At 39.4% G+C, this 288358-nt stretch overlaps 1 protein-coding gene across 8 annotated transcripts; it reads left to right on the forward strand.

Moving 5' to 3' along the window:
* The first annotated feature begins 216 nt into the window (after positions 1–216).
* On the forward strand, positions 217–149604 carry QKI (QKI, KH domain containing RNA binding). Of its 8 annotated transcripts, none has more exons than XR_009274521.1 (8): positions 217–562; positions 36433–36575; positions 61079–61195; positions 100158–100301; positions 132243–132330; positions 134646–134942; positions 136858–137702; positions 142422–149604. XR_009274521.1 is itself a non-coding variant. In XM_058801059.1 (8 exons), the coding sequence occupies exons 1-8, from the start codon at positions 421–423 to the stop codon at positions 142436–142438; spliced, it is 1023 nt and encodes a 340-aa protein (XP_058657042.1). In that variant the 5' UTR covers positions 217–420; the 3' UTR covers positions 142439–149603. The 8 variants fall into 8 exon arrangements, 6 of the variants coding, with proteins under 6 accessions (XP_058657042.1, XP_058657043.1, XP_058657044.1 ...); XR_009274520.1 differs by having other exon boundaries at positions 137628–138276; XM_058801059.1 differs by having other exon boundaries at positions 137628–137702; positions 142422–149603.
* Positions 149605–288358: the final 138754 nt, after the last annotated feature.

Here is a 288358-nt window from a genome sequence, read left to right on the forward strand (position 1 = left end):
TGTGTGCGCGGGAGGAGGAGGACGAGAAGGAGGGGGGGACACACCGAGGACTGCGCCGGCCGAGGGCGCACGGAGCAGGGAAGCGGCGGCGGCGGCGGCACCGAGAGGCGGCGGCGGGTCCTTGTGCCCGGAGAGGAGGGCGCAGCCCGCACGGGGGTTTCTACCGAGTTTCCTCTTTTTTTTTTTTCTTTTTTTTTTTTTTTTCCCCTCGGTCCCTGGGACTCAGCGGCGGGTCTGCGTTTGTCTCCGGATTTGAATCCTCCTCCTTCTCCTCCTTCCTCGGGGAAGCTCCCCTCCCCGCCCCCTCCCCTCCCCCACCGCCTCCCTGCCCGCCCGGATCCAGCCGGGCGCCCCGTGCCGCGGTCGCGTTGCTCGGCAGAGCTGCTGCGGGCGCTCGCCGTCTCTGCGCGGGCTTGGAATATGGTTGGGGAAATGGAAACCAAGGAGAAGCCGAAGCCGAGCCCCGATTACCTGATGCAGCTGATGAACGACAAGAAGCTGATGAGCAGCCTCCCCAACTTCTGCGGGATCTTCAACCACCTCGAGAGGCTGCTGGACGAAGGTAAAAGCGCTCGCCCGGCCGCCCCCTCCCCCGCCCCGCCGCCCTGCCCTGCCTCCCCCGGCCCGGGGATCCCGCTCGGTCCCCCGCCCCGGCCCGGCCGGGCGGCGGGGGCGGCCCGGGGCCTGTTCCGCTCTCCCCGCTGCTCCCCGCACGCTCCCGGCCCCGGCTGGGGAGCCGAAAACAAAGGGGAAGTGCGGGCTCTCCCCGCCCTGGCCGCCGCCGCCGCGCGGTGCCGGGGGACTCGGGGAGCGAGTGGGAGGGGAGAGGCAGCCCCGGCCGCGCGGGTCCCCGATGCCCCCGGAGGGTTTTCCCCTTTATTTTTCCTTCTTTTTCTTTTTACCCTTTTCCGCACTATCTCCTTAAACCGGGGGAAGGGTGACTACGGCACGGAGGGGAGGGAGCGAGGAGAGGAGCTCAGGAATGCGCTCTGGGGGAAGGCAGGGAGGAGGGGAAAGGCTGGCTGGCGGCTGGCGCTCCCCTCCCTCCATCGCTCCCTCCCGCGGCGGCGGGGGACACTGGGGTCCTGCCGGCGCCCTCGGAGCGCTCCGCCGCCCGGCCCCAGGGCCCCCGCCGGGGGGGCGGCGGGTGTTTGGTTTCGAGATTTGGCTCTTCTGGAAGCTGCTTGGACTTGAATGACTAAGGCGGAGGGGGGCTGAGCTCTTTCTTCTGCTCCAGATCTACCCCACCCCGAACTGGCCGCAAACTAATTATGATTTTTCTGTATCGCAAGGGAAGGGAGCGAATTCTTGTCTCAGCTATCCTTACCTTTTAAAGAAACTGAACTCGAAAGGCTCCTACGTGTGACTTTAGTGAAGGGGGAGAAACAAAAAGGGTTACGAAATTGCCTGGTCTGCTCCTGCCAAACGTCTGCCCCAGCCTCGCACCCTCTCCTGGCACGGGGCGAGGCCCCCCCTATGCCCCCAATTTTTTCCCTAGTGACTTTGTTTAGGGTTAAGATTTCACAAATAAACAATCACGGTTTAGAAATTAACAAGAAAAGTACGAGCTGGGAACTTCCTGTGTCCCATACTTTTTCCCACTACAGTAACAGACCCACTGTGTATCAAAAATTAGGTGAAACACTTGTTCTTGGTATGTTAAATTCGCCTTGTATTCGGGTTCACAGGTTTGTTTTTCTTGTCGAAGGCATTTCTTTTTTTATGTCTTTAAACCTAGGCTTTCTGGAGACTTAGACCTGTTTGTTTAATCGTATTTGATAGCTTTGTAGAATATGATATGACCATAAATAATTTATACAGTTTCAACTCGTTGGGTTTCTTAGTACGAAGTACTGATTTTCGAGATTTTGAGTTAGGGTTCTTGTTTGCGGATGTATTCCTCTTCGCTAAAAGAAGTTTGGGAAGTTGTTGACCTCGGAAGATGAAAGAACTGGTTATATTTGGTAGAACAGCTCCCCGCCCTCTGCCAAGACTGTAAAAATGAGATAGCAACTGTAGTACGACACAAAAATAGCATGTCGAGAAAATGCTACCTTCTGAAATAAGTGATAGAGGAATTTAAAGAAACCCAAACAAACGGTGAAGAACACGGATTGTGGGAAGCATTATAATGGGAGAGTCTATTTTTATTTGCAAGATACTTGGAGGAGTTTGAATATATGTTGGAGCAACTGTGGATGTGAAGAGCAAAACTATTTTAGAACTTACGTTCTTGGTCACCACAGTGAGCAGACTCTTTGGAATAGTTAGATTTACAATAAACATCAAGAAGAAATTTGACCGAGAAGACTCCTTTATAGGACAAATGAGCCTTCCACAGGTTTGATAACGGAGTTTTAAATTCTTGAATCTCTTCAACTTTATGTATTTGGCCAGAGGAGGCCTGAAGCTGTTTTTTTATTTTCAGAGAACAAAAGGAAGAAAAACATTTTCCGACGCAAAAAGGACAGTGAAAAAGGAATTGCCAAAATACTTATGTCTTGTCATATATTTTGAAATACTGAAAACACTGGAAGTCTGTTTGCAAAGTATTGGAGTTCCAAAACGAGGGCTCTCGTGACTCTTGCTGACAAAAGTTTAAGGACTGTGTTGGAACTATTCTTCACTCTCTTCTTCAAAAGAAAAGCAAATAAAATATAATCTGTGTTCCTAAATGGTCTCTGGAAGAAGCCTGCTATCCCTTTAAACTTTTCTGCTTTTCCTGTTTACGTTGGCAAATGGGTGGAAGTATTGTGGAGGCAGAAAACTTTTTGGAATGTTGAAAAAAAAGTTTCATGCAAATCTAGTAAATTGCTTCAAGACTTCAGAATTTGAACACTAAGGGGCGCCAGTTATTTTTTTTTCTGAGGCGTGAATCCGCGAGCACCGCTTTTGACTTGGGCACTAAAATGATCAAGTCTGGTAGAAGACGCCAAAGAATGACAAAATAATGGTGGATTTGTGCAGGTATCTGTGTTTGCATGGACCTCCACGTATTGTGTGCTTACAGGCGGTATTACGTCGGTGGAATAGGCAGAGCAGTGAACAGTTGAGGAGTTGGAACAACTGTTTCCCTGTAAAACACCTATCCTGGTTTCCAGTGGGGGCTGTGTTAAATATCCTGAACTGTGTGCTCCGCTGACATCCTCCAGCAGAAGGGTTCAGGAGTAGCAAACTACAGGTTTGCTGGGCAAGTCTGCAGGATTCAGTGTGCTTACTGAAAAGTGTATTATTTCAAGGTTTCATCACTTGTTTCCTGGCACCCTTGAGAATACCAAGTATTTGGGGCAAGTGCGTGTATATATAGGTATATAGAATCTAAAAATAAAGCTACAGGGTTCACATTCCCTCTTTGCCCCCTCCACCCTGTCATTTGATTTGCTTCCTCTAGTTTGTTGTTGTGTGCTTTAGGTAGGTTTCTGTTTTCTTTTTTTTTTTTTTTTTTTTTTTTTTTTGTTATAATACAACCATTTTCCTGAAGGTTTTGTTTATTCTTGAGAAGAATAATATTATGATCAGCCATTGTCTTTTATTTTGTGTGCTGATCAAAATGAAGAAATAAAGTCACAACCCTAAGAATTCAAACAAATAAAAGGTGGGATTGCCTTCCCTACTGGAATGCTAGGTTCGTTTTTTTTTTTTTATTATTACTTATTTATTGTTACATGCCAGTATTTAAAAACAGAACTCAAATTACTCAAATGGGCTTCTGCAGTGGTTACTTCTTGTAGTTGTAGGCAGCAATAGATAGAAAGATGCCTGTGGGTTTAGGTGAGGAGTACATCTAATCTGGTTCAGTTACAGAATGTACATCTGCTTTTTTGGGGTCCATGTCTATGCTGTGTGTATTATCCAAAGCATGTTTTCCTTTCTGAACTCTATCCTACTTTTTGATCTCAGAAAATCTTAGTGCTTAATTTGATAGATGATCTCTGTCTTGCAGCATTTTGTTTTTGAGGATTAGCTTAAATGTAAGAAGTGTATTGAGGAAACCTTTTTTTAAGAACTGCTTTCATAAAATGTGAAAGTTACAGTTCTGTTTAGGTTACAGTTATTTTTCCATATGTGTGCTTTTAACTTGTTATGTGTAAATAAGTCTTCTGTGGATTAACAAGGATGTTTAAAGAGCACATCATAATAACTAGGAAGCTGAATTGTTTTTATCAGACTGGTGCAAACCTGTGGGAAGAGAGGGCTTTTCCTGAATGTGGAATAGGCTGTATTTCCTGTAATTGTTTGCACCATCAAATGTGACCTGATTTTTTTTGATTTTTTTTTTTTTTTTTTGCTTAAGCTTTTGAGATACTAACTTTTATGATGTTAACCTGGATTTTTTTTCTGACAACTTATATATTTTAATGCTCCCCTTTGTGGACAGTGGACAGAGCTGTAGCTGTTTTCTTGCACTGTTTTTAAAAACTGAATTGGACATTTCAAACTGCTCAGTAGCATGCTGACAGATTGAAATTAATGAGATACTTCAGTTGTATTCTTTCATCAGACTATGAATAAATGTGCCTGAACTATTAACTGGAATCTGAGGAGTCTGATTTGTAAATTTACATTTTGTTTTCTTGAACCTGTAAGTGCACAGACTCTTGCACCTGATTGGAATGTACACAGATGAGACCTGTGGTCTGAACTGTTGTCAAAAAGAGATTGAAGAGCACCTTATCAAGAATTCATTTTTCCTCAGTAACCTATCCCTGAAAAACTTACGTCTTTCCTTCAAAACTGTGTTGAAGGTGACTTAAAAGCATGTCTACCTTTAAATGTAAATTTGGCCATGCATCTGGCTATTGGAGATAAATCTAATTTTGTATCAAATAGGCTGCCTCTTTCTGTCTGCCAAGTTTAGCAAAGCTAGTGTAAAACATCCAAGTAGGCAATATGAGTATAAATTTTCAGTGAATGTTGCTCTCTCTGTTTAGTTTTCTCACTGAGAAAAGTGCCTGTGAACTCGGGGAGCTTAGTGCCCAAAGTGCAGTTTTTGTGTCGGTCTGGTTGTGTTAAGCACAACGTCTGTGTGAAGCAGAGCTGAAGAACTGTGTTCTGGTGTTGTAAATGAGTTCTCCCTGGAAAGTTATCTAGTTACTTTTGTACATGACCTTACTGTTTGTGATTATATAAATGTAGCCTGTGCTTAGCTAGGGTTTTGCTGACATGTCAGATTTGATGGAGGGCCACTGGCCACATTAGCACGTTGGTTTTTTCAGTTGTATCAGATCTTGCAATGGACCCCCCTTAATTTATTAAAAATGTGCTTCTTAGTGCAATATTCAGGGATAAATATTCTTTGGGATAAAGGCCTTACAAAAGATGTTTGCCCAGATAGTCTCAGACTGGTTTTTAAACTTGTTGTATTAATGTTAAAATTGGCAAAGCAGCGTGCCACAAGAGCATGGAGTATCGTTTGTGTGCTGTTTATTGTTAGTACTCTTTTGAGTTTGGTTCTTTAAGTATCTCTTAAAACTTAATGGTCTGAGGTGTTTTTCTGATTTATGAATGTTGTAATGCTTCTAGAACTTGTATTCAGAAACCTTGTAAGAGCTATTTTGAGGTGTGGGTGTTTGGTTATTTTTTGGCGGGAGGGAGGGAGTGGCTTTAATACCTTGGCACAGCCTCTTGCAATGCCAAACCAAAAGCTCCATTGCACTTAAGAAACAGTGTGGCAGTTTTTTTGGCTTGTGAAAAAATATTTAAAATGGTGACAGTTCAATTCTTTTTAAATTATGTTATTTTTGGAGCTGTATCTGCAACATTTATAGGATTGCAGTCACCTGGCAAGTAACTAAATAAAAGGGTATTTTTTAACTGATACAAGTTTTAAGTTAGGAAAACAGTTATTTTAAGCTCGTACTTTGAAAGTGGTCTGTTCCCTGTTGCTTACCAATAATTAATTAATAGTTAAAATATCTGTCTTCAGATTTTTTATTTTTTTTTTACATAAGAGTCATCGCATTAGACTTAGTTCTGTACAGGAGTGGCTGACTTGTTGAACTGGGAGAGGCCTGTTTGAATTTAATGTTTTTGTTTAGTGAAACTTGTTCATTAAGATTGCAATTGAGTTGCATTTTCCTCGTCTGAAACTGAATGCAGTCATTTCTAAAATAAGTGGTGTCATATAAAAATCCCTTGCTATGGTTAGAAACAACTGACCCAGTGCGGATTAGATTAGGGAGCGGCATGCCGTGCTTTTGTGGTGCACAAGGGGAAGAACTGGAGATGTGTTGGTTAATATTATAGTAAAATTGGGATAAAACTCTAAAACAACCAACACCAACTGAGAAAAATGCTATGGATTTTAAGAGAGCACTTAGAATGTCCTGATTATGAAAATGAAGTTTACATGCATCAACAGATACAAAGAAGTTGCTGATGTTCAGTGAGTGCTGTGGTTGTGAAGAGAAGGCTAGACATGAAATGGGTGGTCACTTTTGTGGGTTAGTGATGGTTTTGACCAGGTTGTCTGTTTCAATCATTCTCAGATTAAAACTTTTTTCCTCTGAGTACACTGTACAATGCCAGGTCAGGAATGGGGTGCTTACAATGATTTGAATTGTGTAGACTTCGTTAGAAGAGCAAGTACATTTGAATTGTCTTCAATTGCTGTCTGTAACTATAAAGTGTTCTCACTTTTTGAGAATGCACCCTGATGCAGGTATCCTATTAGTTAGATGTATTATTAGATGCTGGTGTATTTCTGTGGCTGACAGGATAGACCTGTGTTAATGTTAATTACCAGACCATCCTGACAGCTCAGGCTGATTGAAGTATAGCAGGAGTCTGCCATGGAAACTGATGGTTAGTATTTGACTGCTTATATGGAATGTTGGGAGGGGGGAGATGGGGGAAATGCCTTGCCAGGAAAGCTGTTAACTAATGAAATGCCCTCATTCACTGACCCTTGTCTTTATTGAAACATAACTCACAACTTCTCATTCCGGCCGTGTGAATTTTCCTGTATTGATTTTAGTCAGAATGCAGACTCCGAAAATCTTCTGTTGATTTTAACATTTCATTGAAATTTAATAACCCAGTGCTAAGAAAACTACTAGGAACAGTAAAACTGCTGCTGTTTTTAATCGCACTATGCAGTTGGTTAGGTCAATAGAAGTACCACACAAGCTACATGTGTGTCTTGCTTGCAGGAGGATCTGTGTCTGTGAGGGACATTGAAATTACTGTTTGAATCCTGAAATAGGTAAAAGGTGTAATGTATATAATACCTTTGCTTTGCTAAAAAAAAAGAGTGGGGTTGCTGAAAGGTAGGCAACATTACATTTTTACTTTTGACTTTAGAAAATATCCTGTATAACCCTGTACAATGCAATTCAAGTAACGTCCAGGTTTTTGTTTCTTTTGGTTGTTTTTCTTGGAAAGGTTTAGTAGAAGGGGAGTTAGCTTTTTAATAGCAAAGCTTAAATTTTTGAGACGATTTATGCATGAATGAACAAAACAGCTGTGACAACACCAAAGAGAAATAATATCTGGCTTCGTTAGCAGAACTGCCCTTCCACTTTGTTGCTTCCATTAGAAAGTGTCTTTTGCAGACTAGCTGCATGTCTGAGAACAGCAAGACAACAATGCAAGTTAGAGTGGAGTTGTGTTACTTTTAAACCTCTGTTGTCCAAGTTCGGCACTAGAAGTTGCAGCTTTTTTGATCTTTGCAGTTATTTTAGCAGTGTTAGTGGTTGGAATGAGTGTGGTAATGCTAAAAGGGTTTTTTATTTATTTTATTCTCGTGGTTTGAAATAGTGAGTAGAAATTGAAAATACATTTTCAGTTACTTTTCATTTGAGAATTGATTTATTTTTTTTATACTTGGTGTCAAATAGTAAATTTTGCTTTTCAGTTCAGTGCAAAAAATCGTTCTCTTGAAGGGAAATGGATGGCAGTAGGTAGCTATTGATGTTTTAATGTTTTTGGTGGTGCATAGTTGAGTAGCACCCTGGAAGTAAATTTTTTAAATTGCTTTTAAAAATATTTTAACTGTTTTGCTGCTGCAGTTGAATAGTTGTACTTTACTCCTTTCTGTAGTTGGAGGGATTTTCTGTGTTTCCAGCACAGGGCCATATTACAGCCAGGTTTTGATACTGTGTACTATAATTGCAGCGCTCTAGGAAGTGCCCATGTGGGAAAGTCCTCAGGATACCCTTTTTTAGAAGGGACAAACCATGAAACAATTTGTGTGATAACTCACTGAAATCTGAGGGTGTTCGCAGTTGGAACAGTGAGCACTTCAGTGATGTATAACCTTACAAATGTTGCTGTTTCTTTAAGACTTGATTTCAAAAGTAAAAGCATCCCGGCATGACAAACAATTAAAATCTTGTTACTTTGCTGGGAAGTTACTTCTGGGTAATCGACGGAGCAATGCACCAGAGTGGCTGCTGATGTCAGAGCAGAGGCAGGGGAGATAATGCAGTACTTTATACTCTTATCTGGTGGATCACTTTCTGACTTAAAAGGTCAGCTGATATTCTGTACCGGTCAGGGTTTTTTTGAGTTTGTTTTTGTGTGGTGCTGGCTCGCTTTTCAGATGGATCAGAGCTGTGATCTCGCTCCCTGTGTGATCTCAGAGCAGCTGTGCTGGCGCTGTGGCTGAGGTGGCTCGATGCTGAAGATGTAGAGCAGCGCCTTGGGGAGAGAAATGCATTTGCTTAAACATTTACTTTAAAGTCTGAAGCTCCTAATTGATGTCAACTGATTGTGCATCTAGTCCATTCAGAATTTTAAGGATGTGCTTATTTGCAGACTAGCTGACACTAGATGGAAGTCAGACTTTACTGAATTCTTTAAGCCCTTTAGCTGTTGAAATAATGAACCTTTGTGGGTTTTTTCCTAATTCCGATTAAAGAACTGATTTAGAAATCTCTGTAGCCTTTAGTTGATCAAAATGTCCTTTCCTAGGTACAGTATATTTTTTTCATTAATATGTAGGAGATTGCAGGTGCCTGAAATTTAAAAAAATAAGCGACAGATCTGCTAGCACAAGTATTAATACAACCCTAATGTTCTGGTTCATAAGCTTAAATGGCAGCTAAAGTAAAACATTCAGCTCATGTTGCATAATGCTTCCATTTATCAGACTTTGAAGCAGTAGCAAATCAGTTAATATTCTTCTCAATGCAGCTTGATCTAATAACCTGCAAATAATTATATTAAAAGTTGGTGCACAATTTTCAATTTTTAGATGCAGAGCAGGCCAAATCCCCTTCTCTTTGCTATGAATATCTTTGGTTTCTCTGCAGGAACAGGGAGGAGAACACAAGACAAAAATTCTCTGACCTGCTGCTGTTTGCTTTTGAGCAGTGTTGCTGATCATACTGCTTTTAGTTAGTTTCAGTTTGTCTAATTTTGAAGGAGCACCCCTCCAGCATAAAGCAACATGGACAATTTCTCAGAAAGTTGTTGCAGTCGTCAGCCCCCGCCCAAACTTACAAAATAACTTTGCCTAAATACTACACGTACAATCTGTTGTCAGGCGTGTTCCCGTAACAGTTGGTTTGTGTGTTAAAGTTGAAGGTTAAAATGCTGTAATAGGCCCAGCTGTCTTGTTTAAAGTGTGATGTTTTTGCTGTGAAGATTGGCTGTGCAGTGAGAACGTGGTGTGTGTTAGACATTGCTAGAGACAAGTTGTTGATAGTTCTTTAATTGCTTAAGTATCTTATCATCTATAAAGATAAGTGTAGTCAGAGAGGCTCATATGCAGTCAGTTTACGAGGGAATTACTACTGCTTTAAATCACTTGGGGCTTTTATAGAAATCTGATACTGCCTCTGAATCAACCTGAAGCAAAACTTGTTATGCACGTTCTTTTGTTCCCACTTTTCATGTAGTTGTGTTAACTTTGTGCTCAAATAGACTTGAGCAAAATCTGAACACAGATGATGTGGTAGGGGATCAGAAATGAATTCTAATGAAGATTCTGTCAGGAAGATTGATTATCTGTGTATTAAAACACTTTCAGAGAAAGAATGATACTTTAGTATCTCAGGTATAAAATCAGTGACTGTAATTGTGTTTAGAAGGGAATTGTGTTTGGCTGTTCTCATAACGTGTTTACAGAGATTAGAGTTATATTTTGAAATTTCTTGCAGTGATTTTGTGTTCATTCTGTGGATAAGTTTTATTTTTCTGACAAGCATAATCCTTTATGAAAAAACTCCAAACTACCAGAAAAAACCTAACCTAAAGATCAGATTCCTCTTAGAAGGGAGAAAAAGTACAAAACTTGCTTTCTTGAGTAAAGCTTATTCAAGTTACAAACGTCAAAAATTTTTTTGAGACCTGTGGCATTTAAGATGTGTACTGACATTTTGAGGGGGAGGAGGGGGAAAACTTCTCTGTATCATCTTAATTATAGGGTTAATTGAGGTTAAATTCTGTATGGATCAAAGTGTTCCTGACTTCCAATAATTGAGGTGTAGCTTTCAGGGAAGAAAAGGACTGTGTGGAAGCTTTGTCTCTGGGTGATGGGGTACATAAACTTAGTGCCTGTTGATTTAGTAACTGTATGTTATTAATAACTATTCATGAGGAATCATGTTGGTTCCAAATGGGAGGTTTAATGCACACTGGGGGCACTTGGTAGTGCTGAGCTTTAATACTGTTAAGTGTCTTCAGCAAGGTATTCTTGCGTCAGCCTGGGATTAACATAGGATGAATAACAGAGCCATTCATCAGCCAGGCAGCCCTGAGGGGTGTCAGCAAGAAAGCTGACGGTGATGAATTGGAGAGAGATGCATGCTGCAGTAGATGGCTGCCCCAGCCAGCGCTGGGGTGGGGAGGGATGGCAGGTGGTATTTAGGTGTACGCTCAGTAATTGAGTGAGGAGGGACCGCACGCCTGTGCTCGGCTGAACAGACGAGGAACACGTCCCTTCTCCAGTCCTAAGGGGTTACTGAATTCGATAGCTTAAAATGACACGTGGACAACTGGTTATTCATTCATTGAAAAAGATTTGCATCAGTCTTTAGTATTGATAAACGTGAGTTATATTTTGAAGACCGACTTGTGGATTTCTCTTGATCTTTGCAGTCTCAGCAACCTTCTTTGGCCTCAAATATTTGGATGAATTAACTTTGAGGCAGGATTTAGTTTATTCTGAACTTAATTTTCCTTTAAGTTCTGTGTTAACCTTTCTTAGATCTCCCAGCTTTCAGTTGCTTTGTTGCTTCAATTACTGATTACTTTCACTTTTAATTTTTAATTTTTTCCCCCTAAAGGATAAAGAAAATAGTTGGCAATTTGAGGGGGGATTTTCTTCTATCAGCCTAATAGCATAACTAAGTGGTTTTTGTCACATGCACAGGTCTTTCTAATCCCATTTAGTATGGTTTGTACTGGAATTGTTCTTGGCTGCTTTTTGTTATATCAAACTGTTGAACACTTGATACATGGAGAGCAGTTCAAAGTAATAATCACGTCTTTTACTTTGTTGAGGCTCTTCACATGGATTTTTTCCTGCCTGCTGACTGACTTTAGGTTACTAAACCTGTATGTACCAGCTTTCTGAGCCCTGAGCACAATTCAGTACTGAAATCTGTATCAAACATTTCAGTATGTTGTATAGCAGTCATAACTAGTGTAGTGAAGAGGTATATTTAGCATAAATTGCTGCACAGATTAAACTACATTTCTGGTACATTTTTCTGGATTGAGCATCTGGGCTGCTGAAAGTTTTCAGCAGCTGTTAATAACTAAAATATATTCATAAATAACCTGAAGTATATTGCAATGTCTTCTTCCAACTTTCATTGTATGCTCTTAGTCTTAAATTTCTGATAAAATACAGGATACTAATAAAGCACTAACATGTAAGGAGCTTTTTTCTTAGTCTAGTCATGGGTGAGTAGTTTCTCATAGGATGTAATATAGTTGAAATACAGCTTAAGCTGCTGTAAACTTTTATCGTTTCCCACACCCTCTCCTGCCATGAAAAGTTGGGGCTTTTTATTCCTTCCATGGAAAGTGAAGGAATAAATATTGCTAGGAATGAAATCTGGATAATTTACGGGCTGTTGAGCTAATTAATGAAACTTAATGCCACAAAAATGGTATAATGAAGAAGTTAATAGAAGGGACAGAGTATGTTTTAAAAACACATTACTGTATAAGTAACTGCAAAAATTTTACAATATGCTGATTTTGAAACTGCTAAGTTAAACAGATCATTATGTGAAAGGATCAGAAAAATCATAATATATTTCCTTGAGCTCTGAGGTGCCTTTTTGCTCAGAAAATGTTAATAATTAAAAAAAAATAACACTACGATTTACTGAGTCTTCAAATGTTATGAGATTATACACTACACCTAAGAGAGATGGAGATATTTATATTGAAGTTAATCTTTGTACAATCTAATCAAGATTTCCTTTGCACATACTCTTTTTCCAACGCAATATATGCTATTTTTTCTCATGCTTGTCACACTGAGCCATTCTAGCCATTCCTTGCCCATACCTTTTCTGACATAGCAAAGAATTACAAAGCAATCATATTTTGTTTTGCAGCACCATCAGCAAAACTGTGCAGTCACTGGCACAAAAAGTAACATCAAAGAGATTTTTTTCCTAAACTAAAGGGGTTGTTTTTGTAAAATGCATGAAAACAAAATAGTCTTTGACATGAGACCTTTGAGAGCACTCTCTCTCTGAAGTAGACAGCATCTTTTTTGTTAGCAAAGTTAGTGGAGCTAAGTGAAAAGCAATATGAGTTACCAGAATCGTGTTTTTCAATCTACTGTTTCCAGACTTGCTGCATGTGAAGAGTTGCTGCAGATAACAAAGAAAAAAGAAATCTGTTATTGGGAGATTTTAAATAGGCCACACTGAGCCTTCACTTTTTTGGGAAACTTTTGTTTTAATGTGAGTGAAAAAAGTTGAAGACGACTGATTTAAGGGCATTTGTGTTGTAGTAATTGTCCTTGGCCATGGGCTGAAGTAAAAATTTGAAACATGAAACTTTGAGATCACAAAATAAAAATGTGTTCACCATTATGGGAATTTAAGCTTCTTTCACCTGTCTGCTTTTATTAATTTTTTAGGACTTCCTGATGTTATATATTTACTGAGCTAGTCAGTATGATGATGTTTTCCCCAGCTGAGATGTAGGGAATCTAATTATATTAATCTGTAGAGTCCAGTTTGGAGCTCCAAAATGTTAAGATGTTAATTACCGAAAGTACACGTAAGAGATGTAACCTACTAAATTCAAATTGATATGCTGTTATTATAGAATCATTTCTGCAGCAAACTGTCTTTAGGGCATCTGAACCTTTCAATTTAAATTCCATTAAAATAGCCACACTGTTGTTGTTCATGAACAAGGATATTAAAGCCAGTTCCAGATGCTCAAGTACCTTTAGCTTTAGGTAAATATTTCATGAAATGTTTCAGGTTGTTATCCCCACCCCCCTCAAATTTTTTCCCCACAGTGGACAGCTTTATGAAGTGATAGAACTTGATGTTCAGTCTTAATGATAAATTGGCTTGGGAAAAAAAGAACTTATAACATGTTTAATACATAGTAGTCAAGGTACAGATCCTGCAGATGTCATAAGTCTGTTCTTAAATCAATCCTGAAGAATATAAACTCTTAATTTGTGAGATCTTTTCTGGTAGATTTAAAAGATAGATGGAAATAGTGTAAATGAAATCTATGCTGTGCTAGAAACCTGTAAAATTCTGCTAAAAAATAATGTGAATTAAACTTAGTGTTCGTTTTAAATATTGGATATTTAGTTTCTATGGTGGGTTGCACTTTTTTCTACTTGTTTTTTGACTTTTTTCGACTTTGTTCCTAGAAGTGCTGTTCTTCAGTGAGTTTGTTTGTCAGCTGAAGAGAAAATTGATGATTCTGTAGCTACTCCATAAAAAACTTACATTATCTTCAACACTGTAATTATGCAAGTAGCAGATATCTTGGCTACCAGACTGTTAAAATAAATATTAGTTTTGTTTTAATATTCTCTGTCTATTTCTGCCATGTGTGTATACAGACATGAGTACACTCTATCTCCTGTGCCCTCTCCTTCCCCCCTCCCTTTTGTGGCAGTGGCATTTGTTAATACCTCTCCTGTATAGTAGAAGGAAGTGCTTAGCAAGTTATAAATGCTGTCTCTATGGGCAAGATTTAATATTATTAGAATTACTTATTTTTTCTAATGGAATTAAAAGTTGTACACCAGGTTGCTGAAGTGTAAAGCCAGAGGGGGTGGAGGGGAGAATCTGCTGTACTTCAAAGAACTAAACTGTTCTCTTTGTGAAGGAAGAACATGTACATTAGAAACTCCAGCTTTATGAGTCTTCACTTTTAAGTGCTTTTTTTTTTTTTTTTTAATAAAACTATCTGGTTTTAATACGTAATGTAAATAGATTTTTATTTTCAACAGGAAGCAAAATTCATATTTGCATTTCTCAAAATGCAACATTGAAATTTACTTATAGAACATGGTGAATGTTGCATGTAGATTTTTTTGTGCTGGTTGTTGCCTATTGTCTGATATCTATTGGTGTCTTACAGAGGCGCCTTCCTTTATAATAAAACATGTTTTAGTTAATTCTACAGATTATGACAAAACAGTTATCCTCCTTTCATAGTAGTTTCAGTTAGAAAAGCTCCAGTTTCAATTTTTGCTGTAGTGGCAAGAGGTAAACACTGATGCTGCATTATCTTATCTAGTTGATAATTTCATTTAACAGTCCCGGAACTTGTTGTGCCAACTGTTGAACGCACTGGGCTGTGAAATAATCGGAACTTCAGCTTGCAAATACCAAGCTATTGTTTTCAGAAAAGTTGAGTTGAAATCTGCTTTCTATGCTGCATTGCAGTGGAAACCAATTAGTTACAGTGTGACAAGATACCGGTTTTTTATTGCCAGAAGAGAGTTTCTGGTATTATTCTGAAATGTGAACAAATGTTTGCCAGTTTTTGTTGCAATTTAAGCTAATTTTGTAGACAAATAGGACTAAAGAGTCTTTGATTGTTTAATTTTGAATTTTAGAGTTCATATTCACCAAATGGCTTCTCAGGTGATTTGTCTAATTTACAGTGATGCTAATGCCATGCAATATCTAATTTTTATTAGTCCCTGAAGTCTAGATGGCACTTTCATTTCATATCATTTCATGGGACCCATCTGGTACAGTGCAAAACATCTTAGTTGTGCCAGGTTTAGTAATTTTTTTGTATGTGCCCATAATTTACTTGAATTTTAAACTTCAGACAGCTAGGTATCAGAGATTTATGGTTTAACATATTTTTCTTGCATTTTCCAAAGGCATGTAAGAGTTGACCGGAAGAATGTTCTTTTGGATGTTATCTTCACTTAACATGGCCACATAAAATGAAATGACTTAAGACAGATTGACTCTTGAGATCCTTCAGCTTTGTATGAGATACTGTTTGCTTACCTGATTACAAAATATTTTTGAAAACTGGTACACATGATGAAAAATGCACCTTTTCAAGTATACCATTAGTTAAGATAAAGAGTAAAACTTAAATAAGCTAACGTGTGAAATTGTCATGCTGTGCATATAGATTGGATACGTCCAATACAATTTGATTATCTTTCAGTATGACCAATACAGCTGTTTCACATGCTGAAATGACATTTTTGTGCTTCTTTTTTTGTTGAATACAAAAGGGTAATATTTTTAATTGCTTATTGCACATTCTTTCATTGTTTTACTGCAATTTAAAGTCTTTTATTCAATGAAGCCCAAACCAGTATGGATTTAACTCCCATGCTTCATAAAGATTTGGCATGTGGCTTTTACTTAGTTCTTACTCCTATTGGTAGCTACCACTTTGCTGCTCTGTTCTTCTAAGTAGTACATATATTTTCTTTTTTAAGTTACAAATTTTGTATTGCATCCTGCTTAGCTCAGGAAGCATTTGTAAAACGGAAGCAAAGTGAAGATTGTGCCTTTCCTTTTAGTTATCAGAGGACGACCTTAAAACATGTAGCATAGCAGGCATTAATTATTTTTTATTCTGAGTATTCTTCAGGCTTGTCCAAAAACTTTTAAGAAAAAATATATCATATGGATGTGGGAAAAAAGCAGTGGAAAATTCTGAAAAAAAGTTCGTGGGAAAGAAAGGGACATTTACAAAATAAAAAGAAAATGTATGTACACAAAAATTCATATAGAGTGCTTGCTCAAAAGTGTATTTTAGTAAGGAGTGGAAGGGGTGTATGTGAAGGCGTAGTCAGTATGAGGACAGATTTTATTCTTGGAAATGTTTTGATTAATCCAGGTAGGCAAGTTTAATGTCAACACTTGTTTTTAAACTGCTCACTTTTAGAAGCACTTAACAAGGGAGGTGTAATGTTGGCTTTTACTGCAGAAGTTGCACTGAAGGTACCACGTGTGAAGAAGTTCCTCTGAGGTATACCTGCTGTTAGGCTTTTCCAGGTGAGCGATAGGTCCTTGCATTACATTGGAGGCGCTAATGTCTGAATGGATGTGATGGCTGCCTTGGAATGATGCTGCTGTTAGCTGTGAAAAATGTCTTCCTTACCATTCTTGTGCAGCAGGCCGTGGAGTGCAGCACATTTTTATAATAAAGGTGATGAATTTAATCGCAAACTGGCAGCCAAATGGAAATTGCAGACCTTGATACTGGGAGAAAATTGCCTATAAAGCAACTCCTGAGAGAGCAGGCTTTAAATTTATCCACCCATTTCGACATTGAGGAGAACACAGGAATTGCAGGGTATTTTGCTTGGGCTGTTTAGTTCAGATGGATGATGCTTTAGTCTTCCTTTATTTAAGAACTAGTTACAGTGTTGCATTTTTTTTTAAACAAAAAGAAAATTTGACCTTTCTTCTTAAACTTTACACAGCAAGTATTTTGGAAAAATCTGTTCCTTTTTTTGTTTGATGCTTGCTTCTGTTAGAAAGTAGGACCTAATATGTGTAATTAATTGAAACTTAGCAACTGCCTCACAGATTTCCCCTTATGCTAGATTTAACCCTAATGTGATAGGAGATTTAAAAGCTACATAGCCTTGTATTTGAAGATTATTTGCATTGAAGCAGTTCCATAAATAATTGAACTGGTCTTGAAGTCCCACTGGAAGCCTATAGCAGTATGTTAACATAATTTCTGATAGCAGCACAGGATTTTTCAAACCTGTTGGTACTGATACATTTCAGCAAATCTTAACCCATTATATTTAGTAGTGCCAAATGCTGATGCTCTTCCTATAGGATAACTAGGAGCTGAATGTACAAATATGATCCCCATGTATGGTGAGCACTATATTAAAAAGAGAAGACAAAATGTTAAGTAGCTTAGTAAAAGATGGCATGGTTATCATCTGCTCATAGAAAGAATTGCAGATAATTAATTCAGAAATAGGTACTTGAATTGGACACTGAACTGAATGTCCTCACCACAACACTTTGGGACTGTCCTTTTGAGTGCTTTGAGAGGTGATCCTTCTGGTGGGAGTAAGAATGAGTAGCATTGGATTTTGACACAGACTTCAAGATGAAGAGAAGAGGAACGCTTTAGACATCACGTGTGGCATCTCTTAAGGTTATTCCTTAAAATGTTTAATTGATCCAGTTTCTCGTCTTAAGTAACATAAGAAGTAAGGTCTGTGTTGGAATGTTTCTCTTGGTTATATGATCCCTAACATAAAATAAGGCCTAATTTCTTGGCCAACAGGAATAGTTTTTATAGCAAATGTATGAAATAGGAGCTGCTCATTTCTTATTCGTGATTTAATTTTGTTATGCCCTTTAGAAAACCAAACCTGCTACCAGTTTCTGATAGATTTTATTGTTTCTTTATTTTTTAAAGTATTACTTTTTTTTTTTTTTTTTTTTTTTTTGGTAAAGCTTCCTGAGAGGTAATTCTGTTATTAACAAAGACATAAGGGTTATTAAGTCACTGTGTGATGAAAACAGTTGAGCCTGATTTTGGCAGTTGTTGGAAGTCTGTTCCACATGGTATCTGTATTTTATGAGTATCTCATCCATATTCTTTTGCTGAAAGTGTAGATTTGTAGCAAAATAAAATAAATGGTTGGCACATTCTTGACTGTTACCAGATTGGATTACTTTTGTTTTTCTATAGAAAAAACAGAATAAAGTTCGTATAGAATATATTTTCAATATAAATTTCTGTGTTTTCCGATCATGGAAAGCTGTGGCCTAATTTGCTTGAGAAATGTGCGGTAGCATTTATAATCTTGTAATGTTCTAAGAGTGTAGTAGATTCAAATGAACACATTAATGAGTTCAGATGCAGGCATCCAGAGTTAGCTGGTATAACTTTTACCCCTATGCCTTTGCTTTTTATTGCCTTCTGTCTGGAAGCAATCAGAGGCACTTCTTGAACTGGGAAAGACTAAGTACAGGTGTAGAATAGAGATTAAACTGGAATGTGTTTACTTAATATAGAAAAAGATAATGTCCTAGTTGTTTACTGCAAAATAGCTTTAGGACCTGTTTTTGCGTTAATTACTGAAATCACCTTGGAGAAAAGTTATGGAGGGTGGTTTTGAAGTAATTCAGCAGCTTGATGATGCAAAAAGTAGATTCTTGTTGGAGAAGGTGTCCCTGTTTCTTTTTGCTAATTCTGGTATTCAGTGAATTCTTCAGTGATCTGTTTCAGCTCAGTAACCTGGAAGAAGGCTAATCAAGCAAACCAGAAAATGGCTAAGAATAGTCTTTTGCTTGATTAGTGAGTTGAATTGGCCTCGTAAGACAGAGCTGGTGTGAGAGGTGTTAAGAAGCTTCATTTTTCAGCAACAGCATGTTGTTATGATTAATAACTCTTCTTACCCTCCAAAGGAAGGAGAATTGATATAGCAAACCTGACTTTTGGGTTAATAGTCCAAATATCCAATTTCTTCTAGACTTCTGTGCATAGTTTGGGAAACGTAGTCTCCTTCTTCCAGAGTAGTGAACTTTCTTGTATTGTCATTTTTTAATCTATTTTTTACAACTTTCTCAAGATATGCAGTTCTTTTCTGAGATGAGTGATATGTTGCCTTCTTAACTATGCATTTTGTCTCTTCTATAAAAGGAACAGGAATAATTTCATACAGCTCGTTGTTACTGTTCTTTGCATCTTCCATTTGGTTATCATTAACCTTTCTTTTCCACTGTTCTTTCTTCCTGTTGGTTAAATGTCTGTGCAGACTTATGCTTCTGTATTGCCATTCACCTTTGCTCAGTTTCAGATTTAAAATCAAACCAACATAAAACCTGAAAACCAAAATAATTCAATATCCTCCTAAAAATGAGTTGTAACATGTGTTACAACTAATGGTAAGGTGTAACAACACTACCAGTAGTAGCTTTTTACTTTCGGTGCAGTGTATGGTTAATACTCAGTTATCTTCAAACTGGTGTAGATTGATTTTCAAGTTAATTTTTTCCTACCCTTTTATTTTGTTTTATTCATGTATCAGCACAGAGAAAACACCCATTCTAACTTTTTTCACTATTTCTGTGTGTGTGGTGCACTTATGCACCTATTGGCCTATTTCCAGAAACTGATTACACTGGTGTTTGCCCTCTGTAGCTGTGTTTGCAGTTTGCCAGTATTGTCTGTAGTATATCAAAATGGGTTTCCTTTTGCAGCCTTCGTTTGATCCACTGTGGTTTTCACCTTGAGTTTTAACAAGGGAAATTGGCTTCAGTGGCTTTCTTTATGCCATTCATCTGCTCTTGTCTTCTTTATCTTTTCACTAAACTGGTTTTCTTAGGTCTGTGCTTGTAACCAGATATATTATGCTGTCTACTTCCACCTCATTTTTCTACTTCCCCTTACTGATACCTACATTTTAAGCTTTCAGAGAGCTTTTTCTTGAGGTGAAGCAAGATATTCTCTACAGTGAACAGTACAAAAAGTCTTGATATTATCATAAACTGCAATGAAGACAGTATGTCTTTTGGCCTTCTTATTTATTGAAACTTGTGTGTTCTGTAGTGCTCACTTAGTAGTGATAACCATTGTTTTAAGTGTACTGTGTTTCTTGTTTTCAGTTCTGTTTCTGTAGGGGTCCTAATACTAATTGTTTTTTAAATGTCTTTATTATCCCTCTCAGAATGACATGCGCTTTATTTTGAGTTGTTAGTGTTGAACCTTAGCTCTCTTTACGCCATTAGGTGTAAGAGAGGACATTTTTTTCCGCACTCAGTTTGCTTTTATGTAGCATGGGATTTAATCTGCTGCATTTTTTATTCCAGTCATCCTGTAGAGTCTCAATCTCTACTAACATTTCATAGTTTTCATACGTTTTGCTTACTGCAGCATTACTCTTCACAGTTTAGTTTCTGTTCTGCTTTGTTGACTGAATTTGTAAAGCTGTTTTCAGTTTCTCTCTAGTAAATAACATACCTTAACATTTGTCAATCACAAAGAATTTTAGGTGGGGCATCTAATCATTCCCAAGTTAAGGAATTGATCTGTGCATTTGATTGTGCTGAAATCAGTTCAACTGATTGGTCATGTCTTTTGAGAAAACTTCATTAACACCTTGAAGTCCAGTTTTGTTCTTGTTGTTCTTGGTATTTCATTGCAATGTTTTTAAAAACAAAACAAAAAAACATTTTCTCCCATGCAACTTTTTATCTTTCATGTTCTTAACCAGACAGAATAGTGTTAGAAACAGATTATTTACTAAAGAAAAGATTGTTTGCTTAGAGCTGTTTGTTTGTTAAGGTCAGGGTGTGATTCTGTAAAATGAGAATTCTGTAAAATTGTTGTCTTTTGATTACTTTTTTTTCAAGAATGAAAAAGGAATAGAAGGAGGTAGGAAACTGAATTTACTTCCTGGTTTTACTAACTACTGGTACTTCTCTGAGAGATCAAAAGTCAATTCTCTGACTTTTGGCAGAAACAACGTAAATTTTAGTAGGTTTCTCCAGTGCAAACTGCCTGGTTCACAATTTTGAAATAATTTGGTGAGGTTGTGGTAAATAAGAGAAATGGGTTCCTGAAATACACTGGTGTCTTAATTTCATTGCAGAATGTTCTTCTATATTAATATCAGCTAAAAACCTGCATTTAGGATCTCCTCCCAGTATAAGAAGTTGTGAGGATGTGATGAGGTGCTTCATCATGCAGTTAGCAATATCTTCATGTTTCACTTTAATTTCAGTACTGACCTACAGGAGAGGTGTTGCAGGTGACAGATTATTCCCAAAAACATTGTGGTTGTTTGTTTATTTTTTTTTTAATTTGCTCCTTGAAGCGGAGTTGGGGGATCATGGGAGACACCTAAAGTGCAAAGCTCCCAGTGTTCAGTCTCCTTTTGAAGTGTACAGCTGCAATTTGCAGTTCAGTGTTAAAGTATTTTGTCAAAGTTTTTAGAGGAATTATGAGAGTTGATTCCAAGGCTTCTGCTCCTTCTTAAAGCTAAGAAAATATACCTGCTAAGATGTTTTAATTTTATATTGGCCACAGTAATGAGGGAAACTAATAGAATATTACTCATGTAAACTTTCCCTGTCAAGCTGAAATGTATCCACCATGCATCCAGGCTGTTTTGAATAGTAATTACAACTAGAGTTACTGGTCGTATTTCTAGTTCTTCACTACATTGTGTGGAGCTTTATAGACTTTACCCAGAGTGCTTTTTTGATACTTCCAGGAACACTTTATGGTGTGATAGTGTGGTTCCATGCTCTGTAGGAAAATCACATTGAAATGAATTCTGAAAGTGTCAGAGGACCCCCAAAACCTCTGTTTTTCTGTGGGATTTTTTTATGTGTCTGTGTGTTTGAGTTTCACTTTGTTTTGTTTTTGGTGTTTTGGGGTTTTTTTTGTTGTTTTTCCACTGTGCAATGTAATTGAAAGCAGTCAAGCCTCCTTACCAGATGTTCTGCAGGTCTAGTGGCAGGAGGGGATTGTCTATTTACTGTTTGCTTTTTTTGTTATCCTTCAAAGATGATTAAAAAAAAAAGAAGCTTCTCTTGCAGCCAGTATGTAAGAACAGGTGAAAAAGAAGAGTTAAAGAGACAAAAAGTAAAAGAAAATGGAAGCCTTAAAGGCTGTTTCAGATTTTAGCTGCTTTTTTACTCAAAGCTTATAAAAACAAGTCTGGAATGTTAATTGGGGGAAAAAACTGAAACTTTTCTACTCCTGCTCAATACAGTATGTGTTAAAATTTTATTTCCCTTCTGGTAATGTAGCCTCAGCTATATACCATTACTAGTCGTGCATGGCTGGGATTTAATGAGTGATGGCTCATCTGCTTGGGTGGAATATAGTTCTGGCAATTAATGCTGGAAGCAGTAGTGTAAGTGTAAGCTCAGTTCCATTTTGATGCCCTGTATTTAAAGCTGAAATACATGTTAGCATAGTGAGGGCATGGGGGCAGGTAGCAGGGGTGGAGGAGAGGGGGAAGGGTAGGGAGGGATGTTTCTGTGGGATGCTTGGTGGTTTTTGAGTTTTACTGGGAGGTGGTTCTTAAGATGCGTAAGATAAACCATGAAACAAAATTAAAATAGTGACTTTTATCTTTTCACTGTAGTATCTGGTACCAAACACTATGACACTAAAAAGAAATACACTATTAACATGGTACCAGTAATCCTTGTGTTTCTAGTGAATAAATTGAAATCCTTTTTCAGTCATTCAGAGTATGGGTATGTTTCTGAAGAAATGGATGAATCATCTAATGTAAAGCTGCAGATATGATCTCTGGAATGTGCTGTACTATCATTTATATTTTAAATAGCTCTGATACAACTTTTGATTAAGTTTGCACTATACATTCCATTAAATGGCCTCTTCTGCTGTTTTAACTTTGCAGAAGTACCTGAAGTTTTTCATGCCAAGCGTGTGGTTTAAGATTCAGTTAAAGCAGTGAAAAACTTCTCAAGAATGAACATGGCAAAAAAGTCCTAGTATTTTAAAACAAAATGCACTTAAATATTTTTCTGTGAGAGATTGCTAAAGTGAGTACTTTTCTCGTTTTGTCTGGAACTCTGCTTAGATTTAAATGAGATTGATCATATTTAGATTTGAGCACTTAGGCTTGAGCACAAAAAGGTTATCCTGCTGTACCTCCATGCAATCTCCCTTACTGAGGTATCTTATAGGACAGGGATGCTTTACTCCAACCTGAGAAAGCCATGTAATTGCAGTTGTGAGTTTCTGTGATTTGGGGAATGGACTTGGGAGAACAGGCTGAGTTTCCTGTGTTGTAAGCAAAAACATGGCTTTCTTCTGCAATCTCAACTTTTATGAAGCTGTTGTTTCTTAGATAGGAAGATGCTGTGTTGGAGCACAATAGTCTGGAGGTGTAGCCGTCCTTTGTGGTTTGTGGACTCTTTGGAAGAATGCAGTGAGAGTGAGGTTGGGTGAAAACTAGAACTAAGTGAAGAAATGAAGAGTTGTATCTTCCATAGGTGGAAGATGGGACTTGAGTGTGGACATAAGACAGTTGGGGAGTAGGAGAAGGTTTGAGATGAGGAAAACAGAATCTATGTGTCTGCTAGAGGAAACTGTTTTCCAGAGCCTGGAGTAAACCCAAAGTTTTGGAGTCTTGCCATGTCTTTGCTGTCAGGAAATATCTGTGAAACCCAGAGGCAAATGGTCTCATTCCTGCTATGCTGCAGGACAGTATATTCTGCTGCTGTCAGTTAATACCTTATTTCATGTGGCAGAGGTCTTTGGATGGAAAAATGCCAGCCTAGCTGACTGGTTGAATTTAGCAAGCTACCAGATAGGAGTACAGTTGTTTTGTGGCAGTAAAAGTGATCCATAAGATGCACACAGATGAGAACTTTCAGGCATGCTTGTTTTGGAAGAATGATGTTTCTGATACATGGGGAGTCTCAGGCAGCAGTTCTCTGAAGCATTACTAGGTTTTTTTTGTTTGGTCAGATCTTGAATATCATAGGGGAAAGATCACATCTTTCATTATTTTATAGTGTTTCACAAGATTGTTCATAAAGGTCTGCTTCCCAGCAGAGTGCAATTCAGACATTTTAGAAAATGCCTCTTGGCGTTGAGCAAGCAAATGTTAACTTAGGCAGTAAGTTACAGACCAAGACAGTGCATATTTATTTACATGGAAAGAAGCATGTGGCTTATTGTTGAGGGTGATATTTTATTGATGTGGTGTCACAAGGCAGGGCCTGAATATGCAGTAATAACAATAATTGTTACTGATTAGTAATAGTGATTGAGGATTAGAAATCTGAAAAATTATTTCAGGTAATAATGGCATTTTTGCTGTTTTGAAACCAAGAGTATATGGTAATATTGTCGTAGTTCCCAGGATAGTTACATTGTGCAACTCTAAAAATATTAGTAGTAGTTTATCAAGGAATAGTCGCCTCTTCACATTCTTGAAGTTGTTGTTTTTTGAGGAAAGGCTGTGGTTTTGTTTTAATATGTTTGAGTGGATTGCTGTTGTGAGAGTGCACATAACCATGCCACTTGGACTCTCCTGTCAAAGGGCCTGAGTTACCCATGTACCTTTACAAGGACATCTCCAGGGTAGCTCAGACTTGTACTGACCCAAATACTCTGAGGGCCATTTTGACTCTGGCTCCCTCACCTGTCAAGGTAAATCTGCCTAATGGAGAACTGATGTTACATGCAAATTAAATACTGTGTGTAAAATGAAAAAGGAGGATGATTAGAAGGCTCAACCTAGTCTATTTCATTCTTATTACTTCTAGAGTAGTACTACTAACCAAATACTAACTTCTGTTTACATAGTGGGCAGGCCAACTATATTCTCATTATTGTGAGTGAAAGCTCTGTTATGATGGAAGGGAGTGAACTAGTTGTGTGTTGGTTGGAATGAGAATCCACCTAATAGAGCAGGTAGCACTGTAGTTTTTGAAAAGCAGGTACCTGTCATGTAAAGGAGCAAAGAGTGTGACTCTGCTTAGACCTCTGACAGTCAATGGGATTTTGTTGTAGTATAAAAATACTCTTAATGGAGGCTTTTTTCTTGACAGAAATGAAACTTTAAGACGATCTAAGTAGGTTTTTACATATTCAGTTGCAATTAAGTTGAACATTCAATTCACTATGTGGAATAAAAAATAAAATAAATAAAAAATAGAACAGAACAAATAAGAGTTAATACCTTTCACTGCAGTAAAAGAAATGTAAGTAGCAGTGTTCTTATTTCTGACTTTGTCAGAGGGTGATGATGGTAGCTGTAGTCAGTTCTCTAAGGTTTTGCTGGCTCTGCATGTTTAGAAAGAGTTAGTTGCCTTGCTGATTTCCTGCTGGGTGGTAATGTGTTGAGTCAGATGGCTGAACTAATGTGTGGTACAAAAGGATGGATAACAATAGTATACTAATATGTCACTTCATTTTGACTTATGTTCAAGTCTGACAAAAGTACTCAGCTTTAGGAAGAATTACAATTGCCAGCAGCCTACTTTTTTAACCTTGAATTTGGGTCTCAGTCATGTGAGATTTAGTTTGATTGGTGCCAGTTTTCACTTCCCTGGAGAACCATGTTTACATAGGTATATTTATCTTTTAGAGGATTATTGAGGTGTATGTATTTGCAGTGAACTCAAGCACAGTTTTTTTTCTCCCTCAACATTGATGCAAAATGATCAGCTTTTCAAAGCTGACTGGTTATCTTAATCACTCCAATGTGATATTGAAGTTGTTTAACAGTTGTAACAGAGGAACTCAGTGACAATATTTAAGTAGTGTTTTCTTTATGTATTACCTAGCATAAATACAAGCATTTTTAAATTCCTTTCAACACCTTGGTTAAAGTAATTTATGACATTACTAAATTTTTTCACTGGTTACATTTCTCATGTATACGTTTTTGTCACTGATTGTGTTTATGTAATAAATTACAATTTGCAGTAAGGTAAAACCTTGTAAAACCTGTTCTTCTTAGCATATGTATTATTCTTAGTAGATTTTTTAAATCATGTTTTGACAACCTTCTTTTAATCAGTTCTACTTTTGGCACAGCTGTTGTCACTTAGTTTTAGCTTATACCTTGAAGAGCTTTTCTGAGTACCTATTTCATAGTTATAGAATGGTTTTGGTTGGAGAGACCTTAAAGATCATCTAGTTCCAACTTCCCTGCCATGTTTTAACCAAATTTATTTAGTTAAATTTTATGCAGAGTAGTCCATGGGAAACCCAACTTAGCATTGCTCTGTTTCTTGAGCACTCATAATTACAGTATTAGTCTAGTGCTGTCTGTCTGTGATAAACTTGTCATATGTATTAAAGACTTTCATTTTTTAAAAAGTTTTTTTTTAAAAAAGTTCTTCAATGTGTTTGAAACATAGCATAAGTAATAAAAATTGGACTAATGTATCTGGATGGAATATTTACTGCAGATGTAAATGCTGGAGTGTTTTCCTGCATGAATACATGATTGGTTATTCTATATCCAGCTCAAGAGTTTTCAGGTGTGTTGGATATACATAGACTCTTTTAACACAGGTGGGTAATGCTTAATTTAGGGTTGTAGTTTGGTCAGCTGTGTTGTCAAATTTCTGAAGCTATGGTGTTGGTTATGTATTTTGTTAAGTAGAGATTAGGATTAAGTAGAGATCTTGTTTAGGTACCGACTAACTCTGAGAGTTCTTCCAATATTTAGAAGTTAATTTGGAGTTGCACAATGTGTCTTTGCAATGTAATTTATATAAGAGCAGTGCAATAATTAATGTATTTAATGTTGTGGATGACTGACTTGTCAGTGCTGGTACTTGACAACTAAAAATGGTTACTTTTCTGAGTCTTGTGAATAAAATGCTGGCAGAGATAGGTAGAGCAGCATTTACAGCAATGCTGTGTGATGGGGAGCAGTGTGTATAAAAGTGGGATTGTGTTACTGTTGTACGTGATCAGCTAAGAAAAAGTAAATTGGGAATGAGAGGCACTAGTCAGTCCTATTCAGATGGATTAGGTTCCAGCTGAAGTGATGAAAGCTGTCAGGTCAGCCTCTTATGAAGTTCTCTTCAGAAATACATAATGACATTTCTTACAGGCACTGGAATAGCTTTGTTTTGACATGCTAGCAGGTTAGAATTGGAAAAGTTCACTTATTAACTAAGCCAATTATCTCTAGGTATGCTTGCTTTCTCACATTTTGGTGTTTGTTACGGAATAGGTAAATTCTTTAGTTGATAACCAGCAATCAGTTTGTTTAGTTGTCACAGATACAAAACCTGTAATGCCTAAATATAAGATTTTATGATTATAAAGCGCTTTCATCAGCATCTCAGTACCAATATAGTTTTTATATATTCTTTTGCTGAAAAATGCTTTATGTCAGTACTTCACAACTAATCAGCTAATAATGACTAATTTTTTTCTTCCCTTTATCCCATGAAGCATATGGGGCATCTGGTGTATCCAGTGATCACTGTGTGCATAAACTGTAGAAGATTCAGTTTTGTGAGGCAGAAATACATACAAAGTTGGGAAAAATGGATAGAACGCAGGAGGATGTGCATCTTCACTTCCCAGCATTTCCTGAAATACTTTACATAAGCAGCCAAGTTTTGTGTTTCTTCAGATTGCCTTTGTATGTTAAAATGTATGAAATTTACTTTGGCCTTAAAACAATTAGTGAAAGAGAGAGAGAAGGCTCACATAACATCACTGTGTTAGTGAATAGATAATTATTTTTGGGTGGTCATGGAAGTTAAAAAATCCCTCTCTCCTTTCATACAAAAGACAAAGAGTACATAAACCAATGGAATGTTTTCTTGTAATTGCTGACTGTGGAGGATCATTGTGGATGGTTCCCAAAGGCTGAGAAAATAACTCTGCATGTACTCTAGGGTGCTCTTTGAAATTGGTGAATCTTAAGGTACACCCTGGAATACAGGAAAGAAAATGGTGCTGCTGTTTAGTTTTCAAGTGGAGTTCTATTAGTTGTTTTTACTTCTGAGTTCCAAGAATAAGCAATTCTAAAGTTTGGGTAACTCAGTTGTAGTTTTAATTTTACAGTAAACTTCAAAACTCATTATTTAGAAGGGTCTATACCACAAATTTGTTTTAAAAGTTGTAAAATAGTGTCTTGCCCTTTACTTTTATGCACTTCTTGCACTTACTGGCAGAATAGCATAGAGTGGGATTTTGGTGCTGGTATCTTTGCTGGATTCTGGTATTAATTAGGCTGTTCTGTTCTGAAGTGCTCAGCATACGTTTTGAGAGAATGATCTGGCTTTAGTGGAGAGCTTCCTGTTGCACAACTTCATAGTTGTTGAATGTAAATCCACTATTTCAAATCAGAAGATACATGTGAAAAGTGGACAGCAGTGATTCTGGTGTGAAGGGAGCGTGGGATTGTGTGCGGGTAGAGAAGGTCCATTGCAGACCAGTCAATCTACATTGCTCACAAAGATCAATTTCAAAAAGAAGACAGTAAGCTGAGGTAACATGTTTTTTGTAGAAAATACTCACCTGAGGAACTAAAACCATGGAAGTTCTGTCCGAGCTGATACCGTCAAGCTGATGTTTTTAAAGTGCTCCAAGTTAAGACTGTTGTTTTAATCTCATCAATGGCTCCTTTCTTTAATCTTTCTGGTGATTAGTGGTTCACACAGAGTAGTATTACTGCAGATTCTCCCACATCTAAGATATTCAAGTTGTTTATAATTACGGTTACCTGACAAACATTTGGTTGATGCTGCGGGGTATGGAAAGAAAAACAAACAGACAAGAACTTAGAATAGCTCCAGAAGCTTCGTGTACCTTTAGCTGTGCTGCCTGTAACTAAGGAAGAACGGGAGGAGCTGGAGTGAGTCCAGAGGGCAGCAGGGCTGGTGAAGGGTCTGGAGCAGAAGTCCTCCAGAGGAGGATCAGCTGAGGGATCTGGGGGTGTTTAGCGTGGAGAAAAGGAGGCTCAGGGAGACCTTATCACTGACCTTATCACTTATCCTGAAAGGAGGATGTGGTCAGGTGGGCTTGGCCTCTTCTCCCAGGCAGCCAGAGGCAGGACAAGAGGACATAGTTTAAGGAAAGACTGGACATGGCATTTAATGCTGTGATCTAGTCTATATGTTGGTGTGTTTGGTCACAGATTAGACTGGATCTCAGAGAGCTTTTCCAACCTAATTGATTCTGTTATTCTGTAAGTATTTAGGAGTAACTTGCTGCTAAAGGGAGGTAGATTTTTGAGAGGGTTATATTTAAACCTGATGCAAATATAAGCCTCCAAATCTGCTTCAGCAGTCATGCTCTGCTGAGGGACTTTGGCTTTACTGTTTTCTCTCCATCAGCTAATTACTCACCTCAAAGAACTTTCCATTTTCCAGTGCTGCTCATTTGGGTGTGGATGGATAGTGTATGACAGTTGCTGTATTGTGTTAGTTGAATATGCCAAGTAGACTGCTGAAAAGTTCTTTAAAGTATCCTCTTGGGAACTTACAAACTGATTTTTATGTTAAAGATATTTAGCTTTTTGGAGCATTGTGCTGGAGTATGATGAGACAAATTCAAGAACTTCATCTCAAATGTACAGCTTTTGGAGCTTACCAAGAAAATGAGGAGGGTATATTTAATCTTCTTTATATTATTCTTTTAAGCAAATGCAGATTGCCACTGGCAACTGTAATGCTGGATTGATGGACTTTTTCAGACCTGCTCTGGCCGTTCTGACATAGCATATTAAATAACTTAAATGCAAGTTTTAATGAGTGGAAACAAATGCATGACTGTTTTAAAAATACCAGTTTATTATGTTCAGTGTCATACTTTAGACCAAAATTGAAAATTTGTCAGTGGACTGTTTTATCAGCTTTGCTTGATCCTAAGATTTTTTATTTTTTTTTTGAACTCTGTGTTGGCCTCAGAGGGACGGCTGCTATGAATCTTGTTTGCCTGATGCTCTGGCATTTCACTGCTTTAATATCAGGGGTGGGGAGTGTAAATGCTTGCCAGCATTTTAGATCATGTACTGATGATGCATGCGCGGTACAAGTCCATGTGGCACAATATTAAAGATTACTTGTTTTTTTCCTAGCATTGCTATTTCTGCTGCATCAGCAGTAGTAGCAAACAGCACTGTTGTTAACAGTGAAGACTGTTAAAATTGCAGTGAATAAAACCAGCTATTTCTTTGCCAAGTAAGCATACTAAAGCTGCTAGATTAGAAAACATGTGAGTTGCAATGTTCCACCAATAATAAAGCACGTTAAAGCTTTCTGTTGACATTTACACAAAGAGAACAGATGAGTATGCTCTATTTGGTTTTGAAGTCACTTTGATAGAAACCTTACAACTGCCCACAAAAGGAGTTTTGCAGGCTCTTCTTGCAAAAAGAAATGATTGAATTTTGACACCAAGACTGCTGACAAATTGCTGGAAGTGCTGCCCACTTATCATTGGACTGACAGTTTAATCATCGCAAGTGTACTGCTAGACTGAGGAGCAAAAGAGAAGTACCTGTAGTTTTTCCAAAGCATTAAAAGATTTAAATTTCATTGAAATTTGAAATGCAAACACTTCTTTTTTCTTTTTTTTTACTATAGTCTTGAATGACTTGTATGCCATAATCTCAGTGGTGGTGTCGAGTACTTCAACATACTTTTGCATTTCTTCTGAGAGACTTGGGTGTCTGTTGGTGTAGTGGATTATTAATGTGATGTCACTTTGGTTTTTATTTTAATTTTTTTACAATAAAAGTTGTATTTACATTTGGTACATGGTGTGTCAGCAAGATTCTTTTTGTGCAGGGGATGAACTCAGCATGCTACTTGTTGTAGTTTGATTACATGCACTGTGTTAGTCTTTAGAACACTTTCAAGAGAGATGATTCACTGTTCTTCAGAGATTTTAAGTAAGAGCAGAATATAACAGTTTCCTACTTTCTCTGCTTTTTCCTCTCCATTATTAGTTATATTTCCCGTATTTTTTGCAATATTATTGGATGCTGATTGACACACTGTGTATTAGATAAAACTAACTGGTATCTAGTTGCAGTTGTCTGATTAATGGATAATGCTTTAATGGCACATGGAATTGGTTGCCTGCATGTATAAGTTGTGGATCTGCATTCAGTGCATTTGGATCCTATGAAGTGGTAAATTTATGTCTGTTATTTTAGTGTCTGTAATCTTTTTTTTCTAGTTTAGGGACTTACCTGATTGCAAAGAAAATGGAAAAAATATTTTGTTCCTTAGAAGTTACTCTAAAATGCCTTAAGTGATGACCTAGCAGCAGTTGTGTGCAATAAAAACACTTTGAAAAAACATTCACTTATGGCACGCATTTTGTTGCATTAAAAAAAACTACACTGCATATTAGTAAAGAATGAGAAGGTGCTTGACTCAGTTCCTCACTTTCCCCCTCAGTGCAATGCCTGCTAATCACGTGCATTTGAGTGGACTCACTGAAAGTGGTCTCTGATAGATAGTTATTAGAATTTTTCACTTTTTGCAAAAAGCTATTTTGGAAATATGAAGGCATTATTTGTGCTTCAGTTTAGTGTCATATTCTGTAATAAAAAAAATATAAGAATTATTTTTGCCTGTCAAAATACATAAAATTAGGCTGCATGTAGAAATTTTGATGTCGTTGATATTTTGGGCATAACTTGATTTCTCTGAGAAAGTAGAAAACTGAAACTGATGTTTTATGCATCAGTGAGATCCAAGTACCATGTAGATTTTTAGCTATATGAACATAGCTGTTATTCTTACCATAACTCTAAAACTTTTGACTTTAAACATTTGCTCCTAACTTTACTATTTTTTCATATGGAGACTAGCTTGTGCCTGAGAATCTTTGAAAGCCTCGTGCTTCACTTGGTTAAGGAAGCATGCCTGCTGGTGTTAGAAGATGATTAGTGTTTTGATTAATTCTGCATCTCTTGCTGACTTTGGCTATTGGATTGTTCCAGCCCCACTTGGTGTGTATTGTAAAAACAATGAATGATAGTTAAGGTGCTCTTCTGTTAGTTTCAAAAATAAAATTCTGTGTGTGTTGATGACTTAACATGGTCTTAGTCTTATTTTAGTTCTTCACATTCTTAGTTCTAGCTTAAACTGCAGTGAGGAATGCATCAATTTAAAAACAGTAAGTCTGCTGCTCTTCCAAAAGATAAAACTTTTTAATGTTGAAGAAGCTTTCACGGTGAGAAATAGTGAAGCTGTGGCCACTGGTGATGAAAGGGGTTTGCAAAGTGGTGGGACAGGAAGGATTTGAATCTTTTCAGTGATTTCTTGCTTTGAATATTCTTGCAGAATGGTTTATGTAAACCCATTTTATGTTGCAACCCCATCAGTCTTAAACACATGTGCAGAGTCTCACTTCCTTTGAAGGAATAATTGACAGCTGAAAATGAGTAACTTCTTAATGGTGTCTAATGTGATGGCAAACACTCACATGAACACTGTTCTTTGTGCATTCCAGGGGAACAATACTCTAAGTTTAATGAAGAAATCAAAACAGTACATACCTGTAGACAGTATAAACAGTACGCAGTATAAACAGTATATCCTGCTTCAAAACATATCTTAGAAAGGTATTAGAGAGATTGAAAAATGTGCTCTGTAGATAAAGGAAACAAAAGATTATGTTACTTGTATAGTTTCAGGGACAGAGAAATAAAAATGTCCTCTGGACCAGAATGCATATCATTGCTACCATGGCTAACTAGGTCATGCTGAATTAAGGTGGAACAAGATAAAGATATTGAAACCAGTTTGTCTCTTCTTTTAAATTTATTTCTCCACCACCCTGCTGTGAGCAAGACAAATTTGTCATTTACTGCTGAACTTATTACTTTGAATGTATAGATCAGGGTATTGTTACAGGTGAATATTGTGGATTTTGAAGTTCTTTGAGTTTCTGCTTTTGCCTACAGTAGGGATGGGAACGTATATCCTTTAAATCTATTAATGCATTGGCAGAACTCACAGGTTTTGGAGATTTGGGGAAGCTGCTGTATGCCTTTGGGTTTTTTTTTCAGTCATATCTACTGTTATAAGTATCTCTCCTTACTAACACTCTGTTAAATCTTTAGAGTGTTATACAATGCAATTACCACTGCAGCATTAAGACAGAGGTAAAGTACCTAGAATTGTACTTAGATCTTCGCTTGGAAAGTAAAGCTTTCCTTATTTTTTAATCAGTTGGCTTTCTGTGAGAGGGAAGAATCTAAAGAATTGTAAATGTGAAGGAGCTAAAACTTTATAAATGAACTTGAAAAGTGTGATATCATGAGAGACATACCAAAGAAGCTTTTGGGCAAGAGAAGACCTACTTGGTAATGTGTCAGAAATGTGAAATAAGTCTAAATAAAAGACTGTTTCCTTGGCTTTTTTTTTTTTTAATATGTGAATTCAATGCTAAAAATAAACAGGTATGCTTGGAGGATTTGACCTTCCTACTTTAGCACTGCTCCTCAGATTTTTAGGTATTTTAATGTATTTCAGAACAGAATAAAATGGTACTTGCTGCAGCTTGAGAAAGCAGAGCTTTTATCTCCTCTAATGTGCTGCTGGTGATGCTTTCTGAAACCTTACTAATTCCTGGTAAACTTGAGGGAAGTGCTGAAAGTACAGTACCAGATAATTCTGTCAATACACATAACTGCCTAAAGTGAGTGGCAAAGATACTCAAAGAGACTGGAATCTTGAATTGGGTGTGATGGAGACGGTAAAAGGAGAGGTTATGTCATCAAAATTCAATACTTTGTGTGGAGTCTTGTTGAGGCACCAGAGGTGTGATTAAACAAGAGGCAGGTATGAGAAAACTGTTAGTCATGAAAAAAAAAACCCCAGGAGGCATATCAAACAGATAACTTAATGAATTGTGAATTGGAGAGAATGCTTGTGGTCAGCTGCACTAGTACCTTAGGAAAGAAAACAGGTTGTACTCCATCTATAGTTAGGATTAAGAGATAGTGGTTGACCTAGAGATTTGATCTAACTATTTTATCATATAAGCAGTAGTCCTTCAGTTCAGTAAAACTGAAGAGAAGTGGAGAGTTTCATAGATAATGTGTTGTGCAGAAGTGGAGTTTGGAGACTGGATCAGCAGTTAAAGAAAACTGGGAATATGTGCCTGTTATTTCATCTGTTGCTGTTGAATATTTCTTCTGAGGTCTTGGAGGAAGTATCTAAGACAAGAGAGAAGGTAAAATTCCAAGAAGCAGAAGAAATGGTAGCACTTGAGGAGCAGATGATGTTGCTGACTGCTGTAGGTGACTGTCCCTGTCCTGATGTTTGTTATTGTTACTGCTGGCTTGGATGTAGATAGAGAAAATACCAACTTACACATGCCAGGATAACTAAAGTTTAGGTGTCTGGTCCTGTAGTGGAGTTTTCTACACCCCAGAGTTGCTGAATGTCTTCAATCTCTATAAAGCTGGAGGCATGATAGATGGTTTAGGTTTCACACAAGCTGAAATTGAGGGGTAGTCCTCAAGCCAGCTCTCATACTACCCGTGTGTGTTCTGAATGTACACAAAGGAAAGGTTAAAATAAAAGTTTTTCTCCTGTGAAGACTGTGATACCCAATGTTAATGATTATATTCTGCATGAAAGATAGATTTTAAAAGGAAAATTTTGGTGCAGCTACTCAGTAGCTGCCAAATATAAATAGAAATGACCATGTTGCTACTTAGGCTTCAGTGCTTCTACAGAGTGCCTAGCTTGTTTCAGTGTAGTGTAAATTAATGGGAAATCAGAAGAGAATGAAAAGGGAACAAAGTATGCCAAAAGATAGTAGAATTTGTTCAAAGAGCTCTGCTAAAGAATTTCTTTATATACTGAAGCCGGTATAAATACTGCTTGTAGTTCTGAGGAATTTGTGCTCATTGCCAAGATTGTCTGTGTAGAAGGAGATGAGGATTTTTTTCCCTTCCATTATGATTATATGGTGACAAAATTTCTGTTCCCCGTGGTAAACAGGTGTTAACTACCCCATCATGATACAGTACACATGACTGTGTCAGTTTCCAGCAGAGAAACAACTTGTTCTTGAATATGCATTTCAGAGATGTCTCCTTTCGCATGCTCTCCCCCACCCCACAGCTTTTCAGGTGGTGAAATCTCAGCTATTAATCATTTGCCAGAGAAGAAACTGATTATGAAACAGAGGTTATATTAATCTCTTGTCTGCTGCTAGAGTTTCAAGTGACTTCTTTCTGTGGCTTCCTATGTTTAGATGAAAACATAAGATTTCTGTTTTCAGTGTCATGTTTTATTCTGGATGTTTTGAAAGCAGTTGTTGCAATTCTAAGTAAAGGACTGGATTTACTGATTGCTTTGTTTACAGCCCATGCTATTGTCAGTCTTATGCTTTGGGAACAAACCTGTTGAAATGTTAGTTTTTGGTTTGAAACTTGATCAATACATTGATTTTAAGTAGTTATTCAGTGATACTGAAATAAACTCATTGAGAAGATTTTTACCCTATTTGGGACTCCATAAGTTATGAAATGTGAAACTTCTGATTCTTATAGCAGCAATTTAAATACCATGTTCAACAGATAGAGAAGTAAAATGTAACTTCTTTGAAATGTCTTTTTTGGTTAAACAAAAGGAAGTTTTGTGCTCATTTTCAGACTGTTATAGCTTAGTGACACTAATGTAGATTTTAATTAAATTACTCATTTTTAATACCTTGTTTGTAACTACTAAACTGCTTCTTCCTAATAAATACTTCAAGGTGTGAGTAACACAGGTGCAAATGGTAGAAACAGTACCTAAAAATTCACTCTCAGCATTCCCTGGTGCTCTTGAGGGGTTTTTCATTACTTTGAAATGAAGTAGTAGGGCTTCTGGGTGCACAGAGAGCTTGCCCAGGTTTCTGATAACACACTTGACTTTGTTATTTTTATTGTCTCTTTGGGGGTAGTCAGTCAAACAATATCTACCAGTTTGTTGTAACACCATGTGTACATGAGCTGCACCATTAAGTTGTCCTATTTCCCATAGATAAAAGATGCTCCATTTAATTTCCAAGCTATAGTTAATCCCATAACTAGCAAAAATACTACATAGATGCATTTTTCTTTTTTTTTTGATGTTTGGCACAGATTTTTATGGTTTTTTTTTTTTTTTGGCTTTCTAGTTGCTTTATTATAAAAAAAAAACCATAAAAGAACTGTTTTTATGCACCTTATAAATGATGTGAGCAATCTTGTAAGTGTTCTGAGGAGGTGCATGTAATTTTTACCTCAGTAGCTGAATTCCATAAACAGGATGAGTAGGCAGCAAATTTACAGACATGAAAGACATATAAAGATGGGTGCTGCAATTTAAAAAAAAAAAAAAAAACAAAAAAAAAACCCAGCTGAAAACCCCCTAACAAAGCAGAAGAAAATAGACAAAACCAGAGCAGATTTTTCAGCTACTGTGATGTTCATGAGAAGAGGAAGAAAATGGCACTGAGATTCGGGAAATAGTAAAAAGAGAAGGTTGTTATGTTAGATTATAATCTGTTGCTGTATTTAATGGCTAATATACGTTTTTCCCCCCACAGAAATTAGCAGAGTACGGAAAGACATGTATAACGACACATTAAATGGTAGTACGGAGAAGAGAAGTGCAGAATTACCAGATGCTGTGGGACCTATTGTACAGTTACAAGAGAAACTATATGTGCCTGTAAAAGAATATCCAGATGTAAGTATATCTTTTTAGTCCCTAAATAATTTTTTGATCCTTGTGGTCGTCTTTAAATGTAAATTTTGTGTGATGCTACCCTTGGATCACGCTGAGTTGCTTTGGATACTAGGGAATCAGTGTGTGTTCCACTTTGCTTGATTTGCAGTGAGTGTGAGTGGAAGAAGGTTGTGTTAAATACCAAACTAGTATGGATTGTTAAACCTTAGATGTAAGATCCTAATTATCTTGTTCAAAGTGTTTGTCATCCTGAGACACTTGTGAAGTGAATTTTAGGAGGAAAGTAGTTCTTGGGATGGTGCTTTTTTCTTCTTGGTGTGTCTCTACGTCAGCTGCAGAATGCTTTGGAGCCCTTTAAAGACCTTTTGGAGACTGTACTTAGTCTCAATTACTATTTGTCCCACACCTGTGTAACCAGTTCTGTTGCTTATAGAAGTGTCTTTATCTCAGGGTTGGTTGTCCTGTCCTCTCCTCTTTCCCCACCCTGCTTAAGCAAAACTCTTTGCTTGCCTGTCAATATTGTGCACTCTGTGGGGTGTTCTGTTCTATTGTGCACTCACCTTCTGAAGGAGAATGGTTTCATTTAACTAGAACTGTTTTGAATTCATCTGATCTGAAGTGTTTCTAAAAACTACTTGGGAAGAACAGTGCTTTTAAAATCTACCAGTCTACCCCAACTACCTCCAACTGTTTTCATTGATCAGTGACAAAATAAGAAACCATGTTCTTCTTTCCAGACAGAATTTACAGGTTCTGTTGCAGTAGAGGAGTGCAGGGTCCAAATAAGGGATTTACACATTAAAGTGATATAAAGTGGAAGAAAGTACAGAACAGCAAAAATGGAGGTAACACTTGTGTATTTCTGTGGCTTTTCTTTGTATGCTTAATTAGATTAAGCTCTCCAAATGGAGTTTTATTATTTCTGTGCTGCTTAAACCATACAGGCCTCTACATAAACCTCGCTGTGCCATGCTCCATTAAGAAAATTAGGTGCAAGTCCTTATTCAGAACTGAATACTTAGACAAATGTCTTTTCTCAGTTTTCAAGTTTTCATGTACTTCTTTTGCTTTGGGTTTAAAACACCTGTACTGGGAAAAGTCTTAAAGCAATTTGACTGGCACTAAGGACATCTCTCTCCCCTTGTATTGCATTTTTCTTCCAAATTAAACATATGTGTGTCTATATACATCTGTGTATGTACGTGTCCCTACACCAAAACCAGTTACAGATTTTTTGAGAGCCATTGTCCTATGCAGTTGTTCCACAGAGCCATGTAAGTAGCTCTGGATTTAATACCTCCAGATATCTTAGAATTATATTGCTTAGTGGCTTTTTAAAACATTTCCTAGTTATTGAAACCTTGGTTTCATAGTTGCCAAAGTTATTTGTTGTAGTTTTTACAGAGCTTGATACCTGCTGTAGGAGGATTGAGAGTAAGAAAAAAGGTGTTGGATTTCCCTTAACTATTAAGCTGCTGTTCTAGAAATCAGGGTTTAGCAGCTTAGCTCTTCACTGCCAGTTAATTATCAAATATAGTGTAAATGAGCAGGAAAGAGTTTGTCTCTAGTTTCTGACAAAGAAATGATTTCACTAGCTACTGCTAGCTCCTTGTTTGCTTTTAGGAGAACGGCCTTGAAGTGGTCACTAATTTATTTTAATAAACCCTTAGGCATTCGGAAGTTGGAGCAGCTTGTGATTTGTGTGCATGTGACCTGGAATAAAAAGGCTGTTGGCTCTTGTGAGAGGATGTGAAGTGTGTGCTAGAAAATGGGAAGTTTCTGCTGCTGTGGTGGGACCTGGCAGTTCAGGCTTCACTGGGGAGCCAAGGCTGGTGTTCCCTGTGTGCTCCTGGATTTGTTCATTGCTACTTGGAATGGGATCTGCCCAGCCTTAATAATTGGTTAATAACTAGAATATACCACTGCATACAAATAAAAAGCTGTGATTAGGTATGTAGGCCATTTCCAGAATCTTTCTGCAAGTTAGGTATTAAGTAACCTGTTTTGAATTTAGGCCAGCACAGCATTTAGAAGGTCTGGAGTACAGTGATTCCAACTTACTTAAAAAAAAAAAAAAAAGTAAAATTCATGGATAAGTATTAATTTCACCAGTGAAGATAAATTTGTGTGTAAAAAGAGAAATTGTTACCTGTGAGAATTTTTACAGCAGTATATGAAACTTCTTACTCATATTCAGCAGTTAATTTAGTTGTTACCAGATGTAGGAAAGACATGCTGTATAGACTATGAGAGTGAGTTTCTCAGATAAATCTAGTTGATTCTTTCTATTGCCATAATTTTCTTCCAACTGACTGTCTTGTATGCATTACAAAGATATAAAGTGGTATAAAGTTGGATAAACCTAAAGTTGCTCAGAGAAAAGTGATCAGAAACTGGTTTTCTGATGTATATTTACTATTTTTACCAAGAGAAATTAAAAAAAAACCGGCAAAATGTTAGGACATTCTAATAAGCTTTTGTTATGGTAAATATTTTTGACTTAGAATTTTGAGGATATTGGTTAGTTGACTGTAGTGAATGCTGCATAGTACTATAGTGCCATTTTGTGCACAAAATCCTAAGTTTCTTGTGATGCATCAAAGTAGTGGTGTAGTTAAACCATAAGTTTTAACAAACATGCTTTATATATGTGTATATATAGACATACACAAAAGATGAAACAGTAAATTTTCTTAGCCTGCATCACTTTGATATTACTGTTTTACTCTGCTTTGGTTATCCACACAAAATAAAGAATCTATAAACTTTAAAGCTAAAATAAATCTATAAAATCCCCTGAAGGCTCCTAATTTTTTTTTGTGCTAGTGCATATTGAGTATTTTTAATCTAATATTTATTTGAAGGCCACAGTTAGTGCAAGATTCAACTTGCCAAAAAATTAATTGACTGAAACAGCTTGTAGTTTTTAAATGCTGACTGTGCAGTCTGAATTTCTGCTTCTGTACTAGTAAGTGGAAGATACACAAAAATCTTGCTAAGCAAGAATTAATTTTCTTTGGTGTGTTGTATTAATAAGGAGATTTTTTCCATTATGTAGTCACAGTCTGATAAATTGTGTAACTGCTGGGATGATACCCTTTGTGGCACATTTTTTTTCATAGAAAGCTACTGTTATGCAATTGGGTCTATTTGTATTGTTTTCTTCTAGTACCCTTGAAAGGTGTTTAAATTTCATAGAAATTTTAGTATTAAAACTGAGATTCTTAGCTTTTCTGAACCATGTATTTATGCTCCTGTAACTTGAGAGAGTACTTTTGCAGAAGGCACCCAAGAAGTGAAATTCCATTAATTGTCCATATTTTGCCCTTAAGTTAAAAGTGAGTTCCCTAAAGAGTAATAGTTGTACTCTTGTGTAAGTCTTTGGTGTTACTGTTTGAAGACATTTCCAATTCATGGAAGAATAACTTCCATCAGAATTTAAAAAAGTAAGAAGAAAAGATGTCAGAGAAATTGTTGAGTTCTTAACAAGCAGAAGAATGGAGGATAAGCTATTGTTTGTGGGTGAATAGTTAAAAGTATTTAGCATTTCTTATGCTTCAGATAAATGATTAATTTTCTCAAATTTCCCTAGAGAGATGAGACTAAACTTTCTGCCTGATATCAATTTAAACAGTTCTTGGAATTAGTACCTACAAATGTTGAACTGAATAAATGTTTTTTTTTCCTATTATAATCATGGCTTTATTATTAATAAGTACCCTGTTCTTTCTGATTAATGTGAAATTCTCTGTTGGAACTCTTCTGTGCCTCTTCAGTAAAAATGTAAGAAGTCAGTAATTATCGCATCTAAAGTAGCGTGTCCTTAGAGGATAGTGCAGCTCAAAGGGCAGCAGTGATAAACAGCTTGTGCGTACTTCTGACCATTTTAGTTAAAGCTGTTTAATTAGTACAACACAACCATCAACACTGGGACTCATTTTACTATGGGGAACTTACTGACAAAGTGTTTAAATCCTTTTTCAATTTGTAATATCAGAGTTTAATAGCATGCCTAATATGGATTAGGAAAATGATAACATCTTATTTATTTATTGTTCTGATTATTTCACTTAAGCTTTTCACTCCCTAGTGGTAAACAGGGAAGGAAGCTAAAAGACTAGGCCTTGTTTACCCTTGCAATTTGAAGGAAAGAGAGAATATAACTGGTCTCTGTACATAAACTTGGAATACAGAATAATGGCAGGGCTGCAGGAAGATTTGGAAAATGGTCAGCTACTGCTGAAAGTACAAATGTATATGAAATAACTAAAGTAGTTTGATTACTAATTTTCAGTCTTAGTAGGGTCATTGGAAAAACATTTTAATGGAAGTAATGGGAACAAAGAATTTAATTTTGATTTTGAACTTTATGTATTAATGAGAGGCTTTATGTGCTCTGGTTGCACATGGTAAGGATATGGATTGAGAAAGGGCCCCTTTGTTTAGATGCTATTAAAATGGTGTTTTGCCTTAATATCTGAAGATTTTTTTTTTTACCCCTTTTATCTAATGTTTTATTAGATATCTTTCCATTATTCACTGTCTGAATCACCTTTTGACAGTTTTTTTTAAATTTTTTTGAACCATGCTAAACATTCAATGGCTGGTTTGGGGGATTTGGGGTTTGTTGTTTTTCGGGTGGGTGTTTTAGTTTTGGGGTTTTTTGGTGCAGGATGACAGATGTTGTCATAATTCTATTCACAGATTAGCTGGTCAAATCTCCAGAGCATATTTGTACATGGAGGCAAAAGGATGGAAGACAATCTAAAATACATTGGAATTAAAAATTCTGTCCTTTAGTCCCTTACACTAATCTTGCAGGCTGAGCAGCAGCTCACCAGTACCAATTAACTTGGTCCATATCTCCATTATTTTTTCCCTCTTAAACTCTTGAAGAATTTAGTGGAATTAAGTCAGGTGATTGCCTTGTCATTTATCTGTTAATGTTCTTCATCCCATTTTATTCTCGCTGTTTTTGCTGTTTGCAGATCCTGTGGTCTTTCTGTGTGTGTAAATAAAAAGAAATGGAAGGTAGGGTGGAAGTAAGACAGGTAAAGTAAGAGCTTAGTAAGTAGTATTTGCTTTGGTGATGTTCCCCTTAATATATTTCAAAGTAAATTTAGAAATCTGGGAGAAGAAATGAGTTGTACTTGGTAGTGCTAGGAAAGCTGAACATATTTGTTAGGACACCATGTTTTCATGTTGATGCTTGTATTAGTAATGTTTTCAAATTAGTGTCATAACATTAAACTCCTAGTTTTATGTGCAGCATGTGTATGACACTGCCTGCAGCAAGCAGTGGAAGTTTTTTCATTTTTAATCAGTATACAGGTCCTTGTAAGGACATTAACAGCCACTGCTAGACATTTGGGTGCCTCTCTTCTTCACCATGGATTAAGAGGACTGTGTGTATATGGGGAAGCTAAGTACTAAAGGACAATGGTAGTCTAGAAAATCAGTCTAAATAGTTTGAAGATACCTGTTCCTTTTCTGTGGATGAAATTACTAAAACGATTCTAATTAATTTTATTGAAAATGTTTACCTGTGGGAATTACAAAATTTGAGGTTGCAAAGGAAGTGTCCAGTGGAACTTCCTGACATAGGTCTAGCAGTCAACATCCATCATGATTGGTTTTGCTCTGTAGTGCCTTTCATTATAGCTCATCTCGTTTTCTCTGTGGTCAGGCTTTCAGTGGGCAATCTCTGCTCTTGCAAGACTTCAGTCTAGGAGAGCTGGGTTCAAATATAAGTAATAAGAGGTCAGCTGTGAGGCAGGTATTTGTGACATACTGATTTTGTTTTGTTTTACATTGTTTTTGTTTTTCATTATGTTCTTTGAAATGTTTATTTTAGGAAAGAAGGGTGTTATACAGAGATGATGATGTGCTTCAGCATGATATTTTTGCTTGCTGTTGCAAGGTGAGGTACTCTTGGGTACACCTGCTGAACTTGTTGGTAGTTTTTTGTGAATTAATGTCCTGTGTACTTCAACTAGGATTGGAGACTGCAGTAAACATGGAAATACGAGTAAGTGCTGAAACAATACTTAACAGAGCAAGGTAGTGCTTGTGTTTAAAACACACAGGTGAATTTACAAATTACTGTTTAGACATCGGAATCCTTAATCGTTGTACTTTGTTACTCAAAGTCAGGAGCTTCTTTCTGCTTTAGAGAGTGGAAACAGACTCCTGAAAGATAGGGGATTTGAGAGGCACAGTGTTTTAAGGAAGGAGGAAATACAGGGAGAAAAACCCTTTATTGAGGATTATGTTTTTTCCCCTTCTGATTAGCTGACAAAAGGATAACTATAGCACTAAGCTGTAATACTTCCCCCAGAAACTTAACCTGGCAATTATAATAGCATGCTGTCTTTACCCCCTCCCCCTGCAGTGGTCAGTCAGCTTTTGACACATATGTTAAATATTTCTTCCCTTTTAGCAGCTCTGTAGTTCAGGTATTACTGTTTGTATAGTCAGAATTTTATGGAGTTGCCCTTGCAAAAGTAATTTGATGCTTTCCAGGCAGAGGACAGCAGGAGTTTGGTAACTTCATCTGGATAGGTCAGTGAAATGCAAGTCTCAGCTACTTGTATTTGCTCTGTGTTTTGCTGGGATAAGATGGCACCTATCTAGAATGGCTATTTAAAATAGTTTTGAGTTCCAGTCAGAATGCTAGCTTTTCTTTATATTTCTCATAAATAATTTGGTTAGGTAAAAATCAATTTACATGCCCTCAGTGGGAAAAGGTCTCTTGTTTGTTACTAGATTAAGTCTGCCCACAAACCTTGGAGGTGCCTGTTAATTTGAAAGAAAAATGAATAAGTTGCCTTTTGAGCAACATGGTTGAGTTTTTTTTAAACAGATGTGCTGTTTTGGTATTATGCTATTTCTGAAGTTACTAATGTTTTTAAAAGCATACATCACTTGTCAAGGAAAAGTTTTCAGTGTAAAGCTGCATCTATAGCATTCATTTCTGATCTGAATTTGTTCCATATTTCAAAAGAACAGAGTTGTTTTGTTCCTCATACATGAGGAACATTAGTGTTGGTCTCATTAATGTTGGTCACTTGGTTGTCTTCTATATAAGTTTTCTTGAGGAGAAGATAGTACACAAATCCAGCTTGGGGAATAAACTTTCATTTACTTTCTTTTTCCATTTCTGTTTTGTTTCATTGCTTGAGAATGCCTTGGTTTGGAATGTTTGATTTAAAATAAAACACAAATGCTATGTTGTAAACAATGGCCTTTGAGTCTTTGTGAAGGACTACTACTTCTTTCTGGGAGTCAGCTGAAGGACAAGCTAAAAGCAAGAGAGATGTGAAACTCTGGCTTTGTAATATAGATGGGGCTGGAACATATAAATCTGTAAATCCTAAGTCACTACTGACAGATAGGCTGACATGTAAACCTGAAGTACATCTCAGAGCCTTATGATATAACTCTTTCTTCTGCTGTTTCTCCTGTGATAAATACGAGGTAGCTCCCCTTCTGTTGCAGTGTCTGCAGTGATGTTGGCCATCACAAAACTGTAAGAAGTGGTAGTACCATCTCCTTACTTAAAAATCACAGAGGAAAAGGCAGAAGTTAGTTAGGAATAAAGCCTGAATGTAGCAATTGTTGATAAGCTGCTCTTTTAGTAGTGTTGTAATGTAAATATTTAGGATAATAGATTCGATATGACTTGATATCCAAAGGTGCTGCTATCACTGTATTACTGGGCTGTGATACTGCTGCTCTTAGTGCTGGATGCTGGCTGAATCACAGAACTCCACAGTGCTTATGTTGTGGGGCTTGTGCCCTTAAATGCTCCCAACAAGGTTGGGAGCTTTTTAAAATATTTCAGGTGCTTTTCAGTTTCCACTCATTTGTCTTTTTATGTATTGTCTTCTTACAGCTGGAACACAGACTTAAGGTTTGCTAAGAGCTTTTAGCACCAGTCATTTAGAGCAAACAGGGCAGATTAGACCTTAAAACACTAAAGGAAATATTGAGCTGCCTTCTGTGTTTCTGACCTGTTCTGCAGATTTAGGTGTTAAATTTGCAAGTTTACTGATTATGGCAGCTGTAAATATATGGAGAAGACTTTTTGTAACATTTCCAGAAGGTGAATGGAATTACTAGTTTAATTTTTCACTTCAAATATGTTTAACACTGAGAAATCGATCTTTTTTTTTTTTTTTTTTTTAAGAATAAATACTTGTGCAACAGCAAATAGCCATTGACAGTTTCTAATCTTACTGTTTTTTACACTTAATTGAAGTATATCATGTAAGGTCTGTAGTAGAATGAGAAATGCTACCAGTTAGATAATTGTATTGGGTTTTGTTCTAAATTTTGGAAAGGGGATTGCTTTTGTTTTGGATGGCGCAATTTAAAATTACTTTCTCTGATGTGTTTCAGTATTTTCATGGAATGAAATTCTAGACCTAGTTTGGTAAATAATCCCCTAATGAATGTGAAGTAGTATAAACTGTGTATAAAGCTATGACTAAGCATGATGTTTACTTAGAAAGTGAGGTTTTATAGTTCTGCTTGTGAAATGCTGGAAGTATTTTCAATATATTTAACGATAGAAATAGGTGTTTCAGAATTTGATTTGTCCTAAATGAGGTAAGAATTCTGATTCACTTTTCCCCTATGAAGGGTAAAATTCAGCTTGTTTCACTATAGAGCTCCTAGTCTATGAATGAGACTGCAGTTGTTACCATTTCTCAAATGTGTGTAAAAGTTAAAGGAGCAAAGCAAAAATTATCTAATATTGGCTCTGATTATAAATTACAATTTAGTCAGCTAAATTAAGCAATTAAAATCAGTCGGATGAATGAAAAGCTTGTTTATGTTTAGGAATGTTAAACACCTTACTTTCTCACTCACTCCAGAAGCTTGATAAAATGCATTTTTTCCCGAAGTACATTGCTTGAATATGGAAACTTTCATCACAGCTCTAATTGGTAAGGCCTATCTTTAACCACAAAACAATACTATGCATCTTTATCATGGGATTTAGTTGCTTGGTGAGATGCTTTACTGCTTTATTTTTAACTTTGCTTATGAAAGAGTGCTATTATGGAGAAAAAAATAGTAATTGCTATTTATATAGTACTGCATTGAGGTCTTCTGATTTGGAAATGTACAGTTTCTTTTTCCTCTCTTCCCATCTTCCAAGGTGGCAAATAAATATACATTTTTGTAACATAGAGTTATAAAAGACTGAATAATTCAGCGTAAAATCTATTGCCTTAAAGGGATGAAGAACTTTGTCTAAAGCTCCAGTAACTAATAAAATTAAATGGTTACTGAGCACCTCTTCTTTGCATAAACCTGAGTATGTATAACCTCAAAGCCAGTTTCTGCAAAGTCAGTTTTTCGTTTTGAGAGGAGAAAAAGCAGCTGCATTTATCTGGTAAATTGAAAAAGAGAATAATGTCCCGTATGTACAAGAATTCCATTTCTTCTTAGAAAGAAGAGTTCAATTTCTTCTTAGCATTTTTAACTATAGTATCACTATCTGCAATGGTGCTCCAACTTAAATGTGTCTTTCTCACTTCTAATTACTGAGAAATGGAAGTAGTCTACAGCTAAATTGCCAGCTTTAAGTGCCTTGGGTAAAGTAATATGTAGTCACATCTAATTAAAAGGTATTATTATGGAAATTAGTTGTTGGACTGTATATCCTGAGGATCCTTTGTTACTGGAATATGAGTTTAATGATGTAAACTGAGGCTTAGAGGGCACTGCTGGATCCTTGGTTAGGCTCGGAGACCGATTTACACACAGCACAACTTGTTAATTCTCTAGATAAATGTGTCACGATTCCCAAGTAGAGCATGGAATTGAACAATTTTTACTCATCTCCTGGTGTTATTGAAACTGATGTCTTGTCACTGTTCTGAAAACCTCATCTTAGTGAATAGGATGAAACAGATTATTCACTATCTCGCTTAAGCATGCCCACTGTTAGATTGTTCACAGGATCTGATTTCCTGAGAGAGTTTCTGTTAACAATCTTTCAATTACTGTTTAAAGGGTTTTATGACCACTTAAAGGAGGGAACTACCAAACTGTTCTGTGGGCCTTTAAATAATTGCAAATGGGAATCTAATGATAACGGAGATTCCCATTTTAAAACCATGAAATTGTTAATTTGTCTATCTTTACAGCTTTCTCACTTATGTTGATAATTCTAAGCAATTTAAAATCCAATTATTTCCAAAATACGACAGTAATTAGATTAGTGTTTTTACATGAACAGAACATGTAGCATAAAAAAATCATTTTGAGGGATATTATTTTAGTTATTTGAAGTGGAATTGAAACTACCCAATTAAAATTCTCTTTTAACTTGTGGCATGAGGAGAAGGTTTAATGTTAACACCAGTATTAAATGGAAAGGAAATGTTACTTTAATTTATATTATAATGTACAGAAAGTATTGACAAAGCAGAGACAAAGCAAAAGCGTACTAAAAGAACAAATTGCTATTTCACTAACGATCTAAAGGTAATATTTATGCAAACAACTACACAATTTATAAACACTAAAAATTAGTCCAGAAGTGGTGGGAGGGAAGCAAAACCCCTTTTGCTTGAGTGTGTTTGACGAGGCATGGCTTCTGTCTCTGGTAACTGATAAGGTCTGTGCTGTGTTGTTGTGTGTTCTTGTATCTTGTGTCTGCTGATGCAGCCCGCAGTGTTGTCAGCTCAGTGAGGAATGTCAGGAGGCTGGAGCAAAAGGGACATTAAATGGTTGACACTGAGGGATGGCAGTAAATGAGATGGGAGCTAAATATATAGGTTTGTGACATTCTAGCAGCTGGCTAAAGTCGTGCTGTTTGTTGCTTGGGTATGCTAGCCTTAAAAAGGAAGAGAATGCATTGTAGCACCGAGAAGAAAAAAAACAGCTGGTGGCTTATCAGTCAGCCCTAATGACAGAGAAGGTTAAAGAGTTTGGAAGGACAAATCTTGGAAGAGTGCTTTTATTAGTAACATTAAGTTTTTCATTTGGTATGAGTAGTTTTATAAAACTACTCTAAAACTTGGCTTGTTCAGTGTAAAAAAGGCAGGAATGCTTCATTTGTTGTCCAAATAAAATTGCTTAAAAATTTACTTATTTACTTTTGGTCCAAGCAGCTTGTTAGGTGATTTTTACAGTGACTTACTTTTGATGTTTTCTTGCTCCATAATGGAACTCTTGGAAACAGTTTGATACTCGATTAAGTATCTCGGAATTTAATGCTTAATTTAGAAGAAAAAAGGCATGTTTTTCTAATAGATGAAAGTATGAATGTCCTCAAATGGTATAAACTGCATATATCCTAATTCCCATCTTTGCTAGAGAGATAGAAAAGTGCCATGTGATTTAAATATGCTTTTATGTTAGAAACAATTTCAAAATAAAAGTTAATTTTTGGAAAAATCTGTGTCTTAATTGCTTAAAAGCTTAATATTTGACTTGTAGCTTACTACTCCATCTAGTTCTTTGAGTGAAGGCTGTTTGAATGTAAGCTTGAAATAGGTACAGCACCTCAATGGAATGCTTAGTCCTGCTTGATACTCTCTGCTGCTTCTTCATGTCTGAGGCTTTTACACTTTCTTCTCAAGAACCTGTTTAGTTGTTGAACCCAGACTTGATTGTTACCACTGTCTTGCAGCTGACTCAGACAGAAGTGAAGAGCAAAACCTCATCTGTGGGTGCTCAGCAAGTGAAGTGTCAGTGAGGAAGCCTTTCTGTCCTTCTGTGTGCTCACGGGGCCTGTCTGTGGGTGCACTGACGCTGGCCTCAGCAGGGCCCTGAGAGAGGCTGCGGGCTCAAGATGTGAAGCTGTAACACAGCTGAAAGCCTTCTCTTTTTGCTTTCTGTGTTCCTTGTGCTGTGGCACACTCTGACAGGATGGGAAGAGATGCGAAAATTCCAGATCCCCTGCTCTTAGCAGGAATTGGTCTGTCCCCTTCCATAAAGTTTGTTGCAGTGTTTGTAGAAGCGAGGTGTGAGCGAGCAGCTTAGGGTCAGCGTTTAAAAGACTGCAGCAGTGATCCTTCGGCCTCGTTTCTCTTAAGAGCTGGTGTTCTTCCTATTACAGGAGCAGCTTCTGCTTGTTACAGTAGTACCAGCAGTGTGATTTTCTACCATTTTGAGATAGTCTTGCATTAATTTATGTGTTCGTGTAGGTTTTTCTTCTCTTCAGTTCAGGTGGATTGTACGTAGCAGGATGATGCACCAGATAAGGTTTTCAGGCCTTGAATTAAAGAGATTAGAGAGATTTGAGCTCCTTTGCTCAGGGAGTTTGATGTATTGTGGTTAGGCAGATTGACTTTTTTATGGACCTCTGTATAGAGAGATTTATGGCTGTGAAGCTGTATAGTAGTTTAAAAATCTTAGTATATTATGCCATTTCTGAAGTCCTGATTCCCTTTTGTAATTAGCACAGCAGCTCTTTGTGGATCTTCATTTTAAATTCTGTAACTTGTTTAGGCCAATGCCAGTATTACCTATGTGTTACATTATACAAGAAATATCAGAATAAATATCAGTAGAATTTAGCTAATCTAATAAACTTGCCTTTATTTCTTCTGTATGCAGTTTATTGATAGTATTAGCTTTTCTCCAAGTGATTATTTCATTCTGCACAGTAAAGAACAGAAGCAAACAGCTTTTAGAACTTTATGTTAGAGGTCAGTAATTTAGGAGTTATCTTAAATTGTCTCTGCCTTTCTAGCCTGTTATCTGACTTCCACTGCTTCTTTTGAGAAGAACTTATGGAGTGCAACATCTTCAGTGGTTTGAAATTTCTTGATTCTTTGATGATGTAATGGAAGGTCTTGATCATTTTCACAAAAAAACATAGCTCTCCCTTTAGATTTGGATTGCTTTCTACCTTCCTTCTGAAGATTCCATTATCTTAATGCCAAAACTGTACGGTGAAGGTGTCATTTTTCTGCAGGAAATGAAAGTAGATTTGTTACTCAATCCTTGGACAGTAAAGCTTCTTAGTATTCACTTAATTTTGAACTAAATGGTGAATTTCTTGGCACAAATGTTTACATCTTCGGTTAGTTTTTAGAAAATGAAATTCAAAAAAAGATTGATTAGATGTGGTAATTTGCCAAGTATAGAAGATTAGGATAGCTTTTTTTTTGTTATGCTGTTAGATAAGTCAAAGAATTGCTGAAGAAATTGTTAGCTCTTTAGCAGCTAATCTTGGAAAACAGTGCCTTTGAGATTAGAGGTACTATGATTGTGCCAACACGGAAATTATTTTTTTCTTTTTGCACCTGTGATAACACATGTATACATTGTGTTTAAAATTGAAGTGGAATCTTCTGCCCAGAGGAGCTGAAAATACATTTTCCAGGAAGACTGTGTTAGTGGTTCAGTGTTGTTTCAATGGATGAAAATTAAGTTGGAATCCTAGATAACATTTTGGAGATACTGAGTATATACAGGAATTTGCTACGTCCTCAATTCTTCTGACTGTATTTTGATGATGAGTTCTGACAGATACCTATTTCAAACAGTTGACAAAAGAAAACTATATCTTGGCTTCTCTGATTAGTTGTAATGCATTCAGCTAACTAGGTGTAGCTACTCAGATGGTTCTGTCACGTTAATGAGAATTTCAGTGGTAAAAATGAAGTTTACTTACATAAATATCTAGCTATCATTATATTTCATTAAAAGTTTTCAATGCCTAACAGAAACAACACCAAGTATTTAATTTTAATTTACTCAGGCCTCCTTTAAACTGCAAATTTAGGATTTGGAGAAAAATTTTATCCTTCAGTGTATTACTTTTGGTTTGTGTTTGTCTTTTAATCTGTGCTTTGATATTTCTTTTTTCTTTAATCAAGAAAGCTGTATTACCATTATTAAAATGACCTGGAAAGCTGGCCTGATTTTTATTTTATTTATTTCATTTTTTTATAGATCTGGTCTAATGTATTTACATGAGGTTTGTAAAGCTGTTTTTCAGTTAAACATGCTCTCAAAGCCTTCAGCAGAGGTTATTAGAGGTGAATGATGTGGATTTAAGGGATTTAGTAATTCATTCTAAATCCCAGCTATATTTTTAATGCTTTTTTTTTGGTGGTTTTTTTTTTTTTTTTTTTTTGGTTTTTTTTTTTTTTTTTTGAAGGAGCATTTAAGCATTAGGGTGTGGTCTGCCGGGTAAAAAATGATATTTTATTGACATCACATGGATAATCTGGTTTGTGTAGGTTACAGCTGCAGTGATCAGAAAGATTCTGAGCTTTTGAATGATCGCTGTATCAGTGGCTGATATTCTGCTCAGTCAAGAGCAAATGCAAATAATCTGTAATCATCTGTAATGGGCAGCTCTACCAGCTCTACCAACAAAGCTAACATTGCAGAATTACAGTATGTAAATTGTGGCACCCTTACAGGACCTGAAGGAACCCTACAAAGAGAGCTGTAAGAGGGTGTAAGAGGGTCTTTTAGGATGAGTCAAGGGGGAATAGATTTAAACTGAAAGAGGCTAGAATTAAATTAGATGTTGGGAAGAAATTCCCCACCCTTAGGGTGGTGAGGCAGTGGAACAGGTTGCCCAGGGAAGCTGTGGGTGCTCCATCCTTGGGAGTGTTCAAGGCCATGTTGGATGGAGCTCGGAACAATCTGGTCTGGGGGAAGGTGTTCCTGCCCTTGGCAGGGGTTTGGAATTATAGGATCTTCAAGTTCCCTTCAAACCCTAACTGTTTTATGATTTTATAAAATGCACTAAGTTGATATTTTTACTTTAAGATGGTTATATTGCTGTGGTGCTGGGGCTTTAATGGTATGGTGGTGCTTCTTAAAAACAATTTAGCTTTTATTGCAGCAAGCAATATTTCTGTTCAAATTAATCACTCATTTAATATAACTTCAGTTTTTTGTCTGAAATTATATGGTGTGCTGTTTATTTTTGGCACATTCCAGAACACAACTGGTAGTAGTATTTCATTTATTAAATAACATTACAGTGCCGGAATAAATGTACTAACAAAGAGAACTTTATAGTTGAATAGGGCCCAGGGTCACCCTTTGAAAATTTCATGAAAATTGTGATTTTAATAAATAAAATAACTACTTGAAATGTCAAAATCTTAAATGGAAACAAATCCTGATCTGTCATGTTTTAAATCCTAAAAGTTCTAATTTTCTAATTTTTGTACCATTTGTTTTTAATGTTACAGAGAGAATATCACCAGTAAGAAATAACAGAGGAGGAATTTTTAAGTAGACCAAAATTTTTATGATAATCTATTCTTTAAACCATTAAACCTGCATTGCTGATGTCAAAGAAGAGAAGGCAGCAATTCTTAATCCTGTAGAGAGCACAAGGTGCCACTGTTTATCACTAGTTGTTTACTGTCTTCTTCATAAAGTTTTCCTGGAAAACATAGATAAATTTCTATCAGCATTTCTTACTAAAGATCATGTGTGGGCAAGATCTGTGTGGGCAAGGTCTGTTTATGACTGCCCAACAAATGCTAAACACCGAGCTCAGTTTTGTGAGCGGGCTTGCAGCATGTGTGTGTTCATTCAAGAGATTTTATTCAGTTCTGAACACAATGTGAACAATTCAGTGGTTGAATTGTGCTGATGGCACAGCTTTCTAGATGAGGTGAGTTAGAGGTTAAACAGCATTGAGGCAGACTGAGTCATGCATGCCATGAAACAGAAATACCCCAGTACTTACAAGAGAGATTGAAGTTGTTCTCTCCTGCTCCATATAGTGCCTACTAAGTTTGATAAAGTTTCTGGAGATCTTTCTCCTTTCTGGACATCTCATAGAATCTGTACTGTTCTAATTGTTTTAAGAAGCTCTGCTTAAAAACCCAGTTAAACATAATGTAATTTAAAGGAATTTAACATGTTACCAAAATAACTCCTACACTAACTGTGTTATGTAATACTTAAATGTAGTTCTGGGAAAGAGTAATAGATACAGGTATTTGTATGTAGAGAACTCATTTCCTCTGTTACTAGCTGGATTTTTCATTGGAACCTCTGCAATGAGTAATAGGCAACACCTTTGCACTAATGTGTTGTTTTCATTTTCCTCCAGATGCTGATACTTTTTGTATAGTATATCAGACTTCAAAACACTGAATGTTAACTTTGTTCTCCTGCTGCACAAATACTATGTTTTAGTGATGTATTACAATTATGTTCATATCCTTTGTTTTTGCATTAATACATTTTACAGATGTTTTTGAACTAGACCAGGCTGTTCTCACTCCCACAATAATTATCAGTTCTTTCCCATAACAAGACAAGTTACTATCTGGCTTTGATGTTGAACAGTGATTATGGTAACTGAATTAGAACAAAAAAAAAAAACAAAAAAAAAAAAGCCCAAAATGCCCCCAACCCTATAATCTTTGTTAAAAAATGTATGCAGTGTACTAAATAAATATGGAACCAGTCTGAGTGCATTAAATATGTACTGAAAATTATTCTTAGCCATTTAAATACAATAAGGAAAAGAGAAAAATATTTTCACTATCTCCTTTCTAAGATGTTGTTCTCCTCTTTGTGACCACTCAAATTTTAGGGAATTAGAACTGCATTAAATATTTTAGCTGTAGTGATCCTTTTATTTAATGTTGGGGATTAAATTGCTCACACTTGAAGTCAAGTCAGAGGTAGTTCAGCAGATGTGCTGGAAGTTTTGATTTTATCTAGCACAAAAGTACCTTATTGAAAATGTCACAGATCTAGTTTTCTGTCAGTTGATACTCTGTATTTTGTTTTCCAGTATCTTAATGGTTTTATTTTTGTGTTTAAGTGATGAAGAGATTATTTAATGGTAATTTGTATGTATAGTTATACAGCATTTCTAATTTACTACTTAGCTTCATCACTTAAATGCTTCAATAGTTCTCATTTAGCTTTGATTATAGTATTAGAATGGTATGTATCAGATACGCACAGCAAATGTAAGTGGATATATTTGACATAAGCAGATTATATGTGTCATATTCACTACATGTGTACTTTGACCTTTACTTGGTTATTTTGCTTAGAAAACATGCCATATTTAGGAGAGAATGTATCTCTTGCTTTGTTTTCTGCAGCAACTCTTTTATTACCAGTAGTAGGTGGGTTTGGTAGAGACTTGAGGAAACAATTTCACATGTTGTCACTAGCAGTCTTAACAGCTACCTAAAGTTAGTCTGTATGTAAAAATTTACTTCTAAATGTGGTTACTATTGTCTGTGTTCACTGTGTTGACAATGATAATACCATCTGCAATGTCAGCCTCTTATTCCTTTAAAATCTCATCAGATAATTTGTTTTTCTTAACTATGTTACAAACTTGCCGAATTCGGCTGGAGGACATTAAATCCTCAAACTACATGTTAATGCAGTTAATGAAAGATTTCACAGTTTCAGCATTATTCTTGAAACATTATAATTTTCCCTCTTGATTTCTGAAATGTATACAAGTGGCTGTTTATGTGACCTTAGCCTTTTTGGTTTTGGTTAATGTATAATGTGGTCACTGAGTATGGGATGCACTTGTTTTTATTTGATAGTAGTTCTTACTGCTGCAACAAAAACTGTGTAGCTGTTTTCTGTTGAGATAAGTGTGATGTTGAATCACTGAAAATACTTAACCTCAGATATATTTCATGCCTTTTTTTGTCATCATGGAAAAGGAAACTTTCTGTTCTGTTAATCCCAACCTACCAAAAAAATGTAGTGGTATCATCATCTTTTGAATGAGGGGAGATAGTGGCAACAGTTTCAAATATTTAAAGAATTTTGACTGAAAGTAGGAGGTGGGAGCTATAAATGTTACCTGAAAGGTTACGTATTTAGTCCATAACTGCTCTTTTACTGGCAGATTGCATGTGTGCAGGTGTAAATGCTAGTTCTCTAAACAGTATGTATGTTTGTACCTGTACAGAAATACACATCACTAAAACTGTGCTTGTAAAAATAGCCTAACGAACCAATCCCCCCTTCTTTACCCCCCCAAAAAATACCCCGAAACAACAAAAAACCAAAAGCGCAACAACCAAAAGCCAATTTTTTGACAAAGTTGTCATTGTGGAAATGGTTATATGGTCACAATGTACTAATGGAATAAACACTGGAAAATGTTATTGCTAGAAAGCCTATGCTATGTAAGATAGGGTAAATTATCCATTTGTCATTTCTTTTTTTCCTATAAAATGTTTCAGATTACTTTCTCAGAAAATAATTCTCAAAGATACCTATTTATAATTTTATTCTACAAGCTTTGTTTTCTTTATTAAACACTAAACTGCCTAACTGAAAGTATACAATCTTACAGTTTAATGCTGTATTTTGTTTTCTAAAATCTCAAGTGGTTTTATAGTTGTTTCAAGTTAGAGGCTTATAAAAAATCAAATCAGCCATATGTATCTGATTTATATTTTTATGATTATCTAAGACTAGGCTGAGAACAATGCCAGATTTTCTAAGAAATGCAGAAAAATAACTGTATTGCCAGTTTCATGAAACAATAGTTCTTTAAAAAGACATCAATGAAAAAAAAGAAACCTAAATTTGCTAATTTTAGTGGTCAGTAAAAGCTTTATTGGATTCAGTGTCCATTCTTGTATTTGTTTTGTCAGCATAATGATGGTTTTTATCTTCTGCTGTAGTGTTTCCAGTTTGTTTGCATATAAATGTTACAATTAAATGCATTAGCTGATTTTCTTCGTAAAGAACACACATGAAAATGCATACTTGAATTTAATTGTATTGTTAAGAAATTTATTAATCCTTGGAGTAATGTTAATCTTGCTCACAAAGAGTACTCACATTAAATAAACACCATTGTGAGTGCCATACGCATTCATCATGCTTTGTTTTGAATGCCTTCATTGTCTTGCAGTTCCTTTGTGTCTCTTCATTACTCCATTTCCATGGTTGGCATTGTAGCCTGTGACTCTGTCAGATTAAGTTATCTCCTAAATGGTCTTGGAGTATGACTACTGCAATCTGAAGACATAGAGAGTTTCTTCTGAAGTGGCTAAACTGACTGCCAGCATTGCTGCTTAAGATAAAATTACCAGATGTTCCCCATTATAACATCCCGTTTTCGGTTGCTTCTCAACCATGACATATTCTAACCACTGAACCACACAGAGTCCTGGTCTTCAGATGCTTTTTATTTGGTGTGGAAAATCATATGACAGTGAAATGAGCAGGAAATGCTGCTCTCCATGTCTCCAAAAAGCAAACTAACCACCAGGACACTTTAAACCAAATTTTTGGGATTCTTTAGTTTGCTTAATGTACCAGTATATGCAATCTGAAAACTGATTTGACCATGGAGAAGCCTGAATATAAGGTGTAGTTTTCTCTCTCGATGAAAATCCACTTTCAGCTGGCAGTTATGTCTAACATTTAACTGGAATATAAAATAAAACTAGGAAAAATATGGGTAAGGGTAGGCAAGGCTGCTCGTGAACGGATTGAGAAGCCTGAAGTTTTGTCCTGTTAGGATTTAAAAAAAAAGGAAATTATATGTAAAGGTAGTCTCAAAATGGAGACCTTGTTTCCGTATATGACGTGACTGTGCTGAAGCTCCTTTCTGCAGGAAGTTAAGAATTAAATTATATTGTCAAGAGTGGACAGCTATGGTTACCATTACTCAGCTGTAGTAATTACAGTGGGTTTTTTTAAGGGAAATAATAGAATGTATGTGTTTTTTCTAAGCTGGAAATCAGAAAGTGAAACCAAATGCTGGATTACCAGAAACATAGATACATTGCTCAGCTTTTGTCATGGATCACTAGTAACGAAAGGGCTCCTTTTTGGTGTGTTTATAATATTTCTCTGAATTTAGCAGTTTATTTTATCTTAAAGTATGCTTAAAGTCAGCATGAAGGGGAGAGCATCTTTTGGTTTTGTTGTAAAGATGAACTACTGAGCTTTTCTTGAGACTTTGCTTAAAATAATGTTTAGTCCGGGTACGAAAAGTACTCAAATACACAAATTGTACCTAAGAACATAAAAGCTTTTGAAAACTTTTCTCAATTTCCTTAAGTTAAAATAGACTTGAAGAATAGCTTGTTTTTGGCTTTTTTCCAGTGATAAGTAACTGACTCTGCAAAATCAATGTTTAGTAAGTCACTGGAACATTTGCTAATAAGATTGTAGAATAAATGAGTTTTTAATTGAGTTAAATAATTGTTTGATCAAATGCATATGTTTATGTTCTTTCTTGCTGGATTTGGATATTTCAATCAAATTGGATTTTTCAAATTAATTTCCCTTAATGAAGTAAAGAATTTTTTTGTAAGTTAAATTAGTTCTTGCCACATCTTATATTCATATTTCAAAGGAAAACACAAAATACAAAAGGCATAATAGTAGTATGAAATTTAGTACTTGTCTGCCTCAAGTTCCACAGATTTTAACATGCATGGAAAGATCCTTAAACACTGCATTTCCTATACTGTAAAAACCAGACACACTTCTTTGTAGTCTCTTATTAAGCAGCTCTGAGTCTTTGGCATGGTTCATTCTTACTTTTCTTTACTACTTTTGTTCTGGGCATGGGGACTGGTGAGGACTATAAAAGTACCTGGTCTGCTTAGGAAATAGCTGTTCTGTGTGTAGGCAATAGAAGATGTTTTTATCAGGGGGTTTCTTATACAGTGGACTTGTTAGGTAGGTCACCACATGGAAATTTTGTTGACTCTTGGGAGCAGTGGTTGCTGCAGAATGATCATTAATATTCCAGAGTAAGTAGAAACATTAGGATTTGGAGCATCTTTTTTTCCCCAGTACATTTGTATCTGCTTAAACACTTGGAGTACCAAAGATCCTCATGTGCAGTTTCCCAAGATATGCTGTCTCTTTTCTTTAAGCATGTGTGTTTGGGACATCATCTCAAACAAAGACAACATCCAGTAGTGTTTTGTACATGCTGAAAACTTCAAATGTGAAAAGTTAGCAAAGTAAGGGAGTGTGAGGGTGATGATGCAGAGAAACAGGCAGAGGGAGAGCAACAAGGGTGTAACTGGTTGGAACTTCAGCACCTGAGCTCCACTGAACACTTGTAATTCTTGGCTTTTAGGATGTTCTTGTGTTTGTGTGTCACCATCTTCTGGAGGTTGTTTATTTAGTTCTTATTTTGAGTTGAGGAAGATTTGAGCACATGAAAATAAAACTCAGGAAAACGATTGTAAAAAAACCACTAGTGAAAAACTTCATAGAAAAATATTTTGAGTGTAGACAGATTTTAATTATTGTGGAAGGAGAGACTGACTCCATTTGATTGCTTTTTCTGTGTTGTTGATGTGGAAGCAGTTAATCTTAGCTTAAGCCACTTCTGCTTAATTTTTAACATAATCTCACTTTTCAACATGTGTGAAGTTAGATGCATTCCAAGTAGTGCAGCCTTAAATTGGTCAAATTGATTTCTGAATTCTCTGGGGGTGAGGTGAATCCTATAGTGCTCAAATGAAAAGTGAGAAACACTCGAGGAAATCAAGGGGAAATATTCTTAGCTTTGTCTCTGTACAAATGTTAGAACAAACAGTATTCCTGAGCACAGGTGTGTTATTTATAGAGAAACACAATGCAGTGATGAGTGTGTGTGGGTGACAATATGAGATGAAGAGCACAAGAAATAGAGTTAGATGTTTAGAATGGTCTTCCGAATTTGTCAGATGTCTTGTTCTGGTAATTCTGTTTGATAGTCTAGCTGGCCCAACAGGTAAGAGAAGCAGTAGCTGCAGATACAACTGGACTCTGACAAAACTGTCTGACTTGAGGGCTCACTCTCTGTTCCGGAGTTGTGATCTTGCTGGTCACAGCTTCCAACAAAAGGGTCTGAATTATGTTTTTCTATGAGTTCTGAACTTGGACTTTTAATATGGTTGTCTGAGAAACTGAATACTGACAGTGATACATTAGTACAAAAGGTAGGGGATCATTTGTTAAAGCAATACTTGGCTTAATCTATGATAATTGATTACTGATGACTGATTAAGACTGCACCTCAGGTGGGGTCCTGCAGCATGCTCCTTCATCTGTATCTCTAACATACTGAAGAAAATTTGGTTGGTAGGATAGAAAGTATGCTTAGAAAGAAATTAGGTCATTAACCAAATGCTTTTAAAGTCAGTTTTGAATTTTAATTCTGTTTTGAAATTACTGTGCCTGAAGTCAACAACATGAAATTCATTACACAAATGTAGAGCAGTTGTGGAGGGGAATAGAAGTTTCATATGAATATAAAACTAGGGGACAAAATCAAGGTTGAGATAATGGAGAAGAGTATTTGGGGACAGTGAATTTTAAAACAAACATAGGAACTGAATTTTTGAGGGAGGGAAAGAAACAACCTGGGATATTTTAATAAGGATGCAGGTAATAAGATCTAATTGTTCTGAGTAACTTAACATTGTTGAGATTTCAGTAGAAGTACTACCTTGTCTAGGCATCCTGCTTTTAGATATGATCAAATTCTAGGGCCCAGGAGAGGCAGTGGGAACAGGCAGCTGTTTGGAAGGAGCAGCCATACAAAAAGACTCCCAAGTGTTAATATGTTGTCATGGTTTGGGCCATCCGAGCACCCATTGGTTTGACCACAGCATCCCAGAATTCCCACTTCTTCCTGGTCAAACCACCACATTTGTACAGTTTGGAAGGAAAAGGTTGCATACTTCAATAAACGTGCAAACTTCAGGGTACTACAGATTCCTCCTTTTTTTTTTTCTTTGTATCCTGTATAGTTGAATTTAATCTTTTTTATCCAAAGTATGTTATTATTTGATTTTTCTTTTACTCATAATCCAAATTAATGAAACATTAAAGATTACTGTTTTTCTTGGGAGATGGAGAATATAGCAATAGTCAGCTTTTGTGGTTGCTAAAGTATTGATTTCAAATCAGCTTTGCAATATTATTTTAGCATTATGAGTGGAATGGCACAGATATCTAAAGTTTTAGTGTGCAGAAGTGTGGATGCAGAGAAAAGCAAGATACTGTTCATGTAAAACAATGGTACAATTTTCATATTAAAAACAAAATGTGTAACATATAAGATTTTAATAATATTTCACAGCTGAACTTTATTATAGCTAGTTCATTGCTTTATCAAAGCTTAGTGAATGTTTCTTTAATTTCTTATGATTCACAGTTTCTGTGTGTGTTCACAAGTTCCTTTCGTCTTCACTACACACCCCCTCACCTCCCTGTGGTTGATTCAGACTTCATAATATGTCTTTGTTTTCTGAGCTTGCAATACTAAATAACTTTGGGAGTATATATTCCCAGAATAGTTTAGCTGCTGTGAAACACTGTTAATTTTCTTAAAGAACTTTTATTTCCTTGCATTCATAATTTCTGCTTACTCTTAAATCATTTCTGGTCTTTGCAGTTTCATAAGGATTTCAAATACATTGAGTTTTAGTACTCAAGCCCAGTTTTAATTAGCTGAGGAAATGAAAGCCAACAACTTCTTCACAATTCCATTGAATAACTTTGTTTACCAGGATCTAAAATATCCAGAGCAGAACGTTACATCAGAGTTTCTGTTCTTTTAATTTCTTCTTTGAATTTAATGTTCAGTCTGAAACTTCTTAGTTTATTTGTCATTTGAGCTGGTGCTTCATCTTGGCACTGCAGTTGTCACAGAATGCTGCTCTGTGTTCTCAATGCTACCATCACTTAGTCATAAATAAATTATTTCAGAATGTGTGGTTGAAAATAATGAAAAGGGAAAAGCTCTTGAAAATAACTAGGAATAATGTTATGTATGGCTAAATGGTGGTATTACTGTGTTGAGTGTAGGCAGGGGGCTGTCTGCTGAAGTCAGCCAATTAAACATGAAATGCTTGCTTTATTTGTATGTACAACTATATAAATGAAACAGTTTACAAAAAGTGATGTGCTTTTGTTTTGTCTGTATAGACACCTAAGTTTTTATATATACAAATATTTTATATATATGTGTGTGTGTGTATGTATGACAACACCATATTTTTAAGAAATGTTTCCCATGAAGCCTAAAATAAAAACAAAAGAGGCCTCACTTGTTTTTTCTGAAGGAAATGCCAAGGCATGGGTAGATAAAGGAGGGTTATTTTTGATGTCCTTCCCAGACTGAGTGCCCAGCCCTCCCTGTGTGTTTCCTTGCCATGGTGCACCTTGTTGGCCTATGGATGAGCCTGGCTGGGCATGTTAGTGGTGAGGGACCAGCTCGCACTTTCTTTAAGAGCTTGTACAAGGTAATGAGGAGGAAATTAGGAGCTGCTGCTGCTGTAGACTACCTGATGTTACATCTAAAAGACCTAGTTCCACCTGAGACTTGTATCCCCAAAACTGGAGTCACGTGGGTACTTCATGTATGAAAACGAAACAGTACCTAACTCATTTTTCAGCCTCAGGCATTTAGTGTGCTGTCCTAAGCCATTAAACACTTGATATTTTTAGACACATAAATACATCTTGTTAAATTTCAAACTAATTTTATTTACTTGATTTTTTAGAAATTAATTATTTTTTTCTTTCAGTTTAACTTTGTTGGAAGAATCCTTGGGCCCAGAGGACTAACAGCTAAACAGCTTGAGGCAGAAACAGGATGCAAGATAATGGTCCGAGGGAAGGGCTCAATGAGGGACAAAAAGAAGGTAAGTTCTTGAAGGGCAGTGTAGTTTCAGATGCATAATTTTTTTTTCTAGTAGAGGATAAGCTCATGTCTCTCATTCTTGTTGTGTTCTTACTATTATGCTTTTTTGTTATCTAATGTCTTACACAGGCTTAGTAAATTACATGGCTGTCCTGAAGAAGTAAAATGTGCACACTCCATAATTCTGTAATTGGGAGTCTTAACTAGCAATTACAAAGTATTCTAAAGCAATAATTAACTTTGAATTGTGTCACATTTCATAAGGTAAAGGTAAAAATTGAAATTAAATGTGTTTTTCTAGGAAAGAGCTGTTCACCTCAAAGGTCTTATTAATAACTTTATTGTATTGAATTATCAAAGCATTGATTTGTGCATGGAGTGTGGATTGGGAAAAGAAAGTTAAGTGTATTTCTGGCTGTCACTTCTGTCTGAGTGAAGCAAAAAGCACTGTGTTGGTTTTGTTTTGTGTTCAGGTGGAGTTGCAAAGTAATTAGGCTATTCTTGCCTTGTCCTGGAATATGCATGCTCTGCCCATATGAATGGGCAAACTGCATGATAGAGCCTTCCTGAATGTCAAACTGTTCTCGTGGTAACTCTGTTTTTCTAGGTTTATTTTCTAGCTATTTCCCTCTACCTCTGGCTACTGCTGCTGAAGTTACACCACCATCTCCACTGTAGTTTTGAATGTTTCCTCTTTGTTCCCAAAAATACAGTTTCTTTTTATTATTTTTTAGGAGAACCCCCCTCCTTTTCCTTACATGATCAGCCACATAAAGCATTCTATTGATACGTATATAGTACGTAACAATTACAATAGAAAGTTAGTATCTACCCAGTGAAACATATTTTCTTCCCAGAGCTTATAAATGTGTTCCCTTCAAATTTCATTTAATGTCTCTTGTTTTCATAATCTGGTGGAATATTGTCGCCGTCCTTTGTCTTACTCTCCCATTGTTGTGGTTTTTGGAGTGTGTGAACTGCCAGTTAGGGAATCACAGTGGTGGAGGTTCACTCCTCAGGCAGAGGCACCGTGTCCAGGTTTCCTAGCACCATGCCCAGGTGGCTGCTTGGTGTAGGGTCCTCCTACCACTGTGCTTCAAATCCTGTCCTGTCCTGTGGGTAGTCGTCTCTCTAGACAGCTTGGGCAGGTTTAATTTCTGGGGAAGTATTTTTTGGCTGATTTCCCCTATTCTTCATGCTGGTTTTTTTTTTTTTTTTTAGTTGTACTTTTTGACAATTCACAGAAGATTAGGCCGTGGGAGTTACTGGAGTCTTTTATTTAAGAAAAAGACTAGAAGAACTGATACCACCTGAGTCGCCTGTTTAAGTTTAGTAAGAAAAGAAAACTACCTTCAATAGGGACAAGTATGGCAGATCAGATAAAACCTCATACAAATTAAAAACTAGAAATTGATCCAGTCAGCACTTGAATGCCCATTACAGCTGGGTTCTCTCATAATTTTCAAACATAGAGTACTTGAGCGTTGATAATTTAATGAGATAATACTGCAGTTAGTGTGAAATATATTTGAATGACATCAAATTATAATATAATTTGGTATTTGTATACAAAACAGTATGATATAAGTTGTAAACCAGTGTTGAGTGCCAAATAATTTTCTTCAGAAAACTGATTTTCAGGCCCTCCATTCTTAGTATTTTCAGCTCATTTCCTTTCCTGAGGTGATTTTTGTATTGGTTGTTAGTTTACATTTTTCAGATCAGTCTTCCTGGTGCTATACCAAGTAGAAGTAGGAAGAATTTCATAATCCCTGATTATGATGCACACCAATAAGATGTTTGTTGTAAAAATAATGATTTGGAAGCTGATTTAAGACATGGCAATCGCAGACAAAAGAAAGAATGGGTGACATCTGTCAGTCTGAAGCATGAGTATACTTCTTGCTGTTGACTGTTGCCTCTTTTCCTGATGAATTATACTTACAGATGAACTCCCTAGTGTTGCAGTGCATTTAATGATAACCACCTTTTTTTATTTTCTCAAATGGTTTCTCCCTTTGCAGGTTGTACTGCAAAATGCTAATGAACATCAAAGGATAAATACAGAATTAATACTATTTTTTTCATGGCAGGTTAGGGTACACTAAGGCTTTTTTTAAACCTGTTTTTTAGAGTCACTGTTGTTTGGAAAAGTCAGTATTTCAGATTTTTTTTTCACTGAATAGTTTTGAAATTTGGAAGAGATAAGAGATGCAGGTTAATATTTTAGGTGTATTTTGTGAGTATAATTTATATCTGCAAACCTGATTTCACAGGGCTAATTATAAAAGAAAGTTTATTAGTTGTAGGAAGGAGTAATTACTAAAGCAGTGTCAATCTTAGTGACAGCTACATGGTACTAAATACTTGAATAAACTGTCCACGTCCTTTTGCTGCCTTGCTAGTGGTTGCAGAATCCAAGAGAAAATGCTAAGACTGACATTCTGGAAAACAAACCATCCAAATATGCTCTGCAGAGAATTTTGCTTTGCTCTGTGATCCTATGAAAGAAGTAATGAATTAGGAATCCTTGTCATGTGGCCAAAATACTTGAACTGGCATCTTTAAACTCGCTGACAGATTCCCCCCAGAAAGCAGGGGAAAGCCTCAAATTGTTTGTAGTTGAGGCTCAGCTGGTAATCAGAATATCTCTCTAGGCAACTTTCAACAAATTTAAAATCAAAACCTTAATTACTGAGAATACTGTGATTAGAGCCTAGGGGTACTTGAACGAGATTATTGGGAAGGGGAAAGGGGTTGCAGGCATTTATCAAAAGCCAATGAATATGTAACTTTATTAAGAGCAAGGCATTTTTTGCTCAGTATGAATGTATCTTTTATTAGGTGAACAAGAAAACTAGTAAGTTGCACACCAGTTAAAGGATGTGTGTAGTGACGACTGTCCAATGATGAATAAGCAAAACATTTTTTTTGCATCTCCTTTGTCTTAAACAAATTCTGTAAAATAGGTATTGATGTGCCCACAGGGGGTCAGCCCTGTGCTCTTTAACACACTGCCAGTATCTCATTTTAGAGAGGGGTATGAAGCCCAACAGCATCAGCATGCTGGCTTGTGGCAGCCTTGGTCAACTCTGTTGGGTTTTTTCCATTTCTTTCTACTTTTAGACAGGAATCTCCCCTAGAAAGTGTGTGATGAGAGAGCACAATTCACTTTTACTTTACAAGGAAGCCATCTCATTATGATACACAGAATATTTTTCTTACAATTGCTACTTTCAGATAGAACGACCAGCAGCTATGCAGTTCTAAATTTGAAGAACTCTGTGCCTTCATCTTCTGCAGCAGCTTTGTCTGTTGCACTTCAGTCTGTATTATATGATTGGATCTGATTTATGGTTTCTGACCTACTTGTTCCAGCTTACTTGTTCCTACAATCCTGCTTACCTTGCAAGCAGAAACATAAGGTTTCATGAAAGACATGCTCTCACTTAGTACCAGTCTTGACCTTTGACTTGTGCAGAGTTCTTACAGTAAATAGATAATGCCATTTCTTTAAATTCTCAATTTTGCTGTTTTTATAGTATAGGCTAAAAAGGAATTAGAAAAACTCTGTCCTTGGTACCTGCATGAAGTTTGAGGAAAATATCAGAGGGGAAAAATTTATCTGTCTTGTGATCAGGATATTTTATTAAATTTACATGCTGCATAGTATTACATATTTGTAATATTTTTGCCTTTTAGGCTTTGAAATATCATCTAATAAACTTTGTTTTCAATGGAAAGGCTTAAACATTCTGTTTAGCTAATAAATTGATGTTAGTGACATCTGATAATACATTGTTTTGTCTTGTTGAGCAAGCTCTATTATTGCCACATTAATTAAAAGATGCTTAACTTTTATATTCTGTGTAAAGTACTATGTGTGAACAAATATAAAGTTCTGGTGCTGGCACACATGTTGAAATGAAGATATTGAGCATGTGCAAGGAAATGAAGTTGTTCTGTGTTTCAAAATGGAAGGCTGACCAGCCATCATTGTTCTTGAATTCCAGGAGTCAATTCCTTGGCTGAGGCCTGCTGCCTCTAACACATGGCTCTACATAAAAGTGTGCCAGTGCTGTTTGATGATCACACGTGTCTGTGTTGGTAGATGGTGCTTTGGAATGTCAGTTTGAAAAAATCTTGTACCTAGTTGCAAAGGTGGGGTTTTTGACTCTGTCAGTACCTTTAGGAATATTAGGGGAAAAAGTACTTTAAATGACTGGGGAAAGAGACATGTGAAAATGAGAGCAATTTCGTATTCATAATACATGACTAGAGTGACTGTCCTTTTATTTTAAAAATATCCCTTTTTGACAATACTGGTGAAGTTTCTGGAGGTAGGTCAGATGGTTATTTTTACATTTATAACTATTAGAATCCCTTGTCAGTGTCCATCCTTAAGGATGCTGTTTATTAAACTGACCTCTAGTTACTGGAAACTGACTGAGACAGTGTGGAGCAGCAGCTGAGCATGTTTGAGATGCTGGGCTCTGCTTGGTTAATTTCTGTGGCAAATCAAAGCTGCAAGTGTTTGACTGTTACATTCATTTGAATGGCCATCAACTTCCATGACTATCCATTAAAAGCCATTGTACGAGCAGGCTCCAGAGCTGAGACTGAGACATGGCTTGTACAGCATGCGTGCTGAATCTACGGCATTCAGGTTATGAATTTGGAATAGAAAATTACTGAAGGCATTCAGAATGAAGTGTTTAAGATACTACCCTGAGAACTTCACGACTTCACAAACTTCAAGGTCTTCTACAGTGACATTTCCTCTGAACACATTTTTTCATAGGCATGTATGTCTTGATTAAGTTTGATTTCTCAAACTGATCAGGCTTGGGAGGCTTTTTTCATGCTTAATTTTTGGCTACTACAATAACTGGCCTTTTATATTTAAACCAACTCTAAACAAACAAGTGTTAATGTAAACTTACATATTTGTTGTGTCACAACTGCTGTTTTAGCACTGATGTTTAAGAATATACTTAGTGGTTGATACTGCTTTGCCTTCCTTAAGGTTTAAAGGTTCATTGTAAAACATAAGATGTGCTGAAAATATTTTTTTTATAAGCTAATTTATTTTTTTTAAGTAGTGGGTATCTGAGGAAATGGGCTTTTCTGTTCCAGTTTCAAAACCTTCATTTCATTTGTAGCTAGCTATTTTGAATACATGGGGAATTGTAAAGCTGGATTTTAATATTATTATTTTTATTAAAGAATGGTTGAAGCATGGTCTTTTTCCCCAGACAAAACAGAGGCCTCTCGAGTTATATCCCTGGTAATATTTGAGCCAGTGACCCTTTCAAGAGTTTACACTATTAGCTAATAGCATAGACCAAAAAAAATCACCAAAAAAAAAAGTCCTTTTACCAGATTACTGATTTAATTATATTATTAAATGCTAAAGATTAGTGAATTTATAATTCTTTTAAATAGAGTTTCTGCTAGACAGTAGTGAAGGCAATAGATGTTATTTCTCACTGACAGCACACTCCTTTTAAGCCTGTTCTTGGGGGTTTTGTACTTCATAGTTTCTAGAGTATTATCTTTGGAATCTTACCCTCATACATCTTTTCTTTAAGTAAAAAATGTTCAGTTCACAATGACAGTAGTGACGAATGCAGGCACAACTAGCATAGTTATGTATGGGAATGCAAATTTTACAAGAGAACATTTTCCTGAAGTTTTATATAAGATTTGACAAACGCTTCTTATTTGAAGTAATTTATTTTGAGAGTATTTTCATAGCAGCCAGGGGAATGCTCTTACTTTCAAGAGCAGAATGGTTTTATTATGAAGGGGAAAAGAATTAGGTGCCTGAGGACCTTAAAAATTATTACAAGGCAATATTAGTCTTTCAGAAAAAATTACTGATACATATCTGATGCAATGCATCTTTTAAATGGTTTATTTCATACATACTTCTACCCTTTATTGGCTACATACTGACTATACCCAATGTATATTGGATATATTTCTACATGGGCTCAATACAAAGTTGAGGTTTGAGCAGATTTTAACTCTGCTAAGACATGAGTTTTCCTGTGTAATGTGAAAAGTAGCTGAAGCCTTTGGCTATGATTAACTTTGCTATCAAAAATTCATTATATGTCATTTTGTTCTGAAAGCAGTTAAATTGGTTATTGAGCTAATTAAATATGGAAATAACTGACTTTAACAAAATGCTTCTTTTTAATGCCATTAAGTACAGTGGAAACTGTGAACTGGAGAAGTGTAATCAAAGTCCTGCTAGTTGAAGTCGGCTTGTATTATGCTTTCATTACATTTGTTTTTCTGTCTGTTCCCTGTGAGAAAAAATTCTTATGAGCAAGGAGTGAGAGAATCTATATATATTTTGAAATTAGAGAAAAGTAGCACGAAGTGTAGTGGAAAAAAGTATATCAAGGGAATCCTGAATCACTGCCTGAACATCTGTGTATAAACAAGTCTGGTTTATAAATTAAAATGCTGTGTCTGTTGAACAGGAATTGACTCATCCTGTAGCATGGCAGAAGTCCTCTTTCTGCAGAATTACTCCCAAGCTTTTGTGAGGTGGGAAGCACAGTGAGTGTTAATTGTGTTCTGAAAGGTTGAGCAGGTTTCAACTCACAGCGGTTTGTATCTGGCATTTGAACAGAAGTTTTGAAAGGCTTGAGAGAGAGTGCACACAGAATTGTTTTGAGATGCTGACCAAATTGTCTGCAAACATCTATCTGCATTTTACTTTGTCTAGCAAAGCAGTGAAGCAAGGTTTAAATAATGAAAATCTACTGTTACCTGATTTTTTTTTCATGGTAGCATTTCTAACTTTTTAAAGAATTAATGCTGTGATAATCTTGCTTACCAGAAATAATTTGTTTTCAGGATTGCATTTCAGTGTGTTTGTTCAGTATTATGCAACTGTGCCTGCAATTCTCTGTGGGAAAGGCCATACTTAGTTTGAGGCTTGTGGGAATTTTCTTGTGCCTGCATGAAGATTGAGTCTCCTTCAGTGTGGGAATGGAGTTGGAGCTTGTTGTTTCAGGGGGAAAGCAGCCTGCCTGTGTGATTCCTGAGTAGCTGTCACTTCCTGGCACTTATTGGTTCTCCTCATATTTTAGGTGGTTTCTGGCAGGCAGAATACAGGCAGGTGGTTGTTTACCATAGTGGATATGGCTCCTCAGGGTCTTATTTAGCAATTTGATTGAGACTGATAGGAAGGCTCTTTAGCTTGGAGTAAAAGAGAAAGCACAAAATAAGAACCACTGCTGTTGAAACCAAATACTTAAATTACTAATTGAATATTTAGAAGATAGAGGTATTTGACTTCATGCTATTTTATTGTTTTCCAAATAGAGATAAGTAATCAAGGTACTGGATTCCTTGCCAACTGTTTGGGAGCAATCACCAAATGTAATTCGTAAAATGAGTGATCAGTTTGCCATTTAAATTTCTTTATAGATGGTGACTTTCCTTAGGTTTTCTGGCTTAGTATTAGCCTTTGTCATGCCTAGACTTGGACTGAAATGGATATTGTTAACCACAGGCTACACCTCTGCTCTGTATGGCCTACAGTACCACACATTAGGCATATGAATGAAATTCAGGTAGCTGTGTAGCTCTTAATAAGGATGTGGCAGTACCCTCACTTATCCAGCTATAGTAAACATTATTTTATTGTTCGACTTTACACTTTTAAGGTAGGGGAAGGCATTTATTGATAGATGATTGGACATTTTTTGTTAACCTTTCATAAGAGAGATTAGCAGCTTCTGTCTTATAATTTCTACGTTTTCTCACATCTTTTTAGGCAGTAAATGGGGAATGTTTTGATAAATACAGGACTCACTGAAGTGCATGCACACTGAATATATCTTTAAAAATTTGCTTACAACTCAAGCCAGTTCTGTTTAAAGTGTGTGTTAAGCATATTCATGAAAGAATGAAAGCTTATTTAAATGTTTGGTAAGGCCAAGTACACAAATCTGGTTTTCTGTTGTAGAGAACTTGTTACTCTTATAGTAGTAGAGCTCTCCAGGCAATGCTTGGAGACTGTTTAACTTAGTAGAATCTGATATTCTATGTAAATTTTCTGATTTAAGTGCCACAGTCTTGGCATGAAACAAACACAACACACAGTATTTATGCCTTCTTGGTGCATTTGTTCATGTTAGTGATTCTTGAATATAATTTGATTCATAAGTCAGTTCAGCATTACATTCCTACATGACAGACAAAATCTTGTCCTAACCTTAATAGCTTGAAATGAAGAAAACATTAGGCTGGTTTTGGGTGTTGAAAGATCTGCAAAACACTGACTGAATTCAGGCAGTAGCTTTCATGGGCCTGATAGAATGGTTTAAATGGCAGCTGAAGTAACAGGAAAACTGGCCTTAGGAAAAAAAAATGGGAATATCAAATTATTAGTTGGCTTCCTAAGAAGGTGTTACAGAATTATGTACAAAATTTGATAAGAATGGATGGAATCAGTACAGGGAGGAGATGTCTAGTCAGTATAAAAATGTCAAGAATTTGACACAGTTGCTGGGAAACACCAGGATGTTTTGATGTGTGAAGAACTAAAGTTTGTGGGAAGTGAACATATGTATAGTACTGTGGAAAGTAACCCAAAATAATTTACAGAGGAGCAGTTACATTTTCACAGCCAAAATGTGAAATGTGTGTTTTGTTTTCTTATTGAGTCTTTCATAGAATATTCTGAGTTGGAAGGGACATTTCAAGATCATTGAGTCCAACTCCTGGCCCTGCACAGGACCCTCCAAGAATCACACCATGTGCCCAGGAATATTGTCCCAAACTCTTGTTGAATTCTCTCAGGTTTGATGCTTCCCTGGGGAGCCTGAGTCTCTCTCCTTTTCCTCCCTTCTTCTCTTCCTTCCTCTTCATAATGTTCCTGCTACTTTGAACCTAGGTCAACTTTTCTAGGTTTTTTCCCATCCCTCTTTTATTAATTTCTCCCTTGTTTCATAAATTATATTAATTTTCCTTGATTTGACATAAGTTTCCTCTTCGTTCTCTCTAGAAATCTTCTCTGGATATTTTTTTCCATCTTGATCCTTGAGTAATTCCTCCTCACTGGTCATGTGCTTTATAAATTATTGTAATAGCAAGAAGGTTAATTTCTGTGGTGCTTCATTTATTCTCTGAAAATACAATTAGGTGACATGATAGTGCACTGGAATGAGTTTTGATTTCTAGCAACTCTTTATATACTTGCATTATGGTGGCAAACGATGTAAACACTGGTGTTTAGAAACAGAGTTGTAACTGGGGAGATCTGAGTAATGCAGGCAAGGAAGACTACACAAGGCAAAAGGAAATAATGACACACTTCTCATGCTAGTAACTAACAGTTAAAATTATTTAGCATGCATAAGACTGAATGGGAAGAAAAAAATCCAACAGCAAAAATATACAAAGAAAATTATTTCCTGAGAGTCAGGGTGATAATGGAAATTCACCAGTGTGCTTGCCTTGAAGTTACTGGAACATGAACTCTGAATGCAATAGCTTTTGAAGAGGTGTGGAGAGCAGACAGCCAAGTTGCTCTCACACTTGGCTAGAAGTATCTGTAGGTAAGTTGTAGGCATGACATGAGGATTGAGTAAAAATAAAAGGTTAAAGTTAATTAGTATCTCAGAATTCCTGAAACCTTTTTGATTGCCTAAAAATAGGCAATGTAATTATGAGCCAAACTGCCCTTTCTTTTAGATATAATTTTAGAAGTGTGCTAGTGGTATTTTTAAATGCACAAATGGAAGGGATTTTACTTCACGAGCAAAGAACAGCCTGTTAGAGTGCCTTTATCTGGCATGTGGGCAGTGAGTGCATATAACTTGAATGTTTGGATGTAAATTCTGATGTAAATTATTATACTATTTTTTTCTGTCTAGTAAATCTGATGTAGGTGTGACTTTGTTCCTAATCTTCCTGTAGTGTTCTGTGATCAGGTGCTGTGGCACAGGGTTGATACCATTGTTTCCAGTGAGGGCAGCTTTTCATGGAGTTGGATGTTCTGGTATGGGGTTATTTAACTCTCTGGATGGTTTTTTTGAAATTATTTTCTTCTATATTGATTGGTTGGTATTGTAGTGATTTCTTTGTTGGATTATTTTTACACTGTGATAGTGAAGCAGTGACAGCGCTGGGTTCATTCTATGGTAAAGTTGCTGTGAACTTCAGCAATTGCACGTTTCTCTTGAATAAGAAAGAAATAGTTTTCTGAAAGGTGGGACTCATAATTAATAACATCTCTGCCACTGCTTGTGGGCTCTGGAGGATTTTTATAAATGTATGTCTGGACTGTTCAGTCCTGAGCCACACAGAAACAATTAATACTTGTGTGGCAGTCAGAGTGATAAAGAATTGAAAACCACATTTAGCTGACTGAATGCACCTGAAATACCTGACTGTTTTAATTGATCCACGTGAAGGAATTATTTCAGAGCTGCTGTAGATTCTGAGCTACTGATTTCAAATGTTGCCATATTTGTAACCATATGTATTGAAGGGAAATTAATTTTTAGGCTTTTGGGGGTCTTGGCAGATATTTTTATTGGCTTGCTGAACTTGTGAAATATACTATTGCTGATACATAGTTTCAGGAACTAAAAGCTAGCAGTTGACCAATTTTATATTTAATATTAAATTTTATAGAGAGAAATAGAGAATTTTCTGTGGTGATAAAGTATGTTGTAGTCATTTTCCATCTAGTAAGTGATCCATAAATGACCCAGCAGTCTTTGAGGTGGCTGTGAGATACTCCTGTGTTTCAAATTGACAGTGCTGGAATCGAATGTTCACTTAAATTTTTGACTGACAAAAAGACCTAGAACTTAAATCTGTTAGCTCACATTGACTCACAACAGCATGAATCAGAAAAGGTCTTAAGATAAGCTGTATTACAAACCAAAATAAGTGATAAATTTTGAAGTTACATGGTTTGAAATACTGAAGCTACTCTGGAAATTAGTATGCAGTGAGGACACAAGGCCACTGCAAATACTAAAATTGGTTTTTGCAGCCTGACTAGTGGAATTTTTCAGTATCCAGCCTTTTAAATGATAAGTTCAATTTAGCTTGAAATGTATCTTTTTGGAATAGTTCATTTGGTAGTAAAATTAACCCTCCTTAAAAAAAACACCCCACAGTTCTCCATTTCTAAGAAAAATCAGATATACTCCTGCAGAAACATTTTGAAGAGGAAAACACATTTACTATTGATTTCTGTTTCTGCTCTTTTAAGGAAGTCTGATTTGGTTATTGCAGGCTTCAGACCTTTTACTTGCAGTCAAATATATGGTTCATGACTTACAGTAAAAGAATCTACCAGGTAGAATAAGGTGTAATGATTTTAATTGTCATACTTGGCATATTACTTGTGTTCCTGTTAAACTCACTTGCAGCTGGCTGATTCTGCAAGTTGGAGTATTAAGCATCATAAATTTCATTGGCCAATGCTGTATCACCAATCTTGCCAGAAGCAGAAATTGGCAGGAATGTGGCATTTTGAGCATGCTCTTTGGATCCTGATATTTCACAGCAGGAGATACAGCATTTTCCCAGTGTCTTCTTGGAGGACCATGGGAGAGATGAGGGAGTGTTTGCAGGAAACTGGGAGGGAATTATTCGTGCTCCCCTGTCAGCTGTATCATTTTTTAGTCAGGCTTTAATGGGTAGGAGTTCAAATACACAGGTTATGTTTGCTGCTCAGACAGTTGTTTATAGTGACCTGTAGGGAAGAAGCAACAGAAGGAATATAAACGTTGCATGGGCAACAACAGCAAGCTGAGTTTTACCTTACTGAAGGCAATGAGTTTTACCTTACTGGCTGGCCAAATAAGGCCCCTGTATTGCAAGGGAAGGGAAAGAGAAAATCACATTGAGCATTTAAGGGGAGGAAAAAAAAAAAAGGAAATGTGAAGACCCTCAAAATGTCTAATAATTTGTCACATACATATTTAGCTGTTAGCTCATAAATGTCAGTTCTTGTAAAAAGCCTTTCCAGCTTTTTCTTGGAAATTACTTTTGCAGAATGTTTTGGGGCCTACAGCTGGGCTGCAGAGCTAAACTGAATTTTTGCAGGTTTTTGAACACACCTCTGAATCAGGCATCTCTTGTAATTTTTGCTGCTTTCCTGGCCTTGAAAAAGGATCTGTGCTCCTGTGAGAGACATCTTGAAGGGTGGTTGGTGATCATGGAATCAGCTAGGGAAGCATTTATTTACTTCAGTTACCTGGCTTGAAAGCTCACCCTGAGGAAAGAACTGCTTCAGCTTCCCCTGTTGGTGTACATTTCTGCACAGCTCAGTCACTTGAACACAGGGGCTTGCTTTTAGGGATCTTTTTTTCCCCCTCCTGTTAGCTTGGAGGTGATTGGTGATCTTTTAGAGAAACAATCTACCAACCCCTGCCCCCATCTCATTTTATTCTTCTGTTTTAGAGTTTTGCAAGAACAAGTTTTCATGCTGTCAGTGGTTGTCCATAGCTGTGGGTAAGACTGTTTTGTAGACCAATCCATATGGTTTTGCAGTAGTTGCTTTTTCCTGGTCTCTTCAGAGCTGTTGCCAAACATGCTTTCCCACCATTTTAACCAGTGATCAGTGGATCTCAAGCTGTGGACTTCATCCAAGTGAAATATGTCACAAAGAACCAAGGACCTATATGTGGTTTAGATGCATGGGAAATTCTAAGTCTGTAATAGAAAGTATCTGTGGGCCTTCAGGGGAGAAAAAGATAAAGGACTGGTGTCAAAATGGCTGTTCCTGCCAAAACTGTACTAAAACTATACCAAAACTATACACATCATTTCAAATAGTGACTTCCTTTCTGCGAGCATATTTGTAAGATACAGTGAAAAACTTGGTAGTAATTCAGAATCGATTTTCTATATGGGATGAAAAAATACTGGTATTTACAATTCAGTGATTTTAGCTGTGACATTTACTACTAACATGTTTGTCATTAAATATATAAACAAATGAGTTTTGGTTAGTTTGATGATGCAGTAAGTTTCGATATTGATGACAGCAGTGGTGGGGAAAATGCCCAAAGAAGATGATACGTAGTGTCAACTTCGTTATCCACTATCATGAATATATTCAAGTAATTGTAAGATCGATTTCGCTCCCTGATGAGCGGTGTTCTGAGTAATGTGCACTCCTATTGCTTCTAAAACACTGATAAATGCAATCTGTTGGAATGTTTTTAAGACAATAGCTATTTAATGAATAGCTTGTGTGTACAGGAGAAAAGAATAAGCTTGATTGCTTACAATCTGACATTTGAAAAAGCATTTTTTTGGATCTCTTGTATTTGCATATCTAATTGCTATGTAATCAAAACTAAGTGAACTGTAGCTGCTTGAAACTAAAAAATGAAAGGCAATCATCTTTAAAGGGGAAGATATCCCACTCATACGCAAGCCTGTCTGAATATTAGAATTATATTCTTCTTGTGTTTAATTATAGGTGTCTGACTGAGCAGTAAATTTATGCCTGTGTATTAAAGGAGTGAATGTGACCCTGAAACATCAGCTTTCCTTTGTTGAAGCAAAGCATTCGCATTGAGAGAACTTAACAGTGTTGTGTATTTTGGTGATAAGGGATTGTGCCAGAGTGGCTGTTAATTACCTGCTTTGTTTGATATGGAAAGTAGTGGTTCCACACTTTTCTTCCCACCACTGACAGTGCTCAATTAAAACTTGTATTAAACAGTGATAATGCCCTCGTTTATCTGGTGGAGAAGACGTGAGGTGAAAAAAATTAACAGGATATTTTCATCTGTTTGGAGACGGCTTTGGTTTTCCATGAACCTAGTGACAGGAAAGAAAAATTAGTTTTGCCCTTTTTTGTATGGTGAGGTTTGGTTATTTTATTTGTTATTTAAATCTTTGTGGCTCTTGCATCCTGCTGTTTAATAACAATGGCTGTAGTAGAAGTGGAAAAAAAAAGAAACATCACCTGCAGTATTAGGGTTGCAAATTTGAAAGATGCTTGCTCTGTGTTGTTCCTTCTCATTCCTCTGTGTGAAGCATCGGTTCCCATTGGTCATTATTTCAGTGGTTTTGAAAATCTATTGTATCATGACATGGCACCTTACATATCTTACACAGCAGATTTTATTTTTTTTTTAATTCAAGTTTTTGACTCAGTTTTTCTATTCCAAGTATATGAAGCATGTTTCCTAATGCAGTCTGAGATGGACTTCTCTAAGCAGCAGCTATTTTTTGCATATCTGAACAGAAATAACAAGGAGGAGTAAAGCAAAGAAGCTGGCATAGAAGATTTGGTAGTCTTAGTTTATTTCAGATACCAATGCTGAAGAATAATCTAACAGTGAAAATATACAAATTATATCAGTAGGCAGTAAGAAAGGGTATAAAATTGTTATAGTAACTTAAATGTTTTTTATTTCATTTATCCAAAGAAATTAAGGAATGGGTTGGTTGCTTTCCTTCTGAAATTTGGAAGGTCTGTGTTCAGCAAGCTTGAACAGCTTTATTGTGGAGTGAAAGCTGAATGTTTGATGCTAGATTAATTTGGCCAAAAATGTGAAACAGTAAGTGAAAAGGAGTAATTACTGTAGCAGCTTTAAAGCGTGTACACGGAATTCTTTTGAGGAGCTCAGTGGATATGGCAGTGCCTGGTAATTCAAGTAGAACTTCAGAGCTTCAGCTATTAGGTGAATAGAGGTCACATGCAGAGTAAGAGTGGTTGCCTGCAGTAATTAGGCACAATTAATAAAGTTTGCCCAGAAGGCATATTGCGCACACTGAATGGTTTGCAGTAATGACTGGTCTTAGAGATAACCATACACAAACAAACAAAAAATCATTACAGATAAAACAGTTTCTTAAAAGAATTTATAAGGTGTGGACTTGAAAGATTTTCTTGTTTCCTGAAAACCTAAACAGAATGTCATTGTTAAAGAGCAGAAAGCTACATTTTATTTTGCAGTGGAACATTGTAATGCCACAGGATGCAGGCAAAGTGTTGTGAAAAATCAGGCCTAGAAAAAAATTGTTGTAATTATGTGAATTGAACATGGTTTACAGAAAGAGCACTAGAAAACCTACTTAGATCATAACTGGCATGCTTTTAAAATAGTCTGCTTTTCTTTTAAAGTAAATTAAAAGAATTTTAATTCTGGGCATACTAACTGATAAATTTCATTAAATTATTGTGTTTAATAATAACTTTGCTACATGATTATTGGTTACATTTTCTGTAGGTAATTCATAAAGTCAATAAATGTAGATTAGTTCCTACTTACAATTGCCCTTTCATGCCAAGTAAACAGTGATAAGCATTAAATAAGAACTTGATAAGGTGTTTTATGATCTGTCATTTTGAAGTGCAGTTATCTCTGTCTGATTCTGTAACAGTTTTTTCCGGTTTTCTGTTTTCTGCACTGTAAGAAAACCCTGTGGAATGTGAGTTTGACCTGCATTTGGATTAGCAGACGTCCTTCATGGCACAGCAGTTCTGCAGCAGTGTTGGTGTAACTGTGTTAGCTCATCCATTTAGGATTAGGTTCTGCAGTGGTTAGAGGGGTTCCTCTGCTCAGACATTGAATGGTCATTTCACTTTTCAGGTGAGCACTGCAGCCCACACTGTCTAGCCACAGACAGTTTTTGTAATTCCAAAGCCACTCCATTAAGGTTTGCTCAGACTGTCATGCATTCAGTATAAATTCCCAGCCTCAAATAAAGTCAAAGACTCTTGTTCTTCCAGAATGAATAGTCTTGAATGGACATACTGTACTTTTTGTTCCCTACAAAGAAAATGCAACAAGGCTGTCACATTTTCTGCTTAAATTGTTTTGATTACATTTCATTGACTTTGCTCACTGGAAAAAAAATTCATTAGCATTTTTTGAGTATTTTCTTCGTTATGTAGTTCATTACAATTTTGAGGAATTCTTTCTTGTATTTGCTTTTAGAGAAATTCATTTCCATGTACAGTATTTTTAAATAATGTTGTAATATCCAATTTTGAATAGATATTATTTTGCTATATTTTCATATAATCTCTTCATGCAGATCTTCTTGAAGAGAGGAAAATTTCTGTGTTGAAATTATATGCTGTGTTAAGATGTGGAAAAGAATGGAACTTTACAATTGCCTTTCTTGGACCATTTTTGACTAGCATGCTTTCCCTTTATGTTCTTTACTATTCTCGTAGGACTGGCAGTTCTTTTTGGCAGGAATTGCTGTGTCTGATTGTGCTCCAGAATGAAGTTACTAAGTCTAAGACTGAATAGGAATTCCCTTTTCCAGTCTTGAGATTTTTGGGGTTTTTTTCCCATTTGAGAAATGCCAGCTGCAGTGTACAAATACGGTAATTTTCTGTACTCACCCCATGGACAGTTTTTCCCAAATTTCATTAAAATTTTGGACAAAAATAATTGTGTTAAGTTATACACTTGGTCAAATTGGAAAAGTTCACTTTCTTGGGAACTCTGAAAAAAAAGTTTAACTTTTCTACCACTAAGCTTTGGGACATGAAAAATCTAGAAGCTGAGAGCTTTCAGCTCTCCAAATAATCATCCAGAAGAACACTGTTAAGCATTCTGTTGACAGGGTTTATGTACCACAGAGGAAAATTCAGACCCTCTATCTCCCCCTATAATATGAGTTGATGGTACTTGTCATTTGAAATATATATACACCTGCTAAACATGCTTTTTTCTTTCTGATGAAAACAGTCCTGCTGAAAGCATGTCGTAAAACTTGGGTTTTATTGCAGAGGTACACAATGAATCATAATTTCCTGCAGGCTCAGATCCTGCCTATGTAGGATCAACAACAAAAAACTGAAAATGTGAACGATATTTTATTTATGGTTGGGACCTATAGAGTATGTCTCACATTTGTACTTGCAGGTTTTGGCTGCATATCAATGTACTTGGTGCATCTGGTATTTGAAGTATTCTCTCTAGTGAGGTCACTCTGAGCACAGCTATCTAAGATTTTTTAAAGTACTCAGCAATGATATTGATGTTCTTTATCCCTTCTGTCCATTTTTTTAGCCATTTGGGCAGTTGAGAATGAGGTTAAGGTGTAAAATTTTAAAATTTACGTGAGAGAAAGTAAGGAGAATTTACCAGTTAGCCCCTGGTGTATCTGTGCCTCAAAGCTAAGAATTTTCTTTGAATCAGATTTTGAGTAATAGAGATTTCTCTTAGAGAAAATGTGAAGAATCCATCTAGAAAGAAACTTTAATTCCGTATATGAGCGGAGTCAAGTTATGATGACCTTGGATACGCTCTAAACCAATTTTTAATGATTACTGTCAGAGTAGTGCTTTTTCTATTGAAAAGTAATGGCCAATGATATATTGAAGGCCAGATTAAATCATCCTGACTATTCCTTCTGGTCAAAGTCTCTAAAACTCGGAAAAAATTACTAGGAGATAAGCTTAAGTATAAAAAGAGGCATAATGGGTAAGATGTATAGAATAAAATTTCGGTATAGTATAATGTACTGTCTAATTTATCAAAATCTTACAGAGATCACAAAATCTTTTGTTATACCAATACATATGTATATACACTGTGTTTGTGTGTGTGTCTATGCTGCTGAAGTAGATAACAATTCTGTGATCAAGTTGCATTTTACGTGTTTGGGGTTCCCCCCCCACATCTGGTTTTGTGCATCATAGACTTCGTACTTTCCTATATGCTAAAATGAAAATAGCTTGTTGGTAAAGATCAAGCTAAAATTTTGGTACTCCAGTATGATTTGTTTACATCTAATCTTGGAGAACTAAAATGTTAATCACGTAGAATTTTTTTTTCTTGGTACATTAAATGCTGTTACTTTGGTCATAGTGTGTGACATGTCTGTAATATCCAGTCGTCATTAATCCTGAGCAGTATTCAGCAACAAGTTTTAGTGATTAGAGTAGCAGTCTTTTGTTGTGTGTCTTGTTATTTGCTTTAAATTAGAAAAACTAAAAAACTAAACTTCCTGTAAACAGGCAGGGATTTGGGGGATTTTTTTGCTTGTTTCAAAAAAAGAAGTAAAGTATGCTCACCTGTGCAACCAATTTGAGACTCTGCAAAGCAGTTATTAAAAAGGAAGTGAGGCAACACAGACAACAGGAAATGCAGCGAGTATAAGATGAACAAAATTAGGCCTGAGGGATCAGGAGGAAACTGAGAACACGGTGTTAAGTCTCCACAAAATTGTGACAATAGTTGCAAAAGGTTTTTTTTTTTTTTTCTAATGTTTATTTATCTGTGATTTTTCCAAGTACATTTTCTAAGATGATAAATTTTCTTGCTTTCTGTAACTAAGTTTTTTTGTATTAATATGGATGTTTGAATTCTAGTCTGTTCACTCTGTTCTGCATGCTAGCATTTACAGTGTTTAATAGTGTTAAGAGCCATTTTATTAGGATGGGGTTGAACATTAGGACATACAGAACTTGCAGACTGCATGGAATTATGTCCTGGAACTGTGTGTGGTTGGTGACATACCACCACAAAAACCCCAAGCTTAGTCCCGTGTGTAAAGGCAACATTCAAAATATACAAAGTGAAAAGCTCAGTGTGGAGCTTTATACTATGATTTCTGTACCTGGAGTTTCAGGTGTTATGTGCTTATTCAGAGGTAATTTAGCTGCTCTTTGGACTCTTGGTGAACATAAGCAGTGCAAACTTTCTCCTTTGGTGCGATTCTTTATTATCTTAGTGCCTTTTCTTATATAGGTATTTTAGAAAAACTGTTGCATGCCTGTGTTTTTGAATATTTGTGGCATTTTTGTGAACTGTTGCATCGTCAGATTTAAGGGGTTACTTATTGGTATCTTCAGAGTAATGAACTAGCATCTCCTGCCTAAAATGGGACGTTTTAAAACTCCATTAGGTATGTTATCCTGCATGTTGTATCATGTTAGAACAAGCTATTAAAAGAGATTAAATGTATTTACGTGCCCAAATGAAAAGATCCCGTCTTGCTTTGAGATACCTCATCTTTTTCTGATGTTCTTTCTTCATCCATTGATTTGTCTGTGTATTTCATGCTGTTGGTCTCCTTTAAGTTTTTTATAGATAATGAGCTTATGTCTACTTTTTATTTTGCATACTCTGCAATTGCAATACACACCTTCCTTGCCTCGTGAAGCTTGACTGTTGGTGTGCTAAATAGTTGTATGTTATGTACTAAGTCAATAAAGTTTTAGTGCAGATGGTTTCCACCTTTTTGTCCCCATCACAAGGATGTGACATCCTACAAAAGTGGAATAAATCATATTAGCTCTGCCTGCAGGGTAAGGCTTGGGGGCAGAGCAGGGAGGAGGATATGGAGGTTATACTGTGTATGCTTAGCTGAGCATTGGAAACTTGAGTTTTACTTTTGTTGAGTATTAGAGTAGCTTGTTGAATAATTAAAATGTTCTTCACTAGCAGGGGGAAAAAATCCTATCAACAGCTTTCACTGATGATTTTTCTGACTTAGGCAAGCACTTTTTTGTGAAGGTGTCTTTTCCTGTGAGACCATATTGTTTTGCAGCAAGAAGTTTGAGTATACAGTTTAAGCATTGTTTTTAAATTACAGCAGAAGATTAATTTATTTCAAATTCCTGTGGAGAATAGCATTGAAACTGATAGTTGAGGTACTTTGATTTTTACTTGATTACTTAGATTTATTTTTTTCCCCAAAGTCAGTCAGACACTTCTGCCCTGTAACATTTAAATAGGGTTTAATACTTTGTATGAGGTAATTGCACAGGCAGAAGAGGTATCAAGATAAATAGTTGTATATGTACTATATGTTGCATAGTAAAAAGAGTACTAAAACCATAATTTAAACAAAAAAGTAATATGTTTGTATCATTCATATGTTTGGTAATCTTAAAGTGATTCTACACTATATAAATAGACTTTTCCTTAAGAAGGCGATAGAGTGGATATTGAAGTAACCAAAGGTATCCTTAAATTAGAATTTAATTCAAAGTGTCTTTGCTTAAATTTGCATCAAATTATGCAGGATTGAAGAGGCTCACACACTCTTAAGCAGAGTAATGCCTGAGCTCTAATCATATTAGTAGTCCTCAGAGGACAAAATATTCTCTCTCTTGCAAATTCTTGAAGGTTTTCTGTGAGTGGTGTGGCACTATGTTTGGATTGATGTGATGGTCAGTTCCCATTAAAGGCCTTAGGACATCTGTTCCCACTGCTCCATGAGCATCCTCAGGAGTCAATTGAGTTTGTGAGTTCCCTAAATTGGCCCCTGCACAATTGTCTGAGCAGCAGGGGCAGCTCAGTGGAAGCAGCAGAGTCAGGGCTGCTATTTTCAGTGACAGCTGGTTGTTAAATAGACTCAACCTGCAAAGTTAAACTTCACCTTCACATTCCATGATATGAGACACATGAGTGTCTGTATTAAAATATTGTCACTTTAACTTCTAGCTTGCTATGTCACCATTTATTTCACCCAGAGGAGTAAGCACTTTTTGATGAAAATAATTCTTGTTCAACAGAGAAGAGAAAAAAAATCAGTCATTTTGTGATTTTTTTTTCTTCATAGCTTCGAAACAGATTTTTGTGTGATCTTGAAATCTGATTCTTTTTAGAACTCTGTAAGTAATTTCTAAATGAAACATCATTTTCTTAATGGTAGTTCATTTTTAAATCAAGACTTTCCCCCAATATTTTAAAGAAACATGAACTTTATTGCTTTTTTCATTATTTTATTTAGTTCCATTCTCTGTCTATAATTTGTATATGGGGAAACAAGAAACCCCTACCAAACATGCCCCTTCCACCAACCAAAAAATCACAAAAGCAAAATATACCAAAAAAAAACCCCAAACACAAACCAACTGTCCCAAAACCCACAAACCAAAATAACCCCTTTTCAATTATGCTGCTGGACTATTTAGTTAAGTGCCAGTATTGTTTGAATTGGTGCCTTTTGTTTGTTGCAGCTGGAGAAGTAACATTATAATAGTTGATAATGGAGAGCTGAGTTGAGTAACAGACCTGTGGTAAAGATTCTCAGGTCTTTGGCCTGTCTAATGTTGGTTTAGGATTTCAGAAAGATCACATTCCATGTGTGTAATAATGAGGACCTTCAGCCAGTTCACTGATTTGACTTAAAAGATTGACTACAACCTGTACTGGTTGAGTGTAGTTTTTCATTGATATATCATCTATGAGAATTTGTTGTCTTAAATAGATTCTAAGGATGTACTTTGGCTATATTGTCCTTATTTTTAGGAATTGTGCTTTTATTTTTTGATGACTACATGTTTTTCATAAACAGCATTTTAAATTTCCCTTTTTACAAAAAAAAAATTAGACTTTCCTTTTTCATATATGGTAATTACCTAGTTGAAGTGGGTGGAATGAATAGGAAAGGGCTTTGAACAATTTTTTTGAATGGAAATACATGGTGCCATCCCATCTCACTTAATACTAATGAGCTATTCTATTTGCCCTAGCAGTAATGGGCATTAGTTAAAACAAACCATACTCTTTGCTCCTTTGCATCTAGCATAAATTTTAATTTTATTTTTACTAGTGCTATGAGGTGAAATATGCTAATTTTTAGGAAATACATTGCAGCAGCTTTTCTGTTCTGATAAGTGCATCACTACAGCATATACAGGAAATGTCTTACAGGCTGTATTAGTAGAGGAAAAGAAAGGCATGTTTGTCTCCCTTTTATAGCTAGCCAGTTCATGGATTTTTCAGTTTTCCATTTGCAGAGAACTTGTACCATTTTTTTTTTTTTTTACTTACTTTCTTATTTTGAACCATAAAGAGTCCCTGAAAAGGACTTGAGTTTTCCCCAATTGTCTTTCATCTTAAAATTTTTAAAATACACCTCAGTCAAAGTTCTGGGGTTTTTTCAGTTTTTTTTTTTTTTTTTTTTTTTTTTCCTTTAGCATGCATAGTGTTAAAACATTCATTTGTGTGCAAATCACAAATAGTGGTAGTGCAAGAATGTTTAACTCTGGAAAAGGATTTTGTGTTATTCATCAGCCAAATGGAGGAGAACTTGAAGAAGTAGGTGTGAGGAGAAAAAAAAAGTTTGTTCTTTCTTCTGTGACTTAGGTTCTGTTGATTCTTGCACTGTTTTTCCTTTACTTGGTTGTCTTATATTATCGCTTCTTGAAATTTTAGTCTCAAGTGTAAACAAGCAGGAATAATTAATGTCCATCACAGGGTAAAACAAAGCCCTAATTCCAACTCTTCATGCCTCTCAAACATCTTAAAGAAGCAAAATAGGGCACAAGCCCAATGTTTTTTTGCTTTTCAGGTCTCCTTTAAGAGCAGAGACAGCCATGATGCAGCAATTTTGGAGGTAGAGGCAAGTAAATGTTTTACTTCTTGTAAACATTCCAGTGAGTTTTTGCAAATCACCTGTATATTTGAGGAGATTCTGGTTGAAAAAGAACTCAGCCTCTCCCCCTTTCCTAAATTTGCTTTGTATGGTTCTGTGTGAGGAAGAATACATTTAAGCTTGTATTGATTATAGACAGGTTTCACATCAGTTGCACACTGCTGCAGAACCCAACTGGTGTAAAACTATGTAGATCTAATATTAGAAAGGTTCTAATATTAAGGTCTAATATTAGAAAGGTGATAAAAATTGTTAAAGTTTTTTCTTTTGAACTGACCTACTTAATGGAAATTTGTTGGGTAGGTCGTAAGTGATTTTCTTCTTAGAGAAATAAAAATAATGTAGATTGTTTCTTGCCTCCAGCTGCTGGTGTTCAGCTCTTTGGCGTTCTCACTTTGGATATTTGAGCAGCCTCTTATGCTCTGTAGAAAACCTGTGACTATTTCTGTGCTAGGGATGTTTCTGAAAGCTCATGTTGAGTTTCTCCTGATGGCATCACATCATCTTGAAGCCTTTATTAGAGGTACAGGAAAGAGCTATCCATCTGTTTCACTAATTTTTTTTTTTTTTTTTTTTTGGACCTTCCTATTCCTTATTGTGACTAAAAGGCAGAGAGTTTGCATCGTTGCATAAAAATACAGGACTAAACATTTGGGAAAGCTTTGCTAAATTTCTGTTTTGGGAGGCAGGAAGGAATGTTCTAGTTCATATTAGAAGGTTACAGTTGGAACAGCAGAGAAGCTAGATTTTGGTCAGACAATGTGACAGAATAGTTCAGTGGGCATAAAAAAAATAAATTGCTAGTTAATAAGCTGTATTGATCTAAATTAGTACCTGTGCCAGTTTGAGAAGGGAGAGGATGGGAAAAAGGAGGTGGGAGGTCAGGACCCGTCAGTTGGCAGTAAATCCTTGTCGTCTCTTGGAAATGCATTTTGAGAAAAGCTGTAATGCTTGTGCTTTTCTGAAGAAGAGGAAACATCTATAGTGAAGAAATTGACCTTTCTTCTACCTGTCTCTCAAGGATGTGAGCAAAGTGTGTAATTATTTTTGTCTTCAATTCATGTACAAAGCTGTCTTATTTTCTAAGGTGGATGAAACCATTGTAAAATGTAAGAAAAGCTTCCACATAATGACCTTTTCTACCCAGTCTTATCTCCTTCAACTTTTATAATTCAGAAGTATATTAGGTTAAACTTTAAAACTTTCATTTGATTTTTGTGGGGGCAGATGAGCGTGCAATCTGAAAACGTATATAATGGATATTTTAATGAAAGAATCTTGTAACTTGTCTTTTGGAGAGCAGAAGCAGTTTGGTTTTTTAATAATTTTTTGCATGTTTCTGATAGTGTACTGGAATTTGATTAAAAGTTGCTCTTTTTAGAAAAGTGACTTGGGTAGCACATCAAGGATTTACTTTGTTTCTGTAGTTTCATACAGTAATGACATTCTGTTTGCCTCTTTTAATCTGTCCTGTATTAATGATATTTATCTCTGAATTATTATCTTTGGTAGCTCAGGGAAACAGCTAGTTGAGGGAATGTGTTGAAAAAAACAGAAGTTAAAATTTTTCTTAAACAGCCTTAATTTTGCATATTTTGGCGACTTGCAGTGGAGCTGTGATAATTTGGTTAGTTACAGATCTTAGTAGGCACACTCAGTTTTACTCAAAATGAGTGAGGATGTCAGCAAATTCATTATGTAATGAGTTTTTTTAGAAAATTACATTCATTTGGTGAATGTTTCTGTACATTCTACCAGAATTTGTGGGATTCAAAATGTTCTTGTGAAACCAGTTATCTTTTTGGAAGGATGATGTTTTCTACACAGCAGTTGTAGGACTGCTACTTGAATGGGATCTTGAAGGATGCACATCTAGACGTTCTCTCCTGAAGGCAGCATACATATAACTATTGTGGTATTTGACTTTGAATCAGAATTATGACTAGCTTTCACTTTCTTTTGTGCTCATGTTATGAGCAGGAGGTTTCTTAAATATTGTTTTCTAATTTAAAAAGTGGACATAATTGTCATAATTACTCCTTCACAGAAGTTATTTATTTCATTAATTTCACAAGTTTTGGGGTTTTTTTTTAAATGTGTTGGACAGATGCTATTTCTAGAGCTGATGCTAGTGTACAGTATTGTAAATGAACTAAAAATTTGTGGTTTTCAGCTCATTAAGTGTAGACATTGAATGAAAACTTCCAAACCCAGACCTTAAGGACAGATTGATTGAAGGACCAGGGAACTCTGTGAAAACCATCAGAGAGTGTATGAAGAGCTGAAATGTTACAGTTGTAATGCTATGCACTGGCCTTTTTTTTGGCTTTTTTTTTCCTTCTTTTTGGTAGTGTTTGTTTGTTGGAAGGGTTCACTTAATTTTTGTTTACTTTGGATTGGGGTGTTTTGTTTTTTTTTTAGTGGTTGTGTTGGGCTTTTTTGTTTGGTTGTTTTTTTATCACCACTGGATTGATGCTATCTGAGCAGTGAAGGGGGATCCTGAACATCCATCATTCCTGTGCTGTAGGAAAGGTTCCCCTAATATACTACCAGCAGTATTCTCAAAAGTCATTTAATGTCAGTGCCAAGATGGCACTCAGCTATAGAGTGTTTGCCCTGACTATTACTATGTTTTAATCCAGCCTGGGGAACATGTGGCATGTGCTGGAATACTCCTCCTTCTGTAGTCATCCTAATCAGTAGAGTAGTTGCATTAAATTGCTTGTAAAGAAGGTTGGAACAGTGGTCACACTTCTGAGTTATCTAGGTGGTAGCTTGGTTGTGTCAATTCTCATGTAATTGTAGCAAGGATTTGAGGCAACTGCTGCAATAGATGTATAATTACAGACTGTGTGCAAGGTTTCAGTCTTAAATACAAGGAGAACTTGTGTGCTGAGATTATTTGAGTCAGGAGTTCTGAATTCTTTCAAGGACTCAGCTTTAGTTTGTTAGCCAGTGTTTATTGTTAGTTCTGTACTCAGTGGAAAATTTGATTTTTCTGTATTCTTCATAAGAGAATTTCTTTTTTTTTAGTATGTTAGTTTACTTAATTTGCATTAATATCCCCTGTGAAACGACACATTTTTAAGAAGATTCTAAACCTCTCTGTCTAGGTGAACTTTATTTTAGAGTTAATCACTGTGCTGTGAATGACGGGGCTTTTTTCTTTGACACACCCTTGCTTAAATGCATGGGACATAGTGTGCTAGTTTCTCAGGTAAGCAACTGAGATAGCATTTGTAGTGGAAGGAAGCTGATTGCTCTGCAGGCCTAACTCGGAGTGGAAACTGAGTTTTCAGAATATTTACCTTCTGCTAGGAGTGTAGGTATTGCGGTAAGATTACCTGTGGTGTTTGTGGCGCTTGCAAATGCCCGCGTGTCCCCTGGGCAGTGAGAGCGAGGGGCTCAGCGCCCTTTGGGAGTGCCTGGGCTGCTGTGTGTCCTGCCAGAGGTGTGACTGACAGCTGGCAGCTCCCTGCAGAGGGAGATCTGCCTGTGCCCTGCGGTGTGCTCAGCCTGCTGCTGCTGCTTGTGGAGTGTGTCACCGAGCCAGTCCGGCCTGCTGAACAGGCAGAACCTCCTCTGACAGCAGTGCCTGGTGCTCTGTGAACTGCAGAGCTGCTGTGCTGGTACAAAGAGGGAAGGAGAAAGGAATGGAGCCACTTCTCTTGTGGGCGTGAGCAGGTACCCCTGCAGCTGTGTTAAACTGAAGTCTGTGGAGGAAACCCTGCTATACAACAAAACTCAGAATAGTTCTGTCTTGGGATTCGGGACAGTTTCTTTCTCTGAAGTGACAGTGCAGTGTTCTAATTATATGCATGGACATTGTGACCAAAGTTGTCAATATTTATTGAAGCGACCACTTATGGAAGAGGTTTGGTTTATGTTTAGGATTCTACTTTCTTGTTGGCATAAGAGGCACATTTATGTAATTTTAATCCAAATGTACAGGGTAGCATTTAGCTGCCTAGGCACTTGAGTGTTCTTGCTATCTTGGCACACCTGGAGGAAGCAGGAGTACATCTTTGAGGAAATCTCCAATGAAGATTCATCCAAAGAATTGAAACAAGAAAGGGGAAATAAGAAAAATACTAGGCATTATCATATAAGTACTTGATACACTATTTTTTTGCTAAGGTGAGGATTGCACAAAGCACTTCAGTTTATGTATGAGGGCTGTTGTAACATTGATTACATCCCTCCCTCTCACCCTGTTTTTTCCAGTTTGACTCTGCCTGCTCTTGTCAAAACTTGGTTGTTATTATTTAGTTACACATCCAAATCACAAAGAACCATTCTCAAGAATTGCAAAATATAGACTTTGAGTTAAAACTCTGGCATTGAACCATGTCAGCTTGGTCCTAGCAATAAAAACAGCTTTGCTTTCTTGCACAAGGCCTCTTTCCTGCATTTGGCTGCTTGTAGCCCACAGGTGAAGTTCTGTTGGCAGAGTGTCACAGGTTTAAGTTATATACTCTACCCTTCCCTTCCCCAGCCTATCCCTGAACCATTCTGAAAAAATCAGTGATGTTGAGTGTTTGTTTTCAGCTCTTTTAATTTTTTCCTTTTTTCCCCCCTCATTTCTCTGAGCAGTTAAACAGTTCCTTTATGGCTGTTTAAAGGAACTTTACTTGAAGTTACTAAACTACTACCTAGGTATGTTTGGTTTGAGTCATGACTCTCTTTTTTAATTGCTTTGACAAACAGCAAAAACCTAAAGATCACAATGTCCTAAAATAAAGCTAACAACGTATCATTATAACAGTAATTCTGTTTTACACTGCAAGTCTCATTTGACTTTATAGAAACAGTAGTTACTTCATGTTCTTAAACTGAGGTCACATTTTTGTACATACAAGAAGTTAAAAATATAAACTTGTTACTTTTTTACTTCATTTTTGGGGGGAGGGGAGGAAATAGGGAAGAATTTTTGTTTTATTTTCTTAAATTTGGCTTCTGTGCATAGTTGTATGCTGCATCTGAAACTTGTCCATTATATTGTGGGCTAAGAGGTGGTGCTTCTTAATTTTCTTGGCACACTGAGGTTATCTTAATGTGTTCAGTGTAAGTTTACGTTAAAACTGTTCTGTAGTAACATCTTTGTACATTTCGTGCAAAGCTTTGGAGTTAGTGAAATTTCACTTCCTTTACTAAGTGCTGAGAAGTCTCAGAAAAGATGTTAATGTTAGTAATGGTGTATTATTGTAAATGTTTGCAGCATGGGAAAATGGGGAAGAAAAATTCTCTCTTTAAAAAGTTTGCAGTTATTTTGTAACAAAAAAAGCAAAGAGTTGTCAGGAATATATTGCAATTTTACAAAGTTTTCTTCAGTGTACTCCCTTAAGACCTTCACTAAGATTTACGCAGAGGAACCCCTATTGATATATGTTGTATTTTTTATCTTCATGAGAGACGTGTGCAACCTCTCCCTCTCTTGGGGAAATGCTGACAGCAGAATGGTCGGATTTGCAGGCAAGGGCTGAGCCATGGGACTCGGGAAGCAATAGGCAAATGGAGAGGAAGGAAGTGAGGTGTGGATGTGTTGGCATTAAAATGCAAGGTAGCAGCAGCTGCTTATTCTGGTACTTCCAAAAGGTCACTTAGCTGTTATATTTTTTCTCCTCTTGATATTTCTTTCCCCTTCTTTTCCTTAAGAGGTCTGTAAATTCAGTTTGGAAAGAAAATCCCATCCCTTATTCCTGATTATAAAAAAAAATTTGAAACTTCACAAATTTATGTATGAGTTATTGTAGTTCTGTCCACTTCATAGGTTTTAAACGTAAATGAGTGAAAGTTTCTGGAATTCATGTTTAGATTGAGCAGGAATAGCACCTGAAGAGAAATGTGGGTATATTTTGATGCATCTTGGCCCTTTTAGTTTGTTTAGCATCACGTATCTGTGAAGCTGTCATAAAAGAGCAGGAGCCCAGGGGGTTGAGGATGAGTTTAGCTGCAAAATAGATCAATTTAACACTGAATTCACATTATTGGTGAGGGGAATGCTAATGCATTGGCCAGGTTTGCTGTGTGAAGCAGCAATCAAGTCAAAACAAGATAGAGGAAATAAAACATGCAATGGAGAAATAAAAATGGCTGAGATGCCACAGTTATGTGCAGCAGTTACTGTTGTTGAAAGTTACATGATAGTGCTTCAGAAGAGGAAAGAAAAATGTTCCAAAACACGTACAATTACGCTACTAGCCTAGGAGCTGATCATGCATTCCATTGAACACAAAAGTATAATTTGTTTAATTTTTTTTTTACTTGGCCAAGTTCTAGCGTCTAATACAACACAGAGTGCAGTTTTCCAAAACAGCATGCTGTAAATGGCATTCCAGATTGGAGTCAAGAACAGTGGTTTGGGGTTGGGGTTTTTGTTTGTTTGCTTGGTTTTCTCTTAACCATTAAAAAAAAGATTCTCAGAGAAATACTTGGGAGTGGTTTACTATGTACACTAAAAGACTGAGAAACCAATGAGCAAGCAGGTTTTTTTCCCCTGTAAATATAGTTGAGGAATAGTGATAGCACTTCAGTGTAAAAAATACAATAAATATTCCAAAATGTGAAATCACTGCTCAGATGTTTCCCTAAGCTCCCAAATAATTAAATCAGAGGTGCCTGTGATCCTGTCTACAATTTGTGTTTGCTGCACAGATGAAAATAAAAGTTTCATATTAATAGAAAAATGAAAAACTAGGATGATCATGCTGAAGCTATAAATAAGGGTAAAATAAGGGTACACCTCACTATGCTATTTATGTTTTACTTAATCATTCTCAACTGTAAACACACAGGAACCTAGCTCCTAATGAAGTCCTTTTTGGCTGGGCTAGGGTTGCCTCCCTTTTTTTTTTTTTTTTTTTTTTCCCCTCACTGTCCTGGCAGTGGTTTGCAGGAGGGCAAAGTGGGAAGTGTCTCCTTCTGTGTTTCCGTGGCCCAGTACCAGGGCACTCCTGGAACACCACTGGGTGATGTTGGTGACCTTTTACCTTAGGCAGTACTAGGATCTTGATGCTCAGTTCCTGGATGTGTACAAACCACTGGATAGTTAGATTGCATTTTATTAGAGTTGCAGCTTCTCTCTTCAAGCAAATTTCTTAAAGTTGCCATTTGCCATGCCTTGAGTTAGTTTTGGAGCATGTATTAGATTAGTCCTTTTGCATGTCAGCACTTCCAGATCTCCTAGTATGAGAAACCCAGATGGAATATGGTCATCAGATTTCAGTTTAATTAAGACTATTTTGCCTGTCAGCCTGAACTTCAGCAGAGTTTTAGTTACCTTGATAAATTTTTGGGTGCAATAGAGATGTGTTAGCAAGGCTAGTACCTTAGTGTCCTAGTCTTCTTCCTGGGTAGAAGGAAGTAAAATGGTAAATTAAAACATAATACTGGAATACTACTGAAATAAAAACTCAGATATAGAAAAGAATCTTAATGTACTTAAAAGAGTAAATTCCATAGTTTTATATAGTCACTATGATATTAGTGACATGTTGGTTCTCTTTTAAGAGATACCTTTTCATGTTCATAAAAACTGATCCATTGTAGACTTTTCTATTACATATATATTTATATATAATTCTAATGTCCCATTAATTATTTTAAAAATAAAAATTGTAAAGTGTTTGAAGTAAATTGAGTAATTTACTATGTATGTGTGGTATATAGCTGCTGCTTGATAATAAGGCATATAAAAGAACACTTTTGTTGTCTTTTCTCCATCTAAAGGTGAATAGTGGAATCAGCTTTATACTTATTAATAATGCTCATAAACTCTGAGGGAAATATGCAGAAGTGATTTTAGAACAGTTGCAGGTTATTTTGAAGTTAATTTCATTAGTGACTGATGATAAATGGACTTGAGTCATGAGTTAAAACACACTGCCTATAGAGAATGCTCTGAGCAATGTGTCCACTTTCACAGGTTACGTTTTATTGATTGAAGCCTGCACTGAAAAATGTCTTTTGTACCTTGCAATTCAGAATACAGAGGTACTTCCCTTCACAAAGCCAGCTAAAGCTAACTCTGAAGAGTTGCATTCAGGATTTATGGGTATTTAATTTTCTTTCAAGGGAATTTGATGTTTGTTTAGTGAGTGGACAGTGTGTAAAAAGAAACACAATATTGTGAAATTTTTCATCGTGCTTATTCCCTTTTCTGTAGAGGAATAAACCGTACTTAGATATCAGTGTAACTGTATCCATATAAAGTTTACTGTGCCAGGAATACTGATAAAGTGTTAAAACTCTTACCTGTAGTCCAAAGTCAGAGAAATGAACACTCTCACTCCTCTGCCTGGGTGAAGTTTCTTCATAGTAATTTTAAGTATCAATAGTAAAAGTTGCATTCATTTCTAATGAATACGTCCAGATATTGAGTTTACGCTGTGCATTTCATGTACTAAATTCTCATTTATTTCCCTGTGGATACTGATGCGTGCAAAACTTTTTTACTTTTATCCCACAGCCGTGAAATACTCAGTAGTCTTAACAGGCTCTGGGCTTTGATAGCACTCGAAAATACAGCTTGTTCCACAGACCTTATTTTTCACCAGGGCACAACTCGAGAGAAGCCCGCAAGCAGAGGTTGCTGGGGACATGCAGGGCTGGAAGCGATTTGGCACAAAGTTCCCGGCTTTGCCCGAGTTCCTGCGGGCCGGTCCGTGCAGGGGAGCGCTCCCCGTGCGGCGCGGCCCTGCGGGGCGGGCCGTGACACCCATGGTGACAGCGATGGTGACAATGATGGTGACAGGGCTTCCTATTCTGTCTGCAGCCCCCGGGGCTGTGGCGGCCCCGGTTACTCGTGCTGGGAAGCTGAAGCGTCCAGGGCGCTGTTGGGAGCATTTAGGAACCATTTTGAGTGCAGGGCAGATCTGAACTTGGGGCGGTGCCTGAAGCGTCCTGAGCGCAGTGTCTGTGGTGAGGCTTTGGGACAGAGAGCAGAATCCTCTTGAGTCATTTAAACATTAGGTTGCTTCATGCCGCCAATTTTTTTTTTTTTTTTATTTTTAGAACAATTCTTAAAAGATGCTTTAGATAATGTCCTTCGACAATGTTTGACAGCTACTGGCTAGTTTAATGCACGCTGGAAGACACCTACTTTTTCAATCCAAAATTGCCTTGCTGTACAATAATACAATAATCTTGCTGTACAATAATAATTTATAATTAAAGACTCGATAAATAGCACTAACTTGTTTGACAACCAAAACAACAAGTGTGTGACTGTTAATTTAAGCCATTGATCCTCTGTTTCTATAGGTGGAAACTTTGGTCAGGAATTCTAAATGTGGAGTAAGCTGCTGTTCTCCCTGACCAGGTGCTGTTCCCTCAGCATTCCTTTGTAGCCGTACTTTTTTTACCAGCTTTCTGCTTGTGAACTGCTGCCATTAGAAACTCAGTAGGAGCAAAAGTCTGTGTTAATTTGCCTGACTGTAACTGCACAATTAAAGCAGTTTATCAGCAGGGGTTAGGACAATCAGTGTGTTCTGATGCTTCATGTTATAAAATTACTTCTGTTGTTCAAACAGATACTGTAATTGGTGCATCATTTTAAACTGGTTTTCTTCGAGGCTGGCTTGGAGTTCCATCTGATAAAAACCTCCATTTTTGGTACTTACCTTAGCCCTTATTTTGTTTGCAGGCCTCATCTAAATTAAGAACTTCTGTTAAAATGTTAATATCAGGACTGTATCACTCAAATACAGTTTTGGAGATGGAGGGGTTGTTTTTTAGGATTTTTTCTTTGTTTTGTAGCAGCCAATCCTGTCGAGACCTAAGATTCAGTCACAAAAATGGAAGGAGGAAGCCCCATTTAGAGTTATTACTGTAATGCTATCATTTAATGCACAGATGAGCAGGTTGCTTCACACCAGATAACAAAGATGCCTGTGTTCTGTCCCTGGCACATGCATAATTGGGTTTCGCTTATGATAGTTTCATGAGACGTGGTGAGACAGCCTTTTAAGGGGATTGTTAAAATATGGTGCTTCACCTTCTTCTCCTTTTCCCAGCACTGACCTTGGTTGACTGTAGCCCTTCATGGTTGCAAACTCCCTTGCCCAGCAGAAGATGAGGGGGAAGTGGGGAGGCATCTGCTGCATCAGCATGTGGTGTGAAAGGCTGCTGTGCTGCTGGGCCAGTCCCAGAGGGAGCAGTGAGGCAGTGAACCTTAGGAAGTTGTTGCACTGCCCAGGAAAGGATGCAGTAACACAGCAGTAAGAGATTATTCAGGGGATTTTTGCTTCATTACGTCTGGATTTCCCATGAATATGGATCAGCTGATGTGGAATTATTTGTAGACTGAGTGGTTTATTCCTTGCACAATGTTACAGAAATCTTCTGTCTTCTGGATGTTTGTCTTGAACTATCTCTGCAGCAGAGAAGCCAAAAACTTAAAAATAAAATTCTGTAGCTCAGGTTGGCAGAGCAGTTGCAAGAACAGAAGTTTCATTAAACGACACAAGACAGACAACTCTTCAGAGGTTGGGAGTATATGACTTTAGGGCAAAGTGCATTCCTCTAAGATTCCTCTGACTTGCTTTTACCTGCTCATCTGTGTCAACAAAAGGTTGTAAAGTAAGATGTAGACTCTATTGCCTGGTTGATTAATGTTTCTTTTCGACTTATTAATTCAAATATTGTTGCATGGCTGCAATACATATCATGTCTTACGTAAAAATACTAAAATTAGATCAGGATTTTATTTATGACCTTATTTGTGACTTTTTTGCTAAATTTAACTTCTGTTTCAGAATTCTTTAAAATCAACATGTTAGTTCTATTTTTTTAAATCCACACAGTTTCTTTTAAACTGTTCTTTGAATTATTTTTGAAGTTTTGATATATATGTGTGAATGTTTTCATTGTGGAAAAGAAATATTCACCTAGAGCTACTGTCAATTAATGTACCTACAGCACAATTTATTAGACAAAATATATTGTGAGATTTTTACTAAATAGCTGAATTTCTTCTCTCCACATCTTACCTCCTCCATTTGACTCTGAAAAGTAGCTGTGAGTGATTATATTGGTTTTTTTTATCTTAAGATATTTTTAATTAAAGTTCTTAGTGTACTTGAATTAAACCTTTGTATCATTTGAAGGACTAAAGCTATTCTGATGCCTTTTAATTCTAGTGTTCAATTTGACATTATATGAAAACATTCTTCCCTTTTACTCTATCTTTTCTGTGGTTTTTGTCATTCAGTAGGGAGACCAGCTTGCTTAATAGTTTGATGAAAACAGAATTTAATAGCCTATCACTTCAAGATGAGTGAGAATACTAAGGGTAATTTTCAACACTTGCTTGAACTGGTGGCTTGACTTCTTTAAAAGTTCCCCGCTGCTGGTACTGAGCTGGTTTTGTATCTTTTCAGTGGCTTACATTACAGGAAATTGTATGAGATGGAGTGGAAAAAAGTGCACAGAATGGAAGCTGCACCTTTTTAATTACTATAGAATAGCCCATAGCTTTCTGAAAAAGGTGCCGTGTGGGAAAGTTGCTTCCACTCTTCCCACACTGTATGCATTCTTTCATTCTTTCTTTATTGTCTAACGGATGTTTCTCTGGCTGCATATAAACAGATACTAGCATAGTATTTTTTCATTACTTTTAATTTAATTTTTCTTTAATGGTATTCTGACAGTTGGAAGTGACTGGATCCTACTTGACCAGTTCTTAATTTTTCAATTTATTTTTTTGTCAGTTTGCCATACTGTGAAAGTCTTTGGGGTGAGAAATCAGATCTGAGGAGTTGTTTTAAGTTGATGATGAAATATTTTTGGTGACTTTCTTTGTGTTGATATTTTCCTTCTCCAACATTTGAATAATTTTTACAATTTCAGTCTACCTTGACACTTCTTTCATTTGGATTTGAAGCTGTTTGAAACGTACTGGCTAAACAGAGACCTGACTTTGAGGAGTCTAGAGGAGGTTTCAGTCATCTACTTTGCAGAGCTTACAGAAAGCTAGGAAGCTTCTGTCTCAGTCTTGTTCAGTCAGAAGCTGAGGAATTAGAAGAAAGCATTGGGATGGGATATGGAGCTGTAAATAGGAATAGCCATTTAGGCCCAAGATGCACAGATGCAAGACCACAACTTGAAGTTACTGTGGTATGGTGAGGTGTGTGGAAAATATGGGATACAATTTTACAGTGAGCTGGACTGCAGTAGTTCCCTAGAAGCAACAATCTTTCTAATATTTAAGTTTGATTTCATAGATTCAAGTCAGTTGCATCCTTTACCTGCTTTTCTGCATCTCCCTAAATCCCTCTCCTAGAAAATTCCTGTAGCTATGCTACTTTTTTTTTCTGCAGCTAAATTTTAGGACTTGTAGCAATATTTTTTTTAACTACCTAATACATTGGCCCTAATAGCGAGATAAATATTGAGCAGTCCATTATTGTGCATAGGTACTCTTAGGATTAATGAGTGTATATGCGCAGGCAAGAGAATGAAAGCAAATCTGTCTGCAGAATTAGGCTATATTTAAGGATACTGAGATTTCTGCCAAACAAGGAACACAGTGAAATTTCATCTGCCATTTATGTTGTCCCTAATGTTCTTTAATTCAGCAGACAAGATAGTTTGGTTATAATTAAGCTTTCCTAATATTGTTGTTCCCCAAGGTTGTGGTGTAAATCACTTTACTTTGTAGTTCATCTGTAGTACATCTTCAGTCTCCATTTTTCCTGTATAATTCTTCCATAGACAATCTCTGGGATGCAGGCAGACTTCACACTGCCAGTTGCTTCTCGTGCATGCAATATAATTTTGAATATATGCTGTTGAAATTTGTTTTTCCCCAAGTCTTAGGTTTTCTGATTTTCCTAATGCTGTTTCTTCCTTCAGTGTGCATGCCCTTCCTGCTGTGGTAGCAAATGTTTCTTTCCCAAAATAATTCTCATGACCATTTCTATTACTCCTGACTGCTTTTTCAATAGGTAGACCTGGCAACTTGGCTGAATGGATGAACAGTTGCTACTGAAGGACAAGGGGCAATGTGCACACTGAAAGAAAAGAAATTATGTTTAAACCTAAGAAAAAGGGTTTTTTATGTTGTTGTGACTGAGCACTGGTTGAACACTGAACATATCTCCCAGGGAGGGGATGGAGTGTCTGTCCTTGGAGATATTTAGAACCTGACCCATAGCAACATGCTTGAGCTGACCCTGCCCTGAGCAGGGGGCTTGGACTGGATGATATTCAGGGTTCCTTTCCACCCCAGAGATTTTCTGAATCTCTGAAGTGAACTGGTTTGTCTTATCTGCAATTCACTTCAAGACTGCCACATCTTGTAGTTTCTTTGTACCAAGTTATGCAATGAGGCAAGTCCTAGTAATTCTTTCATCCCCATCTTTTCACCATTTTCTCCCCCAAAAATTCAGAAGAAACCCTAATCAGCCTTTAAAATCTTGGACCATATTTCATGAGTCTTCAGAAGGATACCTTTCTACTTGTGTTCCAGATATATTCAACTTTGCTGTTCAGGCTTTACTATAACAAAGCATGGTTGAGAAAAGATGTGTTCAAGACTTGTTGCACAGAGGATTAGTTAAATAAAGATTTTACTTGGGAGAAAATATGTTTTTCCAAACCATCCTGTTAAAAAATATTTAAAAGGACAATGAGGTAGCATAAGAAATGGTAGCTCTTAAGTGCAAGAGGTTTGCAGGTTGCCTCTCCCATGATTGTAACTCTTTGTTTTGCACCTGACTTTCTGTTGGAATTAATAAGCTAGTAAAGACCTAAATTTCCCAAATTGGATAAAACCAAACCCATAAATAATGAAATATACATACTGGTATAACATTCAATTAGAATTCCCAATCAAACAAAAGATATATCTTAGGAAACCTTTAACCCACTAAGAAAACCATCTCATGAGACAGATTGGGAGCACTGGGTGAAATCATAACCCCAGTGTATTGAGGTTCATAAACATAAATTGGAAGCCCATTCCAAACTCTGTTTTTTCTTTTATTTTTTAAACAGTGTGCAAAATTTTACTCTTAGCCTTTTTTTCAGGCCTACTATGTGGTGTAATGAATAGCACCCTCAACAACAGCACTTTTATTACTGTACTTTATGGCCATAGAAGAGCTTATCATAGTCATACACTAATCAGTTATCTTACTGATAAGTAGTTTATATGTTTACTTCTGGTGTGAGGTCTCACCTTAATAATAGCTATGATTATAAACCTTACACAACATGTTCCACCAAAAAGTTAATTAGGGGGATAAAAAATCTTCAGTTTGTCCTATATGCAGCTTGTTTGTCTTATATGCTGCTTTTTGTTCTCTTTTTAAATAGAGGAAAAAATTCTCATGCTGCAACAGACTCATTTGGAGTACAGTGCCAGTGCTTGATGTAACATTAATCTGACACAAGTTTTGGAGACTTTGCACCATATTATTTTCATTATGAGAGAAAAGGATACACCACCCTGAAGCCCCTTTATGTTTGCTAACACTATTTACAAACATGGTGCATGGTGTTTAATGGCGTGGTAGCTAAAACTGCATTGAGGCATTCCTTGTCTTTCAGGAACAGAACTTGCTGCTTTACCTGGGGACACCTTTCCTTAACATTTGTTCCTCTTGGCCTTTTAAACCTTGTTTTATTTGTTTTGCCTCCCGTGTTACTGGGCCTGTGCAGGTTTCTTGCATCTGGTGTTAGTAACCAGGACCTTTCCCATTCCAGCACTGGCTCAGTGCCAGAATAGGTAGTTGCACATTTCTTCCTCTGCCCTCTGCTGGTTTAGGAACCTTCTCTCATTCTTCATACCTGTTACATATTATTTTATATACTACCTCATTTTGGTGTTGCTTGTCACCATCTTAAAAGAAAACAGCTCATTCCTGCTTTGGATTTAAAAAAAAAGGAATTGTTTAATAAGTAACAGTGGAGTTTTGATCACAACTGAATAAATAAGTTGCAAATGCCTTGTCATGGACAGTTCTTTCAAAGATTGTATTTCAACAAAGACGATGTTTTAACTCAGCTGCACTTTGCATCACTTTCTGTATTATATCATAAGTGAGACTTATTTTTCTCTTTGTTCCCAGCTTCTGAAATGGGCAGACCTAATTTCACAGCCACCTTTGTTAAAAAAATTGGCAAAAATAACATTAAAAACAACAGAACACACCACTGTATCTGATAGTGTGGAGTAATGGACATGTGCACGTTACATACATAGTGAAAAGTAGTTTCAAAGTACTGATTCCTTTACATCCACTTTTCATACATCTCTCATGGTTCAGTTCTCCCCCACCCCTTGTTTTTATCCTTGCATATTCCACAAAACATTTCAGACTTGGCTGAATTAAAAATGAAACACTCTGAGGAGCAGTGCTCCCTCAGGTATATATGAATACGAGGCACTGCAAATATTTGTTGGTATTAAATCTTGGAACATTTCCTCAATGTATTTGATTTCCTGGAGGAATTTTTCATGAAATTTGGGGAAAAAGACACATTTTCAATTAAAAAAATAAAAAAAGGATGAAGTTTAAGTATGAATTGTGGTTAAACCACAAGGGTTTATCTTACAAATAGGAGACGCTTCTATTATACTGAGCTTTTTAAATTTTAAATAAGTAGTGTTTGTTTATGTAGGCCTTTTTATAGATTCAAAGTTGTAATAAGCTTTTTATTGAGGCCTCATTTTTTAAAAATTGTTGTATTATATTTTAAATATTGTCAAAATTCAATGAAGTTTCATGAAAATTTAGCTAGCTTTATTAACTGTTTAAAAAAGGAGTTGGAAAATTTCTTGTGTGTTGTGTTTCATTATCCTGTATTTTGGAAGACTGGATACTTGAATGTGTTAGTTAAATTTATTGGTTTCTGTTGTTTAAAATTGAAATGCTTCTTTAGCATGCTATATCTTTCTGAAAACATTTCTTATATTTATCTTTGGGATTACTAATGCTATGGATGTGATGAGTACCTGTGTAATGGTGACCATCTTGTCACTTGCCCTTACAGAACTTCAGTATTAAAGCCTTGTCATCTCCTCCTGTCTTTCCCTCATCCAGTGCATGGAACTCTCCTTTGAAAATGGCAACTTCTGTTCCTTTTGGAGTGTTTGATTCTTTAAATCTTATCTTCATGAGTATTTGAAAGTGATTCTTAACACTGGAGAATTGCTTTCCTGTTCTTTGTAGTGATTCAGATGGAGTTTCTATGTCTGGTGTCTGTTTCACTTTTCTTCAAAAGATAGGTTGCTTAGCCACTAGTATGTCTTACCTGTTTTACTCTTGAAAGGCTCTAAATAATATTGAAAGTAATACTATGTTTGTATTCCTATTCTTGTTCCTTTATTCAGCTGGAGGAGGTACTCTTAAGAAATAGCATATGTTATTGCAGTCTTTTAAAAGTATAATATAGAGTAGGAGGTTCCAAAACCCCAAAAATGATATTTTGAAAGTTAAGTTCATATGATACGGAAGTCTCCAAAGTATGAAGAAACATTGCTGAGAATAAAGTTCATACTATTTACAGAATTTATAAATTTGAATTTGTCTACTTTTTGTGATTGTTTTATACAGAATGTAAGTGCTTCATAGCTTCCATGTTTTAATTTTTTTTAGGAAGAACAGAATCGAGGCAAGCCCAACTGGGAACACCTGAATGAAGATTTACATGTACTTATCACTGTGGAGGATGCTCAAAACAGAGCAGAAATAAAGCTGAAGAGGGCTGTTGAAGAAGTAAAAAAGTTACTGATACCTGCAGTAAGTATTTGTATGCAAGCCTTTGATTTCCATTTTCAGAAGGTACTTTAGAAATACAACTAATTTGCTACAGGAGTAAGAGTAAGCTTGCAGAGTAGCATCCTAAAAGGAAGTTGAGATATGATTTTGTAATACTCTAGTGGTCTTTAAACTGCCTCATTCCAGATTGAATTATTCCTTAGAAGAGAATAGAGAGAGATTTTTTTTAAAGAGACTTTTTTTTTTGTCTGAGATAGAGATACAGGAAATAGTTATCACCTTTAAAAGGCAATGCTGAACTGTTACAAACACTACTTTTCTCTACTTTTCTCTTTCCTTCAGTATTAGTATTCTTCACTTCAAGGCTGGGGAAGTAAGACATGCTTTTATGTTTCACTTCTAGATGATTCTGATCCTTTAAGAAACAAAGACATGTTTTTTTTAGATCATCACATTAAACATTTTGCAAAGAGAACAAATCCCTTTAGTATCAAAAAACTTTGCTGTCAGTATACTGAGGGAAAAATGAAAGTAGTGAAACTGAAAAATGGTTGTCTTTCTCATTTCCTGATAGTACAAACTGGGTTCTCCTCATCTCGATGACTTGAATACTTTTTCAGAGACCAGAATTACCCTGTGAGAGCCCTTCTCTTAGATCATCTCTGCATTCTCACTCAAAGCAAGGTGACTCAAGTGTGGCTGTATAGTGCATCCCACGCCATTAACTTGTATCTTTACCACCACTTCTGTGCCCCTGTAAAATGATAAGAATAAATCAGATCCTTTTCTGTGGTGGAAAAATTTTCCATATTACAAGGAAAACTGAGACTATCTTGCAAAAGAAAGTGGTAGGTGGTATTAAAGTGGCCTACTGATTTTGGGTACTTAGTGAATGCTAATAGATGCTGGCTGTGAGGAAACTTGTGGTGACACATGCTGTCTCTATAAGCAGATTTATTCAGAAGACATTTTTAGAAATTACTAAAGATAGGGAGAGAGACTTAATTTCTGAATTACCAAAAAATGGTAGAATATTAAGCAGGAGGTACAAAAATAGTGATTTAAATCTCTTGACATTGCAGTTTTCAGTTTCTGAAAGCAACAGACAACTAGAGAAAGTAGATCTTCAGAATTTACTCACATACTAAAGAGGCCTTGAGTTTAAGATTGAGTTTATAGCCAGGATTTTTATGTGGGCAAAACTTTGAAACCCTTATGTTCGTTCTTTAGCTACTACAGAGCAAACAGTTTAGAAACCAAACTTCTGTGTGAATTAAGTTTGTCAGGTTCATTCTTCTACCTCCCCCTTCCTGTTGACTAATATGACTGGAGGGTCAGCTTCAGGACGATAGGTTACTAACCCCCAGTATGTCTGAAGTACTGGTGTGTATACTCTGTGTATGTTTGTGTTACACTTGTTTTGTGCAACTGTGGGATGAGTGTGTTCTGAGCCTCAAAAAAATGTAATGCATTAGTAGTTCTTTCATTGTGAAAGTGACAGCCAGCTCTTTGTCATGAAAGCGCTCTGCCTCAGCAGTAGCCTAATTGGGGAAGCACTGTAATCCAGATTACAGAAATAATTGTTTTTCCCCTTTAATGAAAAATAACAACACAGGGCTAACTACTGTCCAAATAGAACATCGCTTGAAATACTCTTTGTCAGTTCACTTCATTACCATCTTTATATATTATGCATATGCATAGAGATTTGGGTGGTACATATTACTTGCACAAGAGTTAAATGTCTGTTGGCTCTAATTTCTAAAAATTATGCCTTGCTGGAACAGGTGTGTGTAGTACATACTAATGAATTAGTGTATAGGTGAACTTGGGTTTGTACTACCTATTGCATCTGTTCAATTAGCATGAAAAGTGGAACTGTGGCTTCAGGCAGTTTGAGAGCTGAAAAATTCAGTTTAGTGTTAAAGAATAGGAATTGAAAACTTCTGTGAGGGTAGTCAGAAACCTTCAAATAATCAGGGTAAGCATAAGTCAAAAAGGGAAATCCTAGTGAATTACAACAATAGAAGGGAAACTGTGGATATTGGAAGATTCTAAAGACAGAAGATTCCAAAGATACTCTAAAATGTAAGAATGGAAAAAGTAAGATTCCCTTTCATGTGATAGAATACCTGAAACTATTAGTGTTTTTCAGATAAAGGATTAAATTGGAAAAAAAAAAAGTTATGTATTTCTATTCTGTCCAGCTTGATTAAAATTTGGGACTATGTAGGAGAGAAGACTCATTTTCATCTTGCCATACAATGTGACAATGCATTGGGTTTGAGATCAATTTCAGAAAAATGCTCATGTTCTGAGTGTTCAGAGATGGAAATTAGTTGCTAATTTTTTTGAATGATCATTTATTTTTTGTACTCAAGATGTTAAAAAGCCTAATTACATTTTCTAAAACAGTGCAGAAATAGGCACATTTCTTAAAGTGGATTTCTCTTTGAATGTACTTGGGTGAACAGATACTATTTCAGTACTAAAGTGTATTTTCTTACATTTATGAATCTGGATCATTAGTGATTTTTTTTCCTTGTGGATGTGAATTAATATTTTCCCTTTTCACTTTCTCCTACATTTTACCAAGATAGTGATATAGTCAAGTAGTTTATCTTTAGAAATGAAAAGCACAACTTGAGGAAGATTGGCTGAGCAAGCCATTTTTTCTCCTCCTTGAGGAAAGGCCAACTTTTTTTTTTTTCGTTATTACTCATTTGTATTTAATTTACATTTCTTTAGTATGAAGCAATTTTTAAAAAATTTTTGGCTGTACTTCAAGTTCCCTCAGATTAATTCTCTTCCTCTTCCCATAGCTCAGTAAGATACTGGTCTTTGTCTACACCTGCAAGATCATACAGTATTACTTCTTTCATGTTTTTCTTGAAAAAAAGCAGAATTAATAAAGCAGTCTGCAGATTCTTGGGATCACATCAAGTTGTACTGTCCTTATGCCTCCTTCTGAAGTGAATCCTCCAGATCACTGATCTCTCTTTATTGTGGGAGCTTTGAGAGTTGTTTGTTATTTGCGTGAGTTAAGTGCAGATGGGTGGTTCTCTTGCAGAGGAAAGGCAAAAGATGCTCTGGATTGATTGTTCACTGCAGAACAGAAGAAAAAACTCAGAACCTGGATAAGGGAGCATACATAATAAAGGAGTATAATATACCAAACCAGAGCATCATTAAGGGTTTGAAGTTGTTCTTGGAGCTCCTGGGCTGTAGGGCCGAACTCCTCTGCCAGAAATGTTAGGCCTTCTGCATTTTGTAAGAAGTGATGAATAAATGTTTCTAGCTGAATGAGTTTATTTAGATATTCCTTGCATTTTACAGATGACAGGTCTAGTGTAATTGCTAATTCACCTTTATACTAGCTGCTTTTGTAAGGGATGAGGCACATATGACAGAATTCAAATTACAGACAGATCCTTTATACCCCATTTTCTTTTGATTCCACATGTTTCCTTTCTGAGGAAAAGATTGTATTTCTGGTTTCTACTTAGCTATTCTAAGTTGGTCTGGAATCTGTGTTGTTCATATTTTTCTATTGCTTTTCTTATGTTGGGGCAGCTGTAGTTTTACTTCTATCTTCTTGGAAGACAACTACAACACAGAATTATTCAGTGATGCTCCCTGTCAAATTCTGTATATCATTTGTGACTACAATGTAGAATTTTACAGTTGTGATGGGTAGGAGATAATGTTTCAGTAGAAGCTTGTTTCATTTTGCTCCTATATTTGGATCTTGCCTGTAATAGTGATTTTAGACTTTTCAGTCTTGAATATCTTTAGATTTAGTTGTATGGGAAAGTAAATGTGCTGTATATGGCATGATTTTTACAAATTGGAACGTTTTTTCTAGTGGTGCTTGGTATGTACTCATTCACTAACTGTCCTTGTGTTTAGTCCCTGTTACCAGAGATGTTATCTTGATAGTATTTCTGGTTTTAGTCACACCTGTATACAACACATTTTCTTTATATAACAGGAGAGAATATTGTGAAGGCGCAACAGCATTGGTAGAGTGGTTTGTTTTTCAGTTAAATAAGCTAAAAGCATTTCCTTCTGAAAGACTGCTTTCAGCAAGTGTGATGAAGTGGAACTTGTTTATTAATTAAGTGAATTTCTAGTATTTTCCTTATAGGTGTGGTTGTAAATTTTCCTTGTGGTTTATTTTCAGCTGCTTAGGGTAAACTGAAGGTTGTCTTAAGTTTTACCCTGGGAACTTCTTGTGCTGTGAATTCCATTGTGAAATATAGAGAAAAAAAATAATTTAAGAATGTTTAACCATGCTTTAGACTTAGTTAAAAAAAAGAACATAGTTAATAATAATGTAATGCTGAACATAATTTGTTGCTCTGTAATTAGGACTAGGAAAAGTTTGAGATTGGAAAGATATTAGGAGAAGATTTCATTTTTTTTATTAGCCATCTAATAAACCACAATAAATTCTGCATGCAAGTTTGACTGTCTTGAATAGCTCTTTCTAATTCATTCCTGCATGGCGTGTTGGTTTTACATTTTTGCTTTTACAAATGAGAATATCATGCTGCCTTGCATGGTTTCCCTGTTGAAACGTTGGTCATGCTGTGCAATCCATTGTTTGCTCCTTATTCAGTTCAAGTAACGAAATTAATAAGTGATACAGTAGCAGAAAAAGGATGCTGCTGTCCTTAGGAGCGTTTTAGGAAATTCCTACGTGATGCCTGTTTTGTCAGTTCCCATACAAGTCTCTCAGGGTGAATGATCAGACAGGAAGCTGTGCACGAAGGGCAGCGCAGCAGCCAAATGTCTTGGCAGTGATTACTGGATAACATGGTAAACTTTTTGATGTGGGGGAGAGGTGATAGCGCCTTATTTTTAGTAGCATGAAGCAGGCTTAATGTTTCCATGGCTCTATGAGCTGAGGGCTGCTGCAGTCCTGCCATTCCTGCATGATTTGCTGTTCCTGCTCCCTGTTTTGCATCAGAAAGCCCTGGCCTTCCTCTGAGGGTGTGGGGAGTCCATTTGGTGGAGAGCTGAACCTCCCTGAAGGACTTGCTACAGAGTCAGGCCTGGTTTAGCACTGACAGAATTGATGGCATGAGAACAGGCAGATAGGGACAAATGGTAGTGCAGCAGACCACCCTTAAATAAATTTCTGTAGAACTGCAAGTGAATGTGTTCACCAGCAAATAGTGTGAGAGTAAAATATCTTGCTACAGTGAATTTCTGATTATGGCAGTGAAAAACAATAGAGGACTATTAAGGTTCCTTTTTGTGTCTTCCACTGTCCAGTATGTCTAGTCTGTCATGCAAGTCTGAGTTTTAAAAATGAGAACAAGAACTTCTTACACCAATTCACATGGGAAATGTTCACATATTGTAATTGATATGTCATTGCAGTGTTCAACTTCAGTGTTTGCATTGATATTAACAAAATTATTTTGGGCCAGCTGCAAGTGAAAAGTAGCTCTGTCCATCATTGTCTACTGTGATGTAAACTCTGTACACCAGTGGTTCGTTACCACCAAAATAATATCTGTTGAATGGAAATGGTTTTTTTGAGACCATATTTACTACAACATGTCTTGATGATTTTTAACTGAATTGAGGTAAATCTAGTTTAAATTTTGTTACATTTGTCCTCTCTTCTGAAATTATTATCTTAGTGCAAAGGAGAAAATTAGAATTGTTAATCAGAATATTGTTCAGGGTGACAGAGCACTGGAACAGGCTGCCCAGAGAGGTTGTGTGGTCTCCTTCTCAGGAGGTATTCAAAACCCACCTGGAACCTACTCTGGGATGAGGATTGGGTTGTCCCATGAGGTTGCTTCCAAGGTCAATCATTCTGTTATTCCATGATGAGAATAATTTTGAAAAAACATATAAAATATGCTGTTTAAGTAATGATTATAAATTTGTTTTCAGCTTTCCATTTTCAGAAAGTTGACAAATAATTGAATGGTAACTACAAAGTTATGATGATCTGTGCCCTCACATGTTTCAGTTGATTGTTTTACAAATTTGGACACAAAGTCATGATCAAATATAACTATGTAAATATGTCTAGTTTTATAGCTTATAACTTAGGTCGCAGTTCATAGGGATTGTTTTCCATCTAGCTTTTCTTATACTAATGGCAGAAAGAAGCTACTCCAGCAGTTACTTCTAAACATCTTAATCCAGGTGTTTGCTCTGAATCTTCTTCTGGACATCTTTGATGGCTTCTAGAACCCAAGGAAATTAATTAGCTGTGCCTACGTACAGTTGCTGTTGAATGCCATCTCTTTTTCCTTTTTCTTCTTCTCCACCAGTCTGCCTTTGTTTATTTAAGGTGTTACAAATGTCTAACTTGAGAAATGGTAGATCAAGTTTTTGGAAAAGACCTTGGGAAACGTAGAAAGTAGTCTCTTCTCAAATAGTAACAAAGACACTCTGTTGCCTGAAACTCAGTAGGGACATTCTCTTCCAAAGTGGGATTATGCATGGATTGATTAGGAGCTCTGATTGGGTTCTGCATGGGTTTTGTGTGTCTTTCAGAAATGTGCCTAATCTATTAGGTTTTTTGGTAGACATAGTTGTAGAAGAAAAACTGGTATTGATCTATTCTGGTAATTTTTGTGGTACCTGTAATTTTTTAAATTTTTCATCCCATTTTTATAATTTGCCCCTTTAGTCTTGGCTATTTTCCCAGTGCTTCCTCTAGTCGTTTTTTCTTTTTGTATCTTCTTCCATATTTTTTGTTCTTTTTCTGTGTATGGTCCTGGAACAGAACATATAAGTTGAGATATTTATATAAGATCTTGTTAAAGCATTTCTCCACTTACTCAAAAAGCAGGTGATCAAGCTACGATTCTCCTTGTCTGGCCATGTTAATGAAGATGATGACAAATCCTTCATTTCTAGTTACAATTGGGTTTTGGTTGATTGATTTTCTTTTTGAAGTCTCAACTTTTTACCTAAGTGAAAGAAATGGTAATTGCAGAATTGTGATTCCTGAGGAGATGTAGCATAAAGAGTTGGAATTTGTTACCCCACACTTTTAACCCATTTTAACGCTTATCACTGACCAAACCATATTAAGGCGATCAGATCACGTCATGTATGAGTCACCTTGGAGTGGTTTCTGGAACGACTTAGCAATTGCAAAGATTTCTGTGTGTGAAACAATAGTAGAGTACCAGTAAACATTTCCCTTTTCCAGCCATTTAAAGCATTCTTTGTTGCTAGTGTTAGTTCTGAAATCTAGACCTCTAATTATGCAAAAGTTAAGTCTGTCATATGGACATCTGTGGTTTAATGCTGACTGCTGATTTACAGTCATACAGTTGCTCTACATTGTTCTATTTTGACATCAGACAGAAAATTCTAACCTGTGGAAGAGTGCCAAGAGTTTTTCGCCTACTATTCAGTAGAAAACTTAAGTGTTTCTATTTTTAAACAGTACAGAAATACCTGAGCTTTCAGTGGGAGGAGTAATATGGTTTCTTTTTTCTTTCATAAATTGTTTATAGGCGAAGACTTTAATACAGGGATGTTATAGATACTGTTAGCAGGATAAACGTAGGTGGGCATGATATAAGAGATTGAAGCTGATTATGTTAAATAGCTTATATGATTTTGGCCAGTTGTAACACACTTTATATTAAATTGGAGAGGGGTAAACCATCCTGGAAAGTGATTAGATGAGATCTTACTGGAAAGTTGAATTGCTTGGAAAATAGTTAATAAGGAAAAGCATTTAAGATTCCATCAAGTGGTATATTATATTTCTTGTGTGTTGTTGGAAATGCTATAGGGTTTATAATTTTTTTATCTTATATCTTCTATATTTAAATAAGTATTTTAAAAGCCCTACCTTTTTTTCAAGCTTACTTTTTAATAGAGATAGCTTAATGAAAACAGCACTGCCTTCTATATTTTCAGCATTACTATTATTAGCTAATTTTTAATGTTTTTACAACATCTGTTTACATAGTAAATTATGTTCATCAATTTGAACTTCTATTGTAAAGTGAAATGTGTTTTATATTCCAAGTCATCTGGAAGTACTGGATAGAAGGAAATTTCAACACCAGCAAAGTCAGAGGTCTCTAGTACTATATCCAGTCCTTTGATATTGCAGCTTTGTATAAATGGATTGGAAGGTGTGAGGTTTTCTATGTGACCAAACACAGTTGTAGATACTAAGAATTTCAGCTGCTTTATGTATAAATAAATAATTCTAGCCTTTGATAGGTACTTTGCTACAGCCTCCAAAATGGTACATTACATTACAAGTCCTTTTTCATGAGACTGAAAAAATCAAAGCCCCAAAACCACTATTTGGAGCCGGCTGTCTTATGATCATTTGAAGCAGTTTTCATGAAGAGTAATTTTCAGTCATGTAATTGCATGCATTGTTGTGCCCTCATCTTAGAATCTTTATGATTCCTTCATTCTCTGGCTTGTGTCCTAGTTTGAAAACGGAGTTTTAACTTAGACTACCCTGACTGTCTTGGCAGCTCTAGTAACTATACTGATACAGTTGTAGTAAAGCAAGCAAATGACACATCAGGTGAAATGGAACTAGAAAGTGGAGTGGGGATTTGTCAAATATTCACATGGGTACTTGAGTGCTGTGATGATGGAAGTGGGCAATTCCAGTTCCTTGTTCAGCCTTTTGGCTATGTTAGGTAGCAGGTGGCCTTATTTTTTTGTCTGCTATGCTGAGGTTTCCGTTTTTAATAAGCAGATCTGTAGCTTCTAGGGTCTTAAAAGGGAAGTTTTAAAATAAGGCTTGCTTATTTAGTTTGTTAGAATTAACAGTCAAAATCATTACTGCCAACAGACATCAGATGTTTTGAATAATAAAATCTTCATATATTGTGCAGAAAAGTTGTTTGCAGGAGTAGAATAACTTGTTTTACCTTGGAAGATAAGTTCTGAAAGACCATGGGGGCTAAGAGGTGAGTCTGGATTTCTCCTGGTTTAAACCCACTGTAGTATATATGGTGATCCTGTGCTAATCTGATTTGTCAGTTAATGGTATCCTGGCATTGGGAGCAGATGGACTATTGATACAGTGTTGAGAAGAACATTGGTTTTTTCTCAATGCCTGCAAGAGCAAAGCTTATAGTTGCCTTTCAGTAGTAATTTCTGAAGTTACTGGTTAATTTCCAAAGAAGGTGGTTGGGCTGTGGATGGGGGCTCCCTGAGTCATACTTGATATTTCACCTTCTCTCCTAGTGGATGGTGGAGAACTCTTCAAAGAGATACTTTATTACTCAGCAGCAAGGACAGCTTTAGGGAAATCTCTTACTTTTAATGATCCAAAGGTCAATCAGATTCAAGAAAGGTAAAAATAAAAAAAAATCAGGCTTTTAAAATACATCAGGTCATAGAAACACTTGTTTTCTCCTATGATAGCAAGGGTGCTTTAAATAAACTTTTTCATCTGTAAAATGTGGTGAGAGCACCCTACTGGTTTTTTTAAATACTCTGAGAGGTAAATGTTTGCTTAACAGTCAATATGTGAGAGGTCATTGCTGGAATGCACTTTCTTTTGTAGCTATCTCTAGTTTTAGAGGTGGTTCTTGGAGACAGAAAAATGAGCAAAGTGTTTATTTTCCTGTAGGATTGGAGATTGCAGGGGAGACTCTGAAGGTTCTTGGTGTTCATTAAAAAATTGTGCTAATAAGTGGCTTCATTGATTTCAATTTAGAATCAGTTCAAAATAATTTTCTTGTGTGTGTTGCATAAACCTAAATTCTGTGTATTGCCAAAATATTTTTTGTGAAGGAACTTTTTAACATTATATAGGTATCTTCAGCTATGTTGCCTTTGTGCTGCAGGTAAACTAGACATTAAATTATATGTCTTGCCTTCCTTATAAATTAAATGGGAAGATTAGCAGTTGTGCAAAATGAAATAGAAGTTCTGCTCAACTGGACAGCCTTAAAGGAACTCTGCCAGTGTCATATGAGAAAATGTCGTCCCTTGTTTCCATGTAAATCATTCTGCAGTGCTTGGAAAATAAAGTGAAGCATGTAAGACACTAAAGCTGACAAATAGCACAATTTATTCTTATTATGTCATGCTTTATATTCTATATATTTTACAGTGTTAAAAAGTAATCTATTTGTAGCATTTCAACATACAGATGTTAGTAATTTTTAAATAATACTTTTTTTCACTACTATCTGTAGGATTTTTTTAAAAAATCCTATGTGGCTTCAGTAACAAGATCCCATTAAGATTAGTAGTGCTTTGTACATTTGAAGTGCACAGACTCTTCTAAAAATCTTACTCCAGGTTACCTCTAAGAACTTGAAAGATGCAGAATTGTTTGCATCTGTGGTTTATGTTTGAAATCTGGGAATTAAGTCTCAAATTGGCTTGGAAACTTCAGAAATCTTTGCTAAGGCAACATCTGTGATGATGTAGTTGAGACATAATCCCCAACATACTTCAGTGCTGGTTTTATTTATTTCCATTTAGTCCATTTTCTTCAAATGTGAATCACACATAGGCTTTCAGTTGAATGTTAAGGTTCAGGGGAGCTTAGGAGACTATATATGATTCCATGTCACTTAATGTAAAGCACCTGAAATTTAAGGCATGGCTTCTCTTACTGGATTCAGCAGACTCTTTCTGATGGAAGTGTGTGCAGTAGAATCATGAAGGGAAGAAGAGAATTACTTCTTTTAGTGTTTTCGTATCGATCACTTCAGGTTTGGTGTTTTTTTTTAACAAGCTTTGCTTTTTACTTTAATTTTTTCCACAGTAATGTCCAAGTAGAATCCTTTTTAATTAAAACAATTTATTAGCAGGGAACCTTAACTGGCATAAGAACAGTAAACTTGTGACGTTTTGGCTTCTCCAAACAGCTTATATTTCTAGGCAAGCTTATGTAAAGAGTAGAAAAAATAAGTTTTTTCTTCATAATGTCATCCTGTTACTTATGATTTAAAAAAAAAAGTAAAAAGAAAAAGAATTAGTTTGAGAGTTGTATTTATAGAAATTAAACATGTCCATATTGCTCTAAAAGATTAGTATTAATAGCATATGTTACATATCCAGACAAGTAAATATTACAGTTACTCATCCAAACAAGTAAATATTACAGTTAAAAGCATAGAAATAAGGGTTTAGTGTGGATTCTGGGGGATTTTTTTTTTCCAAGTTATCTTGTAAGTGATTTTCTGTACAGTTACCTTCTCACTTTACTGTTGTGGCATCCTTTAGATGTCTGACTAATTAGACCAATTCTTTTTCTTCCTTTGACCCTAGGCTTATATCTATACTCCCTTAACTTTATCAAGAGTCTTTTTGTGTTTCTGGTGCTTAAAGTTTCTTTTTCTCAAAAGCATGTGGATGTGTTACATTTATGTCAGAGAACAGTGTCTGTCCTGACTGCTGAATAACCCAGATTTAAGAGAGACCAAAAAAGGCACCATCTAGAAAGCCTGCAGGGTTTGAGAGTTTCTCCACATAGTTTCTTGGAAAAGGGAGGTTGGTACCTGTGTCAGTGCCTTCACTTGTGTCAGTGTTCGTTGATTCAGAAGTATAAATAGATCTGATGATGATTTAAGTCTCAGTTCTGCTTCCTATGTGAAGTACTAAGTGCAGTGCAGAGCTCTTCTTTTCTCTTGATACCTGAAGTTCAGCATCTTAGGAGTGCTAGTCAGAGCATGGTTCTCCTGTCTTTTTTTTTTTTTTTTTTGTAGATGCAAGTTCTGCAAAAGGGAGAAAAATGTATTAAACCCAGAGTATCATTCTGCTTTGAGAGACTCTTGAAGTCCTGAAGGATCTGATGCAAATGAAATTGCGTCTCATCTCAGTAGTGATCACCTTACTCCAGAACAGTTGTTTCATTAATCTATCCACACTTGCTTTTTGGAAGTATAGGAAGCTACTTCCAAAACTGCTTCTGTAAACTCCCCACCACCTTTCCACAATATTTGTTCTGTTTTGCCTTGTTTAAAATACACTGCTTGCAGCAAAGCATAGCAGCTGGTATTTCTGAATCCTTGCTGAGTCCTGCAGCCTTTTCTGGAAGATGTTTTGGGAAAAGAATTCATAAAATCCTGTATGAACTAGTCTGTCACTCTGTAGTTAACATCCAGACCTCACACTCAACAGTTTTATGTATTGACTTGCACAAAACCTTCTGCTGTGTTAGTTGCTGGTTATCTTCAGATAAACCAGTTGGGTTTTCTTATTCTTGAGACACCCCTTCCTCTCCCCAGTAAGACTGACAGTATGTTGTGTCTTAGACAGTTGAAATAGGAGCTTCCAGAAGGCTTAAAAGTGGGGGTACAGTTGATAATGAGGGGGCCTTGAACCTTTTTACTGAATAATTTCATAATCAAAACCAAAGCAAAAGCAAATTTTTTTGTTATTTTCTGGTGGCTCGTGGGGTAGCCAAAAAAGCAAAGGAACAAACTTATTAAATCCAAACTATGAAGCCATATAGAGATTTCAGATGCTGTCCAGATGGGCTGATGAAATGTTTTCAAATGGCAAAGCAAGATAAAGCAGCCTGAGTGGTAGTCTGTGTTTTTACTATCACAGTAAGACAAAGGAGCTTCTTTCTATTTGTAAACTGCCAAATACAAGTGGATGGTACAGGCTTAAACCTGAAAAAAATTACCAGAAACCCCAAAATGAAAATTATTATTTTATCCTTATTAAAGTATTAGTAATAACACCAGCCAATAACTCTTATTTAAGTGGAGATGAGCGATATTTCTGTAGTTGAAATTCGATGTTGAACTGTTCTTGGGGTAGGATAGGAGTAGCACTCATTTCTCTGTAGAATTTATATGGAGCATTGGGGACTGTACTGCATTTAATAGGCATAGGTGGTGTCTCACATGTAATATACAAATACATTCACACTGTATGTGCAGTATAAGATGCATTGAATGTTCAACAGGCATATGAAAACCTTACCTAGAACACCAATAGGCACTTAATGAAAAAATTAATAGACCTGGCAAGTATAGTATATGGGCAGACATAATTAATGCATCAGTATGTTTTTATCTCAAATGCTCCTTACATCTCAGATGAAAGTACATTGTTAGATTGTTTGTACCTGTTGTTTGGTGCAAACCAGCATCCTTATAAACCACTGAATGAATTGCATGTAGAGGTCAGATGAAGCAATATATGAGGGAGTTTTTTGGATTGTTTTATTTGGCCTTTTTTTGTTGTGTTTTGGTTTGAGGTTTGTTTTTTTTTTTTTTGTGATGGTGTTGGTGGTTGTTGTTGTTCTGTTGTGGGTTTTTTTTGTTTCGGTTTTTTAGGTTTGGTTTTTGGCTTGGGTTGTTTTTTGTGTTGGTAGAAGTTGTAGTCTGCTTCACTAATTGGGCCAGATGGATCTAACTGCTTTGTTAGATGAGTCAGCCTATTTTTTAATGATGTTTTTAACAGTACGGCTGCATTTCATTAGAAATGTTTTGTGATGAAATTGTCTTTGGGCTTCTAGTTTGCCATTGCATATAGGATTTTAGAACTAAATCTGTTCTTAAAACAAATATGCAGTTGGTTTAGAATATCTCAGTAATTTTTTAAGTGAAAGCTTAACTTCTCAAATGTTAATGAATCAAGCTACTGCACAATTTAAAGTCATTCTTTGAAAAAACAAGTATGAGATGTTAGCTGTTTGCTTCAGATTGAAAGAGAAATCAGGTGATACATGTTGAAATTAAGTGCATTGTTTGATCTCTGACATTTTAAAAGTTGACTTCCTTCCCTTTTGAGTGACTTTCTAAGAATGTGTCTTACTTTTGCACATTCAGTTTTTTACTAGTTTTGTTAAGTTTTCATTTGGAAAAAGGAAGAAAAGTTGTTGTAATGTTTTCTATGAGTGTTCTTGCTCCAAAAGAAATGTTGGTATGACCAAAACAGGCTAAAATTAATTTTTTGGAGGACACACCACCATCTTCATTTGCTGTAGAATGAGTTAAGCCAGTGTTTAGGCTTTTCCAATACACTGTTAGTCCAGAGACAGCAAATGTTTATTCTCTTCAGCACTGAGCTGCTGTTTTCATTTCAGTGAAAGAGGGAGCAGCTAGGGCAAAAGAGCAAGGGTGCAGTCATAAGTTTCCTTCACTTTTCTCGATTAAAAATGACGGGGGGGGGGGGGGGGGAAGCTTTGCTACAAAATCGGCACGTCCCCTTCTCAAAGTAAATAACGCTGTAAAAGGGCCTGGGAAGCTTTTTAAAAACTGGGACATTGTCATAGCACGCAGGCATTGCAGTCTTGCACATGGAATATAATGACACAATACTCAGTAGCATTTTATATAGGTCCTTGAGCTGTAGTTTAGGCTACTACATGCGGTACATAATAGCAATAACAAGATTAATTAATTTCATGTGAGAGGTGACTAAGTATCTTCAGTAGTCAACACGCTGAAGTTCGTGGTTCGGTTGTCTCCTTCGCTGTCATTCCGCTGGCTTTCTGCCTTCCTGGGTGTTTGCTCTGCATGACTTAGTGGATAGGAGATGCTTTGTCTTCGCAGTCTTGGAGCCTCTCTGGTACCGAGCCGTAATGTGAGAGCACATCCCCTCCTGTGCTCAAAGGTGTTGCTGCCGCTCTCTGCCGCGCTCACCATTTTAATCTGAATGGCGAATCTGTCTGGGGACCCAGGGCAGTAATTAGCAGTCTCTTCAGAGTGTCAGAGCAGAATTACCATTGTAATGGTTTAGCAGGAGGATAAAAGGATTGAATTTGGGTCTGCCTTCCTGCCAAACTAAATGAGTTGCCATGGGAATTTTCAAATATAAGAGGCGTTTACTTAAAGCAATTTGGCGAGTTTGAAAAAACTCATAAATTACGGGGTTTAGAGGAGAGATCCCTGCTTTCTCTGGCTTGGGCTGAACAGCAAAGAAGGCTGTTAGAAAGCTGCTTACGTTCTTAATGAGAATAAGTTGATCCATGCTCCCTTGCAGACTATCAGCTTATTAAGGCTAAACTGTTTCTGCTAAATACAATACAGTAAGCACATTTTGAGAGACATAGTTTGCAACAAATCCCCGAAGTAAAAAGCAACATCTGATTGCTCTAAACATAAATTGAATTTCCTTTGCTAGATTAGATCTATTTTCAAGTAATGCTATTAAAAATGGTTCTCTGTATTGTTTCAATAAACATTAACCTGCTATTGATTTCAACTTTCCTCTGTGCATGTAATATTTATTACAACACTTGTCAGATCTGCTTCTGAAAGGGGAGGGAGGGCATTGAGGTTTCTTCGGAAAACAAATAAGGTCCTGTGGCCCTTCAAACTGTTTTTTTTTCTCGGGTCACATGTAAATGTTTTCCCAGCTCAGGCCTGCCTGCCTTGTCTCTAAAGGGAGCTGGGCTTTGACCCGCTGACTCCTTTGTCAGCACCGATGCTATTGAAATGTGAGAAGATGGACTTGGTGCTTTCACAAGTGCCTCAAGTGATGAACATCACTTATGCTTGTTTAACCTTCAGCTGTGCTCCAGAAGTCAGCTGTAGTAGGCTGGGAAGAACTGATGGCCGGTGTTTGGGAAGCATGTGTTCGTGTTCTCCCAGCCGCCTAGATCGGGTAACTTAAAGAAACAGGGAAGATGAGACGTGCCTGAATACTTTGATGCTAGCTTTAAAAGTGTATGTTCAAGGACATGTCACACTTGAAACAGTATGCAGTATTTATCCCCAAAATAATTGATATTGGTTATATAGCTTAAGGCTTAAGTGTCGCCTTGTGATCCTTTCTAGTACATATCTCAAATTTTTACCCATCATAAGTATTAGGATGTGGAGGTGGAACTAATTAAAAAGAGAGCAGTACTGCCGTAATGGCAGTAATTTTAACTTTCGTTTAAAGCCATAAAAATACGGTTAGAGCTCCTTGATATAATCTTACATCACTAGCAGGAATCCTGTAAATTAGCAAAGGAAAGTAGTAAATTCGTGCTGGTGATTCAGTGGTTGAACAGCTGCTAAGTTCTAACAAATTTCTGAACTGTTACTAATGATCCAGCTGAAGCTGTTTGGTAGCCTCGGGGTACTGTTTCTGTGAAACTTAAGAAATATCTCCCAAGAAATTAGAAGAGAACAAGAGCAGCATTTACTCTTACTAATACTCAAAATTTTAACTGTTCATTTAAAGTTACTCTGAGAAATACTGTCAGGGAATTGATTCCATCAGACTTGATCCCCACCCCCATATGTTCTTACTTCTTAGATGAGTTACTGGAAGGTAAAATTTTATAATATAATATTTATAAATATTTACAATAAAAATATTATCTCAGTGTTTGTGAAGTGGCTTGAGAAACTAAAACTACGAAAACTTCTGCACTCTGAGGGTACATAAGAGGGGTGCTAAATGAATAAAGGACATTATCAGCATTAAAAAATGTGTAGAAAGGCAATGTTACAGAGGACCCTCTGGAATACTGGGTTGAACTGAGTGCATCACTTAGGTCCTTAGTTCCAGTACCTTACAGCACCTCTGCAAATTTGTACTATTTACAGAAATCAGGTAGTAAAAAAATCTGAAAAATTAAAAAGGTATATATTGGTATTACAGTTTTCAGATTTTACACTCTGGGATTTTTTCTGGATTTTAGAATTTTAGTTCCATAGATTATGGTGCTTGATTGGAACCTATATTTTATCACATTTTGTGTGTTCTTTCTCTTCTCTCTGTTTGACTTGCAAAACTGAGGTGAAAATAAGTGGCAGTGGGAGTGCAGGAAAAGCTTAAACTGGTGGGATTTTTTGGCTAGGTCAGATGTTGAGATAGGGATATTTAAAGATTACTGATAATTGAATCTGGGCTACACAGTATGAATTTAGTTTTGCAGTACCTGTGAAAGAGGAAGGTGGAAATGGCTGCCTAGTATTTCACTCTTTTTTTTTTTTAATGAAGGATTTTCACAACCTAAAACTTATTGATTTGTCACACGAGAAACATCTCTCTCCAGAGTTCATGAAAATATACATCAGGCAAGTTACCTGATAATAGATGGATATTTCATTTGAAAGATACTCTGTCCTTTACCTTGTGAGCAGTGTAGGAGAAACCTTATCATTTTATCATCTAAAAGTATAGCATACAGAAAAAAAGTCTGGTAAAACTAAGATGGGCCTGCTTAGATCTGAATCTAATTTCAATTTTAAAGTATGTTCTCATGACTTGTGATGAGCCTGTTGTTTCATAATGAAATCAGAAGTCCCCTTCTGCTTCAATCCCGAATGATGAAGCTGCAGGCTAATTAATTTGTGGATGGATATCATAAAAAAGCACTTACCAGACTATTCTGTGCGATGACTTTATTTTCTAAGCGCTAGAAAAGGAACTCACAAATTTTCTGGGGCTTTTGGAGAGGTATATCACCTTGTTGAATGTCTCACCCAGCACCAGAGAACACAGAGGAAGTGTCAGGGATATGCACACAGGAAAGGTGGGAATACCGTAATGGGGAAGAAGTGGGAAGCTATGCAAAGTACTTGTTCTCTGTGTTTAATTTGTTATATTTTGAGGGTTCTTGGCTCCTGCTGGTCCAGGAATCCAGAGAATCAAAGAAATGTGAATGCTGCTAGACCAGTAGGGATAGCAGCTGTTTCTTCTCTGGGCACTCCCTCTTTTCTAATAACCTCTCTTGCAAGTATTTTTATCCAGTCTCCATTTAATTCTGCTTCTGCTGGGGCATTGTTACTTTTGCCTTTGATCTTCAGATTCCAGCAGTTTGTTTCCTTCTGCAATTTTTGCACTTACTAGGTTGTAAACTTCTGACAGCAGGTTCTTTGCCATGTGTATTGTAGGTATCTGAACTCCAGGTCAGAAGTGTTTATATACTGTTATGCTAAAATTAACATTGCATGCAGAGACATGAAAACAAAATGCATAATCTGAGTCATACAATTCTTGGCTAAAGAAAATCAGCAACTCTCACTTGGGGTAGTTCTACAGAAGGTTGTAATACACAAAAATGAAAAAATATCAATGAGGAAATTGATTTTTGTGGAGTCCTCACACTAGCAAACCAAGCATTATTTTCAGTTTCTTAGCATGGAGCTTTGTAAGTACGGGATGCACTATTTAACTGCTACAGATTTAAAGATGCTGGTGTAAGGTGTTAGAATTGCCCATTTAGGATGATGACATTTTTAGAGGTTTGAAATGAGCTTTTTCAGTGCTTTTAGAAGATGGATTGCAAATACCAAGGTTCAAAGATCTCTGCAAAATAGAAATGTGTGTACTTAGAGTAGTAGGTAGATGGTTGAGATTGTAGCCATTTCTCTGAGTTAACAAATCTACAAATGGAGGAACATACTTCTCATAGTTTCAAGGTAACCTAGAGGAGACTGATCAGCACAGTTGGCCAAGAGAAGCTGTAATAGTATTTCTCACTGAAGGTTGGCATCAAGAGAGAAGAAAGAAAGGAGAATGATTATACGTGAAAAAATGGGCAAAAACTATAAAAAATGTGTAGGAGAATGAGGAATAAGAAAAATATTCATGGAATATTTTAATATGAAAAAAATATCTTTTAGTTGTCAGGTGGGGGTTTCCAGTTAGAAAAGAAGATTAAACGGCTGGGCTTCAGAACTAGCAAGACTGAGACTCCCCATTCCATATGGAATTGAGTCAGTTGGCACACTGAGGTGTCAGCTCCCATCAGTCTCTCCTCCCTTACTGGTGAGTCTGCAGTGAGCTCTTTCAGTTTTGTAACCTGGCAGAAAAATATATGGGTTGAGAAAAAACGAAGTGTTACCAGATGAGCAGGTTGGCATGGTTGAGTCCTGGATCCAGTGATGGGTACAGGAGAGCCAGCAGTAAGGACAGAGTAGGACTGTGACCACCACTATCTAAATTGACTTAAAGTACCACAGGAATGCCAGTTGAGAGGCTTTTTGAATCTTGAAAAATAATTTTTGACTCCTTTGACAGCAATGTAAAACCTCAGCCTAATCATCCTGAACTAATTTGTAGCCTGGGAAAAAGTCTTAAGGATGGCATTTTAATTTTTTACGTTCTGGAATCGACTGTTTTATTTGCTAGGTAAACTTGTCTGAACTTGTTTCCTCTGAAATTATTTTCCCTAAGTTTTCTGTCTGATTGATTCCCATTCCGTCCTCTGTTTTTCAAAGTCTTAGCTTTCTGAACTCAGTCATGCATGGATGCAGAGCAACTTACTTTTGCACATTCTGGAAACAAAATTCCATTAATTTGTCCATTCATTTGAATTGCTTCAGAATTATATGCCTTGCTTTTCACACCTTTTGTACCTTTCTTCTCCTTATTTCCCTTGGCTTAAGGAAAAGAACTTCATTTGTCTCTTCCCGTTAATGCTGAGTGAATGAATATTCTTCAGTTACTATGAGTGTTGAAAAATTTTCATAATTTTTAGGTTTGCTTCTTAATTTTTCAGCCACATCATGTAACTTTTTCTGGTTTTAGATGTTTTTTTCCCCATGTATAAGCTTTTACACACATTAAGGACGGTTTTTACTGCAAAGCACTATGTATAAGAATATAGTCCATAAAATTAGAGACTGTGTGAATTTAGGTATTATTTTGAAATATTCATGAGATTCTGAGGCTCAGGAGATTAAGAGGCACTAAGGTGATTTGTCTTGCAGTAAAAAATGTATTTTAAGCTGCTTTTGCTTGTGGTTGTGCACCTTGTCTACTACAATACAAAAGTATAATTCTGCAGTCTCTGAAAGACAACTTAATTCTACATATTTCTAGCATCTAAGTCTAAATTTGTTTCTCCTAAAAATTGGATTAGAATAATAAATGTTCAGAGGACCAGAGTGTCTGAACAATATTCAAACAGAATGATGTGCAGAACTGAGTCAGAAATCTAAAAATGGGACAGTGTTACATGTTTAATGGGACTCAAGGATCATTCAGAAAGCAGGTGGGAATCTTGTATCAATGCAATGGAGTGAGAGTGAAGGGCAAGGAACTGGTGGGGAATGGCTAGGATGAAGTGAAGTTACCCCAGGAACAGTTTAGTGTTTTTAGGGTGGATTAATACTTTTAATGCCAACATTACTTGTTCTCTGCAAAGGTCCTACAATATGCATCTGGCATTTAAGGTTAGTTAGAAGCTACAGGGGAGATGCTGCATAGAAATATTGCAGGAGTATCCTGTCAAGAATGGTTTTCTGAGCATGACGTGACAGCATTGATCTAGGATGGCTCAGTGGCTGCAGTTTGTTTCAGCACAGTTCAGGTACCCAGCTGCTTAAAAATGAAAACCATTTAATGAAGTTTTGGTCTAATATCCGGAGTGTGTAGCAAGCTGTTCAGGGGCAATACTATAAAACATGCAATGATCAGCAACAAAGAGTAGCACAGAGGTCTTGAATATTTCTGTCCCAGTATAGGCTTTAACTTGCAGTGAAATTTATACTGTGAGTCCTACTAAATAGTTACTTTAGTTCCTGTGTCTGCTGAGGAGGCGGATTTTTAAATTAGTGTGTAGAACAGCTGGGAAGAATGGTCAAATTAATTATTTAAGATAGGCCTGATACATACTTCTCTCATTCTAGGACAGAAGATTACATTTAAAGAACTTAATTGTCCTTTCATAGAGGCTCAATTATTATATAGAAAAAAATTTAATTGTTTATTCTAGTAATGTAGGATTTTAGGAAAAAAAAAAATGAAAAAATTCTGGTCAGTAATTTATTTGGGGATTTTCCAGATAGGTTAACCAGTCCTTTATTTTGGCAAGTCTCTAGTCAGGTTCCTCATGATCCCAGTACCTTCTGAACAGAGGATGATGTTTGCTGTACCACGGTCTCATTTCTATATGTGAGCTGTCATAACCTGTACTTGCTTGTGAGAGAGTTCTGAAACATGGCCCACATACACAATTGGTAGAGTTTGTTATGTGTGCATGGCATCTGAATAGTCTTCAGCGTGGGGGGAAATGTGTCGGTTTTACTGCACATTCCAGAAAACACTTTTTATAAAAACCGTGGTTTTATTAAAGCGGGAGGCAAAACAATCAGTTTGGCGTGATTTTTTAGTTGTTCTTTGGGGTTTTTTGTTTGGTTGGGTTTTTTTAATTTAACAAGTTTTAGGAAAGTTCTCTATGTTATAAACATAATTTGCAAATTGGTGGGTAACAGGATGGCATTTTTATTTCAATTTGGCATCTTTTATCAAAATGTAAGGGATATTTTTTTTTCAAGCACTAGGAATACTTTCAAAAATAAATTTTCTTTTTGCTAATTTTTTTTTTACTACTGATGTACTCTATTTTCAATAATAAGTATTTGTAATCTGGTCTTAAAACCTAGCAGAGTAAAATCTCATATACAGTAGAATATCATAAGAAACAGACTTCATATTAATATGTTACAAAAAATAGGTGATTCTTATTTGTCAAAATCTGGATGAGAAATACTGATCTTAACGTAGGTATGTGATTAATTCCCAAAGCCCAAAAGGTGAATATCTTCAAAAATGAAGTTGGTTTAATTTTCTTTGACACTTCAGCTTCAGGTTCCATTTTTTTTTTCCCCCAACTATGATGAATAATTAAAACAAGACTTGTGTATGTTTGAATTGTTCTGGGTGATTGCACTGGAAAATTATGTGACTACATTTAAAAAAAAAGTCAAATTATCATCACTTTTGTTATTCTAGAGTAGGTAAAAGAAACTGCAGTATGTTGTATGATTTTCATAATTTACTAAGAATCGACTAATCTTTTGTAACTGAAGTTACTATGGCTAAAGGAATTGATTAAAAAATTAAAATCTGTTGGATGTATATTTTTACACAATATTTGCAGATGTCAGAATATTTTTGCAAATTGAGACTGTCTTAAAAGGCTTTTAAAAATGTTTTTAATGCTAAATTTGTTACGTAGAAACAAAATGATGCAAACCGATAGGCGGAACTTCCGTGCTCAGCTCCTAAGTGACAGCACGAATAAATTTTCAGGTCTGTCAGGAGTCAAAAAGCTGCCTTTTGTCAGTTTGGGATCAAACCTGTGCCTTGCTGCCTGATGCTCTGACGTGGTGGGCGCCTCACAGCACACACACACACACACACACACACCTGTGGCTGCTGTGTGCGGCTCAGGCTCTCCAGCAGCCAGAATGGCTCTGCCTTTGCTCCTTAGGCAGGGAAGGTGGCTGCCCATCCCTGCCCCGCGGTAGGCACAGGCTAGGGCAGTGTCTGCAGGAGGAGGAGAGCGGTGCTGGGGAACAGGAGCTCCTCAAAGGCCCTTTGTGCCGGTCCCTGCCGGTTCTCGCTGCTGTCTGTGGAAAACAAGGGTTGGCCGGGCTCTGGGAGCTGAAAAGGAGCTCAGTAAATAGCAGGGAAAGCCTTTCCCTAGCAACACACGGCCTCGAGCAGCCCGAGCCTTCGGTCCTGTGATTGACATATTTGTCCCCTAAAGAGAACGCACACAATTAGTTTTTTCTCTTCTCTGTATTTTTAAGCTGTGTGAAAGTGGGTTTTAGCAGCCATACAAGAGGAGGCTGGCCACTTGGAATACCATCACTCCCTTCTTCTGGACTTCATGAGCTCTCAGAGCTCAAGAACTGGAGAGGCATCTGTGGTGCGGTGTTGATGGGGAGCTAACTTCGATTTTTAAACAGTATTTAATCATTGGTATTGGAGTACCAGTAAAGTGCACGTGAGACACATGTGGTGTTAGATTCAGCACAGCTATGGGCTGCTTGTAGGCATGTAAGCAGTTGGAAATAATTGTGACCTTTTAGTACTCATTCACTTTTTAGCAGCTGTTGAAAATTACTGCAAGTAAATGCTCGGAGCGTATCTCCCTTTAAACTTCCAATATTCTGTTTCGTTTGTTAGATTAAACTTAAATTGTTTAGATTTTGGGGCATCTTAGGTTTAAAACAATACTTTTTCTCTAGATAGTAGCTTTATGTAAATTTCTGAATGAGACAGTCATTACATGCCTCAACCTGAGAGGTTGGGCATGTGCAGAAAACAGTCATTTTGAAAATATAACCATTAATGCAAGTATTTTACAAAAGGGGAGTGCAGGTGAAATGCAGAAACAATTTTTTATATCACATTTAGCTGGCATGATTTCTGTTGAAAATAAGAGCAGTTGAAGAAGCTCTTGGAAGGCCACTGCTCCCTGAATACTAAGATTTCACAACTGGAAAAGCCTAAACATTCATCGGTTTAGTCCATATTGTAATAAAATAGTTTATTTTAATTAGTCAGTATTACATTTTCAGGACATCTCCTGCTGAAGATAAAAATGTCTTAGGAGTTACTACTGCAGCTTGAATTCCCATGTGGTAGTGTGCAGCCCTGAATCCTGTGTGTTTAATGAAACACATGAGAGAAGATACCCTTGAAATTTCGACATGTGCTAATTTGCAGCAACAGTCTTTGTGCTCCCTGTCACCAGCAGTTAGTTTTCTTCTATTGCTCTAAAGAGAGAGACTCCTCACATTCTTTCTTGGTTACTAAATTGATGTGAAATGTCATTTTTGTTTCTTTTTTTTTATTATTATTTCTGGGTGGGAACAGATTTGAAACATACTGGACATGTTTTCTATATGAATACATGCCGTCATATCTCAGTGCCATTTTGAAAATGAGAGGCTTTGTTTGTGTAGTAAACCATTAGCATAGCTGAAAAGAAAACTATGTAGCATTGGGATCTCTGGAGTTTGCAACAAAAAAATAGTTTTGAAACCCTTAAATGGGGGTCGCCAGTCCCATCTTGCCCCCTATGTACCCACCCACGTCAATATTTGAGTTAGGTGTCTTTGCAGTTCAGGGGAATTCACAGCTATTTTGAGTGTATAAACTCAAAGTTTGAATAGAGACCTCCTAGGATGATAGAGGGAAAATAAATGTTACAGGTTAGGCCACACTTAACTGTAAATATTTTTTAATTAATCATTCCATTTATAGATTTCTAACAACTGCCTCTAATTTGTACCTGTTAGAACAACCACCTTGATCATAGGTCTTTTTGTAGCATATATTAGTTAAATTGTTTTTACAATTTACTGAAAACTCAATATGGGTTAATGAATTTGTCCTGATAAAAGTGGAATGTGTCAACACTGTCTGAGTGTTCTGGCACTATTCAGTCTGTTCCAAAGGCTACAGCTGGAATAAAGACCTGCATAACATAGGTCGTGTTTGCATTCTGCTCTCTTCAGATTCCTAGGATGCTGATGGAGCTCAGGATGTTGCTGGTAGAGCCATATGTGGGAAATTTGTGTGAGAGGCTTGCCTGCTACTATCTCATTCGCTGTGCTTATAGTTAACTGCTGTTTTCAGAACTGAACTAACCAGTGAGGAGGAATTTTGAATGTCTAGCATTCCAGAACTAGATATACCAACAGTGAAGTGTTCAGCTCTGAACATTTTTAAGCTGGGCTTGCACATTGCTAAAAATAGGTCTAATACTTTAGATTGCATAGATGCCTTTAGATTGATAGGTATTTCATTTGAACCTTAATACAAATATCAGCAGATGTCTGTGCTAGCAAATAAATCTGAAGACATCTCAGTATTATTCTACCCTTTAAAAACATTTTAGAATGTACTGTAAAATTTTTTTTTCATTTCGAATTTTTTGGGGTTTAGCGTGTATATGTGTGTCATGAAAGATGCATTCCTGTAATGGAGCTTTATGAATTGCTGAAGCTCTCCAGTGTGCTGTATAGAGATTCTTATCAAGATTTTATTAAAAACAGTAAAACAGATGTGCAAGGAAAATAGGAATGAAAATATAAAAAAAAAAGGAAAAATGCAAAGCAAAAAGCAAGTTCTGAAATTAAGTATTGTTGAGGGTTTGATTTAACCTATCCAGGTGACCTGTTTGTTTTTTTTTTCCTTCAAAGCTCAAAACCCTGTGATTTAAACATGAGCCCATCACATCTGTCCTAAAGAAATGTTGATCTGTTAAGGTCAAGCAAAACTCCCCCCACCCCATTATGCTACCAGCCAGTATGTAGGGGAATATATGGTGAAGCAAACTTGTAAGTTCCACTGATGCTGTATTTCAGTCTGGCTTGTAAAACACACTATCTGCCAATTTTCTGTACCTTATCTGTATTTTCTTTGTGCAGAAATGGAAAGTGGGGGAGGGAGGGCATAGGACTCTGAAAAGTATTACTGGTAAGCCAAGTATCATGATTAAACAGGGATATGTCAGATAAGGTGATGGGGAGTGTAAAAAGATAGGCTGTCTCTTTCCCCTGGTGTATCTTTAACATTATGACCAATGAATTTGTCAAGTGAAACAGCACAAGTCTTCTTTGCATATCATTTGAACTGAGAGCTTGCTTTGAAGAAGATAAGCAGACTGTGTTGCCCAGAAGAAATAATGATGCTAATTTATCTTTGCCTGTCCTCGTAGCCACAGCAGTGTGTGTCAATGTTGAAAAGGAAATAGAGAAATAACTGAGCTATAGTTTCACCACCTGTTCAGTGCCATAGGACTGTTGATGTACAGGACTCTGAGAAATATGGCTGGTCTGGAAGTCTTTGTCATTAAAGCATTTGGGAAAGCTTCCTCCAATAAAAGAATGGGTGCCAAACTGTGACAGAACAGAACTCTTTGACCAATTCCCCTCAAAACAAACAAAGCTGTGGTTTAGGGTTTCTGCTCCGTCACCCTCAGAAGTGTATAATGAAGGATGAGAAAGTCTGTTGCATATGTTTACTAGCAACTTCTAACTATCAATATTTACATTCTGGGCATGGGAAACTTGAAGGTCTCTGCCAGATTTTTTTGAGGGAAAGGGAGGATGAGATGTTTTCGTTAATACTGAGTAATAGAGTAATTTACCAGAACCAAAAGCCTTTACAAAAGTAAAATCTAATCTCTTCCTCTAGGTAATTGATTAATAGTTGAGGTACTCCCATTCAGAGTCTTAGAAAAAAGCTCTTTTCTTTGTCTTTTACATCTAGTTACCAGTAATCTTGTCTAGGATATTGTTGCTATAGATACATCACTTTCAACAACTTAGATACAAAATAAAAAGATCTTCCAAACATGGATTTTAAGCATATACAAAAATTCCAATGTGTTTTAGCCTTTGTAGTATATTTTACAATATATTCTGATGTCTGAGATCTGTTTTTTTTTATTTAACACATGTATGTCTAGGAATTTTTAGTATAATGTTTGCAAGGTTTTTTGTTTATAAATTATGAATGGAAGGTTTTTGTCCCTGAATGGAGACATTCATGTGTGAAGACTGACTGGAGCAGGGTATGTTAGGAATACTTACTGATCTACAAGTGAATTGCAGTGGAAGATTTTTCTTTGTCAGGGAGATAAAAGCATTCTAGAGCCTGAGAATCCAGCCTGTGTCACAGTGCAAGCCTCCAAGCTGCAGCTGTTGGGCTGTGGAGCAGCTGGAGCCTGTGGGAAGGCAGGGTGACAGGCCCCTGAGGAGCAGCACTGCCTCCTGGATAAGTAGGATAAGATCAATGGTACTAAAATATTTCCATGGTGCATTTTACCAAAATTCCTATATAATTAGTAAATAGTAGGTGGCTTATACTATGCAGATACACTATGCAGTCTAAAGAATAATTAAAGTCTTCATATTTAATGTGTGTATTTCCAGGTGGTACAGAAGTTATGTTTATTTTATGTGGCAATTTTAAATTACTTTTCTATTTGAGGAAGAGTTTTAAGTATTTATTCTTGTTCATTAGTGTAGTGTTCTTCGATAACTTGCTAAGTCCTCTGCCCTTCTGCTTGAAGTGCATGAAAAATTATTTATTGCCTTTACCTGCATTCTGAAAAATCCACTGTGTTCTTAGAAGCTTGAAGCAAATGTGTGAACAGTGCAGGGATTTGGATAAAATGTTTGGTAGCTGGAAGGGTTCTCTCCAAGGGTATCAGGAAAGCTGCCGGTGGTAGCTGCTGTGTAACCAGCAGCGGTGTGGAGCAGGCAGGGAGGCTGCTCTGCAGGAGGGGTTGCTGAGGTGCTTGTAGGCAGGCAGGTACTCTTTGGTGCTGTCATGCTGCTCAGGCCCCCCGGTCCTTCTTTCCATGAGCCTGGTGGGACAGGCCTGCTGCATTGGTAGGGGAACATGGACACTGGTTTTTGGCCCTTGTGTTCCTGGCTGATCTGACCGTCGTTTTGCTTCGCCACCGTTTTCTCTTCCCACTTGCTGCTCCTGCTCTGAGCCTGAAAGGACAGCTCTGGAAAAGCGTATAAAGAACTGGTCCCCAAAGCCAGACTTTGCTGCATTTTATCCAAATAATAAAACTGTCTGCTGCCTTTCCTAGGGCTGGATTCACTTCAGTTCATGAGAATTCAGCTGAAGTACCAGGATGTGACAGGATTGCAAAAGTGTGATCCAAAATGTGTGACATCTGGAAGCTAGACTGTCAGTGAAAGTCACTGACATCACTTAAATATGAAGATCTCTTTGTTGTGAATGTAGGGAGAAAGAAGTGTATCCGTTACATTTTCCAAAGCAGTTACTTTAAAAGAAAATGGAGCATTATAAGGGGAAAGCACCTATGTTTGTAGAGATGGGTTGAAAGCCTTTCCTTCCACCCCTGGTAATAATGAAAATCAGAGAGCATTTTGAGAATTGTGGGTGAGACTGTGAGGCTCGAGAAGCTCTGTCAGAATGAGGTATCCCAGCCATGACACAAGTGAGTGGATTGTTCGGTTTCTGAATTACCTGAGCTGCAGTGGTGCTCCTTTTGGGCCTGGCAGCAGTGTGGCCACTGGCTGTCTCTATAGGTCTAATTTATGGATCTCTGCTCTTTCCTAAAGTCTGCTACTTGATCCTTCTTTTAAATACTATCTTTGTTTCCTTCTCTGCTATAATTTGTTACAGGCTTCTCAGAGTTGACAGAATCTAACAGTCCACCTTTCACCTCTGAAAACTGTTGTCATCTGCTGAAGTCCTTCATTGACATTGCACAATGAAGGCATTTACCTTTGGAGTCTGCATGCCTGTCTGTCTTCCACCTGGATAACAAATGTATCTAGCGTGTATGTATGTTTTGTGTATAAATAAGAGGATGAAGTGTATGATACTCCTCAGGGTGCTGCATGCACATGAGAATCAGAGACATTTCAGTTCCTAAAAATAAAGGATTTTCTGGAGGTCTTGGGATACCTGAGGTTGAAGTATAGCTTGGAAATAGATAATGAAAAGAATTCATTGGAGTGTTTTATCTAAGCTCCCCATTTCATGACATGAAACAAGCTCTTACTAATAGCAGTTGTATAATAAACTGCATTCTTTTTTTGTGAAACTGTCAGTATTGCCCAAAATAGGGAAGACAATTGCAGTTTTAACTGGGCGTTTGTATGGTCAGCACTGTCTTTAGTTTGAAATGGTGTTTTTATGAAGTGTTTCCCAGAGACTTCCTAGGTGGCACTTGTTGTGTTTTGAGCTTTGCAACTCTAATCCTACACTGAGAAAGATTAGAAAGCAAGTTACTTAAAATGATAGTCCTCACTGGCACTTGGTTTCCTTTAGGTCTGTTTATTGCTAGCCCAGGTGGAGTTGAGCTACTGTGGGGAGTTAGAGGCTTTGTGTTCACAGAACAGCACCCAGTGGTGTCTGTGCACAGTTGGCTTTGTTAGGATTTACTGCTCCCATCTCTTCCGTATTTGTATTCAGTGAGCATTTGCAAGTAGTTGCTTACATTTAAAGAATTATGTTTCAAGATACCATTTAAGGCTTTTTTTTTTTTTAATCTGCATGTTATATTGTAGATGATAAATACAAGGAAAGCACTGGAGATTTAAGAGGATGAGAGGTTTGAGTCAATCACTTGAGCTTCAACTTAGTAATGCAAATCTGGTTTTAAGTGACCTTATTGATGTTTGCTCAAAGTAACTTCCTTTTGGTACAAATGACTGAGCTTTGTTGCAGCTATTGTACAGGTAATGTAGTGTCCCTTTAGAGATTGCCTTTGTATCCCTGATGCAACCTCTCTTTGCTTTAACAGAGAGTGCCTGCAGGAATGCCTGGAGCTAAGATAGATCTCGTGTGCCTCATTTGATCATCTGTCAGCAAAGAAGCGAGAGGATAGGGCAGGGAAAAACATGTGCCCCTTGCTCTGACGCAGCTCTTGGAAGTTTGAGGGGCTGGCTATTGGTGAAGGATGTGCAAGTGGAGGGCTTGGTACCAGAGAGTGAGGGACACACAAGTGTGTCCCGAAGGGTCCTGGGCGCTTCTGTGGCTTCGCTATGAGGAGAGGTGGCAGGTGACTGTTCCAAGGGCAGGGTGCGAGGGGCTGGCAGGATTTTGGGCAGCACGGGTAGGGTAGGGTAGGGTAGGGTAGGGTAGGGTAGGGTAGGGTGGGTGGTGCCAGCAGTGCTGCACACCCGTGTCCTGCAGAGGTGGCATTGTGCAACAAACAGTGCCATCTTCTGGGAGGAGCCGGAACCGTGACCTTGTGGTCAGCGTTACACGTGTTTTTCAAAGTGGTGGAATGGTTTTTTTTGTCGGAGTTGGGGGTTTTTTGTATCTAATAAATGCTTCAAAAATTAAAGCACCGGAAGTCAGTGTTAGTGTCTAGTAATGCAAGTCCACTTCTTCCATCTCTGATTTTTTTTACCAATACAGTTGTTAAAGGGACATTTTAAGCTGTATTTTGGGTTTTGTTTAAAAGAAGAAAAGTTTATCAACTGCTGAGCATAGTCTAGAAAAGTAAATCTCAAGAATAAAATTAAGGACTTGATCTGCTTTGTTTAAGTCCACTGTAACTTCCATAAACAAACTTCTTAAAGCCTAGTTATTGCAACATCTCTTCTCATAGAGAGCAGTAGTGACCTATAGGAAAATGTTAAAGTCAGAATGATTACTTGGACTTATATCTCCTTCTTCTGACCATATCAAAAGGATAAAAATATTTTCTGTATTAAAATTATTTTCCTATAAATAGTTATATTGGGAAATATTCTCTGTGGTGCAAAATCTGGGATTAGGGTTACTAAAATTATCCTAGCAAGTGGAGTGTAATATTCAGCATTTACTGAAAGTCATTAATGGCATAGATCAATCTCCTGAAGGTCTTATTCGGAGGAAGTGTGCAATTTTAGTAACAGTAATGGAACTATATGAGAGATGCAGCTAACATTGTGAGGAGGTTTTCTTGTTACACACTTTCAAATAAATAAATACATGAATGTAACAAAAAGCAAGTAAGAAAGTACAGCTTACGGGGGAAGGGAAAAGATTAATCAATGTGTTAAAAAAATCTTTATTGCTAGAAGAACCTTGATAAGGTATATCCAGAATGATGAGAATTTGCGAGCTCTGGATAGGGAAATGGATTTGGAATTGGTTTTATTGTGTCATGATTGCAGCAAAGATGCAGTGGAAAAATAGTTTATTTTAAAAAGAAGATAATATTATTTTGCATGTAAATTATAAATCTGTTCTGTGTGATATTAAGATTGCTAGAATCGGCACATTTTGTATTCCAAAGAGGTTATGGGACTATGGGTTCTGACAGTTCTTCATGGTATGGTACTTAAATGTACAATTAATTTCTAGTTAAGATGGTAACTGAATGTGTATTTCCTTTTTTAGTATTAGTGTCAGCTTGCCCTGTCATACAATGTTTAACATACAAAGAAAATGTCTAATTTCCAGTATATTCTGAATGTTTACTGTGTGATAATCTTGGTGTTTATGCAAGTCCCCAGTATTACAGTTGGGACTTTCAATTTCTGACATTTGAAAGGAATTCAGTGTTGACTCATCTTACCATGTTGATTTTGAGTTGTTGATAAAAATCAGCTGCTAAAAGTCCCCTTCGCAAGGGGTCATGACCCTTGAGTGTACCTCACAATAAGTACTAGATTTGCTTAGATAAAATTTGAAAACTGTTTTTGTCTTGGACTTTAGTAAATTACTAATCCACAGTTTGGGAGTAAAGTATGTATAACAAGCTCATTAACTTGGAAAATACTGTTCCAAATACCTGGAAAATATTGTGTGATTCGAGAAGTAGAGATGTAAGAAATCCATTTTAGCAAAGGAAGAATGCATTGCAGTTCACAGGAAAGCTGCCCTTCTATGCATCTGACTTAAGAATTTCAGCAGTGGCATTCCATACAGGAGGCAAGGTGGTAACCTGACATTAAAGTAGACGTTGACCATCCCTCATGGGTTTTCTCTATCATAATCACATTTTCTGCTCAATAGAGTGTAGACTAAACAAATAGTAGTGTTTTTGGAAAGACAGATCAGAAAATCTCTGGTCTTAAAAATGAAATTATACTATTATGCATTGTAATATATGTTAGAAGTGTTTTTATTACCAACTGAAAAAGTGAGCATTGTTCTACTGAACGCTACTTAATATTTATGCAACCTGCACGATATCAATGGAGTAGGTAACTTCAGGGAAGTAGTTTTAATTGAAGCAAAACCAAGAGTAATGTGTGCTGTGTAAATAGTAGTAATATTCTCATCAGAATACATCTACGTGTGCCAGAATTAGGAATTCAGCCTCAGAGCAGTTGTCAATGTCCTGTCTGGAAAGCTACTGAAAGATTGTTGTTTATTTTTTTGTTTGCCCCTCATCCTCCAGTAGTCAGTATTGACTGTAGTGGAGCAAATTACAATAAACTGCAGTGCTTAAAATTTGTGATGGCTATTCATCTATGGCCCAATAGTACAATTTTTTTAAAGATACCTTTAGGAGTACGTGAAAATGTATTTGAGAAAAATATTCCTTAAATTATTTCTACCAAATGCAATTTACCTTTAATCCTTAATTTTTAGAATTTATGTTATGAACCTTTTCCAAAACTCTTTGAAGATATTTGTTAACAAGTCTTAAAGATAGTCAACTGGCAACTTCCACTTAATTACATGGAAAAGTTGACAAAGCTTGCTGCTTTTGTGACTAATGGTAAACAGGTATTTTGCTTGGTTAGAACTTGAACAATTTTATTCTAGGTCGCTTAGATCTTGTGCACTAGTGAGTTCATAATCCTGACTTCCTTCCCATTTTTTCATACGCAGGCAGAAGGAGAAGACAGCCTTAAAAAGATGCAGCTGATGGAGCTTGCAATTCTGAATGGCACCTACAGAGATGCCAACATCAAATCACGTAAGCATGTCACGAGCTCGAGGGTCAATGCCATAGAACTGTTTGCAGGCTTTGAATGTTAAAGCTACCTTTGGAAAATGTACGGTGGCAACTCAGGTTGGAGAATGGAAGGCAGTAAAAACCCAACAAAGCTGTCGGTAGCTGTTGCAGAAGATTTTTGGGGGATAAGTTATGTCTGTTCACGGGGTTTTTTATCTTGTTTCTTGTCCCCATTATTTTTTTAACAGTATGTATGGGTTGAAATATTTACTAATATATATAGTGTAAAACACCTCAACCCTTAAGCTGGATTTTTCTGTTTTACAGTCATTTTTCCTTAAAGCATATAAAGGACAGTAGACTCCATTGCATTTTTATATTTAGGGATTTAATTTTAAAATGTTACAGATGTTCAGGATGCTCTGAGTACATTTTTCTGTATTATATTCCTTCCTTTCATCTTGTTTGCATGTGTACCCCCAATGTTATGTTTTACCAACAATTCATCAACTGATTTCACAGCTGAGTTCACACGGATCAGTGATGTAATGAGCCGTTTTTATGATTACTTCCATTACATTTGTGTGAAAATGCTTTTGCCAACGCATGTGTGCACAGGTTTACACTTGAAAATTAATTACACGCACCTACTAATGAAAGCATACACCTATTATGTGTGATACAAATTATTTTCTTCAGTTGAAAATCTAATTTCTCCTTCTGAAAATATAGTTGCTGACTCTGTTCAAAAGTACATTTTTGCTGCAGTTGTGATACAGATGTCAAATGTAAGCACAGTTAAATCAGTCTTTTCATGAAGGACCTACTGATATTTGCAAATTTGTTTCTCCACACAGTCCCCATTTCAGTGTTATTATGTTTAAAGGTTGGAATGCAGTTAGGTCAATTTGAGAGTGCTTACACCAGTGTAATTATTCTGATTTGAAAAGGGACATAAGCAAGGGCTTTTACAACTACAATGGTAATGGTAAGTCTTTCAGCCCTAATGAACACTATGATATTTAAAGTTAGATCAGTTTTAAATATATGGTAGTCTCTAAATTATTGCTACTTCATCATTAAAGTAGCTTTCAGAGTAGCTTAAATTTATGCAAACTTTTGCACAGAAATGTTTTTAATAATTTGAGCAATTTCTTTTTCTCGTCTGTTCCCATTGGTCTATTGTATCAGTGTAAGTGGGAAGATGGAATTTTTTATTTATTTTTTGACTGGAGATTGCCACACTAATATTCATTATTTGATAAGACAGTTTCAGTCTTTGTGTTTGCATTTTACTGAAAAGTTGAAGATGTAGAAGCTGTACTGGTTTATTTCTGTTTAAGAAAGGAAGTATAAATATTTGAGTACTAGTTTTATATTATCTGAGCATTTTTGTTTAAAAAATAAAAATAATTTTAGATATTCACCAGTGTCAAATCTGAAAAACTTTGCCACATTTCTCTTTTCAGGCCACCTCTAAGTTATTTAAATTATGTAGATTGACAGTAGTGCATAGAAATGCATAAATTCTAACCCTTTAAGACTGACTTTTACCAGCAGATATGTAGTGCTTAAGTTCTTCATCTAGTGTGCCTACAGGCTTCAAATAACACTTAATTGAACGTGCTACCACCACTTCAGAAAACAAACAAGACCACCACAAACAAACAAAAAACCAAACCAATACATAAAACCCACCTATTTTCTTTAACTTAAGCAAGGCGATGGTGAACTTCTAATACAAAGGAAGTATGTTACTTGATGAAATTTTATATGGAAATAAAATTTGAGCCTATTTTATTCATGTTATGGTAGGATAGGACCAATTCATGTTTCTAGGTCACCTTCATCTTCATTGATCCTGGAAATGGGAATTGTGTATATGTTTAAATACAATTTTAAGACACGTAAAAACTCTGGACTGATACAGCAGCTCTGCATAACTGAGTGTCTGTGCACTAAATTTTGTACTCTGTATTTGATTGTGATAGTATTTTCCTTGTATTTCCTGCATGCATCTCAGTCTCATGCAGTCTTGATAGCATAAATGAAGAAATGTGGTCTAAATGGAGCTTTCGTGCTGTGTAACCTGTTTGAGAAATCTACCTCACTGTTTTACAATGGCTTTTTTATTTTGCATGTTCATACTTAATCACACTGGAAAATGGAAAGCTGTTTGCATTTGAATGGTGTGCTTTGGCACTGTGTGATCAGCGCATGTACTAATGATTTCCTTTTATTTTTCTTCTTTCCTACTTTTTCCCTTTTTTCCCATTCTTTCCACGTTTTGTACTGCTATCTCCATACTTTCCTCTGAATTTCTTTGCTTACTGTAGCAGCCCTTGCCTTTTCTCTTGCAGCAACAGCCCAGGCTCCAAGGATTATTACTGGGCCTGCGCCTGTTCTCCCACCAGCTGCCCTGCGTACTCCTACGCCAGCTGGCCCTACCATAATGCCTTTGATCAGACAAATACAAACCGCTGTCATGCCAAACGGAACTCCTCATCCCACCGCTGCAATAGTTCCTCCCGGACCCGAGGCCGGTTTAATTTACACACCATACGAGTACCCCTACACGCTGGCACCAGCTACATCAATCCTTGAGTACCCTATTGAACCTAGTGGTGTATTAGGTAAGACCTTTGTGCGTGGATGGCTGCAGAATGTGTTGCTTGTGCTTCTGTTGTGTTTGCAAGGTTGAGGTTCATGGAGGTCAAAGAAAAAAATCTGAAGCGACAAACTTATTTCAGGTATATCAAAGCCGCCCAGCTGAGCTGCTCAAATGGTGCAGCTCTTAAACATTTTAAATGTGTTTGGCATTCCTGAATGTGTGTGCTTAGTTTATATTCATAAATTTACCAAAAGTAAATGTCTTCATGTTTGTATGATATTAGATGGCAAGGGGGACAAAACCTAAATACAAGTTGCCCTTACATAGGCAAGGGGGAAAGAAGCTAAATACAAGCTGAGGTCTATTATATGTCATCTAGGCTCCCGTGAAAAACAAATCAGTTTATATTCTCTTTAACATAAATTAACATCCAGCAGTTTTTGGAAGAGAGGGCTTCTCATTTTGCTATATCATATGAGTTAGCAAAACTGGAGGGAGTGGAGAAGTCTTTGTTCAGTTGGAGTTTTTGTTTATTTAGTACGCAGCTGATAAATCTCTCCTCGGTGTCAGAAAGCGCTAAATTATATTCTGAGCAGAAAATTATTTCAGTGAATGAATATAAAGCAAACCAAGTTCTCACCAAAATAAAATAAAATTAGCAGCTTTACTGATGGCTTCTTTTATATACGTTGCTTTGAAATGTCCATCATTCCTAATATTTCAGACCGCTGACTTGGTGTGTGAAGGCAAGAATGATAAAGCAGCTGTGACAATTCAGTTAACTGGCCAATATGGAACAAGCAGTTCCAATAGTTTCTTCCTTCCCTACCCTCTCCAGAATCTAAATAATCTTTCTCTTCAGTTTGTTCTGAATTGCATATGACCTTGGTCCTGTATAATGTTGATTTTATAGGACTTTGATCTTAGTTTGTTCAGTGGCAGTTATTGATTTACACGAATTCTAAACATCTCTAATGAACACTGGACAATAAGGTTCAAAGTCAATATTTTGTTGAAAGTATTGCAAAAAATCAGTGTTTCATGTGACAAATACTTGGTGAGTTATCTGTATGTGTGCATGTTTCCACATTATCTACAGTAAAAAAGAAAATGTTTCTCAGGCTTCTGTCTTGCAGGATTAGTGAATCAATAACAAAAATTCTAGTAGGACAAAAGTATGCAGTATGTCTGTCAGCTTATGGTTGTTGTCAGTTAACCCATTGCCAAGATTCTGCAAGCATATGATAGCACTATTGTTTATTAATTTCCCACAAACATGTAAATATTTTTCTTAGCTCCTCTACCCTCAGTAGAGTCCAGTTGTGGTACATGTGGGGTAAAGTCACAAAGAGTTCATCAAAGTAGCTGTTAGTGGTTAGTGCAAGCCCCTCTCCTGAATTCAGTTAATAGCGAGTAAAGAAATACAGCATTCCAGAGTAAAGTTTATTACAATGCAGACAACTTGGATTCTCGCAGGATTTTCTATAAAGAGATATGAGAGAAAAATTAAAATTATTTCTATAATGGCGTCTGAAGCTACTGTATACTCTCAGGCCCAACTGCATGAGGTGTATTGCCCAAAACAGACCTCATCAGAAAATGTTATTTAAAGAAGGAAAAGGGAGCAGGGGAAAAAAACCCACACTCCCCTTTAGCTGCCTAGAATCTGTAACTCTTAATACATCTGCTCTATTATCTGAGCAATTGTATGGAGTTAATTGCAATAAATCTGGATTTCGTTGAGTTTTATTTTGTTATATGCTCGTTCTATTTAATAGTATTTTGTCCATTTGTGTGGTGGACCTTTAAGATGTTTTAAAATAATTCTGTTAAAAATGGCGGAGAAGTGCATCCCTGTCAGTATTTTTGGGGATGTTGGTGTTGAGATCAAATTTTAGTTGGTGACTAACTTTCAATTCCCTTCCTTTTATCTTCAGGTATGGCTTTCCCAACGAAAGGCTAAGAATTCAAGAACGGTCTTAACTGATCCTTCATCAGATCTGAATTTTAACAAATGCTTAGTTTTCAGCAGCCTTGAAAAAAGCTTGGCCTAGCAGTCAGTGACTTACTTGCACTTTTTTGCACATAGATTTAAAATAAAATAGTGCTATTAATTTGGATTAGGTCCTATTATTACAGAGTAGCTGTAATTTTTGAGTGTATAGTAGTATACTGACTGCTAAGTGTTCTATATAGTGTTTGCTTTACTAATCACCTAATTCATTGCAGTTCATACTTATTGACTTAAAGTTTAAAATCACAATCTGTAGGCTTGAAGAATTGCTTTAAAACTTTTTTTTGTGGTAGAACTGGAAGTGATCTTAAGGTTAGCAAATAATTGTCAGTATTAAAGATGGCATTATTTAAAATAGTCCTGCTGCAAGAAAGGCACTTCAGTGAATATGTGACTAGTAAAGCTTAAATGTGCTTGGGTCTAATAGATTTCATGAAATACTGTAATTTTGGAATTGTAAATGAATGGATTAAACAGGTTAAGGCCAGGATGTTTAAAATAAATGCAATATTAATCTGCACAGATAAACTTCTTTTTAAGATTAAGATTTGAAACTACTGTGCCTTAACTTGTTGCTTTTCTTAAAATGAACTTTTGTAGTTAATGATCATTTAAATCCATTTTGATAAACCTGCTGTTAATGTTTTCTGTGAATGTTTTCTAACTTTGTCTTGGTAATTGCAATTTAACTAGGTGCGGTGGCTACTAAAGTTCGAAGGCACGATATGCGTGTCCATCCTTACCAAAGGATTGTGACCGCAGACCGAGGTTAGTTTAGTTCTGCAGTTCTTGTTTGTAAGAAGTGCTTTGAGTGTACATGAGATTTGCAACACCACAGCTGGTTAACCAAATACCCAGTCTTGACCCACTCATGATTTTTGTCAAAAACCTGGACAGTTAATATTTTAAAGCTTCGAGAATGCTTGCGGTTTTTAAAAAAATTTCTAAACTTGGCCTTCCCAGCTCAATTAAATATATATAATTTGATATATTTAACAGAAATTCTATAACTGATTGAGTTTTAAAAATGAAACATCCATCTGCATCAGGAAACGCTATGAAATCAGTGCTGCAATAATTAATTTGGTTGTGTTCCCCTCTTCCCCCCTTGTCCCCGGTTCATTCTTTTAATTGGCGTGGAAATATCAGATTGGTGTTGCAAAACAAAATGAATGGATGGTTGCTTAATGAGAAAGAAGTAAAGGAATAAATGCCTCCTGTCTGTGTTTGGAGAAATCTGAAGATTTAGATTCCTTTTATTTTTCCAATAAACTTTTGAGCCACTGTACTGTATATTATGAGGAGGATGCATGTTCTCAGATACCTAACTGAATTCAGAAAGGTAAGGGCTGTGAAGATAACTTCAAAAGTTGTTTGAGTTTGAATTAGTATGGATAGGGGAAGGGAGGGTGCTTTGGTTGTTCTGTTTTTTGTTTGGTTTTGGGTTTTTTTCCAAAATCTATTTCTTGGTATTTGCCTTTTGCTGCTAAAATGTGTAACCTGAAGGAGAAACAACTTTTGAAGACCTGTTGATGAGATGACATCCAATATTTGGGCATCTCTCTTTAACCCTTGAATGGAAAGTAAATCTTCATTTTTCTCCTGTTACTCAAGTGTCATGCCTTTGGACCCCTGAATGAAGTGTTTAAGCTAAGTGAGAAAACTGATATTTTCGGTTTATTGACATTGACTAGGAAGCAGTGTGGGGGATGAATTCTTATCCCATCCCATCCCTGCTGATTCACTGTGGTTTTCAGCAAGTCATTTAATCTCTCTGTGTATGGTTTCCCATTGGTCAAATAAGGATAATAATACTTCCCTACCTCACAGGGGTGTTGTGGGGGTTCTTGTTTTGTACAGGGCTTTGAGGATGCAAAGCATTTTGTGCCAAGTATTATTATTCTGCTCTCATCCAAATCAGTCTTATGCAGATTTCCATTATATTGTAATATTCAAAAGCCAAATTCTAGTGACAGATCTGACATCTCCTAACATTGACCACACTTCTCACAACCTTCCATAAATTAACTACAAGAGGGAATACAGATTCTGGTCAATGCAGTAAATGGGGCCCTTCTGGATATTTGGTATATTTATGCAACATTTTTACCTTTGATATAATCTTAGGCTTTACAGAAAGCATAAAGTGATACAGGACACTATTTTAGTTTTCTGTAAGATTGTTTTCTATCACTGCCCACTACTTGCAGCCCATTGGCTTGTTCTCATTTCTTGAGAACTCTTCAATGGGGCAACAGAATATATTCAGTTAAATGTCACAGCCTATGTTTCAAAAAATAAAAAAGAGTAAAAAAGAAAATAGGTTTTAATATTTCCTTTTTTTAATTTTTCTATCTCATTCAGGAAAAATTGGTGATAAGGATTTGGTTGTCTTTGAAAATTTGACCTGATGTTGCAAAAACCAGTTTTTTGCTAATGATGCTTCATGATCTGCAATGATAGTTTCAGATGACAGATATGGCTACCTTTTTAGCAATTAGATATTTACCTGAGACAACTAGTAAATACACTGATAAAGTGGGGATAGGGGTGTTTTCATGGAGAAAATGCCATTTTGTAGTTTATCATTGTAATATTTGCTCAACATGGTTGTTAAATATTTTTGGAAGGGCCTAGATGTTTCATCTGGGTCACTTTAAAGTTATTTAAATTAGTTATTGGCATAAATTCACCCTCTTTTAAAATGCAGCCATTTTGTGATAAACCAGCATTCATTTCTAACAATTTTGGAAACCCACTGTCTTAAGTAGATAAACAAATACTTGTCTTTTTCCTGTGGAATAAATCATGCATACCTCTCTCTTAGGAGAACCATGCTGATATTTCAGGAAAACATTATCTTAAAGTCTTATCTAAATAATCCCAATTAATTTTACAACTGACCTCCATTGTATTTTGAATTTTAAATCCTAGATTATCCCTGCATGTATCTAAAAGTCTCACACAAAAGGTTTTGGTGACAACTTTGTTCAGCATTAAATTTTTTTTAATGTACTAAATTTATATTGTAGAATTAAAATACTGTCAGTATTTGCAATATTCACCTATTTGGCTGTTCTGTCACCAGGATATTTCTGTAGCCATGGCCACAAAAAGCAATGTCAGCAAACCGAAATACTTTTTTTTTCAATGTGGAATTTTTTTCTTACGTAGTTAAGTGTCACTAAATCTATCTTTGCATTCATTGGGTCTAAAGTTGGTGTTTTTTGTTTTGTTTTTTTTTAATTCTAAATTGACTCTCAGATGATTTTGTAGTACTACTGCATTCACTTTTTAAGTAGTTTTTATTCTTTGCATAATTTTGATTTTTTTGTTGGGTTTGGGTTGTTTTTCCAGAGATAAGCACTGCATTTAAAGCAAGAATCCCCAAATGTGTAAATGTTTTACAACTAAGCATGTAGAATTGGTGAAGGGTTGGAAAATATAGCTCATTTTAACTCAGAATAAACCCCCAGTTTATAAGTAATACAAAATTGAATTTGATTCATATAACAGAGAGACTGACTGATTTAATTGTAATAAACTGTAAATGGTGTTGCACAGTTGACAAACCTGTGTGTACTGTAGAAGGCCAGAGACTTGGCAGAGGATGTATCACAGGTGTCCTGGTATTTTTTTAAAGGTAGCTTGCTTTGATTTTAAACTCCACAAGAAATATTAATGCTGAGAATTTTCTCAAATGTTTTATCCAAACCAATTTTCACATAATTTATATATAAATTTTAATACCTTTTAATCAAATTTGTAATGAGTATCAAAATGCTTTAAGAGTCTGTTTCTAGTATACCTGTAAAGTGGTAAGATTGTGCCACATAAAATATTTATTTTTATTTTTTCTTCTTTTTGAAACAGCTGTTATAATTTAAACAAATCCCACTTAGCATGATTCTGAAAAAAATTCAGGGAGCGTTTGGTCTCATTTATGTTACAGTAGTAATTTTTTTGTAGTGTTATGAACTGTATCCTAAATGATAGGCCACTTCTATTATGTGAAAGTAAATGAACCCACAAGAAAGATTGTTTAATCGATGGTATCTGTGAATATTACACCTACTGGACTTCATTTATGTAATGGCACAAATCTGACTTTGCACTGAATACCTTTCTCACTTTCATCTCCTCTGCCTTAGTCAAAATGGCAACAGTACAGAAACTTTTATCAACCTCAGAATTTATTAGCTCTAATTAAGCTGTTGAATGAGTCTTAAAAAAAAATAAAAAAAATTATACTACTGTTAAGTGGACCAAGTTTGGTGAAGGAGAATGCGAGAGAATGATTAAAGAAGGAATAGCTCAAGAACATTGGGAATGATAACTTTCCACTTGAGAACTTTTTTATGTTTTACTGTAATTTGTTTGTGGTTTTGGGTTTTATTTTTTTGTTCGTTTTGTTGTTTTTTTCTTTTTTCCTTTTTTTTGCAAAAGAAAATAGTATTTACAGGTGGCTTCTTTTAAAATATAAAAATATAAAGCAGGAATGTATATGAAATGTCAGATTTTATTGTATTTGCAGAGTATTAGCTTTGAAAATGAATAAAGAGAGCTGTTTGTAGTTTTAAAATGCCTTATTAGTATCAATTAGATATTTTCTCTATTTTTTCATGTACTTAGAGCTTTTTAAGTATAGACTTTAAAATGGCAGGACTTCTACAGTGTTTACATGCAAGTGCATTTTATAAGTGTCCTATATGTGTAAAATAGTATTTCGAACAGGAAAATGCTAGCTATAGTAGCAGGCTGAGCGTTTTCCTGGTTTCCACGATGATGCCTACGTTGCTAGACTACAGTTTATAGTACTGCTTTGTATCATGAGGCCAAGAAATTCCATGTTGTTTGTAAATAGAATAAATGAAAGGCAATAAAAAATTTATTGAACAAAAACCCTTTGTTTGGCCCATAGTTTGTTGAACCAAATTGTTTCTCTAAGTCCAGAATTCCTTAGATGACTCCATTCTTTTAACAACCAGTTATTAATAATCACATCCATCATTAATAGTTGCTTTAATGCTTGCACCTGGGGAGGTACTAATGCTTAATAGCAGTCAGATACTGATGCTGTGCACTGACTGTTGTTCCAGAAATCTTCTACCAATTCAGAAACTGTTCATCGTTTTTTGTTTTCCAATTTTCCTTCATCGACTGCTACTAACCATTAGTCGTTAGTCATATTTTATCTCTATTTCTCCTGTTAACCGGTTTTGTGGGAGTGGGCTTCTCCTTCACGTGTCCAAATCATGATGGAGGGCTGTCATGATTTTATTGCATTCTGTAGATGGTGTCGATCAGTATGTCAGAATTAAACATGCTTGTTTTTTTTATTAGTTGTGATTAGTTTTCATGTTGTCATTAAGCCGTCACTAGCTGGAACTAATCTCTTCTCTATCTTTTCTTTCTTTTTTTTTGTTTTTGTTTTTTTTTATTTTTATTTTTTTATTTTTTTTATTATTTTTGTTTCTAACCACCCAGCCGCCACCGGCAACTAACCTATGACCTTCTGACCTCTGAACTCTTCACCCAATGATGACCTGACCATGCCTGCCTGCTGATCAGTTAACTGGTAAACGCCTTTGCTTGCCTGTCTTCAGTGCAGCGAGCTGGGGCACTTGTCCGTTCGTCTTACCATCTAACAAAACAGACAAAGAAATTGTTGTCCTCCAACTCCGCTTTTTGTTGTTCTCCTGTTTGGGTGAAAGTGGTTCTAGAACCTGCACTGAATAGTAGTAAAGCAATAAGGTCCAACTCATCCCTCCGCACTGATCATCCTCTAGTGTCCCGCCCCAAGCGAACGGTAAGGAGGCCTCGCACGAGATGGAGACAGATGTCCCTTAACTACCCGATGACAGAGGCAGTTACTGTGAGAGACTTCTAGGAATATTTTTTTCTTCTCAGAAAAAAAAAAAAGAAAAAAAAAAAGAAAAAAAAAAAGTCAAAGCTCTCTCTGAATGTACTGTGTGATGATGCATCATGCATGAACCTTTGGTCAGGGATGTCATTGGGGAAGGGATTCCAAAAAGTATTCAAAATTTGATATGCTGTTTAGTCACTACCAGTGCCCTCAAAGGGCAGATGTTGCAGCCTTTTTTCTATTGCCTGCCAAATTGGACATTTTAAAGGAAAGTGTGCCATGAAATGCAGATTACGATGACTTTTCAGAACTACATTAATGCAGAGAACAAAACAGCAACACTATTAAAGCGAAATACAAGTTTAAATTGTTTTAACCATATTTTAATCTCCTTGGAAGATTACATGAGAACAAGGTACATGCATTATGTGTCACATTACTGGGCAAACTGTTCAAATATTTTTTTTAAACCTCCCTGTATAGAAAAAATTTCATTAAGGATGTAAAAGCCATGCTTGCCTATTTGCTGTATACATGTAATGAAATGTAGATAAAGTGTAGTGCATTGAAACAAAATGAACAAAAAAGTAGATACTTTTACTATACAAGGGTGCTGGTGCAGAAAAAAAATATATTTTTGGAAATGTAGCATTTTATACTTTCAAGTGTTATAAAAAAAGAAAAAAAGAACAAAGAAACCCTTTATTTCATTAAATGATTTTTTCTGGTGGTTGTCAAGAAACAAAAGACCAAAAGAGCCTTTTAGTCTTTCTTTTTTATTTTTTAAGTATTGGAATAAGTCTAAAGAAAAGGAAGTGCCTTATTTTCTTCATGGTCATTTAGTCAAATGTCTTGTATAATCAGCTTCTCCCTCAGACAAGTTACTGCATGCCACTCAGTCGCCCAGTATGTGAAAGAAGCTGTGAGGGAAGACAAATGATGAGTTGACCATATTAATTACCTGATTTTTGCCATACTAGTGTGATGTGACTTTGCCAAAATCTCATTAAGTCAAGTATTTGCTAAGTTTTCATCAAACCAGCCCATTATTATTTCAGCCACTCTGCTTTTTAAATCATAGCAAATGCCGTACTTGTGCAACGTAAACCAAAGGGTTCTGTGATACAGACTGTCTCATGCTAAAGGAGATTATTAGCTGACAAATGTTTGTAGAGCTGGAAGTTATGTCATTTTTGTTCAGGGATAGAGAGGAATTTTCTTGATTCTGGTTGAAATAAATATTACATCAACTGTAGTAGGCTTCGGCATCACCCAGAAAATGGATGTTCTGCAGATAATGAAACTGAAAGTGCTTAGTGAGTTTTCAGTCAGTGACTGAGCGCATCCCCAGTTTCCAGGAACAGCTCCTGCAGTGGCAAACAGCATGGAAGTTGCTTTACTTTTCAGCTCGTCTTTGACTATTGTTAGATCTGGCCCATTGGCTTTTCTCGAACAGATAAGCAGGAGAGGGACTTCAGCCATTTGATGTCCAGCTATACCTTATTTTTAACCCTTGTTTCCACATGAGGTTCAAATAGCTGGGCAATTGCAAGAGCTGAAGCTGTTGAACGCACAGTATTTAATTCTGAGAACATTAAGTGTTACATTGTGGGGCTCAGTACTAAACTTGGCAAATATCAGGTGATAATTTTACTCCCCTCTTGTCAACTTATTCTCCTCCTGCAAATCTTCACAGCTTCCAAATGAAAGGTCAATAGTAAGCTAAGAGGGCTTACATTTTTAAGCACCTGCATGGTGACCTCATCTAACATCTTGTCTCACCTGGAAATAATTATCAGTTTATTTACTATGCAATAGACATTCATCCTTTCGTATTCAGCTAGATTTTTGTTTATTGTGCCACCAGCTTTGTCTTCCTGTTACACATACAGTTGTGTTGATTTTATTTACAGTATATGCTGTGCCATTTTGATTTTATTTTGGTTGGTTGAATAAACTTGCGACACTCGAACATTTGAAGAGAGATTTGCTAAAACAATACCAGTATTTGATCCAGTTTCATCTCAACTATGATAAAACCTGGACATTTTAGACATTTATCAAAGGTCTTTTTTTGGGGGGGGAGGGGAAGTGTATGGAATAGATGTGTGACATGTGAAAGTAATGTTTGCTCTGAACAAACTTCTGAAAACTTAGTTGACAAAATTTTGGATCAGCTTAAAAAAAAGCATGACTTTTGAAATCTCTGAATGCCTTGGTTCTCAGTATTATCATTCTTTAATGACTTTTTCTTTATTAAAATAAGTAGTTTTAAGACTTCTTTCTGACAGTATTATGTAATTTTTTTAGAGTGGGTAGATGGGAGTGTCGCTTGTATGTAACCGTACAGATGACATGTATTTGTCTATTCTTTATTATCTTAGTAGTTTCATGCTATGTATGTACCATAACCAACCTATTGCCTATGAGAAACATGTAAGATAATGTATTTACAGCCATTGTTACAAGTTTATAATGTATTTTTCTATCTTGTTTTATATGTATGTTATATAACATTCAAAAGAATTTTTTTCCTGATTGAGAAAAAAGGATACAAAATGCAAAACCCACAATTTTGATAACTGAAAAATTGCCAATTGTTTTGCAGTACTTTATTATATTGGGAGTGTTGTCTTTCTTGGGCTTTTAGTTAGCTACTGGATGAATACATTAGACATATTTGGGTTTTAGTTGGGTTTTTACATAGCTTGCATTTTAATTCTTTGGTTCTTTGCTGTTTCTATTAACCCATAGCATTATTTTAATAAATGTTATAATACCAACCTACTAACTCTGGATTATGTCTGTTTATTAACCATTATATGTTTAATTAAAATAAACAAATAAAGACGGAAGAATGTAAAGTCGAGTTACTGGACTAACCCTGAAGAACGTGACCACAGATAACACAACGTGACTTGTTTTTATGTTGTTTGTCAGCTGACATTCTGCACACTACTATTAAGTTGGCTTTGGTCATTCTGGCCTTTTACCTTGGGGAATAGGTGCCAGTAGAAATGGGAACAAAGTAGCATTTTTGAGGCATTCTTCTTGTAGAGTCTTGCCACTTGCCTTTCAGCATCTGCATTACTAATTCCACACTTTCTTTTTCTTTCTCTAAAATAATTATTGCTGGCTCACAGCAAAAGAGCAAAAGATGCCAGTGTATTGGTAAATTGTGATGGTGTACAGAAACCAGTTTGATTCTTTGTTGAACCATTCAGAGGTTGCAGTTAATCGCACAGTAATTTGTGATATGTTGGTTTTGGCACCTGATTCACTGTTGCATCACGTGATGTTTCTAAGCACAAAATATTTCTGGAGAGAATTGCTGTACATTGAAACACAAAACCTGGGGGTTTCCTTTGGCAAAAGTGCCTTATTTATACCATGCTGTTTTAAGTAACTTTATTTTTGGTACTTCTGCTGAAGTCTGTCAGTATTGCCTAGCTCAGGGGAGTACAACTTCTGTAAGCCAAAGGTCAGACTGGATCTTTTCCTAGTGACTGCAGAAGGAACAAAAATACACCTTTCACTAAATTACCAAGCAACATCCATTTCAAATTCCAGAGCTGCCTTTATGTGATCTTTATCCCTGTGGATGACTAGAGCAACATGAATGCAGGGAATTGAAATGGTGAAAATGCTGTTTTGAATGTTCATCTATGCAAATATTTTTACAGATATGCTTCCCCTTTCTTAGAACTACACTGTCTGAGGCTCCTTTACATCTCCCAGGTAGTTCTAGATTTGTAACCTTGAGTGGGCAGTAATTATCACTAATGTTGAGGGAAATCCTCAATGCAGATAACTTCAGATGTCAGCAGTTTTCTTCCTGAAAGTTCATTTTTTTCCTGTAGATAGTAAAATTTCAGATGAGGAATCTGAATCTGTTCAAATTCCTCCTTTAATTTATGACTTTTCAAACTATTTATCTTGAAATACATGCAATATAAAACTATAGAGTTCTCACAGTATTCCTAGTAATTAAAATTTTATGCATCTTTATGGAGAAAAATAGTTAGCTTTGATGACATTTGTTAGTTTTCTAATGGCATGTAGTTCTTTGTTTTACAAAAGTTTTAGGTAGAGATGAAATACTAATTCATTTTGAATAGTTTCACTTGTGCAGAATTTTCTTTTTTAATTTAACAGATCATGTTACTATCCTAAAACTCAGCCACAGGCAGATAATAGGAATATTAGATATTTATAACAGATAATATCTGGACCTTTTGACTGGATAATAGAACAAGTGTCATTACAGAGCAAATAATTTATATTCTTAAAGAATTTTATCAGAGGCACACATGTAGTTTGGTGAAGTACTCTGTCCAGTATAGGTGAAACTATTCAGATGGAACAAAATTTTAATATTTTATATTGAAGAATACTTCTATTTCCAGAACTACTGCTTTTCTGTAATATTTTTATTATTTTGTGTTTTTATCAATAGATGTTAACTACTGTTATACTTTGTCCACAGTGCATTTCATCTCATTCTTCAGTATATACAGTAGTCAAAGTTGCTGTAAATTTTGTAGTACTTTAAAGCTGAAGGAAAACAAAAATAGGAAAACGCTAAAATCAAAATAATATATTCATTATTGTTGCCTGCCAAAGGTATTTCTCAATTTACCTGAGTGTCTATCTGAAAATTTAACTATTTTATACTTTGCCTGCTTATAGGAGAGGTACGAACTGTTTTCATTACCAGATTTGAGGATGACTTCAATATTGCTAAATCACTGAAGTTAGCTTCTTTTTCTTTCTTAACATTCAGAGATTAAATTGTCTTAATCTTTGAAAGATCATACATTCAATTAGATCACTGGTCTTTGATCCAATAAAGTGGGATTTATCTTAGAGGAAATTTTTTTTTTGTAGGTGAGAATATAAACAAAAATATAATCTAGACTTTCAAAGTAAAATCTGAGCAATGCTGTTCATATCTTAAGAGTTGTACCAAAGTACAACAAATTTAGTTTCTTTAAGGGTATTTTTGTGAATATTATAAAGTGCCTTCAAGAACATCTTTTAAGATATTTTTAATGAGCATATGTTCAGTATACTGACGATACTGATCTTTTATTTGAATATATCTTTTAAAAGTGTTTCCAAAATCTACATGTAGCAAAAGGTTTATTGCCAGATTGTACTCCATGAGGGGGACCACTAAAAGTTTTTCTGCCCTGAAAATGCAGGGAAACATTGAAGTGTGTTACCATCCATTAAGAAATTAACTTGGGGGAAACATACTTATGAGTATGAAACTGAGTTCTTTGTGTCTGGATAAAAATATACCAGTTATCAGAAATGGCACATTGTACAGAATGGAATCTGAGTAACACATTCCTAGGGGTGGAAGTACATAACCGTTCCCGGAGTTTCTGTTTTGTTTTAATACGTTTGATACATTTTTTTTCTAAAATACTGTTAATGGAGTACTGTCCAAGTAACACATGACCCATAGCATGAACACATGGTAATCAATGTTGAATCAAACTGGTTAACGCAAGTACAGCGCTCTTCCTTCTCTGTGCCTGCGCACTAATGGCAGGTGCTGCGTAGGGGCTGGGGCTTAGGCACAGCAGGCTGCAGTCCTGATTTCTTGGCGCCTGCACTTGAGGTGTCCGGCTTTGGCAGCAGACTAACTGGGAGGAGTCTGCCTCCCAAGGCAAAGATTAACCGAGATCTGAAACTCGTAGTAGAATTAATTGAAAATACAGCAACAATAAAGCGACATATATACATATATGCTTTGACTTGTATTATGGCAGTTTGTGTGAAACATTTAAGGTTTTGTTTGTGCAAAATAATGTATTCTGAGGGGAAAAGCAAACATGGACGTTGCCAAAACACATGTAAATAACCACCATTTATGACTGTACATTATGTGCAATAAAGTAACTGGAAAAAGTGCATGTACTTTATCCTCAAAAGAAAACTGACAGCTCTCAAAGCTGTAGCTATAGTTTTATTTTCTGAAAAGTTAAATTTTATTCTGTATCTAAACCGCAGAATAAAGAATGTACATTTTTCACACTTAAATTTTCATCAATGCTTCTAGCAGTGTTATAAAAGATGTTAATTGTTGAAGAGGCTTAAACTTTCATGGTCATCTGATTTCAGGGTATATTTTGGTTAACAGTTTCTTGTTGCATATGCTGTTGTTTATAAATGTAAATGAAGGAAGTATGCATTATATATCATAAACATGCAATACACTTTTTGCATATGGGTTTGTGGATGCATCAGTTCTATAAATTCCGCAAAGATAACCACATGATTTTGGGGATATTGTACTTTTGTAGCATAGCTGTTACAATTGTTATGTTCAGAGCAAATAAGAAAGAGAAGTACTACTTTACCGTAACTTTAACACACTTCTTTGGGGCATAGTTTCTGATTACTGTAGAAAATGAAGATGACTGCCACCCCACCCAGTGTGAACCTAGCAAGAAACACACTTTGTAGATTATGGTGTTCTATATTTTCCTTAATATTTATGGGATGATGCTTAGTTTTAGTTAAGGACAATTTCTTTACCAAGGTATTCTTTGCTAAAAATTCCTTCTATTTTACACTGCTTAAAAAAATGTTTGCTTCAGAAGTAAGTGAAGTAGATGAGGTTAAGCATGGCATCTTTAGAAGTCTGGCAGAGTAGGGGAGAGGAGGCTAAATGCCAGTGTTCAGGTGCACTTCTGCACTTATCAAGGATGAAAAATTTGGCATAATTTGTCTTTGAAGGCCCCTTCTATGATGAGTTTCACCAAAGTAGTGGCGTATAGTTGTATCGGAGCTAGTAGTCGTAGAAGTTCACAGAATGAAGGGATGCTGTTTGGCACGTGCTGCTCGAGCAGGTGAAGCAGCCTTTGTCATTGCTGTTGCTCTGAGTGCTGGCTGCCTGTGCCCTGAGCTCCTGGCCCGGAGTGGGGGCACAGCCTCACCTTCTGTGCTGTCTGGCTGTGCTGTGCCAACCTCCTCCTTCATTGCACCAAGTCAGTAATAATTGTTTATGGTCACGCTCATGTTAGGAATTGCATTTATATGTCTGCAAGTTAAAGCTACACGTGGAGTTTAGATTTTTTTTTTTTTCAACAGACTTTATCACCATTCTGCCAGCACTGTCTGTGTGTTTTGGTATGTTTATCGGGGATGGCCTGACACTACTAGATGGCTCCTTGTTGTAGTTGCCTTGAGGCAGTACAAACTTAACCATTATCAGTGTCAAAATAATGAGAGACATTGACTGAAAAGTGTCAGAAATTGCTCTTTCATGTTGGCATTCAGGTCTACCAGCAAAAGTAAAAAGAGACTTACTCCACTGTTTTCTTGGTGACCCTGTGAAGATGACAGGGTCAGACAAGAAAATTCTCAGACAAAAGTAGACAACTGACAGCCAGTTCCTGTTAAGTTGAACTCTAAAAATTAACAATCACAAATAATTAGTAACTCCCAAGGAAGGTGGGTTTGTGTTTTTTTTTTTTTCACTCAGTAGCATAGCATATATTTGTCCTTAATTTCTGTCACAGTATTTTCAGTGTTTTCATCTTCAGCAATAAATAAGGTTACTACTTTGAAGAGTAAACTGCATAAACTCAGAGCTGAGGTTCAAGGAAAAAAAAATCAAATAATGTCACACCTCAAGACTGCATCATTTCAGTAACTTACCAGTAAATGAACGTGTTTTCTCTAAAGTTCATGTATTTTTAAGCACCTTATACAGACAAGAGGCTAAACAGAAAAATTATTTTTGTTTGTGGGACCTTTTCAGAATGAATTCTGCAGATTTTCAGTTCACTGAGGGTGGCCTTTATTTAGCAGATGGTTTATCAACTTCCAGAAGGTAGGAAGTGCCCAGGTCCTCCTTCCATAGGTCAGTCATTGAGCAAACAAGTGTTCAGCGTTGATTCTGGTTTGCTTTCATACTCATGTGAAAATGAAACCCTATCTTTTGTATCTTAATATCATGACAGATATATCAGTCTGTACCTCCTAGAATAGTGGTTTAAAGGGATTTGTTTTTAATTGAAGTTACTTCAGTAGAAAGGCAGGTTAAGTGAGCAGGAGTACTATGGGAAATGTGTTAATATATGATAAAGATACTGGGATCACTGTTTTATTAGAGTCTCACTGTGTTATATGTATTAGAAACCTACAATAAAATGTAAGTGTAATATTTATCTTGTTAGTTGTCTACACCTTTCCAATTAAGATTTCCTGACAAGATTTTCATGAGACTGAGACTACTTTGTGCAGTTCAGAGGTAGTGAAATGATAACTGAAGATCGCTCCTATGTATGTGCCTTTTCATAGACCACAGCCTTTTTAGGATCTTGACCGCAGATACTGGATAAAACATTGTAAATTTGTGAAGCAGGGAGCACAGTTTGTTAGTCTATCTGCCAACCATTGAAAGTTCAAACGTTGCTACCGATTCAGAAATGTTACTGCATGTCAATTGCTGTGGCAAATTCCATGTCCTGTTTTAACATGGGTGCAGTCTGGAGGCCTTCCCATGCATACTACTCTAGTTAATCTCTGGATCATTTTCATGATCTTTCGTGAAGAGTGGGTCCAGCACTGCTAACTAAGGGGGCCACAAGGCCAATATTTGCATGCCCTTGTGTGACTTTTTCCATATAACCTTAGTGATGAAACAATTTTGATTCTTTCTCTGAAAGGCAACGAATGAAGCAGATCTTCAGCTTTGTTTCTGAGAGAAAATAGGAAATGTATAGCAATGTGGATGGAAAGAAGATAAAGAATAACAATAGAGTTTTGAACCCTGTACTGAAATGCAAATTACTCTGGATTTAAATGAGCCAAGAAGAGGAGACAACCCTAAACAAGAGCAGCACTGTCAAGCCCATACTGTGTTGACAAGAAGTTCATCAAAAACTGTAGGCTGGAATTTTAAGTGAAGAAAATTGTAATTATCTCAGTCCTTGAAGAACTGGTTTACCATATCTCCCTGTTATCTTAAGCAAGCTTGTTAATTTCTCTGTTGGAAATTTTTCCCTTCTTCAGCCTAATTTGAATTTCTTGTTCTTCTGTTCTAAGGTTCTGCCCTGCCCCGTTCTCTGCTGTCTTTCATTTAACAGACAAATGCTCCCTTCATTAGGATGGTGAGGTTGCTCAGGTCATTCTTGGTATAGAAAGGCAAGAAGCAAGACTTAAGGTCTAGATCAAGATGATCAAATGTGACATTATTTAGAAAGTCTTTTTCACCTACACATGAGTCCAAGTAGATGAAAGAGAACTATTTTGATACTGAGGGCACAAATGTAATGTTTGGAACTCCTGGGTTTCAGATGCTTCCTTCATTTCTGATGATTTGTGCAGTTTTGGGCAAGACCCGTGCAGCCAAATCCAAAATACCACCATCACCTTAAGTGATGTTCATGATAAGGAGAGTGGTCACCGAGGCTTTCCTCAAAAGAATCTTTTTCATGGTCTCCCAGAAAAGAACACACCACTGCCTTATCTTCATTTTTTTTTTCCCCATTTCAAGCAACAACATCATCCAGAAAGAAAACTCCTGGTACCCAGAGACAATATAGCTACCTGAGTGCAGAGGGGAGAGCACTGGTCAGTAAATCCCCATCCTTCCACCACAGCCACAGGAACCAGCTGGGCAGCTTGGGTCCCTCTCTCTCAGGTAGCTATATAGCCACCCATGACGGAAGCTACTCTTACTCAAGTACCTTTGGTGCTCTTGTTCTGAATCTCTGTCCCTCAGTTTCCTGTCAGAGAAATGAGGTTAACAGGAGAGCCCCAGTAGAGTGCAGGCTGTGGATGGCCAGATATGAGTTTGTAGAGTGCTCGAGCAGTACAATGCTGAGTGCACTCCAGTATCATCACAATGTCCAAGTGTCTCACCATCTTGAGTGTACTTGAGAATAAAGCATGAGAGCAAAACAAAATACCTTTGATTTCTTACTTAGTCAAACCCATGATGTAGTTTCCAGAATCTCGTAGGCCAGCTGAGCCTGGTCTCAGACCAGATCACCCCAGAGGCTATCTACCAGTAGTGCTGTCTCAAGGGATGGTCATGTCAAGAAACAATGGACACAAGTTACTCCTGGGAAGATTCTGGTTGGGCACAAGAGCACATTTTTTACAAGGAGGACAGCAGCCATTGGAATAACCTCCCAGAGAAATGGTGGATTCTCCAGTTTTGGACACTAAGGTCCAGCTGGATAGCATACTAGCCCATGGCTAGACCTTGTTTTTCCCAAGAAAGGTTGGACTAGATGGTCTCTGCAACCCCTTTCAACCTGGTATTCTATGATCATGTTCATAACAATCTGAGTCCCACAGGCTCACTGGGGATGGACGGAGCTGCATTCCCGTTTTTCTCAGTTGGCAAGTCCAAGGAGAGACAAAGGGAGGGAGATGCAGTTGCAGGAAACAGCGCTGCCTTGTCTCATCACCAGTGAAATGTGGAATTGGGCAGCACTGACAGCGCTTGAGACCTGGGAGGACTGAGAAGAAAAATGGGATTGTATTGAAAACCTGCTTGGCAGGAGTGAGAGCTGCTCTGCAATCATGTGAGGTTCACATTGTTCAACCCCCAGCATAACATACAACTTTTGAAAGTGAAATGCCTTAAAATAATTAACTTTGAAGCAAGAACAACAGTTTTTGCAGCTTCAGGCCTGTAGTTGTGAATGGTTACATTCAGGATGGAAATTTTTCAGTGAGCTTTCAATTTGCTTTGGAAGGAGAGAGACAAATACCATTTGTGAGTGACAATTTTGGGTTTCTCAAGAAAGAACCAGGGTTAGCAGGTAGATATAAAATAAAATCACCCATCAGCCACATCACTAACCTCAGCAAAATCCAACATTTACCAGTTTATCCCTGGTCACACTCAACCACAAGACAGCTAGCAACCAAACACTCTGGGCCAAAAGCAGTGCAGTGGAAGGTGGAGAATTTACCTCAGGTGGAGAATTTGCCTCCTCAGTCAAGACTCTTCCAAAATTTTACCTTGGTGAAGTAAACAACTGCATTTTACTATTTGCCGTGTGCCTCACAATGATAATAATAAATAATATTTATGAAGTAGGACTTTCACCTGCTGTGTATTTGTCCTCAGACTTCCCTGTGTGAAGGAACCTTGAAATAATTTCCATCTGGCAAGCACCTGGTTTCAAACAAAGGTGAAGCCAATGAATGAAATAGTCAAAACACCTGACTCCTTTTAGGTAGGTGGGAGGGAAGCAGTAAATAATGTTGCCTTAGAGCAATTTCTCTCTTGTCACGCCTTTCCCCTTGCAGTTTGCTGCCACTAATCACTGTGAGCCAGACTGTGCACGTGGAAGAATCCTTCAGACGGAGTCAGTGGGGCTGCTCATGTGAGTAATTTGCAAAACACTCAATCAGGGCAGTCAAGCCCTGTGGTATTAGACTCATGTTGGCTATAAATTCCCTAAGCAAGGACTTTTATTCTTGTCTGTAAAACAGTGGATGCAATTCTGGAGCAGTGTTTTTTTTTAATTTTTTTTTTTCCTCTCCACAACTTCTCATTTCTTCTCACCTTTTCCTTCACACACACAGAGAGCACTAAGAGACTCAGAGAAGCAGCAGCTTTGACAAGCAATGCTAACATGCCTCCCTGCTCTGAGCAATTCCTTTGGGCGATTTAGCAATGTCACTCTGGCTCTCAGCATTTCTTTCAAGTCAGGAGCCCCACTGCTTGGAGCAGCTTGGGAAAGGGAGAGCCCAGGTGCAAAGGCAGGAAAATAGTTGTGTCCGTGGCTGGCAGCAACAGGAGAGTCTGGTTGTGCCGGTGAGTCAGCCCAGCAGCTCGCTCCACTTGCTCATTCCAGCCACACACAGGCAAGTGCGGGCAGGGAAAATTCCTAGCTTTGATTGTGAGGAAAGGGCCTGCTTATGCCACCACAATAAACTCTGTTTTCCCAGAATGAAATCTTGCCAGGCGTAATTGCCAAAATCCTGGGACGAAATACTTCTGCTTAACCCCTGAAACGTCTTGTTCTTTTCACTGGGAGAAAAGTACTCGCTCATGGTTTGGTGTTTTGTTTTGTTGGCATTTTTTTTAAATTCAATTACCAGCTTTGATGTGTCTAAAATGGGAATAATGGCAGAGAATACAATATCTCCTGTCTGCACTGCTACCTATACACTTGCATATAAATAGCACTTTTGTTTCATGGCTTGGAGTAGAGGCTGCAGAGACATACTGACAGTGCAGCAGCTCTTTTCCTTTGTAGTGGATCTAATAGGCCTGCAGTATGAAACATGCTGCCTATGCTTTGCTTTTAGGCTGAAACTCACTCTGTGCAGAGGTCTAGCAGAGGGCAGAGGCCCCACTTAAATCCTGCTGAGCCTTCAGAAAGGCTTTCCATGTTCCCCTATGGTAGGTGTAAGGATTCAGACAGTTTTGCATTCTTTTTGTGGGTAAAGGCATGTAAATAATACCTTTATGACTCAGGTATGTCTTGAAATATGCAACCTGATGGCAGAGAGTTCTGCTTTATTGTGCAGATATTTGTTCTGAACCACATGGCTTGTAAGTCATGAAATATTAATGGCCATGCAAATCTTCTCTTCTGTATCACAGGCTTTTCTGTGTTCCTGACCCCTGGCTTCCTTTAATCATCTCCTGGGTGTGTGGTCTGTTACTATTCTGAGATATCTTGTGAACAGGGGCAAAGTAATTACTTGATCCTTGCCTGCTGCAAGAATCTTTTTGAAAAGAAAATTGATAACTTCAGAGGCACTTCCTCCTTGCATTAAAATCAGCCCCACCTGCTTGCTTCACAAGATTTCTCTTTTGGTGGCCTGAATGCAGACCTGCAGTGTTCAGAGCTATTTTCATTACTATAAAAGCAGCATTCTTGGATCTCCTAAGTTGTCACCTGCTCCTCTACAGATTAATTACAATTTTTGGTCAGATGTCTTCTCCCCTACTGATTTTTTCTGAAAGCATCCTTATATATATGCTGTTTTATTGTGGCTTGTTACAGGAATGATCTTTCAATGAGCAGCTGTAGTGCCTGTTAGTTATCTTCACCATCTCCCTAATAATTGGAGGCTGGATTAATGCCTGAAACATGATTTTTTGGGGGTTTTTTTTTGTTTTTTTGTTTTTTGGTTTTTTTTTTTTTTTGTTGTTTTTTTGTTTTTTAAGAACAAGGTCTTGTTTTTTGGCAGAAATCTCCTTTTCTTTCTCTACCTGTTTTCTAACATCCCAAATACTAAGAATAAGGACATTACCAATGTGGGGAGATATGGAAATGGTCCTTAGCTTCCTGCCAAACATAGGAGAGGTTGGTGGTTTGGTGCCTGCAGGTCTGACAGCCAAAGGAGAAGGAGATGCACAAGCAATATGGCTGGGGAAAGAGAAAACTAACCATGAAAATGCATTTCCCATATGGGAGCTATTTTAGTGAACCAGTGTGATGAAAGCACAGACATGAGTGGGTGTTTGTACAAATGAGCTCACAGTGGCTGCCAGGTGCATGCTGTAACACAGGGGCAATAATGACCACACAGTTTAATACAAGGGTAGTAAATGTTGACCGACAAGTTTCTGGTTTCTGGATCAATTGTGCCCAAGTTGCAGGAGTCAGCAATGCAGCACCAAAAACACCGCTTCTGAAATGAAGGGTTTGTACAGATAAGGAGGTGGAGAAGACTAGCTAAGGTCAAAACATTCATTACCAGAGCAGAGATAAAGGAGCTGGGATACCTCAGGTGTTTGTAATGGGCCACTTTGCAAAACCTGGGATGACAACCTTTCTGGGGCTCTGCTGTTCAGTCCTCAGTGTGTGCTGTTTCTGAGGATCGGGTGCCAGCCTGGGAGCAATCCACACCCTGGCTTTTAAAAGGTGCAAATAAAACCCACTTCACCCTTGATTTCATGCAGCAGCAGGTGCCTATGAGTCTTTGAGGACGTGGATGTCTTTCTGTCACACTTTCCTTGGAGCTTTCTTTCCCTGAAATGACCTCAGTGACTTCTGGGCCCTGTGAGAAGGGCAGACCCACAGCTTGGCTCCCACAAGTGGCTGCTGTGCAGCAAAGTTATTTGGTGGCTTTAAGCCTGGCAGTCTGGGAGCCACGCACACAGGGACTGTTCCCTGTGCAGGGAGCAGCAGTTCCTGCACAGGATGGTGGAAAGCTGATGTGCCAGCAGCTGGTGGGTGCTGTGGCAGTCACAGAGAAGCAGAGCACCCCTCCTGGCCCATCTGCAGCACGGTGGTGTCCCACCACAGGGTGACTTACATGAGCCTAAATGTTGGTAATGAGCCCTGCTGCAAGTCTGGCTAGCCTGTAGTCTGCAAAGGTGACAATTGCTAACTCAGGTTTTGGAAGGAGGTGAGCTCTGATCAGCTGAAAGGAGCAGTGAGTAATCCTCATCTACCTGGCTCTGTACCCAAGCTATGAGTCATTCTAATGAGCAACACCAAAAGTGCTGACCTGCCCATCTCATGCTCCTCACTTGAGACTCCAAGCTCAGCTGCAGCCTTGGTGTGCCTCGGGGCTGCCTTTTGGGCAGAGGCGAACCTGGGACACTGGTTTTACTGAAACTTTACCAGTAGAATAAATGCTGTTGTAGGATGTATGTGTGCCAAAAGAGTCAGTGTAAGTAACTAGGAAGCCTTCAGTGGGATTTCTGTGTGTGGCATCCCTGCTAAAACTGCAGAATTGGTTTTGATTTAAAGAACATTTTCTTACCTGTTGCCATGAAGGTTTCAGCTGCCCCTCACTCTCTGCTGTGCACACCAATGTGGCCAGCTGTAGCTGGCTGGACCAGTGTGCAGTGACTGGGCAGAGGAGCTCGTGGCATTATTGCTGGCTTAATCCTTGCCTCTGTGTTCCTGGGACAGCATGAACAGCCTCTCCTGTCCTCCCTGCTCTGCACTGTGCCCACATTGCAGGGTGGGATGGTGCCCATTGTTCCTCTTCAAAAGGCTGCTCCTTTGAGAGCAAAGTCCTTGATGTCCTTGCTTGGCTTTAAGCTCCACATGTGGTACTGGCATGTTGGGATGATGAAAGCTGTTTGCCTCTGGTCTGAATGCAAGTCATGGGCTGGCTTGGCTGCATGCAAAAACTGCACTACTGGGTGTTTTCAGCAGCTTCCCCTGGGTGCGTGGCACTATTTAAATTGAAAGTACTTTGATTTGGAAGAGGCAAGGATGAAGGTGAAGGCTAATAATGGAAGTTTATAAATGCAGCTGCCACCTTAGCAGCCTGTGCCTTTCATGCTGTCCTTCATTTACTCTCCTGGTGCTCTCTCCCCTTTCAATGCTCTGTTGTGAGCAAAGTGCTGCTGAGAGTAACTGGGGTAGCTCAGTTTGATCCATTTATGTGCCTATGGATATAGAGGGGGCTGTTATTTAACACTGAAATGTGTGAAATGATCCATGAAACCTCCAGGGTAAACTATGCTAAGGGGCAGACTTTTATAATCCATGGATTATACTCTACAATTCATATATATATTATAGAGTATGTATTTATAGGTCATGACTAATATGGAAACCCCTCTTGTAATAGCTTCTAGTAGAGACCCATCCACATAACATTCCTATGTGGGTGGTGGCTGTTGGCACCAGAGTGGGATGACTGACTTCAGTTCTGATCTGGGCTTCTCAGCTAGGCTCCTGCTCCTTGTCAGCTGCAGGACGTGGGCAGCAGTAAGGGCAGTCAGCCTACATCATAAGAGAAGTCTAATACAAACAAGAACTTTTCTCCTTCTCTGTTATCTGCCTGGGCTCTCCATGTAGGTGGCTTGGTTGGATGTGAGCCCTTCAGAGAGCAAAACCTGTGTGAGGTGAATGTGACTCACACTGAACACCTCTTGAAGCCCATGGCAGGTGAGGAGATGGTGAGATCCCGAGTCCTTTTCCATAGCCTTGAAATGGGACCATCCCTCCTCCTCTGCCTCTGAAGCTTCTCTGTCCCTCCTGCCTCTGCTTTGCCAAGTGCAAGTCCATCTGGAAGTGTCCAGCAATGCACACACACAGCGGGTTTGCACTGAAACCTCGTGTATTTCACAGATGGGCTGAGCTTCCCCATTGTAGCTCACTCATTGCCCCTCAGATCCCTGGGGCCTTCCTCTCTCACAAGAACAGGGGCAGCTACTCTGCCCCAAAATCTTCATCAAAAACCACTTGCTCAGAGGTAGGGAAAGGAAAAACAGAGTGAGTTCCACAGCTGAGCTCATATTCACAGAAATATTTCAAGCAGTCTGTACATTCCTTCTACTTATAATTTATTATGAACAGTCTGAGAGGAAGAAAAATAATTCATTAAACAATCAGTAAGGCATTCATAAGACATTATTGAGATCAGGTCTCAGGGAAACACATGAGCCTTAACAAATATTGAGTTTTATCTACTCTGTTAAGTCATTTTACATAGGAAAGTGAAACTTAATCCAGCTGCTCTGTCTCTGTAGCTACTGCTCAAGGGGAAACAAATTCAGATCCACCATAATCTGACTAATAGGTTCAATATCAGCTCCCTCTTATCAGAGGGAAAGGAGCAGTTTCATCTCAGTTTCTGCAGTCTGCCCCATGCTTATCTATTCCCTGGTGGCCAGATATCAGAGAGGACCAGTGAGAGGAGTCCCCTTCTGGGGGCTGGAAATTAAAAAGCCTTGCTGTGAGACCTTCTCCCTTGCTGCAGGCAGTTGGCAGGTGCTTTCTTTTCCAGATGGGAGTAGCTTGTACTTGAGAGAAAAAGTTTGGGAAAGTGCAATTTCTCCCATGGCTCAAATCTGTATTCCTGGTTTGGGCAGCATGGAAGCAGCAAGGAACTGCTGGGTCAAACAGGCACTCAGGAAGCCCCTGCTCTCCCTCCACTAAGGGACATCTGGTTCTGGAACAAACATTGCCTCCAACCAATGATGGATGATTTGGTTTTGTTGAGAAGCTGAAGCTCACCCACCTCCTCAGTTCTCACCCCCGTACGTTGCTTTCTGAGCCTCTGTCATTTGCTTGTGCTGTGCAGTGATGATCCTGTATGGGAAATGACTTTAAAAACATCATAAAGACATTTCTGGGAGCAGTGGAGTCTTCAAAGGAAAATTCTTGGGAAGCTGGAAATATGGTAGGAGGGAAAATAGAATCTTTCACTCATTTCAGATGAACTTCTGCCTTCCTTGAAATTCCTGTGAATTTCAAAGCCTTTGATAGTCATGGAACATCAGAGGAGCCTTTATGCTTAGCAAAACGTGTGTGAAAGCAGTGCTGCTTCTGATCCCGCCAGGAGCTGCTGCACACCCCGTTCCTCTTCCTCGTGTTTGTCTTCCCCCAGCTGATGCAGTCAATTTGCATTTGTCTGGGTGGCCGTGGCTGTGCCCTTACTCTGCCCTGCTGGATGACACCAGAGCAAAACCCATTTCAGGACTTTTCTGGCCAGTGGGCACCCCATCTGCTCCCCGTGGGCCAGCCTGGATGGTGCACAGGGATGGCTGCCCTCTGAGCCCTGGGATGCCCTGCCTGCAGCACAGTGCACACTCGCTTTGGTTTTGTCCCAGCCTCCCTTTACAGGATCAGGCAGCGAGGCCACGGCACAGGGATTTCCTGGAAGAGCTCTGATGGCACCAGGCACAGGTGGCAGATTTATAGGCAGGCACAAATCACAGGTCACTGAAAAGGACAGCACAACCACCCGAGCTGGGGCAGCCTATCCTTGGAACAGGCACAGCCAGTGGGCTGGGTGGGGAATTTCTTTCATGTAGCACATCCAGCCACAGAGGGCTATGCAGGGAATGCCATGGAAATGACAAGAGCTGCAGAGCTGGAATATGATCCCCACAAGCTGCTCCTGAAGAGGAGCACAGATCTCTGTGAGTAGGTACAGGCCTCCCACTTCCCACACCTCACTTCCCAGCTGCTTCCAGCAGCACTCATGGTGCTCTATCATGCACTCCTTCCTGAAATGGGGCTGCCAGAGAACAGCATCTGGGCAAGCAAAGAGGGAGAGGGAAGACCACTGAGCAGAATTCCCAAGGTTAAAGTGACTTACCTGTTTTTCCACCTGGGTAATGGTTATTCTGTGAAGACTGATGCATTCTTGTCCTCACTCAGTGGGAGGGAAGGGGCTGCTGGGCAGTGGCAGGTCCAGGCTGGTCCCCTGGGGCTGCCCCTGCTCCAGCTGGCTGTGATGTGTCCCTGCCTCATGCTTCCCTTCCCGAGGTGCCAGCCAAGTGGAGAAGCTGCAGCCTAAAGGGGCAGGACATGGCATGGGCACCCCCAGGGAAAAAGTCCAGGGAAGCTGAGTTGGGAGAAGGCAGTGAGAGCACTGAGGAGCCTTCCTGCCACCACAGGCAGGCTGCAGGTGAGCTGCTGTGCAGCAGTCATTGCTTACTCACTGTGGAGCCATTGCCAGGTGAGATTTGCCTCACCTCTCACAATTGAGGGCTTATTTGTGACCTGCCCGGGTCAAATTCACATCCAGGTGTATCTGGTCCATGTGGATTTGAGGGCCCTCACAAAAGGGCTGTCCATGCTTCTCTCTCATCTGTTTCCTGGCATTCCTGAGACTTCCCATCCCAGTTTACTTCCCCTGCCCTCTTTTGCTGCTGCTTTGCACCATGTTGCTTTTCAGGATCCCATTTGTCCTCTGCCTTGCTCCAGCATGCTCCCTGCCTGTAGCTGTGGGTTTTGTCTCCAACAGGTAACTTCATTACTCTTAAGCTGAAGAAGTAGTGGACTATTTTTGGAGTAATGTCATGTGTTCCACAACAAGTGAAGCTTATGCTTTTTGCTGGAGCAGTGTTGAGAAGAAAATTCCTCTTGATGTGAACCAAATGTGGTTTTTGAACGTGGGATTGGCACAAAGTACACAGGCAGTTACTTCCTACAAAGATTAACTGAACTAAGGAGTAGAAAAAGTTGGATTTTTTTTTTTCTGAAGCTACCTTGGCTGAGTTTCTGCCTTTGAACAAGGGTGGTTAGGTGCTGGGTAGGTGTGAGACACAGGTATGTAGGCAGAGCTGTCATGAAGAGTCAAAGGCCTTGATGAATTTTGGTTAAGATATGCCACAGAAAGAGAGTGTTATGACTGGAGTTACATGGACCTCAGCATAAAACTGAGGCAGAAGGCTGCAAATAAAGCAACAGCGTTGTTCTGTTCTTCACATGACTAATGAAGCATCACTTCATAATGCTGATTGTCACTGCCAAACACAAATTTAAGCACAGCTCCTGTTCCCACCCTGCCGTGTTTATCATGCCGGTCCCCTTCAAAATACACTCTGCACTTTTGCAGAGCCTGCAGACATGATTTAATGATTAGCCAAGGGCTATGCTGAGGACAAAAGAAACTATCACCTCAAATTACTCCCCACCCCTTCTGTGGACAACACGCAATGATTTTTGACTGAACTCTGTTTGAAACCCAGTGTACTGATTTCAACCCAGAGAAGAGAAAGAGTGCAGCTACGGCAGTAGAGCTGCCTTGACACCATGCTGCTTGTTACTGAAAGTTCTACTAAATATGACTTTTTAGTCTATGATGGAAGTGTCCAGTATCTGAGGCAAAAGGAAGGAAAATTACGCGGAAACCTGGCAGCACAGCAGGGTGGTTTGGGAGACAAATCCTCTAAAGGATGAACAATTCAGGAAAGTGTTACCGTAAACGAAAAAATGAAAAACTGTGGGCTAGCCAGAAAGTGCCCAAGACAAATTAGAGGGCTGGGTTATCACCTGTATGAAGTTTAAAGATAAGTGATGGATTCTGCATCTGGGATGGGGCAAACTTGAATGATGTATGCACGGAATGGGAAATGAGAGTCTGGAGAGCAGTGCTGTGAAAGAGACCCGGAATTCCTGGTCACTGGCAAGCTGAACCTGAGCCAGCAGTGCCCTGGCAGCCAGGGGGGCCAGCCCTGTCCTGGGGGCATCAGGCACAGCATCACCAGCCAGGCAAGGGAGGGGATTGTCCTGCTCTGCTCTGAGCTGGGGCAGCCTCACCTCCAGTGCTGGGGGCAGTTTTGGTTAATACTTATAAAGCTCTTATAGAGTGTCCAAACAAGGGCCAGGAAGATGGTGAAGGGCTTGACAGGCAGCTGAGGGAACAGTCTCCAGGCTTGAACAGTCTCCTCCAGTCTGTTCAGCATGGGGGAGACTGAGGGCAGAGCTCACTGCAGTTACAGCTTCCTCATGAGGGGAACAGGAGGGGCAGGCACTGATCTCTGCTCTGTGGTGACAGTGACAGGACACAAGGGAATGGCCTGAAGTTGTGTTAGGGAGGTTTAGGTTGGATATTGACAAAGGTTCTTCACCCAGAAGGGTGATTTGGCATTGCAACAGGTTCCACATGGAAGTGGTCACAGCACCAGCTTGGCAGAGTTCAAGAAGTACTTGGACAACACTTAGATATGTTGTGCAATTCTTGGAGTTGTCTAGTGCAGGGCCATCAAATTTATTTGATGATCCTTGTGAGAAACTTCCAACTCGGGATATTCTGTGACTCAAGGAAAAATCTTCTAAAGAACCTGAATTATTTTGGGACATTGGTCTAACAGCAGGCTAACACACAGGTAGAGCTGCAGCCCCCAGCGATGATTCTTAAGCAGTAAAAATCAAGGAACTATTGGCCTTGCAATACCCAGACAACCACCCACCACCTAACTGCTGTCAGCTTCCCTCCCTGCAAGATCAATGCCTTTTCACAAAATTCTCCTCCGGGGCTTCTCATTTTTTCCTGACTCTCAAGTGGAGCTTGGTTGTCTGTGTGGTGGCTTTCAGCTGTTCTGGAACAGAGGTGTAAGTAAAATGCCAAGTGTTTAGCAGATCTCTCTATGGAGATAGCTGGACTTGACACCTCTTGCAGAGCTCTGGGAAAGGGAAGGAGCAGCCCCAGTACAGAGGGGGAGGCAGCCCCTCCAGGACTGGAAATAGGGAAAATCACAGAAAGACATTTCAGTTGCAAGTAAAAATTAAGTCCTTGTTTTTAAATCTAATGTGGTTAGTTTCCTTCTTCTGCCACACAAGAATAAGATTTCAAAAGCACATGGCACTAACATGTCTGGGCACCCATTAAACTGGTATAAATAATTTCTTTACTTTTGTAGGGCAAAGTAAAGCACAACTGTTGCTTGAAAGAAGAGCTGGTTGAAGATTGCACTCATCCTGCAGTAAGTTTTAGCTGGATTTTTTTCCTTTGTAGCCCAAACACAGGTTTTCAAGTCTTTTTACAGGAGAGATATGAGCAATATCAGTCAAGTTTATTTTGATTTGCACTTTTTCTCTACAGATGCAACAGAGGAAACATCAGACAATCATGAGGCCCCATGGATATCTCTCATCTCTGACAAAGGAGTGGATGCAGGTGATCTTCTCCCTTCCCCCTGCAAGCAAAATTTAATCAGAAATTATCTGTCTGATTTCTAGTGTAGCCAGAAAAGATCAGATGAGCTTTCCCTTCACTGAAAACTTCAGCCAGTAAAAAAAGAGTGATTCCAGCTCTAGATTTTCAGGAAATGACCAAATCTGGTAAGTGGTATTTGGAGGAAATGTTGGGGTTTGCCTGTTTTTAAAATCCCTGTATAATATTTATTATGTACATGCTTCATAATCCCATAGTAAATAACCATAAATTCCCCATTTCACAAAGTTAACAGCCCATGTGCTTTCTTGCACACAGAGAAATTGATCAAGGTGCAGCCTGAGGAGTTTGGAAAGGTCATTTTCAAGACTAGAGAGAGATTGAAAATGTTGCTGCTAATCAAAGAAGGGATATTTAATATCTTTTTGACAAGAAATGCAAATAACATTAGTTCCACTATCGTCCTTCTGGCCTAGAAGTGCTGTTAAGACAGTTTTTCTACTTTAATATAAATTTTATCCACTGCAGTGTCCTCTGTTGTCCTGGCTGGACTGTGCAGTGTTTAGTGGTGCAAAATTCATTCCCACTAGTGCTAGGGATCACATCTCCATTGCAAGGGTTGCCTTTGCACTTGTGCTTCTTTCCTGGGGAGCCAGCTGGAGTGACTGCAGGCACTGGCTCCACTTCCTCCTCCCTGTGTTTTTGAGCAAGCTGCCTTACCTGCAGTCCCTGGATACATCTCCCTCCCTGCTGTCCTGTAATATCGCCAGACATCCCCACCTTCCCCCTCCCAGCTCCCTTCCTCTGAATGCTTAACAACCAGCACTGCTGGTGGGATTTCAAAACCCAGCCCAGGCTCAAGAGCCAGATTTGGGCTAAACAGCTGCTATGTACTGTCAGGTCTGCACATGACAATGATTTGTGCAGCCCATTGCTGAGCCAGATAGAGCCATTTGTTTAAAAAATAAAGAGACAGATAAATTCAACTCTTCCCCTTCTCCTAGCAAGCTGATATCATGTGCCTGTCTTAAAAGTGGCTTGCTCCAGAATGCATTAGAGCTAAATTATCATTTATGTTTGTCACAGGGATTGCTAATGTGTAATGAGATTTTAGAGTTAATGTTTTGTACAAAGCACTTAGCAGAGCTGGGATGAAATTGGTTCAGGATTCTGATGTGGTGTTTTAATTAAAGATATTTTCCAATCAGGGCCAAGCAAACGACTTGTCAGAAGGTTTTGTACCCATCAGCCAATATAGCAGTGCAATGTTGGTCTCGCTTTCTGCTTTCTGACTTTCTTCAGGGAATTAGAGGAGAGAGCCTCTCCAAAACTAATGCAGAAGAATCTTTCTTAGCTGCAGCCCTTAGAGGAGAAGAAATACGTATTTGATTCTCTGAAATCTTTCACCTGGGTGTCGGTGTTCTGGTTCATTGCAGCGTGACACCAGCCTCAGGCTGCCCTGATTTTGTTGAGCTTGCAGCTGATGCAATGCACTGACACAGACTGAAAGCAGTGGGAAGCCCAGGGCTGTGGGGTGAATCCTGAGGTTTTGTCTGCTGTAGCAGCATCTTGAGCTCCGACTGCAGCTCCTCGTCTCCTCTGCTGTTGGGCATGATTGCCAGGGAGGAAGCAGGAACATGGGTGATGTGGATCCAAAAAAAGAAAAGAAAGGATTTCAAAAAATTGTACTTGGTAAAACCAGCATAATAATGACTGAGGTGTCTCTGGCTGAAACAGGCTTCGGAAGTATGATTCATGTAAACATCAAATACATGTTAATAGGCACAACTTTTATTGATTTCTGGATAATAAGGGTCATAATTACCAAATTAGCACTTTTTTTCTCTTAGCTACCTCTGGTCCTTGCAGGGAACTTCAATTGCTGGGATATCTGCTTGAAACAAAATCACCAAACTCCAATCAGACACAAAGTGCAGCTCTCAGGGCTGATGACAGACACAGGCAATGCAAATCTCTGGCAGAAAACCAGCTGCCACAGTCAGCGTTTGCTTTGCCCATCCTCCAGCCATGAGAAACTCATCTGTGTAGAGCTGTGGAGGGAGGCTGAGGGGATGCAGGGAAGGGGCAAGAGGCAGGAGTTTCCCTACTCAGTGCTCCTCACACTTAAACCTTCCTTTCTGTTCCATCTCGACAGCTGTGACTGAGAGTCCCCTTTTCCCTGAACTCCCTGGTTTTTGCCCCACTCCCCCCTTCCCAGGCACGGAAGGACAGTGGTCCCACAGCCAGGAGCAGCTCCTCTGGAGGCTGATCAGCTCCATGGATACAGGACAGCACTGCTGGAAACCCACCCTGCGGGGGTGTGCAGCTGTGACACCGCAGCATCATTAACTTGGATAATAGGACTGAGCCACAGCAAACCACCCTGGATTTGTATAGCTCCATGCCGTGTTTGTTTTTGCAGTGTTTCTGACAGAAACCCCTTTAGAGCTGCTTAGCTGAGAACCTTTTGGTAGCATGCATTGCATCCTGCTTGCTATGATAATAGGAAAAAAAATCCTTCTTTTACGCTCATGATTTCAAGTGCATTTGGTTGGTTGGTTGGTTTGCTTGTTTTTCTAAGAAGAGCAAGGAGAAAGCTTTCATTTTATAGACAGTTCTGATGTTTTAACATATAAATGAATGAGGGTTTTTGTATTTTTCTTTTTCAGGTTTGCCCATTTACAGGTTCCATGACTGTCTGGAAACAGACGAGCAGTGAGTAGGGATTTTAATCTCGAAAGCAAATTGTAATCTGTTCATTATGTGAATTCTTTAGCTTAGCATGGCAATTCGCCTGAGTGGTGTAAAAGGGAGCTATTGACTAGAATAGAGAGATAAAGGTGAATTTTGCAGAAAAAAATCCATATTCTTACCTCTGCTGTACAGAGAATACATGAATATGCTGCATATTTATTGTTACGTTTTTATTATAACATTTTCTTTGTGTAAGCCTTGCATCACAAGATTCCAGAAAATAACAAAGACAGAAGGAGACCAAGGTACATATTCAGGCCCGCCCCTCCTCATTGATAAAATAGCATCCCACTACTCCATAAGACATAACACACACTGCAGCTTCACTGTGCCCCTCAGGGCCAGCTGTGTGGGTGCTTTATCCCTGAGAGCACTGACACCCACCTAATGAGTGGCATTGACCTCTTCAGAGACAGCAAGGTACGAACACGTATGGGGCATCTTTTCCTGCCAACCCCAAACGTTCCAAAGGCATGAGTCAGACCTCCCCGTCTCGTAAATTATAGGACTAGATGAAACGAATGTTAATGAAAGCACCAAATAAATGTGTTGATGTCCTTCTCTGCCATGAATTTTATGGAGTCTATGGATTTGAGCCCTCAGAGGTCACTCAGGTTAAATTTTAAGTCTTTTGTTCTCTATAAGTGATAGAAAATTCTGCTGATTCATTCAATTACAGCACTAAGTTACAGACACTGTGGAATTATGGTGAACTCTCTAAGAGAGGCACCTTTGTGGTGAACTGTCTGTTGCAAATTTCTGCCAACATGTGCTGAACTGTATGAATTAAATTCTGCAAAATGTGTTAGGAGATACAGAGAGCTGGACTCACATCCACAGGGATAGTGCTATAGCTTTTGATTTTCCTGCTCACTGCTATCAGGATGCTGAACCACTTCTTAGGTGTAAGTCCCTGTTGTCAGAGATCCCATACCCAGAACTGTGGGGTAGAGAGGAAGAGGAGGTCTGGGTTGGTGAAGAGACAAGATAATGAGCCATGAGGGGACTCCCCATTCTTTTTAGCATCTAGGAAGAAAAAGTATACTCTGTAGGAACAGACCACTCCAGTGGAAAGGCTGAGGTAGTATTTACAGGATTGTTTTGGTAATGCCTGAGAAAGACCCACACCTCTTTCATCTGGAAAAAGAGTGAGTGAGTGAGTGAGTGAGTGAGTGAGTGAGTGAGTGAGTGAGTGAGTGAGTTTTTCTGGTGAAAAGGCCAGATTTTAGCACAGGGCAATGGCACCATCAGGTACACTGTGGTGTTGAGCAATGGAGCAGGGGCTTAGGCACATCTCAGTGTTGCAAGCACTGCCTGCACAATGGCTTTAGGCACCAGCACTAACCTTTACAGATTAAAGTTTTCTGCAGCAGTCCCAGCACTCAGGTGATCAGGCTTGGTGTTTTTGAGAGGAATGATTGCACAGCAACGTGCGGGGGTTGTGTGTCTGATTTTACAGTCATGCTCTCAGCCAGCCTCTGGTAGCCCTGGTGTGAGTGAGGCACCAGCAGCAGAGGGAGTTGAGTTAAACCAGCAGGTCTAGCGGTGCTCAGGAGCCATTCTCTGAGCATGGCCTCCCACTATCTGCAGTGGTGTCCCTGTGCTTCCTGTGGTGTTGAAGCAGGAGGGGTTGAGAGTGATGTAGCAGGGACAGCTGAGTGCAGGGATCTTCCTTCCCTAGCACAAGGAGAGGCTGAACATGAGGATGTGCTCAGGTACATGTGTGCACATGAACCTTGGGGAGGACTCCTGAGGAAGTGATTTCAGAGAGCAGCCCAAGGTGAGGATATTAGGCACTTACTAGGTCTGAAATATGGATTAAATTTTCAGCAAGAACCTGCTGCATACTCAGGACTACTTGAAATCAGGCCATTTTTTAAGCTGTGGGGCAGCCAATAGCCACATTGCTGAGTTTTGGTTCTGCTGGACCCATTCAGGCAAGGAAGTCAAATTGTCTGCCCTCTTTTGAGCTCCCATACCTCATGATGCCTCTGTTCCCAAGGGCTCATGTCTATTTTGACTTTATGTTCAGAGTCTTCATTTGTTGCTCATTCCTATAAGGTGATGCTTTTCCTTCTTCTGCACTGGCTTTTTTGTTCCAAAGGGCTTTGGTAGCCTCAATTTGAGATGTCTCTTTTTCATCTGCAGAGACAGGGCTTTCAGGCCCTCCAGGTGTCTGGCCTTGAATCCTGTCACATGTTGGGGGTGCCAGTGCTGCTCTGGAGGCAGCTGCCATCCATGCCCCAGTATCTCACTGCTTCAGCACTTTTGGCTGTGCCCTCTGGCAGCCTTCACTTGGTGCCTTGACACCACAGTTTTGATACTGAAAGTGGTATTTCCTGAAAGCACCACTTTGGTTCTTCTCACAGTAGTACAAAATTTCTTATTCTATAAAGTGGTGCATTTTCGAAGCCTCTGTAGCAGGACTCATCTTGCTCCAGCCATGGATTTGTGGGAAGATGATGCCAGTGGGATGCCCTGGTTCAGCAGCTGCTTGTGCCAGTGTTCCTGTTTAGCAAGTACAGATGGAAAATGCTCTTGTTTTCCTCTCATTGATCACTGTCCAAAGCATCTGAAACTCCAACAGAAGAGCTAGAAGAGAGAAAAGTTTCAGTTGCCACAGCTTTGCTAGCTTCTACCACATCTCAATGTCTTTAAAATTCACCACACTGTACTTAGGCTTGGCATAGTAGCTGCGTTGGCCCCTCAGGACAGGTCTGTTTTGGCACAGGGAGGGCTGTAGGGACCTGCAGCAAGCAGTTGAGCTCAGGTGTGGAGAGACATGGATTCCTCCAAGCCAAGAGGTTTGTTCAACCTTTAATTATGCCTTTTTTTTTTTCCTTTTCTTTCTTTCCTTGTTGCTGGTGCAGGTGGCTGGAGCACGCTGTGCAGTTCTGTTTCAAGCAGATAAAGACATCTGTAACTGTCAATATCTAGCAGCCCTGTCCCTCTGCCATTTTTCTTTTGTTGTTTTAACACTTTTACAAGTGGTTCCCTCTTAAATTTCCAGTGAAATGAGTAACATCAACTGAGCTTGTAAATCTTTCCCTCTGAAGAGGAAGGAAGATACAGTAGGCACAGGAATGCTGCAGGAGGGGCTGAGGAAGACAGAGTTGCAATGAGGCTGAACAAGCAGAGCAACTTCCATCTATTTCCTTTTCCTCCCTCAGCAAGGTGCTGCTCTGCTGCCCGCATAGGATTTCTGCTCCTATGAAAATGAGAAATGTGGTTTTCTTCCACACTCTGCTCTTTCCAAAAGCAGTTGAGCCCATAATGGGGTGCGACCCACACCTTGAGAGTCCCCATCAGTCCCCTGGCACCTCATCAGTCCAGGGTCTCATTGCTGCATTGCTTTATTTCATTGTCTACCCAGGTAAGGTTCCTTGTCCACCTTTGCCAGTTTTGCTGTACTAAAGCCTCCCTGGCAGGAGTGATGCCATGGTGTCACTTGCTCCACCATCAGCTTCAGCTGTGATGGTTGAAGGGGACATTGCTGCCACATCTCTCAGCCAGAGCCCTGCATGCTGGAGACAGGTGGTGCTCCCTCTGGAGACTGTCTGGACCCAGCCCTTTGCTGGGAGCCCCACCACATCTGCAAGGTGCCAGGGCAGTGGGGCAGCAGGGTCGGCTCTCCTGCTGCTGCTGGCTTCTGTGCAGGAGCACATCACCTCCTTTAGGACACCTGCCTGTGGAAGCTGCCTCTGAAACTGGCTGCTGCTCTGACAGGCCACTGAGGTGGGAACATCACAGCTCTGTGTGGGAAGGCACCAGACCATAGCAGACAAGCTCCTGCCCTCCAACCACCCTGCTTGCCCCTGCACCTCATGAGGGATGAGATGCCTGCCCCTGCACTGAACGGAGGGATGTGCTGGTACAGCTAGAGCATGCTCTGAGGAGGCTCCTTAAATTGCTGTTTTGGTCAGAATCTTTCCCCAGAAACCTTCTCTTTGTTTAAAGGCCATTAAGTAATTGCAGCAGGTGCCTTGCCCTTCCTTGCTGCCCATCAGCAAGTGGCTTTCCTTCTCTCTGCTCACAACGGGCTCGCTGCTGAACACTCACTGTGCAGGACCTCATGGAGGGCTGTACCACACCCCCTGTTCCTGCTGTCCTCCTCTTCCAGCCCTCTGTGCTTGCCCTGGCATGGGCTCTTCTTGCAGGAGACGTAGGGATTTTTTCTGGAGTGCAAAGCTTCTTTAGGAAACCCACAAATTGCCGACTGCTCACGTGGCGGGGCCCAGGCTGGCTGTGCAGCCAGGAGTGGTTTATTATGAGAAATGGTCTGTCGGCTCTGCAGGCTCACAGCACCATAAATGTGCTGTCTGCAGAAACACAGAGGAGTGGGGAGAGACAGAGAGAGATTAGCTGTGAGTGGGAGGGTGAAGATATGGGGAGTGGAGGTCACAGGAAGTGTGGGTTTCGAAACAAGACCAGAATGTAATGCCAATTGCCTTGTGATTTTTATTTTTTTTTTAAGTAAAAGGCAGATATCACTGGCAGGTGTCCAGAAACTCCTTCCAACACTATTAACTTATCTGTATCAGTTCTGCAGCCCACCTCCTGTCAGCGCTGCTCATAGGGCCATCAGGAGAGTACTGTGGTGGTGTTGGGTCACTTGCTTCTCAGCCATCAGATCACAAAAAGAGGTTGCTATTTTTTGAGAGTGAGAGTAAATTGGAGAAAAATCAGTGGGTCCATGTCTGACCGCTGACCAAATCAAAGCCTCACTTCAGAGTGGGAAGCATCAAAGAGGGTTTTAAGTACTGAATATTTGTCACTGACTTTGCAGGCTCCATTGCTTTTACCCCTAATCTTCCTCACTTGCTCATGCTGTGCATGCAGAGGCAGGGAGGGATGATAATGGACTTGCAGTTGTACTTGCTGTTCCCATAACAAATGGCAGGATCTTCACATAAATTGTTTGAACATGTAACACTGCTCTTATTTCTTAACGATAAGGGCTTAGGAGCTGCCCTTTTCCAAAATGAAAGAAATGAACCAAACGTTATCTCTTTGTTTTAAAAAATGATCCCTGCAACTACAACAACAAAAAGCCATTATGATGATCTGTAAAGGTCTTGCAAGCTTTTACAGGAGAGATTTTCCGCTCACCCAGTCTGGCTTCACTCCCGTTCCCTCTCCCTATTCCCAACCCACGTGGTTCAAGCTTTCTAGGGCAGTTTAAGCTCCTAGATACAGCTGAGCTGAATGAACCTGGCCTGGAGGACATGTCAGAGGTCAGACCAGGGGGGAGAGGTATGCCCTCTGGATACTGTGCCTAAAACTAAGTTCTTTAGATCTTGCTCTGGTCCTAAGTGCATCCATCATCAATTATATATCTATACTCACTGTTTACACAGGTTTCTTGTTTACCAGGAAATATTTGCTTCAAGGCTCTGCATCCGTTGTAGCAGTGTCTATTGCTTATGCCAAGGGAAAAAATGTGACCATAACTTTTCAGTGCTATGGCCTAGATCTATCTGTGGTGGCTGGTGTTGGACCTCTGGTTTCATGGTGAGCTGCTTGCTGACTGTCCTGGACCAGTGGACAGATTAAGGGTGAGTTTGAACTTGAAAATTTCTGAGTTTAAAGAAATAACCCTCTCCTTTATTGTGCATGTAATAGATCTGTATTTCTGGGGTTAGTGGGGAGAAATTTAAAAAATGTGTTTGAGCAGCATATACAGAGACACCCACACGTATGCACATACACATTAGAGCTTGCACTGATGAGTGAGGTAAAAAAAATGCGATGATGTGAAGTCCCTTTGTGGCCACCCCAAGAGCTTGAGCCACAATCTCCACAATCTCTGGAACAGGAGGCTTGGAAACTTAACCTCTTTGATTTCTGCAGAGCCCTCCTAGCTTAAACATGCTTATGTAGGCTAATGCACACACCCATTAGCTTTCCCACTGTCAGCTGCTGTTAGTGTAGCTGCTTAGCGCCCTGCTGGCAGGGAGATGGATGGGCTCCTCCAGATGCTGTCCTGCTGCTGCTTCTTTTAGATCAGTCCCAGGGGATGCAGACCTGCTATGGCTCTCCTTGAGCTGTGAGTGGCCAAGTGAAGCAGTCCATATACATGTTCTCTCACATTAACTTTCCTATTCAACAACACCCCATGCTATTCTTCGGTGTATTAGGTGGAAATAACATTTTTTCCAAAGTGGATAAGCACAACTGCTTCCCAGGTGGAGAAAAAAGAGCCACAGAGGGCTTCAGAGATATGGGCTGGGCCAGCTGCAGAAATGCGAATTAGCTCCCCAGCTGTAAGAGCTGCCAGTCAGCCTTGTACCTAATCCACTGTATCATGGCTGAAACCCGGAGTCGGCATGAGGAGGTGCTGGGAGTGGAGGGGGAGACAAAGGAAAAAGAGAGAGGATGATACATGAATGAGAAAAATGAGACATATAAAGGCAAAATCCTCATCTGTCTGAAGAGGCCTTATGGACTGAATAGCTGGTGATAAGAGCAACTTCCTTCCATGCATTCTGTATCAGGTATTTAGCATGGCTGTGTCTCAGCAGTGTGTTCCCTCGCACAAGACTGTGAGGAGATGGTCAGCATCAGTATGCTGCATGTAGCAGAAAGCAGGTGGATTTGCTTGGCTCTATGGGTGGCAAAGAACTGGGAGCATTTTTCATTGTCCAGGCAGGAGTTAATATTAATGTATTTTTCACTGTCTTCCCTTGGATGCATCACAAAATCAGTCTATGCAGGGAGCAGCCAGGGAGGAGAGGGGAGGGAGAGACATCCAGAGCCAGTGCAGATGGGAGGCAGGGCTGAGTGATGAAGAGTGAAAGATGCTAACCAGGCTCAGGCCACACACGAAGGGCTGGCTGCCCTTCCTGACCCTCCCTAACCGTGGAGAAAGGCAGGCCTTGCAGGGCTGTGGCTGGAAGGGAGCTCTTGTCCCTCACATCCGCATGCGAGCACCGGGAAACTGTGGGGTCAGTGTCATCTTCCAGAAGGAATCCCCTGTTGGCAAGGAAGAGAAATGGGTTTTGCTTTGCCCCATACAGAGTTGATGGGAGTGTTGTTCTCACAACTGAGCTAGGCAGTTGGGTGGAAAGTCTTCCAGCTGCTGGACACCTGCTGCTGGAGTAGCTCCACCTCCACTGCCTGAGAAACCAGCCTGCCTTGGAGGTACAACCCGTGGGTGGAGACAGGAGAAAGTATATCCAAATCCTAAGTGACTTCTGCTTTCCTGGGGTGTTGCTGCATTGTGCAATTAATTTCTGATCTCTTGTTGACAATTACCCTAAATCAAAATGAATAGTCAGCTGGCTGCAGTGCAGGGGTGTGAGGTGCAGCCAAGGGTGTTTTGGCAGTGGATGGAGGGGAGGAAGGGAGAGAGCTGCTGCATTCTGATCCAGACCTCACTGCTGCTGCTTAACCTGGGTCTGTAGCAGGGACAGAGGAGAACAGCAATGCCCATCAGGTCCAGGTTCCAGGGTCTCAGTGCAGTCCTTCCCTCTACCCAGCTCCTACACAGCCCTGGAGAGGACTGCCATGGTGTGGGACATCCACCCATGCTGGCCAGAGCAGGCAAGGTGGCTTCTCAAGGTGCTCAGAGTAGATCTAAACTCCTCCAAGGAGCTGCATCGGGGTGGAGGGTTTGGCTGTACTGGTCTGGCCCTGGGGTGGTGCTGGGTGCTGGGTTGCCTGATTTTCACACAGCCTTGGCTGGCTCTGGTAGGTGGGTACCACAGGGATGAGAGAAGACCAGGGTGTCTGCCCCTGGGTCTCTCTCAGCTGTGCTGGCTCACAGGGCTCTGTGCTGATGTCTGTCAGAAGCTTGCTATGTTTAGGAGAGAAGTTGTCATACTCACACACCCACAACTCCTCCATATTTGCCAAACCATCTCTTCCCCAGGCCGGGGAAGAGCAAAGGCTGGACAGATGTGCCTGGACTGACCGGTGGCATCCGAAATTGAGGGCTGTGCTCCCTGGGGAGAAGCTCCATGCTGTCCTATTTAGGCACTTTATATTGCTTAATTGGAGTTGCTAGGGACTGCATACATCGATCTGTGGAGCACAAAGTGACATGACAACGCTGTCATCTGTCTCTGATTTTTCCTCTCCTCCCTGAAAGAAGCCTGGACAGAAGACTACATGTGTTTGTTTGTTGGCCCACAGAAAAGCACACATAGCTGTGTGTTTGTGTGCCCTTGATGGCACCTCCATAGAGGAAACAGTCTGTGCCCTCTGTGGGCAGCAGGAAAAGGGGCAAACCTGCAGCAGCCTGTCTCTGCAGGCTGAGCTCCAGCTCTGAGGCAGCTCTGACCCCATCCTGTTCCCCTGTGCTCTGAAGCCAGTGAGCACAAACATGGGGGTGGGAGGACAGTCCAGCTTTTATTTGTTTTGCACGGTGGATTTTGGTGTTTTCTGAGCTCAGGAATGCCGCCTGCTCCTCCGCCCCCTCTAGTGCAGCTGCACCTCTGGGTCCCAGCCCCAGCTGCCACAGCTTAGCTCTGCCTCCAAACACATTCTTTTGCTGGGTGCAGTGCCTCTGTGCTCTCAAATGGAGATTGGCTTGTAGCTGTCTCTGCCTGCATGGCATCTGCTTCCCTCTGCCTTTCTAATCCTCTGCATTTTCCATAACCTAACAAAAACGAGTAACAAATCTGGGATGCACTTCTCCAGCCAAGGGGACAGATCTGGGGCTGTGGCATTTTACACCTACTGTGATTTCTGCAGCAGTCTCTCTTTCTCTTTCTTTTCTCTTTTTTTTCAATACACATCAGACTTGTGAGAAATGTATTCTTATGTCAGTAATGTTCAAAGGCGAAAAGAAAAGCTGCCAGAAGAGAGCTTTAAAAGTCTGACATATTATCATTCAGAGAAGAATTTTCAGTACAATTATTCTGGATTTTTTCCAATAAATAAATTGTACTGACTTTTAAGGGAGAGCTTTTAGGTTAATGGAAATATTACTTAAATTAAAATACATCCCATTCAGCCATCAATTCCACTGTCATTGCAGTCTGTGTTTAATGTTAATGACATGCCCAAATAAAAAGGAAGAAACTGATTTGTTTTATTGTGTCCAAAGATGAGTATGATCTGTTGTGGAAAGTTAAATACAAGCCAAAGGGGGCACAGGGCAGCATCAACAGAAGCATGGTTAAAATGTACTTGCAGAAGGTATATTGCACAGCACTGTGCATGAGAATGGTAAGAAACATATTTTGTCTTGTATTTCAATGAACTGATTTTTACTTTTTTTCTTCTCTTGGTGACTTTATGAGGAGGCCTTCTACAGCTTACAGGCTCTGTCCCTTTTTTTTTTGGAACCTCACACAGGAGAGAGTGGATCTCAGATTCCATCTGGGGCTTGTTCCAAGTTCTCTCCCACTCCAAGGAAATGGTGGGCAGCTTGGAGAGGAGCTGCCAAATTCAAATGATGTCTCGAACTCTGCAGTTCCCAGATGAGCTCTCACCAGACTAGGTTTCACACCACCTGCATGAGGCCCTTCTGCTGCCAGCTGAGCTGGACCACACGAGAGACAACTCCCTGGGCCTTTGGAACCTGTGCTTTCCTTTCTGGCAAGGGAACAAGGTCAGCAGACAGGTGAGTGAGCAAAGAGGAAAAGCTCACTGGCTTCCACCTCTTCTGCCTTTTGATTTATTATTTATGCTGGATTGGGAGGGGGAAAGGCAGCAGAGAAGGTTTCTGCATATTCTAGTGTGTCACTTGTCAGCAGGTGACAGGACTCTTGCTTGGGATGGATACGAGCTTGGCTGCTTACCCACTGTAGGGGTTTTTGTCCTGACCTGACCACCCACTGTGGTGCAGGTGTGTGTCCTTGGGTGGGTCACCCAGGTGTTGGGTCAGCTGCCTGGGGCACAGCAGATGCAGAAGAAGCCTGGGAAGGAGATCCAGCAGTCAGCATCCCTTTTGGAAAGGGTGGCTCTTAGTTGCAGGGCCACAGGGAGCAAGGATGGATTAGCTGGCCCGGGCGAGAGCTCTTACATCACAGCCACTGGTGCATCCCCACCCTGAGAGCCCTCTGGAGCCCATCTGCCCCTCTGGAATCCAGGTGCAGATATACCAGGGATTTTCCCTGAATCCTTGCTGGAAAGCAGGTGGGCTGCCCCCCCAGGGCGCAGAGTACAGCACTTAAAACACCGATTATAACGTAGTGCCCACAAAGTTCAGGCCTGAGGTCTTTAAATGGGCTTAAGAAGGGTTTCAAGGCAGCATCTACATGGACCCAACTGTAGTGAAGATACTTACTGACACAGCTCAGGCTTGAGTCCATAGAGTGAAGCATTTTATTCAACAGAATAAGCCACCACAGGGATTGAAAGGTGAGAGGGATCATTGCTCATTGGTATCTTTCATACTTATGGCAACATCCGATGTCTGTGTCAGGATAACTGCAGTAACAGCAGTCTAGGTGATGGCTGCTTCCCATCCTTCAGATGACAAACTGGCCACTGTTTTTGGGGACACAGGATTGCATCAGAAACACTTCATCCTGTGGAGAGAAGTGAACAGGTTTTGCTGGCTGCAAGGGCAAGTTCTCCTTGCTGTATTTGTCCTTCACTGTAAGTCTCAGGGCAGGAGAGCCACTTCCAATTTGAAGGCATGACAAGACCAGGCCTTGAATCTGTGAAGATTTTAAGAGGAGCTTGTTCTCCAAACTTTCCTGACTTCTCAGTCCATTCAGGAACTTGTTGGGAAAAGTACTGGATCCAATTTCATGCCCCTGTGGGTCTTGGAGAATGTTTGTAACAAAGGGAGAAATTACTGAATTTGAATCTTGATGTGGCTTTAAGAGAACAGAACTCCCAAGCAAGTCACCAGCATATCCCTGTGTTTCTGGTGCTCACTTCTCAGGCTTTGCTATGCAAAATGAACTGTGCTTTTCTTGGAGACTAAGAATAACTTCCAGGCCAAGTTCCAAGGTCAATCCATCCATCTGAGTTTTTCCATCTATATGAATTAACTGTCTTCAGCACAAATTTAACAGTGCAAATGTATCACTGCTAGAGCATATTTAGAGGACAGCTTCAGGATCACTGAACACATTGTTACTTGCACAGAGGCAGGATTCCCAGACATTACAATGCAATTGCTATTTGGGCTCTCTTTTTTCTTTTGAGGTTACTCCTTTGCAACAGAAAAAATATTTGTTTTTCACCAGTAGCACAAGGAGTATTTTCCTGGGATTCCCTTTAACGTTCCTTGCTTATGACCAATTGAAGAGACATTCATGAATCTGATTGTTGTGTGTTGTCATAGGTACTTTTCTATCCTCCTGGGGTAAGGGTAGGCTTTCACTTAGGGTCACTGCAGTTCATGTCAAGTGGGTTTTGTTCATTTTTTTTTGTCCTTCTCCACATTCACATGAAAGTGTTCTTGCTTTCATCTTTGTAGCCTGCTCCTTCCTCTCAGATCCTCTGTCTTGGTTCAAAGGGTCCTTGTGCCAGCAGGCTAATGCACACCTGGTGCAACCTAGGGACAATTCACTCCCAGGAAAACAATGGGCAGTTTGTGCATTCTCATCATCACCAGGGGCTTCCTGCAATGGAAAATAGCTCAAGGTTTCTAAGGCTCTCTTATCCCACAACAAAATAAGCCTGTGGGCAGATGTAAAATCAACACATCTGTTTTGGCCTTGAGCCCAACACTGCCAATATTGTCTCCTTTGGGAAGTGAATTCCTTTGTATTACCCTCTGCTTCCTTCTGCTTGAACTGTCTTCTTTGCAGGACCCTGTCTGCTTAGTGCAGTCCCAGGGTGAAATTAGTGCTTTCCCTTTTAGCAAAGTGTTTTCTTCATATGACACTGCTTCTTTGGCTGTGGTTGCCATTCATCACACTTACAGTAAAAGAACTCCTTGGTATTGGTACATTCTGACTGCTTCCCATTTGGGAAATGGGCATGGCAATTCTTCTGTCTCTCCTAGGGACATTCTGAAGAAGCTGTGTTGAATTATCCTAGCCTCTGGTTGGTAAGATTAGTATATGTGATTATTCCCTGTCGTCCAGGTAGCCATGTAGACAGGCAATGTAGGATATAAGATGGACCATCTAAAAATGGGACAACTCGTTGTTAACAAGTGCTTGGTGGTCACTTTGACCTGAGAGCTGGGACAAACCTTGTACTTCCCTGGTTTACCAGGAACACCCGTACTGCCTGCAAGCAGGAAAATATCTCTTGGGGGGGTTCTGCAATGGTGGAAGGCATATATGCCATGGGGGAAGAATTTGGAATCCATCCAGTCTGTCTATAGAGCAGTCACTTGTAATCATTGCTAATCCAATGAGAGTAGTAAATAGTTATGGATGCCTGCATAGATTTATTGGTCTGAGGTGATGCCAAGTGGCAGAAATAAAGCAAGGGACAATATTTACCAGAAGTAAATGTTGATGTTTACGGAAAAACTAGAGTGTATGTTCACATCTACTTTGAATGTTTTTGTGAGGGATACTGGAGAAGTCTCCATTATGGGTATATCTTCATAGGGGTAATAAGTTTTTCTCTTAAGCTAATATTCTAAAGGGATAGATTAAATTAAAGGTTAATTTAAAAATTATTTATTTTCCCTTGGAAGGTGAATAATATTTTTCCCTTACATTGCTGCAGTCCATCATAATGTTTATATTTGCGTGTGTAATTTGGTTATCTAGTGCTACTTCAAGCTTAGTATTACTCATTTCAGATGAGTAAAGAACAGTTTGAGGTCTGGCTCTTTACACTAAATTATAAATTAAACCCATCAAATAAAATCTTTTCCCCAGTTATTTTGACATTACAAATGCTATGGATATCCCTGGGGACAGGGTTCTACCCAATACTCTTAAACACCCACCTGTTTGCAGTGTGGAGGGATAGAATGTAAGAAAATATAGTGCAGAAGGTAGTCTCACCCCTGAGGAGTTGCAGCTGTACTAATCACCAAAGATTAGGAAGAGGCCTGCCCTTAACAGGATACAGCTGTCCAATAAGGAGATGAGTGCTACAAAAGAGTGGGTTAGCTGGGTAAGGGGAGATGGAGTTTGTTGGTTGTGCTGTGAAGATGGTGAAGTCAGTGCTGTAAGGAGCTGCACATGAAAAATCACAGAGAAGGTATGGAACTTTTGAAATAAGTTGACAACATTGCAGAGTCCTCATTTTACTGCCCGTCCATATGCCAGAGGCTCTTGTTGTGTTTAACAAGTGACTCCGGTGTAGACCTTAGTCTTGAGAGTGTTTTTGTAAAAATGCTGACCTGCTTCTCATATTCTAAGAGCAAAACTGGTTAAAGGAGAGAAATCTGGGCTGTCCACGCTGTTTGTGTGTGGCTGTTACTCAGGGTCAGTGTTCCCCTGCGCAGTCAGGTAGGGATAGATTTTCATTTGCCCAGGTCTATCTCACAGCAGCAGAGAGAGATCTTATAAACATGGGAAAATCTGACAAAATAAAGCTAGCAAGGGAAACTGTCCAGTCTTTTAGAACTAACTATATATGTATGCATTTAAGGAATGGCATATTATGTAGCAGAGACAAAAATCTATTGAAAAATATCAGAATTGTGAAGTGAAACATTAGGTTATGGATGGATGCTGTTTCCTGACTACATAAACATCCTTTGTGGTTGGCTTTGGCTTATTTTATCTCTTTATTTTTCACTCTCACTATTCAGTAGGGGGTTTTGGGTTCCTTGGACTCTGCAGAGGATAAGTCATTTTCTCCCTGTGGCATTCTCAGCGGCGCATCTTCATCCTTTGTCTATTCACAGCTGACTGGGTGCTCTGAAGTGTTCTTATTCTTTTTGTTTCCTAAAATCTCAGTTGTAGAGAGAAAAATCAAAAAAGAGGGCAACTAACTGGGCAGGTCCCTGTAGGGAGCTCAAGGACCTTGCTTTTGTTGAAATTGTTTGGCGCTCCATGATGTTAATATTTCCACCTGGTAAGTTAGCCAGACACAAGAGGTCATGGTTAGCATCTACCAAAATGATAGAAGAGTTTTCTTGGGGCTTGTTTTGTGTTTTGTTTGTTTTTTCACAAATCCTGACCAAAGCCAGAACCAAATGACAGTGTCTGCACCCAGCTTTCTGCCAGCACTAATACAAAATGATAGAAGGGCTGGTTTGTTTGTTGGTTTGCGTTTTGGTGCCTTTTTTTTTTTTTATTTTTCCCTTTTTCTCCTGTCCTGGGCATAAATTCCCAGTTCTTGTTTCCTTTTTTTTGCATTCTCTGCTTCCCTGGAGTATTGCCCTTCTGCTGCAGACACAAGGCCATAACCAGATAAGCTCTCCCCTTTGCGCCTGCATTTACTTGCCTGCATTTAGGATGGAAGCAGTGAAGAGCCCTTCACAAGGGCTGTGAGGGTAGGACAGCAACTGCATCTGAACAGCAAGAGTCTGTACATGGAACAGAGATAATCTTCCCTGTTCCTAATAGCACCTGTCTACCCTGCAAATTAATCTCTGGGAGCCTGAAGATGGGCACCCAGAAAATGAGGTACAGGCAGTGGCAGTGTATGACAAATTTAGATTAGGAGTGATGTTTCACAGCCCGAGCTGGGTACTCATTTCTGATCTCATGGGCAGCAAATACTCATTGACATCAGTGGGAGCACAATGGGGGCTTGCTTGCCCACGGTTACTGTATTAAATGACTTGTAACTCAAAAGGTCTTGGATGAAATTTATTATTCTACACCGAACACATCAGTTTACAGTGATGTTTTGCTCAAGACAAAGCCTGAAGAAGTGATAAGATAATGGAAATCAGAAGAGGGAGAAAAAAGAAATTAAATTTAGGTTATTTTATTATTGATTTTTTAAATCTAAATACCTGCAGATAATTTTGTTCCAATTCCACAGAAAAAAATCCCTCTTTGCAAAAGAAATTTCAGATCCCATGGTTTCCAGAAGAAACCATGCACTTGGAAGGTTTTATCACAGAAACTATGCTCACTGTTGAGTAAAGAGAAATTCCCTCATTTCTTATCAATTATACGGGTCCCTAGCTGACCTGCTGGCTTTCCTAGTAGTCTGTTGATGGTGCTAGTCAAGAATATTCTGCTGTCTCCAGGTACGTGCCTGAACTGACATGTTTCTGAAATGGCTTCTTCAAACACTGTTCCATTGCTTTTTTCAGTTTGGGAATTAAAATGGAAAGTGCATTAACTCCTTAATATAGAAAGGAAAATGGAGATTATATATTAAAATATTTAAAGTGGTTAAATTAGCAATCAGCACAAAGTGAGTTTGGTCCGTTTTTTAAAAGCAGCCCCCCAATAACAGGCAAATTACAGGTCATCAGACTCAGATCCACTCTCTCTTCTCATTTTCATGAGATTTTGTGGCTCTTCCATTCATTTATGGTAATGCGTCAAATTATGCTTTAAGAAAGTTAGAAATGAAGACAAGAGATGCTGCTTGTTTGAAAGTATTTTGCATAATGCAATGACTTTTAAGTTTGGGTAATGCCAAAGATTGATAATGCAGTCTAGAAGCAAATAAATTGCTGACATCCTCTGCAAGCTTTTCATCTGTAGATAAATATCTTTGCTGCCACTGGTATATGCATCTTTGTCCAGCTGTGTGCTGTAGTACAGAGCCATCATTTCATTCTTTAGACAGCCAAAATTCTGAACTGTATAGGCAAGCAATTTGTAATACTTAGTGGCCTGAAAGAGATTTCCTAATGTTATGTGGACATACCAGAGCAAAGAGATAATGTGATGATCAAAATCAACATGTATAGGAGTACTTACCATGCAGTGTTTTCCTTTTTTTTTCCCTAGCCTGAAACTAGCTAATCCTTCATACATGTATATTGGTAATAACAGAGATATGCTTACATAACTGCAAATGGAAACCCTGCAAGGACTGTACTGCACCTTGGCAAATGATGTTTTCTCCAAAACCAGTTGTTTAGAAAAATCATTAATTAATAACTTGTGCTTCCATGAACAAAGGGCACTTCAATTATTATTTTCCCTTGTCTTTTTTGATGTTTTGTTTACAGGCCTGCTTGTTGTGACATTCATTCTTCTAACTCTATTTGGTAAGTATATTACCATATCCTCTACCTGAGAAGTCATCTGTAATATACCATTCAGAGAAATGGTGGCTAAAGGAGTCTGGGAAAGAGTGTGTTTCTCTTATTTGCTGGGCCTGCTAGTCATGAGGTGCCAGGACAAAAAGAGAGATTTCACTGTTTCACTTCCCTGGTTCCTGTCTGCTTATGGTTATTCTGAAAGCACAGGCAGAAGTGTCACTGAGCCAGTGCAAAATCCTGTGGGGCACTAGGACTGGACCCATCCATCCCATGTAAAACATGGCCCCAAATGCCTTGGGTCAGCTTTTCAGGGGAGCAGGGAGCTAACAGCTCAGCAGGAGCAATGGTCCACAGCCGTCTCCCACTGTCCAGGTGTGGTCTGTGAGGCACAAATTCTGTCACTCCCCGCCCTGACCCCCCAAAACAAGAGACACAGCTAGGTGGGTTGGGAGGCTGGTGATCGGCATCCATGGATTTTGGGTGACCAACATGCAAGCACTGCTGGTGAAAAAATGCTGCAGTATCCTGAGGTCAAGCACTGACCTAGAATGAAGCTGGAATAAGCTAGAGGTTGGGATGTGCCATGGTAGGAGGCCAAAGCACGTGTCAGTGTTTAAAAGCAAGCATTGCTTGTGGTAGCTCATAAATATTATACTTGTCATCTTTCCCCCTCCTGGTAGACCTAGATACTAGGCAGGTTTAACTCCATTTTAAATCTGCTATGTCTATGACTGAAATCATAATATTTATGCAGGGTAGTTTTTCAAGAACCTTAGTGAATGTGAAAACAAGTTCCTTTCATGGAAGCAAGCTGAAGGTCAGATTTACAACATCTCAAGCTACGTTCTGTGCTCGTTTACACAGCTGTAATCTTGAGTTATGCCACTGAGGACAAGCAATTGCTCCAGACTTACAGGATATAACTGACAACAGAGTTTAACTTGGGGTTGCCAAACTTGACAGAAAAGGAGATGCAAGGGTGGAATTTGGTGCTCGTGAAGTAGCTTGTATATATTCAAGGAATGTATGAGCCTAAAGATTTATTAGTAGTGTTTCAGAGCATTATTGAAATTAGACCTAATTATCTGTGTAATTTGCTGGAACCAGCATTTTAGCATTTTTGATCAAGTATATGCTATTAATTTAAAAAAGAGATGTACCAGGCTGCTCTCAAAAAGCAGAATTAAAAAATATAAAATTAAAAAGAAAGCCCATAATTTCTAAATAGCGTGTTTAGAAAATTTCAAAGGTTGTTGTTGGTTGAGTCCTTCTCCCCCCTTTGCATAACAGTCCATTTGCAGTCTAATTGTATGGAAAAAAGTTCACGTCATCCCTGAAGGTTATTTCAGCAAGCAGAGAAAAGAATTCTCTCCTTGTTCCCAGACTAGCTCTGCCATCCCTCTCCCTCTTGTCCTTGCTCCAGCCCCGTTATGCCACTTGGAAGTGGTGCTGGATGTCTCTGGATGAAGGAGCAGAAGGCAGAGCTGTGAGCAGCAACCAACCTGCTCTGTTGCAATGAGGAACGTGCAAGGCTCCTGTTCAGACCTGTACCCCGTTCTCTCTGTCCAGGCATGATCCACAGCTACTGCTTGGTTTGAAAGTATCATTTCCATGCCTCAGCCTCTGTTTCTGCCGTGGCTTCTTGCCAGCCTTCTGGTGCTCATGGTCACCTGAGATCCTGGCAAAGAGGAGTGTTCTTGTGATGAAAACGACAGCCATGCAAAGGTGCAGTGCACCTTGCTTTTCTGCTGGTTTCTTTTTTGGAGAAGATCCTTTGCTAGTCTCTTTGTCATGCATTTAATAGCAACAATCGTGCTTACCTCTTTCTGAAAGTGTGCTTGGAGGATACAACCAGTGTTGTGTACAAATAGCTTGAAGCTTACATGAACGCTAAAGTTGAAAGCAAGAAGAAAGAAAACACAGCCAGGTTATTAGCCATCATGTTTTGCCAAACCTCTGCTCAAAGAAGCCTTTGGTTTGGGACAGATGCTGTGTGGTGCCTTTTTTGTGGTCGGCACTTCTCTAGTTCAGATTTTCACTTCCTTTTCCCTGCCTCCACGTAGGTCTCCAGCAGCATAAAAGTGGTCAGCACATCATTTTGGGAGGCAAGCAGTAAATGTGAAGGGGGGGATGCTCTTGTTGAAATGTTCTACGCACTGGCTCAAATGGTGGAGAAGCATCAGCTCAGACTTTCCCAGTAAATGATTAACTTTTGTTTGCACAGAGCAGAGAGCCACAGTAAGAATGCAATTAATTACCCTGGCAGCCCAGCCAGGCCAGCAGTCAGCAGTGCTCTCGCTTGCAGCTCCTGGCTCTGCAGGTCTGATTTGAGAGTAACTAATTAAACACAGGTGCAGGCTAGCAGACTTGTTGAATTAATGCAGTGTCTTCTTTTTGGTGTTCCCAGGCATTTGTAGTTCACAAAAATAGAGTAGGCACTTGGTGCTACAAATAATAATAGAGTGCTGATGATGGAGGTAATTAATCCTTTATTACTGTGGTGTGATAGGCTGCTGCTAGGGCTGTCATTCAAGTGCTTCTTATGCAAAAACATGTCTCAGAGGTGAAAGAACATGGAGTAGGAGAAAGAGGAGTGTTCTAATGGAATTGATTGTGTTATGGGCACAGATAGATCTTCAGGGTTTTGGCAAGATTGTCAAAACTCAAGACCAAAATTCACTGCACTACATTCTGGGTTCTACCTTTGACTCACCAGGGCACTTTTAGCAGGCAGCAGCTTAAAATAAAAATTCAGTCTCATTCAAATGATGCACAACCATGAAAGAGAAATGCAAGGCAAATAACTGTAGCTCACTGTGCCCTTTCTTTTCTCTTTTATTGCTTCCTGAAGATCCTCAGTTGGCCATTGTCATTAACAGGCTACTGACTCCAGTGGGCCCTAGGTTTAATCCCAGTATTGCTCTTTGTGATGGTGCAGGGGGTGATTGTCTTGCTTTAAGGGAGACTGGCTTTGAGTGGAGGTAATGCAGATGTCCAAGGAGCTGCAAAAAGAGCAAATACTGTTTAGAGTTATTTATTTCCAATAACAAATGTTGTTCCCCTTACTAGTTCAAAACAAGCTGCAGGACTCAAGTATCTATTTTGGCTAAAATTAAGGGTAAACTGTGAAAATGTTATCAGACTTCTCTCTCTCTGTTGTCTTTTACTTGTTTGTAATACCCCTTCTTCCCAGACACAGGAATTTTGGGATTTTATGAGATGTCAAGAAGGAAACAACCTTCTGTGTTAGTTGCCCCAAGGAGTGCCAAACACTAAGATGCTTCAGTCTCAAGAAGGGAAACCCCCAAAATACAATGTATGCGTTTACTTTAAAAACAAGGAGTGATTTCATGTTCTGGTTCTTCGTGATGAAAATGGTCCGACGCTATTAGAAATGTTTATAGTGGGAAAATAATGCCCAAGTCTAATAAATTATCAGATAGGACAGACCATGTTTTATTCAGTGTGGGAACCAAACACTGCCATATTGTACAGATTTGCTGATCTGGAAGAATTGTTCTTGCCTTACAGAATGCAGCTCAAAAGCCGAGCGCATGAATATGACAGTTTTCTCTTTTTTAAGGCAGAGAATTTTAAGAAACATTGCCTGGACAGTTTTCTAAGGGACTCTGATCAATTTACGTAAGTTCAGGAAATCAGCAACAATTTGTTGTCCTTCGATATTTTCCAGTGGCTTTTGTTTTTCTTGCATCACAATTCTTATCCCATTAGAGATAAATAGTGTTCAAGTATTTGGATGAGAACTAGTATTCTGCCACAAATTTTAATGCTAACTCCATGGCAGGTAAATAGCTGAGAGCAGTTCTTGGAGCAAGGATAGTTTCTGATTCTTTTCCTCCTCTTTGCTAGTTACTTGTGGCCCTGTGGGAAATTTACATGGTGGAGTGTTTGCCCTCACAGGGGACATAAAAGGTTTGTAAAAACACTTTTCTATAACCATGTGTATTTTTCAACAGCACAAAACATTGCTGACTTTCTCCTGGCTGTGGGTCCTGATGGGAGAGAGCTGGGGAGGGTGAGGCCCTAAGTTACTGCTCAGCTCACAGAAAACTGGAGTGTGTGTGTGTGCATAACCAGCCATGGGTTGGGCCTTCAACAAGCATGTTTTTTTGTTTTCTGACCTCCATGCTCTGAAATTTCCAGGAGCTGCTCTTTGCTGCTGACAGTTGCTATAGGGCTGATGGCAGCAGTGAGGTGGTTTTTGTTCATGTCTTCTTGTTTTTGTCTTTATTAATTTCCAGTGTGTCATTTCAGCTGAAAATATGCAGTTGCTCTTAATGTTCAACAAAAAAGCATGATGTTGGCTAGGTGGTTATTGATGTCACAGTAAATATTTGATGAGGAGGTGTGTTATTTTTAGCCACAATCACAACATATTATTGAAATTCATAGGCCTGAAATGGGCATCTAACACGTGATCGTTTGTTACCTTTACAGTTTCCTGAGGGTTTTTTCCATTTTCCTTCACAATTTGAACTGAAAAGGGAGTGATTCACAGTGTTGGTACAGATTGTTGCACACAAGCTGCAGAGTGGGGGCAAACACCAAGCCCCAAATGGCAGGAGCCATGCTGATGGGGGATGCTGCAGCCACTGGAGCAATAAACCCACGACGGCTGTGCAAATACGTGAATGTACAAATGGATCTCAAAGCTGTGATTTTCATATTCCAGCAATCGCTGCCGTAGGAGTGCATGACTGACAGCACAAAGGACTTAGATTTACTGCAGAGAGATGTAAATTGATAAGCCAGTAGACAGCCATCATTCTTCCTTTATTCTCTCTCTGTATCCCATGTCTTTCTCTGCTGGCGTAATCAAAGCTGACACAGTGCATTCTATACCAAGTTATATTTTTCATAATTATAAGACAGTACATGAGATCTGAAGTTGTTATTCAGGAAATGGCACAAAGCTCACTGAAATACAGGTTTTCAGATTGATCCTCTGATAATATTGTTTTTCACATAGATTCTGGATACTCAGACTCTACATCTATGTCTTTAAGCTGTCTGGGTGCTTTAAGAAGGGATAAGTACAGGAGAAAAAAAAATACAGGGAGCTTTTCCTTTTGTTCAGAGGGAAAAATATACGAAGCGTAAGATACTGGCTTTCTTTCTCCTCATCAGCAGCTGAATCTGAAGCACTTTGCCACACTGTTTCTAAAAAGGTTTGTAGGGAGATGAATTGGGGGAAGAGTTAGAGGAATTCGAGAAACAAATATAGAAAGATCACCCATACAGACCTAGATGAGCAGTCAGCCTTCCCCTCAGCTGACTGACTGGAGTGTCACCCCTCTCATGTCTTGAGGCCAAAGGGTCTTTTTCCACTGATTCATCTCATTAGGCTCAGCTGCCTCTGACTTGAATTGCAATGTTTTTAGATCTAAAAAGAACAGACTATGAGATATAGTGGAGTTGTTATAATACAGATGCATTTGGAAATCTCATTTTTCCTCAGGTCTGAAGAAGTGTAGTAAAATCTGAACACTAATATTGCAGCCCTTTGACCTCAAATGTGTACGGCTGAAAATTCAGATCCCATCTGGACCCAGGGAATGTGTGACTTGAAAAAAGGCAAATGAATGAAGCCTTCCATGCTCTGGAGCTCCAGCAGAGAGGTTCTGCAGATCACCTGGGAAAATCCCAGTACTGTGAGTAATCTTCCATATAGTTTCATTTTTAAGTTCTCAGGTATTTTAATTGATTTAATGAAAATAGCAAGGATAAAGGAAAAAATGATATTTGGATTTTTACTTAAAACAGATTGAAACTAGTAGAAAAAATGGGATTATCTCACTTGGTAGAGATTATTACTTTTCATTGAAAAACTGTTGTCTCTTTCAATGTCAGACTTTTTTGCACTTTCAGAAATAAACTGAGAAGGCTATAGCTATACTTCATGGATGTTTAGGTGCAGGCCTTGTCTGCTCACTGGGCTTCAGACTCATGATATCCCAAGTTTTGTTTTGCCTCACTGACCTACATGCACAATGACTATAAGGTAGAAAGCAAGGTCTTTCTCTCCTTTTCATCTTTAATGCAGGAAACTTCTCAGTCCCAGTTGCTCCTCTGCTTAAATATAGTTAACAGGTAGTTTTAAACAGGCAGATTTTTTTTTTCTTGGAGCAACTAACTCAGCTGCCAGAACTGGGAGCTGCTTCTGTAGTTGATGTAAAAAGATGCTTCTGATGGGAGGTTCAGATCTTAATTGTCCTTTGGAAGCACCTGGTCCTTGATGCAGATGGTATGTGATTTCAGCATCTCAATTTTAAGTGCTTCCAATTAAGCAGGATGGATCTAGAGCTCTTCATGCTGCTGGAAACTTACTGGGGACATGTGAGGAAAAGCATTGCTGGTCATGCACTCCTGTCAAAAGGCAGTTCCTTGTCTTAGGGCAACTCAGGGAATTACAAAAGAGGAAAGAGTCCAAATATTTTTTGCTTTAGCTAGTGAATAAGACAGCTTATTCTAACTAGTAACTTAAGTGAGAGTGGTTGTCTGAAGTCTCCTAAAGATGAACCCCGGGATACTCCCATCAGTCTGACTACTGTTTAAACCTTTCACTTGCATGTATCGATTGATGCATTATTGCTCATGGCAGTGAAGGACTTTTCACCAGAAGCCATCTTCTGGGGGGGTTATAAGGAGTATATTGGAAAGGAATTGAAATTTCTCTGTAATTTGTGCAGTGGACACACAGCTCTGTAAGAGCTGCCCAATTGGACACTGCCAAATGATTTTACATAGGTCACTGAAAAAAATCTTTGGAGTAGCTATGCCAAATTTCTACAAGCACAGATTAGTTTCAAACATAGAAAGAAAAATGCAAAATCTTATTACTAATTTCCTAGGCCATCCAATTCACAGGCATCTATACCAAAAATGTTTTAACTGGAGTATTTTCTTAACAGGGTCATTATGTCTCCTTCAAGGTAATTCTTAAAGAAAGAGTTTACTTCTCCTCACTTTTTCATGTCTGTGTCTCTGGCAGGAGTAGGCCTTTGGGAGCATCTTAGGAGTGCAAGTGTAGGAAACCAGAATGCCTGCTGCATGTTTGTTGCTGCATATTCCTTCAGAACTTGCTTTTGAAATGCATATTGGTTACAAAATAAACCCGAATGAGCCATTATACTCTGGTGTGTAATTATGTATTTAGGACACATACTACACACAGCTTTAAAAGAAATCTGTATGGAAACAAATTGCATTACATTTGCAAATAGCTGAAGGTAGTTGAGCAGCAACACCTCAAGCCTTTCAAAATACTGAAGTAATTTACACCATTTTCTAAAGTAATTATCTCCCTAGCATCAGATTCCAGTTGCTTCAATGCCTTTGCTGCAGAGGTCTCAGTATAGCATAAAAGACCTGGTCTTGGCTGTCTAACAGCCAAGTTAGTCTAACACTAAATCTTGATATAGATTTAGTGCTTCTGCTGATGTAGCATGGCAGAGCAGGATGGCTGGCCCTCGGGAGGGAACGCTACTTGGGCTTTACACTGCATGCTGAGAGTGGAGACATGTGCCAAGCAGAGAGGCATCCCTGGGGCAAGAGTGAACCCCAGTTTCCTGTCTCCCCAAAGTTTAGTGAGGAGCAGAGATTTAAGTCTTGGTTGAACAGTTCTGTGATTTAGTGGAGTGATGAATTTACTTTTGTGGCCAGCCTCGAGGATGGGGAACCCTCTGGCTTATTTCAGGGTTTTGAACAGCCACTGGAGCAAGACAGTGCATCTCCCCAGCTTTGACAGTGTTGTACCACTTATTTTTCCTCTTTAACTGGTGCTTGGCAAAGTACCTGCCTCTCAGGGGGCCAATCCTTGGAAATAGCTGTGTGGAACAGGAATGGCAGCAGGCACCCGTAAGGAAGATGTGTGCCTTGCTGGGCCGATGATACGGAACAGCATCAAGTGTGCTTCCCTGCCTTGAGACAGCAGCTCCAGCACTAAATCTACAGAATTCCTTTCTGTGCACCGTGCAGCTGGAAATGTTAAGAGTCACGCTTATTAGCACTGGCACATATAAGGCAGAGCTGCAGTAAATGAGTTAAGCGTCCTGAGGATTTGAGGACTGGGGTGTTGCTATTCCTTTTCTGGAGCTGAGCACTCGAGAGACTTTCATTAAACCTGGGACTTGGCAGATCCTCATGCTGATTCTGCCACTTATTTGTTGTTCAGCCTCGGGCTAGTCACTTAACCTCTTGCCGCCCTAATTTCCCCATCTGGAAAATTATATTTACTTACCTCTCCTGGGGATTGCACGGGGCTTAATGAATGCCCGTAAGGGATTCGAAGATCCTCAGATCTGAGATGATACAGGACTGCAACAGATTCACTGCATGTGCAAGGAGGAGGGGATGTGTGCCCAGGCGGGAGAGCCTGCTTGCGCTCCTGGCCCGGAACCAAGCCTGAAAATCTAATCAGCAGGGGAGGATCTACTCTCTGTTTTAGATTAAACCCCCTTCCTTGTGGCCTTTTCAGATTTGCTGGTTGAAGGAGGAGGCAAGTGAGTGAATGGGGAGGAGGGCAGCTGAGGTTAACTGCTTTCCCCTGTTGGTCCCCTGGATCTTTTTGTCAGTGCAATAACAGCTGGATCTCCCAGGAAGGTAATGATCTTCCTGGGTACTCCATCTTGCTGCAGGCTATTAAAGAAGCCAGGCAGCCCTGTTGCTGCCCATTTCTTTAGCAGGAAAAAATGAACCTCTGACCAAAAAAAAAAAAGTTCCTCCATATAATTAAGCAGCATTAGAATGAGGCCTGTGCCTTTGCTGATGAACTTCAGTGAAAGCAGATGGTCACAATGGTATTAAAAACTAAAGACTTCAGTCAAGCTTTTAATTGAAAACAATTGGACCCTGCTGGATGGTAATTACCTTGGCTGCTTGCAAATAATATCACAGCCCTGCTACCTATGAAGGAAGAATGAAGACTGAGTTAATAAGAACTGCTTAATCTGCATACAATAAACAAGGAGCATCCAAAACTATTTTCTGTGGTAGCTTCTTCCCTGCAAGAGGCTTTTAAGTGCTTAGCAGTGTGAAAAGGAACACAGAGTGGTAGAAATTGAAACGTGTGAAATGTTTGCTGGGTTTATAAAATAACTTGAAGACCTCATCTTCCCTCATCTCCCTCCTTTTTTTAACAGCTGAAATTCCAGACTCATCTGAGAAAAAGAGCAAAATATAACAAAGTGGAAAAGCCCTAGATTATCCAGCATTCCTCCTCTTCTGAATGGCAACAGTAATGAGAGGCTGTGTTTATCTTGTTTTATCCACTTCTTCCCTTGCCTGATCAACTGGAAGGCTGGGGCCTTCTAAACACCCAGAGTGTTTTTCACCGTGCTCTTAATTGGATTTTAACGATGATTAACTTAGTATGCCTCTAACAAAGTGTCTAACAAAGCCAACGGAGTATGTGGCGTATTTTGCCTGACCATTTTCTCATCTCTCTGCCTAGTGCTGGGATCAGATGAGGGTTAGAGGGCTAGACCACCTAAAAGGGTCCTGAGTCCTGATGTGCTACACATTTGTTGACACAACGTGACATTAATACAGCTTTACAGTGTCTTCCTTGCTGTGGAAAGGGACCTGTGTGGTTGTGGGTGTGCAGGTGGAAAACACAGTCCCAGTGTTGTCTCTTTTAAACACAGGTCCTAGATGTGTTGAATCAACACATGTGTGAATGAATCAAATCTTGTCACCTTCCATGTAAACACTATTTTTCATGTGGCTGTTCTCTTGGGTGTCGCTTTTTGTTCCCCTGTGAGCAGGCAAGATGCCTTGCTGCCCCAGCAGACCCAGAAAGCAGCAGCTACTGCAATTTTGCAAAATTAATGAGTAGCTGTGAACTGCTAGTAAAAGTGATGCAATGATTTTCCATAACATATCATTTTAGAAGCAGTGACTTGAACTGCTTTTTCTTTTCCTATCCAAATATTTGTCTTTTCAAGGCACCAGCCAAGAGTTTGTCTTGTCTTGTCTGGCAGTATGATGAAATGAACTTTTCCAGTGTGTTTTGTCTGGATTTGATGATTTTATGCCTGGAGTTGAACTTTCATTCACTTAATGTGCCAGGATTAAACAGAGAGTGAGGTCCTGAACCCGTGGAAGTCAGAAGAAGTTTTCACAGTGTCTTTGGTATGATTTTGCTAATTTCTATGTAACCAAAATATGCTTAAAGCTTTATTGCTGTAATGCCTTGGAAATTGCTTGCTGACCCAGTCACAAGACACAGGTGTGTTCCACAGAATCATTAAAACTGATGGTTTTAGCTCCTGTACTGCCATCTAAGTTGAGGTATTCCCATTTGTGCTTAGGGCTTACCCTTGGTCTTTCCTCTGCTGCTGGACAGCTGGAGAACAGATCTGCAGCTGATGGGATGTCCTGCTCTGTCTCTTGGCTCTTCTGTTCAAGCTGGTGGCAGGGTCTGAGCAGAATTTTGCTCACAACCTATATCAAAGAACTTGGGGCAAATTTGAAAGACCTTTCAAAAGTGTCTTATGCTAGTGGCTGTGGTGATTTTATCAATTTTACCTACTTTTAACTCTACAGAGTTTTACTTTCAACTCTACAGAGTACAATCTCTTTGTAATTACTGCTTGCAGCTTTAAGGGAGCTGGTGTGGACAATACTATTTTAAAGGCATAAGCTCTATTGATCTAAAGTATTCTGAGCGATAAACAGCTGCTCAGGTTGATTAAAGCTGAAGGGAAGCTGAAGCATTTAATCAATCTCCAAAGCTGCTCCAAGTACATTACAAAGCAATTGTGATTATTGCTATTATATGACAAGCTATATCATAATAAAGAAAGAGGGATCATTTTTCTTGGAAGCATTTAGAGGTGTTGTGGTGCCTCTTCTCAGCCTGCCTCATGCTGTCACCTCTGAAGCTTGGCTAAGTGACAGAGCATGCCACTCAAGCAGACTAATCTTGAAGGGAAAATACAAGAGCGGGGCCTTTCAGCTCCCCAGAGCCTTCTCTTCCCTGTGTCTATCTGTGGCCGACAGCAAGTGCTTGGGGAAGAAAAACAAGAAAGAAGGCAAGTGTACAGTACTGCTGGCCACATTGTAACTGCCTCTGATCCTGCGTGGCTTGGGATCTTCTGGGCTGTGGGATATGTTTGTGCCTGTCTAAAAGTCCTGAAGGATCTTTCTTTTATTGCTTTTTTTAATCACTTCTTCAGCCTTTCTTTGGACAGCCTTGGGCTTCACACCATCCCACGGTGGTGCATCACACAGTGCTCTGACATGGTTTTGTAAAATGGTACTTTTTTCTCTTTTTCAACTTTCAGCCTGATGTTTTCTGTTAGTGCCTTCTTACTCTTGTGTTAAGAAAAGCAATGGATAGTAGTTATCTGCTAACCTTTTCTATTTCATAGACACAGAGCTCTGTCTTATCCTGTTCTGTTGTCTCCCTCTTTTCCAAGGCTTATATAGTCTCCCTTTATTGGAAGGTGATTTATTCCTCTCACATCTGTATCTGCTGCCCTTCTCATTTTGCTGCATGCTCTTCAAAAGGGTGTAACCAGGATTTCATACGTTACTTTAAGATGTGGGTTTTTCTAAGTTTATTACTTCTTTCTTTTTCAGGTGCTCAGTGATCTGTACTTATTACAAAAAACATACATATGTCATGCAATATTGAGGACATGGATATAAGATTTCTGAAAACTAAGGTGCAATGTGAAATAATCTTGGGTTTAAGATCCATCTTATGTTGCCTTTAAAATGTAAAAATGGATAGTATATGAACAGAATAAGACTCTTCCCAATAGAAAATATAGTATGAAAACAAATTAATAGATAAGTTTATTAAACAAAGATTAATAAATAAATAGACAAATTAATAGGTAAGTTTATTAAACTTTGTCCTTGCTGTAATTGCAACAAAGAAATCATAGTACTTTAGCCTGGAAAGGATAGCATTTACAAAGGCTGACTTTTCCAGAGGGTGTCTTGTGTCAGTTCTCTCACTGCTTTCTTTAGTCTTTCTCCACCAAAACCAGTCAAATTGTCTCAAAACCAGGAAGGCCATGCTGTCTGAAGGGACCTGTGAAGGTTTGTTGTTGGGAGCCTTTGCTTTTGCTGAATGCACCCCATACAGACCCCCTTGGCTTAGCAGGCAGACACAAGATGTCCCTTCTTCTGTTTCTCTATTATGATATCTCTTTTGAAACTTTGAAATTATTTGAAGCCTCTCATGACCTTCATGTGAAACCTTATGCATGGTCCTGGCATGCTGGAGGCTGAGCCTGGTGCAGTTATCTTTGTTGCATAAGATTTTTATTGCAACAACTGTTAAACCTTCTTTATGGTGGTTTCACATGAGAGTCACAAGTCTTCTGGGAAACTTCTCCTGAGTTTCACTTTATAGTGGTATGAGAGTCTTGTGAGTCTTGTGAATGTAGGTTTTTAGGTGAGAGTTTAGACCAGTAAATAAAATTTTAATTGGGAGATGTTGAGGCCCTCCGTGGATGGATTATTTGCCCTGTGAGAGGAGGTGTTGGGTCCTGGGCCTGTTCAGCTGGGGGAAGAGAGAGCTGCAGGTAGGCCTAAGAGCAGCTCAGGTCCTTGGCTTAGCTTGGCTAGGACCAGTTCCAGTGTGATGAATGGGTTGGACAGCTGAAACTACAGACCTTTCAGCTGAGAGCTGTCAGAGGTATCCCACTGGAAAGTGGGCCATAGCAATCTACTGGCAGTAGCCCTCCTTTCCTCAGGATTAAATTTGAGGAGCATTTCCTTTGCTCTCCTGTGTTAATTTAGTGGTGCCAGTGTGCTACAGCCACACGGCAAATCAACAGGGAACCAGTTCAAGTTAAAGGTAATCCTTCTTTTTTGTTCAGTTGTTTTAACCAGTTTTAAAATTGATTCCTCCCACAGCTCCATGAAAATTCATCTTTGTGCCACTGAGGCACAGGGCAACAGTAGGAACAGCCTTCAGGGAGTGCTTCACCTGGTACTGGGTTCCAAAGAGGCATTTTTCAGACTGTGGCTTTACAGTCAGTTTTTAAGGGCCTCCTGGAAATATCTCCCAATCCCATGGCTCCACACATTGCCAGCTGAAGATGACCATTTGTGAAACTGGACTTCAAGCCAAGTCTGTGGCAAAAATAGACTGCAAAAACAATGAATCACAGCTCAGCACTGCTGCACAATACTACACTAATGCTGTTCTGCCATTTTTTGGGCTGCAATCTAACCATCTGTTAATTGGCCCCATGGCACATTGCTGCGGGGTGCTGAGATTCATTGCAGGCCTACAGGATGATTGGTGTCTCCTGAGCTGCTCAGGATGGGGCCTCTCTGCTTTTCAGGTCCTGCTGCTGTTTACATGCAGTGCCCTGAGACTGGCTATCCCAGGTGCCATCCTCCACCTGACTGCCTCAGCCTCATTGCTGTTTTATGACCAGAGATTGTGTCTGAGCAGGAGGATGTGAGCGCATCGCTTGCCTTCGAGAAAATCAGTTTGTGCCAAGGAGGACAGGATTTTTAGACCCTGCAGCTGTCAGTTAACAGCACCTGGAAACCAAGTGTGGTGCTTTGAGTGGGGTGGGACTGATCCTGCACCCCAGCACTCAGCCTTGGCATTGCTTCCACAGGGATCAGAATAATTCCTGGCCAAGCTAAGACCCGTTTCTGTTTATGTTCCTTTCTAAAACTTTCTAAAACTAATCTCTTTTTTCTCCACTGCACATATTTTCACATTTGTGCTAATGAAAGTGCTGGATTGTTCTAGGGGATCACATGGAAAATATCTGTGAGCTTTGGCCATCTCTCTGAAACACTACAGTCAATTTGGTGTTTGCTTTGGCATGTTGCTGTGAAAGATTGTAGAGTGCTTGTGTTTATAGGCATACAGGGAAAGCGGGCTCCTGCTCATTGTGCCTTTGTGAGGCTGCCAGACTGTCTGGCCCCATCTATTCTACTGTAAGTGAAAAGAGCCTCGCGAGCGCTCGCTGCGTGCTTGGACCAGGCTCTGCTAGGTACTATGCTTGCTTGGAGGCCGTTCTGTCAGCTTGAAAAATATCTTTCTGCCTGAATAGTGTTTACTCCCTGTTGTTACAAGTAACGTGTAAGATTGCTTGTCAGTGAAGAAAGTTTTCCTTCTTCCCTTTGTTTCTTTTGTGTACTGGGCAGCTTTGCATGTAGTGCCTTTTGGTGGCCCTCCTGTAGCAGGCAGCCAGCTGCCCTTTGAGAGCAAGAGAGGATTTTCCATACAGAAGAATGAGAAGTAATGTGTGAAAATTGGTGGTATGATGCAGCCCTGGTTGAAAGATTTGGACAGTGCCCTTGAGGAAGGACTTTCCTCGTGTAGCCCGCTGCCTTCTGAAGGAAGATAAGACACAGATTTTCAGGTGGAAGGCTTTTCTGTCCAAGTGAAATTTCTCTGCTTAGTGTAGAGAGATACTGCCCAGCTGAAAGCTCCTACAGCACCCTTTGAGAAGATGAAGGATGACTCCAGCAACCCCTCCATTAATTTTCCTGTCTACAAGAAAGCTTGTTCTAAAATTTAATGATATCTGTGAGCTCCTGCTGAAAAGTCATGGGCTGCAGGACCTGGAATTGACTAGTAATTATAAAGTGCTTTGATATTGAACTTGGAGTCTGAATAGCAGTTTGCAGAATTCGGGTCTCCTTTCCTTTTTTATGTGACAACAAATATTTATCTCAGATTTCCTTTTCTGGAAGGAATATGTGGAAAACAAATGTGCATTGGTGGGAATTGCCAGGTACCCAACCTGTAGCCCAGCTATCCTTAAGTCCTGTCTGTAACTGCACTGAGTATTTGGAGGAAGAAGCAAATACTGCTGCAATGGATGATTGCAACTAAACTGCAAACACACCTGCCCACTGCTTCCCAGAGAGCTCTGTCAGCTTTTGTTTCAAGCAGTGGCTCTGTTAATTTCAGCAGGGGAGATACAGTAGCTGATGCTTAACAATTAATATTTTTTGTTTTCTTTCAACTGTCACGCTTTGCCAGCCAGTTCTGCTTTACAACATCTGTAAGTAGGGAAGATAGGTGTTTTATTTTGTACAATGGACATCAAGGAATTAAAGGATTCAGGAATTAATGAATAATGTAGGCTGTTTTTACAACAAATATTCACTCTGCTACGTACACACTGATACTGGGCTCAGACATTTTGGTATCAGCAACAGAGTCAAACCCCCAGGAGCCAAAGGTAAATACACTCTTATTCAGTGTCAGCCACCAATCTCTTTCCAACTTTCAGGACTTACTTTTGTCAATGATGGACTTCTGCTTGAGAATCTGGCCTGTTAGCTTGCAGTGAAAATAGATAGGACCAGGCACATTGCCTGCACAAAGCTCCCCTGTGAGACTCTGTGCAGCCCAGCCAGCCTTGTTCCTCCTCCTGCTGCTCTTCATGTTGCTCCTGTGAATCAACAGTGCTGCACATGCTTAGACCAATAGACTCAGACACTTGGCTTCTCACTAAAGCAGCTGAACTACCTGAGGCAGGAATAGCAGGAGCCTTCTCAAGAAAACCAGTCAGTGAGCTTTTCTGTCTTGGCCTGATGGTTTGGAGGGATATTCATGACATTGTGGAGATTGAAGAAAGCCTAGGAATTTGCAGTTGCCTATGTCAGATTCTCTTAGTCCGGCCAGTGTGAGACCTTTAAGGATGGATTTTCCCTGGTGTAGCCTTTTAGTTTTTTTGTTTGGGGGGTTTGCCTGATATTTGGAAATACTGAAAGCAAACTCTAAGAAAGCTTGCTTTACCAAGAAGGCACCTTACCAAAGCTCTGCCTAGTACAAATAGATCAATCCTCCAGCTCAAGGGCTGTTTCACACTCTGTGCCTCAAAGCATTGACCACCGTTACATCAACAACCAGCAGGGTGAGGAAGGACCAGCAGGCCCCTAGATTTCACTAGTACCAGGATTAAACATTTGTTTCCACTTCTCAAACCACTGTGTCTGAGGGTTTGAAACGCTGCTGTGCTGCTTGCATGCCTCCTGCCAGGGCATGGGCACATGCTTCTGCAAAACCTGTCAGAGGTAAGCTGCTGCTGAGAGCTACACAGCACCGAGTGCAGCCCTGTGCATTTGAGAAGATAAATGAATCCAGAGGAAGAGGCTTTTGCTGTGCTGCTGCCATTTCAATGGGAAAGTGGAGCCCTGAGATGCTCTGTTCTACTTCAGTAGCTCTAAGAGGAGCCTTTCTCCAGAGGTCTCTGGCACCCAGACTAATTGAAATAGCTCCAAAGGGCTCTTCTAAACCTAATTCTTCCCCCATGTTTTCAGTTTCTTTTTTTTCTTTTTTTTCCCCCCTTCTGTCTACACCCTCTCTTGAACAAAAAGCTTTAAAACTCCTTTTTTAGAAAGGATTCAAATGTGATTTGGATGAAGTTAATGTGAAGTCAAGGTTGATTGCTCATCCCCCTGAAACCACCAGCAGTGACTGAGTGCCGGCGAGTGTGAGAAGGGAGCTCAAACATAGCTGGGAAACTTGTGAGCAAGCTGAACAAAGGGTGGGCTGGAGGCTGGGGATCACTGCTCCCCCTCCCCCGTGTGACTTTCTCAGCTCACGCTGAACCCTTTGATCACTGTCCAGCACGGGGTTGTGTGGCAGCCCGGGCTGGGGCCAGCGATGTATACATGGGTGGAGGCTGCTGTAATCTTCACATGCCCTTGATCCACCCTGTACCCTTATTTCCACAAACACTGTCGCGTATCACAGTGGGGTGCATCACTGCCGGTGCTCCTTCAGCTGAAACGTGGGACTGTCCCTGCCAAGCACAGCTCCCTTTTCCAGAAATCTCTCTGATAGCAACAATTTGAAAAGTGTGCTTGTGTTTTGTAACCATTACTCTATTTTTGCCAAGCACATTTGTATTTGAGACTGAAATACAACACTCTGAGTACAATAGTGCTGTTCAGCACACAGAGTTCGTGTCTTTCAGAAGTGGCTGCTCTGGGAGAGCTGCACAGGCGAGCATGGCTACCTTGGGAAGGTGCTGCTCATGAAGAGAGCACTGCCAGAATCTTACCTCTGGAAGCACATTCTCCACCTGTTTTAGGGCAGTATTTTAGCTCCACATTCCTCTAATAAGGATTTTAGTACTGCGCTTAATGGCTATTAAGAACTCTTGAGTCCAAGATAAGTTCTTACAGATGTGCTACCATTATCATTCATACTTAAATGTTGACATAGTAATCTGCAAAATGAGCTGAAACTCTTGAAGAAAAAGGCTAATTGTCTCTAAGGTAGAGTGGATGGGAATCAGTGATGGAGATGCAAGCTGTGGTCCCCTGTGCTTTTCAGTTGTATTTGTTTGTGGCCATTCACCATCAGAAAGTGGAAAGAGGGACCTGGTTTCTCCTGTCTGGCTCTGCCACTGTGTCTTTGGGTAAGTTGCCTTCAGCACAGTGGTACAAGTAGACTTTAGGTGTTTGAAGAGCACCAGCAACATGTGGCATGCCAGATTTTAAAATAAACTCTGTTTTCTATTAAAACCTACCACAAAACACATATGGATTCCACTCCTCTGCATTATTTCCTATTTATTTTGGGATGGCCAGAGGACCCTAAAGGAATTGAACTATTCCCTAGCAAGATCTCTTTGGCTAATTCCTACAGTATGTATGGCACTCTTGTTAAGTGACACCAGTTTTTCCCAGATGGTAGATCCACTGCTCCTAGAAGGTCACACTAAGGATGTTGCAACCCTGCAATTACTTTTCTAGTGCAAATGCTGAAACTGGATGAAGAATATTGGGAAATCTAGCTCGTCTCTCTTCAGCTCTCCCCTCCCCCCAAATCACTTCAAAGGTCAATGAAATGCAGTTTTGCCCAGACAGAGGAAAAACCGTGTTGTGGCGTCTCCTCATTCCTCCACCCTTCAGCACAACAGGACCAAAACAATACACAGGCAAGTGAGTGAAGCATGACACTGTGAAACTGCCATGAGCCTGCCAGTTGTGCAGCTCAGAGTACGTGTGGAGCCACAAAGAGGGGTCAGGATGTGTAGGGGCAATTGCCCAGGGCTTGGGCATGATTAGTGGGCATGCTGTGTGATGGTGATGCAGAAAAGCAGGTCTGACTTGGGGACCCATGGGACTCCTGCCCCTCCTGTCCACTGCTCACAGGGAAGCTGTAGCCAGGTGAGCTCAGTCCCTGCTCTGGGACAGTAGTGCTTGCTGCTCTGCTGTTTCAGAGCATCCCCTATCCTGTTACTCTGGTGTAGTTACTGAGGTAAAAATCCTGTGTTGTAGATAGAGTATTTGCTGCTCAACCAGGGAATAATCAATCCCTTTGTATCGGGTAGAAGATGCAGCTGAAGGAGCCTGGGGAACCTTTATGCCTACTTACTTATTACTGTATCCACACTGGGAACTGTGCTGCTGCATTAGGACAAAGGACAAATTCCCAGGGCTGCTCCCTCTACAGTGCCTTTGAGCTTGATGTCACCCCAGGAGCAGCTCCCAGATTGCTCTGCAGCATCCATCAGCCCCAAAGATCTGGATGAGGATGTGGCCCTTACCCTGGGCCTGGACTGCAAGTCAGCCCTGAGGTGAGATGCAGTGATGAGCAATGATTGAGGGAAAAACGATTCTGGTTTAGGAAAGCTACCTGTTTTAAGATTATTTTGAATGCTCTCATTTTTTATGCAGTATTTTAGAATGTTTCAGCTGCTCCCATTTGGAATTCAATTCCTCTCCCTTTTAATCAATAGCAGGCCTTAACAAAACAATATCTCACAGGAGACACAAGCACACGGTGCTGAACAAAGCAAAAGAGCCACTGGCTTACAGCAACAATTGCTGCTACACAATGGGTTTTCAAAGCTCAGTATATATTTTGTCCCTACTGGGAAAACTATAACAAGACTGAATTAGTGGCTAGGCTTGCCAAAGGGAGAAATTAAAGTGTGATGACTTGTCTGACACCTTGAAGTACCTTATTTATTTCGGGGGAGAGGACAGCATGGGGAAATAAGATGCCTATTAGGGAAAATTATTTTCTGTTGCTTTCCAAAGTGTACAGCAGATTGGCATGCCTAAGGGCTTAATCCAGGTCAGGGATCAGGAGTACCTTCTGGTGGCTCTTGAGAGGAGCTGACAAGTGTGGGGATGCTGCCCACAGATCTGGGGACGCGCAGGGGTGGGTGTAGGAGTGTGGCTTTCAAGGACAGGATGGTCTGGGAGTCCCTTGTCCTTGCCAGAGGAGGCTTGGGGTTGGTTTGCAGATGGCTGTTTGATGAGGGAGAGAAAAGAGGGAGATACTATGTGAGAGCAAAGCAAATTCCCTTCCCTGTACGTGGCCGGTCACCCCTGAGCTTGCAAACTTGGCTTCTCATCTGTGGATCTTGACAGCTCCTTGCTCTGGCACTAATGGGTTTCAAGAGCTCCCAGTGAGCTGTAATCACCTTGGTTCAGGGCTCAGCTTGCACCTTTACAAGCGCCTTCACCCCTTGCTGTTAACCTGTGGTCTCCTCTATTCGGCAGCTGAGCTTGTAAATTCATGTAACCAAATAGCTGTGCTGTTAACTGCCTGCACGAAAGTGAACAACACATCCATCTTCCAGTGCCCAGCCAGCAGCCTAATGACACTGCTCACCGTGCTCGTGGGCAGCCTTTCAGACATAACTAACTCTGGCACTGTAAAAACAATTGTTTCAGTGCTCACACAGGCCACATGGCTCCTCTGGGCAGAGGAGGGAGGTTGTGCAGGCAGAAGGCTTCCCACAGACTGTCCCTGTGCACCAGTGCCCTGTGCCATCGTCATCACATTCCACGGTCTGATGGCTGGCTAGGGAGAGCTTCACCCTGCTGGTAAATTGTGCCTCACGCCCAGAGCAGCAGCCTGCTTGAAGTGGTTTTATTTTCGATTGTGATTGATGTTTGACGAGTCTTTTTTAAAAGGCAGGCCTCAGTTTTGCTGTCTGTAACCTGAGTGCAATTCTCTAAAGTAAAGTGCCATCAGGAGGACAGCTGCTAAGGAAACACTGAATGGTGCTGAGGTTTTCTGCTCTCTCTGCTTCCTGCTGAAGTCCGTGGCTTGAATCCTCTGGTCTTGAGATTGATCTTGTTACAAAGATTGTCTGAATGCAGCCCTGGCTTCATATGAGCGAGTGTGGGGGAGGCTGGGCTGCAAGTTCACCCTTGGCTAGAGACCCCACAGAGGAGCTCAGCTGGGGACACCACTGAGGAGACTAGGTGTGGCTGCTTCCATGGATGCTCATGTCACTAGTGGTTACTGGAGGAGAAACAGTGCAGCTTTCTGTCTGCGAGTACCTGAGGCCTGCCATAGGCAGCGATCTGTTACCTTCCTCGCCCCAAAGCAATCACGAGCAATCAAAGCTGGGAGCACACGAGCTGGCAGGGGTTGAATGGTCATTGCTTTTCTTTATTTGCTGCCTCCTTACCTGGTGCAACAGGCACTACAAAAGAATTTCTTAATTAACTGGGCTCTGTTCTGGGCAGCACATATGCACTGCCAATGGGCACTGTGAATGCGTAGTTATTGCACTTTGGCTTGGGAAAAGCCACGGTGCAGTTGTATTGTTAAGGAAACAGTCTTGGAGGAAGGGAGAGAAGGAGTCTGGTCTCCACTCCAAAGGCTGTTTGTTGTCTTAAACATTGCTGGATCTAACCTCGGGGGAGGTGGAGGGTTAATTTGAGCTGCCTTTGAAAACAAATTTGAGCAGTGCACAGCAAGATCTCAGGGAAGCAATGTTTATAATCTGTATCCTGCTTCAAATTGTATCGGCACCACGCTTCTGCCCCACTGCCAAAATTAGCTGCAGTCACCAGGAAGCAGCTGGTGTCCCAAGCATGAGACCTTGCACTCAGCCCTCGTTGGGTAGCTTTTATACAGTTATGAGGATGGAGTTTTTCCTGGCTATTGAGCATCACCTACTCTTTGCCTTTGCAGCAGCAGCAACAGGAAAATTCTCATTTGTGGAGGCTGATCCAGTGCTCTTAATCATGCATAGTTCCTGCTGATTTTAGCAGGAGAATTGTTTTACAGTGCATAGTTGAAACGGGTTCCTCGAGAAGTGGTCTGGCTTCTGCCCTCTCTGAAGGAGGGTGGGGAGTGCATTGCTCTGCCAGCTGTGTCTGCCCGTGCGTCATTAGAAGCGTAAGGGTTATGATACGCAGTCTCTAAATTTAAACAACAATATTAGGGATTTTGTCAAGCTAGGTAATATTGAATCCACAGTGGTTGTCGATTAGCTTTGCCATCCATTAAATCCAGGGTGCTTTCAGCTTTTAATTCACTCTGCATAAATTAGTGCACTCCTTTCCTTCATCATCTTGAAAATGAATAGCTGCTTCTCCCTCCAGTCTGGACTATGGAATATTTGAAAAGCGGCAGTACATTAATTTCTGCCCCAGCGGAGCTTTGCAGGAGAAAAAGCTCTTTAGGTTGTTCTGTGGCCACAATAGAGAGCTGGTGTCAGAGCTTTTTGTAATTATTTAAAATATTGAGTAATGCAAACAAACAGAAACAAAGGAAAATAATTGGGGAGGGAAGGAATTCCTCTGCTCTCTCTCTGCTGTTGCAGGTTTTACTCTGACAGGCCAGCTTTGCATTCCCCAAGGTAGAAACTTTTATCCTGTCTTTGTGACTGTTTTACTTCCCTTTTCTCCTGGGGGAGGGGGAAATGAATAATTTCTACCTTCCTCCTGTTTCTTCACCTTCATCAGGAAAGAGGAGATGAACAATGCCAGGACCCTGCTCATTCATTACTCAAAATAAGTTTTCTTTCTCATCACCAAAAAACTGAAGAGGGAAATGATGGCAGGCACTCAATATTCACTCATCTTATCAATCCAGCTCTTTAACTGCTTTTGTTATTTAGTGGCATGATGGTCTTTGGTTTGTTATTTACCAGCTGTTTAATTTATATCTATCCCCATCAGGGTGCTAGAAGATCCAATCTTAGAGCTCTTTTGCAGGATTTGTCTAACCACTCTCTAAATTATTTAACATGGCTCTGAATTGTTTGGAGATTTTTTTTTTTTCCTTTTAAGCACTATGATTTGATTCAAAACATCTGTGAATCTTTGATTCAAAAAATCACAAATGACCTTACATCTGGGCAACAGCTCAACTCTGTAATGAATCTGGGTAGGGTCAAGTGTGTGAGCTGTTTGAAAAGCCTAAAATTCCTGACATGTTGAAATTCTTTTCCTGCTTGTTTGTTGACAGAAGATGGGCAGGGAAGGCAAGGCAAGGCAAAGCCAGATCAAGATGCTGTGCCGCAGGGCCAGAAGTGAGTAGAACATCTTGTTACGGAAATAGCCACAAAAATGCTCCTCCCTGAATTAGAAAAGCAGCTATTTAAAGCATAAAGGATCAATTGCCAGTCCTCCTTGCTGCTGTTGTCATTTGGATGTGGCATGTGCAAATAATATTTCCTCATGAAAGAAAACTTCCAGCAATGACAGCGCTGCTCTGGCGTATCCTCTCCCAAAGGGGAGAAATCAGCTCATCCATAGAAATGGTGTCTCCCTCTGAAAAGAATCCCCAGGATCTGCGTTTTGTTTTTCCTCTAAGGCTTTAGGCAAGTGGATTTTGATCCACCAATGACATCAGGGTGGTGCAATTTTTAAGATGTGTTTGGACATTGGAATTATATAGGACAGCGCTCTTGCTAAAGTAAAAATGCATGGAGAAAATGAAAAAACCTATGTGACGTAGAGCAAAGCCCACTTTTCCCTAAGATATGCATAAATAAAACTGGCAGTATATGCCTTTGAAAGAGCTTGCTTTACCTTTAATGATGTCAGTGAGCAAAAATCCTTTTATTCTTGGCAAATCGCAGTGGGGTGGTATCTTTCAAAAAACTGGAATTGTCAAACATAGATTTTTTCCAGGGAGGTGAACCCATGCTTGGCTTAAGCACCCTCAAACTTTCCTCTAGTTGAGATTCCATCTGTATCCCTGCTCTACAGCTCAGGCCTGCTGCTGTTTGTTATTGTTTGCATTACTTCAGGGCCCGCTTAGGGATTGTACAAAATGTTCTTTTAAAAAAAAATAAATATTAGAGTGTCCGTACAGCATTTGAGAGAAACACACTCCTTTTGTAAGGTGCTGCCATCTGATCATTGCAGAAGTACAGAAGAGAAATATTGGGAGCATGCAAGGTGCTGAGGCTTTGGGGATAAATGTTTTCAAGCTGTTAGGGTCTAGGAGTCATCCTCATTTCCATGTAAGCCCCTGTACCAAGTGAAGGGAGAGCATGAAACCTTTGAGGAGCATTTATGTCCTATGTAAGCGAACTTTAAGAACTCACTGGGTGCAGGGATTGGAAGAGATTTAGACCACTTGAGCCTGGATTTTGGAGCTAAGGATCCCTTCCTGTTCTAGCAAGTCCTAGCTGACAAAGAATTGTTGAGCAACCCTGTTGCTTAGTCCTGAGGGCTGTGAAGATACACCAGAGTTGGTGGAGATGCCAGAGATACAGATCATCCTCTTGTCTCTCCTATATTTCTCTCCTTTTCTCCAAACTCCTTGTTTTATTTTTATTGGGATTTTCTTTGGATTAACCCTATTAAACGCATCACTAGCACTGAAATTTGCCGATGCCAATAAACCCATCTGTTTTATTAACTAACCGCAGTCTCTGGAGTGTTTCTCACTGGCTGAGACATGAGCAGCCCTTTCTGCTGTCTCCAGCGCTGTGTGTCAGCCTGGGGAACAATGGGAGGGAACCCAGGAGGTCGCTGGCAGGAAGTGCTGCTTCCCCTGGATAATTAACTGGCTGGGAGACTGAGGAATGAAGATAGCACATAAGACACACACAGTACAAACTGCTGAAACAATAAACAAACAAACCAACGACCATCACTTCCTTTTCTTATATTGTTAAGGCTGCTTCCTCAACTCAGGTTGCCCCAAACCCACCCCTCAAAAAGCAGCCTTTTAGGCCCATAAGTTCTTAACCTCTTCACTGCCAGTTCTTGCTGAAGGCACAAATCAATTTTTGCCAAGGTGATGGCCAGCACAAGGTCTCCTGTTTTCTCCTTGAGGCTTGTTGGATAAACTGGAGATTCTTGTTGCTGAAAGTGATAAAGGCACTTTTACAAAAAATTCAATGAAGAGAGACTTAGCTTGGCCATAAGGCTGCATGGTTGCAACACCCTGGTTCCAGGGCTGCTCCTCCTGTAGGTATCTAGGTATGGTCTAGCTCTGAAAAGGTTAATTTCCAGAGAAGCTGGCCTTAGAGCCAAGACCTGGATCAGGGCTTTGTGTCTTGAACACAGCTTTCATATCAAGTCATCCTCTGATGTGCCATTTTTTCACCATCTCTGTTAGAGGGAGGTCAGCTGCACAGCCAGTGCTTGCTGCACTGTTGAGCATCCACTTGCACACTTCCACTGAGATCCTCTCCTCTGACTCCAGTCAGACTTATTTGCATGGTTTTCTCCTCCACCCAAACCATTCTTTGGAGAAGTTGCTGTTTTGTTTTTCTGACCTGCTAGCACCAGAATTATGAAAGCAGATATCGGGCAGTGGCAATGCCAATCCCCACCTCCCTCCAGCTAATTTTTCCAGATGTCTCATTCAACAGGATTCAGAGATTGTTTTTGTGCACAGAGCATTGTGTGTGTATTTAACCTATGGAAGCCAGTGCCAGTGGCCCCCAAGAGCTGAGGTGACTATGCAGCCCACATCCATCACATGTTGATGCCTGTCAGTGGATCTCATTTCACCATGTCCTCAGCAAAACACTGCCAGTGAGAAAGTGCAGCCAAGGATTTTTGGGGAGAATTAGGCTGATCCTGCTGGAACTGGGAAATTTGGTTTCCAAAACAGATGCTGATGTTTCTCCTCATCAGCCTGCAGATTCAGAGCAAGGTGGGAGGAGTGGTACTCAGGACAGGAGCCTGTGACCCATCCATCCCTGGACTGACCCCCTCCTGGCAGCTCTGGCAAAGTCTGTCCTGGGGCAGGTCCTGCCTGCTGCTGAGTGCTCCCAACTGGCACCTCATTTGTCATTACTTTAAATGCCTGTTTGTGTTAGGCACAGCAAGAAACCTAGCAAGCTGAAAAGGTGACATTTAAAAAATGAAGTCTCTCAAGTAGATCTTTAATCTCTCTAATAAGGAACTAATCTGCTAAACATCGTGTTTAACAGTTTTGAAGAAAGCCCATATCATACAATCACAGAATTATACACTCAGAGAATCATAGATCACAGAACGATTTGGGTCAAAAAGGGATCTTAAAATCCATCTAGTTCCAAGCCCTGTGCCATGGGCAGGGACACCTTCCACCAGACCAGGTTGCTCAAAGCCCCATCCAAGCTGACCTTGAACATTTCCGGGGATGGAGCATTCACAGCTATGGGCAAGCTGTTCCCGTGTCCCACCACCCTCACAGTGAAGAATTTCTTCCTGATATCTAATCTAACTCTACCCTCTTTTAGTTTAAAGCCACTCCCCCTTGTCCTGTCACTACACACCCTTTTAAAACTCACTCTCCATCTCTCTTGTAGCCTCGCCTTAAGTACTGGAAGGCTGCTGTGAGGTCACCTTGGAGCCTTGTCTTCTCCAGGCTGAACAATCCCAGCTTGCTCAGCCTGTCTTCATAGGAGAGGAGCTCCTTTGATCATCTTCCTGTCCCCCTGGGCTTGCTCCAGCAGGTCACATCTTTCTTGTGTTGGGGGCCCCAGAGCTAGATGCAGAACATCAGGTGGGGTGTCACAGGGGCAGAGCAGAGGGTCAGTATCCTCTCCCTTGCCCTGCTGACCGTGCAGACACAGTTGGCTTTCTTGGCTACAAGTGCTCTCTGCCAGGTCATGTTGAGCTTCTTGTCAACAGACAGCCTCAAGTCCTTCTCCTCAGGGCTGCTGTCAACCAATTCCCTGCTCAGCATCTGCTTGTTCTTGGGATTGCTCTGACCCAGGTGCAGGGGTTTGTTTCACTTTACAAGACTTGCACAGGCCCATCTCTCAGACCTGCCAAGGCCCCTCTGGATGGCATCCCTTCCCTCCAATGTGTCAACCACACCACCCATATCAAAACATATCTGGTGAGGCATGGTTTAACCATTGGTATTTAATTAATCCATGAAGACTGCTTAATCTAAATTACACTTATAGCTCACAGATTAAGGTGCAGCACTAGGAGTTTTGCCAGTAAAACTGTTGCTTTAGGTGCTGTGGTACCTGAGGCTCTGGGTGGCTGGGAGAATGGTGATGGCTTTGTGCATCAGGGTGCTGCTCACAAACCCCTCAAGCTGGATCGAGGCCTCCCTTCTCCCCTGCCCTTCTCAACAGAGGAGCTGTGGCTGCTGTTGTCCTGCCTGCCACCTCCTCAGAGGTCCTCCCTGGTGGCTTAGTACCCTCACTGGAGCATATTTACAACATCTGCTGCTGCCAGCTCTGGCATACCACCATACAGACAAAATCAGGCATACAGGGAAAATCTTCCATGCTTCCCGTGTGCCTAGCTGAATAGATGAGGGCACACATGGGACACCACATGGAGAAATAATGAAAACCAGCTATAGAGATTAGGGAGTGTGGTAGGAAGCCTGCCTCCAGTGTGGATTATCACAGAAAACATGCACTGTTTTCTGCCATACATACTGCTGGATGCCCTTCAGCTCTGCTCAGAGCTGGAGCTCCAGCAATGCTCTGCATGCTCTGAGCCATGGCAGGCCACCCCAGATCAGGTCCTCTGCTGCTGATTTTCCAATCAGGAAAATAGTGGGTGGTGTGGAAGGGACAAGGGACTTTGAATCCTGCTGCTCTGCTGTGAGTGACATCTGCTGAGTGCTTGTGACATGCTTTTGGAGAGGGGTAGGAGGGAGGATGGGGAGAGCACCTCTCCCTCTTGGGGAGATCAGCCTTCCTCTCACAGAGAAATGCCTCTACCTGACAGATTTCTGTCCTCAGTGCCTGGTATATATTGGCATGTTTAAGAACTCAGTGTTTTTGAAGCTTTTCTTTTCTTCTGCCAAAATTCCTCTGTGTCACAGTGTGTCTCCAGCAGAGCAGAGTCAAGTGGAGAAGTGATAGATTCGCACACTGAAACTTCAGTAGAAAGGAAGAAATGTGGAACAAACTCTTCCTGAGCCCAAGTCCTTACATTTCAGAGGGTTTCCAGCAGCCAAAGCCACCTGCATGGTGCCATTCCCCTGAATTTTGCAAAATTATGCCCTGCTCAACCAACTGCAGAAGCGAGAGGTGGAAGAGTGGTGCTGTGGGAACAGCTTTGAAAGGAGCTGGGAAGGGACAGGTGTGCTGCTACATCAGGGAGGTGCTGTAAAAAGCCCAGTTCCTGCTTTTGTGTCATGAATCAGTGCTTCCACCTAAATCTCCTTGCTAACTGATTCATTACTGCATGTCATGCTAACAGCAGGCTTCTGCTATATGCCTCTTTTCACAGTGTTATACAAAATAAAAAAGGTTTTACAGTTAAATAACAGTTCAACAGTTCACAGTTTAAATTAAATAGCTTTATTTCTCATGGAAAAGATAGGATGAGTGCTGTTTAAGACTTTACATAAGGCATGGATGGATCATCCAGAAGATTATGGAAACTCATTTTTTAGGCACCAACAGTCCTCTTGTTTCCCTCTTTGTAAATGCTCAGTGATTCTGTGCAGTGAAGTTGCTCTGAGAGCCTCAAGGAACAGCACGATTAGACATGGAAACTAGCTTCCTGTTCTCAGAGGACCAAAACACAATCCCTAGCTGGCTGTGGCACTAAACATAATATAAAACCACCTTCACCAGGAGCTCCCAGATTCTCAAAACCCTCTGGATGATGTGCTTGAGAGACTTCTAAAAGTATCAAAACTTTACTTGCAGTCATTGGATTGGAAAGGCTTCTTTCCTTCCTTCCTTCCTTCCTTCCTTCCTTCCTTCCTTCCTTCCTTCCTTCCTTCCTTCCTTCCTTCCTTCCTTCCTTCCTTCCTTCCTTCCTTCCTTCCTTCCTTCCTTCCTTCCTTCCTTCCTTCCTTCCTTCCTCCCTTCCTCCCTTCCTCCCTTCCTCCCTTCCTCCCTCCCTCCCTCCCTCCCTCCCTCCCTCCCTCCCTCCCTCCCTCCGTTAAGGGGAACATGCTGGATTTTCCATCCCTTGCACCTCTTAGTGAAGAGTGGAAAAGGCTCCCAACTTCAGATGTTGAAACATAACATAACACACACTACTGTGTTTGCCAGTGGGGAGTTTGGTTTTCATGCCAGCTCTGGCTGTAAACCCAATGGGATGGCTGAACAAGGGGAGGAATGGAGATGGGAAGATTCAGCTGTGAGATGTATGTGGCAACTTGCTTCCTTTATAGTTTTGGGCAATGAGACTATACTGAGCACTTTACCTTTGTCTTGTGCTGAGTGAAAAAGAAAAAGAGAATGCTCAGATCTCATTTCCAAAGAGATCAGATCTCTAGGTGGGCAGGATGCAGGGTGCTGGTCCAATTAGAAAATATTTGGGAGTATTACACTGCCCCAGCCACTTGAACATTGAAAGTAAATGTCAGCTTGTGTGTGGCATGCCAGAGTATTTTGACACAGGTAGAAAGAACACCATAACATACTTCTTGAATTAGCCACTCTATTTAAGGTTAATCTGGCCTTTTAACTACATGTCCACAGAGGAAGAAACTCACTCGTAAGTGGAGAAACTACATTATCCTGAAGTGCAATGAGTCTGATAAAGTTGGGGTAAAGTTACACCACAAAAAAAATCCTGTTCTAACTGATGAGACCATCCTTATTCAGAAGAGATTAACCACCTTCTGTGAAAATTCTAGCATAAAGAGGACATTTTACATAAAACGCTCCCGGATTTATTTTACTAATTGTATGGCCTTGGACACCTGCATCTTGTGTTTGGTGGAGTTAGGCAAAAAATAAAGGACCTGGTTTTGCAGCCACTGCTCTTCTACGGAGGAGCCTTCAGGACCAATACTCAGGTCCTGTGTTGCATTGTATGTAGGCCACTAGTAATAATAAGTATGATCTCAAAAACCAAACTAGCAGCTAAACAGCAATGGAAAAGATGTGCCACAGTTGCATTGGTAGTGGATGGAGGCACCCCAACTCTTCCCTGTATCTGTACCAGCATGGTGCTTGGGAGTCAAGAGATTTTGAAGCTCTTTGGCTTTCCCCAGGGCAGGGCTTGATGTGTGCGCAGCAGGTGTTGGATGTTTGCAGGTGCTGAGTAACTTATATAATTGAATGGGATGGGGCTGGGGGAGGCTGGAGGTGTTTTCCTATCCTGTGCTCCAGTGGTAGGTAGATCATGCTCACACCACGTTTGGGGCATAAGGGTACGTTGGGGTTAGTGCTCCTGAGAAAAATGGCTCACCTCTGCTGCTCCTGGCTTCTTCTCAAATAGTGACAGGGAGGTCTGCTGCAGACTTCCCCAGTAGCTCTGACACCAACCTAAGGACTATGTGTGTTCAGAGGGAGACACATAGTTCAGACTATGTGTCACAGACTGTGATGCAGGAGCGTTGTCAGAGCTGTGAATGCTGGTAGATGATTTCAGCTGCTTTCTGCAGTGTGTGTGACCACAGCAGGGTGGTGGGCAGCACAGAGAGGAGACAGAAGTGGAAAAGGAGCACTGCGACTTTCTTGTGTTCTCTCCCATGAAGACACAGCTTGATTCAACTAATGGCAGTAATTGGAGATAATACTTTGCTGAGAGTTTCCTATTTCCTTTATAATTAACCCTGGGGAGCTTATCTATTTTCTTACCTACAGCAGCCTGTCATATGTGTGGTGAGAATTTCTTGAATTTTTCTTCATGTTTTCTTTTTTGCCTTTCTGCCCTGCATGCCCCACCTCCCTCTGTGCTCCAGTTCCACAACAAAATTTGGCTTTCTCCATTCACAGATAAATGGAACATCACTGATGGAAATTGCCACCTCTTATATATGTGAGCTGATAAAGAAGAAGTGTTTTGGGCCCGTGGCCAAGAGTATCACCTATGAAGTCACTATTAATAGCTGCTGTTCTAAAGGCACAGGCCAAAGGTGGCACAGGCCTGTTAAGTGACTTGCTGATACCAGTTAGAATTAGAAACACTTCAGGGTCTTGGTGTGGTCTGAGAGGAAAGTTTTTCTAATTCCTGTTTTCCTGGCAGGGAGATTAGCTAGAATAGCTAAAGCAGAATTTAGCTTTAGATTTGGATGTTTATGCCAATTAATCATTTGCTCAGATTACCAGTTCCTTACCTGAAAAAACATTAGTACACCCAGAGCTGAAATCAGGGCCCAGCCAGGGCCCTGTTTTTCTTTTGCTGTCTTTCTCTGACCCCACCTAGTTCACACCATCTGTGTCCTGTGAGAAGGATGCATACACTGGTGGCAGATGTAGGTGAATATCTGCTCAATGGCTGTATCTGTCCTTTCTTCATAAGCTTATCCCTGGATAAGCTCATGAATTTCCTGAACTTTAGGTTAGGTCCACATCTTTGCATTTAGCCTTAATTTCTGTCTCTTTCCTATGAATTTTTACAATTAGCACCCGAATCTGCTTGTACTTTTGGTCTTTGCACTATCCATTGGCAATGAATTCCACAGTTTAACTTGGTCCTGTGAGAAAATGCACTTCTTTGGCTCCTTTTTATCTTGCAGCCTGATGATTTCTGTGACAACTCCCACCTTTTGCATTGCAAATATTAGTGAGTAGTATTCCCTGCTGAGTTTTTAGAAGCACTTCTGATAATCATTCTTGACATTCTGCATGATTTCCCTCAATCACAGATGTCCTTTTTCAAGCTAAGGAGTCCTGTGCTGTTTAATCTTTTCTTATACACCAGCTATATCACTGATGATAATTCCATAGTTAGTAAAAAATTCAGGTACTACCAAGAACTAATAAATTGCCTGAACAGACAGAGAGAAAAATTTTGTTTTCCAATCCACAGGAGCCTCATTCGATTGGAGGAGGTGCAATGTAAAATGGAACAGAATATTCCTCTGAAAATGGCTACCTTAGTATAGTATGATGTCTTGTGCTTTTTAGAAGACCACCGTTTTCCCTACCAATTCAACAGCACAGAAATCTAAGCAACTGCCCTAAAATTATGTCCAAATTAATTATTTTTGAGCACTGTCCTTTCCCTGTAAGATCTGAAATGAGAATTAGTATTTTTCAAATGCTTCATATGCTACATGCTCCTGAGGACAAATTACACGTGTTGTACCTACAAATACCCATGGCCATGTATTTTTAATTTAACTCAGATACTGATGTCAGTAACCAGAGAGACAACACAGATGCTTTGGGTCTCAGACCCAGATGTTTTGGTCGCTGTGACAACACCTGTGCTGACACTGTTGGCAGCACAAGCGGCCCCAACACAACTGCTGCTGCTGCACAGTCCTCAGAGGAGCAAACAAGCCTGGTCCTCTCGTGGCAGAGCCCTGGGTAGCAGCCTGAGCATGATGCAGAAGTTTATCTTCATTGCAAAGTTACCTCAGAAGCTGAGGGGAAAGCATGAGTGAAGCTGTTAATGTTTTACTTCCTTTGTTCTCTGAAGAGCAGAGGGAAGAAAGACATAGTTTGTTGTTGCTTAGAACAAAGCAAGTGGGTTTTTTTCTCTAGTCACATCAGAAGGTGCAACATAGGAAGGGACAGAGATGAGGACATCCCAGTCAGGCACCTGTGCCAAAGTGGGGAGGAAATGGCAATAGCTCCGATGTTTTAGCAACTGGCAACAGGGGAATTCATTTAAATCATGACTTAGTGAGTAGGCTACCCTGTGTAACCAAATCTTTCACAGGGCCACTGGAGTGATTTAATGTTTCATTTCACACTTGTTAATAAGTTAATCTTTCTTTCAGTGACTTTGCAAGTATACCTTAAGAAAGGCAGGATAGAGGCGAAGAAGTGTTTAAAATACTCTACATATAACCCACTTCTTTTTATTTGTATGTTCATAAACAATTTATTTCAGTCTTGATGCATTATAGCTACATGAACACAGATGCCAGGCAGTGATGTTCATCCATATCTTCCGGAGAGGAGGAGTGCTTGATGATTTGGCAAGATGTCAGTGCTTTGTTAAAATTCTGCAGGTATAATTGGTGACTTTCCTGTAATCAGATGAGTAGTTAGAGGATAGAGGGTTGTGTTTCAGTTGGGTTTTGTTTGTTTTCCACAGGCAGGTTGTTATTATTGCTGAGATGATGGGACATATAATGCAAATGACAAAATCTAAATGATGGCTATATTACCAAGAAACAGAAAATAATCAAATGGAAAAGCAAATCACTAGGAGAAATCTTGACGAGGTCATAGGGCATGCCAAAGGAGCTGCATGACCAAGAAGATGTATCATACCTAACCCAATTAACAAGGTGATTTAAATGTGAAAAAAATCCTGGTTCAGTCAAGATTTGACTGAAAGCATTCAAAGAAAGGTAGCCATCAAAGATTAGCCGCAGAGAGCAGGGAGGAATACATGTATATTTTCTCCTTGTCAGTAAAGTATTTTCCAGTCATGAGAGTGTCTTGTGCCGCACGCTGATCTCACAGATGGTGCCGTAAATCAAGGCTAACTCTGAAAGTGTCAGTGGAATTATCTGTGTGTAAATGGTATCTGAATTGGTCCCTAGCTGTGAAAGACAGGAATTGCCTTGGGGCAGAAGAACAGATAGGAGAATGAAAGGGTTTGTTTTCCCCTCCTTCTTCCCCCTTGGTTTTTTTTTTTTTTTTGCCTTGGAGTCTGACTCACTTTGTGATTATGAGGATTTTGCATAATTCTTTTGCCTTGGTTTCCTCCCTGCAAAGTCAGCTGATAGTTCCAGAGGAGTGGAAAAGTTTGATTATGGAAATTCTTGTTTATTACTGTTAATGGAAGCAATATAATACATTGCAATATTTTAGCTCAGTCAAGGGACTGAGGGCAAAGGGCGCTAGAGATTCACCAGTAGCTGGATTTTGAAGTACCAGCTATCATGGTGTATGCTGAAGAGAACTTTCAGCTTTGAGGAAAAAAATACCACCCAAGAGTAAAGCAAAGAATACAATCCTGTGACTGCATGGGTCAGACTTCAAAACTCAGTATAAGTTCCTTGTGACTCACATGTGAATCCAATGTCAGGCACTAATGACCACAAGCCATTCTTCTTTGATGTCTGTTCAGCTTATATTAAATTTGAGGATGTTCTGCAATATTTCTGTAGATGAAAAGGATTTTAGAGGTCTGTTACCTCAAGGAGAGACTCTGGGCTTGTCCAGCCTGTTGTATTCTTTCCCTTCATTCCTTTTCCAAAAGACACACATAACTTTTGGTTAAAGATTGTGAAGGGTGAGGTATGTGCTGGTTGTCTATTCAGTGTCAGGAATATGCATTAAAACATGTGGGCATGTTACCACAATAATCTTATTTGAATTCGAGGCAACGGATGCTCACATATCAAAAATCCTACCTGTGTACTACATAGGGGCTGATGTGCTGCCAGAAGGGAGCTGGCAACCTAGTAGCAGTGATAGATCAAAGCCAGTGAGTGATGTTATCCTAATGTCTCAAATAAATTACCAAGTGCTAAGTAAAGAAAAAGAGAGCTTCTGAAATTTTGAATTTAGTTTCTGGAAAGAAAAATCCAGAAGCCTGCTCAATATGAACATACCCTTCAGCTTTCTAACGGAGGAGGCTGGGATGTGCCAGCACAGAAGTTTTCTGGCCTTAACTATAATTCTGGACATGAAAATGGGATTAATTTTGCCTAAATGAGGCCAGGTGTCTGGCCTCCTTCCACCATCAGTGGAGAAAATGGAGGTGATTTATCCAAGCTCTCTCTGTCCCTGAGCTGTGGAAGGAACCTAGTTAGACCAGATAGTAACTTACAGACAGATCAAATTAGTAAGATGAATTGCTCTTTTACTACTTTATATGTTTAACAAATTGCCCACTTTCCCCACAATTGTGTATAGGGTCTCTGTTTCACACAGAGAGAGGAACGTGAGGCTGAGGTGAACTGACTTCCCCAAAAGACAGACAGCAACACAACTGAGGTTTAAACACAGCTGCATCTGAGTGCAGCCCCCACCCTTCTTCCTCTGCCTCTGCCCTACTGCCTTTTAAGCTTACACTGCCTCCCAAGGACAGCAAATAACTACTGTCCGTGCAGGAAATAATCTCCATTTCATGCACATAAAGAAGGGTCAAAAATTATGAGTGGACAAACACAGCCAGCTCCATCAGGCAGGTCTTGAGATTTAGAATTTCTTGTGGGACTTGCGAGGCTTATTACCAAACTTGGCCAATTTCAGTTTCCTAAAGTAGGGTGAAATTTTCAGAAAATTGGTTTTGTGAAGAATTACGCAGTGATTTACCTGCCTTGCCTGACAACCACATTGCATTGTTGCTGTAGCTCTTTTTGCCAAGCATATGGAAGCTGAGTGCTCCCTGGCTAGTATCCAGACATCCAAAATTGATGGGAATTGCCATGAGGGTTCTAGCTAATGGGAGACATAAAAAATGAAGCCTGTTTATTTTTGCTTGTTTCTTTTCTTATGAGGGTTTTCTTCACAGAACAAACCTAGATATGACTGTGTGCAGCATATTTCTTCTGTGTTGTCCCCCTGGGCATGACTTACACCAAGCTGTGATCAGTTTTGCTGTTCCAGCCCATTGGGCTCATCAGTTTAGTCAACTGACTTTTTAAATGACCCTATTCTTCCTGACTTTGGAAAAAGTGGCAGGAATCTAATTGCACTTCTGGGCATGGGATGTAATGCCAAGGTGGTGGGATGAAGGAAGAGGAGGACTCTGCTTCTCAGAAGGAGAAAAGGTCACTGGCCAAACCCACTGAGGTGGCTTGGGTGAGCCAGTCATCAGCACGCAGGATTCACTTTAAGCCCTGGAGCTGATGTCTGCACAACCCAGTGTAGGATGCTCTTTCTTATCCACAGGGACAGATGTTACAGAGAAGCTTAGATATGCACCTGTAGCTAGATTAAACATTTGAGGGCCTACCTTCTTCAAGCCATTAGAGCCTGGGGTCCCTCTTCACAGACTGCTGTGTTTGAACTCTCTGGACCAAACTATAGATTAATAGCTCTGCAGATGGAGAAATATTTTTTTCTTCCTAAATCGCAGTTCTGTTTCATTTTATGTTGCTTGCTAGATTAAGTTTTAGAGCTTGCTCAGGTTTTTTTTTTTGTATGTAAAGTGAGACCAGAAATTTTTACTGTTGTGCAGTTTTGAAAGCTTTTTTTTCCCCTTTTTGCCGTAAGCAAAGCTCAGGAAATCGAAGGTGATTCATCTTTAAGCAGCAAGTGATTTAAACCAAACAATGCTTTTTGATTTATGATAATGAAAAAGATTGCGGAGTGATGACAGGTCAGATGAAAACTCACACTGCACCGATTTTTATGATAAGTATCATTACATTCCTGCACTCAACTAATGCTCCACTATCAGTTTTATTTGTGCATTTCATTTTTATTAAAAGTTTTTATTTTGAGAATTTATTGCCTGGGTGTGATTGACAGCCTTGGAAAAGGCAGTGTGCTATTCAGAGAACAGATATAAAATTTCCTCATGCAGCTCTGCCTGTGTGCTGCAGCTCATCAGGACCACAACAAAAGAGCAAAAGAACACAAGGCCATCTTTCTGTGGTCAGATTAAAAGTATAACCTCATATCTTGTCTTCTACAGTGACCCCTAAGACCTGGGGATTACCATAAAAGAAAGGGAAATGCAGGGTAATATTTTCTCCCCAAAATTTTCACAGTCACCAAGAATTTGTGGCTCAGAGATTTCTCATGCTGGAGTCTCATACATGTAGAGATGCTCACAGCATTACCACACACACACTCACATGAAGATTGCACAGTATCCCGTGACAAGATGTGCCATGTTCTTAGTTGCATTTTTTGTGACAACAAAATATTTTTGGCTTTTTTGTTTGTTTGTTTTCTGTTTGGGTCTTTTTGGTTCATTGGTTGGGTTTTTTTGTTGGCTTTATTTTGGTTTGTTTTTTCTTTGAGTACATCCCAGTTTTGGACTGAAAAGGGGGTTTCCATATCCCTAGGTCTGTGTCACTCTCTGGGAGGGCCATTTGGTTTCTGAATCTTTCCTTAAACGACAGAATTTCCTTTTGTGCTAGCTTCATGCCTAGACTTGACTTAGAGGATGCCATCAAAAACATTAAGTATTAATGAGCACTAATGATGGAGTCAATCCCAATCATAAGATTTTTTAATCAACTGATTTTTGATTTTTAAGCTAAATAATGTATTTCACTTCTCTTGTGGATTTATAGCTGCTGGAAATATTTCTCTGTCATGCTTTTAATGTATTTTTTCCCTGCAACATAAATTTAGACAGCTTTTTGCTAATTTAAGCTTAGCTTTCATGAGTCTGCTTGACTCCAGGAGCCAGAGTTTTAAGAAATGGGTCAAGTACAGTAAAACTGAAGACAAAGCCATAAGAGCTTGCAGCATTAGGATATTTACAGTGTTGTAGTTGTTTTCTTTTCAGAAAACTCATTCAGGAAACATCTAAACCATGGTGTATTTAGGCTCCTTCAGAGAGTCACGGCTGGATATTGTGTTTAGGAAAGAGAATCAGGGAAAAATAGGTCTGGAAAGGGCCTGTTAATATCATTTGGCTCATCCCCCTTTCTAAGATAGAATTTCTGTGCCTTTGTTTGTCCAAGCTAGACTTGAATTTTCTTCTGGGACAAAGAGATTGCAGGCTTGCGCCTATCCTAGTGCTTAACTATCCTATTGCCAGAAAGTTTTCTTGATGTCTAAACGAAGTCGCTCTTTCGGCAGCCTAAGCTCCTTATTTCTTATCCCACACTCCACAGAGATGAAAAACATTTATTTGCTCGTTCTTAGCAGCAGGCTTTAGAAAAGCATTAGCATGTCCTTCCTAGGTCATCTGTTCTCTATGTGAAACAACTTCCATTCACCTCTTTCTTCTCACAGGCCGCTGTTTCTAGACTGTTCACCTTATCACATTTCAGTTCCCTTGTTTTGGCACATTGAGGCATGAAAGTGGACCCAGCTGTTTCTTTGGGGAGGACATCAAGTCTGGGGCAGTGCTGCAGGGAGGAGATGCAACATTTCTCATATCCTACTAACACAGCCACTGCAGAACCCCATCCCATGTCTGAGCTGTGCCTGAGGCCTCTTTCTCCTGTTTACCCATCCCTTTGTGCATTGCTGTCCTCCCAGCCAGCCCCTCCCACATTCTCCCACCTAAGGGCAGCATTTTGCACTTCTCCCCACTCCAACTGATGCCTTTGTGTGGACCAAGGCCCCACATCTGGGCACACAGCTGTCTCACACCTCTGGACTTCAACGTGACCCCTGGGGATGACACAACGCAGAAGACAGGTGTTGCAGGGATCTGTCTAGACACAGTCACTTTGTTACTAAAAGCACTTGAAAAATACTGGAGGCCTTGACTTCTCCCTGTACTTTATATTTCTTGCACCTGGTCAGTGCTACAGGATAAAATGTATTGCTTCTCTCCCATGAGACATGATTTCAAATAATGTCCAGTAACTTGTTTTTCTTACAACTCACTGTATCTGAGACTGTGTCTCTTTGGCTATGTCTTGGGGTTACAGCTCACATTTCAGCCAAGTTTGTTCCACCTCGGCTGAGTCCACAGGGACTCAGCTGATAGTTAAGAGCACTGCATTTGATGTCTTTGGACTGGTGTTACCACCTTTTAGGGATAATCCTCCAATGTGCCCTGGCATTTTTTGTGGTCCAGCCTGTCTGGAGTGCACTATTATCACAGTTCTTGAATGTTCTGGACATGGGTTCAATATACCATTAGAGCTGGAGTTCACTGATGAGTACCAACATATTGCACTCTTCACAATAATTCAGTATGTTTGTAATTTTTTTGCCTCATGCACAGTGGCCTTAAAAATGTGTTGAAGCAGCATTTTTATTATCTTGGTGATGGTGTTGGCAACATCATAAACCTATCATTCCTTCTTTCCTGCACTGGTCAAATCTGCCCAGTCCACTGATGTCTGACCCACTTTGCTGCTTACAAAGTCAAGGGACTAAAAAGATTTGCTCACCTCTCCTTTAAATGAGGTAAGCTGGTTTTGGCAGTCAGTGGTTTTCACCTCTGTCTGACCAGCTTTCATCAGTAACTGCTCTGTGCTTGCCTCACACTGTGGAGCACATGCTGTACTTGGCACTCCTTGCTACTACGGTGCGATGCAGATCTCCCTGGGCAGTTGATGAGTCACTTTGGTACTGCTTCTCCCTGCTCCTGCAGCTCCCAGATGTCAGCAGAGCCTCCCAGTAGAATGATATTTGGAGTTTCTGACAAATCTGAAGGAATTAAGTAGGGACCTGTGATTACTATCCATTGCCAGTACATCATCAAACTGACACGATCTTATTCCTACACAAGTACAGAGCCTGTAACATAATGCCAAGGATTAAAGGAAATCTTGGAAAATTCATGTGCTAGTCTTGCCATTCTCTTCTTTACTTCCTACAGCCCTCTCTCTTCATCCTCCTCCCACTCCTTCAAAGAGGGCAGGGCAGAGATGAGGAAGATCTGGCCAAGAGATTGAAATGTCTCTTTGAAAGGCACCTGATAAACTTTATTCAGTTAAGCAGATAAACCTGTCTCTCATGGAAGGAGCATTAATGAGATCCATCTATGTGCTGCTGTTTATGATTAATTGTTTATTTGTTCAGTTTGTTTATTTTGATGATTGCAAGGAAGATCGAAGATCTGGTGCATGGGTAACAGGGAGAAGAATGGAGGGTGGAGGAGGTATTTGGATTTAGATAGGGCTGTCTGGAGCAGAAAGGTTACAAGTTTCATGATTTTGTGCAGAGATTGAGACTGAGCTGGCTGAGACAGCAGCTGGATTACCTTGAATTAAAACCATCTCATCGACAGTCATATTCTGCAAGCCTGTCAATTGCTTAGGCTTGTCAAATTACACCATGTCATTTTTATTAGCTTGATGTCTGGAGAGCTATCTCAGCCATTAGAAAAGATGGTTAAAACTACATCAAATTATTTGTATGTAACATAACATCGCTGTTGGGTTGCCAGCCACTAAAAAACTTTCTGACATCGCCTCCAGTGTATCACTTCCCGCTGAGTAGCAACTTTTAATATAAAATAGAAGCCATTAGCAATGCTATATGGTAAAGTGCTCAGAAACTGGCCTTACTCATATTTTGTTTGGCTGCCAATAGCTTTAATCAGAGTTACCTTTTCTGAGTCATCAGTGTGACTAATACCCTTGTGAGGCCACCTAGAACAGACCTTTTCTGAAATTGCTTGTCCCCTTCCCACAGAGCTACCTCTGATCCAAAAAGGCAACTTTGGCAAATCCCTTTGGTCTTGCATTGTGACACAGTCTACATCACAGAATTAAATCAAGTAAGTGAAAACATTGGTATGTTTCCTTGGGGACATCATTAAGTGTGCTGCTGAAAGGAGAAGTACTTGTCATTTCTGATGCAAAATAAAATTAGTCAAGTGACTTGCCCGAACTCCCATTTTGAAGGAGTGTTAGAGCTAGGATTAGGATCAATCACCTGAATCCCAATAACAAGATTTATTCACTAAAAAAAAAAAAAAATCTCAGCTTCTCTAAACCCATCACATTGGATTTTCAGATTCAGTCTAATTAGGAATATTGGCATATAATTCCAAATATTCCACTCTATTTATACCTCCCTCTGCCAGTACACCTCAATTACCACATTTCTGCATGTATGGACCATGTGTTAATTGTCAAAAACCTTTTAATACAGCAGAATTGCATCTTGTTTGTAAGTATGGCAAGGAGAAGATGTGTATTATGTTACCAGACATGGACCTTTTCTTCAGAGTCAAGAAGAAGATTATTCAGAGTCAGAGTAATGATCCTTTCTGCCCTTGGTGCAGAATGCAGTAGAAGCCTTTCCCCACCAGCAGGTTTTTTGAAGCTTAAGGTTATTTCAGGGAGCATCGTTTCCCATGGGGTTCAGTTTTTCTGGGAGATGAGTTTTGTGTGTTAAACCCATGGCAGACCAGCAGATCTTGTTATAGACAATCAAGGCATTTGTGTACTGTGAGTGGTTTGACAATTTCTGATGGCAACATAGGGATTTCATTTTTAACTTTCTAAATTAATTATGGTGAAAATTTATCAATGAGCTCTGAGGCCTCACATGTCTAGTTGCCTTGATACAAAATTGGCTCTAATCTACGTGCAGCTGTGGGTTGCTACAGCCTTTGAAGTCCCATTCTTGTGTGTGTAACAGCATTGTTTTACAGGCATCGATCTTAATGGGAGTATTGTGTCAAGTATCTTTCTCCACACCTTTGTGTGCGTGCTATCCAGTGCTACCTTGGGATTACTAAGGCTAAAATCAGTTTACTTGTGTTCTGCTGTTAATCTAGCACAGTGATGATGATATGTGCTGCATTGGCACATGGCCTCACAAAATCAGCTGAAACACTGAGTTGGCGCTGCAGGAGAGTGGGAGAGGGAGACAGGGAAGGCATTTCCACACTTGTAAGGATGGTGAAAGATTCCCCATTCTGTCACTTTGTGAACACTAGAGCAGTTGCATCGCATTTTGTTTCAATATTCAAGCGATGCAGGCACTGGATACCTTGGGTGGCATCAGTCATGGGCAAGCAATGTAGCCTGAGGGGCCTCTGGGGCACTTCTGTTGTGTAAGCTAACACAGCATGGATCAGCATTCTTTAATTTAAGTACTTATTAAAGGATTCCTTAATACTGCCTGATAGAAACATGCATGTAAGTGTGTATGTACATGTGTGTATATACAGATGCCACTTAAAGAAGCTGCGTGTCTTCAACAATACTTCACAGTCCAACAGAAAACATAGACATGTTTGTCTCTAATTAAATAGTTTCTGATCTAGGATTATGTATTTTTACCTCCTATTTAATGAAATTTCTTTAGGAAGATCTGGGCAATAGCTTTTTTCTTTTTTCTTTGTTTTTTTAAGTAACATTTATGCTTCCATATGTATTATGTGACTCAGCCTTTATCATTCATAGATTACAAAGTTACAATTAAAGACCTGGATAAGACTAACAAGTTGAGTGTGGCAGAAGCACTCTTCTTTTTTCAAATGAAATTCTAACTAAATTTTAAATATGCAAAAAAGGCCTAAATTCTCAGTGCAATATTGATTACAAAGAGTTAATTTTTCTAATGAGTCAATTCTGAGAAATTCTGCAATACCTAGAAAATCAAGATTGCCTGGTGCAGAGTGGTCATGTCCTTCTGCACTCTCTGCTCCATCATGCCATGCAAACTGCATTATTCTTGTTACAGATGCTAAATGATTTTTTAAGGACTAATTCTTTAAAGTAGAAGATTTTTTTGACTGCAATTTACTCTGGATCCTTATACGTTGTTTATTCAGTTGTCATTCAGCAGTTCTTTATTTTCTGCTCATGATGGGGAATGTTCACCCTGCTCCGTTTTATAATTAAAATGTGCTGTTCTTCAGTAGAAGAATATATTTTCACAAGTCATCTAAGACATGCTTTTCCCTTTTATCTTAAACTTTTGGTACCTGAAGTAATTCTGACCAGGCAGTTACCCTTCAGTGCAGAATGAAAGGAGGAGAAAGGGTGTGCTGTGACTGCTTGGTGAGGTGCACTTCTGATAACCTACAGGGCATTTGTGTGTTTGGTTGAACCAAGATACTTGGAGATTTTCAAATTTTTGTTCTCTTGCTTTTGTTGCATCCTTATCTCAGCAGCTGCTCTCAGAATCCACACCAAACCTTACTAAGGGGCTGAAAAGTCTTGCTTATTTATTTATTTATTTATTTATTTATTTTTCAGTGAGTACAGATTAGGCAGGGAGATGAAAAACTCAGAGGAAAAACTGGTGGAAATTCCTGTAGTAGAGAAGGTTTTGTGGTGTACAAATCTTTGACTTCCTACATGCTCTGGCTTTGGCTTCCCAGAACCCCGAAAAACTCTAACTTAATTTATGGGAAGGGGTACATTTACCTTCAGGAAAACATATGTGTGTGACCCTTCATGCTGCCAATTCTTCATGCAAGTGCAGCTCCCTCTCCTCTGCCTCCTGAGTGCTGTGGACCATCCATGTGAGGTGGTAGTTTCAAGAACTGCTGAAGTTTGACTGCAAATTTCATGTTCTTTCTCCTTCAGATGAGCATGTATTTATTCAGGTTGCTTTAAATTACTTTCCACTGATCCAGACAGTTCATACTCAGGCTCTTTCATACTCAAGCTAAAATATAAAAAGGTCATATACAGTAATTAAAAATATATTCTTCTTGTGAAAACTGAAAGAAAAATGTAAGCCTTAATTGTTAGAAAAAAAATTGAAGAGCATAATTTTCTTATTCAACAGCTTTTCCTTGAATGCACTTTGCTTTAGGCATATACACTCAAAGATACTGTAATGCATTTGTTTTCTTTTTAAAACAATAATTAAATATATTACAAATTCTTTATCTCTGTGTGCAGAGCTTTCACCCTGTTCATCTTTGCAAATCTTTATTGCTGGTAATGACACGTAAGCATGGAGGAATTGTGGTAAGAATTTTAAAAATTGCTGTGATCTAAAGCAAGTGACAGACGTTTCATGAAATGCATGTACAAGTGTGGGGGGATACAATGTAAGAAAAAAAAGATTGTGAAAAAGGTAATCTCACCTCTGAGGAGTTGCAGCTGCACTAATTATCAAAGATTAGGAGCAGGCCTGCCCTTAACAGGCCACAGCTGTGTCCAATGAGGATGAGTGCTATAAAAGAGTGGGTTAGCAGGAGTTTGTTGGCCATACTGTGAAGAAGGAGTCAGTGCTGTGAGGAGATGACCATGAGAAATCACTAAGAAGGTATGGAACTTTTGCAATAAGATGACAGCATACAAGGGCCAGGATAGGTCAGTATAAGGATTTTAGCCGAGGGATGGCTGTTATGTGTATGTTGAAAAGGAAGTTCTCGGGTATTTAGTGTGCTATATAATTTTTTTAATGTAACTATATATGACCTGTCTCCAGGAAATGGATGGTCTTAGATTATGCAGGGCCTCAGATGAGCACTCTGGAGTATTTTAAACCAAAATATACAAACTTTACCACTCTTTACTTCCTCCTAACCTCCTGAGGCCATGTTACATACCTTTGACAGCCTCCAAACACTCACCTTATTTCTGCAAAACCTAGTCCCAGACTTCATCTAGCCCTCTTCTTCATCTGCCCAGTTTCAAAAGCAGGATGCTAATGCCTGTGCTCACACATTTTGCTTTAAGAGGTTCTATCTGTTTGCTTTATTTTCAATTTCTGTTGGAAAATGGAAAATATCACCTCACACGTGAAAGATATATTTGCTGAAATTCAGCCTAGGGGACTTTCTGAGAGCATCACTTCTTCCTTGCCTATGACCCGGGGCAGCTGTTTCCTTTTCCTTATCTAGGAGCTGACTGAAAAGAATCTGTTTCTTTTACAGCTGTCAAGTGCATCTGACAACATTTGTCCTTATATTCATGTGCACACTGCAGAAGGCAGATGCTTCATCCTTTTGTTTTCCTGATCTCAGATTCCCAGGAGGTTAAAGGGAATTAAATAAAATGTAGAAAAACTTTAGCATCAGAGGTTTCAATATTGTTAAGGAGTCTTATATATTGTAGTTGTTCAAGCCTTTGATGTTTTCTTGTGGGCCTGTTTCTCCCTCACTAAGATTAAGTTCATGGTGAAGTCTAGATAAATGTGACATTTAATGCAAGCCTATTCTTGCTGCTATGGACACATGCCTTGCTGAGTGTGTTGACGTCGCTGTGGTCTGGAAAGCATGGTAAGTTCAACATGCTTATACAAGGTCTTCCTAGCTCCTACCTTTGTTGTTAATAGCTTAATGTGCTTGTAAGTATAATAATTGCCAACTTAACACATTTGTCTTCATGAAAGCCCTTCAACACACCTCAGTTAATGAGGCCCTGTCATTGTGGCTTTGGGAGGGAAAGGCCTTTTGCAGTACAGGAAAAATAGTGAAATTCAGGGACAGAAACTATAAACTTACATCTTCTGAGGTGTCCGGGTTTTGCGTTAGGGTCTCTCCGGTGGAAAAGCCATTTAGAAAATTTTTCTGTTCTTCCCTATGGTTCCACCTGAAGTTTGTCTTTCCTCTCAGCCAAAGTGCTTCTGTGTTGGTGAGAGTTCTGAAAGGCCTGTCATCATGTTGCAAAGAGGACATCCTGGCCCCATCTCCTTATCCAGCCCTTAATGAGGATGGATACCAATGGAAATTTTTCATTATGAAGATGGAAACAAAACCAAATTAGGATTCAGGTTTTGCTCATGGTGGCAGTCCCTTTCAAAATAAGCATTTTCTCCTTGCTGTGCATACAAGAGGAAGACAAATTCTCATGCTACCTAAGGTGAAGAAATGTCATGTAAACCATGTAATCAGCCCTTTTCTAATTTCTCTGTGTTTTGTTTGTTTGTTTGCCTTTTTTTTCCTCCAGTCTGCATTTTTTAAATGACCTCCTTAATCCATGAATTCACAAACAGCCAACAGGGAGGAGCAGGGATTAGTTCCTACAATCAGAGGGAGGGCAAGAGCTTTGCCAATAAAGAATTCATATTTTGGCATAATTTCTATGGAGATTAATGGGAGTTTAGTACAGAAAAACTAGAGGTATTATGTGTGCATATCTGTCTATAGTAGGTCAACATGAATACTAGAACCACTGTGTTCTCCAGTTGGTCGCAATTTACCAGGCTGGAAATGGGATCTTGCACCTGATTTGCTGTTTAAGAGTGGAAATCCCTGTGTCCACAGGAAGGCAAGGACAAACTCCCATGGAGCCAACATGTCACCTGCCTGCACCATAGAGTCCAGGGTGGTGTCAGCTTTATGCACTGTTTTGCATAAGTTTTATTTCTGCCCTTTCTACATAGGTTTTAATAAAGGACATGTTAATGAGCACTAAGAGACATTTATTATGCAGACAGCATATCATGGCCAGTTAGCCTGATGGATTGGTAGGAACATCATTGTAGGAAGTCCTAGCTCCACACCATTATTCAGTCCTTAATTAGGAATTTTTCCTTAGTAAGTGCTGAAAACCATGCAAGGCTTTCAGATTTACCTTGTGTTATTTGTAAGGAGCAAGTGCTTCTTCTGCACACTCCAGAGGACACAATCTTCCACCAATATCTGTGAAGGGCTTTGCTCTAATTTCTCATTTAGAAGAATTTAGTGTGCAGGGGCTGTGTCTGCATGCAGGAGAAGACCCAGGCAGATGTAGCTGTGCCAGTCATTTAACTCCTTTAATTTTAAAATGTGTTGCAGGTACTTTATTTTTCCAAGTATGGAAATCAGGATGTGCCTGTAGTTTATACCTAGAAATTACCTCTAGGTGGATTCATCCTCTTTTTAGCCTTAGTCCTTTTTGCTGGACCAGCACACCTCTAGCTGCATGGTCAGAGATTTGCCAAACTGCTGTAAGAGCTGAGCTCCCTCTTCTAATGGGGTCTGAACAAGATGTTTGTCCTCACAGAAAAACACTGTGGGCATCTCTGGCCAAAATAAAGCTCTGGTGGCACGGACAATCACTGCATCAGGAAAAAACTCAAAGAGTATTTCTTTCTGCAAGCAGTGGAAGCAAAAGGACTATAACTGCAACCTCTTAGCAACCACTCAGTGCCTTCTATCAAGTGAAAGAAAATTGTGCTTTGATCCTTTGGGAGATGCATTTGGATGTAGCTAGTTTTGGAATATTTCAGGGAGCCTTAAGGGGAACTTCTTGTGAGAGTGTTTACCTTGCAGCCACTACCTGTGGTAGCTGCAACCTGTCATGTTTATTTTTCCTCTCCTGGGGAGATAATACCATGCCTGTTTCCAGTGGTGATGGTGGCTTGCCCTGTAAAACACCTTCCTCTGTATATACTGCAGTCATATTTGTGGGGAGGCAAAACTGAGCAAATCAGATTTGTTTGCAACAAATAGAACTTCCTCCTCGGAGGCTGCTGTGGTGCAGCTTCCCCAGTTCAAAATGATGCTAATTTGCTCTCACCTAGTTACCAAGGGGAGTCTCTGTGATTTCAGATATGTCACCTGCTGGAAATGACTAGGAGACTGAAAAATATATTCAGCTCCTCAGGGAGTGTTTTTTATCCTTTTAAATGAGTTTTTGTGTGAAGAAGTATTTGATAGACTATCCCCAGTGTAAGATAAATAGTTTTCCTGAGTTCAGGACTAATTATCCTCAGGGACACAACAACCTGAAGAGCTAGATGAGCCAGAAATAAACTGGTATCTCTTGGCTGTGATGGGAAGCAGGCATTTACTTACACACTTAAGGCTGTTGAGCTCATTGCTGCTGGAGAGAAAGTGGATGGCTTTCTCCTAAGGGCCTCCACATGTAACAGAGAACACGTGCACTGCAGCAGCACCCTCTCCGTGGTGCACAGGGAGATGTACACCACTGGCAGCACTTGCTGGCTGTAGGCATTTCAAACTAAAAAGGCTCTTAATATGGCCCAAAGAGAACTTTTGTTCATGTGGTGTTGCACGTGCTTTTCTTGCTTAAGTAACATACACATTTAAAACACACATTTCTTACAGAAGGATGAGAGAGCATGGTTTTGTTCCTTAAAAAATCCAGGAAAAAAATGAGGTTTTTGTCATGTTTGCCCAGTGATCTTTTTCTGTTTTCTCTATCTCTTTGGTTTTTCTCAGCTATTTTTCATTGACACTTAGCTCAACATTTGAGGCTCCATGTTGTGACTGGAGGAAGGGTAAATCCACATTGAAATAGTTCTTGTAGTTTGGACCAAACCAACTAGAAATCTCACGAGAATTTAAAAAAAAAATTAATTTTTGCATCTTGGGGTTAAGGTGTTTGGGTTTTTTTTTTGCCTCCTAAGACAAAACTCTGTTTAAAGCCAAATACTGGAGGTGAATTTCCTAAGTACTGCAAGATCTAGCCAAATTTGGCAGAATAAAAAGTTCATTTCCTTCTGGATGAGTATCTAAACTCTCTGCCACATTCCTAAATTAGATCATTCCCCATGCAAGCCTCACTCCAGGAGAAAGCCAGCCAGGTTGTGCTGGGAGAGGCTCCCGCAGGGTAGAGTTCCATCTGTGGGGCCACACGGGATTTGTGGGGAGCACCACGACCTTTCAGAGGAGAGGGGCAGAGCACTGGTGGAGGTGTGCAGTTCAACCTTTTTTCAACCAATGCCAATCTTTATTCCACCGATGCTAACCTTTTTGTCAGCATTGCCTTGTGTCACCTCACCCACCAGCGGTGTGGCGCAGTGTGCAGCTGGGAGGTGAGAAAAACCTAAAAACCTGGGGCATGGCAGTGCTGGCCCCAGGCAGCAGGGACGGGTGCAATCTCTTGGCTGGCTGAGGGCACATCTCATGAGCTGTGGTTGCTATTTATAGCTGGGGGAGATGAAGTGTGATAGCGCTCACAGCCCCCGTCCTCCCTCTAGGTGTTTGAAGGGCAAATGCCTCCAGGACAGAGGCTGGTTTCTCTGTGAGAGCTTTCAGGTGCTACTCAGAAACTGTTTTATTTTCTAATGAAAGCTCATTTCTATCAGTCTGCTAAAACTGGGGCTTGGGCCAAAGCACAGCAGTGCTGGAACAAACATCAGCTCAGTGGTCCTCCACCCCACCTCCTGGGGTAGAGCAAACACATCAGCTACAAGTTCCTCTCAATGTCTGTTTGGAAGTGTTTGTTAATGAAGTTGCCAAATAGAGAGACATAAAAAGGAAAGAAGTCTTAGCTTTAGCCAGTGGATTTGTGCTTAGCATGGTATATTAACTAACTGTCTGAGAGCTCAGCGTACCTTTGAGAGCAAGGTGTGCCTTGGGGAAGTGTGAAAATAGGGCTTGTCTAGCTGAAGGAGGTCTTTTGACATTATCTGTTCCTCTGCCCTCCAGATGCTGCTGCTGTCAGCACTGGGGAGCTGTTCACCAGCATCCCAAGGATTCCTAAATTTAAAATTAGCATTGTGAAAGTAAAGGCAGCATTCGTAAATTATGATTCTCTAAACAGAATGCTTATGACCTGTGCATTCACAACTTGCAGTCACAAAGCTGTGAATTTTCTGATTTTTGTCACATTCTGATAAGATTAAAAAAAAACCCACAGGTATATTTGATCCTGCTGACTGGGTTGCATAAGTAATTTCTTGTTCAACTGGAATCTAAAACTTTGGAGATTTCATGTCCATTGGGATGTAAAGTAATTTATGAATTCCCATTAACTTCAACCACCAATCGGGAAAGTTTTTCTTTTCATTTTAGCAAAAAGGATTATGTAGATATGTAGAGCACTCTCATTTTTTTACACTAACAGAAGTTTCAGAAAGCAAGCAACTAAAGCTGAGCCTCTTTCTGTTTAGAAAAAATCACCCTTTTTCTAAGAAAATCAGAACTTTGTATTTGATCTGCAACTTTTATGAGGAGTAGCATTTAAAAATCATAATCTGCATGTTTTGAGACTTGCCCACCTTAAGTAACTTTGATCAGCTTTGTGGGAACTTTTGGCCTTTCAAGCCTCTTAATTTTGAATGTGCATATCTGCATTTATTTTGGGAGTTGCTCTTCTAAATTGCAAACATTTACTAATGATCCTAAAATAGCTGCAGATTACGTTTTCTCCTGGCCTGCAGGCAGAAAAGAAGCACTTGTCAATCACTTACAAAAACAAGAACAGTGGCATGAACTGTGTTCATTTCTTGTAAAGATAAAGAAAGCACAAAGAAGAAACATTTTGAAGGTTAATTCTGTGAAAGTCCTACGTTAGAACATTTGAAGAAGGAGAGACTTACTATTAGTCAACTGTATTGATTTCTGCCACTAAGGGAAGTGGGAGAAAAAGTATTTACCGTGCTGAACTGCTGGAGCTTTCAACCAGTTCATATTGAACTCTGTGTCCTGGTGTCTTCTCTTGGTGTTCCCTCTGTGGAAGGGAAGGCTGCAAGAGACCCTACAGCAGAGCAGTGAGAAGGAGCTGCTCTGTGCCTGTTAGCTTCCTCAAGGGAAACAATCACCTCTTCTCACTGCTAGCAATGGGTCACAAAATAATCTTCATGATTGCGGCAAATCAAGGGCTGCTGCAATTGAAAAGGGGTCATTGCTGCTTTTTGGTCTGGTTCCTCTTCATGGCCTTGTCAAGTGCTACAAGTACTTGCAAGTACAGTTACTAGCATGGCAAAAGAATTAGTTTGAGTTGGTTTGTTTCAGGCTGCTTGATATTTTGGCTGAGTTGCCAAGAAATTTTATTGTTCTATGTTTGGGAAAACTGGAATAAGTGTCCTAGTTTTAGGGTGTTTTTTGTGATTTTCTTCTCTTTTTTTTTAACAGACATTAAGCCTTAAACACGAACTGTTTTCTTCCTTAACAGAAGGCAAAGAAAAACAAGCTCAGACTTTTAACTAAACTCCTAAACTTCAAATTAATAGATGGATAGATGTATCTTACAGTGGGACTCTACTCAGAAAAGTGGCTGGGTAATGATGGTGTCTTCTTCCTCAGCATGACACTGTGTGCATTCAGTCAGATCTTTATGGCTAAAATAAGTCTTGACTGCTTTTTACTCATTAGCCCTGCAGAGGCTACATAGCTAAGCAGCAAATATAGCTAAGAGCTAATGAGCTAGATTTTCCAGTGGTGAGCACTGAAGCCTCAGCAGCTGAGACTTCTGCTGACTATTGATTGCTCCTTACAACAAGGGGTAGTAGGCGCAACACCATATTTCTCAAAAGAAATTAATTCCAAATAAGCCCAAACAAGCTGCCTGTGTGCTTGACTTTTAAATTTTAATACAATTCTAGGTCTGAAAAATCGAAATGAAATGTAAGGCTGAACTTGAAACACCAATTTAAGTTCACCCTTTTAAGGCTGTACTTTAAGACACATTTATTTTCATCATTATTAATTTTTGTAACCAATAGTTCTTTTAATGCAAATTAGATTTCACATTGACACTAAATAGATGATATATATAGGACTTCCTAGATTTGATTATTAAAGCTTTTACTGTAAGAGTTCAGTGCTGAATCGTTAGTGTTTGAAACTGCAGTATGTGGTAAGTTGCTCTAATAGATTTTCTGCAATGTTCCTGAAATTAGTCCATGAATTTGTAATCTTCTTTCAAATAGATAAAAATGACTGCTGTGACTCTAGAAATCCAAAAGGGAAACTGAAAGGAAGATGTGATATTTTTGTAATTTTTGAAAATTATGAAACGTATGAATGGGAGAGCATGGGGAGCTGTAATGGGAACTGCATGTGCTGAGTTCATTTTCATTGATAAAGTAATGAAGCAAATATTAAGGGATGAGAGCTGATGAACAATAACACCTTTATACATACATTAAATAATCTCTGACATACTGAATTGATAGATATTTTTTAACATTACTGAATTTATAGCCAACGGTAATGATGGCATGACTGAAATCCAGATATTTCTCAATATTATTAGAGAATTTGACAAAATATCTGCAACCTGAACAATTATTTCCTAGCAATTTGGGTGTAAGCATTATCTCACACATGGAAAGAATCTAAATAAATGGTGGTGATTTGCAGTAAAATATTGAATCCTAGAGGTGACCAAGTGGTGTGGTGCTGGACAGTGTAATGTAGATTTTTTGTACTGGTGTTTATTAATTTTTGCAAGAGAAGTGTAAACTGCTCATTAATTATGTTCCACATGGACTAAATGGGGAGGTGTAGCAGAGGATGGACTAATCACTTTATCACTGAGCTGGTACAATTTACTATAGTCCAACTAAAAGTGGGAATAAATTCTCCCTGATAGGAAATTTATTTCCTGAGCTGGTATGTGGATCTGTGCTTTACTTCTTTCAGACACTATATATCTGTTCTTACATGTCAAGGCTGCTGGCTCCTTTGTTATTCTGGGTGCTGGGAACACTGAATAGTTCTTAAACTGCTTGTAGATAATAAGTGCAAATAAAACAATTTTATTAAGGCCGAAAAGAGGAAGTGGATAAATATTGAGGCTCGCACAGCGATACAAAAAGGATCAGAAAAGGCTGACAGAGCACAGACAAGCTGCTGCTGAGCCAGACATTATTCTTTGGGTGTCATATGTTTACAGGGGGTGCTTAGGGCCATCCATGGAAAAGTCTTGTGCAAAGGATAAAATCTGATATTTTGTAAGAAAATTTCTCTAGTTATTTTAGTTCTGTTTCCACTCTGATAAGGACTCTATGAAACTGAGGAGACCCAGCTCTCTCACAGGGCAGAGGGGGAAGACAGGAATTCCCCTGTATAGAGTAGGCCTTAACTTTTTTGGTCTGGAGGGTGGACATGTGTTTCTTAGCCAGAACCTTCTGGAAAGGTGTTTTTCTGTCAAATTGAGTTTCAAGGATTTTTAATGCCTACACAAGACATCAGCAGATTTTGGCGGGGGCTGGAGGATGGTAGAGTTGAGGACTGACTTCAGTGAGAGCTGAGCTGGCTTCCATCAGAGTGTCTCAGGTGCCAAAAGTACAGAAGTTGCAGGGTAAAACCTTTAGCATTTGCTCAAACTAGCCAAATTAAAATGAGGCAGCTTCTTGTGCTCTGACTGCATGTAGGGCAGGGGCAAGCCAGCACAGACTTCCTTCCCCTGGATCATGTTTTCATATAGAGGAAAGAATTTAGAATGGCAAGTTCAAAGGCAGTCTGGACAGGCAAGGTCAGTGCATCTGAGGCTGCTGAGAATGGTGCCTGTAATTGTAGCAGTATTTATCACATTGCAGTGGAAATGAAAGCCCTGTAACATCTTCCATGGACCCTTAAGATGCTTGGAAGCAAGACAAAATTTTGATTTAAAGCATTGGCTTAAGTTACTTAAAGCAAGAAGAGTGCCTTGAAATAGCTTAGATATGATAACACACTTTTTCCTCTTGCCTCTGATGTCAGCATGAAAAATTTTAGGAGAGTAGGACATGGAATGGTAGAAGTGAGTATACAATAAACTTATAGAGGAATTTCTTGCCTACCAACTCCTAAAAGGCTCCATATTATCAGTGGTTTGAGCTAGTGAGATGTCTTATTTATTCCTTTAGAGTTTTCCATATTGATTTGGCCTAAATGTGCTCCTTTTACAAAAATGTCCATGGGGGTGATTAAGTCTTGCATAAAAAGTGTTGTAAATTTTTGTAAGCTCTAGGAGACTCTTTAGCAGTCATTCAGCACTTCCTTGCCAGGACCCTGTAAATCTGGTACCACCTGGCAGTTTTAGGTTAGTTCCCCTACTTTGTCTATTCTTTGAGCAAGTGCTAGAGACAACTACATTTGGCTACATGAGCATGTCCTCTGTCAATTCAAGGCTGGAAAGTTTGAAAAATAGAGGGCATTGGGATGGGGATTGAAATTCTTCCTCCTTCCGCCTCAGGTCCAAGCCCATGGAGAGGCAGCTGCTGGAACAAACAGTAAAAAAAGAGGGTGGATTCACATTTTGGCAGGTGCAGGGTGATGTTACCCCTGCAAAGCTTTATGGACATGCACCTAGCACTGCAGAGAATGTGCCTGGGGTGTCTCTATGTACAGGGGCAAGTTCATCCTGTGTAATGCATCCTCTGTGGTGTCTTCTGGGCTGCTAACTCGGATCTAGGGAGGGTAGGTGGGGTCCACTTGCTTTTGATTGCCATGAGGGACACTACCTAGTGAGGAAGGAGATGTTCATGACTGTCTTTCAACATGAAGATTGGAATAATTTTTTTCTGGACATCCCAAGTCTGGAGTTACTTGTTTACTCCTTTCTCACAGTCAAGAGCACTAGACTTTGCCTTTCAGTCATGAGAGTGGCATTTAATAGTGGGCCTTGTGTTTTTGTTGATGGAGAAGCCATCAACCAAGGTGCCAATGCCATTGGATTCACTCAAACATGCCAAAGTTACACTTGACAAGAAATTAGTGTGCTGCCAGCACCCATCTGAATCTCTTCTGCTTCTCTGCTGCTGCAGTGTAAATTATATGGCTGGAAATATTTCACAGTTCTTGGACTCAGATATATTCTGGACATGTCAAATATCATCTGATTATTAAATATTGTCCCATCATTTGATTTGCTATGTGTTTGTTATGCAAACCTCTTGATGACATTGAATGACTTCTTCAGTGAAGAAAAGTGGATTTTAGGGGACAAATTGTTTGAAACATTTATTGGGAAGCTAGTTTGAAAATAATGTGACTAAAGCATATAGCAAATTTCATTTGGATTTTTTAATATATTTTTTAAAAATGTGTTTTACATACATATATACACATATTTATTTATTTTTTTTTTCTTGAAGACAAGACTTGGGAATTTCAAGCTTTGAAGCAGTTCTTTCTTGTCAAGGGCACAAGTCCCTAAGTTGTGATTTTTGAATCAGTACGCTGCTGAGCTAGTCAGGAAGGTGGCAAAAGTTTTAAACTAGCAGGGGTATGCCTGAGGCAAGCTTCAGGCATACTGGCATCATAGCTGCCTTCCTGTTTTGCCAGCAGAAAAGTGGTACCATATAGACTGATTAGAGGAATGTGGACAAGGGAAGGAGTAGATTATTCCAGATAAAATAAACAAATAAAACCTTCATGAGGAAGCAAGCTTTTTGAGCTGATTTTTTTTTTCCTGGAAATGTTTTTTGGTGCTCTAATTTGAGAGTTTGCTATCAACTCCTGTGCCATTTTTGCTGGAAATCATGTGACTTGGCAAGTTTTAAATAGGTCTATTCCTGGTTTACTCCCATGTGAATGATAGACCTTGTCTGTGATATCAAAGATGTTTATTGTGGAAACCATAGATCTATATCAAGTTCTTAATTCCGCACAACAAGAGAAGTGAAAGTGCATTTTATACCTTGTTCTTGATACTGCAGCACAATGCATTTGTGAGACTTATATCTGGATTATGATTTCAAAAACTTGATGATCTTTTAGACTTCATTGATTTGGATCTACCATAATATTAAACATGGACATATAATGATTTGTATATGTAAGCATACTCCTTACCTTTCATTTTCTAGTAACCACAGGGAGGTTAGCAACAAGACAGAGCCAAGTCCTTACAGTATTTCATACTGGGTGAGTAAGGGATAATAAGGGATAGTAGACATAGTTGAGATGAGATGTTCAAGTTGGCACATAGTCAAACAATGGAGCAGGTTGTTCAAAGAGGCTGTGCAGTCTCCATCCTGAAGGTTTTCGAGGTGCAGATTGACAACACTCTGGTCTCAGTCTTGTGTCTGGCCCTGCTTTGAGCAGATGGTTGGACCAGAGACTTTCTGGGGCACCTTGCAAGCTGAATTTTTCTGATTTTTAATTGCTGGTTTGTCTAGTCTAGTTACAAAAGATATTTTGGGCAGTGTTAAATGAAGATGAAGGCCTTTTCCCAAACTGATATAATTTATAAATATAGAAGGATGACTAGGATGCTGCCATTGCTTGATGAAGATTGTTGTTTAGGAAGATATAATTATAAATCATAAGGATAGGAGCTGAACTCCCTCTGGCACAGTGGATTTATACATATTTTTAATGTAGTTCTTTGGTCAGATCGGCCAGGGACTAGACTTCATTCCTTTTCTTTTCATGGTCTCTCCAGAAGAGCAATGCAGTGATTATTCAGTTGTGAGCAGTTTAATTTGGTTTAAGTGATAGCAAAAGCAAGCACAAATCAGGTAAGCTGGGGTTTACTCTTACAACTCTCTACTGTGTTACTGTAATTCCCCTGGGACTTCTTTCTCTGAAATCTTACAACTTTTTGAAGAAACTTCTCATCTGCTTTTAGTTCTTTGCTGGTGATGAAAAAGACATTCAGATTCCAATCATGAAGTTTTCCCCCCTTTCTCATTTCACTTCTGCCATGTGAGTTATGATTTCCACTTCTCTAAGTAATCCCTCCAGAATTCCTTGTCCTCCTTCCTCTAACCCTGTAGGCAATGCAAAATGAACCATTTGCTGAGAACAGCTTTTGAGCATCCCAGCTGATACTTTCAGGAATCCATTCAGGAAGCCCACAACTTCTCCAGGTTTTCTTTCTTGCTTAGTCAAAAATCCCTGTCCTGCACTCCTGTCCACTTCCAACCTTCACGCTAACTTTTTTTTCTCCAAAGGTCAAGTTAATTCTAGGTCTTACCCCACTGACTTTAGTGGATTTACTGCTGGAACCTATGAGCTTCTTATTTTGAGACTGCCATTAAAAAGACAGCACTTTAGTGCCCTCTGATATTTGAGCTTTACTGTGGTATTTGTAGTATCTCCTACAGTGGGAACAAGAAGTATTGCAGTATAGACAAAATTTGAGGTACCGTAAATGTTACATTTATTTTAAATGACCCATTGCAAGCCCATGAGAAAGATATACTTAATACTTCATTCTGTAAATATAAAAATTGTTCCAAGACTATGTCCCAGGAAAGTGAGAAAGAAGTAAAATTTCTTTCTCTCAGAGAAATTGCTTCTTGTATCAATGAGTTACCTCTAGGGCTTACAATTTTTAGGTTTTCCCATGATTAGAGACCTTAGGTGGCTTGTTCCTACTGGCTCAGCCTGCTGATAAGGGAAGACCATCTTTGTGAGCCCCTGACCTTGACACATGAAGTGGAATACACACCTCTAAACTGTGATGACTCCAAATCTGAAATAAAAGTGAATTATCTGAGATTGTTTGAGTCTTTCAACCCAAAAGTCTGAGCAACTGTAACTTTTGCTTATTTAGTTCTGAATATAAATAGGGAAGCTTCAATTGTTAAATTTGCCTACCAACTGGGAGACTAATTTTTAAAGCTGCTGACATAGGTGGAAACTTAGAGAAAATTCCCAAGGCTTTTGAAAATTGCAAGGAAGTTTGCAAATGTTCTCCATGGGAGGATTTTTTAATATATTCCTGTTTTGAAGGTAACTCAAAGCAGTTGAGTTAATAATGAAAAAAAAGTCATGTTTAGGAAGATATTGCTGCCGCACAGCTCAACTCCTCCCTTTGTTTATCCAAGTATATGGTTGTTTCGGTTAAAAATCCGGGAAGCGTTCCAGTGTTTTTCTACCTGTACGGAATGTGTGAGGAAGAAAGAAGGCAGGTAAGAGTCACAAACACCACTCTACTCTGCAGTGCAGCTCTCAGTGTAGCTGTGGATGTTCTCATTTAGATCTTTGCCTTGTGTCACATTGATTCTGTGTGGACATACTGGCCTCCAAGGATCAATGTGCTGCCACATGCCCACCTCCTCAGCTACAGCCCAAGCCAAGGTCAGCGTACAGGCAGCCACAACAGCAAGTGTTAGCAGCTGGGCAAGTTTAGTAGTGCATGGCAAACCCTGTTATCCATGTTTGTGCTTCTCCTGTGGCATAGGATTTTGCCACCTCTGTTTTTATTCAGTGCTAAAATGCTATGAGACAGGGTGTGCACAGAGATGTGAAAAAGCGTCACTTGCTTCGTTGTTTGGGTCATGTTGTTAGCAGTCCCCTGGTGCTAAGAGGTTCTGTGAAAAGCAAATTAAAATAAGTACAATTTGGTTGTAGAGGACATTTTATAAATGGAGTACTGATTTCTACTTAGTTGTATTTACAGTGTCAGGAGCAGGACTAAATAAAATAATCTTTCCTGATTTGAACTAGCAAGGTGGCTTCTTTTATGGTGCTTTTGAGCCAAGGTAGTAAAAAGTGACTAGAAAATTTTGGTGGCCAAATGAAAAAATGGGAGAGGTCTAATGTTCAGAACAAAGGTACAGATCTGTCTTGTGAAAAGTTAGGGGCAGTTCAGTAAATGCTGCCATCCTTTCAAGAAAACCTAGACCATAGGATTTTGAGGAGAGGTGTCTGTGTTTCCTCTGTTTGTATATGCAAGTTGGCTGGTTAAATTAACTACATAATTTCTCTAATATTCTTTTGTAAGGATTGGAGACACTGTTTATTCCAAAACTGGTGCAGGGAAATGACAAGGAGCATACTTAGAGGCCAGAGAGAGTAGCCAGCTACTGCAAATGGCTGTTAGGGGAGTGGGCAGTGCAAACTCATCTGAGAAGGTACATAGGTATCCTTGATATCAACATTGCTGCTTTTTGTAATTTATTATACATTTATGTGTAAAAATATTTAAATATAGTTATGTGTCCTTAAATTAGGAAACATAATAAATGTAGATAGTATTTGAATGTTACAGCGTGCTTAATAGCCATCAGTCATTAAGGAAATTCTCTGTGTGTTTCTGTGGCATGCATGCGCATTTAGCTCTTTCTTCAACCCATCTGGTTGACGATGTTGCTTCCTCAAAGAGTACAGTGTATCTCTAAATCTGTTATGCCACATTTATTGTATTTGCTTTTTTAAAAGGGAAACATTCTTCTTTTAAACTTAAAAAACTCCAACATTTTCAAGTTCCTTTCTGTAAAGTTCAAAGGTGCTTTCACACGCTTTAAAAGTTCAAACCAACTATAACAACAAAAGCAAACACAGATTCTTTTTCCCCTGAACTGGAATATAGACAAAAATTATTCCATTGCAGACACAAATCTCAGGTGTGTCGTGTTCTCAGCCCTATTTTTTTCTCTCCTATTGGACACCTGAGGAAATAAAGGTGATTGTAACATGAAGGACAGAAAAGGTTGTTGAAGTTTATATTAGCCAAACATGGGAAGAGAAGCAGAGCCAGCAATTTATGAAGTCTGAAATGCTTTTTTGGAAAGGACTATGACAACTTCTTTGTCACCAGCAAATAGGACACATTTTAACTTGGTGATTCTTCTGACCAAATGCACCTGTATCAAGGTGATACCTTGAATGGCAATTTTGCTTTTCTGTCAAACGCTCTTGAGTAAATGTATTTAGAGGCCAGAAGGGCCTATGATGACTTCCTAAATAAAGCAAGTAACAGAATTCAATTCATTGATGTCTGCAAAAAGCTAGCTCCTAGCTCCCTAGCTCCTATCCATGTGTAGGTTTTAGTAGACATCTGGTTTTGTTTTAAACACACTCTATAATGAGAAATCTACTGGATCGCACAGGAAACTGTTGACATAGTTATTTCTTTTTCAAAAGCAAGCATTGCGTTGTATTTGAATATTTCTTATTTCAGCTCCCTGGTGTTTCAAATCTCATTATCCAAAGATGTTAACAAGCATTCAACATCAGGCTCAGATGAGATCACTGGAGCAACTCTTGCCCCATCTGCTCACCTACCCCATCCCAGAGGCTGCTGCCCACCAGAGTAGGGATGGCTGAATGTCTCCTGGAATGACACAGTTTACAGTGATAAGCTGATCCTGGGCAGCAATTGACAAGAAGTGAAGACCTAGCTGGTTCTTGCTGCAGCCGCAGAGTTTGGTCTCTAACTGGATGCATATCAATACTTTAATGCACTAGTCTGAGGTTTCTCTTTTCTCCATGGGTGTAGTTATGATCAAATATCTTCCTAAACTCTGAACAGACTGACCTCTGAAATGTGCCTGTAATGACCCTGTAAAATGTGCCTTTGAGACTCTCAGTTTTGTAACTCTTTTCTGAGACATATTTCAACATAACATGCGGACATGAGACTTTGATAACCATCTCTGAACAATTATCCAGCAGTATGTGTTAATCGACATAGATCTCTCCTCACTGAATAAAGGTATGCCTGTCACACAGAGGCTTCTTTGCAGATAAATTTCTGAATTCCGCAAGTGTGACATGGTGCCAGACTACTACAGAAAAATGTGGGTTATGAAGCTTTGATATTTAAACAGCCCATTTAAATACTGCTGAGAAAAAAAGCAAATGAAAAAATTAATGACATTTGATTTACATGTAGTTTCTTTGTTTTTTCACTACTGTAGTGGAAAAAGTTAACTGAATACAAAACTTTTGCATTGGAAAAACTTCTCTTTTAAGGGAAGTACTTTTTTCCAACACGGCGTTCATAGTTTAAAGCAGGATATTAGGACTGTCCATTTCCATTTGGAAGTTCACTGGAGTAGCTGTAATATATTGGATGACCAAATTAATATGTTTGAGAATATCCAATATATACATACAAAACCTCATTGTTTTTATGGCAACTCACTACACAACAATCCAGCGAAGTCAGCAGTGTAGGCTGAAATCAACTTACTTTGCTGTGAATTGGAAATCAGGAGAAGTATGAGCTACTGTGCATTGCTGAAGTGGGTGAAGTTCATTAATGTTCATTTTGGGAATGATTTAATGATGAGCAGTTGATACATTGCCAGCTCACAGTCAGCTCAATATCAACTCATTATCACGAAGCTGGACTCTCTGTGAGTTGTTCTGAGACTTGTGCCTCAAACACATGTATGGGTGAGTAATGATTTTATTGGAAGAAAATAGTTTTCAATATAAAAAAACTGTATTTTAAAAATAAGATGAGAGTTTATAGAAGTAATGTTGGAACTACTTTGAAATTGCTTTCCAGGAAAGCTCTCACCCTTAAAAAATACAATACGAATAACAAGCTATGTCAATGTCTTTCTCATGCTAACACAAAACCACTATTCTTTGTAACTGCTAGAAGCTGCTTATGTAGACTTGCTATCTTATACTTTAGATCTAGGAAATCAACACTGAATTTAATTTAGACTCAGCAGAGAAAAACAAATCAGTAACACCATATCAAAAGCACAAACTACATCTGGTCTCAATCAGTTTATGTACAACATTCAACACACTTGAAAGCACACCACCCACAGCAACATTTCCCAGCATGCTAAGAGCTTCCACTTCTCTGCTTTCTTCTCCTCCTTTACAGTGTGCTCTTTAAAAACAGACAAATAAACAAACTATGTAATCATGATTCATGTTTGCCATCATCTTAGGTCTGAAGCACTACCTCTACCTATTTTTTAGATATTCCTGTGTTCCTTCATTTATTGTCTCAAGCATCAAACAAGGTGATCCATAAACTCCATTCATTTGGCATGTGCTTTGCAGCTCCTGAGACATTTGTACCCCACAGACTCCCAGCTTTTTCCAGATATGTTATTTGGGGATTCCAAATACCTGAGAGCATCTTTCAATTGTTTGTATAATCAAAACACTGATACATTGATATTTGTCTGTTTTCATTTATCTGCTTAAACAAGCAAAAAATACTGAAAGATAACAACAATGTTGATTGATTTGACTACGTGACATTTGATGCAATCCTCATGGGCCACAAAGCCAGTATTAGGTTTGCAATCACAAGAAGTCATCTCCAAAAACTCAAGAAGGAGGAGAGCTGTTGGTGCTGGGAAAAAAATTCAGTTCCTGTAGTAAAGAATCATTTTTTTTTTTGTTTATTCACCCTAGTGACATATATGAAGGCAATGACAGTAAATCAGCTGTCAGCTGACAGCAAAAGGCTTCACTCCAAAAAAGAACCAACAAATTGCAGACTAGGATCTGCCAGTTTCACGGCTGGTAGTTTAAAAATACTAATAAAAATAGGAAACCGTGTGACAGGAAACTGATTTATACAAAAACCCAGCAAACCTCTGTTATTTGCAATGTGAAGCTCTCTGCCTCTTACAAATGCTCCCCAAGAAAGATTCATAGCCTGAAAATCTCGTTATCCTATGGATATGTTGAGATGACCTTGCTCAGGTCTAGACTTTGGGGATAGATCATGTTTTTCCTAGCCAAGTCAAAGCAGTGGATTCTTGTGTGGTTTTTGCCTCTTAGGTGCCTAACCAGCTCTAGGTAGCTTAAGAAGAGAGAACAGAAGCTGATCATCTTTTTGATGCAGAGGTGTTGCAGTTTCCCTTTGCAGGCAAGCCAGTAGCTGTGAAAGAATTGTGAAGAGAAGAGAGAAGTGGAGCCAGAAAGTCTCAAAGATGACACAAGAAGGAAATTCTTGCTGAAGTTTTGGATGATTGTATCAATTTTGTGTTCCTAGGAGAAGATTATTTTCTCCTGGTACATTGCATTTGTTCAAGTAAAGTCATTAAAAACATGGGAATAATAATTTGTGAGGTAGATTGTGATCCATGCTGCTCTTTCCTCTCCTTCAACCTAGCTCAATTTAAAAAAATTCCTTCATTATTGTCAAATTCTTCTTGCAGCTAAGAAGCTAAATGGAGCAAATCATCTCCTGTTAAGAGGTAAATTACAGGTTCTACCTACTGGAAGAGCAAACAAGTGTTTTCGGTGCAGGGTAACAGTTTGTTTTCATTGAGTTTGCACTGAAAAATGCAGATAATCTCTGTGAAACAGTTTACAGAATGGAAAACTGGGAAAATTAGGAACTTATGTTTCACTTTTTACCAAGAATGGTTGTCATACTATACCAGGCACTTTAATGAAGAAATTAGCAATAAGCCTTTAAGACTGTGTCTTCAAGAGAATTGTTACCAGCTTAGGTGCACAAAATATTTGCATTGGAGAAAATAAAAGTAAGTTAATGAACAAAAGGTGTGATATTACATCCAGACAAGGTAAACTGTGCAGCTAAAGAGAGGCTATGTGTTTCTATACTACAAGCCACCACTGCTTTGTAACTTGTAATTTTTCCTTCCTTTCAATAGTCTCACATAGGCACCTGGGTCTCTTTTTTGGGTGATGGCAACTACTTCATGCTCAGGAACATAATTTAGAATAAGGAGATTTATGCTTCCATCTCTTTTCCATGCCTTAAGTGTGCAGTTTTTCTAGAAATAACACGAGGTTTTGATGACAGGTGTCAATATTTTCTTGAGGGTGTTTGATGTTGGTGTTAAGCACTGTGCACACAGGGCTGCTGGCTCAGCTATAAATGGTACCTGGCCATGTGAGTTAGGGCCCCAGAAAGGAGAGGCCATGGTACCTCTTGGTCTGCCCTGCCCTGCCTCCTTGTCTATCAGCTGTTGAGCAATGCAGCCAGGCTTGGCCACACCTTTGACCTCAGCTTCATCACAGTGCTGTTTTCCTGTCTGCTGCAGGAGGCTCTCATAATGAACCTAAATACTGCTTTTCTTAGTTCCATGAGCTACTCTTGTTATTCAGGGCAAAGAAAGCAGAATCTCCTCCAAATTCTCTGGTACTTCTTCCTTTATAATTTTAAACTTTTTTCACTGTTCCTTACCAGCTTGAGCTGGGTGGAAAGTGAGCTCTTCCTGCTTGCTAATGCCAGGCTGTGATGAAGGCTTTGCACTACATTGCAGCCAGTTCTGCTGGATTTGGTTCTGGCATGAACTGGTAGGACAAGCTGTCACTTGTCGCTTATATGTTTTCCTTGTGAATGGGTTCTTCGACATCCTTTTGCCCAAAGGACAGTCAGACACTCTTTTCTCTTGCCTGGCTCTGTTTGTTATCTTCCAGTGCTTATCTCTCTGCTTGCCAGATGCAGAGAGGCAGTCACTCCCCTTCAGAAATTTGCAGTGAGCCTTAACCGAGGACATGGACACAGGTATTTTCGTGCTCCAAGGAAGACATTAAACAGCTGAGGTAGGAGGGGGATGATGGCACCTATGAACGAAGCTGTTGCCCTGTGGAAACCTTAGCTAATTACCTCTGGATGAGGAAACTGTCATGGCCCACTGGCCAAGCTGCTGGATGCTGCTACCTGAGCAGTTCCGTGGGCTCCGGGCAGCGAGCCAGGGCAGCTTCCAGCCTTTGCCAGTCTATTAGCTGCAAGCTACTAATATGACACATCTCTCATGACTTGTGTCCTCTAAAGGCAGTGCTGGATTCAGTCCCAGATCCAAGCTCCTGCATTATGTGCTATTTCCAGATTTTAATTTTTTTATTGGAAGCAAACTAGCAGAAACAAAAGGCTAAATATTCCTTGCTACTTAGCAAGCGCAGACAGTTGACATTGTGGTGCCTGCTTCCGTGTACAGCAGCATTGGTGGGAAGTGCCAGCACACTGGAAACCTCACTGTGATGCTGATGCCATGCCCCAAAGATCCATGAGACCATTCCCAAATCACCTTGAGAGAAGTCTGCCAGAGAAAGATGCAGCTGCCCCAGGCCTGCACTTTAGGGAAATACCTCTAAGGGCCTGAACAAGCACTGATGGAAGCAGGGAAGAAAAAGAGCTCGCCTAGATCTTGCTTGCCTGGAATGTGAGGGTGACTACCTGTGCTAATGCTTACCTGGGAGCAGTAGAAGGCAGCAGCCCCTGCACAGTATCCCTGGGCTGTGCTGGCAGCAGGAGGAGCAGTTTAAGGACTGGTGTGTGCTTCTTGCTGGTACAAGCAACATGAACACATTCACTTCCTAAAGGACACCTCTCTACCTGTGTGAGACAGCTCAAAGCTAGGTTAAGCAGGCACCAGCCTTGTCCAGCAAAGCCCATTTCCTCCTCTCCAAATGTGGGAGGAAAAACATCTGAGTGAACACAACAGTGAAGAGTCACTATCCCAGTCAGCCAGAAGCACAGCATCCATCCCACGCTGGCCATTAATCTCACAGAGTAATGAGAGTCTGGGGAAATTCCATCTTTTCTCTGTTGGAGAGCCCTGCCAGAAACAGAGCAGCGGTCAGGCTGTGGGTGACAGATGTTTGCAGGACAAGTAGAGGTTTTCTGGAGGAAAGTTGACCTGTGGCAGAGTTCAGGGCTGTGCTGAAGGACCATGGATCGGCTGGCAGCACTGCTAGGGCTGTGTTGTTTTGCTTTGCTTTGAAAGGAAGAGTAGGCATTTACCTGGTGCATGACAGGTGAAACAGCCAGAACCAGCCCTGCAGCCATCTGAACCACTGCTGTGCCAAAACATCAGTCACCTTTGGCTTTTGTAGTTTTGCTCTCTAAAGACTTGTTTTTAATGAAAGATAAATTCCTCCAATATTCTATAGCATTTAAGCAACTTTTCCTCCTGGAAAACTACTTCATAGGAAACCTTACAGCAGTGTCAAGAGAAAGATGGAGCCATGTCAGCATGCTGGCTTCAGACACAGAGCTGTCACTTGGCTAAAAGTGCTTTCTTCATCAGTCTTCAGAGCCCAGCAAAATTCATTCTACAGACTCCATACCAGCACAGAGATGCTGTACATAGGCACTGTCTGCCCCTGCTTCACTCTGGAGGGGCAGCTCCAGCTGGAGGTGCTGTGGCCTGGCCACTGTGGTAGACAGGCTGGCTGCCTTCTGTATGGGCAGCAGGGGCCACAGATGGCCAGAGGTCTCTCACCTGAGGCCATTCTATTGATAATGGTGGAAACAGCTGAATCCACTTCCTTAGGCTGTTTGTTACTGTTCCACAGCAGCTGGCTGTCAGCCTGCAGCTAAACTGATGAAGGAACCTAGGAAGGCCCCTCAGTGATGCTGTGTTGTGTTCCTGAGGTCCTTGGGTTGTTTTTCCATGGTGAGTAAAACTTACCTAGCTGGGATATGATGAGAATTGCTCTTACAGTCTTTTCTGCAGCTCTGTTGTGTCTATTTGGACCTTTAGCTTGTACATCATAATTGATGATAAATACGCAAATAATATTTTAGCCTTGTACAGATGTTTTTGCAGTAGGTGACCATGAGCTAAGAAAGGAAGGATTTTGATCCATATGTTATTTTAGTTTTCCTGAATACGCCCAGGTTGTTATTTAACCTTCTGGTGCCTAGACTCTTAATATTTGGATATGTTGTCTTATACTCAGAAACAGACTTGGTGCATAGTTTTTCCTGTGCCATCACCATTTTCAGCCAAGGGTAAGGATGTCATACACCTTCCATTTCAGTTGACTGTGGTAGATTAGACTCAAAGCATGGTTAGCTTGTAAAGGTTATGGGCTGTGCTCACCCATTTCTCTTGTGTTGTGGGTACCCTCTGAGGAAGACAGACTGGCAACTATTGCTGCTATCAGGGTTACTTTCTGCCTCACAGCTCTGTTATGCACCCAGAGTTGGCAGCTGGGTTACCAGTATAGGACAGAGAGTGCTGTAAGAAATTCCCACTTCTAAACCTGTTTCAGCCAGCAGAAGCTATCAGTGCTCCCAGCTGCCCATCAACCAGGAATAACAATGCTCCTGTGTGCTTGGTGAAAGCTCCCTACTTGGCTCCAGCTAAATCAGGTTCCTGAGTCCTCTGCTCATGCTGTTTGAGGATATGGATAACCTCTGATGCAGGAACTTGTGAAGTTTCTTGGTGAGCACCAGGGCTGAAGGGCAGCAGGGTTTGCTGTCCTGAGGTCTGCTCCCTCAGCTCTACAGTACATAATTGCAGTCCTGCAGGAAAGCAGCTGAGCCTCAAGAACTGAGTAACTATTTTTTCCCTTCTTGTAATGATGTTTCAGAAAATAATAACCCATGAAAACTTAACTAGTCAGGTTATGACTGCACTGTAGCAGGTGCTTTGGTATGCAGATAGCCAGGAGAAGAAAGCTGCAAATTTTTTGTGCATGTGTATTTCTGAGCCTAATGTTCCAGTAACATTTTTCTGCCTGTGTGTACAGTTACAATTAACTTCTTGTAATATAGTACTGTTTTTTATAAGACCACTCTTCTATTTTGTGGTAGCTTTCTCAATTCTTACTCTTGCTGCTTTGTTTGGATCAGGCTATAATCTTTCAGAAGGAACTCAGTGTCTCAGACAAGTTACGAGTCTATCAAAAAGCAGCAGTTTAATTTTATAGGCACAACTGTGAATTTAATTCTCTCTCTAAAACTGCTCTTAAGTCCTTAAAGGGTCAATCCAAACTCAAGGTGGGATGTTTTGATTGTGTGGTCTCAGTAAACTGCATGATATATAGACACAGTCAACCAGACAAGTGAGCGGTCACTAATCCTGAAACCTGGCCAAGTCACTTTTAATTCAAAAAGCCACTGCATTTAAAATGAAAAGTTCCTCTTATGATAAAATTCCATTTACTATTTCTTCATTACATTTCTTACTGATGTCATCTATAAGTAACTGCTAGCAGCTGCTAGTAAGTTCATTGGTAGTTAAAGATTGCTCCACCTGAGTAAATGTCTGTAAACTATAAATTCCAGTACATGGCTATTCCTGCCCCCTCCTTTCTTAGAGTGGAGCAAAATATTTTTATACACTGCTTCATATCAGCTCATACAAAGAGTACTCTCTACCTTCAGGAGAGCAATGCTAAAGGGGAGCAGGACTTCTGAGCTGGAGAAAACCTAGTGAAAAACCAAGCATATTAGTGCAGCTTGCTTTCAAAGAAAATGCATTTGGTGCCATTGTTATTAAGTGTTACACATAACAACAGTATTTCTTCCTAGTGTTTCACAAAAAAATCCACACCCTGTTCTATTTCATCCAGCAGGTGAGATGAAAGCCTTTCTCTTGAAAAAATTGAGGTAGCTGTAGAACAACGTGCGTTAAATATTGCTTTAAAGTGATATTGTTAGTAAGTTTTTAAGTTTTCTTAATAGTGGCCTTAGCCAAGCTGCACCTCAAATTTATCCAAAAGTTTTCTAGAAGGGAGAAAAATAAGGAAGCAGATAAAGAAAATATCAACCCAGGCAGCTCTTAAAAATATGAGGAAGATGACAATTACCAGACAGACAAAATTACTTGAGCACGGTTTAATTCAGTCTAAAATATATTGGCTTTACTGTTAATGCCTGCATGTCTCTTATTGTGGTCTCCTTTTAACTTAAATTGAAGCTGTGGCAAGTCTCTTTACGAAGTACTGATATCTTGACAAAACAAAAGCACCTGAAATCTCTGGATTGTCTGTTCTTTGGGATATTCAAAGCAATTTTTTAATTTTAGGAAGGTAAAATTGCTACTCTGAAGTCCTTGTGAGCTCTGACATTTATTTCAGTAGGGTCAGTATTTGAGAGAGTCCATTACCTGAGGAGCTCCCTCCTTATGGATGGTGGGTAGCTCACATGCTTACCTGGACCTGTTACATGCTTATCTAACCCTGTTGAGGTTTTTGTGTCATTAAATATGAAGCATAACTATCCTGATTGTTCATGGACTTTTATTCTTTTTATATTACTGAAAAAGGCTGAAAAGACAAAGGAAGAGAGTTGCTATGACTAAACATGCACCTTGGTGAAACTTGAGCGCCAATCAACCTAAGTATGCTGTTTGAGACTTGGAGGAGTGTCTGAGACCCTCTGCAGTGCAATCCACATGGCATAGGCAGGCCCTGTGATTACAGAAGATCATTAAAGCTATTACTAGGGAAAAAAAATTTAATTTTTTAATTTGTCTTCAGTGACAAGAAGTTTTTTAATGTTACACCATGAAAGGGCAGTGGATGCACCAAGGCATTTTTGGTTTTACTGACAGGTGAATTAGCTGAGGCTGAATCATCAGCCTCTGTATTAGTGCTGACCTTGCCTAGATGTTAGTAAAACCTGCAAGCACTTGTGGCCCCTTGCAATTTACAGCAAGATAACAATCCCAAGTTTAAATAAATAAATAAGAAGTGGACATCCCTTCCCTGCCCAATACCTTTGTGCTAGATGACAGTAGCCTCAGTCCTGAGAGACCTCTTGGTCATTTGGCCTCAATGAAATATTATCTTTATATTGTCTGTAATTGAATTTTGTCTCTGGGACTGAAGTGGTGAGGAAAGAAAGACTATGGGACATTGGAATAACAGAGGGAAAGTGCAAATGGATGGTAGAGAGGAGAAATGCAGGAAACCTGATTAATATAAAAATCATGCTGGAAAGTCCTGGAGTGTTCTGATTTTTACTTTGTCTTATTTATACATCTTCACATTGTTTTCTGTCTCTTCCTTAACTCTGGAAAATGATGATTACTCCATACTTGGCAATTACTAATGGCTTTAATAGATTAAATCTGTGGTAATGTCTCTGCAACCTAATAAAGCTGGGTAGTTTGTAATGAAGAGCATTAGGATTTCTCTTCTTTCTGTATTGGCAAGAGGGAATATGACAACAAGGGAAACAATTCTAAGAGCATGCAAACAAAACCCAGGAAAGACTTGTGAGTCTTCTGACTCAGAATTAAATGAATTTATAATGAAACAGTCCTCACAAAGAGAAGTCTGTATTGCTTCACTGGATGTTATTTTCTAGAGCTATTTGACAGTGTTGTTCATATCTTGGAATCTAGAGAACGAAGAGAAATTATTTTCATTTCTTTGCCACTAAAACATTCCCTCGATGTTTGGGTTCAGTTTTGATGATACTCTGATAGGCTGTTGCACTTGTATATACAGCTTTCCATTTTAAAATCTAGAGAGTCATGTGGATCCCGAGCCCTCACATACCTGTATGATATTGGGCAGTAGTGATACCCTTGTGTAACAGGATTAGAAACTGAGACATTGAATGTGGTTTTCTTAGTATGCCCTGATACATCTGAGGCAGAAGTGAGAGAACAGTCCAACAGATTTAATTTTGCCTTTTTTTTCTCCTCCACATGTACTATGAAGCTGGATATCTCCTTGAATTACTTACATCCCCTCTGCTTTTCCTCTTGGAGGAAAAGCCCAGGTTTGCAGAAACATCTCAATGGTGAGATGAATGGAAAATACTCATAAACTTGTCCATGAGTTGGCGCTGTGTGTGAGTAAAAACAGAACGTGGTGCGGGGATCAGGGTTTTCAGAGATGTGTGGGTGGGTCTGCCTACAGCAGTTTGGGAAAGTACTTGAGCTGGTCATTTAGTGTGAACCAGCAAAATGGTTCTTATTGTCCATGGAAATGGCTGTCCCTTGCTCTGCTTCCCGTGCCTGTGAAGGGGAGGACTTACCCTTGCCTCAGCTGTTCCTGTGCCAATGGTGTGGAAGAGAACAAAAAGCCAGTTTGCTATCAGGTGTGGCTGAGCAGGCCACAGGGCCTTGACAATATGCTCCTACTAAGGGAGCAACTTCTGGCAGAAAGTGTGGTTAGCTGGAAATAATAGTGTTTCACCATGCTTTTTTGGGTATATGAGGAGCTTGAAGAGTTGAAAAATAATGGGTTTTCTTCTCACCCAAAATCCTGTGTGTTATGTCTGAATGAATTATTTCATCTTATGCCTGTCTCCTGGGCTCTTTAAAGTAAGTTTTTGACTTTTTCTTTGCAGAATTCTGAGGAAGAGCTACTAATCAGCTTGTGGGTATACTTGCTCCTTGCCATGTGTTTACATACCGTAAGCTTCTTTCACTTCTAATTAAAATCATTGTGATTGTTTTATGAAGCTGTTTTTCAAAACCTCTGGCACTGAGGTCTGGATGGAAAAAAAATCTGAAAACCTCAGTAATATGTTACATGGTGCATTTGAAGAAGCTTTCTGAATTGTTTCTTCCTTGTCTGTAAATCTTCCCGTCAAATCCCCTTTATATGCCCATTGCTAGGCACCAAATAAGTAACTATTATGTTTCTTGCTTTCTCTGCTGCATACCTATAAATGGCTACTGCCTGCCTTTCTGAAAAGACAAGAGATCATTTTGTATAAGGTCCAACACAGGCAGGAAAGAAGAGGTAAAACCATGTGGTCTCTCACACAGCTTCCTTTTGTGTCATCTAGCATACTTATCTTAGCAGGAAGAATAATTTTGGTCCTTTGTGTGTGGATAAATGTGACAGGATTGAAATATGAGTCTATATCCACAATAGCTTCAATGCATTGTCCTAGAATATTGCAACGGATTTAATAACATACAGGAGTGGATGGACAAAGACCTATTTGATCTTCTTCCATTAGCTTTGCTCTCAATGGGACCCAAAGCAGAAGGTTTCCTCTCGAGCTTTGAGGGGTTGTTTTTCTGTTTCTGCACACTGGTCTGCTGCTACAGCACAGGATTGATGCCAGCACCTGATATTACCTCTGAGCTGAAGCATCAGTGAGAAGAGTTAGCAAGAAGTTGTTTGTGCTGCATTAGACCTCATTATGAGATTGCCCCATATCTTGGAAATCATAACCTTTTATGGGACAGATCAGTTTCAGCAAGAAACAACTACACAAGGGGAGCTAGAACACGTTTGCCTGTTGGTAGGTGCGGGTGCCTGAGTTTATCTACTGCCTGCTGTCTCCAGTTTACTCATTTGGAATAACATTGGTGAGAAAAGGAAGATTTAGACCTCCATAGGAAACACAGAAGTGCTGATTTCAATGGTTGCTCTTAGTCTGTCTATTAGGTAGTCTCTTCTATTTCTCTTTTTGTGGTGCTTACTAAGGAGCACTGGTGTGGATGCTTCCTAGTGAACCAGGGGATTGTGGAGCTGGGTCTAGCTAGTCATGGCAGCGCAGGTGTAAAATTATGGTGCTCATTCAGAGAAAATTGTTTCTTTAAATACACAATTCCTGTGCTTCAGCTGACCTCTGGAAATAGTCTAATGGTTTTCCACTTGTAAGAATCTAAGCAGAGCAAGTTTTGAATTCTAAAAAATTCCATTCAGCAGATTCCACTGTGTCTCTGCTACATCTGGTACAGTTTGATGCTCCTAGTAATGAGAAAGAAGTCACTTAGCATTGTTAATTCCTTCGTCTTATGACTCTTCAAGTCATTGAATAATAAGAACCTATTGTGTTCCTCATGGTTATTCTGGGTAATAATAGTCCTAATAGTGATTTGTATAATTTTTTTTTATACATTCCTCACCTCCACCCACAATTGCTAATGCTTGGATGACTTGGGAAGAAGTGACTCACTGTTGTCAGGCTAACACATTTTATAATAGCTTACCAACTTATGAGCTTCTTAAGCTTTAAATACCTTGTGGCAGGACATACATATGTATCCTATATTTAAAAGTTTTCTGCTTATTCTCTCCTGCTTTTATGCTCGATGAAGTCTCTTGAATGGCCCAGCTGTTTGTGGACCTAATATAAAACTGGAAAGTACACATGACTAGATACACTTTTTAAAAATCACAGATGTGATATAAATGGATATTCATGCAGTGATTTTAGTCCGGTTACATCATCTCAGATGATGAGCATGGGAGGGCCAAAGCCTGAGGCAGAGGAATGTACAACTCTGGACCTGGAACAGGTTAATGTAAATAACACAAGAGTGCCACAGGAGTAGGGTTAACTACAAGAAGGTGGGTGGGGGTAGGACTGCAGCCTCTTTCCTCCTCTCATTCAGTTCGCACTTTAGTGTTGAAAAGAGTTAATAAGGTTTTTTGTTTTTGGTTTTTATTTTAATCGTTTTGGGGTTTTTTTGTGTGTGTGGTTTTTTGGTGGTTTTTTTTTTTTTTGGTCCTTTTTTATTGTGGTTTTTTTGTGTTTTTTTTTTTTTTGTAGTGGTTTTGTGGTTTTTTTTTTTTTGGTTTTTGGTTTTTTCTTTTCTTTTTTTTTTTCTTTTTGTGGGTTTATTTTTTTTTTTTTTTCTTTTCCTTAAAGGAGATTCTAAGACTGTAGTAAAGTTTGGTTCTGGATGGGAAACAATAACAAAACACCAAGTCTCCTACATGGGTCTGACTAAAGCCTTTGAATTTCTTAGCCTTCAGATGCACCAGAAATTCTGATCTGACATTGCATACTAACTGGCCTGGGCTCTTGGTGAGCTGTGTGATCTATTTGATGATAAAACTCAAAAATAGCTATGTTTCTCTCACTTTAGGATTCTGCTTTGAAAATTTAATGTTGTGGTCATGTCTTTTATTCTCATTTTTCTCTTGCTAGGAAAGCCTTTTGGGGCCCTCCATGTAACTTTCTTTGATCTCTCCATTGCAGTAAGCAAGTCAGAAAAGTCTTGGCATGGTTTCTCTTTCTGTTTCCTTCTTTTTGCATCACCACCTGGTAGGAAGCCGTGGAAGCATCCAATTTGCTTTCCCTTCCCAATCATGCTCTTCATCTCAAAGTCTGAATGTTGTGATTCAGTTTGTTCTACCTCTGCCTTTCTCCTCTTTGCACCATCCCCTCAGGGAAAAGTACCTAAGAGCTGCCTTTATTATGCTGGACTTGTGAAGGGTAGGATACCGGCACTCAGGCAAACCAGGGGTCACTCATAAACAAGGAGACATTGCCTTTGTTATAGCCATTTGCTGTTAGATTACTATTGTTCAGCTCTACTATGAAAATCTTAAGAGTACTAATAGTATGGTGCAGGGTTCTGCTCTGACAACAGTTATCTAGAGCAAGTGCCTTAAGGATGACTTATGAAATGGTGCAAAATTAGTAAAGCAAAAGACTGCATTATGTTTAGAGCTGAAATGAAACTTGCACCTCCCCATCCTTTGGAATATTTGGGAAAGGAAATAAAAAAAACCAACCCTATACTGGATTGAAGCAGACCTTTTGAAATACTTGTAGAAAGAAAAATCTGAAAAAATAGGTCTGGAAATTTGGAAATGGGATTCTTGCACACCATTCAAAGGCTGGGGTTTGGTTCAGCTGAGGTCTCTGGGCTGGCCTCAGCTTTATGATAACATCAGGTTTATGATGATGTACAGGATCTCCAAAATTCCTGAGACTAATTGCTCTGTCTGGGGTCTTGGGGAACGTGGAAAATATTTCACCTTGCTGCAGAAGCACTTGTCTACTTCTACTAATTGCCTCATTGTTTTCTGCTCTGTTTTCCTTATATCACAGTAGTAAATACAGCCTACTCAAAGACCTCTTTTGCAGTCCTTTCTGAAAGGAGACTGGTAATTACTGAAAGCTGGTTCTCTGCTATTTGCAGAACTTTAACACTGTACCGATCTATAAGACCTCAACATCTCTCTTGTCTCAGGTGAAAAACAAATCCTCTTTGATGACTGACCTTCCTAGGAACAGAAGCTTCTCCAGAAAGACATCAGATCTATTGGTTTCCAGCTGCTGCTAGGTAAAAATCATTATCAGAGCACACAAGGGAAACCTAGTTGCACTGGCTGCTTAGGTCAATGAACATATTTCTTAGAATATTCCCTAAATTTGTATGAACCAACATGGACATAATGTGATTGCATCTCTGGCCCTTTGAAAGGAAAAGGCTGTAGTTCATTATTGATAGGATTTACCGAGCAGAAGTCAGGTAGTTATATTAAAAAAATACCCCAACACAACACTTCAGAGTTTAGACTTATTTTGTTGTCTGGCTGCTCTTGGAAGAGTGATAGATGGTACAGGGTCAGAAAGCCTTTCCCTTGGTAGGCAAGTGGCTCGCTTTCTCACTTTGTGTACAAATGGACTCTGTGTGTGCTCAGTCTGCATAAGGGATTAATTCCATTAATCAATCCAATTCCCCATTAATAAAGTAGCTGATGATTGGCTAGCAACGCCTCATACTGCAGTCAGATTTTGAGGTTGGAACAGAAATAGCATGTGACAGGAGAATACCCTTGCATTTATCTGGCTGAAATCTAATCCTTTTGACACTTAATTTAAATGGCATAAATTTCTTGACATCACTGAACTGGCCTGTGACTTTACAATGTCTCCCAGCAGTAGACTGAGATGAGACTTCTCAGCCTTGGCATTGTGCCTCTTGCTCTGATAGTACCCTACTGCAAAAAAGTACACTGAGAAGATAGGTTTTTGCTATGCTGGCCCAGCTGACTTGGCTCCTGGTAAAAAATAGGAAAAGACAGCAATTAACCAAGACCTTCCTCAACTGTAAAAGGAGAGAAGATTGGTTTCTTCTTCAGTTGGAAATGCAGATTTTGTCAGTGGGCAGCCTTTGGAATAAGGAGACTTTTTGTCCCACCTTTCTCACCAAAAGAGGTCCTAATGGGTATGCTCAAGTCTGTCTCAGCAGCTTCAAAACAATGTGGAAATCTGAAGATAGTAGATAATTATATTCTATTATCACAACTTATGTTTATTTCCTGCTCCGTCCAAAACAGCTAAAAAGGAAAAAGAAAACATTTCTGTATGCTTTTAAAAGACAACACTTACAGCTACTGGTAAATCTGAGACTAAAATAAGGAACAGCCGTTTGAGAAACATTTGTAATTAATGCTCACTTGTTCTCGCCTTATTAACATTTCCCACCCCCAACATCCACACACCTACACATGCAGCCATCCTTCCCCAGCTCATATTAAATTCTGTCTTCTGGTGAAATGCAGTATAAAGTAGGCTATAGAGCATGAATCTAGTAAGACTGTACTTGGTAATCCAGTTCTGGGTTGTTTGCTTCTTATCTTTTATTGCTCTATTTTGCCCTTATTGAAATTCCAATATGTTGCCTGTATTATTTGATATTCCCCAAGTTTGATCTTTAATAGCTGGGAATGCCCAGCAGTTGCTGACTCTCAGCTCTGTTCTTTTCCTTCAGAACAGAAAGTTTGGGGTTTCTGTAGGCTTCAATGCACCATTTACAGTGCTCTAATTTTTTGACTGCAGTAATCAAAGCCAAACCTGGCTTTGCAATATCAGAACTTGCATGAAATCATCCCACGAGGGCCATGTAGATTAGGATTCTCTAGATTCAAGTGAATAAAATTCTCACTCTTACCTCTTACATGAGAATGAATGTGGCTGGTCTTCAATTGGTTGGTGAGTCCTTAGATGAATTCTCTGTCATTTTGTATAACTTTACATTTTGTAATTTTTGTTTCTGAAAAGCAATTCAAGTGGTGATCTAGGATAAACAATATTATTGATGTTCAGAAGTGCAGCAGATGATGTTGGGAATTCAGATATTAAATTGCTGGCACACTGACAATAAGGTTTTATAGATAAATTTAAGGAACAAACCTAATTTTAATTAAAATAAATTATAATAAAGTTTGAGTTTTTGATCACTAATAGTCAAAAAAATGACTGGACATTCCAAAACTTTGGGTTTTGCACAACGGCTCCGTCCACTGGTATCAAATAGGCACATCCTCATCAATAATTTGAGCTAAGGTTTTTGTTTCAGTCTCTGAATTTAAACAGTGTGGAATCAGTAAATGTTGTGGAAAAGAAGCAGAGGATAAATACTGAAAGTGTGCCATTGTTGCAAAGCTGAGGTAGTATATCATTACAATAAGTCAATACAGCTCAAGAGATTGAGGTTACACTGACATTACTTACGCTCAGGTGGCTGCGTCCATGTCAGAGCTGGGCTCACTCATTCACAAAGGAAACTGAGATTTCTGGGGCTCTTACTATCCCTGTTGTTAATGAGCTGAGCTCTTTTGTGGTGGCTTCTCTCTCTGGTCCCACTGGAAGATTAGGGCAGGAACTGGAGCTGGTGGCTTTGCAGTCATGTTTGTTTCCTCCCCCTCTGAAACATGATTATGAAAATGGCTCATTTGTACTTTTTGAACTGGCCTGAGTTAAAAGTTCTTAACACACAAAACCAAAGAGATTTTTAAAATTTATTTTTTAATTGGCAGCTGAATCCCCATGAGCAAGTTGCTCAAGAGAATTTGCTTGGAGAGACGGACACTGACTTTGATGCCTTGGAGTGCTACCTAAAACAGAGACTAGCCAAGATTAAGAGAATAAAAGTGGGTATTTATTGAAGGACTTCAGTATGTGCACCTTGGGCAGTCAGAATCCTCCAGGGAGCTACACCCAAGATGGACACTGGTCACGAGTTTTTTGCACAGTTATAAGTTTGGTCCATTGTATATCAGGGGTTAATCCTCCAATTACCTCAGGGGTTAATCCTCCAAGCTTCAGGTAATGAAATATTTTACTCCAAGTTTGCCCCCTTAATTCACTGTTGTTTACATCTCTCAGGGCCTGAGACAATAAAGTGTCCTTGAGTTTCAGGCCTAGAGAGGAATTGTTTTGTCTGAATAGAATGGGAGAACAGGAGCTGCCAGGCTATGGAGTTTCAGAGTTATACACTAAAGCAGTACAGGATCTGAAAAATATAAAAGCTAAATCCTAAGGCATCACCTTCTTGCTAGGCAGGAACATTAGCAGAGATACCTGAAACTCATCTTCAAGAAGAAGGGTCAGGATTGTGTTGGGATGAGCAAGTATATTCTCTCTCATCATGGCTGCTGATTTTTTTTTTTTTCTTTTTATATCTAACTTTATTCAGACCTGTGAGTTTTGATGTTGCTCTCTCAGGAGTTTTGTTGTCATTGCCTCTGACTAATTACAGTTCCCCTGCAGTCACTGGCACATACAAATTTTTTGTAAAGTTTGTGCATGGATCTCACATCCCATTGACAAAGGCCTCTTAGACTGCCAACCTCAGCTGTGCCCTCAGCATACCTGCTGAGCTGAGAAGTCATGACTTTTTTTAAATCTTTTTTTCTCTGTGCTTCATGGTTTGATGTGTATTCATTTCATGTTTTCAGCTCTTCTTCCCGAGAGCTTAAAAACTTACTAGGAAAGAGACAAGGAACATGAAAGATGCTTATGCAAGTCCTTAGCTGCAGTTGTGATTAGAGCCCTAGATTATTGCTATAATAATGATATAATGAGGTGGCAGTGCCACAGAAGCATGTCTACATCCATTCACCAGACCTAGTGAGGGAAGTAGAAGGAAGTGTGGGGATGGCTCCAGCAAGAATGTTGCTCATCATTATTTCACTGGAGGAGCTGCCTCTGTGGGTCAACAGCTTGGGCTCTGAAGTGATAGCTTGAGATTTGAAGGTGTCTGCCCAGATTTGAAGACCACCTTGGTATCTCTGTGCTCATCCATGTATAATGTAGCCCATGCTGGAAAAAACTTCAGTTTGAACAGATGTAGCTCATCTCCCAAGCCTTCCTCATTGTCTTCCTCTCCCGGAAGGCAGTGCCCTCTGCTGCCTCTCTTCCTTGGTGGAGTTTTCCTCATAAGCCAGGAAGAGCCTTTATCTTCCTCTCTCCTCCCCAAGCCCTGCTCCCCAGTGGTGCCGCTGCCAGGCTGGAGGCAAGGGCTGGGGCGCAGGGCTGAGTCCTGCTGTGTTGTGGTGAGGAAGAGCAAAACTGGGATACAAGCATTAAGCAGAGATCTCAGTGGCACTGCTGCTGGCAGCACATGACAACCCCATGCATGTGACAACCCTTCTCTTCGCAGTATGAGTTCTGTAGGCATGTGGTGGTTATTCAGGCTGTGGTGAGTATTTGTTATCCCTTCAGACACAAAATAGGCGAATTACTGCTCACTGCAGGGAGCTGACCTGTGCAGCTCACTGCTGTGCTTGTGCCCTGCTCCAGGTTTATGGGGTTTTTTGTTTTTTTGTTTGTCATTGCCATCGTATTAATATTAATGTTATTAAGGAAAACAAAAGCAGCAAAAATCATTTGGGTCATCAAGTCTAGTCTCTCTTGACTGCAGGCAGACAGAGAGAGAAGATATGTTGGCATGGAGAACATCTGCTTCTCTGGCTTCACAAACACCCTGTCGCACACAGGGTGGCTCTTGGTAATGAGGGTCAAGATTCACTTCTGTCTAGAGCACAACAGTTCATAAGGATTTCACCATCCAGATAGTCTGTTCATTTAAATGCTAATAAGATTCCTGTTTTGTTTTGAAATGTAGAGAGGATCTTCTTCGCCCTTTAATCCCCTTTCTCCTGTTGTTTACAATCTTGCTTCAGCAGTTCAATCTGGTATTGCAGATGAGAAACACTTGATTTAGTCAGGGTGAAAGTATCTTCTAGGTGTGCTTTTCAGAGTGGTGTGTGCTGGATGTGAGTGGTTCAAGCATGATCAGAAGTCTCTCCCCATGTTTGGACTTGTTCTATTGAGGCCATCGGCTTTTGTTTTGCTTTCAGAGCTCTAGTACTGAGAACAAAGGCCTCTTCTGCAGACAGGATCTTATATTTTACCCAGGAAGTTTCCTACAAGGACAGCAAATGTACCTTTAAGGGCTCACAAGTGGCCACTGGGGACTTGCTGCTCAAAGAGGGCAAATCCAAGATAACAACAGCATAGTTTCTGTGGGAGCCTGACTCCACTTAGAAAAGGATGGCACTTTCCCCCCAGTATTGAGCTGGACCAGAAATAGAAGCAGGCTGCCTCTGTGTACCACATGGCTTTAATGACTTCATAACAATGACATGAGTAACCCTGTAAGATGACAAGAAGCTGGAGATAGTGCTGCACATGGTCTTCTCATTACGTATTCTAGATGCAGGAGGTAACAGGACATGAGTCCAAAAGCATTGAATTTAAATCAGGCCCAGCTCTTTTACATTACTCTGATGTGTGTCTCGGGAATATACATTAGAATTGATATAAAGGAAATTGGAAAGGTCCTGCTAATATTATTTTTTATAGTTTTATTCATTACAGCGATCCAAAGGTTCCACTTTATCTTGGCCCAATCTCTGAACATACTCATGCATGCACTAAAAAAAGTTTCTGATATCACAGCCTCAGATTATAGTGTGACCCAGTGATAGCTCTATTTTGAGTTTAGGGACAACTGCTGTCCTCCTTTTCAAGTAGTAGAAATGGTTAAACCCTTTGGGCCATAGTGATGCTCTTCAGATGATTTTCTATATGCATATTAGTGCCTAGGGCTGAGGAATCTGGAACCCAGACCCTTCAGGTATCCATGATACAGAAAAACCACTGAGCAAGCCTCAGAAATTATGGGGGAAAAGACAGAGAGGAAAGCTTTGACAACAGCTATCTTGACTAACCCTGAACAGACTAGAAGAGAGAGTCTTTTTAGATTGTGTGCAGATGCCAGTGAAGATGAAATCTCCTGTCGTGTGACACCCTCAAACCTGGCAAATGGGTCTTGGTGTTCCTTGTCAGAGAGCAGAGTTTCTATAATAGATACCAGGCTCTACTGCCAAATGCTTATTCCTAATAGAACAATTTGCAAGATCCCAAATTTTGGAGAACTGTTGAGTTCAGAGAGAGTAGCAACAGAGCTGAAAGTGTTATGTAAACAACATATGTTAGATGTCTGATGTGTGGAGCTGGTTTGTTCCACACAAAGTGCTAGAAAACTGCATAGAACATAGGAGCCCAATTTCCAAATTACCAGTGGAAAAAAAAAAGAACTAAAAAGCAGAAAAGTGAATCTCTATTGAACTTGATGTAAGACTTTTTTTTCTTGTAATTGTTTTTTTTTTTCTATAGTTTTTAAATGTTTTTTTTTTTTTTAAATAAATTGTTTCTGTTGGATGTTTGGAAAGGAAACCAGTACATGAGTTGTATTTGAATGAGAAGATCCAGTCGGAACATAAGTTCAATAATTAGGCTTGGAATCTTCTAAAATAGCTTTTGCAATCAAAAACATAGCCATCAGGCCTAAGCCAGTTGTCTAGGTACCCACCATAGGTAGAAGAGGGGTATCCCATGAGGACAACTTGTCCCTTTTTAGAAGGACTTTTAAAATGAGCAAAATGATTTGTCATCTAAAGGGGATTTTCTCTGTCTTTGTCAGAGAAAACTTTGGATGACTTGTTTATTCTTACCCTTTATATAACTTTGATACCTTGTATATACACCTTATATTTACCCTTTGTATAGTCAGCGTTAACTGAGAGAAATCTTGTTCTGAAGTGTGTAAGAAGCCTGAGAGGCTGTCTGGGCAGAACTGATCACGGAGCAGTGCTGGCCATGCTGCTGCTGACTGAGTGGCTGTTTCACAGTCCAGCCTCACCAGGCATTCTGCAGCCCAGGCAGGGCCCTTTGTTTTCGTGGCACCCAACAGTGAGTTTCTGCCACAGCACTGAAAAGTCCTCTGCAAACTGTTACTTTTCTCAGTCTTGACTTGAGCGTTCTCAATTGATTGCAGTTTCTGCTTTGTCTTCAGATTCGTATTCAAGCACTGATGCATTTGCTGGTTTTCCTAGGAATTGTGCTGCTGGTGCTCTGACAGCTGAGTGCTGCCTTGGTGGTGGCATTACTGCGGGGCATTTGTGCTGTGCCTGCAATGACAGGCTCTGACATTCAAAGCTTGGCTTCATCCAGTTGCTTGAGGGGGGACGAGAGTGAATTCTTGCCTTCAAGCTGCAGCCTTGATGCCAAATCTTTTAAGGACACCTGCATCTCGGATGTGAGAGCTCCCCTTCTTCCTGCTCATTAGGTGGTAGGATCTGCTACAGTGGTTTGACTTTTACAATGCCACGGGCAAGAGTTGCTGCTGCTTTTTACATTTTTACCCGGATCATTGGCATTCTGCCTCTCTGCTTCTGACACTCGGATTAGGTATCGGATTCAGGAGGAGGCTGTAAGACATAGAAGCATGCAGATTGCTTTCCAAATTTGCCCTGATTAAAGATGAAAAATTAACTTCTTTTGCACGCAGTATATATTTATGAAAGCATTGTCTCTCTGCAGACATTACCATGTTTACCAATGTATTATAAGCCAGTCAAAATGGATCATTCTTAGTGTGTGTATTGTTAAACATTCCTGCAGTTTTTAATTTCTGAATGTTTATTCTCCGTGGGTGAGCCTTTTCTGTTGGTTTTTTGGGGGCTTTTTTCTGACTTGATACAATTGATCTTAGTGCCCTGTTTCCAATACCTAGCACTTGTCCTGCAGAGGAGAGAGACAGAAATAGAATGTCAGATCCCTGCTTGGCTGGGAAGGCATTTGTTCCCTTGCAGTGATGAAGAGGGTGACAGCTACTCCAATGGTGCTGCAAGCAGACATGTGAGGGAAAACCCAAGCCAGCTGTCATTGCAAAAACACTAGCAGCCTTATGCACTAGAGCTGTATAAAGAACTAGAAAATGGTTCAAAATTTCATGCATTCCCTCCACCCAAGTAAACATCCCATGTAAGTATGTGGTTCTAAATGAAAACCTAGCCTGATCCTGAGCTCTTTGTGGCCACAGGCCTCCCCAGTGAGCTATCTTGCTGCCTCGCTTCCTCCCTTTGCTACTTCATCCCGCTCCTCGGGGAGGAAAAAGGATTTTCTTCCTTTCAAGTTTCCCACACTTTACTTTGACCAGTTAAGCCTTTAATAATTCCCCATTTCTTCTTACTCAATTTCTACCCTTAATAACACAAAGAGATATGGATTTTCTTTGATTTTTTTTTCTTACTGCTGAGACCCAACATAATTTTAGACCATAAATAATACTTTTAAACAATTTTTCAGAACTGTACTCTGGATTAATTCATTAGCTCTTTTCTTGTGGTCACTCTCTTTAGCCCCACACAGCAAGTGCTCAAAGACAAAATGAGAAGTTGCTGAGTGCCTCCCTGTCCTTTTGTATTGGCATTTTGAACAGGTTAATATATTTTGAGTCTACAAGTGGCCTCACAGCTTATGTCTTTCGAGTATTTGGAAAGAGAAGGAACTTCTGGAACTCATGTCTTTGAGCTGTAGAAGTTGTGCTGAGTGAGTTGTGGGTTGGTTTCGTGTAAGGTGGTCTGTGATGGGATCTGGGACCCTTTTGCAGGGCTTCCAGTAAATCATGCACAGCTCCACTCATTATGCCCCACCCTAGACATAAGGTCAAAAACTGAAATTCACCTCTGAGATTAAGAAACACCTGGAATGGTTTTATTGGAGCAATGAGAAGCAGAGGTGGCCAGGCACTTCCTTGTGTTGGGGATCTTAGATGGAAGCACCCTACGGTGGAAGTGAGTGGCAAATGGATTTTGTCACTCCACCACCCCTGGACCTCTGAGACTAACAATGGCTGTGGCAGTGCTTCAGTACCTGTCACAGGTGCTATTTGCAGGATTTGGCAGTAGGATGCCACAGAGACTCAAGAAAATGTTGTGAGCTCCTCTAGCTGTTGCTCTGTATTATCAATGGGGCCTTTGGGACTGGTGTCTTTCAAAACTTCCTACCCTCCTTCCAGTAGCTCAGGAACCCTTTCTGCATTGTGTTGTCAGGACTGTGTTCTTCAACAAGCCTTTTCCCATGCTATGGTACAACACCTGGAAACAATTAAAGAGAGGGCACAGGTAAAAATGCAACCAAATAGTAAATGCAGTGGGAATTTTGAGATAACTGCAAAAGGTGTCAGAGAGTAATGAGCCCAAGTTCTCAATCACACAAGCATCTTTGGATGCTCAATGACAGGTTTCTGGGGTTAGGACAGAGTTTATTTGTGTTAAAATGCTATAATCCCAGTTGGGAACCAGTGCACAACTGTGCAAGCCAGCATCAGCTCTTGCAGGTGGATGCCCCCATCCCACACGCAAAGGAATAGGCTCTGCCCTGGTTTAATCCAGGTGAAAATTTGTCAAAGAGTTTCCCCTACTGTGATTGCATAAGTCTAAGTAAAGTATCTCTTTGAGCTTCTCACAGGCCGGGTCCTGGCAGGGGCACTGTCGATTTTCATGCCTATTGAACAGCATCAGACAGTTTTCCTGATGGCAAAAATATCTGCTCTCAAAGCACTGCCCTACCTAAATTTGCTCGCCTTGTGTCATGAAAGGAGCTGGTGCACAGTGGCCTGCTTCCTCCCTTGTCAGCGAGGGAAAGTTGAATCGTGGATAAAGCATACTTGCAAGGAGTTGCACAAAATCAAGATAATCCAATATTTGCTGAGTGGTGCTTGTGTGGTTTTTGTTGGGTGGTGTGCATGCAAAGGCTTTCAGGCCCCAAGAGATTTTTGGAGTAGTTTTGTATTATCAGGAGGGCCACTGCGATCTTGCCTGAGAAGCAGAATTTCTGTGTTGTGTTTATCTTCTCTTTGTTTGATAAGCAAACATAGATATTTTAAATTCTGCTGTATCCATGTGGTTTTCTCATGGCTGTGGTCTTTCATACAGAGCAAAAGGTTCAACAGACTATTTGTTCCTGCTGTCAGATAACAAGCAAGGGCTGGCTGTACACAAGGAGATGGGGCCGGGGTCAGCTTGAACTGAAATTTGCGCTTGTTAGGTCTCTGAGTTAAGACAAACCAAAATCACTTCTAGTTTTTTGGTTATAAAATGGGGAGAAGATGGATCTGTCCTTATAAGACTTAGTGCTAAGTACTGCTAGAAACCATCCTGTCTTGGGAGCATTTATTCACCCTTGGCACTAAATGATTTTTTTAGTTCCATTTCTTAAAGCAATTTCATGGTTTGATAAAATATAGCAATTTTTCTATGTTGTATGTAGTAGAGTAGCCACTCTCGAGTAGACCAAATATATTTTGTTGCCTCTCTGTCCTTGCTGCAATACAAAATACCAACAGTAATTAGTCTGCAGTATGGACGAACTGATTAGTTTGGTAACAGATACATTTTAAAATGAGAGCCTCTGGAGCCATATCTCCCTCCCTAGTAAAAAGTTGACCAATATTCATAGCAGCATGGTGTTCCTATTTTTTTAGCTCTTTGTTTTTTTTTAATTTACCGTCCAATTTAACAGAGTCATTTAAATTCCCTGGATCGGATTTATCAAGTGCTCTGTTCCACCTGGGTGAAATAGAACTATGCAGAGCAGGGATTCATCATACAGTGAATAGGTAGCAACCCTTCCTGATGGAGGGGGTGGTGTGGCTTGGGGCCGGATGGCAGGAGAGGAATTAGTCATCAGAACCCCCACAGTGTTGATTCTGCACTCCCTGCTCCCTGTCTGCAGTGGCTGCTGAAACAGCTAGATATTGCAGAGCAGCACGAAGAGCCATGAGCAGCCGGTTTTAGGGAGACCCAGACCAGCTCCTTGCTGCTCCTGCTCTGGACTGAGCATTAGGGGGAAGGAACTTCCCACTGTGATGTGTAGCTTATGTGATGCCTCAGTACTTAAAGATCTTCGGATAAAAGGTACAATTAAGTCTTGGCATTATTCTGTAACTTAAAAATGGTTGAAACTCTGGTTAAATCCAAATTTAATTAACTTTGTTTTAAACAAAGATTATTGTAAAACCTTTATCCAGCTGAAGCTTTATCTGCCAAGTTTCACTGCAGGCTATGCATTTGCATAGCAGAGTTTTACGCACTCCTGAAATTTGCGGTTTGCAATGGAAAACCTGGCAGACTTGGTTATATCAGCATTAACAGACATTCAGTATAATTGGAAGTACTGTCCCTTGCCAAAAATTGTATCCTAAGAACTTAATAGATTTTTTTTTTCTTTTGCTTCAGGTCCTTGTACTTTAGTAGCGGAGGTTGCACCTGAATTTATGCCTGCACCATACGTGGCCATGAATTCCACCTCCTGTATCTCCTACCCATGATCTTGGGGTGAAAATGCAGCCCTCCAATTTAAGAGTAATGCCCAATTTCTGCCCAATTTCCCAGCATGGCCTTGTGTATGTGAGCCAATGCCAAGGACATTTTAGAACACCCCATTTCTCAGGTCAAGCAGTATGATGCCCTTTGAAAATCCCTATGTCAGGGAAGAAAGGCAGCGGAGAGGTGGGAGGGATACTCATGTTTCACAAAGTCCACAAACTGCAGCCAGACTCAAAAGTGCTTAAGTACAGGCTGACTGCAAAAGGAATTCAATATTCCATTCTCCAGAGTGAATGACACTGATCAAAGAAGCTGTGTCTGAAAAGACAAACTCTCTCCTGTCCCCTTCACTTCCAGACTTGAAGGGAAAAGAATAAGAGATCACTATGCTACAGGAATTGCCAACCCTCATTTCCATGGGGAAAATACTTTTTTCCCCCTGCCAACCTTCTCTCATTATATCAAAATAGTGTTTATTTTTATAAAGGGAAATGCTTAACTTTGCTTGCACTGTAAAAATGGCTTCAAAAACGGCAGGACAAATACAGAGTAGGATAGAACTATTAAGAGTTGCTAAAAAGCTCTAAACAGAGCTGCAAGTGTAATTTCTGGGTAGAAGGGGGAGAATAGAGCACAGAAGTGCAAGTCTGCTCCTGCCTCTGAGCTTCCAACCATACCATGATACTTGTGCTTGTCCCCCAGCAGCTGCTGCTGTTGTCAGTGTGGCGAGGCAGACCTCTGGTTTGACAGAGGACAGACATCATGTTGCCTTACCCTGGCAAATGGGAAACAAGATGTTGCTCCTTGTTGCAAGGAAAGTCCAGGTGCACAGCGCTGCCCATGTCATCACTCCCCCTGAGGACTCATCCTGCACACTTGGCTTTCAGCTGGTAAGGCTGCTAGTGCTGAGCCCCTTCCCAGGGAGCAGCCTGCTTTCCCTGCAGAGCAGCTGCTGCCTGGGAATGCTCTTTGTGGCTGTGGTCACCTCTGTGGTGGCTTGAGATGGATGTTTTCCAACTCCTCATCCCTGCATGAGACAGGAGAGTATAGGAAATGTTTCTCTGCAGGGAGAGAGATACAATTCTCCAGGCCTTCAGAAGGATCCTCAGAGAGGTTTACATTCAAAACACCAAAGCTAAAAGTATAAAAGTGTAAAACTGCATCAGATCAAATAGTTGTAATTATAGCAAGCATATGAGACAAAACCCATTGTCATTTTATCTCTCTAGGGACTCCACACTTTTTGTTTGAGCCCTATTATTGGTGAAGTATGAAGTCTAAAATTATAATAATTAAAATGATTATAAAATCTTGGGGATTGTAATGGTTTATTTTAAATAGCTGGGAACAGCCTGTTCATTACTGAACCAAAGATTTGGCTTTAAATTCACATCAGTTTAAAATATAGCAGGAGGGGGAGTGTGTTGATGTGAATGCAGTGAGCATGCCTGAGGGCTGGGTCTCCTTTTACCTCTCTCAGGCATCAAGAGGAAGGGAGCTGTGGTGAAGGACAGTCCTGAACAACAGGCTGGAAATGTGTCACTGTTTGACCTTCTGGGAACCTGGTGGCAACTTTGTAAACACTAAGTTGATGGCTCCTGCAGCCCAAAGCTAGCATGTGGGAGCAGGCAATACATTATTTTCATTTTCTGGAAAGAGGCTGAGGGTGAAAAATTGAAGAGAACCACTAGAGGCATCAGCAATTGGAGCACAGGAGCCCTTACTGTCAAATGCACCTTCACTGTGTTACTTTACATTGTGTGTTTTATGCCAGTGCTGTTCTTGCTGCAGAGTCCCATTTCAGTTTCATGGCAGAAGGTGGGGTGTCTCTTGCTGGGGCAGCAGCCTCTGCTAAATGTGGTAGCAAATCTCCACTAGTTGACTCTGAGCTTTGTAGGTTGCCAGGGCTCAACTGGGTAGCTCAAAGAGAGAACATATTGAATGCCTGATATTCAAAATACTTTTCATTTTCAGACTGGTGCAACTTCTGGGATGAAATGGCCCCAAAATGTCAACCATGTCAGTTCTGTGTCAGAAACAATTGAAAGCTGAGATGAGTGTTGGCTTTGGGCACCCATCCAAAGCTGTGGGAGAGGGGAGGAAATCTATACCATGGATTTCAAAGAGCCCATATGTCTCATCTAGGACTCGGTGTCTGTCCTTTGCCAGATCAGGCCCACCTCTGTGAAGAAGCGACTAGGTAGCAACAAGGGGATGGAGGGGAAAGGCAGGAGAAAGGAAAGAGAATCAGAGAAACATTGATAAATTCTATTTAGTGAATAATACAATACATGTAGCAGCACAATGGCCTTTTCTGCAGGCAGATTATCCCAGCCAGAGTCTTTGCTATATTAAAAAGAGGGGGGAAAATAGAGCACCAAAGAAAAGGAAAGGCGGGCTGTACAGCAGCAATCAATGCTGCCCTTTGTGCTGCCTGACATTTGAGGGACTTGTTATCAACGATTGCTGGCTGCTTTATCTAAATGTATCTCCCCAGCTGCCAGGCACAGCGCTGATAGGCAGCGGGATGTGCCGATGGCCCCGGCTGATAGCGCGGCCGCCCAATTCACCCGCCAGCCTTGCTGCCAGGGCAGGATGGCTTCTGTCACACCGCTGGCACGCTGCACCTGCTCCCAAAGGGGGAGAAGGGCCATTTCTCCCTCCCTCCTCCTCCCCATGCTTACTGCCCGCTTTTTTGTCTTTTTAAAGGAGAAGGAAGGAAAAAGAAACAGTCCAAACAGGACCAAAATTTAAAAAGTAAAGAAATTAAGAAACTTGGGATGAGAAAGGGATGTTCTGGGGAAAGGAAAATTTACTTATTTTTTTATTTGTCCTATAACAGCTCCATCATCTGCTGCTCTGGCAGAAATTCCCATATATGTGCTTGCCTTCTCTCTCCTGCTTTACTGCAAAAGAGTGATAAGAATAATCTAGTGCTTGGCTGCTAGGTTGTCTCTTAGTGTGAAAAATGCCTGTCTAATATTTTTTGTTCGTACAATATATATACTTGTGTCTATGTAATGCAAGGGGCTGTATGCACAAATTTGCCTGCAATTATTTTTAATTTGTATGACTGGAAGATGATGAAGGGGCATAAAATAAATGTTAGCTTGTGGCATCTCCTAAATCCTGGAGGGTGTATGTATTTAAAAATAAATAAAAGTGTTGCAGTCCACTTCCATCCAGAAACTATCTGATCTTAGGTGTAGATACTGCTTAAAGCCAGCTTAATTATTCCTAAAGTGTAGCCAGTTATTGACACATACTAAAGTACAAAAGCTCTGAATTTGTGTGGCTTCTTATTCCATGAGACAGCTTAAATTATTGCCTTTACAGCTAAAAAGGTTTTGAGGTCTGTGTGGAAATGTCAGCTCATAGGTTTGCAATTATATTTACTCTTGCTGGGTGCTAATGAAGCCATTAAAAATGCAATACGGCAAAACTGAAGGATTTCTTAAAAATGACCATTTTCTGATGTCTGTGACTTCTTCTGGTGAAGCATTTGGAAAACAAAGTAACCTAGAAGCACAATAATAGAAGGCACTGTATGAACTGTTCTACTTTTAATGATTCTTTGGCAAAATCTGAAAGTAATTGGAGGTCTCAAAAAGCAGGTGATGCCAAGAGAATAAATTCTTATCTCTGTCATGTTCAGCTGTTATATTTTAATGTGTGCATATTGCTACCTTGACTATGGTTGGAATATGTTTCACGTGCACATAGTGAAAACTAATGTTGGCAGTGCATTTTGAGGAAATTCAGGCCTATTTGAAGCATAATTTTCTTCTGCAATCACATAGATACTTGCATCAAAAAACCAAGGAGGGGAAAAGTGTGTATGCATGAGGAGGTGTTGCAGACCATAAAAATTCCTCAGGAGAGCCAGAGTCAAAGCCCATGTACCAATATATACAACCCAGGTACCTGTTCAACAGAAGATTACCAAGATATTAGTAAAATACAAGATTTGCCTTTGAAAAATGGCACATTTGGGTGTGCCATTCAAACGTCTAGGCTCAATATGGAAAATGGTGAGGGGTCTTTGATAAAGCTCTGGCTGAGAAAGCGTCATGATAATAATTTAGTTCACAGGACAGAGCTGGACATTGTCACTCATCTCTACTGATCCCAGTTTTGGCTGGGTCATGGAGTTCTTTGTGGAGCCAATGCTACTGTTCTGTATAAGAAATAGGGAAAATTTCACTAGGCAATGTGGAGTGATCATAAACGGAAACTGTTCTGCCTGGCTTCCTTCATAAATTATCCAAAATATAGCAGAAGTGCCTTTAATAAATAACTGCTGTCCAGCACTGGGTGCCTTTGCCTTTCTGCCTGACAGCAGTGGGAAAGGGAAGAGCATTCCACCCCCTGTTACTCCTCAGCCTTTTGCAGGTGCAGGCAGCACAGCTCATAGAGCACAAGCTCAATGTGCACAGAGTATAACCTTCCTGAGCATTTCTCTTTCTGTGGCATTAGGAAACCAATTCCTCCCAAGAGCATGTTTATATCAATCTAAAATTCATTTCAGCTGAAATATTTATGATTTTGTGGGGGGGGAGGCAGGAGGTCTGGGTGTTGAGTGTGGTCAGATCAAGTTAGCTTCAGCTGGCAAGGTTGACACAAGTAGTAATCTCTCTGTTCCTCCTCCCGTACCTAAATGAGCATTTATTCCAAGCCCTTTCTTAATGCTGTAACATAATTCATTAGGACAGCCTTAATGAGCTTGTAATTAGTCTGGTGGGAGGGGGGTGAGGAGGGGAAATAGAAATGCTAGACAGAGAGAAAGTCGAGCAGGCTGGGACACCTTAAAGAGCCCTGAGAGAGCCTTTTGTCAACAAAATGGATCGGACTTGCAGGCAGTAAAACTTTCAAATGACCTTCGTGTCAAAATATTAGGCAGCTATTTTTTGCTAGATGGTGGTTTCATAAACATAAAAAGCATACATATCATTCAGAGTGTCGTAAAATTTGTCTCAAAGATGTGGTGTTTCCTTCCCTCCTTTTTTTCCTTTATTTTATTTTTTTTTTTGTTGTAAGACAAATATCACTTCTGTGTGGGGGAAGGGGCAAGGGGGATGGCATCTAATATCACAAACTTCTTCTTAGTCTGAGCATGATGTTAATAGCAGATCATCTTTGTTCTGATGGTTTTAAATGCTTGATCTTTCTTTTTAGGGGGTGGGGGGAAATAAAATATATACCATAGTATACATGCTAAAGACAGCTATTGAGATGGTGACATCTTCACTTGTAAAACTCAGGAAAATTACTTAGATGTTTATAATTTATGGCAAAAGCTAGATGTTAATATTGCTCTGTGATTTAGAAGACAGATGTGATATAATAAATACATCAAAGACAACAGCTCATTTCTGCAGAAGTGAAGCATCAAAACAGTTGGCTATTTAAGTGCTTTTTCTCCTGTAAAATCTTCATTTCCAAGGTTAAATTTTGACATGAAGTTGGAGGGTAAAGGGGTGGCTGTTTTCCACTAGGCAAGGAAATGATTACTTAAAACATCCACTCGTTTTGCATAGAGCTTGTCTTTAAGCTCCTTTCCTTTCTGTTCATATCTAACAAGTCCCAGAGCAGTGGGACTTCTGTAACTTGGATAAGTAGTAGAATGCTGATAAGGCATCACTTGAGTTGAACCATAGGAATGTGAAAGCAGAAATAACTGGGGTAAATAGCCAACTTAATAAAGGCAAAAAATAAGGCAGCAGAAGGATGGAAAAATTGACTTACTGATCTGTCGTGGGGTTAACTTTCTCTGCCATCACATCACACAATGCAGAAATGACAAGCCGTTCCTTCTCTGCCTGCTGTCTTTCAACTGCATTTCCCCTTTAACTGCCTGAACCACTTATCCCTTGTAAACAGCAATTGCAGTGATGTACTGGCAGCCAGGCTGCTGCTGGGAGCCCAGATCTTCCCCCAAGAAATGGCCATGACAGGTGATCCCAGAGACTGAATAGGAAAAGCCAGGGCTGGGCTTAATGGACATCTAACCTAGCCAGCCACCAGGTTGTGATTGGGTGGAATTGCTCAGCATTTAAACTGGTGTCACATGAAGTATTTCGTATGTGGCAGGAAGTATCAGGACTGATCCTCAGACTTCCAGGTCCCAGTAATTTCCCACCTCTTTGGTGTGGCCAGTTAGTGGCAGAGGCTGGAGACTGGCTGGGTCTGTGCCCATGAGCAAAGGCCACATGGGACTGGGTGCCTCAGGGATCTGCAGTCTAGTGGGCTTTCCCTTTGAGATCTGAAGGCAATCTTTCCCACATAAAATGTGAAATGTAAAGGCAAATTTAAACAAAGAAGAGATGATGCTTGACATCTCCTCATAGGCCAAAGCAGAATAGGAAGTTTTACATGGACTTGTTTAACCCTGTGTAGTTTCACGTTACTTTTTTATCCATTGCGTGAAAAAGAAAACACTTTGGACTTTCTTTTCCTCCCTTCCACTTTAATTATTCTAGAGTACTTTGCTGGTTGTTATAGGCCTCTGTCAGAACTGAATATGCATCGCAATCACCTCTGGAGGACAAGTTCTTGAGTTAATAAATGAGGTCCTTTTTTAATTTTATTTTTTAAGCCAACATAAAATATAGAGATACTGTAAAATACAGTGTAAAATACAGGCATACATTCAGGAAGATTCCAGGTGGGGCAAAATATTGGTACGGCCCTCTGTTGAATCCTGCTGTCTGGCTATGTTAAACCTACCAATGAAACTTTGTTCCATGTCTCCCTGCTATTTTTTTCTTTCTTATTTTCTTCTTTTTCTCAGCTGCTTACAGAAGAGACAATTTCTTTCACCCTTTCACTTTTCCAGGATGACTGAGGCCCACCAATAAAATGCTAAAGCTCAGTAATGAAACTGGATCTGTTCATAGGGTGCAGTGCAATGTTTCTGATACAAAACACACCTATGACATGACCCCCAAAAAAGTGTCTTTAAAAAGTCCTTTTTTCAGCACAGTTGAGACTTGTAATGTTCTATCACATGAATAACCGGTGAGGCTGTAATCTCTGCTTAGCTCTCCCTATTAGAAGGTTTAGCCTTTTTCTTACATTCTTTTTTTTTTTTCCTTCTTTATTTATGGAATGCATTTACTTTTATTCCCCAAACCTTGCTTTTGGGAAATTGATTGAAATTTTCTCTGCTGGGTGCCGGCTGCAGAATGAAGTTCATCGTTCTCAGGAAAAACAAATTTTTAGCAGGGTTAAGGGAAAATTACATGCTAAATTCTGGCATCCTTTCTTTGCAAAGATCAGCCTTTGCTGACTGAAAGATGGTATTTTAAGATGGTCTTACAATGTTTTTAGAGGGATATCTTTTGCATCTTTCTCTCTGCTTTGACAAATTTAGCCAAATTCTTCTGTTTTTGAAAATCTGCAGCATGTATACATTCAATAAACATTTCTCAGATGACAGGAAGATTTCTTAAGGAGAAGAAAAATAAAGTTGGAGGGGAGGGGAAGGCTGAGAGAAGAGCTCAAAGGAGTTGAAATGCTGCTGGGAAAGGGGCTGGGGCAACACATGTGGGATCAGGCAGGTTTTGAAGAATACACAGAGGATGGAGCTGTGGACCTGACTTGCCAGACAGGAATTAATTGCCTGTGTTTAAGTGCCTGAGGAATGAAGGAAGGAAGGACCTTGGTGAACAGAGAGGGATTGTGAGGGAGAGGTTGGATAGATTAGAGCAGATGGTCTTATGGTGTGTCAGTAAATACAGTTGTCTCTGTCCATCACAGCAAATGCCTCCCTCCCTGCTCCAGAGCACCTGGGAAAGCACCTCAGGTCCTTGAGTTTCAGGATTCATCTGCTACCAGCAAATAGCCATGGCATCGATTGACAAAGCCTTCCACCCCCTCTGAAAAATCAAATTGAGTCCCAAATTAGTGGTTCCTTTTAACTTAATATCCTTGTGACTTGCCTCTATGTACCATGGAAGTAAATTAACCATGAATTAGTGCCAGAGCCATAAGGAACTCACAAGAAGTTAATAGTGCTGTCCTCATAGCAGGCACTGAATAATGTGCAGCAAAATAAGAGCTAGGCAAGTACATAGAAGAATACAAACAAAATATTGTAGACATGTGGCCTGTGCTGAGGCAGGAGTTCCCAAGGCAAAATACAAGATTATGTAATTTAGAGTGGTAACCTAACGCAGTGGCAGTGAGGAAAGGCTCGGCAGGCATCCTTCATTCGGCTGTGTCCTAACTCTGCTTTGCCCCTGAATAATGATCTTTAACTTACCCATTTTGTGAGATATATTTGTCATTGCACTTTCCACCTACCTCCTGCACAGTGTTGAGTGTCAGAATTCACTGTACACCATCCCTCAGTAGCAATGTTATTTTTCTTGCTCTGGAAATGCCAAGGGTAAAATTGCCCACATAACCACAACTCTGGTCCCCTGTGTAAACACATTACAAGACAGTCTTTAATTACATGAGTTTACATTTATTTATTTTTTTCCCTGCTGCATGATACTCAGAGGCATCTGGCCATATAATTCAAAGTGTGGCCCAGGCCTTATTTACCTCATATCATGCAAAGAGTGTGCTGAATACAAAATTATTGATTCGCTCTGGGATGTTTCAGCTGCGCTTTCAGCAGAACGTTTTGAGTGCTTAATAGATACATGAGGATTCAAATTCACAGCACCCCTGTGAGGCAAGAAGGTGACAGTATTCCCATTTTACAGATGGGGAGCTGAGTCACAGGGAGATTAAGGTCAAAGGACCCACTGATTTTGGGGCCCCAGTTTGATGTTTCAGAGTACTTAGTGTTTTTATAGCTCGATATATGTTCAAAGCACAGCTCCCAGAGACTTCAATTACAGCTTCCAGCACTCAGCACTTTGCAAATCAGCCCCCAGGGCTTCTAGTCAGGCATCCAGAAAATGAGGAACACACAGTTAGTGACCACCTGTGGTTTATAACTTGGCCAAATGTGTGTGGGTTTTCATGGTAATAGCAAAAGGCACCTCTCTTATTCCTGGGTGATGCTTTTCTCTCTCAGTCGAGCCAACTGATCCCTGCAGTAAAATACAGAGTGCTGCTAAGGTCTCTCAGTGGAGCAGTCCTGCACCCCGTAGAGGAGAAATGCAAGGGGACCACTGTCTTTACTAGCGAAACAATACTGCTCTCTTATAATGTAATTGGTGGCAACAGCTGAAATCTCCTTTGTTAAAATTTTAACATGGCTTTTCAATTTCTAAGACACAGCAACTTCCCTTCAAATCTTAAGTCTTAGAAGACAAATTGTGAAAAGTTTTGGGAGGCCAAAGTGGGACCTTAGACTGGGAGGTAGTGGTGGGCATCCCACTGCAGGGGTTGATGTCTGCTCTACCTCCAGTGCTCTCTAGCTGCGTCCTGAAAGTGAAGGGGTGACACACTGGGGCCAGTGCTCTGCTGCTGCGTAGTATTGGTATGGGGAAAGGAGTACTTTTAGCTGTGCTCAGTCTGGGACAAATTATGGCAGTCTGATGAAAACCCTGGAAGTGATAATTTTAATGGAGACCTCCGTGGTAGACCACAATTATAGCTATGCAAGTGGTTTTCATAAAAAAAAAAAAATTTAAAAAATTGAGTAACATGGAGCTGAAATGCCCAGGCATGGGTCACTGCCTTTAATAGTATTAACAGTAGAAAGATAATGGTGAGCATGATAGGCAGAATGCATTTTATGAATGGAAGAATATTATTTATTTTCTTAAAATACAGAGGTGAAACTGAATTAATCTCAGGATTTTATCTACATTCCACACCTTGCTGTTTGTGCTGGCAGATGCTTATTACTGAATAAGGTGAAACAGATGATGAAATGAGTTGCAGGTTGCTTCAATTTCAGAAGGAAATATGTGAAATATCAGCACATAGAATTATGTAAATTGGGATGAGCTCTGGTGTGGGGAGAACAGCAAGCATGATGCACTGAAGGGTGCAGGTGCTTTGGATTGAAAGAGGAAAACTCTTTTGAGAATTGGTCCTTAGGGACTCATGAGATCCTGGAAAAACTCAGAAATTATTTCAAAAGAAGTCAGTAGAGCTGCAAGAAAGACACAAGACACTAGGAATGGGCCACTAAGAACTTACAAGAGCCAGTTTCCTTAGAGGAGCAGTACGTGTGAAGTAATGGCTGCTCTAAATTTGCTGGGTTTCTTGTTTACTGTGAGTTCACAGTGCTGATGATGAGTCTGTTCCTTAGCAGCAGCATATCTTGCTCGTTAGTTATTCCAGTGTTCCACAAAAAACCTGAAAAGGTTTGCTGGTAGACAGAGTTAGATCTCAAGGAAGTGACTCTTCCTGCGTTGACAATACTTGAAGTCCAACTTGTATGTTCACACCTGTCATTACCATCACAGGCCTTTCAAAGCACAATGGACTCTCCAGCACCATATTTATTATCATAAAAGCTTGATTGTGCAGAGGAAAACTTATCCCACAGAAAAAGCAGTCAGGTTTCTCCCTACTATTTCCAAATAATTCCTTTTATTATCTCTAAGTTGGAAGGAATGTTCTGAAGAACAACATGTGAGACCATCCCTTAAAATTATGGAAAAAGATAAAACATAACCACAAGAAATTGAACAAGGAAGAAAACATCTGCCTTGCCTGAGTTCAGCTGAATCCTGCTCACCTTTTGTGAGCAGTTACCTGAAATTATTTGCCCTGACTAGACAAGCAGATTTTGTTGGAAGAGAGGTAGCCAATGCCTGAAGGAAATAAACCCAAGTGAAATAAACTTTTTAGCCTCTCTTAACAACTGTCCTTTACAGGTTGCCTTTAATAGGCTTGCATTTATAACATTCATATTTGATCTTCCTTTTTTGTATAATCTCTGCAAGTAGGCTGAAGCAAGACTATGAGTGCCTGAAAAATACAGAGGTTAATTACAGCAGTGTGAAAGTAAAATAATGAGAGCTTGAGAATGTGACTGATAAGCAGTCAGATAATAGACTAACAAGCAGGATGTCTGTAGTCCATCAAAGGGCTAATGAAGGTCTCTATGTCCTCTGCTATTGCCTGAGGAGAATGTACAGATGGAAAATATCCATACCCAGAAATGGCGTGTAAGGATATACAATATGTAGCAGCTACATGGTGATATAAAGATTGGATTCAGTGAGCGCTTAACCTATGGATAAAGTAATTATAAAGTGCATACTAGATGCTGATAACCAAATGGGACATGCTTGAAAGTAATGTTTACAGAGGAGGTGGTGCTTGGTTTCACCTGCCCCACTGAGCTGGGCTCGCAGCCTGCAGTGCTGCATTGGATTCAGTGCCCCGGGAAGGAGGCACAGCAACACTGAGATGGACTGGTGCCTGGGGGTGGCTGTCCTGGGAGCAGGAAATTGGGCTGCTGCTCTTAGAGTTAATGGGGGCATCTGGCTCACATGCTCACGTGCAACCCCTCATGTGTCACAGTAATGCAGGCGGACCTTTGCTGATAACAGCTCTGTGAACATTGATGTCTCTGCTGTATTTTCAACCTCTGTTGGACTGGCTGACTTTTCTTAGTAAACATGCAAATTCTGACCCTTTGGGGTGACCTATTTCAGACAGGGAAATTGGGGAGCGAAGCACTTTGGCAGGCTCAGAAAATGCCAAGAAAACAAAAGAACAAACAAGAAAAACCCATGACCAGAAAAGATTAATAAAAAAAGACATTTTGGCCATTTGGTCATAAATAGTACTGTTCAATAGCACAAGAAATCATGCAGGCTGTGCAGGGAGACATAAAACCATTGAATTATGTATTAATATGTCATATAAAAGGAAAAAGTACTAAAGAAATACTGTTGGAAAAATAAATAAAACCACCATTAAAAGTGAACATGTCCCATTTGGTCAGTTATGTCAAACATAAAACAACAGAAAGTGCCATTTGGAAGTTAACAACACTTTTAATTTTACTACTGACTTTTCCATTATAAACCATACAAAGGTGTGGTTAGACCATAGGCTGAGGAATTGATTTTATGTCCGTGCTCATCTAAATCAGCAGGCTTTCAAAATATGTATCTAGACCAGTATTTCTCTGTATATATGAGAAATAAGAAGAGAGGGAGAAAGGGTTGGAAAGCTGAGGTTGTGTGAGCTGGCCAATGCTAAAATGGAGCTGCTACCCTCTCAAAGGGACTGATGGGGTAAAAGGAGCCAGAGCTGATATCTGCTGGTGGTGGCCACAAGGCCAGTCCTCCCCAGACATTTGCTCTGCAGAGGTGGGATGTGTGAACATGTGGAAAAGCAATGTCCCTCTTGCAGCAGCCAGGCTGTCCAGCACATTGGAGACACTGCTCAAAAGCACCTGGGGGAGCAACGAGGCCTTGTTCAGGTTTCAGCTTGAATTTCACTCTGTCCCTCAAATGCCTCTGGTTTTAATGTGAGATGACAGGTGCCATGGCAGGCCAATCTCGTGGAACCAGCTATGGAAGAGTGATAGGATCTGGGAAAGGGACTGCCCACACCCACACAGCTGGCCTGCTCTGGCAGGGCACCAGGACTGCCCATTTGTCCATGGGGCTGGCTGTGAAGGGTATCCATGAGGTGCAGGCAGCGCAGGTGTGGACACTGCTTTGGGCCCTTTGGCCCCTGGGAGCCTTTCTGTGGAGAGCAGGGCCATGGCAAGCTGAGGAGCCTCCCTGAGAGGGTCCTTGTCTTGCACACACACCTCAGGAGGGATTACAATGAAAACAAAAATAGGGATGGAGAAAACATTTTGCTGGCAGAAAGTGCAGATGACATGGAAACTGCTGGGCTGCTGCTCCATTAGATACGCTGGCCTGGCAGAACTGCATTGCAGATATCCTCCCAGTGTGTTTGGAACAGCAAAACCCCCTTTGGTCAGCTCCACTGCCTTGTGCTTGCTCTTCTCACCCTGCCATGGTGCCAGTAACATCTCTGGTGGGAGAGGAGAGGAGAGGTTGGGAGCAGTGGCAGGGACAGTGGGGCTGGGCACAGTGCTCCAGCACCTGCCTGTTCCCCTTCCCCTGTGCTTTCTGCACTGGGGGAAGGCTCCAGACCAGCATCTGACTAGAGGCAGCCAGACCTGCCAAAGCTCATCCATCCTCTTGGGGCGTGGGGGTGCCTGCACAACGCCCCACAGCTCCATGGTGTCACCTCTGCAGAGGGAGGAGGGCCTGGCTGGGCTGCGGCTCCAGCCTGTGGGTTTTCAAAGACAGTGCTGAAGGGTCGTTTTCATCAGAGCCATCTCCAACATCAAGAAAACATGGAGCTTTGGTTTTGTTTTGCTTTAATTTATTGTCCTGGGACAGTGTTACAGAGCATGAGAGAGGAAGAAAAAATAGGAGGCAAGTATGTAAATAATCACAATTAATCTGAAGGTCTAATGGCCTGCCTGCCTGCCTTCTTGCTGTAATTTACCATATGCTCTAGTACTTGTGTGAGGTTCCCTGGCTCACGTGTTGTTCGTTTATGTAAGTGCGCACAGACCTTTGGCAAATTTGTATTTTTATTATGTAGAAGCTAGCATTTAGCTTTCTTGTTGAGGGTATGTTGTAGCATATGTTAGTGTTTATGTTGCAGGGAAAATGAATCTCTTGACTAGAAAATATCTTCTTCTACTATTCTAGTGATTTGTTATTTTGACCTTTTTTGTAATGATGTTTTGTCAATAGCAAAGCTGAGTGGGATGGACCAGGTAAAGGCTAGTCATTTGTGTGTGACACACATGGTATATCGTTTCTTCTGGGTTCTTGAGGGGATAATCACATCCAGATATGATTCAGAAGGTCAACCTGAATTGGAGGGAAATGATTTCTCAGAAGCGAGTATGAAATAGGATGTAGTTTGGTTTCCCTTTTTTTTTTTCTTTCCCTCCCCCAGTTTAAGTTGGAAAAATGTATTACAGGGATGCTATGGCTTTTTTTTTCTTAGTTTTCTGTGTATATATGTTACCCTCAGTGAATTTTTTTCAAGAGAATTTTATTTTTAGCTTTTTCATTGAAGAATCTTCAATGTTTTCAGTGGGAAATATGTTTACATCATTGATATCTGTTTTCTCTAGGGCCAGTAAATAGGATCACACAATATGTTATTAATGGACCAAGGCCAATGTGACATGCTGTGATTTTCCACAATTAGTGAGAAAAAAAATTCCTTAATGCTAGCAGAAGTTTGAAGTGATACAAGATTTGGGGTCTTTTTTCCCCAAAAGCCTGTGTGAGAAATGAAAAAACTTCTCTGAGCTCCATGGTACCTGGATTTGGCATAAAGCTTAAGCCAGCTCTAATGGCTGGCATGCAGCCAAAGAAAGAAGGAAGTCCCTGCACTGGGCTCCTCTTGTGTCCTGAGACTGAAGTGTGTCCTCTGTAGTCCCTCGACTGGAGAGAGTGGGCACAGCTTGGAATAACTCTCTGACACTGCTCCCATGTCTGCAAAAGACATCTGCATGCTAAAGGGGAGAGTGGGAGAGGTCTGCCTTTTGCCTTGGTTCTCACTGATTTTATTTTACATCATTCCCATGTGCTCTGACCCTTGGTTTGTTTTTGGAAACATCTCTCCTGTATTCACACAGAAGTCTGATTGCATTATCTGCAGTCCTGTGACTTTGTTCAGGTCAGATTCAGTAATTATTGTCTATAAGTTAATAGCTGTGGGTTTTTATGACCTCATGTGATGTCTAAGGCAATGCATTTGAATTCATAATGAACAGTGATAAAAGGTACTTTTGCCTGTGTGACTATTTGCTTCTGCACTTGAAGCACCATGAGTATTGTTGCTTCTGAGTACCATGCTAACCAGATCACGAAAAAGTGGGGAAATCTTTTCAATTCAGACATGAATTTTCCTTGATCTCCATATGCATATGGGAAACTTTCTCTTTATTCCCTGCCACCTAGCTTTGACTGCAACAGAGATGTGTGCATCTAAAGCTCTGCTCTCTGTCTTGAAAATAATGGGACATATTGTGATGAACATCCAAAATAATTACTACTACAAGGATCAAAAAGAAATGGTTCAAATATGCTTTTAAGCTTGATGTGACAGTATCTACAGAAATGAATGTTTCCTGAATCTCTACAAGTCATGTATTTCAGAACTGCTGAACATAGTATGAAAAGACCCTGACACTTAATGATTTATAGCACCTTGGTGTTTTGGTACAAGCTGCAGCCCAGTATCTACCAAGTACAGAGCATGACCTGGGCAACAGGGAACCAAAACCTCATTTAGTTATACAGAAGCCTAAATTGAACAGTGATTGAAAAATCAACAGGATCTTGAAATGAGTCTTGTAGCCAGCTCAGCAGCAAGTGAAAGATTTTGGATGTGAAGAGTGTGTTTTTGACCAGGTTTATACTGTGCTGAAGCTGGGACAGCTGGATTATGTCAGCTCCCACTCCAGGGAAGCCTGTGAGAAAAGACATGTCCATAAACTGGTAACTGTCCTTTTTTCCATTTTTAGCTGTTTTTTTTTTTTTTCCTTTGGATGCATCAGAACATCAGGAGCAGGTTTTTGTTCCTTCCCAGAGTGTTTAATTGTAGCCATCCCTTCAGTGTTTTCTACTGTGATATCAGCAAACACAAATATTGCTTCCAAATGATTTGCCAAAAATGGCAAGAAAACAGAAAATTTGAAGTTCTCTGGCATAAAGCCATACATATGGATTCTCATTATCTAATATTTTCTGGGTTTTGATTTTCTTTCCCTTTAAGTGAAAATTTGTTAACCCAGCAAAAATAGGATGTCACGTACTTCCCTAACTGGCATGTAATGGAAATATTGACATGAACCCTGTGTTTGATGGGCAAAAATACATGGGGGAAAGTGTCTGTACAACTGCAACAACTTTTTTATGGTGCATGACTAGCTTTCATTCACGTTGTGAAAGCATGAGAGTAAACAGGAGGCTTGAATATTTTGCTGCAAGAGTTTTCCTACAGTTTTGCTTTTTCTTACTTAGATGCTTTCTGGCATGCAGCACAAAGAGGGATGCTTACCTGGGAAATGCTAGGTTGTTTTGTGAGTAAAATACTGAGGAAAAAGATCACATCTTCACTGTGCAAACTGCAATGTTCAGTCTCCAGTGTCTTTTAAGTACTTACCAGAAGCTGCAAGGGAACAGCTATTAAGAATGCACATATTAATACAGCCTGCTCAGCCCGTTCTTCTTGGATATGTGTCAGCACATTCTGGGTGTATCCCCCAAATTGGAGCCACACACCTTCAAGCTGTCTTAATCAGGGCTTGAGGGATTGGCTCCTACCTTTGTTTTCTAGGAATGTTTTCTTGTGACATGGGGTCTTTGCAGGAGTGCTTTATAAGCTGAGATCCTAGAAACATGGAGTTTTGTTTTTCTAACATCTGCCGCCGAACATTCTCCATGACCAGCTTTCCTACACAAAAAAATGGTGTCCTGCAGTACAAACCAATGCCTTCTGATCTCTCTGTGCTGCCTGAGATTTATCTCATCTTCTGTTTTCCCTTTTCTTCAAAGCTCTTGGAGGAAAACATTTCTTTATAATTTTGTTCCTCCCGGTCAGGGTCAATGCTGGTGCTGATAGTCCTGACTGAGCAATCTATTCTGAGACAGAGATGTAAACCCCACTCAAAAAAAAAAAAAAAAAACCCAAAAAAAAACCACCCCATATATATATATATATATATATATATATATATATATATATATATACAGGGCAAGGAGTTCTAGCATATAATGGTTTTGTACATTGAAGCCACAATGGTTTCAATGTACAAAAATTCTGTGATCTTAAATAGAATTCACAAGCTGCACCTTGAATCCTTGATCCATGGCAGAGATACTTATCCTGTGTCTACACCACAGTAACTATGTTTTTTCAGAAAGCTATACTTGTTGACAGTTTATTCTATGCTTTCTAAGCACATATTGAAGAGGTTTTGGGTTGTTCTGAATAACCAGCCACATCAACAAACCAAACTGTTACACAGATCTCTACTTCTGTGGAAATATATCATGTGCTGGTACATCTGACCCACTAGGCATCATTTAGTGCAGTTAAAATCTTCCCATATAAGATTTATTCTGTGCAGATTCCAACTTTGCAACACAATGCATTTCAATTGTAACATATTGTTCCTACTTAGTCTAGCAGTAAAACCATTGCACTGGCTGGAAACAGCTTTCTTTAACATCTTTAAACCAGAAACATCTGAAGTTGACAAAGTGTTTGTGGCATCTCTTGTTTCTTGCTATTTTTCTCGATAACTAGGCTCTGGGGAAAAATCTTCAAATCCTTAAACAAGCTGAAGAAAATAATTCCCTCTGATTTGCACTCCTCAGTGGAATCTCTTCACTGCTAGCTCCATACTTGGCAGTGGACGAGCCACACAGAGGGCATCAAGAACTGCTCTGTTTGCAGGAAGGGCACTCACTAGGGAAAAGGCTCTGTGGCTGCACTGGCTGGAGGAGGAATATTTGTCTCCCTGATGAAGCTTCATTGGCTTGAGCAAAGGTATATGTATATTTCCAGAAATATACATATACCTTCCAGCTTCCAGAAAAGCTTGGAAAGATGCCCGATCTGGGAAAAAAAAAAAGAAAAAAAAAGAGCCTTCCAGATTTTGGTTTCTTCCCTTTCCAAGGGAAAAACTGAGGGATCCATATAGTTGATGCTTGACATTTTACACAGCAGTGTCAGGCACTAGCAGCTCTTCACTCCAAGAATAAGTGTAACAGCTATGATTTAGCACAGCGTTGCTAAATGTTCCAATTTTACCTTTTTATGATCCATCTAAACATTCATACCAAATTTGCTACCATGAACTCTGAATATAATTTTGATTATGGGCCAGAGAAGTACAGCACATATAGCCTCTTGGAAACTTCTACTACAAAACACTTGCTTAACTCCTTACTGCACTTGTACTAATAGAAAAAATGAATCACAGTAATATTTTGCATCATGGTTGCACCTGGCAACCAAAGATCTTCAAGCATTTATGAAGTAACTAGATTTACTCTATATTTCTCCAGGTATCTTTTTTTTTCCAATTTGTATAAGATCACAGTGAGTAATCCCTTTTACAGATTTGAGCTTTTACTCATTGTGATGAGTCCAGCCCCGCACTTCATTCACTTGTTAGGTGGGTCTTATCTAAAGAATTACTGCTGAGCAATTTTTGATTTTATATCAATCTTGGGTTTTATGCTGATCATCTCTACTCAGTGCATGGTAAGACCCTGAAACAAGTTTCCTAGAGAAGTTTTGGATGCCCCATTTCCGAAATTGTTGAGGGCCAGGTTGGATGGCACCCTGAGAAACCTGATCTAGTGGGTGACATCCCTGTCAATGGTGGAGAAGTTGAAACTCGATGATCTTTAAGGTCCCTTCTAATTTACCCATACTATGATTCTGTGAGTATGTGCCCAAAAATTTACCTGAAAATTTAGGATACATCGTGAAAAGGGAATGCAGAAAATGTGCACATTTTGGAGGCATTTGCATAACAATAGTTACAAATTCCATGTTAAAAAACCTGAGGCCAAATCATGGTACTCCTTTGCTTTTCCTTATATCTTTTAATACCACACAGCATCTTTGTGACAGAGAGCTGGAACTGTCTTCAAACTCTTGTCATTACATGATAGTTGCTCGTCTGGTAGAACTTGAATGAGAACAGATGCATGCAAAAAATATAAGGAAAGGAAATGCATGCAAGGCAAGGTTTCCAAATGTTTATGTGCACGTCCAGGGCTAGTGATGTGTTGGGGGCTCTGCAGGCATTCTCCAGGCAACACTCCTGCTCTACCGCTGAGCTGATCCTCCAGCTCTCACTGCTGAAGAATTTTTTTTATGTTACTTCTCCCCTTTTTCATCTATGGAGTGACACACTCAAAGGACATCATTAAAAACTCTGGAGCACTTGAACATTTCTGCAAAAGAAAAGATGGCAGTTAGTAACAATACCTCACGCAAACAGTCATGTGTGTGTGCGTGCCCTTGACAGGTATCAGAAACCTCAGAAAGCCATTCATACAAATGCTTCTCATTTTTCCCAGAGGCAGAGAACATACTGGCAGTTTAGCTTTTACGAATTGCTTTAAGTTGGAAAGAGTCAATGGACCAAGCTGCATCGTGCTGTGGGTGGGTAAAGCTTCTGTGAAAGAAGCACTCACTCTCTTCATTGATTTTTTTTTCTTGCAGCATGAATTTGTTCCACTGTCCCTAGCTCATGAGACTCTTTTCCAGTCTCTCTCTCTCTCTTTCCTATTTATATCTTAATTCACTGCTGTCATGATTTATACTAGCAATACAATGTGCAAGACATGAAAATCTATATATCTATCATACCCCTGTCTGAATGCTGGGATATGACATTTCAAAATTATTTTTTCTGTATACATTTATCATACATTTTTTTTTTTCAAAAGGAGACACTGTGAATTGAAACAGACTGAAGATGGCCCAACACTTCTGCTATCCTATTTCATGTACTCCATGTGGTTAATGGGGTAGAAATAGGGGCAGTATTGTGGTTTAACCCCCACTAGCCACTGGCTGCCTCCCCCACCAGTAGGATCAGGGAGAGATTCAGAAGGATAAAAGATACAGAACTTGTGGGTCAAGATGAAGGCAGTTTAATATGGGAAGCAAAAGCCATGCACACAAGCAAAGTAAAATAAGGAATTAATTCACAGCTTCCCATGGGCAGCCAGGTGTTCAGCCACTTACAGGAGAGCAGGGCCCCATCATGTGTAAGAGTGAGTTGGGAAGACAAATGCCATCACTCCAAATGTCCCCCCACTTCCTCCTTCTTTCCCCACTATACATGCTGAGCATGATGCCAAATGGTCGGGAATGTCCCTTTGGTCAGTTTGGGTCACCTGCCCTGGCTGTGTCTCCTCCCAGCCTCCCATTTACCCCCAACTTCCTCATCAGTGTGGCAGCAAAGCATAGAAGGCCTTGGGTCTGCATAAGCTGTGCTCAGCAATAACAAAAACATCTGTATATTATCAATCAATTCATCATGAATCCAAAACCTAGCCCTGTACTAGCCACTGTGAAGAAAATTAACTCTAGCCCAGCTGAAAGCAGCACAAGGAAGCACTGCTCTGTTGCAGTTCTATGCTCCTTTGGCCAATATTGTGGAGGTAAATATTTTATGATTCTTGCAGAGTTTAAGGGAGGTACACGTAGCATGCTATCCATCAGTGGCAATTTGAGGTTTAGTGTCAACGCAAATTGTTCTTTAGGGAAGAGTAAGGATCTGTGCTGGCTTGTACCTGCAACTGACTGATCTTTATCAGCCTTCTGACAGTCCCACAGGGACAACTAGTTGTAATTAGCTCATTTAATATTGATTAAGACTTTGGACAATTAATCAGAATTAATCAGGGTTCCATGGTGTTTTAGAGTTCTGACAATATGTACGTAAGAGCCTGGGATTCCTGAGTGTGCAGAAGGAAGCATGACATGGGTGCTGTCCCAGGAACTGCATGGAGTTTCATCTCTTGTGGAGATTTGAAAACATGTAGGAACTTTTTAAAGAAATATTTTGCTTCCTCTCCCTCATCATCACATCTCTATACAGTGTGACTCTGGGACAGGTTGAGCATAAATAACAAAACACACTGAGACAAATAGTTCTTAAAAATTTTTCTGCACAATCTTAGATCTTTCTTCTCTGGTCACACCTGCTACCAAAGTCCTGCCTCCCAGAAGCTGTAAAGCACTGGAGCCTGAAATTAGGTGTTGGTCTTAGTACTGAAGCCCTTGTGCTTTTTTCCATGCATCCACATATTGGTAGTTACACTTGTTCTTTGTAATTTAATTTTAGGCATAAGGTAATCTTGTTGGACTAAAAGCTTGTGTCTCTTTGTGTGTGTGTGTGTTTGGGTTTTTAATTTTTTTAAAAAAACATGAGCTGTACTGTCTAGAAGCTAGGCAAGAAAGTTGCAGTACAAGGACCAGATTTAAATTTGTTGTAAATCCTTTCATATTTTTAATGTGTGTTAAAAATGGTGAAAATTTTTGAATGGAAAACAAGCCTTTAATACAACTGGGATCTAGTTAGAAATAATTTTCACTTTTTTTGGTTTTAATTGTTTTCTATGTGGATCTCCTGAACACAGTAGATATCTAGATTTGGTTTCCTTAGGTGTTTGTGTGTTTTAGAAATCAAATGTTTTTCAAGTGTAAATTGAATTTTGAATTAGGAAAATAAGTCAACCCTTATATTTTAGATTGTCTCTTGCAAGACTTTGTAACGTACATTTTTCATGAAAGAAATCACTTGCTATTCTCCCCATTCCCAACTATTTTTTTACTAAGTTACGCTTGGATTGGAAATATTATGAAGAAATAATTTGTGATTTTGCAGGCAGTGTGAGTGATAATTTAGAAAGAAAAAAAGTCAGACAACTGATTAATGCTCTAAAAATAAGATATAGCTAAATGCTGAATATCTCCTGGATTTGGATTAATTCTGTTTATATTAGATCTAAGCTTAGTAGTAATTATATTAGCAGCAGTAAGTCTAAAATTCAAATATATAGTAATGTGGAGCAAGTCAATAACTTATCGGAACAAGAGTAATTAGGGGAGTAATTAATTGGACCATGCTTAAGGGTTTTTTTCAGTCAAGGTATTTAAACTAAATATGCTGTTCTTTATCCCATCACAATGAATTGTTCACAAAATGTATATGCTACATTCTGCACTGACATATGGCTTCTACCTCATGCCACTAATAAAGTGGTTAATGTCCATAATTAATTAAATACTTTTGGTACACTATCCCCTCTAAGTCAATGTGTAGAACTGGATATAATTTAAAGATTCAGTGGTTTCTCCTCTGTGTTTGAATTTTCCTCTGAAGTAGGCAGAGATACC

Source organism: Ammospiza caudacuta, chromosome 3 (genome assembly GCF_027887145.1).
Source record: "Ammospiza caudacuta isolate bAmmCau1 chromosome 3, bAmmCau1.pri, whole genome shotgun sequence".
Classification (NCBI taxonomy): Eukaryota; Metazoa; Chordata; class Aves; order Passeriformes; family Passerellidae; genus Ammospiza; species Ammospiza caudacuta.

Excerpts from the sequence above, each read along its gene's own strand:
- QKI (XM_058801059.1), top strand. The coding sequence starts at position 421 with ATGGTTGGGGAAATGGAAACCAAGGAGAAGCCGAAGCCGAGCCCCGAT. Across the intron at positions 100,302-132,242 it reads AAAAGTTACTGATACCTGCA|GCAGAAGGAGAAGACAGCCT; the intron begins GTAAGTATTTGT and ends TTTCATACGCAG. Across the intron at positions 132,331-134,645 it reads AGATGCCAACATCAAATCAC|CAGCCCTTGCCTTTTCTCTT; the intron begins GTAAGCATGTCA and ends TGCTTACTGTAG.